Source organism: Schistocerca serialis, chromosome 6 (genome assembly GCF_023864345.2).
Source record: "Schistocerca serialis cubense isolate TAMUIC-IGC-003099 chromosome 6, iqSchSeri2.2, whole genome shotgun sequence".
Lineage (NCBI taxonomy): Eukaryota > Metazoa > Arthropoda > Insecta > Orthoptera > Acrididae > Schistocerca > Schistocerca serialis.
In genome coordinates, this window is record NC_064643.1 from 213,112,874 (window position 1) to 213,401,231 (window position 288,358).

The 288,358-nt window shown below is 40.8% G+C and overlaps 1 protein-coding gene across 5 annotated transcripts; it reads left to right on the top strand.

Moving 5' to 3' along the window:
• Positions 1 to 24,121: 24,121 nt before the first annotated feature.
• Positions 24,122 to 186,397, top strand: LOC126483934 (speckle targeted PIP5K1A-regulated poly(A) polymerase-like). Of its 5 annotated transcripts, none has more exons than XM_050107214.1 (11): positions 24,122 to 24,182; positions 25,492 to 25,636; positions 32,471 to 32,588; positions 66,998 to 67,086; positions 68,258 to 68,406; positions 93,618 to 93,759; positions 94,259 to 94,553; positions 125,159 to 125,323; positions 132,786 to 133,066; positions 164,383 to 164,608; positions 185,177 to 186,397. In XM_050107214.1, exons 2-11 carry the CDS (start codon positions 25,501 to 25,503, stop codon positions 185,709 to 185,711), a joined length of 2,136 nt encoding a protein of 711 aa, XP_049963171.1. In that variant the 5' UTR covers positions 24,122 to 24,182; positions 25,492 to 25,500; the 3' UTR covers positions 185,712 to 186,397. The 5 variants fall into 5 exon arrangements, with proteins under 5 accessions (XP_049963171.1, XP_049963174.1, XP_049963170.1 ...); XM_050107217.1 differs by lacking the exons at positions 24,122 to 24,182; positions 185,177 to 186,397 and adding exons at positions 24,189 to 24,438; positions 180,054 to 180,730; XM_050107213.1 differs by lacking the exon at positions 24,122 to 24,182 and adding an exon at positions 24,190 to 24,438.
• The last annotated feature ends 101,961 nt before the right edge of the window (positions 186,398 to 288,358 follow it).

The window sequence follows — 288,358 nt, forward strand, 5'->3', positions numbered from 1 at the left end:
AAACCTGAAGAAGGATTTATGGAACTGGGGGTTTCCGAACTGCCCTGGAAGCATAGACGGAAAGGCTATCAGGTTAAAATGCCCGAAGGATAGTGGATCCCGGTTCTGTTACAAACAGTTCTTTTCGCTAGTTCTCCCGGCGATCGTTGATCCATACTACCGAGTTTACAGTAGTTGATATTGGAAGTTATGGGCGTCACAGTGACAACACTATTTAGCTTTCTATCAAGAGCATATCGAGGACAAATGTATTCTACCTCCAAATCAGGATCGCGTGTATCATACAAAAAGTTGTATTCTCTCACCTCCTCTACAAGTCTTTCTGTGTGCATGCACTACGAGCAGCAAGACAAAAACCGGCTTACGCCGCTGCTTCCAGTGTGACCGCAGAGCAGTTGAGTGCGCCAACAGAGGCAAGCAGCCGCTCCGGCTTGCGGCGAATCTGTAATCTGTGACAACCCGGCGGCGGCCGGTGCGGCAGTCCGGCTGCCGGTGCGTCAAAGCCGCAATCAGTGTGACCGCCGCCGTACAGTAACGAGCGATTCAACAGTGCGGCCTGCCGGCTGCGGTTCAAGGCCACAGGCCGGACGGCCAGGCCGCATTCTGTCTGGCCAGGCCTTTTGCTAGGAGCAAATTGTGATGTGTATAGCGCGTGTGGCGCGACGCAGCGCAGCGCGCGTAACTTCAGAAGTTAAAATGGGACCGCGCAAATTGCGACGCGACGCGCCTGGGACGCGGCACGCGCCTGCGCCAGGTTGTGGTTGTGGCACAGTTTCTCGCGCCGCGTGCCATGCCAGCACAGTGGGAGGGGTGGGGCGGGGAGCGGGAAGAGACTCTTGCCATATGCTCACTTTGGCATGGCGCATATGGGTAGTGGAAGTATTTCCCATCCGAAGAATACAACCTTACAGTATACTGAATTTTATTGTCACTGAGTAGTGTTTCGTTTTTCGCCGTTGAAGCGCTCCACTCTTTGCATTAGTACATAATATTCTTCAGTTACATCTGCCTTTATACATTTTTGTTTTGTTTATTCTTTTGTCAAGAATAATGCTCAGTTCAGTAACTGGTGAGCCATTAGTCACTGAAACTATATCTTCTGTCTCCACAATTTTTTCAGATCCTAAGAAGGGGCAGACGATTCATCGTGAGGTCGGTGAGTAAAGAAGTAAGGAATATTATAAAATAATGTGATCTAGAAGCAAGGCAGGAAAGTGAAACAAGGTTATGTACTTGCTGCCTGATATGCTGACTTATTTCTACGATCTGTTACAAAAAGTCGAGCAGGTGTAGTTTCCATGGATATGACCCCATTGTGCTCCTGGTAAAAAGCGTCCGAGACACACTATGTGATCAAAAGTACCCGGACACCACAAAAACATACATTTTTCATATTAGGTGCATTGTGCTGCCACCTACTGTCGGTTACTCCAAATCAGCAACATCAGTAGTCATTAGACATCGTTAGAGAGCAGAATGGCATCTCCACGGAACTCACAGGTCAGGTGATTGAGTGTCACTTGTGTCATACGTCTGTATGCGAGATTTCCACACTCCAAAACATCCATAGGTCCATTGTTTCCAATGTCCTAGTGAAGTGGAAACGTGAAGGGACACGTACAGCACAAAAGCGTACATGCCAACTTTGCCTATTGACTGACAGAGACCACCGACAGTTGAAGATGGTCATAATGTGTAATAGCCAGACATCTATCCAGACCATGACACAGGAATTCCAAACTGCATCTGGATTCACGGCAAGTACTATGTCAGTTGGATGGGAGGTGAGAAAACTTGGATTTCATGGTCGAGATGCAGCTCATAAGCCACGCATCACGCCGGTAAATGCCACATGACGCCTCGTTTGGTGTAAGGAGCGTAAACATTGAACGACTGAACGGTTTCAAACGTTGTGTGGAGTGACGAATCACAGAAACCAATGTGGCGATCCGCTGGCAGGGTGTGAGTATAACGAATGCCCAGTGAACGTCATCTGCCAGCGTGTGTAGTGCCAACAGTAAAATTCGGAGGCAGTGGTGTTATGGTGTGGTCGTGTTTTTCATGGAGGGGGCTTGCACCACTTGTTGTTTCGCGTGGCACTATCACAGCACAGGCTTACATTGATGTTTTAAGCACCTTCTTGCTTCCCACTGTTGTAGAGTAATTTGGGGATGTTGATTGCATCTTTCAACACGATTGAGCACCTGTTCAAAAAAAAAAAAAAAAAAAAAATGGTTCAAATGGCTCTGAGCACTATGGGACTTAACATCTGTGGTCATCAGTCCCCTAGAACTTAGAACTACTTAAACCTAACTAACCTAAGGACATCACACACATCCATGCCCGAGGCAGGATTCGAACCTGCGATCGTAGCAGTCGCGCGGTTCCGGACTGAGCGCCTAGAACTGCTAGACCACCGCGGCCGGCACCTGTTCATAATGCACGGCCTACGGTGGAGTGGTTACACGACAATAATGTTCCTGTAATGGACTGGCCTGCACAGAGTCCTGACCTGAATCCTATAGAACACTTTTGGGACGTTTTGGAACGTCGATTTCATGCCAGGTCTCACCGACCGGCATCAATCCCTCTCCTCAGTGCAACACTCCATGAAGAATAGGCTGCCATTCCCCAAGAAACCTTCCAGCACCTGATTGAATGTATGCCTGCGAGAGTGGAGGCTGTCATCAAGGCTAAGGGTGGGTCAACACCATATTGAATTCCAGCATTACCAATGGAGGACCCCACGAACTTGTAAGTTATTTTCAGCCAGGTGTCCGGATACTCTTGATCACACGGTGTATGAAGTACATAAGTTTCACTGTCATTATTTGGATATGGTTGTAATGTGAGACATTATACTGCATACATGTAGACATCACATTTCCACTGCAATCTAGAAACAGTTGAGAAGTCCTCATGGCTCGTCGTGATGAGAAAAAGCATTTCAGAGGTTGCATACACACTATCAGCATTAATAAAATAATTATGCAACAGGTTACACAATGAAGTAGTGGCCAGTATTATTCTGAAAGTATATCCTGAAAGAGTGTGGTGATCTGATACATTTAATTTGTTGAAATATATCGCTGACAAAGGTAGATCTATTTTCATGACAACGTTTTTCGAATGGCGTGAACTCGTGGTCACAAGGTACACATGCTAGCTTCCGCATTCCTGTCGCACGCATTATTCTTGGCTGTGTACTAAGTTGCTGGCACTTCGCTTTGCATCATGAGAGGCTTATTTCGAACATTTATTGGAGCAATAATGTTGCAGAATTTTTCAACCCATTCATGTGAATATACGTGATTGGTTATGAGTGCAATATTTCTGAAACTGTTGATCTTGCATCATATCGGTGACAAATTAGCATTATGATTATAATATTTAATCCAAATACTCCTCTTAGCTGCATTAAGTATCTTCTTGGATCTAGCTACTTCTTGTTTGTAATTTAAGAAATTAGACATGTTAGGTTATCTAACATATTTGTTCAATGTTTCCTTCTGTCCTGTACTACTTTGGTGCAGTCTTCATTCTACATGGATTACCCAATCTTCTTGCCTTTACTATTAAAGGTCCTGTTGAGGTGGATTTATGTGTCACATAATATATGTGCTACTCTGTAGCTGTCAGTAACCTGTATGTGGAGGATAGTTTTTCCCTATTGGTTGAACCCCTGACTCAAAGGTTTGGCAATATCTATACCAATCTACTTCATCCACATTCTAAGTAGATTTGTGTGAAGAATGTGGTTGTTTATTGGTCGATCCCTGGATATTCATAGTTATAGGAAAATGATATGGACCCATGGTGAGAAGTTGAACAACCGTTACTGTAAGTTGGTTCATACATGGAAATGTTAATGTTATGTCCACTACAGGTGGCTTCATCAACAGTCCTTGATTTAAAGTTGGAGATCCACATTGTGTATAATTATGTGATAATCATCTATACAGTATAGGACACTATGATCTCTTCTGCCTGATCGTTCACATGACAGACACATACCGCTTGAGGGGTGTTTAAATCACCACAAATTAGAAATCTTTTTGGTATGTGTTGTAACATTGTATGGCATGTATTGTCCAAAATTCTAACAACATGGGGGACAGTATACAGATACGATGGAAAATCGGTATATGTTGGTAATTGTTTCTGCTACTATTGCCTAAAGGTCGAGGTTAGGTGGAACCAGAGTAGACAAGTAGAATACTAATCACTATAGCTACTCTACCTTTACCATGGTTTTGTTCTGATGTATCACATGATATCCCTCAAATTTGATAAGAGTGTTTGGTTTAATCCATGTCAAATATACTACAGCAATAGAGTAACCACTGGAGTAGAGCTCATGCATGAATGACTCCCTAATGGCACTGAGTGATCGTGCATTCCATAGGACAACTTTTATTTTCAGTTTTTGTTTGTTTATGTAGGATAAGCTTATGGACTATTTTTGTCCCGATCCACATTTAGTTTTTAGCTAAAAATGAGGTAGCCATATTGTATATGTCTGCATGATCCAAACTGTCTTTGTTTGAGTGGTTGACTGTGTTCCCAATACTATTTTTATTAATCCAGATATCAACTGCTTGATAAATACTGGTTTCTTGTCTTCCTCTCCTGTTGTGGTTGACTGTTGGAGTTCAGATGCGTGTGGGCACAATGCATAAGCATTCTCTTTAATAGGAGACTATTGTAGATTTATATTGGCAAAGTGGGAACTTGGTCTCAGCGTACGCTTCATTGGTTTTGGTCTATCAATGTGTACAATTGTCGCAATTCTTTGCTGTGTGCTTTGTCAGAGAGGAAATTCCTTCTCTCTATCCATTTTTGCTCGTACTAGGATTGCCTGCGACTGCAGCATAAGAAATTCAGATTGCATAATCTTCAGCTTCCTTAAATGATATGTTGAGGGATCTCTGATGCTTCTTTAATCTCTTGTTGTTTAAGATATATTGGGCAAGATTTATCTCTTGAAGTGTGGTTTCCTTCACAGTGTACACAATATGTTATCTGACTTGTACACTACGTTGCCTCATGATTACTTGCAGATGAACTGCAGTGAGGATCTGATTTACACAGGTTACCAAGATGATCATATTAGAGATATCGGAGGAATTTCCTCAGTAGTGGTATGTAAGGCTTAACATTACACCTTATACCATATTTATCATATACTCTGGCAGAATTGTGGCACAAATGTAACTACACATGTTTTTTTTCAGAGGATTTATTCGTTCATTCGTTTGATCGTCCTATGCACGTGTGTGATAGGGATTACGGACTGAATAGCTTCTTTCAGCTCTAGCTCTGTCAGTTCATTGCCCACATTTCGAACGAATCGCTGGTAGTGTATCCTGCGGTTTGGTATGTACGCTACCATGTGCTTATGAATTAGCGAGTTGTCTTCCTGAAATACACTCGCCAGCTTCCTTGTAGACAGATCACTTCGAAACCTATTCTTTCCCTCTACTTTGAGATTCATGATTTTATGCTTGCTTTCAGAATCTGACGTGAATAATACTTTGCCCAAAACCATGGGATGATATTTACCAACATTTCAACTGAGGCCCTCAACAAATACATTAAAAGCGCCACCTAGGTTGGATCTATTATGATCATATATGGTATTTTCATTTGTTTGGGAATTAGTTCTGTTCTGCCTTCAACAGAAAAGAGTACCATGGTGCTCTATAATGTAATAGATGTGAGTACTTTCAGCATAGAGGGTATAATAAAACAAACAGCAATTTACTAGAAGTGGGGGAAAGAGAACTTAATTATTATAGATCGATACATACCACCATGTGGTAGTTTAGACATTTTCTTTGTAGTTTTTAATGATATGCTTGTTAACACAAGACAGTAAACAATGAAATAAATATGGCTGTCTTAACATCATACTAATTGGATATATAAACACTGACTTGCTGTCTACTGACTCGACTTGAAAAAACTTATACTAGTACTAGTTCAATTTATCCTAAGTTTCCTAGTAAATGAGCCCACTAGAGAGGCCAATAGCATCATATCACGTATTGACGAAGTTATAACCAACATGTTTCACTACATACAATGCACCAGTTGTGAAGCTTGCCATTTCTGACCACCGTGCTGTACAGGTACTGATAGAAGCTGAAAATTTCCATGTCAACAGCGAAAGGAAACAATATATAACAAAAATAACTACCTATGACGACAATTTTATAGATCTCAACACTATGCTGAAAAGCCTGCATTGATATGAAAAGAACATCATTGGTTTTTGTGAATTTGAATCAGATTTTTATTGTTGCTTCAATATGTCATGCCCAGAAATGACCTTGCCAGTTAATGTCTCCAAAATACGAATAATAACTGAATATATCACGAAGTGGAAACAGCAACAGAAAAACTTTAAGTTTTCCAGTATGCAGCTCTGAAAAATAGCAATAATAGTAGACTAAAGGTAGAATTTAAGAACTGTCTTGATTATTAAAAAGATCCGCTCTTAGAATCTAAAATTAAATACATAGCCATAATGCTTCTTGCGTCACAGGCGTCGCGTTGGATAATGTTGGGGAAGCTACACAACATTTCGACGAGACAGCTGCTCGTTATCTTCAGGTGCTTATTGACATGTTGCTGCAGTGGCTCGCCAGTATATACGCTAACTCTCCAGAAAAGCGCAGGTGCCAAGGGTTGAGGCTATAATGTCATCGTAGACGAATCATAGAGCACTGCAACATCCAGTGTTCCCTGCCATACAAACGGGCCACGGGATTCTCATTCGCGATGCGGGAAAAGAGAGGCCGCAAATACTCGTAGTGGTCCAGCTCGCGTGCGGGCAGTGTGTTGGCGCCCAGTTTAAGTGTGCGGACTTTGATTCTCTGTCTGTGTTGACTCATATTCGTTCGTCTGCGGCCGACGATGCCTTAGTACCACCATTGCTGGTTCCCATGCCTTGCTGAGTTGAAATGCCGTGTCTCTATTGATCAGGTTGTTATTTACACTAATTTCGACTGCTTCTTTAGTGACGGAGTCTGTAACGGGACATCCTTCTCTAGTATTACTTTTCCTCAACAGTAGTTGTCGATACCGGTATTAATTTTTTTCGAATTTTGGGCAGGTCAGTATTATCTCAGTTGTTTTTGTGAAAATTTTCGTGTAATTTTTTACACACTATGTTATATTTCAAACTACAACTTATGAAAAGGAATTACTTTGTAAAATAGTTTAGTTTCGATGTTATAATCGATAAGTACTAGTTTTGAATGTACAGTTAATTTTTTTTAGAACCATTTGAAATTACGAATTATTTGCACGCTTAATATTTCTGTTATTAATTACGCGATCCTGTACTGTTCACTATGTTGGATTCTTTTATGAAATAATAATCGAAGTTAGTAATGTAACAAAAACCAGTAGGAATTCATTTGTTAAGAAAAATTCTAAACCGCTTGGAATGTTGTTATTTCCGCAGAGTGTGATTGCTGTAAGCTTACCTCTGATGTGATCGGTCGTATTTTTGTATAGTAGGGCGAACAATGTAATTTCGGCTTTGGTAATGTGGAAAATCAAAATACTGTGTGATATACCAAAATGTGAGAAAATCAGTGGAAAATATATCTACGTAAAAAAATTCTGCAACAATAATCTTCCAATTTATTACGTTCAAACCAACCGTGAGGACCTCAAGTTACGTGTTCAGCTTCAAGAATCATACCCCTAGACCAAAAGAACTAGTGCCATCTTAACATGACAAGCTAAGTAAACTTGAAAGTTTTTTGTAATTTTCGCTCCTGTCAAATCTTCGTAAAAGACTTTGCTTATTAATTACTTGGACTGGGTACTGTTTAATGTGAACAATAGATGGAAGCAGGAAGGAGGGGGAGATTACAAGCCCCAGTATGTAGAAACGGACGAAAGGATCTTCGTCTCTACATAATTTGTGCTGTGTTCCATGCCAAGACAAGCCACAGCAGACTTTCCTGCTTGACTCAGTCTGGTATGACGTCCCTGTTGAGCACATCTATCCTCAACAGTGTGACACTTCTGGCCAATGTATGATTTTCGACACTGGCACAGGATTTTATATACCCCTGGTCTCCTTAGACCTAGGTCCTCTTAAACAGAACCCAGCATACTTCTCACTCTCGCTGGAGGCCGGGAGACACATTTTTTTATGTTTTTCGAACAACCTGGCCATCTTAAAGGACGCGACACCAACATACTGTAGAAAAACCATCCTCGTGGAGTTCTCTGTTTCTTCTGGCTGTTGTTGGGCTTTAGAGGGTGCAGGTTTAAATGCATTACGGATCTGTTTATCAGAGTACCAGTTTTGTACAAACACAGAGCGAAGATGGCTAAGCTCTGCTGATAAGCTCCCTGCATCAGAGATAACTCTGACCCCATGAACGATAGTCCGCAACTTACCACTGCATTGAGATGGGTGATGGCAGCTCGTACTTGTAGATATAGGTCAGCGTGAGTCGGTCTGCGAAACACACTATGACCCAAGGAACATCCTTATTTCTGCGGACCAAGATATCAAGAAACGGGAGGTCTCCATTAAGGTCTATGATGACGTTGTAGCCACAACCCATGCGCTTTTCTAGCGAGCCAGAGTAGATATTGGCGAGCCATTGCAGCAACACGTCAGTAAGCCCCTGAATATGACGAGTAGCTGTCTCGTCGAAATATCGTGCAGCTTCCACAGCATTATCCGACGCGACGCCCATGAACCAATGAAGCAGTTACTACTTCGGTAAGTCTTAAGCAGCACGTCTGGTACCTCGACAGGGAGGAGATGGTCAACAGAGTACGTGAGTTCGATAAATTCCGCAAGAAGAGAAACAGACTGTTGTACTCTTCGCGTTTTTACGGAGACGTCGGGACCAGCAAATTGTACCGACATTTGCCAAGTTCACTCATTACATACACTCCGCAGCCGCCAAGAGGGTCAAACAACGGGCCAGCATGGCATTGGTGAGAGGAAGAATCCGTTGTACCAGGCGAGAACTGGACAGAGCCGCCAGGAGCTTGCTTTCACTACATCTGAATATCTCGTCGCGTCTGTCAACGCATTCCTGGGAGTGAGTGGACGGTGCTACGTGGTCGCTTTCGGACTGGACGGGGCAGTAGGCTGTGGCGCGCTGAACTTCGAAGTTCCGTCGCCTTACACACCAGTCATCGCAAGAACGTAGAACATATAGACGTACTCTGTTTAATTTCACAGATAAACAACTGAGTGACGCTGCGGTATCGGTGTTGGAAAAACTACTAAATTTTGCACCCACTCCAAAATCCTTGGCTATTAAGGATTTTATCGCGCCGTTGACCAAGGTGTCTTGAAACTTCCGTGTGAGACTGCTAAACAAATAAGGCGTGAGGCTTGCTGGGCGGTAACAAGGACGCTCACACCGAAGTAGAACATTAACACTGAAGAAAGTAAAGCTCTACATTCCTTAAGAGAAGACACACAAGTTGTGATTTTACCTGCTGACAAGGGAAGTGCTATTCTTCTTTTGCCTGCAACATCTTATTTCGCCAAGATGACGGATTTACTGCAGGACGTAGCGTATCGCCATCTCCAGAAGGATCCAACTGATGCAATACAACAGAAGACATCCGCGCTCCTCAAGTCCAGCCAGTTTCCTGACCATCTTAAAAAGAGCTTAGGAGTACAAGACCCAGTTCCAACACGACTGCATGGGTTGCCAAAGATCCATAAGGAAGGGGTTCCTCTTCGCCTCATCATGAGCAATATACCTGTAGGAGTCCCAACATATTACCTGGCGAAACATCTGGCTTCTCTACTAATCCCACTGGTAGGAAAACGTGAACTTCACATTCGAAACTCAGAAGATTTTATACAACAACTGAAGACTTTGCGTCTCGAACCAGCTGACATATTAGTGAGATTCGATGTGGTCTCTTTGTTCACACAAATACCTCTGGCAGCTTCAGTACAACTTATAGGAACTAAGTTGAGGGAGAAAATCTTACATCTATTCAAATATATGCTTACCTCCACGTACATTTTATGTACTGAACAGTACTTCGAGCAGACTGACGGTGTTGCTATGGGTAGCCATTTGTCTCCATAGCAGCTAACCTTTTTATGGAAGACTTCGAGGAAAAAGCACTTCAGTCAGTGGTATTGAAACCTAAATATTTCTGGAGATTTGTGGACGACGAGGAAAAAGCACTTCAGTCAGTGGTATTGAAACCTAAATATTTCTGGAGATTTGTGGACGACACTTCTGTAGTTTGGCCACACGGAGCAGTATCACTTCCTTCTTTCCTGGAACACCTTAACCCCTCCATCCCAGCATTAGCTTCACAATGGAAGTGAAGAAAAATGGAGACCATCCGCTTCTTGAAGTCTTGGTCTGCAGAAAAGAAGATGGTTCCTTGGGTCACAGTGTGTTTCGCAAACCGACTCACACTGACCTTACAAGTACGAGCTGCCATCACCCATCTCAACGTAGTGGCGTGTTGGATACTCTCGTTCATAGGGCTACAATTATCTCTGATGCAGGGAACTTATCAGCAGAGCTTAGCCATCTTCGCTCTGTGTTTGTATAAACAGCTACTGTGAGAAAGAGATCCGTAATGAATTTAAACTTGCATCCTCTCAAGCTCAAGAACAGCCAGAAGAAACAGAGAACACGACAAGGATGGTTTTTCTACCTTATGTTGGTGGCGTGTCCTTTAAGATGGGCAGGCTGTTCAAAAAACATCAAGTAAAATGTGTCTTCCCCACCTCCAGCGAAAGTGAAAAGCATGTTGGTTTCTGTTAAAGACGACCTAGGTCTAAAGACCAGGGATATGTAAAATCCCCTGCTAGTGTGGGAAATCGTACGCTGGCCAGACGTGTCGCCCTGTTAAGGATGTAGGTGTTGAACATAGACGTCACACCAGACTGGCTCAGCTAGAAAAGTCTGCTGTGGCTGAACACTGCCTTGACACGGGACACAGCATGAACTACGGAGAGAGAAGGATCCTTTTGTCCGCTTCCACGTACTGGGACTCCACCACTAAAGAAGCAGTCGAAATTAGTGTAAATAACAACCTGATCAATAGAGACACGGCATTTCAACTCAGCAAGGCATGGAAACCAGCACAGGCAGTACTAAGGCGTCGTCGGCCGCAGACGAACGAATCTGAGTCAACACAGACGGAGAATCGAAGTCCGCACACTTAAACTGGGTGCAAACACACTGCCCACATGCGCGCTGGGTTGCTATTTGTGGCTGCGCTTTTCCCGCATCGCGAATGAGAATCCCGTGGCCCGTTTGTATGGCAGGGAACACTGGATGTTGCAGTGCTCTATGATTCGCCTACGATGACGTTATAGCCTCAACCCTTGGCGCCTGCGCTTTTCTAGCGAGTCAGCGTACATATTGGCGAGCCGTTGCACCAAAGTGTCAGTAAGCAGCGGAAGATGACGAGCAGCTGTCTCGTCGAAACATTGTGCAGCTTCCATAACATCATCCGACGCGACGCCCGTGAACCAATGAAGCAGGTACCACGTCGGTAAAATCTAAAACAGCTAATAACCACAATGTTAAGAAACTGTACTAACACTAGCTCAGCTGTTTGGAAAGTCATAAACAGTTTTAGTGATTGAAAGGACAGATCAACTAGTGATCTTACCATCAACTATAAAGGGATTATCATCGAAAGCCAATAACAGATTGCGAACGTTTTTAATGACACTTTTCTTCTGCTGGAAATTCCATCAAGTACTTTTTCAAGAATAGTCAGTATAGATATAAGCACATTCCAGTCAGACAAAGCATATACTTCGACCCCATTAATAGAAACGAAATAAAATACATAGTAAGGTCACTAAAAAATTTAAAATCAGCATGATATGATGGATCATCTATAAACACCTTTAGAGGGAGAGTTTCCCAGACAATCTAAAGAAAGCACAAGTAACTCCGAATTATGAGTGAGGTGATAAATCTAAACTGAAAACTACCAACCCATCTCAGTCTTACCTACATTTCCTAAAGTAATTGAGAAAGTTATTCATACTAATCTAATGACATTCCTGCATCAAAACAATTTACTATTTCAAAATCAGCATTGTTTATGAAAAACAGGTCAACTTCACTAGCTTCAATATACTATTTATTAGACGAAATAATAAGTGCCACAGACGATAAGAAGTGTATTACTGGAGTGTTCCTTGACCTAAAAAAAAGCTTTTGATTGTATCATCATCACCAAATTATTTGACAAGCTGTGAAACTTTGATATTGCAGGAACTGGCTATGAGTTAAAAAAATCGTGTAGGAGCAACAGGAAACAATTTGTTTTACTTAAAACAAACAGTGGCTCCTCTTTGAAATCCTCAAATGTGGAGTGACTCAAGGTTCTGCTTTTTGGACCCCTTCATTTCTTGATTTACACCAGTGGTATCTACAGTACTGTTCACCTAACTCACTAACATATATATATATATATATATATATATATATATATATATATATATATATATATATATATAGAGAGAGAGAGAGAGAGAGAGTGTGTGTGTGTGTGTGTGTGTGTGTGTGTGTGTGCACGTGTGTGTGTGTGTGTGCGCACATGTGGATGCTACATGAGTTGTATGTGAGCAAAAACCCTATGACTTTATGGAGGTGCTTAGTAACTGTGGCCAGTGACATAGTCAACTATTTCAATGAAACACAGAAGTGCTTCAAAGACTGCAATAATGGAATTTAGCAAACAAAAAGAATTTGATATGAAATTATCCATAGGAAATGAGATTGGAAAAAAAGGATAAATGGACAACATTTTTGGAAAATACAATCCAGGATAATGTCAAATGGAAAAGCATACAGATTCCACAGCATGTAAGCTGTCTAAAAGATATTTGTATTAACATGATTAGCTAAGGACATTTGTGTACAAAAAACTGCTTATCATTCATTATTATTGTCAAAGCTGAAATATACAGTAGAAATATGGGATGCAACAATACAGACCAACCTAAGAACATTACATAATTATCACTACACAAAAAAGTTACCAGAATTATTTGTGGTGCAAAATGCAGAGAATCACGTTGAAACCTATTTCCAAAATTCGGTGTGCTTACCATTATAGGTGTATATATACTAAAAATTACTTAGGACAACAATGTATCCAAACTTAAATTGTAAACTACACCAGCATAATACAATACAAAAATTAGGATACATGTAAATACCCACAGAACAGCTTTATATGAAAATATGCACTTCATGCTACACCAGTGCTCTCCCAAAAAGTCTCGAAGTCCTTGCTAATAGCAAATTAAAAGACCATCTAAAAAGAATTGTAATTGAAAATCAATTTTATTCTACAGGTGAGTTTTTTTGTATTTTTGAAAAGTCGTTTGTAAGTATGTCAGTCTCATAGTATTTGGCAATTCACAAGTGATAGAACGATAGTAAAACTATTCTTACACAAAAATCTTTAGCTTGTAATTTGCAATGTCAAATATTTCTAAGAATAATCTGTAAGATTTCCTGCAACTGTGTTAGATCTAGGTAATGTATTTGATCATTTGGTGTTTAATAATAATAATAATTATTATAATAAATTAATGACACATACAACACAGAACAAAATTATAAATGATGAACAAAAAGGCTGTTGCAAAGGACCACGAGGATGTAAAGAGCAACTGATAATAGAAGCAGAGGTGACATATCAAGCTAAAACTAAACAAAGGTCGCTACACTATGCATACATTGATTACCAAAAAGCTTTTGATAGTGTACCCCACTCATGGTTATTACAAATATTGGAAATATACAAAGTAGATCCTAAATTGATGCAGTTCCTAAACATACACTCCTGGAAATTGAAATAAGAACACCGTGAATTCATTGTCCCAGGAAGGGGAAACTTTATTGACACATTCCTGGGGTCAGATACATCACATGATCACACTGACAGAACCACAGGCACATAGACACAGGCAACAGAGCATGCACAATGTCGGCACTAGTACAGTGTATATCCACCTTTCGCAGCAATGCAGGCTGCTATTCTCCCATGGAGACGATCGTAGAGATGCTGGATGTAGTCCTGTGGAACGGCTTGCCATGCCATTTCCACCTGGCGCCTCAGCTGGACCAGCGTTCGTGCTGGACGTGCAGACCGCGTGAGACGACGCTTCATCCAGTCCCAAACATGCTCAATGGGGGACAGATCCGGAGATCTTGCTGGCCAGGGTAGTTGACTTACACCTTCTAGAGCACGTTGGGTGGCACGGGATACATGCGGACGTGCATTGTCCTGTTGGAACAGCAAGTTCCCTTGCCGGTCTAGGAATGGTAGAACGATGGGTTCGATGACGGTTTGGATGTACCGTGCACTATTCAGTGTCCCCTCGACGATCACCAGTGGTGTACGGCCAGTGTAGGAGATCGCTCCCCACACCATGATGCCGGGTGTTGGCCCTGTGTGCCTCGGTCGTATGCAGTCCTGATTGTGGCGCTCACCTACACGGCGCCAAACACGCATACAACCATCATTGGCACCAAGGCAGAAGCGACTCTCATCGCTGAAGACGACACGTCTCCATTCGTCCCTCCATTCACGCCTGTCGCGACACCACTGGAGGCGGGCTGCACAATGTTGGGGCGTGAGCGGAAGACGGCCTAACGGTGTGCGGGACCGTAGCCCAGCTTCATGGAGACGGTTGCGAATGGTCCTCGCCGATACCCCAGGAGCAACAGTGTCCCTAATTTGCAGGGAAGTGGCGGTGCGGTCCCCTACGGCACTGCGTAGGATCCTACGGTCTTGGCGTGCATCCGTGCGTCGCTGCGGTCCGGACCCAGGTCGACGGGCACGTGCACCTTCCGCCCACCACTGGCGACAACATCGATGTACTGTGGAGACCTCACGCCCCACGTGTTGAGCAATTCGGCGGTACGTCCACCCGGCCTCCCGCATGCCCACTATACGCCCTCGCTCAAAGTCCGTCAACTGCACATACGGCTCACGTCCACGCTGTCGCGGCATGCTACCAGTGTTAAAGACTGCAATGGAGCTCCGTATGCCACGGCAAACTGGCTGACACTGACGGCGGCGGTGCACAAGTGCTGCGCAGCTAGCGCCATTCGACGGCCAACACCGCGGTTCCTGGTGTGTCAGCTGTGCCGTGCGTGTAATCATTGCTTTTACAGCCCTCTCGCAGTGTCCGGAGCAAGTATGGTGGGTCTGACACACAGGTGTCAATGTGTTCTTTTTTCCATTTCCAGGAGTGTAGTAATGACAAATTGGAAAACCACACTCAATATCCAAACAAATTCAAATAATATCACATCACAGCCAATACAGATTAAGCGTGGAATATACCAAGGAGACTCATTAAGTCCTTTTTGGTTCTGCCTTGCTCTGAATCCACTATCCAACATGCTAAATAATACAAATTATGGATACAATATTACTAGAACATACCAACACAAAATCACACATTTGCTATACGTGGATGATCTAAAACTACTGGCAGCAACAAATCAACAACTCAACCAATTACTAAAGATAACAGAAGTATTCAGCAATGATATAAATATGGCTTTTGGAACAGACAAATGTAAGAAAAATAGCATAGTCAAGGGAAAACACACTAAACAAGAAGATTACATATTGGATAACCACAGCGACTGAATAGAAGCAATGGGAAAAACAGATGCCTATAAATATCTAGGATACAGACAAAAAATAGGAATAGATAATACAAATATTAAAGAAGAACTAAAAGAAAAATATAGACAAAGACTAAGAAAAATACTGAAAACAGAATTGACAGCAAGAAACAAGACAAAAGCTATAAATAGCTATGCTATATCAATATTGACCTACTCATTTGGAGTAGTGAAATGGAGTAACACAGACCTAGAAGAACTCAATACACTTACACGTTCACAATGCCACAAATATAGAATACATCACATACATTCAACAACAGAAAGATTCACATTAAGCACAAAGGAAGGAGGAAGGGGATTTATTGACATAAAAAACCTACTTTATGGACAGGTAGACAATTTAAGAAAATTCTTTATAGAACGAGTGGAGACTAGCAAAATACACAAAGCAATCACTCATATAAATACATCGGCTACACCATTGCAATTTCATAACCACTGCTACAACCCTTTATATCACATAACATCAACAGATATGAAGAAAGTAAATTGGATAAGAAAACACTATATGGCAAGCACCCGTATCATCTAACACAGCCACACATCGATCAAGACACATCCAACACATGGCTAAGAAAAGACAATATATACAGTGAAATGGAAGGATTCATGATTGCAATACAGGATCAAACAATAAACACCAGATATTACAGCAAGCATATTATTAAAGACCCCAGTACCACAACAGATAAATGCAGACTTTGCAAACAACAAATAGAAACAGTAGATCACATCACAAGCGGATGTACAATACTAGCAAATACAGAATACCCCAGAAGACATGACAATCTAGCAAAAATAATACATCAACAACTTGCCATACAACATAAACTAATAAAACAACACCTTCCCACATACAAGTATGCACCACAAAATGTACTGCAGAATGATGAATACAAATTATACTGGAACAGAACCATTATAACAGATAAAACAACTCCACATAACAAACCTGACATTATACTCATCAATAAAAATAAGAAATTAACACAACTAATCGAAATATCCACACCCAACACAACAAATATACAGAAGAAAAGAGGAGAAAAAATTGAAAAATACATCCAACTGGCTGAGGATGTCAAGGACATGTGGTATCAGGATAAAGTTGACATTATACCAATTATACTATCAACTACAGGACTCATACCACACAATATCCACCAGTACATCAACGCAATACAGCTACATCCAAACATATATATATACAACTACAGAAATCTGTAATTATTGATACATGTTCAATTACCTGAAAGTTCCTAAGTGCATTGTAACATATACCACACAATTAAAAGGAAGTCACCCTTGATCAAGTCCATGTCGCTCTCCATTTTTAACCAGATATAACGTCTGAGAAAGGAATATAATAATAATAATAATAATAATAATAATAATAACTTTGTCTCTGACTATTATGTGTTGTTACAGCTGCTGTTTGTTATTTGATTTACTACCTGATGATGGCTTTAATGTCTCCCTATGAGGAAGGGGATTTGATGCTTCTTTTAAAGAAAAAGTGTTGGGCATATCTGTGGTGAGAGATGATGAGTTTGTTCCTCCTTTACTAGTTGTTGCTGGCATTGAGCAGTGACTCTTCATCGCTTCAGCATTATTTATTTACCTGCTAAGTATCCTTTCATCAAATATTTGATACAGGATACAGCTTACTTTGTACATTAGCGCACAATTTTAAATACATGTTATATAACAGTAACATTGATTCAATGGCATGAATAATTTAAGCATATCATACAGTACAGTAAATCAGTGAAGTACAATACATTAATATAATAGTATGATACGATATGTAGTACAATACATCACAAAAGCAGTTTCAGATACATAATACAAAAACGGAAATAATTTAAATTTATTTCAACAGATATTCATTTACCAAAGAAAATAATTTAAATTTATGCTAACAGATACTCATTTACAGTATAACAGCACCTGTCTTGTAAATATGTTTTCAAAGCCACTTTGAATTTTTGTGTTTCTTTTATTTCCTTGATGTGATGGGGAAGTTTATTGTAACTTTTTTGCCAGTTTGCAGAGGTCCATTTTGTCTGAGAGTGTTGCTTCCATGTTCGCTGTGTAAGTCTGACTTTTGCCTGGTGTCATGTCTGTGGACTGCTTGAATTGTACATACTAAGTGGTTTCTAGTTTCTGAAAATTACTTTATGTGTGTAATTATATTAAGAGTGTACAGATATGGTAGTGATAGTATCTGGAGTGTTTTAAAAAGGGGTTTGCAAGAATTTAAGGGTGTGGCATTTTCAGTTACCCTAATGATCCTCTTCTATACTATGAAACACCTTTTGCTTATTGGCGAATTTCCCCAATAAAATATCACTATTGCAGTGGGGCTTCCACTTGGCTGCAATACATGCCATAGCATATGGTGATATGCTTCTTGCTTATCTATTTGATGCACATGTCTCACTTCATATTGCTCTGAACCTATAATCAAAGAAATTTTATTGACTTTACAGTCCATAATTTTTTCCTAAATAGATTTATGGTTGATGTTTATTGATGTTTATTGTGTGTGGTATGAAGGTGTATTATAACAGGTTTTTTGTGTTAACAATAAGATTGTTTGTGGTGCAACATTTTGTAATGTGTGTGGTGCAATTTTGTACTTCATATTGTAGTTCTGCAGCAGTTTTACCTTTTATCAATACATATGTCATTTGCAAGTTTTGTATATTTTTGGGAATCACTAGATGATTCTGCGTCAATAATAAATTTTAACAACAACACTGGGCCCAAGATAGTACCTTGGGACACTGCGTACCTAGTTTATTTTCTTTTAGATTGGTCAGTGTACTTAATGTTGCCTTCCTGATGCATGATTTCAACTATTTGGTCTCTGCTTTTCAGGTATAGTGTCAACCGCTCATCTGCCAGGCCTCTAATTCCTACATACTCCAATTTTTGAAATAGGAAGTTGTGGTCTGCCGCATTGAAAGCTTTTGTGAGGTCCAGAAATATTATTGATACATGTTCTCTCTGGTCTATTGCAGTAAAGGCTTTATTAACAAAGTCAAAAATGGCAATTTCTATTGCTTTGAATTTTCTGAACACATGTTGGGGGATTGATACAGAATTCCTTTTTTCTATCAATGGAATCAGTCTTTTTTTTTTTAAAAAAAAGAACTTCTGTCAGTATTTTAGAAAAATTTGATAGTATAGATATTGGCCTGCAATTATTTTATTTGTCTTATCTACATTCTTGAAAAGACGTCTTACCTTCACCATTTTTAATTTTTCTGGGAAAATACCACTGCACATTGAAGAGTTGCAAAAATGAGTTAAGGGCTTAGTCAATACTGTCACACATTTTTTAATATGTGACCAGGGACTTGGTCTACATCTGAAGAAAATTTTGGTTTTAGTTCCTTTACAAAATTCAACATTTCCTTTTCATCTGTTGGATACAGAAAGATTGTTTTTCATTTAAGTTAATTTTTTGCTCAGCTCTTGTTTCCAGAAGTGGTTTTTTGCTGTTTTTCCATCAATTTGTTTTCTATTTCTGAGAAATATACATTGAATACACCAGGCACTTTATGTGAGGCAGAAATATTGTCTCCATTTTCAAGCAGATTAATTTTACATTGTTTCGTTTATTTTTTAGTTACACTGTACATTTTATCGCAAAACTCGATGACTGATGTTTCTATGCTCATGCGCGGATGAGCTCCAGCAGCCTGTAGATCGTGGGGGGGGGGGGGGGGGGGAGGCACACCTAACACCTCTCCCTCCCTGATGAGAGGGCCACTGTTTACATTATACCATTATCTATTCAGATTATGTGATACTTTGATTTAGATTTAAAAACTGCATACACACGACTTGTTAGTGTCTTAAGCGCGTTTTTCTGTATTTATTGCAATTAAAAGCTTGGGAAATCTACATGCGATCCTATTTACTCGGTTGCTGATCAAAGATCTGTGGTAATTCCTGTTCTAACGATGATATTGTGGAGAATGGGAATCACCAACAAGCAATTCGTTAAATTTTAATGAAACTTAGATACCACAGTACCATTGTTTAACTCTTAATGGCGCGCAAACACAAAAAAGCACGGTCAAAAGACCAAAAGACCAAAAGACCATAACATCAAACATGAACGATAGTGTTCTAGTGGTCGATGCTCGCCACCGATGTCACAGATTCATAGCGTCGTTCATGTGGTAGTTTGTGTCGTTGGGAAACACGATTTCTGGGTGCAGTGTTGCAACCTGGAGCGTAATAGTCAGTTTTTCGGGTAAAACCGTCATCGGTGGGTATTTGAAAGGGTTATGTGAAATGGTGAGTATTTTCCAAGTAATATGATAATTTTGACACCAAACGTTTTTTCTTGTATTCAAATCGTTCTTTAAATGTTTAAAATTTCAAGTATAGATGCAGTATGAGAATATCAGAATTGTGGCACGTATTATATTGCGCAATGAGCCTGGGAATTACCTGGTTTCTCTGCTCTTGCTTCCACTGTTTGTTTCGACTGGTATGTGTCGTAACTCATAAACCTAATCGCCAGCTTGTTGTTCTTGTGATAGCAGTGTCTCACAGTTTTACCAATCTACTTGGCTCAGTGGTCTGGTGTGGGCTATACTTGTAGTCAATAATAGAGGCGTTATTAAACTATAATTCTTTTATTTCACTAAAATGGGTTAGTGGTTGCGTAAAGCAAGTGTTAGTGACAAATCTGTAGACAATCTGCATGCTCCTCCTGAATTACCTGCCTCGCCTAATTTACCTAAAGCTCTTAATTTACAAAGTGAGCTTATCAGAAAGGACGATAATGCTACCTCTACCTCAACATTGTGTTCTTCGAATGAGAAATCAAAGAAATCCAAAATAAATAGATTTTGTGATTCCTGGTTAAGCTTTCCTGAGTCCATTGCTTGGTTACAAAAGAGCAACAAATAGAGGGATGAACAGGATTGTAAAACCACATAAATCTGCAGTTTTGAGGCACATATTAATCAAATGAAAACTGTTGCACCTGTTTCCAATATATCTTCCAGTATATCTTTCAGGAAAATTTGTTGAGACAGGAAATTCAAGAGAAGTGTGCAGCTTGTCTACAGATTTCGCACTAACACTTGCTTTATGCAGACACTTATCGATTTTAGTGAAATAAAGACAGTATAGTGTAATAACTGTACTATTACTGACCACAAGTATAGCCCACACCAGAACATTCCATCTAGTAATTAGGTAAAACTGTGACAACTGGTGTCACAAAAACGACAAGTTCACTAGTAGGCTTACGAGTTACGACACATACCAGTTCAAACAAACAGCGGAAGTAAGAGCAGAGAAACTGGGCAATTCCCAGGCTCAATGCACAATACGATGCAGACAACGTAAAGAGAGCAGAAGTTAAATTAATGGCACTTGCCGCTTCCAATAGTTTATCATTCAGCACCTTGGATACATAGATTCCTCTTTGTAAGAATGTTTTTTCTAATTCACCAAACGCTCAGAAGATTACTTCAAAGCGTGCAGAATCTTCAAGTATTATTAAGAATGGGTTGAGGAAAGTCATTTTCAAGACCTTGTCTGATGAGCTGAGACATCCAGCTATTGATCATGGATGAAACTACTGATCTAACGGTTACTAAACAATGTGAATTAGCAGTCGTGTATTTTCATACAAATTCATGCCAGACTGAAACTACTTTATTTGAGGTATTTGAAGTTTCATAGGAGAAAATAAAAAAAAGCAGTAATCTCGATAATATCGTCGGTTTTAGCTCTGACACAGCAAGTGTTATGGTTGGAAAGTATCATTCAGTTGTTGAGAAATTTAGGTTCTCATTTCAATAGAAGTTTTAGCAGAAGAGAGACATTTAAAGATTTTCAAGTGTTTTTTTTTTCGTTCTGAAATACACAATATTCTACATCCCTGTGCAGATCGATATTTGCTTGTCAAATCATGTGTGGACAGGGCACTGGAACAGTGTAACAAACTTAATGTCTACCTGAGAAATGTTGTCATGGAAGATCCATTTTCAATTATAGAACATAAGCTGTCAACTATGGATAACGCATTTACTTCGGCTTATTTGGAATTCATCTCATATGTTTTAGGTATACTTACAGATTTTAATACCTTTTTTTCAAATTGAAGTCCCTCTCCTTCACACACAGAAGTCAGATGCAGAAAAAATGCTAAATAATTCTAGTACATAGGGCACGCACTATCTCTGACGCAGAGTGTCTACCCCAGGAATTGGAACATCTGAGAACTGTATTTCAAAAATATGGGTACTCAGAATGGCAGATTCAACGTGCTCTCCACCCAACCACTACAGTACAACCTGTGGAGATGGATGAAATCACGAGGGAGAAGGTAGGCACTGCGTTTATTCCATATACAGGCGCACTCTCGGGGAAAATCGCCCGCATTTTGAAGAAACACCGGGTCGGAACTGTGTTTTGTCCTCCGAATGAAACTCGTGGACTGGTGGGGAGCGCCAAAGATGACCTCGGTTTGAGGAAGGCCGGCGTGTACCAGATTCCGTGCCAATGTGGCAAGTCGTATATTGGTCAGACGATGCGTACCGCCGAGGATGGATGCCGTGAACACCAGAGGCACACTCGACGGATGTATCCGAGCAAGTCGGTGGTCGCTGAACACTTTTTGTCGGAAAATCACGCTATGGAGTATGAACGCACGAGGATTCTGGTACAGACGTCGAGATACTGGGACAGCGTTGTTAGAGAGGCCATCGAAATTCGCATCAATGACGACTTCATAAACCGTGACTGTGGCTATAATCTTAGCAAGGCTTAGTAACCATCGATTGGGTTAATCAACAGTAAATCGAGCAAACGTATAGTTGTGACGACCACGGTGGACAGAGCCACCACACCGACGTCATCACAGACTCCGTCGCAATCTGTTCCACTGCGTGACCGTGGCGCGGGGTGCGGACAGCGGAGGGAGCGCGCCGCGGGCAGAGGGTATTTAAATCGGCCGCCGCCGCGACCGAACCCAGTTCCCTCTGAGCAGCCATAGCTTACGGTTCTTCGTGTCGGCACGTTCAGAGGAGCTCAGTCCGTCAGTTCACCTGATGATGACGACATGTATGATCGCCGAAATATTGTGCCCGTTGGACACTGTAGACCGGCAGTATACCCGTGGATATTTTGAATATCAAAGACGCCTGGAGAAACTCAAGAATCACAACAATGCTAAATAATTGTGTTCTGATTTTACTAATTTAGACATTATTAAGTCAACTGCAGTTTTGCTGTTAGACCATACAAATCCAAGGCACTTCCTGATGTTGTAGTCAGTTCAATGTTTTCTATATTTTTGTAAACTGTTGTGCGACGCCCAGTATGCGCGTCCGGGATAACGCTCCCGCTGGCCACTGTGAAAACGCTAAGTCCACGCACAGTACATAAGCGAGCGCGCACTCGCGCTACGCTCATTCTGTGTCTTGCTGCTGCACAGCAACTGCACTGAACGCCGCCAACATGCCTTACAGGAGATATAGACGTCGTCTTCGCACAACAGTTTACAAGAATATAGAAAACATTGAACTTACTACAACATCTGGGGACAAGAAAAATCGCATTCCAGTGAAGAGTGTTGCAACCCACGCTCTCGTCGATGGACCTTGTGTATTTCTTGGATGTTCTCTTAATTTTAGCTTGGACATAAACGACACTGTCTCACATGGAAATGGATGGTACACTGTCGCCATAGTGAGAGGTGGTAGTGGAGTGGCTAGTGTTCCTGGACTTGAAAGGTTTACTTGGGTATCACTGCACAGGAAACATTTGATGGACTCAAAGCCAAGACTGAAATATAGCAACAGGACATAACTTGTTTTTATAAAAGATACTTGAATCTCTATATTGAGCTTGTCTCAGAGATCAAAAGACAATTTGACCTCTCCGATCCCATTTTTGAAGTCATTTCTACAGTGGAATCTAACGTAGCCCGATCTTACGCTGTTAAATCCTTGTACTCTGTCGTAAAGAGATTTCCTGTTCTTCAAAAATTAATCAACTGTGAACAATTGGATTGCCAATGGAAAAATTGTGCTATGCTGGAGCAGGAGAAATTTGGATTAGATGTAAAACCTGCTCCTGTGTACTGGAAGAAAATTTTTGATACCTATGAAATCTGCAGCCAAAACTCCAAATTCCCCAAATTTACGAGAAGTAATCATCCTTCTCCCCTGTCTTCTCTTTTCTTTCGAACCGACGAGATAAATGATGAGAAGCAGTATATGGCATCGCTCAGCCCAGTAAATTCCGGTTGGGTGTGTAAAATAGTTAATTTTTAATCTGATTCATGTTCTTTTTCTTTTATGTAAGTATTGTTGCAACTATTTTTGAAATGAATGGTATCTTGAGATATAATAGGGTAATCTGACGATCCTGGGTGGGCTATTACATTGATAGGCATTGGCGACCCTGGTCGTCGGGTGTTTGTATGTCACGGTAACTTCTTTGATTTGTTTTGAGATTGTTGAATTTACTTCATAGTTCATAGCTGTTGCTAGTGTTCTGCTTGTTGTGATATGTTGTGTAGGCGTAATGTTTGTGCGAAATAGTAGGCTTGTAACATTGGTGCATCGTAAGTTCTTCGTTTCCAATACCGAGTGTGATAAGCATGGTCGCTGCTGAGGCGTCTGATGTTAAAACATTCCCTTATTAAGGAAACGTTTAAATATCCAAATTTTTTGATGGGAAGCAGGTATGTGATTTTTGTATATAAATATGTTTTCAGGTGAAGTATTGCCGCAAATTGATCGAATATGTACACCCACATACTGAAAGGTGTTGTATGTTTATAAAAAGCCTTCAATTAACCTAGATACTTGTGAACAGAACTGCATCCCCAATCAGGTGCAAGAAACTGTGGGTAATTTTTGTGTTTACATCTGGAGCCCTTTAATCCATTTTATCGACCTACCTAGATAAACTCTAACACAGGCCTATCCGTACACTTGTAAGTCCAATTCCGTTTTGCTGCTTGTACAATATAAAATTTGTTGAATTGTTACACTCCACTCTCCCGAATTTATCAGTTTTGTTGCTTTTGTTCCTTTCTTTTTGTTTTGTTTCCACCGATTGTTATGTAGTCTTCCTCGGAGTCAATAAAAACCCATTTGCTTCTTATTATTATTTCATGAAATGTCGTTTCATTTGTGTTTGTTACAAGCATGTTGTGCGTCCTGTTGACCATTCGTTTTAGGTTTCGTTCATTGATCAGGCTGCTCTCAGTAGGCTTTAGTTGGTAGTTTGAAGTATGCACTGCAGTTTTCAATAAATTTGCTGTAGTTCTGTTTGCCCGTGCCACTTATGCTATAGCCCTACCTGTAGAACACTCGCTCTTTCACGGTGTGACATGTCTGTTTATTTCCCATAGTATTGGGAGGGGTGAATTTTAGTAATCCTTTATCTTACAGATAGTTCATCAAAAAAATCATTATTCGCTTTCTCATTCCATGACTGAACTGTTTCAGGAGCTATATCAGATGCACATTGCTGGATGGTTTGAATGAATAAATGAACCTGCTGCAAGAGTGGTTTCCCAAACTGTGTATAGTTTTCAGAAAAAGTTTAAAGACGAAACTTAATGTTGTGCTGTAAGATATCGTATCACACTTTTAAAAGTGTATCTCAGTTGATGGATTATTGAAATGTTGTCCACTGATGGCAGTATAGTTTTGTAGTTCTAAAAAAAATAAAAAATAATGCTGCATTCATTACGTGAACTTTTTTTTTCATTTTTTGTCGTATGTAGACGTTGGTGATGGGCGACCAGTATCGTGAGTGCAATTATTGCAAAATTCCAGTACCAGCTTGTAAATTTCATGAACATCTAAAAACAAAAGCTCATCGTGAAAGGAGGATGGCGTCAAAATTGGAATGTGGTGTCTATATCAGTCGTAAGTAACTATAGGCTATAAGTGTTATAGTATGATAAAAAAACCTGTGTTATCTCTGTGTTTGTTAGTATTTTTCATTTAGCGATTAAAATTCTTCTGGGTGTTGTACTTTTTCATCGTATAAAATATGTTAATTATTTCTTGAACATGCTCACGAAAACCCAAATATTGATTTGCAGACTGTCACTAGTCACTGACAAGCAGGCTAGCCCACGAATAGTTTCTTTCCTACCCTCTCCTTTTTTGTCATTGTATTCTATGGGCAATTACAAGTTTCACAGGTATTTGTATTGACCCTAATTGTCTGCAATAAATAGATGCACCTTTCCTTCACCATAACTAGGCTTGCCCTGAGGAAGGTTGTTGTAATATGGTTGTAATGTTGCTTTTCCAGTTATACAGTGGTGTAGTACAACACTCATAAGAATTTTAAATCTCATGACACTGGCCGCGGAAGCGTGCATAGTTACATTTTTCACAGTCTTACAGTTCTGATTAATGGCAATACTTTTTAGTTTTCTGTCTGTAAGTTACATGATATTCAGTACATCAATTGAGGAACCAGTTCAGTGTAAGTACGTAATTTGAGTTAAACTCCGGGCTGTGCTCAACGAAAGGGGGCTTGCCATCTAGTGGCAACATACTTTCAGATATTTTTTGTTCTTCATTGGATGGCAACCTTTCTGTAGTAGTCCTTGTATTGATCTTTGTTTGCAGTATTTTTAGTGCATCCTGATTTTTTTTTTTTTTTTTTAGGGCCATCTGCTGTAATTTAGAGTTCCGTTACAAGTTCCTTAATTCCTGTAATCCATTTAATGTTGCTCTTACCATTCAAGAGTTTTTCTACTATTCTTGTACTAATTATATTTTCTAAAGAACAATGAAAATAATCAATTTTTGACCATATAATGTAATTGGACAGATAAAAACTCTGCTCGCTAAGCAGCAGTGGGAGAACACACATATGAAAAAAGGTTTTACTTATCCAAGCTTTCGGAGCCAGTGGCTCCTTCTTCTGGCAGAAGGGTTGAAGGGGAAGGTAGAGGGGTGAAAGAAAGGGAATTGGAGAGGTTTAGGAGAAAGGGGTAGAGTTCGGAAAAGTCAGCCAGAACCGCAAGTAAGGGGAGACTTACCAGATGGGATGTGAAGTGAAGACAGGTTGTTGGGGACTGCACCAGACAAGATTTGATAACCTGAGAGCTTAAAGGTGAAAGATAAAGATAGTGTAACATGCAAGGCAGATATTACTGCTGAAATATTGTGCACAAATTAATAAGAGCAAAAAGCGAAGTGTGTTGTATGTGTTACTGGGGAGGGATAGACAGTTCAGAAAATAAAAGATGTAGAAAACTAAAACAGAGTGAAGATAGAGTAGTTTCTGGGAAGAAATGCTGAGACAAAAGTAGTTAATGTTAATTTAGGTCAGGTTAGTGGCAAGAACGAAGGATATGTTGTAGCGTTAGTTCCCACCTGCTGTGTTCTGAGAAACAGATGTCTGGGGCGATAATTCAGATGGTACTTGTGGTGAAACTGGTGCCGAGGTCATGACTGTCCTATTGTAGAGCATGCTCTGCAACATGATATTTTTTGTTGGCATTCTACACCCTCTGTCTATGCCCATTCATCCAAACTTATAAATTGGTGGTAGTCATTTTGATGTAAAAGGCTGAATAGTGTTTATGTAACAGTTATTGTATTGCACGTTTTGTTTCACTCTTTGATAGCATATGTTTTGCCTGTCAGAGGGCTGGTATAAGTGGCGGTAGGTGGGTGCATGTGGCAAGTCTTGCAGTGAGGACAGTCATGGGGGAGGTGCCATAGAGCAGGGAGATGGATGCAGAAGCATAGAACTCTGACAAGGATATTGTGGAGATTTGGAGGGTGACCAAGAACAACTCTTAAGTGTGGTGTGCAAAATCTCAGACAGAATGGACTTCATTTCAGAACATGATTTTAGGAAGTTGAAGTAGCTGATAAGTACATTAAAGACCAGGATAATACTGAGTGACAAGTGGTGTGCTCTGAAGTTGTTTTTTCAAGGTATCAGCTCTACTGTGATTATTTGTGATGGCTCAGGAAATCTGCTTTTGAACTAGGCTAGTGGGGTAATTACATTTAGTGAAGGCTAAGGTGAGAATGGTTATGTATTGCTTTAAAGAGTCTGCATCCGAACAAACATGTTTGCCTCGAATGCCAAGGTTGTATGGAAGGGAACGTTTGACATGGAAAGGATGGCAACTGTCAAAATGTAAGTACTGTTGTTTGTTCATAGGTTTAATGTGGACAGACTTGTGTAGCTAGCCTTTGGAGAGAGTGAGATCAACATCAAGGAAAGTGGCGTCGGATTCAGAATAGGATCATGTGAAATTTCATTGGGAGAATGTATTCAGAGATTCCAGGAATTTTAACCCTGAGATTATAATGGCAAAGATGTCATCAATGTATCTGAACCAAATCAGGGGCTGAAGACTTATGGAGCCCAGGAAAGACCACCGAGCAACCTATGAAAAGGTTGGCATAGGAAAGAGCCACCCTGGTTCCCATGACCATATCCCTGATTTGTTTGTATGTTTGCCTTCAAAGGTGAAGTAGTTCTTGGCAAGTTCAGCAGCAGACTGACCCTGTACATGGAGGATGTTGGTATAGAGGGAGCTGGCATCAATTGTGACAAGCAAGGTGTTTGGTGAGAGTGGAGTGGGTAAGGATTTCAGATGATCTAGGAAATGGCTTTTGTCTTTAATATAGGAGGGCCATCTTTGGACTATGTGTTGCTGGTGTTGATCAACTAAGGCAGATATACGTTCAGTGGGTGCTTTGAAGCCAGCAACTATAGAATAGCCAGGATGATTGGGTTTGTGGATCTTAGGTTCCTGGTGTTCTCACACGTCCAAAGAATGAGATGAATTTCTTCCTGACCATGATCATTACTGTTTCTGTTTCCTTGTTTGCTATTCTCCAGTGCCTTGTTTATTTATGTATGTCCTAATTGTTCTTCTTTCTGTCTTTAGCATTTTGTCAGTTTTTTATGTATTACTTGTTTTAAAGTTGGTTTCAGCTGCATGTGTTATTTTTGGTTATGTAACTGTTTTATAATGTTTGAATTTTGCAGCTATCAGTGGACTTTTTTATTGTGTTTTTGCTTATGTGATTTACTTTGTTCAGTTTTTTTAAATACGATTTTATGTTGGCATTCTACATTTATCAGCAATTTTGAATTTTGTATTGTAATTTTGTTTTCCTTTATGGATCAGTTAGCATAATCTCTACTTTTCAAATAATATTCTAAGACCAATTTTCCAAGCTCTTTCTTATAGCAATTTGACTTGTTGTTTGGTTTCTTGAACAATTTTTGGCTAGAAGAGCAAGACTATCGAAAAATTCCAAGCAATATAAACTCTATCATTTTTAACGCTTCCAATTCCCTTTTTGTGCATATATTTACAGTTGTGTTGTTAGTTAGGGAAGGAAAAAAAAACTGATTTGTGACAGATCTGTCTGTAGCATTACTTGAGGTCTAGGTTTCTTTGGGAGGTGACAATGTGGTTATGATACTAAAAAAACCAAATTGTAATGACAGATTGATCTGTAGCTTAGCTCATCTGAAAAAATGGCAATAATGTGATGTTATAGTTGCCCTAATGTTTACGGTTTTTGTCGCATGTTTCCTGTGTCACTGGTCAAAGCCGATGACCTGTATTGAACATTCCTTTATATCCTCCTTTATAACAGTCTCTCATTATATGTTCCGGTGCACAGTTGAAAAGCAGTGGTGCTTCACAGTCACATTGTCTTAAGCTTTTTTATGGGCAATGATTCAGAAATTTCTAATCTTAACTTGACTTTTGATTTGGTGTTGGTTGTAGTACGTTCTGTTAGTTTAATTAGTTTGGCTGAGGTTCTAGATTGCTTAGAAATTTTAAGAAAAGGTCTGTGGAGACATGCACCCCTTCATAAAGTCTGCATATGTTATTGCCATAGGTTTGTTCAGTTTCCTGTTTATACCATATTTAATTTTAAACCAATAAACTGCTCTGCACAGCTTCTCCCAATTTCTGAAACCTACTTGGTATTCCTCTGATTACTGTTATAGTTGTTCCTTGATTCTTTCACATGGGGTCTTGTATAAAATCTTGTGTGTGCAGTATAGGAGAGAGATTCCTCTGCAATTACCTGGATTGTCTTTATTCTCTTTCTCGTGTACTGGATGGGTGATGTCTGTGGTTCGATGTTTGGGAAGTTGTTCAATCAGTTCAGTCAGTTTAGAGCCATGTGTAAGGACTTCTAGGCTGTGTCACTTGAATATTTTCACAGTTGAACAAAAACCTGGTCTTCTTCATCTGTCTTATAATTTTTTTGTCTTGTTGTTGTTTCTTCCACTTCTTGGAAAGCTGGAGGATCTGATTCATTCAATTTGGTTTTTATTGAGGTTCTTACATTGATTTGCAAGAGTTCCTTGGATTCTTCACAGTTCAAAAGTTTATTACATTTTTTTTTCAAGATTTGAACATTTTCTTTGTTACTGTGTGCCATTCTTCATCCTTCATCTTTCTGTATTAACTTCAGGTGCTCTTGCTGTTGCAGTTGTTTCCCAAAGATTTTGTAGTAAATCCTGGACCTGGTTTTATGGTAATTATCTCCTGTAGAGTTTGTTATGTGTTTATGAAATCCTTTCTTGATTCTCGTAATGTTCTATGTGAAATTCTTCCCTTTTGTTTTTAAAGTTTATGCTATTTTCTTCTGTTTTGTTTATTTGAAACTTTTTGTGTTTTTCTTCATGGAACTTGTTCCAGTTTGGTGTCCACTATGCACATTTTCTTCACGAGTTCAAGGGAGTTTTAGATTTTTGGCTTGTTTTTTGAAACTTGATACTATGAGATGCTGTCATTTGAAGAACTAATAGATGAAGTTCTTGTTGAACTTCAAATAGATTGGGCAGATGAAAGTGTTATGAATATGCAGACGATAATAGAGAAGGTAACGGGAAGCCCTTTAAAATACTTGTCAACACAACAGTTGCATGTATTTGTTGTGCTGCTTGAAATGATTGTGGCCAAGCAGCTTATGAGTCAGGGTGTATGATGCACATCTCCACCAGCTTGTGTTAATTGTTTCAACAAACATACAGTTCGTAACAGTGTGTGTCCAGACTGCACAGAAGAAAAGAAAATGCAAGATATTAAAGTAACAAAACTTGTGTCATATACTGAAGCAAATAAATTATTTAAAGTCATACAGTCTCCAACACTTTTTTACCACATTTGTGTCAGTTGTGGAACATCCAAAGGTTAAGGTTTGTGACAAACTCAGTCACAAGCAGTGAATGTCATTACCAACACATGCTCATGTTGCTACATATACCAGTTTACATATTCCAATCAGCTGATATCTGCTTTGGAATCTAAATGGCTTTAGAAATCATCTGGAAGAACTAAACTTGCAGCACATGTCACACCTGCATGTACACACTGGAATTTTGAGGCTTCTGATACCCTTGTGCTATGGGGCTATCACCTACATAGAAATGATGACTTAATTGGTGGGACCCTTAAGGCAGGAGTGGCAGTGTTTATCATTGACATGCTTTATTCCTTACCTGTTGCCTATCACTCTACAAGCAGTTGCTGTCGCAGTACATGATGTGTCATTCATGGTAACATCACAGGAACCACTAGACAGCCCAAAGTGCTGTCGTGGGCTGTAACTCCACCTGTTCCAGGTGCGCAATGGTTGAAAATCTCTTATGATTGGAAAACATACCTCTTGAATACAGAGAAAATGACACCTTCCCCCACCTCCTTCTCTCCCTACACGCACACGAGCGCGCATGCGTGCGTGCACACACACACACACACACACACACACACACACACACACACACACACACACACACACACACACACAAAATCGGCAGGATCATTCTCTGTGATTGATTTCACAGTTTGCTCTTTTGCTAATTGGAAAACAGTAGACAGCTCTATCCCAGTGACTACTGTCCAGTTTTTGTTCACTTCAAGCAAAGAAGATAGCCAGAAATTAAAAGCCCCCAAATGACAAAGGCAAATTGGATGCTTTACAGCCAGTTTGCTGCATTTAAACACAGAGACAGCATACAGGATTTGAAGAGCCTTTCTGCTGCTGATAGGTCCATACAAAAATCTTCAGGCCATCGTAGGAGACAGCTTGTCCCTTGGTGGAATGAACAGTGTTGTTCACCACTAAAGGAGAGGAGGAAAGTGCTGCAGAGATTCAAATGCAATCCATTTCAAGAGGATCTTGAAGTCTTTTAGCTACATAAGTAAAAAGTCCAACAGACAGTTAAACAGAGCAAGAAGTTAAGATCCAACATCACTTGCATACTGCACTGTAGGATTTTAAGGTAAGTCATTAAAATATCCAGAAGTGCGCACGTCCTGACAGAAATAAATAATGCAGTTAGTGAAATTGAAACTATTTGGGTCATTGTCAAATGGGAGCCGAGACAGCCAGGCAGTGTAAAAAATTCCAAAACCTAAACTAAATGACAATAATTCGCATTCCAAGTCAGATATAAAAGAATGCCAAAACAGTGCCAGTGAAAATTTACATAATCCTCGAATAACCTGTAAAGAATTTCAGATTATATACATTTTAGTACTTGAAATACATAATTTATTTTCTTACCTGTAATTGTTTACTTAAAACATCATCCCATTGGCTGTGAGAAACTGATTCATTAACAACCTTGTGACTTAGGGATGTTGTTGACACTGCAGCCAACACAGACTTTAACTCCCATCTTTGTTAATTTGCGAACATCATAATACTTTAATATCTGAATGTGTTTCTGTTTTTCAGAACTACCATTGAGAGTAACAAAGGAAATACTAGTGGGAGTATTGGAAAGGTTTGGTAGAGTTCGTGCGTATTCTTTAAATTCACACGCAGGCACAGCCATAGTTTATTTTGAAGACAGGTGAGTTGTCTCAGTGAAATTTGGTGTGTGTCAAATGTACAAATTAGTGAATTTTCACACAGTGTGTAGTACTCTGTAGAAATGGTTAGTATTGTTTTTGAAATTCTGATGGATATATGACAAAAGTACCGTAGAGTTTCTTCATGGCCACAGCAGTTGTTGTTGGGGCGGGAACCGAAGGGTGAAATGGGCAACCATCGGCGCGCACACACACACACACACACACACACACACACACACACACACACACACACGAGAATTTTTCATGAAGGCCCTGCTGCCTGAAGTGATAAGTCATTTGAAAAAATTACATTATTACTACTTTGGCACATTGTCTCATGTTTTCCTACATGTTCTGATTTGCCCTTTGTTTGTGACTTATTTTGCATTCTCACTTCTCACTTATTCCCATTTATTTGTACTATGTTCGTACTAATCCTTCTCCTCCCCACTCACTCCCCCTCTCCCTCCCTCCCCCCTCTCTCCTCCTCCCCCTCTCTCTATCTCCTCCCCCTCTCTCCTCCTCCCCCTCCCCCTCTCCCCCTCTATCCATCTCCTCCCCCTCCCCCCTCCCCCTCTCCCCCTCTATCCATCTCCTCCCCCTCCCCCCTCTATCCCCCTCCACCTCTCCCTCTCCCCCCCTCCCTCTCCCCCCTCTCTCCCTCTCCCCCCCTCTCCCTCTCCCCCCTCTCTCTTCCCCCTCCCCCCCTCTCTCTCTCCTCCCCCCTTCCCCCCACCTCCAGAATTAAATGAAACAGATTTTTGTGTCATTCGTGTGTTTTATTTACACCATTACACATTTTGATAGTTCATACAATCATCTTCAGATGGATAATTGTGAGAATTTCATTCTTCCAGTATTTAGTAAGTCTGAAGACATACTAGGGAAAAATCAGTGAGGCTTTTGATCAGACAGAGGTACAACTGATCAGATATTTATGATGGAAAAGTTCTATGAATATGATATAGATCTGCATTTCCTATTCATTGACTTCAAACAAGCCTTTGACAGCGTAAACTGGCAAGGACTACACAGAGTACTGGAAGAAGTTGGTATATGTGCTAAACTAATAAGACTAATCAGAATGACAATGACAGAAACAAGAGAAAAAGTATAGGCCCTTAGCAGAACAAGTGAAAGCTTTGACTTTAATAAAAGTGTGAAGCAAAGTGATTGTCTCTCCACTATCCTATTCAATATAGTTCTACATAGTGTAGTAAATAAAATCAATGAAAGAGGCACCATATTTTTGAAAATTAGCCAGATATGTGCATACACTGATGACATTGATAGAGTAGGAAGAAATATCAATACACTCCAAGAACATACCGGGCAATGGAAACAGAAACCTTAAAAATTGGCTTCACAGTAAATGAAAGCAAAACACAATACAGGATGTTTATAAATGAATATTGGGGTTTTAGTGCTTTCTAATATTTATTACATTAAACTTACAGTTATAAATAATACGTCAAACAAAAGAGCAACTCAAACAGTTGTGTTTGGCACCAGTGTGCATGTGCAGCATGCAGTGTTTCCGCCACAATCCACTAAACGGCGGTAGTAGCGAAGATGGTGACTAGTGAACACAAAACGTTTTGTGTTTTGCAGTTTGCAAAGACCAAATCTGTAGTTACTTTGCAACGTGCATTCCAGCTGAAGTTCACTTGTAATCCTCCAAGTGATTATAACATTCATAGATGGTATCATCAATTTGAAGATACCTGCTGCCTTTGTAAAGGGAAGAGCACAGGACGACCAAGAGTTAGTGAAGAGACTGTTGAGCGAGTGAGAGAGTCGTTCACTCATAGCCCAAAGAAATCAGTTGGGAAGGCTAGTCGTGAACTAAAAGTTCCTGTGTCGACTATTTGGGAAGTTTTAAGAAAACGCATAGAACTATGTCCTTACCGTTTACAGTTATTACAGGCTCTAAAGCTGGCAGACCATGGATTACGTGCCAACAAGGTGGTACACATACCACGCGATTCGCCTAAAGTGACTGTTTTTTGTGCCGTATTCTGGTGCGAAGTTTATGGGCCTTTCTTTTTTGGTGAACCTACTGTAACTGGCACTTCTTACCTTGATACACTAGAGCAATGGCTCTTGCCTCAGTTGGACGAAGATGAGCCAGAGAACTTCATTTTCAGCAAGATGGTACGCCACCTCTCTGGCATAGCGAAGTATGTGATTGGTTGAACTTCTCTGTACCCGAGCCCTGGATAGGCCACAAGGGGCCCAATGACAGGGCTTGCTTTGCATGGCCTCCATGTTCACCTGACCAAACGCCATGCGATTTTTTCCTTTGGGGCTTCATCAAGGATCATGTGTACATGCCTCCGCTACCAGCAGACCTCCCTGAATTAAGAAACAGCTGTTGCTATAATCGCTGAACGCACAGTTATCGACGTTTGGGAAGAACTCGGCTATAGACTTGATGTGTGCTGTGTGACAAACGGTGCTCACACTGAACATTTATAAGGTTCTTGGTAAAACTGAGTTGCTGTTTCATTGACATATCATTTATAACTGTAAGTTTAATATAATAAATATTATAAAGGGTAAAAACCTAATATTCATTTATAAACACCCTGTATATGATAATGTCACAATCTGAGGCCAGAAGAATCCCTAAAGACCTAAGCAGCAATGGGAAATGCTTTAAAGGAGTGTCCTCTTGTAACTGCTTGGGAGCCCTAGTAACAAATGATAACAGTATTGGAAAGGTTATAAGGGAAAGAATACAAACAGGAAATGCAAATATGCAACTTTTCAGAAATAGTCTTGTTACAAGAAAAACAAAATGCTGATACATAACTCCCTAGTCAACCTAGTTATCACATACAGGTCAGAGGTATGGACATTGACGGACCATGACATAAGTGCACTAAGAATCGTGAGCGGAAAATACTATGCAAAATATATGGTCCAAAAAGGGAGGAAGAAGGATGGAGAATACGTTACAATGCTGAATTAAAAGTGTAAATAGAAGATAGGGACATAGTAAAATTTGTGAAATCCCAGCAAATACAATGGCTAGGATAGAATTCCAAAGAAAATAACGGAAGGTGTGATACATTCAGCTAGGCAAAAAGGGAGACCTAGAAGAGGATGGATTGATGATGTAATAGTGGATCTCACCAGTATGGGAGTCCAGGGATCAAAAAAAGCAGCAAAGAACTGAGAAATGTGGAGGAAGATCGTTGAAGAAGCAAAGACTCACTAAGGGGTGTAGTGCTACTGAAGGAGGAGGAGGAATATTTAGTAGGTTAGTAGCATCACTTTTTATGACGCATGCTCAAATGTGTTCCATTTGTATCAGTTGCAGATCTCAAGAGCTTGTCCTACATAGATTAAATAGAGGTAATAGTCATGAATCAGTGACATCTGATACACCACACATGCCTCCTGGGTAATTCCAAACAGTGAGCACCTCATTGGCTGTGTATGGGTTTGGCCACTGTGTGGCATGACAGTAGAATGTTGTATGCCACAGGGTGCAGGGATCTTTGTGTAACTACCTGGGTCATGAGGATGGTGCAGACCTCCAAGTAAAAATTAAAAGAGGATGTCAATGTCAAGGTTTTCTGGATGCCGATAAGATGGACGGCTGTTGAGGTGGAATACTCGCGAGCAGGCACCTGCCACACCACTGTTGTATAAAGCTTACCCAGGTAACTGGGGCTGTGTCTTGATGCACCGTTATTTTCTTAGCTTTTCGTGGGATGTCCATGAAGCCAATATTTTGTCTATCACTCCCAGAGGTTTTTGTGGCCCATTGGTCCAAACCTCAAAGAGACCTCATGTAGCTAGTCCACTTGGGATTTCCATTACCACCAGTAATTCTTTGGTTGTTGGTATGTTTAAGGGGGACTAAACAGCGAAGGTCATCAGTCCCCACCAGTAATTGATCACATCCCTTGTTGAATAACACTTTCGTCATTAATAAATATATGAAAGTTGCATTTGAGAAAGTATTGCTTTTTGACATACATAAAGCACTAGAGAGACTTTCAGGGCAACTTAAATCTATCAAGAGACTGCGTAGGGGTACACTCCTAGTTGAGACAGTGAAAGCTATCCAAGTAAACAAGCTGTTAAATGCTAGATCAATTGGAGAGTATGGCATCAATGGTGAGCTGCACACATAATTAAACTGCTGCAAAGAAGCTGTAACCTGTCATGATATCATGAATGTAGATTCCAAACTGCTTCAACAGGAATGGGAAAGTGAAGGCACCACAGAAGTAAAGAATTTCATGAAAAGAGTAAGTTGTGAATTCAAGGAGACATGAGGTTTTATTCTAGCTTTCCACTACCATAGTTATCCAAGTACATTGCAGCAGACTTTATATGCCTTAAAGTTAGATCCTCCATACCTGACCCTATATACTGCTAAAAATGTTACACTTCTGTCAAACCATCATGGTTTGCAAAACTGAGGCTTCGTGCAGAAGAGGGACTTCAGCTGCAATAATCAGACTCTCATTGTACTGCATCACCCACATGTATTAATGCTTTCACTACCATTGGGACAAATACTTCCCATGACAGGCTATCAGAGAAGTGGTGAGAATTTGCTGCATGTTACTGCCATGTATCAATGTCCCATTGGTGAAGGGAAGCCAGCTAATAGTTTACAGAACTCTTATAATTACAGCCCGCACTTGTAGGTTATGGTGTCTTCAAGTTTCATCTTAACCTTCTACTCTGTATTGTTGCATTGAATTAGTTTGAGCCTGCAGGTAGGCAACTCAATTAACATAGTTGCAAAGCGGGCTGTTGTTGCGCCTTCCCACAAAATTTGTGTCAGGGAATTGCATGCTCTTACTGATGTGCCCATATTGAACTCCTGTAATGTGACTTACAAATTGGAGAGATGTGAACCGTGGTGTTACCTATGAATAACCGCATACGTCCCATCCATACCCACGTTGAAAAATGAAACAGCAGGAAACAACTTTTTGATATTGTTACTTCTGACTTTGACATTAATTGAAATACTTAACATTAATAAGTTTCTTTTAGTGGCCATTTTACAGAAGCTGTATGCAATTTGTAGTAGTTTAAAAGAAAAACACCTTTTTGTGCTCAGCAACTGAAAAGACATTTTCCTTTTAAACTACAGCAATTACTTACATTGATATCTTTCGCCTCAAGAAAAAATTGGTAGTCAAAGGCTAATTGCCCCCAAAACAACCCTGTTTGCAGCAAAGGCTGTTTAGTATTCCAAGCAGAGAAGGAACTGCAGGACATACATAATGCATCTCATTCTCTTAGGTGATGGAGGCATTTAAAGCTGTACAGCCACCTATACATCTCAGTCTTTACCAAAAAAAGGCACCCAGACATTGATAGGTGAATGAAGCGCAACAACCTACAGCTTTAAAGATAGCAGCAAACTTGTGCCACTGGTTACACAACCAAGTTTACCTACATCTGAAGCAGTGCTGGTAGCATAAGGTGCTGTCGAGAAAAATAATACACCCTCTTGACAGACAGAAAATGAAATGGAAAGATGTTGCTTTTAAAACAGCCTTACGACTGTCCCCAAAAGCCAAGATGGTAATGGAAAAGTAACAAGCCAAAAAGATCAGTTCCAAAACCATCAGACCTTGCGACCTTGATCTTGTCTGATGGGTCGGACAGTGACTGATGATATGGATGTCACTGTCTGCCTGAGGAGACCATCTAGTCTCTCAAGCAAGCCTCCTACTGCTGTAACTTCCCATCATGGAGAAATAGTGGGGAAAGACATTATAAGTCATCGCTTCATGCCTTGCATACTGCAGTGCAACATGAATGAGTTCAGGATACATGACTCAGCTCAGGGAAGACCAATGTCTATATGTTGTTTGGGGCACATTTTAAATTACGGGTAACATCCCACTCCCAATCCCAGTTCTTTAAACAATTGAACTCCCTCGTATAAAACAGTTTCTAACATTTGTTACTTTACAAATGAATAAGTGCAGTAAATTTTTGACGTTAAACATGTAAAACATTTATGATTTAGATGAAAACTGTAATGACATTGGCTTTATTAGTTTTGGGTTATTCACGTAGAGACGAACAATAATGTTTCAGAAAAGGTTTGAAATTATCTGTAAGTTTTGTTGGAAGTCATTAAGTGCTCTCATTCTCAAATACTGGATGAATATAATCTGGGTAATGTGTGCGTTATGAGTTATGCTTCCACAAGACATAGGCACAGTTTGTAACTTAACTTTAATCCATGATGTATTGTGTTAAACTGTAAACATAAAATTATATGTCTTAATTTGTATATTATGTCAGCATTTTAAATTTTTAACTTCAGTCAATAATCATACGAAATACTGAAAATCAAATTTGTGTTGCCCCTCGAAACTGTTAGATGAGCAGCATGCACCGGTGACTGTGCACTGTGCAACATTTGAGTCACCAAGTAATATAGATCTGAGGCCCCTGAGCTACATGCTCAAAAAGGATGATCTTAGTGGAGGCAGAGCTAGGGGAGGACTGGCTGTTTTTGAAATCAATGCATACGATCCCTCGCATCATCCATCACCACAAGTCTATGGACAATTGCTGTATGTGTGTGTGTGTGTGTGTGTGTGTGTGTGTGTGTGTGTGGAGATTTTAACATGCACAGTGTGCTTTGGGGCTTTCAACCAGCTGCCCCAGGCATAGGGCTATGAAAAGTCTCCTGCCATCACACACATGTGTTGAGCAAGGAGCAGAGCACACACTTCAGCATTGCAGTAGGCACATCCATAGCTGTTGATCTCTTGGTGTTCTCTTCAGTCCTCACACACACCGCTCAATGGGAAGTGATTAATGACTTTAAGTCAACTGATCACTTACAGATTTGGGTTTGTTCTGCCAAACTGAGCGGTGCCAAAAGAAAACTGCCAGAATATGTGCCCAGTTAGGCAAAGTTAACACAACACAGCCAACTTGCTGTGTTCAAACACTTTGAAAACATATAGGAATGGGAGGATCATATTATCCAAATGATCTACCATACAGCTGAAGCTCATATTCCAGAGCCCTCAGGCCAGTTACAGAGGCAGCCTGTCCCTTGATGGAGTGACAGATACCACTCCACAACCAGGATAAGGGTGGCTCTGTGTATGAAGAGTGTGAGAAAAGTAGTAAGCCTGATTTTTTATCTGCTGAAGTTTTTATTTTTTTCAGACAACAGTATAGTCGTCTTCAAAGTAGGTCATTCCTAGTCTTGGTAGCAGTGCTGAACATCTTCAACTGGTAGGGTCTCTAACATGTTGGTCACATGTTCTTCAGAGCCCCAAAATGATGTCCTTTTAAGACATTTTTCAGTTTTGGGAAAGGAAAAAAGTCACAAGGACTCTGATCAGGTGAATAGGAGGCTGTGAAACAACAAGAGTGCCTTTTTAGATCAAAGAGCCCATGATGGTAGTGGCTGTGAGACTTTGGGCATTGTTAAGATGGAGCATCCACTTGTCTGCGATGTCCGGTCTCACTCGATTCACCCTTTTCTAGAGCATTTCGAGAACATCATTGTAAAACACTTGGTTGAAAGTTTGTTCTGGAGGAACAAATTATTTGTGTACTGTCAAAACGCAAATCAGTATTGTTCTGATCTTTAATTTGCTCATTCAAGCTTTTTTCAGCCGAGATGTCTCAGTGTGCCATTCCCCACTTTGCCGCTTTGTCTCAGAATAATATTCAAAAAGCCAGGATTCATCACCTGTGATCATATGACTGAACCATTTGTGTTCATTGGAATTCCTTTCCGAAAGATCAAACCACACATTTCTTCAATTGTCTTTCTGCTCAATTTTGAGAGTTTTCAGCACCATTTTGACACAAACCTTTTTCATGTGCAAAACTTTGGTCTGATCTCACAAGAGCACGCACATGTTCAACATTTTCGTTAATTTTTGATGTTGAAGGTCTCCCTGAGTGAGGTTCAGCTTCAACGTGTTCTTATCCTTCCAGAAATGATTTGTGCCAGTGAATAACTTGTGCTTGATGACAAAATGTTGCTCTCACTCAAAAATTGTGATGGCTGTAGGAGCTGAAACTTGGACTGAACATCTCGAAGGATTGAACACACTGATCTGCACAAGTAGAACAATGCAGCATTGCCATATCGCTCACATTGTTGCGAGACTCATTACTTTTCCCACACACCTCACAGGTTTTCCAGTGATGGTCAGCTACAGAGCCTCTCACAGTTTTTCAGGTACTGAAAGTGAAATGTCTCCGAATTATTTGAGAGAGCAAGAAGAGATTTAATACTATAAACCATATGGAAGACCATCAGGAGGATTTTTGGAAGAGGTAGGAGGTGTTCTGTGGCGGCTGTAATGTGGAATGTAAATCTTCAGACCAACTCGCAAAATATTGCCCAGACAATAGTGGAATATTTTGTCAAAGTTCATGACACTGCCAGTTAGGATCCGATGCAGTGTAGTGGCTGCTGATGGGGGCTAGCGGATGCTTCAGTTCCACCAATGATGAATAATACACCTGCTCCAGATCACAATAGACTTCATTATAGCATGTTACGGCTCATTGCAGATCAAACTAAAGGAATCCTTTCACTGATTTTAACTTTGTTTGTTTGTCAGGATACTTTCTTGACTTGGGGAGACAAGCTGTTTTCATTCCATTCTTAGAACTTGGGAAATGCCATGCATGCCTGAGTAGTCATCATAGTGTTGGGCTCACTAGCTGTAAGGGGAAGACTTTGGATCGGATGGCCAACAGCTGCGTTATCTGGATCTTTTAATCCAGGCAGCTCCTCAGTTGCTTTCGTATATGTGCAGGAGATATCGTTCCACTTTTGACAACCTCCTATTTCAAAATGTTGGGCATGGTGCACCGTGAAGGAATTAGGCTAGAACCAATCCCATACCAAGCATCTGTGGTGAGGCTGGTGACCGACTGCTTTGCTTCAGCCAGCAATTTCTCATGGTGTGACAGGCCTACAACACGATATACACACCACAGATAGTGCATACCACACTGTTTCTTGGCCACCAACGAAAAGACATTAATAACTGTGAGCTAGCATCAAGGGTGTATGGGATTTACATGAAGGACTGGATTGCCTTTGAGATGGATGTGGCCATATCAAAATTTTACACAAAGCAGATCTGCACCTTGACTTCTAAAGAAGTCCGGATTTAATTTAGATCTGACAAATTTTAAGAAAGGTGGGCTTCAGATTTAACCTTTATAGCTGTGTTTTGTAACACTTTACATTGTGATACTGGTGGTTCAAAGCAAGGAGAGTCTCTCAACTGTTTGACAGTATTCCCCAACCATGTCTTCAGGATTTTCTGTCCCATTGAATTCGCTGTATTCACTGCAGAGCTATGTGCAATCCGGAAGGCACTGGAGCAGTTGAAGTGTCTTTGAAGTGAAAAGTTTCTCATCTACTTCAATTGCTTTAGTATCCTAGAAGTATTGAAGCATTTGTTCCCAGCAGAGAAAACTATAAAAAAGTACAGGACGAACTGCTCCTTTTTCACCAGCAAGAGAAGCTCATATCATTCTGCTGAATATCTGGAAATTTCGAGAAATGGGTAAGCAGATCAAGCAGCCTAGGTGGTCTGCAGGAAATATGACATGTGCCGCTCCCCAGCAAGCTGTTATTCTACTGTGGAGTCAGAGAGCCATAAAACTGTGGAAGGAGGAGTGATTGGTCATGAAGGAGAGTAAGCGGTGGTCAGTGAAGGTATCTAGCCAGGGCGCACCTCTTAGCAGTAATTTTGGCAGGGCAAAGTAACCTTGACCTACCCGCAAGTAAGGCTCTGTCCCGTGCTTCGTACTCCAGTCTGTGTTACCTGTGGTGGATAATTCACTGTATGCCACAGTTTAACTGATTGCATTTGGTATTGTGCTAAGAGGGCAGAAACAAACATAGGTGGGGTTGTGCCTTCTATTTTAGCTGATGATGAGGCAAGTGAGGCAAAACATTTAAAATTTTGTGTAGTGTCAGGCTGAAGATTTTACTGTGTTGCAGAGTGGCTGGCCCATCCGTATCATTCCAGTGGTGTATCTCCCTCTCCCTCTCCATCCTTCCCCACTCTCTCCCTCCCTCCCCACTCTCCCCCCATCCCTCCCTCCCTCCCTCCTACACACACACACACACACACACACACACACACGTACATACGTTTTTTAGCATTTTATAAGGTAACTGGAGAGATAAAAAAATCTACTCACCAAGCGGCAGCAGCAGAACATACATATAAAAGGTATTAAAGTTTGCAGCTTTTAGAACCAGTAGCTGCTTCTTCTGGAAGAAGGGTTGGAGGGGAAGGAAGAGGGGTTGAAGAGAAAGAACTGATGAGGTTTAGGAAAAGGGGTAGAGTTCGGAAAAGTTGTCCAGAACCGGGGGTCAGGGGAGGTGTACTGGACAGGTTGAGAAGGAAATGCTGATTGTTTAGGACTGCACCAGACAAGACTTAAAAACTGAGAGCTTTAAGGTGGAAGACAGAGATTAATGCAAGAGATTAATACCTAAACATCATACATTAATTAGTAAGAGCAAAAAAGCTCGGTGCATTGTATATAGCAGAGCCGGGGGGGGGGGGGGGGGGGGGGGGGGGATAGACTGGTCACAAAATGAAAAATGTAGAAAACTAAAAGAGAGCGAAGAAAGGAATAGCTGCTGTGAAGTAATGTTGAGACCCAAGAAAGTAACGTAAATTACGGCCAGGCAGATGGCGTGAACCAAGGACAAGTTGTAGCGCCAGTTCCCACCTGCAGAGTTCTGAGAAACTGGTCTTTGGGGGAGGAATCCAAATGGCACATGTGGTGAAATATGCACTGAGGTCGTGACACTTATGTAGAGCATGTGCTGCAACAGGATATTGTGTTTTGCCAGTATACACCTTCTCCCTTTGCCCATTCATCCTGACTGGTAACTTGATGTGATCATGCCAGTGTGAAAGGCTGAAACCTGACATGTGTCATTTCACAGGTGACTCTCCCTTGGATAGCACATGTTTACCAGTTACGCGGCTGGTGTAAGTGGCTGAAGGAGGGTGCATAGGGCAAGTCTTGCAATGGGGACAGTTGCAGGGGTAGGAGCCATAGGGTGGGAAGATGGGTGCAGAAGGAGCATAGGGTCTGACAAGAATATGGTGGAGAGTGGGAGGGAGACAAAAGCTATTCTAGGTGTGGTGGGCAAAATCTCGGACAGAATGGACCTCATTTTAGGGCATTTTAGGAAGTCATAGCCTTGTCAAAGTAGCTGATTAACACATTCAAGGCCAGGCTAATACTGAGTGACAAGTGGTGTGCTCTGAAGTTGCTTTTTTGGAGAGATCAGCAGTACAAAGATTGGTTGTGATGGCTGAGGAAATCTGATTTTGAACTAGGATAGAGGGGTAATTACATCCAGTGAAGGCTGAGATGAGAATGGTGGTGTATTGCTGTAAAGAGTGAATCTGAACAAGTGAGTTTGCCTCGAATGCCAAGGCTGTATGGGAAGGAATGTTTGATGTTGGTACGATGCCAGCTGTGCAAATGTAAGTACTGTTGTTTGTTAATATGTTTGATGTGAACAGAAATGTGTAGCTCATCTTTGGTGTGGATAAGATAAGTGTCAAGGAAAGTGGTGTGAGATTCAGAATAGGAAATTGTGAAATTTAATTTTGAGATTGCAAGAATTTTAACAGGTCAGCCGCACCTTGAGTCCGTGTGGCAAAGATGTTGTCAATGTATCTAAGCCAAACCAAGGGCTGAAGGCTTGTGGATCCAAGTGACCTATGAAAATGTTGGTATAGGAAGGAGCCATCCTGGTTCCCATAGCTGTGCCCGTGATCTGTTTGTATGTGTGCCCTCGAAGGTAAAGTAGTTGGTAAGTACACACATCAAAAAAACTTTTGCATCACCCCGATTCCCAGAACTCCTGAAAATAGACATTGATTGTGGATATTGTATCACAGACACACTCCCTTTGACTGTTCAGCGCTGTCACTAAACCTGCCCAAAGATGTAAACAACCATGCACGAGCAACACCTATTATACGGAGGGTGTCCGACAGCTGATCAGTTCTAGTCATTCCACAAGGAAGAAAGTACACATTTCGTGTTGTCTGTAGTTCAACCATGCCTGGGTGGTCAATACCTCGGTTTGATCGCATCCGCATTGTTACTTTGTGCCAAAAGGGCACTCAACAAGGGAAGTGTCCAGGCATCTCGGAGTGAACCAAAGCGATGTTGTTTGGACATTGAGGAGATACAGAGAGACGGGAACTGTCGAAGACATGCCCCGCTCAGGCCGCCCAAGGGCTCGGAGGAACCCTGACAGCAATGCTACCATGTTGAATAATGCTTTTCGTGCAGCCACAGGACATCGTGTTACGACTCAAACTGTGCGCAATAGGCTGCATGATGCACAACTTCACTCCCGATGTCCATGGTGAGGTCCATCTTCACAACCACGACGTCATGGAGTGCGGTACAGATGGACCTAACAACATGCTGAATGGACCGCTCAAGATTGGCATCACTTACTCTTCACCGATGAGTGTCGCATATGCCTTCAACCAGTCAATCGTCGGAGACATGTTTGGAGGCAACCCAGTCAGGCTGAATGCCTTAGACACACTGTCCAGAGAGTGCAGCAAGTTGGAGGTTCCCTTCTGTTTTGGGGTGGCATTATGTGGGGCCGACGTACGCCGCTGGTGGTCATGGAAGGCGGCGTAATGGCTGTACAATATGTGAATGCCATCCTCCAACCTATTGTGCAACCATATCGGCAGCATATTGGCAAGGAATTCATCTTCATGGACGACAGTTCGCATGCTCATCTTACGAATGACTTCCTCCAGGATAACGACATCGCTCGACTAGAGTGGCCAGTGTGTTCTCCAGACATGAACCCTATCAAACATGCCTGGGATAGATTGAAGGGGCTGTTTATGGACAATATGACCCACCAACCACTCTGAGGGATCTGCTGAATCGCCGTTGAGGAGTGGAACAATCTGGACCAACAGTGCCTTGATAAACTTGTGGATAGTATGCCACGACGGATACAGGCATCCATCAAAGCAACGGGACATACTACTGGGTATTAGAGGTACCGATGTGTACAGCAATCTGGACCACCACCTCTGAAGGTCTCGCTGTATGGTGATACAACGTACAGTGTGTGGTTTTCATGAGCAATAGAAAGGGCAGAAATGATGTTTGTGTTGATCTCTATTACAATTTTCTGTACGGATTCCAGAACTCTCGAACCAAGGTGATGCAAAACTTTTTTTGATGTGTGTGTAAAGTTGATTAAGGTGAGCAGGAAGGATGTCACAGGTTTGGAATCAGACATGTGCTGGTTGAGGAATGTTAAGGAGCAGACAGACCATGTACTTGGGGGATATTGGTATAGAGAGATGTAGCATCAGTGGTGACAAGCAAGGGGTGTGGTGGGAATTGGGCGGGCACAGATTTCAGATGATCTAGGAAATGGCTTTTAACCTTAATATAGGAGGAACGTTTTTGTACTATGGGTTGCAGGTGTTGATTAGCTAAGGCAGTTATACGTTGCATGGGTGCTTTGAAGCCAGCAATTATGGTACAGCCAGGGCGGCTGGGTTTGTGTATCTTAGGAAGACGGTGAAAGGTGGGGGTGTGTCATTTGGTTGGGGTAAGAAGTTCTATGGATTGACATGTTAGTCCTTGTGACGCGGGACAGAAGGTCAGTTTCACCACAGGGGTGGGATCTCGATGGAAGATGGTATACGTTGAGGTGTGAGACAACTGGTGAAGGGCTTCACTTTCATACACCCGTTGATGAAATACCACAGTGGTAGATCCCTTGTCTGCTGTTGCAGAGTCTGCTCTACAATAATAACAGTCCTGATCTTGGTGCCTGTTTCACCACATGTACCATCTGGATTTTTGTCCCAGACACCAGTTTCTCAGAACTCCATAGGTGGAAATTGGCACTACAAGATGTCCTTGATTGTCGCCACTCACCTGACCTTAATTTATGTTTCTTTGCTCTCAGCATTACTTGACAGTAACTATTCCTTTTTTCATTCCCTTTTAGTTTTCTACATTTTTCATTTTCTGACATGTCTATCTCTCCCCCCCCCCCCCCCCCCCCCCCCCCCTTCCCCCAAACTCTGTCACATGCAATGCACTGTGCGTTTCGATCTTTAATTCATGTATGATGCTCTGTCTGTATTCTCCCTCTTGCGTATTACCCTGTCTTCCACCTTTAAGGTCTCAGGTTTTCAAACGTCCTACGGTGCAATTCTCAACAATCAGTCTTCCCTTCTCATCCTGTCCGGTAAGTGGCCAGGTGTTCTGGACGACTTCTGTGAACTCTACCCCTTTTTCTATACTTCAGCAATCCTTTTCCTTCCTCCCTCTTCCTTCCCCTCCAACCTTTCTGCCAGAAGATACCAGACAAAAGCTTGCAAAATTGAATGCCTTTTATATGTGTGTTCCCCTCCTGCAGTTGGATGAGTTGATTTTTTTGTCTCTAAGTTTACATTATATTTTAAAAAATTGATTTTTTGGGCCTTTTTATATTCTTATTGTAGTTGGAGTTCTGTTGCTCTCCCAATTTTATCTACAGTTGTCTCATAAAATTTTTGTATGGACCCTAAGACCTTGATGGTGTGTGTCCTTGATGATATTTGTTTTATGAATTGTCCAGAACATATTTTTGTGCCATGAAAGCCTGCATTTTATGAGCTGCTGTTGTGTGTTCATTTAAAAATCAATGGAGCAATTAGTTGGCCAGAGCGTAGCGTAAGAAACAAGCCATTTTCGCACCGTGACAGCTGCTTTTGTGAGAAGTAACATAAATTTTATCTAAATAAAGGGATTCCAGATTATGTAAAAAGAAATAAATGCAGTATTATAATTATAATTTAATTAATTCTTGCAGTAAAATACACATTGTCTTTTTCTTGGTAGGATGAAAATTGTACATTTTTAAGTAAAGTAATGTCGTGTCTATTGCTTTAGTCAGCCACGGTGTTTAAGCACACATTTTTCCTTGTGGTTAAATCTGCAGAAAATGTCATACAGTGACTCACTGTCTTGTGCTCAGACCTGACTGCAAATCAGACTAATTGCATACAGGAAGAGACACTTATTTGCATTTCCCATGCTTCATCAGTAACGCTGTTGTATACTGCATCATAATGTGTAGTAGTTTACGTCTGGTATCTGATTTGGTGCAGTATTGTCATCAACCAAAACAAAGTCTTGAAATTATATGTCACTAAGTTTTTTGCAGACTGCTACCACCTTACATCATCCAAACTGGAAACACGGACCTCTGTCCCTCCACGTGTCTACGACAAATAATTTATCCACGAAAAGAACCAGTGTTTGCAACTATAACGTACGCGGTAATATGGATAGATGGAACAAGCTATTCAAGAAGCAACGGCAGGAGAAAACGTATAAAAGATATGGAAATACACAAGCATTCAGAGCCACTGGCTGCTTCTAGCAGAGGGATTGGATGGAAAGGAAAAGGAGTGGAGAAAAAGTAATGGGTAGGTTTAGGAAGTAGGAAGAGTTACACATAAGTTACCCATATCACCCAGAACACCAGGTTGGGGAATCGCATTCGGGAAAACGACGGTTCAATCCCGTCTCCAACCATCCTGATTTAGGTTTTCCGTGATTTCCCTACATCGTTTCAGGCAAATGCTGGGATGGTTCCTTTGAAAGGGCACGGCCGATTTCCTTCCCAATCCTTCCCTAACCCGAGCTTGCGCTCCGTCTCTAATGACCTCGTTGTCGACGGGACGTTAAACACTAACCACCACCACCACGTTGGGGAAGACTTACTGGATGGGATGAGGAAGAAAGTCTTACTTATGATAACTGCAGTGGACTGGATTTGAAAATCTGGGAGCTTAAAGGTGGAATAGTGGGTATAAGCAAGACAGAGATTGCCGAAAACACACAAGATCATTGGAAAACTAAGTAGACAGGTGTCAAGGCTGGGGAAAAAATGGAAAGTTGAAAATAAGCGCAGGTTATATATGGCCCGGAACAAACAGGAAATCCGGGAAAAGCCCAGAAATTTTTTCTTATGAAAAAAAAAACAGGGAGAAACTCAATAATTTTTAGAATTCTGGGAATTTTTTGTCATTTCAGTTTTCGGTTAAATTAATGTAATGTTGACTGGTATGAACTGATAGTCTAACAAAGAATTTTACTTCAGCCTGCTACTGCACAGTAATACTGCAGGAACAACACATAAACTAGAGAATAACACCTAAATAAAACTTAAGTTGCAAAGAAAATGCACCATTTACAACAACAAAACATATTATGCATACAAGCCAACAGCATAATGTGTCAAAGGCTATAGGATAAATACTAAGCAATTCTTTGTAACAACAAATTGCTTTTGATGCACATGACGTCACATCTGTTTACACTTCTAGCAGTTCTTGGGAAAATATTGCAAATCGTGTTATGAGAAGTGTTACCATCAAAGTAAATTTCCTTTTACTCAAGATGAATTGTGCTATGTGTGAGAATGTACAATGAATGTCTCAAATCAAGAAGTGTTTGACTTTCATGCAAAACATAACACTTTGAGTACGACCCACTCAGAAAAACTTCAGGCCCAGAAGAGAAGCAATTTATGCCCTTATTTAAAATTTTGCTGGCACTTTTTTTTTATGTATCTTGAAGGGTAATACATGCTAAAAAGGACCAACCTTCAATTTTAGGTTTTCATATTTATTTTAGGCCTTACGTAGATAACAAATTATACAATAACAATGGGAAAGAGTACCACTATCCTTAAAAAAAGTGTGAGGAGAGTTCTTGAGCAGTTTCACACATAATAGACGTTTCTATGGAAAACCCGAAGTGCTCCATGGAACTTGTATTCAGCCAGGTAACCCACAAAAAGTTCTGCACATAGCAGTGAAATTTATAATCGTGCACGTAAGAAATATTCAGTTGTTGCAGTTTAAGGTGTGCTCTTAGGGTCTTGCTTAATCCCACCCTTGGTGGGGGGAAAAACAGCAACAAATTTTTGATGCCCAATATTATAAGTGAAAACTTAGCTTTAGTGCATGTATATTAATTTAAATCATTAACTTTTTGTACTGTGTGTTTGCGCTACTTAACAGTGATGTTGCTGTTGGCTGACTACATCATGTATCCTATGCTCTGAATATGTGCTGTCATTGGCTGACGAGATTGCAATCTCAAATTCAGTGCTTCGGAAGCTACTGTGCTGTATGTGGTGGAATTTATATTTCTACTTTCAGAATACAAAAATATGCAATGTACATGTTACCATGCAACAAAGAGCTTCCCAAAACACGTTGTTTTTTGTTGGGTTTTGTTTCCTAAAGCGCCAAAAAGTTCTACGTCAACGTATAAAATTTTTACCACTCAAAGGATTGAGAAGTTATACAACTGCAGTGGATAGCATACTCTCACCCAGGAAGAAGTGTATTTTGGATTTTTTTTCTTGTCCTCATACACACCCTGAAACAACAAAAAATACAGGGGTACAAAGACAAGGAATAGTTGCTGAAAAGAAATGGTAAGACAACGGAAATTAAGATAAATTTAGGCCAAGTGTACAGTGAGAACCAAGCACGTATTGTAAAGCCAGTTCCCACCTGTGTGGGTCTGAGAAGCTTCTGTTGGTTAGGAGAATCCAGATGGTATGTGTTGTGAAGCAGGCTCTGATGTCATGACTGTCTTGTTGTAGAGTTTGCTCTGCAACAGGGTATTGTACGTTAACAGTATACATCATTTGTCTATGCCCATTCATCCTTACAGATGAAATGGAGGTCATCATATCAATGTATCAATGTAGAAGGCCAAACAGTGTTTCCACAACAGCTGGCACACAATATGTTTAGTTTCCCAGGTGGCACTCCCTTTGACAGTGTATGTTCTACCAGCCATGGGCTGGTGTAGGTAGTCGCAGGAGGGTGCATTGGGCAAGTCTTACAGTGGGAATGGGCATACGGGGAGGAGCCATAGCCTCAGGAAATGGGTGCAGGAGGAGCAAAGGATCTAACTAGGATATTGCAGAGATGGGGAGGGGGCTATTCTAGGTGTGGTGGGCAAAATCAGACAAAGTGGGTCATAATTTAGAGTATGACTTTGGTAACTGATTAACAAGTTCAAGCCAGGATAATACTAGCACTGTATGATGACAGGTGTGTTGCTAAGTTGTTGGTTGGAGGCATCGGCATCACTAGGATTGGATGTGGTGGCCTGAGAAATCTGCTTTTGAACTAGGCTGATGGGATAATGCACAAGGAATGCTGAGATGAGAATGGTGGTGTATAGCTGTAAAGAGTTTGCATGTGAACAAAAACATTTGCCTCAAATGCTAGTGATGTATGAGAAGGAGGACATTTTTCATGTACATCCAGGATATTTTTAAGTTACGTTCCGATATGTCGGCCGACAACCCTTCAGCCATTCTCGTGGCGAGTCTCTTGTAGATTTTTAAATCACTTCACACACTGTGGAGTATATGCACATGCGTCATACAAATACCTGATACGTGTGTGTTTACTACATAATGTGTAAAGTGATTTAAAAACTTGTAAGTGACTCATCTTGAAAAAAGCTGAAAGATAATCAGCTGAAATATTGAAACATGAATTAAAAATATCCCGTATGAATGCCCAAAAAATGATAGAATATTCTGTCTGCTGGGAAAAATGTCAAGAAACCAAGGGGCTGTAGACTTAGCGATGTTAGGAAAGCCCTCTCCAGGCAAGCCCTGGAAAAATTAGTGCAGTAACCTCTCCCCCAGGGCCATATGCCTGATGTTTGTTTGTGTCTGTCCCTCAAATGTAGAATTGTTCATGGGTAAGTATAAAGTTGATTAGTTATTTTAGTTATGGCTGTAATTTTCAGCAAATAAATTTTTATTACCTTTACCAGTTTTGACAAATTAATTTGTCATCTTCGGAAGCCTATGAAATTAGATATATTATAAATCTTTAGGCCTTGGCTGTACCCTTATGTGAAGTATAAAAAGTATATAACAGAAACTTAGTTTAGCAGACAGTTGATATCTTCTTCATAGATGGATAATGCCATGGTATGTTCCCAAAATTTACCTATTGCATGTGATTATTTTTAATGCTGTTTGACAATTTACAATAGCTGAATCTCATCTATGTATATGTTGTGCTAACAGCAAGGAACATATATAAAAGCAAACACACAAAATATAACCAAGGCATATAAAGAAGTTATATATTACATTTGAAAAAACATGACACACCGTTCTAATATATGAAATGAATGGGCTAATTTTCACATTTTATAAGAGATGTTATGCAATGAAAATAGTGTTGTTCAACAAATCTTTTGAAGTTAGGTGAGAACGTTTATATATTTCAGATTCCTCTAAAAGGTTCATTTTGTAGCCTGTGTCAGTAATATGTAAAATTTTCATATTGAACAAGGATGGGGGAGGGAGGGTGTGTTCCTCTGTTTTGAGATGTTCTGGGAAAGTTGATGTATATGAATTCTTGCTATCTTTGTTGAGCAAGTTCTCCCTGTCTCTCCTATATAAAATCTTGGACATTTATTACATAGTGTTTTATATAACCAATATTTTATATTGTATTTTATATACTCCAGATGTGAAAAATTCGTCAGTTGTAGGTTTCTCATTGTGTATAAAGAGTAACTTGGTGGTGAAGGATCCACTTTTGTGAGCACTTGCTCAACAAAAATGGCAAGAATTTGTATATGTCAACTTTTGCAGAACACCCAAAAACAGAGACACACACTCTTCCTTCCCCATGCTTGCTTAATATCGAAATTGTACATGTAACTGACAAGATCTACACAATGAATCTTTTAGAAGAATTTGAAATATGTAAATATCCTACTTAAATTCAAAAGATTTGTTGAAGGTCCAACTTGCATTGAAAAACAGATACTATTTTGATTGCTTATCATCTCTTATAAAATGTGAAAATCAGCCCACCCGTTTCATATATTAGAATTGTGTGTCTTGTTTTTTCAAATATGTTATATATAACATCTTTATATGCCTTGGTTGTATTTTGTGTGTGTGCTTTTATATATGTTTCTTGCTGCTAGCATGACAGATACATAGATGTTATTAAGTTATTGTAAATTGTCAAAGAGCATTTAGAACAAACACATACAATATGTAAATTTCTGAATATACCATGGCATTATCTTCTATGAAGAAGATATTGACTGTTTGTTAAACTAAGTTTCTGTTGAAACTTCCTGGCAGATTAAAACTATGTGCCCGACTGAGGCTCGAACTCGGGACCTTTGCCTTTCGCGGGCAAGTGCTCTACCAACTGAGCTACCTGAGCACGACTCATGCCCCGTCCTCACAGCTTTACTTCTGCCAGTACCTCATCTCCTATCCTCCAAACTTAACAGAAGCTCTCCTATCTTTCAGGAGTGCTAGTTCTGAAAGGTTCGCAGGAGAGCTTCTGTTAAGTTTGGAGGGTAGGAGACGAGGTACTGGCAGAAGTAAAGCTGTGAGGACGGGGCGTGAGTCATGCTTGGGTAGCTCAGTTGGTAGAGCGCTTGCCGGCGAAAGGCAAAGGTCCCGAGTTCGAGTCTCGGTCTGGCACATAGTTTTAATCTGCCAGGAAGTTTCATATCAGCGCACACTCCGCTGCAGAGTGAAAATCTCATTCTAAGTTTCTGTTATATACTTTTTATGCTTCACATAATTGTATAGCTATGGTTTAAAGATTTATAATATTCCTAATTTTTTAGGCTTCCAAAGATGAAAAATTAATTTGCCAAAATCAGTAAAGATAATAAAAATTTATTTGCAACTGATGACTGATTCTCAAGCAGATGGCTATTTTGATCATGTCGAGACTCATCGAACACTGAATTCTTCCTCTGCTGTTATTTACACTAGGCTGCTCTTATCAGGGTGTCATTGCAGTCTATCGGATGCTGAAAAAAGTAGATACCTCCTTTGTGCCCACACATACTCTCTTTCTCACTTTTGATAGAGTGGTTCTTCCATCAGAAATCAAAGCAGGTTATGAAGTTATCACAATCAGACCGTATATTCCGAACCCAATGTGCGGCTACCAGTGTCATCTTTACAACCGCAGTTGACAGTCCTGTCAACACACAACCAAATGTGTCACCTATGATGGTAAGGATGCTCATGAGGACAATTGTCCGCCTCCTCCTCTCCGCTGCATCAACTGTAGTGGCAACCATGCCACCTTCTCCTGCAATTGTCCTATGTATCTCAATGAGTGGGCTGTCCAGGAGATCCGAGTGAAGGAAAAAGTGTCTTATGCAGTCACTCACAAGTTGTTGGCCAGTTGGAAACCCTGTGTTCTACCATCTGGCACCTACAGTCATCTCGCTTCACGAAGGACATGGCCAAGCAGACATGTGACCTCAAATTTAGCACCACTGTTGCGAAGTCACCCAGTGTCATGACAGCATCCATGTCTCCTCCAGCTGTGCAACATGCCACCAAACATTTGTCTCCCTGGGCGAAGTCTCCTGCCACACAACTGGCAGGCCAGAAAGGACAGAAGGAATACTCCTGCAAAGACTTCGTATGTCCCTCCAGCCACCCAACATCTGAGTCTTCCTCTGCCAACCAGAAAGGCTCCAAGAAGTGAAACAAAGGCAAACGGTCTTCTCCTTTGCCGACTCGATGGTCCTTTTCGACAGTGTTGCCACGAGATACCTCCGTGTTGCTGGTGCGCACCACCAACTGTTTCTCTGCCCTGGACTCCACAGGCCAACAGAAAGAGAATGCCAACACTTCTGTAGACCTCATGGAGAAGGATCCTCCTGCTTGTGTGTCCTGTAGCAGCGAGTTTTCGAAGGCTGGCACTCGGTAGCCACTGAGATGACACCCCTTCATTTTTTCCTTATCATGACTCTCCTGCGATGGAACGTTTGCAGTCTTCAATGCAAAAAAGGGGATTTATGGCTGCTCTTAGAGTCTTAGTGTCCAGTTATTCTCTGCCTTCAGGAAATAAAATTGCATCCCCATGACTACTTGGAGCTCTCGCATTTCTTCCCTATCTGTTTTGATCCCCCCACCCCTCCACCGAGGATGACATTCCATTTCATGGGGGAGTCATGCTGCTCATATGGGCAGACGATCATTGTCAACTCATGTCCCTTTCTACCCACCTTCAAGCTGTTGCAGTTCACCTTCTCCTTCCTCACCTGACCTTTTCCCTTTGTATCGTTTACATCCCTCCGTCATTTGATGTCACCAGGGAATATTTCCTCCAGCTTTTTGGACAGCTACCTCATCCCTTTCTGCTGCTTGGTGACTTTAATGCGCACCATTCTGTTTGAGGTTCTCCCAGAACCTGTCCGAGAGGTGCCCTCTTGGCTGAACTTCTCCGAGAGGTGCCCTCCTGGCTGACCTTCTCGATCAGCTTACCCTCCTCTGCCTTAATACAGGAGCACCCACATTCCTTTCAGACTCCATGCACACCTATTCCCCTGTGGAACTACCCTTCTGCACTGCTCAGTTTGCATATTGCCTTGAATGGTCCATTGTCTCTGACATATACTACAGCGACAATTTCCCATGCTATCCATTTGCAGACTCCTACCCCACTTATGTGCACATTCAAATGGCAGATTACTAAGGCTGACTGAAGGCTTTACTCCTTCCTGGCGACCTTCGAAGTATGACATTCCCCCAGTTGTGATGACCGGGTAGAATATCATACAAACGTTATCCTTACCGCCACAGAACATTCCATTCCTCACACTTCCTCTTTGATGACACTGTGTCCTGGTCCCTTGGCAGACTGAGGTGTGCCGCAACACAAGTCGTGCATGGAGACGTGCTCTCTGCAATTTTAACTATCATCCTGCGATGGCAATCCGCATTCATTATAAACAGTTGCATGCGAAATGTCATCGCGGTCTCCGGGATAGCAAAAAAAGCTAGCTGAATTTCATTCCCTAGTTATTTTAACACTTCTGCTCCCTCTTCTGTTGTGTGGGCCAACCTCTGACAGCTTTCTGGGACCAATATCCATTCCCCAATTTCCGGCCTGGCAGTAGCATACAATGTCATTGTGGACCCTATTGCTATCTCCAATTCCTTGGGTTGCCATTTTGCGCAGATTTTGAGTTCCTGAGTGGAGGAGGCTCGGGCGATACCCTTGCTTTCTCAAAATTGAGAGTGCTACAATGCCATGTAGCTAGATCGTGGTCTCACTTCATCACGATCCTCCCCCCAGGGCCAGATGATGTTTACATTCAGATGTTGCAGCACCTTTCTCTTGTTGGTAAGCACTTTCTGCTTTAAATGTACAACTGCACCTGGGCAGAGGGCACATTTTCCAGACACTAGTGTGAAGCCACTGTCATACCTAAAATGTATGATTCGTGCCCGGCTGGTATGCTGGCTTGAGTCTCACAATTTACTAACCACTGTACAATGTGGATTTCTAGTGCACTGTTCTGCAGTTGATCATCTCATAACTGTGTCCACCCATTTTGTGAATGGTTTTCTGCGGAAATCTGACTGTGGCCGTGTTTTTTGATTTGGAGAAAGCCCAAGACGCCTCCTGGTGGACTGGCAACCTCTGTACACTCTACACACAAGGCTTCCAGGGCTGCGTGCCCTGTTTCCTTCAGGAATTTTTAAAGGACCGAGTTTTCAAGATACATGTGGGCCCTGCCTTGTCAGATACATTTCTCCAGAAAAACAGTTTGCCTCAGGGTTCTGTCATGTGTGTCTTTTTACTATTGTCATTAACTCTACAATGGCTTGTCTCATGCCAGGCATCTCCGGCTCCCTTTTCTATGATGATTTTGTCATCTGTTGCTGTTCTCCAAGGACTTGTCTCATTGAGCGGCATCTTAAGCAATGTTTCAATCATCTTTACTCATGGAGCACCAACAATGGCTTTTGTTTTTCCACAGACAAGACCGTTTGTATGAATTTCTGGAGCGCAGTTGGTTTCTTTCACCGTCTTTATGTTTTGGGCCTGTTGCTCCTCCATTTGTTGAAACTACAAAATTCCTGGGGCTTATGTTTGATAGGAAACTTTCTTGGTCCCTCAATGTCATGCATGTTCTCAGTGGTACTTCCTGGGGAGCAGACTGAATCACCCTCCTCCGTTTGCACCAACCCTTGCATGTTCGAAACTAGACCATGAGTGTGCATCTGCAAATTTCACACTAGCCTTCCATTGGAACGCCATGCGCAAAGCTGGTTGTCTCAACCTTCCCGCTAGAGTAACCTCTGGCTGCTAGAGTAACCTCTTCAACATGATGAATCAGGCGTCCAGGCATGCGCACTGAATGCAGCTGGTTCTCCTTCCTGTTGCTTTCTGAAGTTTCTCTAAGGTTAACCATTATTCATTGTACATTTAACTGGCAACAATTAATAGGCCCCCACTCTTTTACATTTTGCTCTTCTTGTCGCAGTACAAAGCAGGTTTCCCAACAGGTGAAGTGAGTCCCTCTAACTCAGTTTCCAATTTCCGTTTCAATGAAGTTACTGGTTAGAGGGGACACTCTGAATCCTCTCTGGTCCCTGTCTATCCTGTACAGGATGCCAAGATCTACCACTGACACCACTTGCATTCTCGTGGACGTGTAGTAATAGATCCCATATTTCCTGCAGAGGAGACAGGATTCACAGGAGAGGATAGTAGTTGAGACAGTTTTAGTAATGCTGGTACATAACTCCCAGGAGTTCTCCCAATACGGTGATTTCCAGCAGCTCCAATCATTTGACAGTGGTCAGGGCGATTTCCAGCTACTTACGAATGTCAACTAACTCATCCCATGTTTGATAAGAACGTTCACAATGGGGCTGAAGAACATTCACAAAGGGGCTGCATTATGGCTAGTGCAGTGTATTGAAGAATAGTAAACAAATAAATTTAAGCCTGTTGTTTATCTTTTAATCTGTTGAGCTGAAATATTATTATTTCCCTGTAAGAACTGAAGCATTTAATACACAAAGTGAGATTTCTGTTAAGTCAGCTGAAAACCTGTGGTAAAAATTACCAATTTCCTAAAACTTTTGAGATTATACTTGCCAACAAATTCAAAAATAGGTTTAACTTGTGATAAATGTAGATAATAAGCACTAAGGAAAAACTGTATGTAACACAATACGTTATAACATGCTATAGCAACAAAATCACAAATGTTGATTTACTATGAAATAGCTTATGCAGATGACAATGATAACTTTCAAAAATTCTCAAAAATTTATGTTTACTCCCCTCGATATGTACTGAAATTTGGAGTGAACTATTCTTTGACAGTTCCTGTAAATGACAAATGGTGGTTTGCTGCGAAATAAGTTATGCTCCGTACTCCTAACTCGTGAAAACTTTCAAAAACATAATTTTGTAAACATCTGAAAATTCAGAAAAAGAAACCATTTCTCACGCATTGTACAATTAATTTATGAGACAATTGTTATAGAATAAGGATAGACCTACTGTTGTCAGAAAATTCTAAAAGAGCATGACTTAAGTTTAGACCTACAACTAATAATAATAGTAAGAGTTTATTGCAGCACTCGAAAATATTCAAAATTTCACGGTATATCATGACACAAACAAATATTACACAATCAAAGAAAGGTTATGCAAAACAATGTGAACAGTAAAATGAAATATTAGAATTTATAGATTTGAATCAGCACTTGAATATCAGACAAGCAGTCTCACGTAAAGGAAACTTAGGAGCTCAACTTTTATATGTAAATAAATGTGTGAATTGCATGGACATTTTTACTCGGATGTTTCTGTAACAGTTTCTATACTAGCTTGCCAAACATGAACACTGCCGCATAAGTTTATATGTATCAAAACTGTTAAAATTGTACAGCACCAACCAAAAACATCTGCTTGGAACTGCAGACATATACTATCTGGGGGAGAGCCACCTGGGAAAGGAGACATGTCATGTACCAGCTGCTATATTATCTATGATGACCGCCAGTTTATCAGTAAAGAGAGTGTACAAAGACAGAGGGTGTAAACAGGCAGCACACAATATCCTGTTGTGGAACGCACTCTACAGCAGGACAGTCGTGACCATGGTGCCTGTTTCAACACGCATGCCATCTGGAGTCTGCCTCCCAACACGTTTCTCAGAACTTTGCTGGTGGGAACTGGCTTTACAATGTGTGCTGGATTCTCTCCATCCACTGGGCCTAAATTTACATTAATTTTTGTTGTCTGATAATTTCTTTTCAGCAGCTATTCCTATTCTTTGTTCTCTTTCATTTCTTATTATTTATTTTTCCATCTGTCTGTTTTTTCTTGGCCCCGACACTGGTCTACCATATTTAATGACGTAGCTTTTCGCTGCCCTTATTGACTATGTCACAGTATTTTTTCAGTAACCTTTGTCTTGCTTATTATTATGTGTTCTACCTGTAAGCTCTCAGATTTTCACATCTTGTCCAGTGCAGGTACCAACAGTAATTTCCTTCTCATCCTGTCCAGTAAGTCTTCCCAGATTTCTGCAACACTTCCCATTTCCTAAACTTGGCAGTCTTTTTCCTTCATCCTTCTTTACTTCCCTTCAACCCTTCTGCCAGAAGAAGGGACCTCTGGCTCCAAAAGCTCACAGTTTTCCACATATATCATGTGTTCTCCCTTGCTGCTACTTAATGACTATATTTTTTTTAGTTTTAAAACTTTTTGTAAACAACTGCCTACTGCCTTCTAATACAATCAGCAAATTTCAGCCCATGTATCCACTGACATATAAGACAAATTCATGTACGGGAATTGCAGGACACTGAATTCCTGAATGCACTGAGTTTTATTTCAACTTTGTGTGATGCTGTGAAATGTCATGTCTTCAAAAATTGTTTCCAAGAGGCTAGAATATTTTTACATGTTTACAACTTGAAAATTTGAGAAAATGATTTTTTAGTCTAACTGAATAACTTTTTTTTACAACACGTCTGTATCATAAAAAACTATTTCAGAGAGACTAGAATTTTTTAGCTCTGTTTATCAGTCAACAAAAGGAAAACGAGGATAATGGAATGTAGTCGAATAAAGTCGGGTGATGCTGAGGGAACTAGATTAGGAAATGAGACACTTAAAGTAGTAAAGGAGTTTTGCTATTTGGGGAGCAAAATAACTGATGATGGTCGAAGTAGAGAGGGTATAAAATGTAGACTGGCGATGGAAAGGAAAGCGTTTCTGAAGAAGAGAAATTTGTTTACATTGAGTATTGATTTAAGTGTCAGGAAGTCGTTTCTGAAAGTATTTGTATGGAGTGTAGCCATGTATGGAAGTGAAACATGGACGATAAATAGTTTGGACAAGAAGAGAATAGAAGCTTTCGAAATGTGGTGCTTCAGAAGAATGCTGAAGATTAGATGGGTAGATCACATAACTAATGAGGAGGTATTGAATAGAACTGGGGAGAAGAGGAGTTTGTGGCACAACTTGACAAGAAGAAGGGACTGGTTGGTAGGACATGTTCTGAGGCATCAAGGGATCACCAATTTAGTATTGGAGGGCAGCGTGGAGGGTAATAATCGTAGAGGGAGACCAAGAGATGAATACACTAAGCAGATTTAGAAGGATGTAGGTTGCACTAAGTACTGGGAGATGAAGAAGCTTGCACAGGATAGAGTAGCATGGAGAGCTGCATCAAACCAGTCTCAGGACTGAAGACCATAACAACAACATCAGTCTCTTGAAACTTTTGGGAAAATGGCTTTTAGTATAACTGGATAAATGTTTTACAGTGTGGATGTATTGTAAAAAAAGTTGTCCAGTTAAACTACAAAACCATTTTTCCAAAAATTTCAAGAAAGATTATAAACATACCTAAAAAGGTATAGCCTCTTGGAAACAGTTTTGATGACATGACATTTCATAGCATACCACACAGTTGAAATAAAACTCAGTGCATCCAGAAATTCAGTGACTTTAGATTCCAGTATGCGAATTTGTGTTATATACCAGTGTACAAGGTGCTTTTATAAGAAGCTTTATTTGATCATTTTGTGATCAAATACTTTTACGATGTGAAAAATTTTCATTCATTCTTTCATGTTTATCATTGATTTTTGTAGTGATTGGCATAGGTTCCACACCTGAGATCTGGACATGTAGTTGTAAGGTGAGCCTTAGAAGTCTACTGATGTTAGTACTGTTAGAGGCTCATGGGCGCATAAGCACCCTCTCCTCTGTGTGCTCTACCAGCCAGCCGACAGTTCGTATAGTTGGGCCTGGCCAACCTCACCCTCAGTTACATGTTGACATTCTGACTAGGATTATCGGACTAGTGGTGTAGCCACTCTACTGCAAGTGTCTTCTTGTACAAGTTATTCTAGATATAGTAAATTGTTGTGTCTGTCATTGTCTTTGTGTACTTGTGGTTAGAATGCATTGGTGGTGAGTAGGATTGTATTTTCATGTGTTTTTCATTGTGCAGTTGTTTTTCGCATTTTGTTGTGGCGTGGAGACTCTGCTTCAAACATTGGTGCAACAGAAGGACCTCATCATGTTCATGCAATAGACTTCGCTGGCATGCTGTCTAAATCTTCCTCTTACCCTCTGTTTACTTCTCTGTTCCTGCCCTTTGATGAGGTGGAAGAAGATTGAGAAGCATACAAACACCGCCTATGGCAACATTTCCACACGTTCCACACAATAAATGCAGAGGTATGTCATGCGCTGTTTTTGTCATGGATATCTCCCACCTTGTATCAGCTGTTGTGGCAGTTGGCCCCCTTGCAGGAAGCTTCCTTCTTGTTTGACAGTTTATGTTCATCGTTGTCTTCCTATCATCTGTGCCACACACATGTTGTGGCAGCTAGGGTTGAATTCTACCAACACAAGAAGCAGCTCCATCGGTCTTATCAGGACTGGGCCGTGACCCTCCATGGCCTTAGTCACAAGTGCCATTTTTGTACAGCCAAGTCGAGAGAATGATATGCAGACATCACGGTTCACGACATTGTCATTTGCTCTGTCCCTGATAAGGAAGTCAGGCAACATGAAGTCGGGCAACATGCCCTCCAGATAGAGAACCATTCCATCAAAGAGGTTTTGTCAATCACCCAGTCATATGAGGCCTTAAACGCTACTGGTCAGCAGCTGGAAGTGTAGTGCAATGTCATGGTGGTACAGGGTAACTCATCTGCATCCATTTCTTCCAGGGAGGAAAACGTAGCGGTATTGGAAGCTGACCAATCCAGTAGTTTCCTCACAGTGTGTAAACAGCATTCCAGCTGCTTCTCATTGTTGTCATCATGTGCGTCTTGTTACTCCCTACACGACAAATCAGAATTTCACCAGCATTGGGCTGTCTGTTGTTCGTGTCAGAAAGAAAAGGCCACATTGCGATAGCCTGTCATTCATCTGCACAGAACACAGCATCAGAGAATGTGGATATGGATATCCAGGAACCAGTGCAGCAGTTTTCCTGCTTGATATGCAAACATATCCACTGTTGCTGGTAAAAAGGCAGCACCAGGGCCGAAATTGCGTATAAATCAGTGACAGCCTGTTACCACTATTGTTATCTGCAATTCTAGTTCAGCAAACCTTTTTGGGTTTAATGCCTTTCAGGCCTTTGGCTTTTTAGTCATGGATTCCATATAGTTGATATCTGCCGAAGTACCCTTTCAATCATTGGAATCTCTATGCTCAAAATTTCAGAAGATCTTTGTGAAGGGACTAGGCCATTCTTCTCTTGTCATTGTGGAGAAACTGTCTGGTAGATTGCGACTTTGCAGTGGTTTTAAAATCACTGTGAATTCCCAGTCTGCGGTCGACATATACCAGTTGCCATGTCAGGCTGAACTGTTCGCATGCTTTCCAGGGGTCAGTGCTTCTACAATCTTTCTGAAGCATATCACCAGTTACCTTTGGATGAGGAGTCCAAGCATATCATGGTTCATAGTACGCCTTTCAGCCTATATCAATACCAACAGTTGATGTTTGGGGTGGCAAATGCCCCGCAAGTTTTCAGTGCTATCTGGAACAGGTCACATCCACTGTTCTGCACTGTTTCAACTATTTGAATGACATTGTTGTTACCAGTTGCATGACGAGCAATCACTTGCTAAATCTAAGGGGCCTTTCTCAAGAACTCCAGGCCATGGGTATTTGTTACAATCTGCAAAAATCCAAATTTTTAACCGATGTCTTGAGTATCTGGGCCACACCATCTTGTGGGAGGGCATCCGTCCCATGGAGAGTCTTGTTAGGGCCGTTACGAACCTGCTACGCCTATCGTCGTTGCAAAAACTGCAGGCTTTCCTGGGTAAAATTGCCTGTTACTGCCGGTTCATTCCCAGGGCGTCGACCATAGCATTCTCCACCTCATCTTCAGCAATGGTGCTTCCTTTGTCTGGCCTCCTGCGAGCTACCAGGCCTTCACCATGCTGAAGGAATATCTCAGGTTGGCAATGTCTCTAGAGATACTTTTGACCCTGGGAAACCATTGGTTTTGGCTAAGGATGCCTCACAGTATGGAATGGGAGCAGTCCACTCCCATCAGAGTGCAGACTGCTCAGAGCAGCCACTGCTGTTTGCATCCAGAACTCTCAGTCCAGCGTGCCTCCACTACTCTCAGGTTGAGAAGGAGGCTCTGGCTATTGTGTATGCGGTCACCAAATTTCATGTTTTCTCATATGGCAACAATTCCAACTAATTACAGACCACAAGCTGTTAGTTTCATGACTTAGGTCGTTCTCCTGGATTCCCTGATAAGGCAGGCAGCTCACAAGTTTCAGCAGTGGGCTTTGCTCCTCTCCAAGTACAATATGACATTCATTTTTGCTCCACTGATTGCCATGCCAATGTGGACGCTTATCCTGGCTGCCCGTTGGCTAGAGCCATGAGTTTGATTGAGAGGAGCTCATGTGTTTTCATTTGGATATCTCCTCCTGCCAAGCAGTAGACTTGTTTCTGATCATTAGTGCCAAAGTTGCCAAGGCAACAGTGTCTGACCCCATCCTCCAGCAAGTGGTCTGCCTTGTTCAGCAGGGTTGATCTTCTTGTCATCTAGTCCACACTTCTTATCTGCTTTATAATTAGTTTGTATTGTGCCATCATCTCTCTGTCTTAGATGGGGTATTGTTCCTCTCCACAGAAGATGTAATGCCCAGGGTGATTATTCCTGGAAGTTTGCGGCGGGATGTCTTACAGCTGTTGCAAGAGAATCACTGGGTTGTTTCCCGCACCAAAGCTTTGGCTTGCAGATGTGTACTGGTTCGGCATTGACCAGGAGCTGGAGCACTTGGTTGTTGTGTGTCCCCAGTGCACTAGTCAGCAGGTGTCTCCCAAGGATACATTCTCCCCTTAGCTTCCAGGAACCAAGATCTGGGAACTGATCCATGTGTTTTGACTGATTGCCATTGACATGATTTCGCATTTTCCATACATAGTCCAGTGCTCCTCAGCCACTACCAAAGTCACTAGTCAGGCCCCCTCAAAAACTTTTTGGTTACCCTCATTTATGACAATGGACATCATACTTGTCTCAGTTGTTTTGTGATTTCTGTGTGTGGTCAGGCATTCACATGTTACAATTTGTTTCTGATGACTTCTGTTGGTTCCAATAGCCCTGCTGAGAGTCTCCACTGGCACCAGCTGAGGACACTGCGCCACCATCATTGCCCATCTCTGGGTGCCTGTAGCATCAGCAACAAAGAAGAAAGCCTCATGGTAAATGGCTCCTGGCTTCCCGTGCAGCAGTGAACAACCATCACAGGTAGCAAGAGAACTCTGGATGTCCCGTCAAAACAGCTTCTGTACCTCCACATTTACATGTCCACTACACTCTCTCCATATTCTTGGGAAAGGTTTGACAATGCAGCATGATTATAAGCAGATTTAAAGCAGTTGAAAATGTCTGCAAGCCTAAAAACAAAGTCAGGGTGCTTGCACAAAAAACCAAGACACGATACAGGGATCTGTACAGTAATTAATCTCACTGAGAAACATCTGGGCAAGTATACAGTGGAGATCCTTGCCAAATGGCTCCAGAAATGCCACCAATAGCAGATTACAGTGGCTCCATGGAGCATGTTGCAGTTTGACTCCCCCTGGAAGCAGCAGAAGAGGTTCACTCCAACACTGTGGAGCGCTTTCCATGATGCCAGTACTAAGATTCAGCATCTCCAGAAAATAACAAGTTGCTCTGAGAACTGAGAACAAGGAAACTGTAAAAAAATGAATTCGGGAGTAAGATAATGATTCTTCTCACTGAGTCAGCTTTGCGACAAAATGTTAGAACAGAAGCAGTTGTGCCACCATGACCATATGGCCTTTCTAAGGTACACAAGGATGGCAGCCCTCCAAGACCCATAGTTGGTAATGTTGGCAAGTCTACATAATAGCTGGAAAGATACCTAAAACGCATTCTCGGAGAATATGTGGAGGAGTGCAAACAGCACATTCACAATTCTGCTCACTTTGTACAACACTGAAGTCAACTGCTGCTCTGGAATGCAGATATGGTCAGTTTGTTTAAGAGAGTGTCACTTTCAGAAGGGTTGGAACTAATCGTGGAAAAGTTCAATGATTGTTTCTCCGAACTTGGAAGGCACACTCTAATGTCAACTTATTTCCTGTTAGACATAAAATACTATGCATACTCTGATGTGTGGCAATTGGTAGTCCATTATAACCTGCCTTGGTGAACCAGTACATGGAACACTTTGAAGCAAGGCCACTAGACTCGGCTAGGTTCAGTCCATTGTGTTTTTATTGATACATGGCTGACAAAGAGAGAGAGAGTGAATTTGTGTCCCTGGACCATTTAAAACCTATCATCTAAGTACAAAATTAACAATGGAACTTGAAAAAGAGAACCAGCTACCTTTCCTTGACATGTTATTCAACAGAAGACCAGACAGATCCCTGTGTCAGAGGTATATAGAAAATCCACACAGACTTGGAGCTGATTTCATTGGCATGGGACCTCCCTGTCTCCAGTTCGAAGGGTGTAGATGAGGCAACCAATTTGATGCACAATGAGTGCTGGTAACCATTCACAAAGAAATTCAGTTCTTAAGGCTCTGATCCATAGCTCAAAGACTTTCAGATAAGGAGGCCTTGTTGAAGAGATAGGAACTTACAAATAGTGTTCAGAAATAATGGGTATTCAGGTCATAAAACTGAGTAGGTGTTGCAATAAAAATAAAGAATGCCTGAGAAAGAGGTTGAGACAGAAGCAGAGGAAAAAATCTAAGAATTTTTTATCTACCTTTTGCTGGCCCAATATCCGGAAGGACTGGTGGACTCCTACAGAAATATAGCATCCAATATGTTTTGCTCCATCAACAAAGGTAAAAAGTCTTCTTCATGATGTTGAAGTCAATCTAGGTCTCCGAAAGCCAGATGTGTACTGCATTCTATGTGATATGTTGAGGTTGGCATGTGACCTCAGGTGGATAAAGGAATCAGCCATTTGTGAGACAGGAGAAGGTGCTGCGTCCTCACTGGCTAGTGAGTTGCTGAGGTTTACATACTCCTTAACTCGTATTGCAGAGACAGGATTGTAGCAGATGGGAGGTTATTGCCCCTCAATGATATCAGTGGCTGCAAGTACATTGAGTTCTGCAGTCTGCATCTGCTGTCATGGGAGCCCACACAGCATATGATTGGGCAGCATTACACTATCGTATTTCTTTGTCAAAGAAATTTTGTAATGTAGTAGGGAACGTTGTCAAATCTTGCCTTTCGCTTGGCTGAATACTTGGCAGTACGTCATTTCCCTAAATCATTTAAGGCAAATACTGGAATGGTTTCTTTGAAAAGCACATGGTGTGGTTTCCTTCACTGAGCTGAGCACATGCTCCGTTCTTATGATAGTGTCATTGATTGAACTCAAACTCATACCCTTCAGTCATTTTTAGTATTGCTGCCACTTGAAGAATGTTCTTTCCATAAAGCATTTAAGAATACTGCATCAATATATTTGATTTTTAAATAAATAAAAACTTTTTGTTTTCTTTGATATATAGTTAAAAAAATGCACAAGTTCTCATTTTTGTGGCTGATTATCTGCCTATGACTGACAAGAGTTTCATGTTACTGTCATTACAAAATACCATATGAAATGGCAGTGTTCTGCTCATTATGGTGGAATGCTATAGAACATTAAGTACTGTTGGGAGAAATCTAACCCCTTAGGGATATACCCTGTAGAAAAGGTTTGTATTATTTGTGAACAGTGTTTTCAGAGAAATGCATAACATACTGCTGTGAATTTTTAGAGGGAATTTTTCTACTGGATTCTAAAAGTTAGCATTTTTATCTCTTTTTACTTTGTTTCTCTTTTCAGTACTGACTAGTAAGTAGAAACTTTCTATATCAGAGTCACCATAATACACAGATTTTTGCATTTGGAAATGTACAGCTCATTAATGAGGGATAACCAATCTGATGGTATCATTGTTATTTTCCTTTTACTCTTACAGAGAAGCGGCTGAAGCATTGCTCAAGTCATCTGTGCATGTTTTAAATCAGCTCATCCACACAGAACCAATATTAGAATCCAACCTGAAAAGTAAGTTATGTAAAATATATCTGAAATGTAATATTGGTATGCTTGTGTGGCCGCCATATGTGATTTTGTTCTCTCTTCAATAGCTAAGTCAATTGTGAACATACTGTGTGTGTGGGCTACTTAGAAAAATAAACTAAATTTCCAGTTGTATGTTAGGTAAACATAAAAAAGTTTGAATAATGAGCCTAAAAAAAGTTCTAAAATTTTTCATCAGAGCCAAGTTTGGGAACCAGAAAATTAAAGATGCTTGAATGCAGGAAATGTTACATTAATTTCATGTTATCTTCCTCTGTCCCAATCTCATCCCCCTTTCCTCTTCCCCACCTCTCCCTATCTCCTCCCCACCCCCACCTCTCCCCACACTCTTCCCTCTCTCCTCTTCCATTTCTCCACTCTGCCTTGTCTCATTCCTCTACTCCTAAGGCTCACTCTTTTCATGCATTCCTACCTCCACTCCTTCCCCCTCATCCAATCACTGCTCCCCATGTCACAAATCACCCTTCTGTTGTTTGCTGTGTAAGATTTACAATTTTTGCTGTGCAAAATTGAGAAATCTTTGTGTTGTATGATTTAAAATTTGGATGTTATCCAGACTTACAACTTCAACCCAGAGAAAACCTTTGATTTCACATGTATCTTTACTTGGAAAAATGTATTTACAGTGTCTGTCTGACTGCTTGACCACAATTGAGCTCTATGGATTGGAATTTGCATGTCTTTTAAGGTTCACCTTTGTCACTTTATTTGAAACGATATAAGAAGACTTAGTTTGGTAAAAGCATATAGTTAATTTCTTAAATCCTTTTTTCCTTTTTATTGTGTGTTTAAACCAGATTATCCGTGACATTTTACCAGGGTTTTCTGTGGTACTCTTCAAGGAACATGAGTTCCACTCATTCGAAAATAACTTAAGTGAAATCCATAAATTAAAAGTGGTGAAAAGCAAAATTGATAAATCAACCTTAGTACAAGAAACACACATGTTGCAGTGTTTGATTTGTCCAGACAAAACAACCATTTGCTAATACATAATTGGTGCACTAATTTGAATTTCTCAAGTTTATGGAATATCTTTTAAAAGTAGGAATGCTACGTTTAATAGAGAAGTATATAATAGCCTACTGTTTATAAATATCTGTTGTTTCACTTGATTTTATGCTTTTGCATACAGAAAGTAATTCACCTGAAGCTGGCATCAATAATGCAGCTATTATTTTTGCTGTTGAGCAAGCTTGTCAGTCACCCAGTACCAACATGGAAGAGCACATAGGAATAGTGCTGGATTTTATAATTTTGAGGGATCCAGCACGTGATGACAAGGTAAGTTACCTGCTATTGTTGTTAAGAAAATTCAGTTTATACTAACAAGTAGTACACAGGTTCCTAATATTTTGTTGCTGTCAATGTTGCACCATGAACATTTTGCCTCTGTCCCTTCATTTAAAACAAGGATGTTTAATTTTTTCTACTCAGAGTTTACTTGCTGCTTGTAATGCATAAGATGGTATAAAACCTGTGCTTTCACAGATACATACCCATTCCAACTCCCCCCACCCTCCATATTCAGCATTTGGTGTTTGGCTCTGAATCGTAACAGATGTGGCACAGCAGTCCAAATGGAATTAGAATTGGACATTGATCAGGATTATATGCATTGAGGAAAGAAAAGTTTACCATGAGTGCAAACCAGAAAATGTGTCAGTAATAAGCATGATAAGAGCAAAAATGGCACAGTCTTGTTTCACAAGGAATACCATATTTAAATAGTACATGACAAAGTTAATTCTTTCTTTACTGAATTTAGAAGATTTCAAGTGGTAAAAGCTTTAGTTTATAGTATTACATAGGTGTATAAATGTGAAATATTACATTAATTATATTTTAATCTATTTTATTGACATAATTTATGATTGTTGCTTTTAAGCAATGTTGGTTTCTACAGGTAATAACATTATACAAAAAAATCCAGTTTACGCGAAAGTTAGTGTGTCACATAGCATTTTAGAGCTCACAAACCTTTGTACAATTTTTTATTGGCAGCTTGGAGAGGGTCACTTTCCCTGTAAGTAATTAACAATTTCAGCATTACAAATTAATTAAAATTTCAAAAATTGAACATTATTTTCATATTGACTGATGCCACTAATTTACTTTCTAATTTGTCCTCCCAGATATGGTTCAAAGTTGTACTTCCACTTGAGTCTTCAGATAAATGAGAGGAGATATTTAGCTAGTGTAGAATTGTTGTGTTTGCTGTGAAACCAAATGTCCAGTCTTCCAACAGATTAATTTTTCTTAAACTGCTGCCTGTATCATTTCCCATTAGTACTTATTATTATTCTTCAGGTAGTAAACAGGGATTGATTAGAGAAGACTGGAAGGGGGGAGGGGGGGGGGATTCACTTGACCTTAGGTTGAGTGGGGCTCAACTGTTGTGAGGACAAGAGAAGGCAAAGATAAGGAGAATGCGTCAGTGGTGGTAGTAAGTCAAAAAGAAAGAAAGAGGAAATATTTTTAATTCTGCACATCTTTTTAACATATTTCCTTCTCATTCTGTCTCTTATCATATCTGAACTACAGCTGACACACTCCTTACCAACTCCCTCCTGATGCGTTATTCCCACAATAGGCAGTCCTCTCGAATCATGAGACTAAATTAGTCCTTTTTGCAAGTTCTATTGTCAAGTTGATTCAAGAAGCATCCACAGGAAAATTAGTAAATGATGTTTTTATTAAAGCTATTAACTGGTTTTGCATGAATGGACTATCTTTAAATTTGAAGAAACACAACTCATCCAGTTTTGTACTGTTGAAAATACTCCACCTACAATGAATGCAGTTTATCAGCAAGAAATAATGCACAGTGGTAGAAAATTCTAAGTTCTGGTGCGTGTATGGCATGGCAGGGAGAGGGTTGGGGGGGGGGGGGGGGGGTCAAGGGATATTACACTGGCTATAACTTTTAGGTTCACCAAGTATTGTCATGAGAATAATATCAGAATCAGTAAGTTAAAATATTTTGCATATTTTCAGTGCTGTAGCATAATATGCTGTTCTAACAGGTAACTAGGGCTAAAAGCATTACTTGCTCAGAGGAAAGATATTATAGTTGTGTTTGGAGTTCACACATGTACTTCTTGACAGGCACCTGTTTAAGTAATTGGGAATATTAACCACAGCCTCGCAGCACATTTATTCATACACAAAACTTGTTGTCAACAGTCCATTGCAATCTGAGAGCAAGGGAGACGTTTACAAATAGACTAATAGAAGGAAATATTATCTGCACTTTCCTCTAATGAATCTAATTTTGACACAGGAAGAAATGCAACACTTAGCTATAAAACTCTTTAGGATTCTGCCCCTGAAAGTGAAATAGCTGTACAGCAGAATTGTTTTCAATTGTAAATTAAAGTTGTTTCTCAAAACAACTCCTCCTAAAGCATAAAAGTGTTCTTGAGTAGAAATAGTTAGTTACAGTCTGTAAATATCTGGGAACTGTCTGTGAAATATTTTGTTCAATTGACACATTCCATGTCATAACATTTATTGGTAATATGGTTTACAGGAAGTGGAATTAATCATTCAACCTAGATTCTGACTAACCTACTAGTACCTGCCCCCTCTCATTTCAAGGATTCTGCAATGAATTCCTCTTTCCTTCCTGAAGATGCAGTGTATAGTTTGAAAAGTAAGGATTCCTCTTTTCATCTGTATTTATTTCTATTGACATCACTAGGAACTGTGACTTCTGAAGGTGGTACTGGTCAGTAAGATAGTGTCTCTGTTTAAATCAGGTCTGTTACAAAGTAAATGAATCATATCTACATTTTAATAACTCCATTCTCCATTCCACTCATTCATTCAAGTTTCTTAGCCTCCTGTTTATTGAGAGATTCACATGGATCCTACACTTTCAGAACATTGGAGAAGATAATTTAAATCTTCAAGTATTTTGAAGTATCTGAAAGGAAAGGTACCGGGTGCAGAAAATTCTTGCCTACAATAATTCTACAGAGCATTCATGTAGCACCTGCTGGACAACAAGTCTGTTATTTATGGTTCTGCCCGACCTTCACAAGTAAAGATTGCCGATGCAGTGCATTGTTTGTATCAGACTGGCAATGCTAATTTAGGACAGTCTCTATCCCTAGCCTCTGCACCAAAGCCACCAAGTTGTTCCTATCGTTGGGCTGTTCCTGACCGTGTAACATGTCTTTAAAGCCAAGTCTTTTAGTGTGTCTTCAACAGCAACCATTGTTGCCTACTAAGCTAAGTATTTCTGAACTGCCCATGAGCCACAAAATATGCTCATGATAGACTGTGAAGTTCTCCCACAGTTTTGAAGCAAGTAACCCACCTTAGCTGATGAGGAGATACAGGATATTTTTTTTAAAATAGCAAATGGTTTATGCAGCTGATTTCAAGCTAGTGGGCTAAAATGCTTGTACAGGTATAATCACTTCAGAAACCTTTTCACATGAATCATTTAAGTACAAATGATAGCTCTACCTACGCACTGTCCTTTTATACCTTGTGTACCGATTCTACTGCCATCTGTATGCTATATGTGCATATCGTTATCCCATGAATTTTCTCACTTCAGCGTATATTCAAAGAAGTATTCTGTTATCTTGTTGAATTCTTCCCATTTTTGGATGCTCAGTGGCTGTTAAATTTTTACGTTTGTATTTTGTTTTTTATGACTCTGTTGGATGTTATGTTCCACCATCTCTGTTTCCTTTTTCGTGGTAATTTTTCTCACATTATTATATTTCACTTAGTCTTCAAATGAAACTCAATCCATGTTTTTCGTTTCCCACAATAGGTCAGTATGTTTGTTTCATCATAAATCAATTTTGGCAGGATTTTGTGACAATGCTACAAGGGCTGCAAAAGAAAAGATGGTATGTGATTCAGGTGTTCCAATACTCAAAACTAAATTATTAGCACTATACTTGACTTACATTTATGGAAAACTTTTTGTTCATTTTAGCTGGGAGATACCGTATTTACTCGAATCTAAGCCGCACTTTTTTTCCGGTTTTTGTAATCCAAAAAACCGCCTGCGGCTTAGAATCGAGTGCAAAGTAAGCGGAAGTTCTGAAAAATGTTGGTAGATGGCGCCACAATTAACTTCTGCCGTCGAATATATGTAGCACTGCACAGGCATGCTTTGCAGGCACAAAGATAAATACTGGCGCCAAAACCTCCGCGTCAGTAAATAAATTAAAAAAAAAGGGGTGGAAGATGAGCCTTCTTCTCCGCCCCGAGTTTCGACCACTGCATTTTATGCATTATCCAATGAAGTAAATAGAAATTCCGTATTGTTCATTTTCGAATGTAGCAGCATTTCAATGTACTATGAAAATCGGACTGGCAAGACTGTTTGGGATGTTTGTCGATATGGCCAACTCTAGGTTCTGAATTTTTTCAACCTGTGAGAAGAAATGGTTGCTAATAGGAACTTTCATGAATTGTGAATCACATACAGTATTCTCTTCGCCATAAGAATAATATGAATATAAACATTTTGCCATGTATTCTTTCGTGTTTGCTGCTATCTCATTTAAATCCTGTCTGCCTAATAAACTACGAAACTAGGGTGAGACAGCAGCAAACGCGGAAGAATATACATATCATGTCATGTTTATTTTTGTATTATTCTTATGCCTAATAGTGATACAGTCAGAAATGAAGCACGGCAATTGACTAGATTTTTAAATCTAAGATGACTCTTAATTTCTGTGCAGAATTTAATGTACTAAAGAGGCGTCTGCAAAGATTTTCAAACGGAGAAAAATTTTCGCTAAACTCTCGGTCAGAACGTCTTCTATCAAAAGCAGTCTGTTATTTGGTTCTTGTTGATCATTATCAAAGAAAGCAGCAGTGTAAGTTACAACAAATAGCAGTCTCTTGCCATTGTTTTGCTAATGAAACGATTCCTCTCGTTTTTTAATTGTAAGTGGCGGTAGCGCGCACAAAAGCAAGCCATGCCGCAAACGGGGACAGGCCGTAAACACTCATTATCAGAATGCGACAAACAGTTCGTGACACAGTACAGTAATGCATTTTCAGCTTAGAGTGACGTAAACACCTGTAACAAAGAGAACGGCACTTACCAGATCAAAGCAAAATAAGCAATCAATTCAAACAAGACGATGCACGTGGAAAAGGAAAGGTACCCGTATAAATACAGACGGAGCGCGTGACGCATAGCAATGGCTACCTAGTAAAGCTTAACTGCTAAGCTTACGACTCGAACCTACTGTAGCTGTATCGTCATTCATTCGACTTAAATTGTCTCTCATATTACAATGGACCAACTTCGTTTCGATTTGGAGGTGCGGCCTAAAACTTTTCTCTCCCCTTGAATTTTGAGTCTCAAATTTCAGGTGCGGCTTAAATTCGGGAATTTTTTTTTTCTTGATTTCGAGTCTCATTTTTCAGGTGCGGCTTAGATTCGAGTGCGGCTTAGATTCGAGTAAATACGGTAAAATCCTGAGATATCACCCTCTCATCAGATATCTCATATACTTTGTGTACATACTTGTTTGTCAAATTAATGTAACATTTTCTCTCTGTAATATTATTTTTATTATGGGGAAGAATAATTTGCCACACTGAATTATGTTGGAAAGTTCCAAAAGCATTTGTTCATAGGAGAGTCATCAGATATATTGCTTCCTTTACGTATATCTTGGGAAAAGTCAATGCAGATAAAATCAGAGAGATTTAAGCCTGCCCGGAGGCTTAACAGCAATCATTCTTACTGTGAAATATTCACAACTGGAACAAGAAAGGAGTGAAGTGACAGTAACTGGGAAAACATACACTACCAAAGGGAGAGCCACCTGTGAACCGACATGTCATATACCAGCTAATATGTGAACACTGTTCGGCCTTTTATATTGGCATGACTACCACCAAATTATCAGTTAGGATGAAGTGGCATAGACAGAGCGTTTATAATGCAACACACAATATCCTGTTGCAGAGCATCTCTGCAGCATGATAGTTGTGACCTTGGCGCCTGTTTCACGACATGCGCCATTAGTATTCTTTCCCCAGACACAAGTTTCTCAGAACTCAGGTGGGAACTAGCACTACGATGTGTGCTTGGTTTTCACCACCCACCTGGCCTTAATTTACGTTAGTTCCTTCCATCTCAGCATTTCTTGACAGTAACTACTTCTTTTTTCTCTCCATTTTAGATTTCCACATCTTTCATTTTCTTACCTGTCTGTTTTTCGCCATCCCCTTCCCGCATACAATGCACTTAGGTTTTCACTCTTATTAATTTATGCGCGATGTTTTAGCTGTTATCTCTGTCTTGCATACTATCCTGTCTTCCACCTTTAAGACCTCAGGTTTTCAAATTTCGTCTGATGCAGTCCCCAACAATCAGTCTTTCCCTTTAATCCTGTCAGGTAAGTCTCCCCTGACCCCCAGTTCTGGGTGACTTTTCCAAAAAAATCTGCCCCTTTTCCTAAACCTGTCCAGTCCTTTTCCCCCCTCACCCCTTTTCCTTCCCCTTCAATCTTCTGCCGGAAGAAAGAGCCACTGGCTCCAAAAGCTTGCATAATTATAATCTTTCTTTATATGCACGTTCTGCTGCTTGGTGAGTAGATTTGTTATCTGCCCAATTGCATTATATTGGCGAGATGCCGTCCACCACAAAATGCAGTGTGGCTTGCTGAGCATAGATGTAGATGTAGAAAGAAAGAATGGTTATAATTGTGTACTATCTGCAATGATTTTTGTTGAAACTGGTATTCTTGCTTTCAAGGCTGTTGATGTATTATTGGAGGTGCACTGTTTGACATAAAACTTGGTTGCCGCAGGTACTAAGTCTGAGTCATTCATGTAAGTGCCTAATAAAACTGGCCAGCCAGATGCACAATCTGGCTCCACTGTATGATGAGGAAGTGTGTGGAGGAAGTGTTGTCTTCTGCTCGAGCTGTTACAGTGCAGTATCTGCACATAGCCTCGTTGTAATATCGTACAATGGAGAACCAATTTCTTGAGTTGGAATCCATTTGTTCCTTTATTTTCTAACCACATTTCAGCTTTCTGGTAATGATACCAGTCCGATGGAATGTCAAAGATAATTTGCTTCACTTTTTAATCCACCAGTAATAGCAAAACTTTCCACAAAGGAGCTTGTGTCTGCTTCCAGACCAGAACAGTTCACACATGAGAATTTCCTCACCGTAAAGTGGCGAGCGGCTACCAGCCACCCGCCATTAACTGCTAGATGTTGACCACAGTCCAACTAGGTCAATGTGGCACCACACACTTTTGATGTGTTTCTGCTCTCTCATTGGTAAGCATGAAATTGTTTCTAATTACAGTTTAAATTTTCGCAGGAAGTAACTTCTCTAAAGCAAGTGAACACTGTGGAGTTACACATCATGGGTATGTTACTATGAGTGTATTATAGATTGTCATTTTGTACAACAGTATTGAAAGTTCTTGGGGGGGGGGGGGGGGGGAGCAATACATAAAATAAGGGAAAGGCAGCCACTTGCCTGTAGCAGATCAATGTGTGGAGCTCAGAAACATGTAACAGAAAACAACATTCACACCAGCTTTCAAGCAATAGCTCTTTTTCTAGCAGAAGTGCACATGTTCACACAACCAAACATAGATGGTTGTGGCCACAACAAGACTGATTATTGATGCTTGGTTATTGAAAGCGGTTGCCTGAGCCGATGAAGATGAGGATGAGGTAAGGAAGGGTGCAATGACAGTGTAGTGGAAAAGATGCTGGTCTTTGGGCCAATGACTCTACAGCCTTACAGCAAAATGAAAAGAGTATGGAGGGTGGAGGGAAAAGAGATGCAGGAACAGGGGGAAAGGGGAGGGTGAAGATGAAGAGGGAGAAATGGAGAAGGGTCGAAAAGGGATAAGAGGAGAGGGAGAGGTGGTTGTGCAGCTGCAGAATCATCTGCTTGCCTCTTTCCCTCTGCACACCTTCCTTGTGTCCTTGCCTACTGCATCCCCACCTTCTTCAGCTCAGGCAAGTGCTTCCAGCGTTTGAGTAGTCAGTCTTGCCAGAGCCATTGTAGTGCACATTTGGGTGTGTCTGCCCCCCCCCCCCCCCCACCTCGGTGTGTGTGTGTGTGTGTGTGTGTGTGTGTGTGTGTGTGTGTGTGTGTGTGTGTTTTGGAAGCTAGTGTGCTCTGTGCTCCATGCGTTCAGTTGTAATTTTCTTATTTGAAAGTCTAGTATTTGTCTTGCAGTTATGGATTGTGTTTCACATACTTGATTCTTATTGTTGTTTAAGCATTATCAAATAGTCACAAGTGAAAAAAGGTATAGCATTCCTGACACATTGCTCACTTTGGATTTAACACAGGGCAGAAGACAGTGGAGGCAGCTTGAGACATTTGTGTCGTGTGTGGGACGAGTGCTGTCAGACAAATAACTTTGGATAGGGATTTTCTTGTGTCAAGAAAGATTGTTCTGGCGTGAATGATTTTCCACATTCAGGAAACCACTGTAATTGACATGTGATGAACTGTGACCATTTAACCTTCATCTGAGATTTGTATTCAGTAGGCAACGCTCAGAAGTTGTGTGTAGGAGTACTTGATACTCTAATCCAAAGCAGCAAAAATTTGATGGGTAAGTGATGTTGCATTTATGTTAACTTTGTATGAAGGAATTTATGACAGCTCCAACTAAAGACATCGCTTCGAGCAAAAGGCAGTGTGAACATACATTATTTTGCACCTTGTGGCATAAAAGTGGGCTGTGCACTATGAACTCCTATCCATTCATGTATCCATCATAGCCAGCTTATGTTGTCAACAGCTGAGTAACCTTTTGGTCACAGTATAAGGAAAATAACCAACAAAATTGCATTGCGTGTTCCTACCACATGATACCCCACACTGCTGATCCCACAAACAGCAAGGGGCTCACCACTCTTTGGCAGGTTCGTGCTTGGCTACCATGGAGCCCCAGCTTTTGCAGTATCTTTTCCCTTCTGTGCTGCATGTCTATCCTCTTGCTATTCTTTTTCCCCTCCCTTGGGAAACATTTCTGTGGTGTTATTGGGAATGTTCTGCATTGTCTGTCCCTGGATAAGAACAGTGTCACCACTGTTTTTTGTTCCCTTTTCCTTTCTTGGTTCCCCTTCTCCTCTCGTTCCACTGCTTCGGCACTTGAGGTTCCTCTTTTTCTTCTCCCTCCCTGTGCACTCCTGAAGGCCTGTCCACGTGTCTGATGTGTAACAGGTGACTGTGTAATGCATAATTCTCAGCCCAGGGTTGACAGGTCTGGCTCACATGTACCCCCTGGTATTGGCCAGGCCCAGAGAGGGGTGATTGTCTGAGCTGCAACCTGACCAAATTTCCAATTGGTCCCTCTGTCAGGTGTTGGGGAGGTGTGACCTGAGGTGTGAACAATCACCTAAGGTGGGTGTGCCCCCTTGTGAAGAGGGCCACCAGTTGCAAGGAGTGCACCATCAGATATGCTGACATGGGGGATTTTCTCGCGATGAGCCAATCGTCTTCCCAGTCAACATCTACAAAATGTAAACTTAATGAGGCTGATGATTCAAAGACCCTTCCCACTGCACCATGGTTCCTCTTGGTCTCACGTACTGGAGACTGCCAATCCTTCGCCGTGGTAAATCCGTTTATTATTCAGAAAGGTGTTGATACAGTTGCCGGCCCTGTGAAATCCTGCTCTCATTTGCAGAATGGTGCTTTGCTTTTGGAGACTACTTCTGATTCTCAAGCACAACAACTGCTTGCCATCTCACTTCTCCATGGCTACCCTGTTTGTGTCGAGGCCCATAGAACTCTGAATTCTTCCCATCGTGTTATTTACATTAGGCTGCTCGACGATCTGACTGAGGCCGAAATCCAGTCTTACCTCTCTGACCAGAGTGTCATTGCCATCTATCGGGTGATGAAAAAGGTAGATTCCTCCTTAGTGCTCACCCACACTCTTTTTCTCACCTTTGATAGTGTGGTGCTTCCATACAAGATCAAAGCAGGTTATGAAATTACCACAGTCCGACCGTACATTCCGAACCCAATGTGCTGCTACCAGTGTCATTGTTTCAACCACACTAGAACGTGTTGTTGACACCCAGCCAAATGTGTAACTTGTGGTAGTGATGCGCATGAGGGCAGTTGTCCGCCTCCTCCTCCTCCACGCTGTATCAACTGCAAAGGGGGCCGTGCCACCTCCTCTCAGGATTGTCCCATGTATCTTGATGAGAAGGCTGTTCAAGAGGTCTGGGTAAAGGAAAAAGTGCCTTACCCAGTCACTTACAAGTTATTGGTTAGTTGCAAACCCTGCGTTCTCCCGTCTGGAACCTATAGTTCTATTCTTGTTACCCCTCGCTCCATGAAGGACATGGCCACACAGACAAGTAACCTCAAATTCAGCTCTGAGGTTGTAAAATCACCCAGTGTCAAGGTAGCATCACCATCCCCTGTCTAGCTGTGCAACAAGTCATCAAACTCTCACCTCAAGAGGCAAAACCACCAGCTACACAACCAGTAGGCCGGAAAGGACAGAAGGAGTACTCCCATGAAGACATCCTATGTCCCTGCAGCCAAACAACACCCAAGTCTTCCTCTGCTAACTGGAAAGACTCGAAGAAGTTCACTAAAAGCAAATGGTCTTCGCCTTCCCTGACTCGAAGATCTCTTCGAAGGTGTTGCCACGTGATACTTTACCCCCACCGGCCTCCGTGTTGCCGGTGCACACCACCAACTGTTTTTCAGTGTTGCACTCCACAGACCGATAGCACATGCAAGCCGATGCTTCTGTGGATCCCACGGAGCAGGATCCTCATGCTTGTGTGCCCTGTGGCCGCGACTCTTCACAGGCTATCTCTCGACAGCTGCCGAGATAACACTCCTTCATTTTTTCCTCATCATGACTCCTCAAATGGAACTTTCTTGGCCTTTGGTCCCACAAAGAGGATTTGCAGCTGCTTTTAGCATTGCAGCATTTCCTTATACTCTGCCTTCAGGAAATGAAATTGCGTCCTGATGACCGCTTTTAACTTTCACATTTCTTCTCGGTTCGGTTTGACCTTTACCCTGAAGTCGGCATTCCATCTCATGGGGGTGTCATGCTGCTCATACGGGATGACATTCATAGTCAAGCCATCTCCCTGACTGCCATCTTCAAGCTGTTGCAGTTTGCCCTTTCCTTCCCGACCTGACATTTTCCCTCTGTACCATATATGTTCCTCTGTCATTCAATGTCACCAGGGCAGACTACCTTCAGCTTATTGGGCAGCTACCTCCCCCATTTTTGCTACTCGGTGACTTCAATGTGCATCATCCCCTTTGGGGTTCTCCCAGGACCTGTCAGAAAGATGCCCTGTTGGCTGATCTTCTTAACCAACTTGACCTCTTCTGCTTTAACACTGGAGCACCATCTTTCCTTTCCAGCTCCTTGCACACCTATTCCCATTTGGACCTATCCTTCTGCACTACCCAGTTTGCCCATCGTCTTGAATGGTCCATTCTTTCTGACATCTACTCGAGTGACCATTGCCCATGTGCTATCCATTTGCCAACTCCTACTCCACCTGCGTGCACACCCAAATGGCAGCTTACTAAGCCTGACTGGCAGCTTTACTCTTCCCTGGCAACCTTCGAAAACAAAATTTCCCGAGTTGTGACGACCAGCTGGAATATCTCAAAAACGTTATCCTTACTGCTGCAGAAAGTAGCATTCCTTGCGCTTCCTCTTTATCACGTCATGTCCCAGTCCCTTGGTGGACTGAGGCATGCCGCGACACAATTTGCACATGGAGACATGCTCTCCACGTTTTTAACTGTCGTCCTACCATGGCAAAATGTATTCATTATAAACAGATGTGTGCACAGTGTCTTCGCGTTCTTTGGGTTATCAAAGGAGCTAGCTGCATTTCATTCACTGGTTCTTTAAACAGTTCCACCCTTTTTCTGTCATGTGGGCCAATCTCCGACAGCTCTTTGGGGCCAAGATCCATTCCCCAATTTCCAGCCTGACAGTAGCAGACAATGTCATCGTGGACCCTATTGCTATCTCCAACGCCTTGGACACCATTTTGCAGACGTTTCGAGCTCTTCCCACTATCATCCCGCCTGCCTCCATCGGCAACGAGCAGAGGAGGCTTGGGCGATACCCTTCTTTTCTCCGAATCGTGAGTGCTACAGTGCCGCCTTTACTATGAAGGAGCTAGATCATGCTCTCTGTTCATCCCGATCCTCCGCCCCAGGACCAGATGCTGTCCACATTCAGATGTTGCAACACTTTTCTCTTGCAGGCAAGCACTTTCTGCTTAACACATACAACCGCATCTGGAAAGAGGGCACATTTCCCGGACGTTGGCGTGAAGCCACCATCATACCCATACCTAAGGTTGGTAAGGACAAAAACCTTCCTTCTACCTACTGCCCCATCTCTCTCGCCAGCTGCATTTGCGAGGTGATAGAACTTATGATTCATGCCTGGCTGGTGTGGTGGCTCGAGTCTCGCAATTTACTGACAAATGCACAGTGTCGATTTTGAGTGCGGCGTTCTGGAGTTGACCGTCTCGTTACTTTGACCACTCAGTCAGGAACGGTTTTCTGTAGAAATTCGAGACTGTGTCAGTGTTTTTTGATTTGGAGAAGTCCTACGACACCTGCTGGGGAACTGGTATCTTCCGTACTCTTTACACATGCGGCTTCCGTGACTGCCTGCCCTGTTTCCTTTAGGAATTTTTAAATGATCGAGTTTTCTAGGTGTATGCATGTTCTGGCTTATCGGATATCTTTATCCAGGAAAACAGTGTGCCTCAGGGTGCCATCCTCGGTGTCGTCCTCTTTGCTATTGCCATTAACCCTATAGTGGCCTGTCCCTCAAAACCTTTTTTGTTGACAATTTTGCCATCTATTGCAGTTCTCCACAGACCTGTCTCACTGAGCGGCATCTTCAGCGATGTCTTGATCGTCTTTACTCCTGGAGCATCGACAATGACTTTCGCTTTTCCACTGACAATTGCTGACAGTGCAATTGGTTTCTCCCACCATCTTTACATCTCTGGCCTGTTGCCTTTCCGTTTGTTGAAACTACAAAATTCCTGCGGCTCATGCTCGATAGGAAACTCTCTTGGTTGTCCCATGTGTCTTACCTGGCAGCCTGCTGTACGCGTTTCCTCAATGTTCTACGTGTCCTCAATGGTACTTCCTGGGGTACCAGTCGAACCACTCTCCTCTGTTTGTACCGGTCCGTTGTCTGTTCAAAACTCGACTATGGGTGCTTTATTTATGCATCTGCAAATCCATCCCCCTTACACCATTTCAACACTATCCACCATCATGGCATCTGTGTGACCACTGGCGCCTTTTACACTAGCTCAACTGAGAGTCTGTATGCTGAAGCTGCTGAACTACAACTGTGCTACTGCTGTGACTTTCTCCTTAGCAGGAATGCATGCTGTTTGTCTGCCATGCATGGCCACCCATCCTATGCTTTCTTCTTCGATGATTCCTCTGATCGCCTGTATGGGGCATGTCCGTTTTCTCTCTTACCTCCTGGAGTCCTCTTTCAGCACTTGTTATGGCAGCTTAACTTCACATTACCTGCAACTTTCGCAATGGGTGTGAACCCTTCTCCACCTTGGCTTCGTGAAGCAATTAATGTTAACCTTGGCCTTCATTCACTTCCTAATGACACTACTCCAGCCACACTCTGTTGCCTTAAGTTTTACGACCTTTGCATGGAACCTCAAGATGGTACCTTTATATGCACTGATGGGCCTCGGACTGACTGTGGGGTCAGTTGTGCCTTCATCATTGGCAACCGTATCTTTCGATATTGGCTTCTGGCACACTGGTCAGTATTTACAGCTGAGCTCTTCACTCAGTATCAGGCCATGGAGTACATCTGGTGACACAGACTTTTCAATTGTGCCTTCTGCTCAGACTCACTCAGCACCCTTCAAAGTCTATATGCGCTGTACACCGCCCATCCCTTAATGCAGCGAGTCCAGGAAAACTGTCACTTGCTCACTCTTGGTGGAGCCAGTGTGATGTTTATGTGGGTTCCTGGTCATGTTGGTCTGCCAGGAAATGAGGCTGCGGCCAAGGCTGCAGTACTCATACCTCAGCCCGCTAGTTTCTATATTCCCTCCGATGATCTCTGTGTTGCCGTCTCTCAGGAGGTGGTGTCCTTTTGGCATCGCCAACGGTCCTCCCTTCACGGGAATAAGCTCTGACTTATCAAGCCTCTCCCAGCGGCTTGGACGACCTGCTCTCGGCCCTCCCGCTGGGAGGAGGTCAGTTTAACTAGGCTGCATATAGGGAACTGCCTTTTTACCCATCGTCATTTGATAAGTGGCGCTACCGCACCACTTTGGACACATTGCACCCAAGTTTTAACTATCCACTACTTCCTGATGGAATGCCCATTTCTGAACTGTTTACATTCCCACTTCTGTATGGTCTCTTTTTTTCGCCCTTTCTCCATTTGCCTGTTTTTAGCTGTCTTCTCTTATGTCAATTGGGACTGACGTATAGTTGTTTTCTACCTCCTCTCTGTGTCTTCATGTTCTATAGTTCTGACTTGGGTGTGTATGACCCCAGTTGTTTTTTGCACCCTAAAGCAAAATAAAACCGAATCCAAATCACAAACAGGACTATCGTTGAATGTGTTTTAATGTACATTATTTTTAACACAATAATGTAATGTAATTCAATAGATTATCTATCTAACTACATAATTTTGTAGAATTTGTTGTGGAAGTCTTCGTTCATGCACTTATTACCATGATCTTATGGTCTCAAATATTTACCTTTCTCATTCCTTATCAAACAATTGTTAAGTAAATTCCTTTCCGAATGAAAATACTCTTCAAACCTTACTTGATGACATTTTTAACTGTTAACTAGAAGTTTTCTACAGGCATTGAGCATTGTTAGGTTGTTTAGTCAATGTTAGCAAATATATTGTTGATTAGTGATTTCTCTCTAATGTTTACAGTTGCGTTCAATAAATTAATGGAAAAATGCTAATAAATAGGAACTGTACTAATGCAAAGAATTACAACTTATTCCAGTAACCTTACAATGGAAGTATATTTTCATAGAACGTAAATTATCTGTAATACAAATTTCCCTACATCCACACAAATTAGTAACATATTGCACACTTCGGACTTTGAAACTATCTGCATTTACAAGTGTCATACTCAAGAAGTATGGAAAAGAAGCAGGTATAGAGGATGCATAAAGTTAATAAATTATTTAGTGGCACAGTTTGATAATCAAGTGTGCAGTGTCACAAGTTCTTCACACTTGCACTATGGGGTACTGGGAGTAGCAAGAAGGCTCAGGGGAGAAGTTTTTGCAAGATATCCTTACTCATTTTCTGTCTGGCTTGCTTCTAGCTCTGACACATAATAGGTAAAAGGCTGGCCTCCAGTGAGATTTGAATTAACAGCCAACACCTCCTTCACTTTATAGTGTGCGCTACCTACCTCAGAGCTACCAAAGAACTGCAGCATCTCTCTCTCTCTCTCTCTCTCTCTCTCTCTCTCTCTCTCTCTCTCTTATTGCCCCAGTGGTGGTTAGGGCAGCTAAATTGCAATGAAAAAGATGAGATTAGTTGCAGTTCCCCCATGGAACAACTTCTTTGATTCAAAACGATAAATTGATAACCTGATGATCCACAATAAGTGAAAATCACTAAGATTAGTCAGTGGAAATGACAAGAAGATATCAGGTGAATTTAGTTGAGTAATTCTGTCTCATCCAGTAACCCAATGATCACACGGATACCAAACGTATTCTGTGTTATTGCCAGGTTTCAGCTATACTACAAGCAGGAGAAAAAGTCTCCGAGTCGATGTACTAGCACGTCACAGACATGATTGCCAAGGGTTGGAATAAAGAAAACATACGTCAAGGAGTTTTATTCCCATTCTGTAATTAGGTTCAGGGACTAGAGTGTAATTACTAATAATACCCTGATGCACCAACTGCAAACTGTAACAGGCTTTTTCTGCAGGGTAGGAGTGGGAGAGTGGTTCTGTGCTGCAGGATGGCAATGGAGTAGTCAAAGAAGGCAGCCAGTCAGTTGGCAGAACACTGAACATGAACAGATGTAGTTCAGCCCATCTGAAACAGACATACTGCAGACGATGGGAGGTGACCCTTGGTGCCCAGCACACTGGTAGGGGCGTGTTGGCATGTGCATTTCCCATAGATGGTAACAGTGACCTGGCCACCAAAGCATGCTGGCAGATCCCCTGTGCCTGGGTTGGATATTCAGGCAGCATTGTTTGTGGCCATGTCATAGATGTGGCGATGACTGACACAGGCCCTGTGTCATCGGATGGCCCATCTGTGATGATTTGCTGATGGGCTGGTTCTGTTGCTTTAAATCCAGTTTCCACAAGCTGGCAGTTGCAAAAGCTCCCTGTACAGAGGTGCCATCAAAACATCTGGACCAGGGCAGATGACTTGGTGTGACGTAATCAGTAGGTTAGTCAATTGTGCAGTGGGAGTCTGCATGATGTCCATACATGGAAGCGCCAGTGTCTGTTGACACTGCTGAGCTTGCAGGGCATTGGTTGGTAACTGTTGACTGGCTTAAGTTACAGGGCTGCAATCCCAGCTGCCGGTGTCTTTAAGTCATTACATTTCCTCCCTCCTTAGAGTAACATGGTCCTCCAGATTCCTATTTTGTTGGTCTAACTGTAAGAGAGACACTTTCACACATATCAAAGGTTGTTCATTGCTTGAATAAGACTTAAGCATGTCGTCCTATTCATTTTATTTTACACTACATACAGTGTCTCACGTTGCTTAAGCACTGAACTTCTGCGACTGTCTTTGCTTCTCCTTGTACTTTATTTTCATTCATAATTTATTATTGTTTCACTGGCATCCTCATGACTGTTGGGAACCTGCGGGTTGAAGGAAGGTAAGAACAGGATATGGCCAACTATACATCTTAGATGGCAGAACACAATACTTCTTAGGCTCAGAATTACACAAACGGCTGATATACTAGTCCCTTTGCTTATGAATTGGTTGTGTTGTTCATCCCAATATTTTCATAGGTGATCAAGTAGGTGTTCCATTGTTACACGACCATTTTGTGCTGCCATCATCTGCGCCATGGTAGCCAGAAGAACTACGTTTAATGTGGCATTGTGGAAAGTCAGGTTTTCCTTGGGTAGGATTTTGAAAGGTAGGTCTGATAGGTAAATTAATAAGTGACTGGTATTTAGAGTTGTGGCTCTGGTAATGGTGGCAAGTAATTGGAAAATGGGACCTGAAATGTCTCATTGTGTACTATTCATTAGTAATGCCTGACCTTTAAGCTGTATGTGCTGGGTGCTGCCAAAATGTCTTTGGTCATAGTAGATGGCAATGACTATTATCAGTTTTTATTCTGAGTACAGCTTATGTGACTCTGTCCTGTGGAAAAATTCAGTTTCACTTGTGATGATTTCCCTGGGGCAGTTAGTTGCTGTCTTTGTGGAGCGAAACAGAGTATATTCACATGACTCAGATATGGTGTGTATTTGCTTTGTGGGGCAAACTGTGTCTTTATCGGATTGGCACTGTAGTGACTCCACAGTGGAGAGTCCTACTTCCTCAAATCCCATATCATCTTAAACGACTGAATTAACCTAGAAAGCATCCATTATAAAGAATCTCCAACATTAGTTACATGCCAAAGTGTGTCACACATAAACTCATTCACTCTCACTCACTACCAACTTCTATACCTACTGCAAGACACTACTGTTCTATTAATAGTTCTCTAACTTACTACCTATAAGCAATTGTTCATCATGAACCTTTCTAATAGAAATAAAACAACATAAATATAACCATAATACATAACTGATAAGGAACTGCAAACATTCAACTCATGAGACCACCTTGAGGTCTTAAGATGTGTGTGGATGTGTTAGAGAAAGCTCAGATACACTCTTTCCCCTTTGGAAGGGACCTCCAACAATTGAAGCAGTGCTTCTTGTTCACCTTGAAACTGGCAGATTATATTCATATGGACAGTCATGGTTCAGGTGGAGATATTTATTTTAACATTAACTGGGAATGTTGTTTCGAGTACCTGATAGGGCCCTTGTTACCATGGAATTAACTTCTTTGTCTTCCCCTTCGGAATGTGAGGGTTAGATAGCATAACCCACTGCCCAACATGATACTTCGGTAATTTTGGTTTTTCATTGTGAGTGTTTTCCTGTCTGTTTGATTTTACGTTCTCCAATCTTACTTTTTTTCTGATTCTACACGATAAATTTGTAGCCTCTGTGAAAAACCCATAACATCAGTACTAAAAATTCCCCATTTCATGTTTCTTCCTAGTAAGGTTTACTTCGGTTCTACGTTCTTACTCCTTGTCCCGCTTGCCTTCATTGCACTTTCTTCTTATTGACATTTGACATGACTGAAAGAGTTATAAGTGGCACAAAAGACAGACAGTTTGCACCATGAGTGGTGGTGGTGGTGGTGGTGGTGGTGGTGGAGGAGGAGGAGAAGTTAAGGGAATATTTTAGGCCATTGTAGAGAAGGGAGACATGAGAGAAAATGCTGACATAATCCATGATCAGTATTATCAACACAACTTGCAACGTTTAGCTATGCAACTATTTAGCTTGTGGCAGTAGTGAAAAAACAGGACAGTTGATGCGAAATGTTTGACCAATACATGATGAAGGGGCCCAGCTGTCACCTTTTCTTGTGCCATTTATAACTGTCTCGTCTTTTTGATTGTATTTTTGATGTACTGTATTCAGCAACAGTATCAGTCATCAACCTTTTAAATTCAAACACTTAGTCTCAAAGAACGGCCCAGTCCTTGCGAATTCACTTCTTATTTGTACCGAAAACGTACATTTAGTAACAGATTGGCTGTGACGTCATCAGAGGCAGGGCGTAAGTAGGCATTTGACTGAAGTGGACTGAGTGATAGCTTGGTGCAAAGTGTGTATCACTACCTCTCAGGCCTTATTTATACATTGGCGTAATGAATGGCCAAAGGGAACATCTGCTGTCTTCTACTGTATGCCCAGGTAGCAGCATCTAAATGGCCACTTTCTCATAAACACATTATTTAATAACTCGGTTGTGAATCAGTTTACAATCTTTGATAAAATTATTTAATTGAATGGATAAAAAATCTACTCACCAAGCAGCAGCAGAACACACACTATTGTGATTGGCAAGCTTTCGGAGCCAGTGGCTCCTTCTTCAGGCTCAGGCAGAAGGTTTGAAGGGGAAGGAAGAAGGGTGAAAGGAAAGGACTGGAGAGGTCGAGGAAAAGGGGTAGACTTTGGGAAAGTCACCCAGAACTGTGGGTCAGGGGAGACTTACCGTATGGGATGACAGGGCGATTCACAAATACAGGGTGTTACAAAAAGGTATGGCCAAACGTTCAGGAAACATTCCTCACACACAAAGAAAGAAAATATGTTTTGTGGACATGTGTCCGGAAACACTTACTTTCCATGTTAGAGCTCATTTTATTATTTCTCTTCAAATCACATTAATCATGGAATGGAAACACACAGCAACAGAACGTACCAGCGTGACTTCAAACACTTTGTTACAGGAAATGTTCAAAATGTCCTCCGTTAGCGAGGATACATGCATCCACCCTCCGTCACATGGAATCCCTGATGCGCTGATGCAGCCCTGCACAATGGCGTAATGTATCACAGCCGTCCACAATACGAGCACGAAGAGTCTCTACATTTGGTACCGGGGTTGCGTAGACAAGAGCTTTCAAATGCCCCCATAAATGAAAGTCAAGAGGGTTGAGGTCAGGAGAGCGTGGAGGCCATGGAATTGGTCCGCCTCTACCAATCCATCGGTCACCGAATCTGTTGTTGAGAAGCGTACGAACACTTCGACTGAAATGTGCAGGAGCTCCATCATGCATGAACCAGATGTTGTGTCGTACTTGTAAAGGCACATGTTCTAGCAGCACAGGTAGAGTATCCCGTATGAAATCATCATAACGTGCTCCATTGAGCATAGGTAGAAGAACATGGGGCCCAATCAAGACATCACCAACAATGCCCAAACGTTCACAGAAAATCTGTGTTGATGATGTGGTTGCACAATTGCGTGTGGATTCTCGTCAGCCCACACATGTTGATTGTGAAAATTTACAATTTGATCACTTTGGAATGAAGCCTCATCCGTAAAGAGAACATTTGCACTGAAATGAGGATTGACACATTGTTGGATGAACCATTTGCAGAAGTGTACCCGTAGAGGCCAATAAGCTGCTGATAGTGCCTGCACACGCTGTACATGGTACAGAAACCACTGGTTCTCCCGTAGCACTCCATACAGTGACGTGGTCAACATTACCTTGTACAGCAGCAACTTCTCTGACGCTGACATTAGGGTTATCGTCAACTGCACGAAGAATTGCCTCGTCCATTGCAGGTGTCCTCGTCATTCTAGGTCTTCCCCAGTCGCGAGTCATAGGCTGGAATGTTCCGTGCTCCCTAAGACGCCGATCAATTGCATCGAACGTCTTCCTGTCGGGACACCTTCGTTCTGGAAATCTGTCTCGATACAAGTGTAACGCACCACGGCTATTGCCCCGTGCTAATCCATACATCAAATGGGCATCTGCCAACTCCGCATTTGCAAACATTGCACTGACTGCAAAACCACGTTTGTGATGAACACTAACCTGTTGATGCTACGTACTGATGTGCTTGATGCTAGTACTGTAGAACCAAGAGTCGCATGCCAACACAAGCACCGAAGTCAACATTACCTTCCTTCAATTGGGCCAGCTGGCGGTGAATCGAGGAAGTACAGTACATACTGATGAAACTAAAATAAGCTCTAACATGGAAATTAAGTGTCCACATTACATCTTTTCTTTATTTGTGTGTGAGAAATGTTTCCTGAAAGTTTGGCCGTACCTTTTTGCAAATATTTTAATATGTTATTCTACAAGCAAAACTAAAGAAAAAAGTTCACATAGACATAGATCCACAAATGTTTAGTTACAGAGTTATGGCTAATAAAAGATTTTGCCTGAAATTTAGCAAATTTGCTAATATGAAGCCACTGCAAAATGAGGCACTGTAAAAAGCATGCAATAGATGATTCGCATGCAATAGACAATTCAAAATGGAAAATTACTAGACAAATTAACATTATCATGCCTGCAGAATTACTACATGTTGCTGCCTGTTTTCTTTACTTAATTCATCTTTCCTTGAATCTCAGGCATGAGGCATACCTGTTTATGTGGGACACCCTGTATTTCAGCAGATACATCGTAAACACTGAGATGTGTGAAAACTTGTATTTGCTTAAAATAGAGTGCAAATAAGCCAGACTAAATGCATTTGTTGTTTCATAAGAGAGCACTTACTGACTTACAACAAACATCAGTGCAATTTCTAATGTTTTTCTAAACTTTTTCTTGCTTACGTGCTTGATGTCAAATGCTTGAAGCAGTTTTATACGTGAGAGTTTGATTCTTTAAAGAATCGGGGGTTTACTAGTATGTTACCAATCTGTGCAGATTTAGGCATGCTTGTGTTGCACTTTGTTTTGTGAAAATAGACATTCGTTGTAAGCTTATCACAGTAAGATGCAGTTCATTTCTATTTATATAGCTCTTCCATTAGTTTTTTAAACACAACAGTAGACATAAGAGAGAAATTAAATCATCAACAATATATTCTCTGACGTTGATTAAACATTCTGACAATACTCAAAACCCATAGAAACCTACTAGATACAAGTTAAAGATTTTGGCAAGCCAGGGTTAAAGTGTATAATCATCCGAAAAGGAATTTTCTGTTCGGTTGTTTGATAAGCAACATGGAAGGTGAACATTTGAGGACACAGGATCATACAATTAAGTGTGTGAAAAATTACTTTCCCAACAAACTCTTGGATAGTTTTGTTAGCGAAATCTGCAGTGCGGTAGCATGTAGTACCAACACCTGATGCAGTTTTGTTTGTTGTTTTTGTCTAAGTTGTTGGCAATAAATGCCAGCTATGATGGAGAGACACCCTTGGGTAGAAGTTTGCAGTGGACAGCACTCTTTTTGTGCCACCAGATGCAAAATATTATCTGCTTTACACTATCCTTTGCTCAGAGTGATGCCTTTTGTTAGGGCTCAGCCATTAATTTCTTCTTAAGAAGTATAGTCTCATCATCACTCATCACCAGGAACAGTATCACCCATAAATACTCAATGAGTGAACAGATGACATTAAGAAAAAAAAAAAAAAAAAAAAAAAAAAAAAAAAAAAAAAAAAAAAAAAAAAGTGATTTTTGCTGCTTTGAATCAGAACATGCAGTGCTCCTACATGCAAATTCTGAACCTTGCCTATTGAATGCAAATGTTGCATGATCGTTAAATACTCATATGTGTTAGTTACGGAGGTTTCCTAAATGATTTCTTAAAACAAGAAAATCCTTTTCCAGTGTGGTTTGTGTGGTAGCACTTGTCCCACTAACAACACAGATGTTTCAAGCTTTTTTCTCTGTCTTCAGCCTTCCATTAACCCGTGCAATACCAGGGGGTGGGGTGGGGTGATACATTACACCCGCCTTTTCAGAATATTGAATCTAGTCATGTACTTAAATTTTAAGATTTTGAAAATAATATTTATTGTTTTTAATGATTTCTTCCACTAGATTCCACAATTGTTTTAAATTTTTCAGTAAAACTTAACCCAAAAATTTAAGTATTAGTAGTGGATTCGACTCTTCTTGACAAATGTCATATTCATGTTTTCGGGCTCAGGACATTTCTTACAGATCAACGTATTTTTAAATAGTATATTGTGAGTAAAAATCAACAACAATTAACAAAATTAATATTTTATTGAATTTTTTTGTGGTGCTCGTAAAGTATTACTCCTTGGCATACATATCATTGAAAATTAACTGGTATTGCTTAAAGTAGTAAAGGAGTTTTGCTATTTGGAGAGCAAAATAACTGATGATGGTCGAAGTAGAGAGGATATAAAATGTAGACTGGCAATGGCAAGGAAAGCGTTTCTGAAGAAGAGAAATTTGTTAACATCGAGTATAGATTTAAGTGTCAGGAAGTCATTTCTGGAAGTATTTGTATGGAGTGTAGCCATGTATGGAAGTGAAACATGGACGATAAATAGTTTGGAAAGGAAGAGAATAGAAGCTTTTGAAATGTGGTGCTACAGAAGAATGCTGAAGATTAGGTAGGTAGATCACGTAACTAATGAGGAGGTATTGAATAGGATGGGGGAGAAGAGAAGTTTGTGGCACAACTTCACTAGAAGAAGGGATCGATTGGTGGGACATGTCCTGAGGCATCAAGGGATCACCAATTTAGCATTGGAGGGCAGTGTGGAGGGTAAAAATCGTAGAGGGAGACCAAGAGATGAGTACAGCAAGCAGATTCAGAAGGATATAGGTTGCAGTAGGTACTGGGAGATGAAGAAGCTTGCACAGGATAGAGTAGCATGGAGAGCTGCATCAAACCACTCTCAGGACTGAAGACAACAGCAACAACAACAACAACAACAACATTGCTAAGATTGTTCTAAAAGATATTTTCAAGTCCTGGATCCTACTTACATATAGGTACCTGTTTAGAAAGTATGTTGTTTATTAAAGTTAACAACAATAAATGATTCTTTTTCTTGTGGGCATTAAGTAAACCTGTCCCCTCACCAGGTTTAATTCCAAAGTGAACAATATGTCGCAAATGTCAGACATGTTTTCACTTTCAACTCTATTTTTTAAACAACATTCAGAAATGTCACAACTGCCACTTGCTTTTTTGTGGAAGGCTTTGCTATTATTGGTGGGTTAGAAAGTGAATCAAATTATCTTTGAAGTTCCATGAGACTGATACTCTTAGCAGAAAGCCAAAATGTGATTAAAAAAATAAATGAGTAAGCATATGTGGGCTTATGATTTGGTGTCTCCTTTAAGTGACATTTATCATAAGATCATGACCAGAAACAGCACTGTAATAGTTCGAGCAGAAGACAACACTTTCTCCAGATACTTCCAGTATCCTCCAGATACTTCCAGTGTTGCCAGACCATACCAATTGCTGGACTTAGAAATCTGAAGTAGGACGAATTTTATTGGCCTCTTACATTAATGACTTTGACTTAGACTTCAGACAGCTGAATGGCAGGCAGGTTCTTCTCAGCAGAGCATTTCCCCACAACTGCACAGGATTAGTAGAATTTTGAGAAAAGATGTGATTAGGAGTGCTGTAGATCAGTAGTTCCCAAATTGTCCTACTTGGCACCTCGGGATGCCGTAGCTGTGCTGAAGGGGTGCCACAAAAATATTCCATCGGACACCTTCTGCAATGGTACCTTCTACAGAGAAGATGAATGAAATCTATTGACTTATGTTTGCAATACATCATAAGGTAGATGCCATGTGTGATTCTGATTTACATGATAACAAATAGGTGTGTAATGGAAACATTTGCCCCATTCCTGTGTTTAGCTTACCTGTGTATGACATTCCAATTAGAGCAACAAGTGTATACTTTCCTTGAAGAAGGAAAACACAAATATGCTAAACATGTTGCAAAAACAGAATTTTTGGTGAAACTAGTGTATTTCTGTGATGTGTGTGAATTCTTAGGAAACAAGCACATTTTAAAATTAACCAAAAAGATTTCAGCATTGGAAAGAATGTTTTTCCATGTTGTGCCAGTTTGAGATCTCCAATTAAATTTATTTATCTTGCAATATAAAACATATTTTTGAAGATCACTTGTCACAAATTGTCCGAAAAAACACTTTCAGACATACGGTATTGATGAAATTTGCATGGATTCAGAATGTGTTTAGAGCCAGCACTCCATTTGAATGTACCATTTTGGAGGAGGAAAATCTTACTAAGTTTTCTTGAGACAGTTAATTGAAGACAAAATTTAGCAGCGGGAGCTTCATTGATTTTGGATAACAATAAAAGATGTTCCACTGTTCAGTGATAAGGCTCAATAAAAATTAATTAAATTTGCAACACCCAACTTGTGTGAAACTGCATTTTGGTGCTCCCTATAATAAAGAGTAAATATTGTGCAAAATTTACTGTTGAACAGGAACTGGTGATAGCAATATCTAGGTTGATTCCAATTTTAAGAAATTGTCTAGTGAACAACAAGGACACCCATCCCAGTAATTATGTCAATGATAAATCTTTACAGTATTTTGTATGTGAATTTAAAATAGTGTTTAGTTTATTACGTTATTTGTAAAACTAACCTAACCACCTCAGTTGTGCATTTCAATTGCATTAGGTAGACAAGTGATTTGATTAAGGGTGCTATTGAAAAAAATTGATGTACTAAGGGCGCATTGAACCAAAAATGTTTCAAACCTCTGTTGTAGATAATGAAAACAACAACCAGCTTCTGAAAGATCATAATATAGTTCCACACTTACACTTGCATAGAATTCAACTTTGTTTTAGACATACTAAATTTTTGTATGCATCGTTGTGCAAACTATCTTAGGTTTATTTTCTATCATTTCTAGGTGGCAACAATTGTGGAAGACTTGGAGCAGCATCTTGCAAAGCTGTTTCCAGATTGTCGAGCTGAGTTATTTGGTTCTGCAGTGACGGGGTTAACGCTACCAGGAGATGCCATTGACATATCAATATGCGACGGACCACGTCGTGAGTTTGTTGCCAAATTGTTTCATTACTGGTACAGTACTTATGATTGCAGAAATCCTGAAATTAATACTCTTACTCAGATCCCTCTTCCCTCCTCTCCTATGCATATGTTTGCGTGTGTGTGTGTGGGGGGGGGGGGGGGGGGGGCAGTATCAGTATGAGAGGTTTAAATTTTAGTGGAGAAGTAGAAGTACAAGTAAAAAATAACTGACTCTGTAAAGTTAACAAAGAAAATATTTGAAAAATTATTGCCAAAACATTAATTTTATTTTTTAAATATATATATATACGGTTGAAGGGATTTAGGGAAAGAAATCCATTGACATTTCAGAAAATTGTAATGAGTGTTCATATGGAACATTGAAATTGGATGGCTCTAAACAGAGTTATTCAAGGTCAGACAGCTCTCATTATATGACTTAATGTAGTTAGTTATGAACATTTCATAATATCCTGTGTGAAGTGTTTTTTGAATTTGTTGTTTCTGCTGTTGTTTTAGGAAGAAGTGTGTCGCTGCTGGGGAGTAAAGAATCTGTTACTAACATTCGCAAACTTTTGCTGAATTTTCCGTACAAGTTTGCAAATATTGGTGAAATACCAGATGCAAGTGAACCTGTGATAAGATTCCTCCATAGGTCTACTCACATTTTGTGCAATTTGGTTATAAATGACCCTGAAGGTCCTAGATCTAGTCGCCAGTTGCGTTGGGTGCTGTGCCTGGATGAACGAATACGACTAATTATTGTATTCGTAAAATATTGGGCAAAATCTCTTAAACTGATTAGTAATGCAAAGTAAGTAAATTTTCATTTTTTTCCCAATTTCTGTCAAACTGCTTTTATTTTTTTAGAAAACATCTCTGAAATAGACTTACTTTTTTGCAGATATAATGTCGTTAATATGCTGGAAAGAAATGGTAGTACTTGACCGTAGTAATGCATGCTATTACTTGACTGTAGTAGTGTAATGAATCCTCTTTCTCTATAGAGTGTGTAGATTGTGTTTATTATATAGTGCAAATTAAATTAAATTGTGTAGTGGATTGAAATTCAAACTCAGATTCCCACTGTGTCCTTTTGCAAATTCTGCAAAGCTAGTAACAACGGAAAGTGTCTAATGTGAATCTTTTGTTTTTGAAAGCTGAAGGACACCATCTCCAGAGCTTTATGAAAAAGAATAGAGGGAATGGATGTTGAAAAATACTCCCATAGACGGAGAAAAGAATAACTCTTAAGTCACTACAAGAATAATTAAGGGGCACTTTAGGAAATGAATGCTAAACAGTGATAGTGCTTCAAAAATCAGTTCGTGTTGTGAATCAATAATGTACTAAAACTATTCACAACTGGTGTGTCATTATATCCATACTGAAAATTCTGTTTGTTATTGCTTTGCTGATGGAAGTTAATTGATCAGAAATTAAGAGCTATAAGTGTTAAAATTGGTGATTTGCAGAGAAAGAATCCACAAGATGGAGAAATCAGCTGAAGATGGTTGATTAGGGATGTAAATAAAGAGAATGAAAGATAGAAACAGCCACAAATGCTTTGTCTGAAGGTGAAAGAATCCAAAACTTTCAAGAAGAGATTTTCAATTGGATGAAGAAAGCAAGACTTGTTTTTTATGTTTGACAGGGAAATTGCTGGAGTCTTTGAACCAGCAGTTGTTAGGTAAATGCACATTTTCTGTGCCATATTCTGTTTATTAGTTATGCATACAAGAGGTGTTCAATAAGTAATGCAATACTTTTGTTTTTGCCCCTGCTGCCAATTTTGGTTGAAAAAAATGTGAAATCTAGGAATATTCCCACTTCATCCCCTGTAGTTCCATGATGATGTTCAGACAGATGGAGGCAGTATACATAGCCTTCAGAATGGCATACATAATGGAAGTGCGTTCAAGCAGAGAATACAATTGAGTTTCTTTCGGCAGAAAACCAGAGCATTGGATATATTCATAGGCACTTGCAGAATGTTTGTGGAAACCTGGTGGTGAACAAAATCGTGGCGAGCCATTGGTTGAGGCATTAGTCTTCGTCCCAATGAGGTTGCACAAACCTGTCCAATCTCCCATGTGCTGGCCCGCCACACACAGCTGTCTCTCCTGCAGTGTTGGAATGTTCTGACACACTTATTCGAGGTGATTGACAGATCACAGTCAAACAACACACTGCACAACTGAGCTTCAAATCGGAACTTCCGAACGAACTGAGACATAAAAGAACCTTAACAGTTAATATGAGCAACAGTGAAAAATGGCACTTGTCATTACTCAAACAAAATTAGAAGGGCAAAATGAGGAATTAAGTAAAGAAAATGAGCATTTGTGTAAAGGATTAGATAATGCCAATGCACCAGATGCCCTGGAAAGAATTCACTGTCTGAAATCAGAAATAGCAGATCTCAAATCAGAAAATCAAAGATTAAGAACAGAAATCAAGTGAACTCCACTGTCCTTTGCAGCAGTTGCAGCTGCTTGCTCAGGCTTCAAAACCAAATAGCAGAGTTGAAGAATGCATACAGCAAACCAAATCAAAACAGTTGAGTGTTCTCTTCATCAACTCAGAAAACAATTCAGATCCCAAGGCCTTACATGGAACAATTGCTAAAACAATAAATCCCACACAAGATAGCAAACACAGTCATCTTAGAAACAAAAACACAAGCAGACAAAAGAAAAATTGTAGAAAAGATAGCCAAACTAAAAGATATTAGATGTGAAGAGCCAAGGATATCCTGACCTCTCCTTGCAGTATATCAGGTCGCAACTACTCTTAACTGATCAGGACTTACTGGAGGGACTATATGAGATCAACTTAAGTGGACATAAGTCTAAGGAAGAGTTCTATGAGGAAGTCAAAATAAACAATGTAGCAAAAGATAGATTGCTATTTACTGCATAGAAGACATGTCATGTCGCAGACAGGCACAGTTAAAGACACTTACATAAAGCTTTTATCCACAGCCTTCACCAGTAAAAGAGACACACACACCATCAACACACACATGCAAGAACACCTTATGCGCACACAACCACCAATTCCAGCATCTCTAGCCAGAAGTTCAAAACAGGCCCAAAAGGTAAACGAACAGTTAATAGCGCCCTGGAAGTCACTCAAAGGGTTTGTTTTGTAGTGCTGCAAAGGGAAAGAGTTTGTATTCAGTTTGAGTCCTTATTCATCAAAGATTTTGTGGCTGTTCAGAAATACTTCAATTGCTGGGGCCTAGGTCACCCACCAAAACATTGTGATAAAGAACCAGTCTGTGGATAATGTGCGAAGCCAGGCCACAAGAAGTCAGAATGCCAAGAGAAAGCAATAGTTTGATGTATCTCATGCAAATATAGAAACAGGACATGTGATAAGGCAGGGAAGCTGACTCTCCTGCCTACAAGCAGTTGCACAAGAGGCATATAGTGTGCACCGAATATGACATTACCGACAATGTTCATTAACATGTAGTACAAATACAACAGTCAGACACTGAAGCCATCCTTAAATACAGTATAGGTATGCAAAGAAACAACACATGCAAGCACAAACATAAGTCTCCATCAACTAAAATGTGGGATTGGCAGTGTGCAGTCGCTTGGCGACAACGTGTGTACAGCACAATTAACAGTTCTCGAAACGAAAGATCTTACCTTGCTGCAAATGTGTGACATAATACAGCAAAGATATTTTAACATTAGTGATTACGTAGACAATGTGTGTGCCGGGAGCCATTGGCTACAATGTAGGAAGGCAGATAAAACACGAGATATTCCAGTGGGCAATCTTCCAGACTGGACTTCTGCTACGAGTGGAAGTGCTGGAAGAGGATGTTTTCTACAAGTGTAGTGGGGAATGATACAAAACAATCAGAAAACAAACACAAAAGGATGCCCTTGGGCAACTCAGTGATATCAACACATATTCATCTCACAACACCAAAAAAACAATGAACAGGAAGATGTATTGACACACCAGTAGAAGAAACACAAAAAGATACAACACTTGTTAACAGTTCACTATGTCAAAACACATCATTAAAATTACATTCTGACTATGACTGTAGCAAATGCAGATCATACGTAGAGTCCGTACGTTTTTAATATGGTGGCAGAACACACAGCACAGACACACGGGGAAATAGCCACAAAGAAAACACTCTGTTGCCAAATAACCTCAAGATAGGCAAACAAAATTCCAAAAACAGAGATACTGAAAGTCCAATGCTAAATACAATCTACCTGATAATAAGTTAAAAATACTTCATCCACACACGATTCCCAGTGTACACAAACAATAGAGGAAGAGAAATGTCAGGATGTTTCATAGGACACACACAGAAACCCCAAACAACACAATAATAATGTAATTAATTATGATAATTTGGAGATTAACTTACACACAAGTAGATTAGAAAATGGGGAAATTTTCTAGACTTTTCTGCATCTGGTGATACACGTCAATCACGGGGAATGGCCAAAAATATCTTTCCCTATAACAGAGCAGACTGACAGAAAGATATTTTGGTTAGGGCACCTGACAACCAACCACCATGAGCTCTACAGACTCTTAGGACAAGCATGTGCATGAAGAGATGGAGGTTTAAACATAGATAAAGTTTATAAGGACTTAGTCAGGGCACATGGTTGCATTTATTACGACCCTAAAGAGACAACACCTAAGAGCTATGCCTTTACTAGATTCCCCGTGCTGTGAAAATTTTACAACTAAACTACGAAAGGAGCACTTCAGTTGGGGTGGAACTGGGTAGACTTCTGAACGGAGTACAGGCAGATGTAATCTGTCTCCAAGGGCCATGTATTCATGGCGGGAGAGTTCAGGCTTTCCCAAACATCTCATAACAATTACTGGGACCCAAAATGCAATTATAATAGGGAACATAAATTACGTAGTGCAAAAATAACACAACTTTGTTCTGAACATGTAGCCACAGCTGAAATTATGCATGAATGAGAATCTTGGATTATCACATCCATGTATCCACAGTATTCATATGACATAGAGCCTTTTAGTGACCAAATAAGAGATATAGCACAATTTTCTGTGGACAAAAGATTACTTATATTTAGTGACATCAAGCACGGTCGACTCTATTGCACGCAAACAGAGCAGGCACTGGGGGCAAATGTTAGTTGACATAATAAATGAATATAGCCTCTTTGTTCCAAACAAAGCAGGACAGTCACCTACATACTGCAACAGTGCAGGAGGATCCAGCAATATTGACATCTCACTAGCAGATACAACAGTCTATAATGTAAATCAGCAAATGGAAATTACTAGAAAATTTTACACGCAGTGACCACAATACCATACTCATACAAACAGACACAAACACACAAACTTCACATCTACAAAAATGACGTCTTCTTCTAAACGAAGCTGACTGGCAAAAATTAAAGAACATAGTTGAAAAATTTTCTGTCCATACAGTTGGTGGTAGCTATACAAAGGTCACATTCTGATGGACCTGCTTCAAAAAGTAGAACAATTAGCTATCCCAGAGACTAATTGTGCACCGAACTTGAAACTGCCCTGGTCCACTGAGTTAACAGAACTAAGGAAAGGCACTAGAGACAAAAGAATACATTACAAAAAATCAAAAACAGCACAAGAGAGGGAGCTAAGACTGGAACTACACCATGATGCAAAGCAAAAATATTAAAACAAATTATACAAGACCAGACAGGATCACTGGAACGATTTTGTCAAAATTCAGCTCCAAAACAATACATGGGAGGTACCATTTAAACTTCTAACAGATAAGGTTAAGACGCCGACAGTACTGTCAACTCTAGGTGCACAGATGGCACTACTACAAGAGGCTGGAAATGTACAACAGAGTAGCTACTGAACGAGCTTCTCCCTGATGACAAAAAGGCGAATGACAAGCAACATCACACAACTTTACAAAGACAAATGGAGGACATCTACACAAATGGCCCCTTACTGCCCCATTTGCCCAAGAAGCGATAGCCTTAGCAATAAGACAATTAGGAATAAGATCACTCTCAGCCCAGATGGCATCCACCCAGAATCACTAGAAAATGCTGTTGCACTGGTCACCTTCTTTCTAAGAGTTACTGAATGAAGCACTACTCAAATTAGGGCCCCTGCCATGTGAAAAACAACGAACATAGTAATTTTAAAAAATCAGAGGATTGGAACTCAACAGACCCAGAGACTTACAGGCTCATCTGCCCCTTGAGCACTTTGGCTCAGGTGCAGGAGAGGCTCCTGTGTAATCAACTACATTCACACAGGACACTCTTCAGCATTAGTCCATATCAGTATAGTTTTAGACCAAAAAGTTCGATAGATGGTGCAGTTAATTGTGCACTGGAAATAATACAGTACACACAAGGAAAATACCCCATGCTAAACTCAACTCACTACAGACTACCATAGCAGACATTGTGAATGTATCATACAGCTCTGTATGAATCTATGTGTTTCACAGGAAATACCTGGGCACATCAATTTTCACTTGTGACCCAAAAAACCATTGTGAGGTGTGGACAAAGAGGTGTATTGCTCAGAATGTCAGGGGCATTTGGTACTACATCTGCAGAAGTCATATGCATTGTACTGGAAACATACCCTATTGACATAACCATTAGACACAGAGCAGCAGCATACTGGCTTAAAAGGGGAAGACTGTGTAAGGTATATGAGATAACAAGGGAGCATGAGCATATTACAGAAGAACAACAATTAAATCTCTGGAAGGTTGAGACGTGGCAAAAAAAATGGGAAATATTTGACAAGGGCTGTCAGGTTTTCTCCTCCTTCTGGGACATCCAGAAACAGTTGAGGCTCAGACGTGTTGACCTAAGTCATGTTATGGTATGCTTCCTGACAATCCAGGCCTCTTACCCTACACACCTGCCCTGCTTTGGCCTTAGCCAGAGTGATATGTGTGTATATGGGCAACATGGATCCCCCGAACACACAACACCAAAATGTGGCATGCTCACATACATAAGGCTGACATCAGAAATTGAAGATGTAAGTCAAGCTTCTGACATCAGAAATTGAAGATGTAAGTCAAGCTTTAAGAGACCCTGATAACTGGAACGTGCTTAACTGCACCACTGATGAAATATCAAAAGTGTTATGCAAGACTTAGTAGTAGCAGCAACAAGCATATACAAGATCACAACCCAAAACACACCCTACACCAGAACATGATGCATGGGACAATAAACACCAATATGGAAACAGATGAACATATACACACAGGTGATGACATGAACACTCCAAGTTACTAGATACATATACAGGGTAGTAGCATAACATACTACTGCAACAACACTACAAGTAATACAAACATGGAATTTAGAAACAAATTAGTAATATAAATAAACAACAAATTTGTGAAATGTGTAAGATGCAAACTGTAAAACAGTGAACTTTATAAAATTGTGCATAGACATACATATGCAATATAATAAGACGTAAATACACAAACACAAGCGCACAACATAGATAAGATGTGCCCTCCGGGAAGACGAGGCTCGAGGTCATCTCCCGAGACTCCTCTCATGCTTATGGCACAGTTAATTGGAGGAAGCAATTGTAGTAATAAAGAGTACTGTCATACCTTCCTTATACACAGATCACTTAAGAGTTAATATTACAAAGTACATACATGTAGTAGTAACCATAATAGAATATGCTAATTCAGGTGAGACGGGCTCGAAGATCCCCCCCCCCCCCCCCCCCCCCCCCACCCCCACACACACGCGCACACACACACACACACACACACACACACACACACACACACACACACACACACTTGAAATAGCTAGGTAAAGAGATCTTTCTTTTGCTATCTGAATCTTCCCTTTCATGTATTTTTTCTTCTTAAGAATATAGCCAATTTTTCCAGTTGTACATTGTGTTTTTTGCTTTGTTTTTAATTAACAATTTAATTATATAAAAAAACTAGAAAACTACTAAAAATCTGAAAATTGTCTAGTTTGTAGTACTAAACAACCCACTATAGCTACAAAGGTGGTGGGTCACACTGTAATGTTAATAAATAAATAAATAAATTATGCACAAGTGGATACCTCTGTTAGTCATGCTGATACACTTGTCCACGAGTTGAGGTACTCGTACATGTGTGCCCACTGGGTTCCTCGCCGCCTGATGGAATATTATAAAAGAACTATGAAGGACCATCTGTACATAATTGCATGTGCATTACAAGGCTGATTGTGACAGTTTTTTGTCGAACATGTAAAACACATGGTTTCATCACTTTGAACCAGAAACAAAACGACAATCAATAGAGTGGCGCTACATCACCTCTCCTCCAAAGAAAATTTTCAAAAAGCCACACCGTCGTTTGATAAAGTCATGGCAACAGTCTTCTGGGACTCGTGCAACAATCAACTCGGAAGTGTACTGTGCTGCCCTTAGGAAATTGAAGAAACACTGTCACTTATTCATCACCCCAGAAATGCAAACAAACTCCTCCTCCTTGACAACACAAGACATGACATAAGCCTGTGCATCCGGGAGATCACAAAACATCATTAGGCTGTTCTTCCTTGTCCAGATAACCAATCTGCCAACTTCCATCTGTGTGGCCCATTGAAGGATCACTCTGTGGGAAGCAGTGCATGGATGATGGGGAGGTTATTGGTGGAGCAAGACGTTGGCTCTGATGTCAACCAGTAGAGTGGTACCATGTGTGCATACAGACCCTCTCAGTAAGGTGGCATAAGCCCATCACATTGAGTGATGATTATGTTGAAAAATAGGGTTGTGTACCCAAAAGAGTGGGGAATAATATGAGGCACTGGAATCCTGAATAAAATCATCTTGCTTTCAGAAAAGTATTGCATTACTTATTGAACTAAAAGCACAGAAAATAAACATTTTAAAATTGTAATTATGTTAACAAGTGTCGAGCATTAATCAGAATGAAAAGTTCATTTTACACCAGTGTGTTTGCTGTAATGAAATAACTTGACAGATTAAATAGATTGTTGCATTTGGCCTTGAACTCAGGAGGTGCTTTAGCTTGTGTTCAGTCAGCAAAGATCTGAGATTTCTTTTCTGATTTTCTTAAAATAAATCTTCCAAGGGTAAAGCTCAAGATATGAATTGAGTGAGCATTAGTTCAAGGACTAAAACTAGTGTTAAGTGGAATATTACAGTGTTAGAGATAAATGATATTAAGAGTCACAGACATCAAAATAGTAAGAAAATAAACATTTCTGTTGTGTAAGTGATTTTGTTATGTAGCTGCTTTAAAAACTAAGATAAATCTGCAGACATGTGACTGTGAACTCTTTTGGGACAAGGTTGCACATCTTGAAAGAAGACAGTTCCACATCTATAATTCTTTCAGACTGTAACAATATTATGAAAAGGAAAGTTGCTACTCACTATATAGTGGAGACTCTGAGTCGCGATAGGCACAACAAAAAGACTGTGACAAAATAAGTTTTCGGCCAACAAGGCTTTTGTCAAAAAATAGGCGACACACACACACACACACACACACACACACACACACACACACACAAGACATGACTGTGATCTCGGGCAGCTGAAGCCACACTGCGAGCAGCGGCAGCAGTGCATGATGGGAGTGGCACGTGTGTGTGTGTGTGTGTGTGTGTGTGTGTGTGTGTGTGTGTGTGTAAGGAGGATGGGGTGCGGAAGGGGGAGGGATAGCAGGGTAGAAGTGAGGGACACTGAAAGTGCTACTGGGGAGCGTGCAGGGACAAGGTGGAGAGAGAGAGAGAGAGAGAGAGAGAGAGAGAGAGTAGGTCAGCTATGTGCAGTCAGGAGGTTAGACAGAGGGCAGGGGAGAGGTGTGTGTGGAGGGGTGAGGGGGTTTAACAGAAAAGCAGAGAAGAAAAAAGACTGGGTGTGTTGGTGGAATGAGGACTGTGTAATCCTGGAATGTAAACAGGAAAGGGGTTGGATGGGTGAGGACAATGACTAATGAAGGTTGAGGCCAGGAGGGTTTCGGGAACGTAGGATATATTGCAGGGAGAGTTCCCATCTGCACAATTCAGAAAAGCTGGTGTTGGTGGGCAGTATCCATATGGCACAGGCTGTGAAGCAGTCATTGAAATGAAGCGTGTCATGTTGGGCAGTGTGCTCAGCAACAGGGTGGTCTACTTGTTCCTTGGCCACAGTTTGTCAGTGGCCATTCATGTGGACAGACAGCTTGTTGGTTGTCATGCCCACATAGAATGCAACAAAGTGGTTGCAGCTTAGCTTGTAGATCACGTGACTGCTTTCTCAGGTAGCTCTGCCTTTGATGGAATAGATAATGTTTGTGACAGGACTAGAGTAGGAAGTGGTGGGAGGATGTACGGGACGGGTCTTGCATCTAGGTGTATTGTAGGGATATGAGCCATGAGGTAAGGGGTTGGTAGCAGGCATTATGTAGGGGTGGATGGGTATATTGTGTAGGTTCGGTGGACGGCGCAATACCACTGTGGGAGGGGTGAGAAGGATAGTGGGCAGGACATTCCTCATTTCAAGGCATGACGAGGGGTAGTCAAAACCCTGATGGAGAATGTAATTCAGTTGCACCAGTCCTGGGTGGTACTGAGTTATGAGGGGAATGCTCCTCTGTGGCCGGATGATGAGACTTTGGGAGGTGGTGGGAGACTGGAAAGATAAGGCCTGGGAGATTGTTTTTGTACAAGGTTTGGAGGGTCTCACTGAAGCCTTCACAGACTGTAATTATCCTCCCAAAAGCTTATTCTGTGACAGTATTTTTGGTGTGTCTATCGTGACTCAGTATCTCCGGTATATAGTGAATAGCCGGTATATGGTGAATAGCAACTTTCCTTTTCATAATATTGTTACATTCCATCCTTGATTTTACATTGTTTGATTCTTTCAGACCACAACTTTTTGGTACCTGAAAATAGGCAATAAGGGAATGACACACAGAACAGTCAATTACTATCAGTTGATGTAAATGTCTTACAAAGGATGATTTTGCAAAATGGGGATAGATTGCAGGAAACAATCCCTGAGGGGATATGGGGTGTGAAAGGTCATGTAAATGTATGGCAGGAAATACACAGTGTGCCTGTATAGCACAATGCAATGTACAACATCCTGTGACAATGTGTTCAAAATGGCCGCATGGTCCTCTAAGCATACAAGAACATGACGCAACAGTGATTCATGCACATGTTCAGACGTGCCATCCTCCAACTGAATGGCATCATAGGCAATGTGAATGCACTGTTCTAGTGTCTGCACATTTGGGATGGCCCCTCACACAACTTCATCCAGGTGTCTCCACAGGAAGAAATATAAAAAGGGTTGATATTTGGTGACCAGGTGATCGGACTACCTCATCCAGTCTGTGAGCCAGTGTAGATATTAAGAAGCCTCTGCATGGAAATGGCAAAGTGAGCTGTAGTACCAGCACATAGCCACATCGTCGTTTATACCACCCAAGGCGCAGGGAGCACAGGGCGCTCTGCAGAAAGCGCAGAGATATACCACGTCAGTGAGGCATTATGTATGGATGATCGGTCCTTGAAGCGGTCGCCAGTAATCCTTGCCCACATAGTGAGGCTCAACTGGTGTTGATTTACTGCCACCATACAGTGGGGATTCTGTGTAGCCCTAATGTGGGTGTTGTGAAGGTTGACAATATCCAAACTTCATAAAGGTAGCCTTGTCCTCCAAAGCTGGGATGATTCCTTTGATAGGGCAGAGCCGATTTCCTTCCCTAATCCAAGCTTGCTCTCCATCTTGACCTTGTTGATAGGACATTAAACACTAATCTCCTCCTCCTCCAAGTCGTGTACATAGTGAGTGCAGCCACCTGTCATGGTTACGCATTCCTATGAATGAATGAGTCTGTCTCTCACAGATGGAGAAATATTGTTGCAAACAATCATACTGACTTCTTCCCTCTGTCGTTCGCCTGTCTGTATGTAAAGACCTTGTTGATCTGTTCTTGGTTGGTACACAGTGCTGCAGAACCTGACCCACGTCCACACCTGAGTGAGTCGGCAACAGTCTTCAAGTGGATGTCACCTAGTACCAACGTGTGAGTGCAGTGCCATCATGGACAACATTAATGCCTCTTGAGTGTGGATCGAAAACCGTAGTACAAGTAGAGCATTCCCACGTATCTGGTGTGTATGCTTTCAATAATTGAAACCTACACTCTCAGAGATCTTTTATCTCCACTTTCGAGATGGTGTACCTCCCTTGGAACGCACTTCTGGCCACATGCCCATATGACTTTTTCTGCTACCTATCCTCTCATGGATCATTTCCTGCAGTTTGCCCCCGTACACCAAAATCACAACGTGTATGTGGTGCACAGTTGCAGATATTATACTATGTGATTTTCTTTCATGGAAGGTTTTATATCTGGAAGAAATTTGGAGGCACTAGAAGTTTTCTGATACATTATATAGAATGATGAGCCAAATATTTTGAATGCACATTTTAAACTGCAAGATGTTTCCGGGAACGGTCTGGCCATAATTTATTGGTTATGAGGTACAGATTAAAACCAAAGAAAATGTAGAAAGGTAGGAAATTAAGATGATGGGACTTGTATAAATTGAAAGAAGCAGAGGTTTTGAGAGTTCCAGAGGGTGCATTGGGCAGTGATTGACTGAAACAGGGGAAAGGAATGCAAAAGAAGACAAATGGGTAACTTTGAGAGATGAAATGGTGAATGATCAAATAGGCAAAAAGACAAGAACTAGTGAAATCCTTGAGTGACACCGGAGGTATTGAATATTTTTGGTGAAAGGAGAAAATATAAAAATGCAGCAAATGAAGTGGATGAAAAGTAATACAGATATCTAAAAATGAGAGTGACAGAAAGTGCAAAATGTCCAAGCAATAATGGTTAAACGACAAATGTGAGACTGTAGAATAATTCATGACTAGGGCTTTGATGGATTCAACCTATAGGAACATTAAAAACACCTTTGGAGAGAAGAGAAACTGCTCTATAAATATCAAGAGCTCAGATAGCAAGTAAAAAAAAAAAGGGGGGGGGGGGGGGAGTGGAAGGAATATATAGAAGGGCTATACGAGGGAAATGTGCTTGGAGGCAATTTATAGAAAGTAAAGAGGAACTAAATGAAGATGAGATGGGAGATACGATAGTGTGAGAAGAATTTGACAGAGTACTGAAAGACCTAAATTAAAACCAAGCAATAGGGAAGCAATAATTGAGAAGGGAGAGAGAAAGGGTTGTAGTGCATCGCTGATGTTATTTGATCTATATATTGAACTAGCAGTAAAGGAAACAAAGAAGAAATTTGGAAAGTGATTGAAAGTTCAGGGAGAATAAATTAAAACTTTGAGGTTAGTGGACGACCTAGCAATTCTTTCAGAGACAGCAACGCAATTAATGGAATGGTATAATGTTTGAAAAGAAGGCGATGGGACATAAGTTGAATCAAATTGGTCAGTGGTGAGGGAATTAGATTAAGAAATGAGAAACTAAAAGTTGTAGGTTAGTTATTCGTTTTGGGTAGCAGAATAATTGACGATGGCAGAAATAGTGTGTTTATATACAATAGCAGGGTGGTCTACCTTTTGAGCACAATACAGCAACGATTCTGCATAGCATTGATTTGACAATTTTTTGGTAGGTTTCCGCAGGTATTTGGCACCAGATGTCTATGCACAAATAATGCAATTCCATGTAAATTATGGTCCTACGGGTCCTATGGTTTGTGTGCGCATAGCTGGTGCCGAATAATATCCCAGGTGCATTCCATCAGTATCAGACAAGGTGAATTGGTGGCCCACACATCAACATGAGTTCACTGTCGTGTATGTCAAACCTCTGTAGCATGATTCCGTACTTGTGACAGGGGTATTTATCCTGCTGGAGGAAGCTATCATTGATGTGGAAGACATAAAGTATGAAAGAGAGTTATCCATAGCTGTCATGATGCCTCTGATTAGCACCAAGGGTCCAATGGAAGCCTAGGGAATAATGCTACCTCCTTCAGCCTGCATCCTTGGCACAGTGCATGTTTTGAGCAGCTGTTCGTGTAGATGATAGAGTGTTGAGAAATGACCGGCGACCCGGTGTAACAAGAAATGTGATTCATGCAACAGGCAGCATGTTTCCATTGATACACAGTTCATTCTCAGCAATTCTATACTCACTGCAGTCATAATTGACAATGTGATTAGTTCAGCATGGGAAGACGTGTGGGTCGTCTGGTGCATAACCCCATGTTCAGCAGTGTGCGCTGAATGGCGTGCTCTGAAACATTTGTGCCTGCACTGTCATTGTACTGTGACATCCAATCTGCCACAGATTGTTGCCCATCTTGCTTTACAAAGTGGGCAAACCTCTGTCCTCCATGTTAAACACTTTGTCACCTACTTGTAGTTTCACCATATTCCAACTGCTTTCCACAGATGATCATGACAGTACCACAGTAACAGCTGACCAACTTCGCTGTGTCCGTTATGTTTATTTCCTGGCACTGGACTATAACAATCTACCCTTTGTGGGAGCTACTTATGTTAGTGGATTTTCCCATTTGCAGACCTTACTGTCACTGTAAAGGTTTGCTATTTACCTCTGCTCCACTTATAAAGTTTACTTACCACATTACATACCCACAACATCACCAAGTGATGTGGTCTTGTGGAGGGTAGCGACCCAGATCGCATAAGAAAGAGACTGTTCGGTTACATTTGTGGCAACCTTGCCAAGCCGCAAGCAGCCCCAAGTCACTTTCCATTGGCTGGCACTATGAAGGACAGCTCTATCTGAATAGTGGTAGAAGATTGAGTCATCATGCTGAGTGCCTGTGAGTGTATTAACTGTGGAAGGAGCAGATGGAAAGTCCTGAATAAAAATGTTCAGATTTCCCGTCAGAGATGAAGAAAGATTATGGAAGTGGATTTTGGATTCAGATGAATGAATACATTAATTACGATTAAGAACTAATAAAAGAGTCTTACGCACTTGATACTGTCTAAATTTTAAAACTTACATGTAGATACAACACAGCAACTGGGCTTCCTGCACTCAGAAGCCATATGATACTTACGAATGAAATCATTGCTGCCATTTGACATTTACTTATTTATTTATTTTTTGATTTATTTCAATATTGCAATTTCAGCTGTAGAGCCATTTTCAAGTGCAAGGTAATAGAAACCTATGAAACACATGGATAAAAAAGTGAAAGGCTTTATGTTATAATATTTCATAAACAGCACAGTTTAAGGAGCAGTCTTAATTGTGATTTTGAACTTGAAAATATCTCCACAGCAGAAATTGAGGCAATGATTTCAATTAAAAAGTATATTTTGACTCAGTGTGGCCAAGCGGTTCTAGGCGCTTCAGTCTGGAACCGCACGACCGCTACGGTCGCAGGTTCGAATCCTGCCTCGGGCGTGGATGTGTGTAATGTCCTTAGGTTAGTTAGGTTTAAGTAGTTCTAAGTTCTAGGGGACTGATGACCTCAGATGTTAAGTCCCATAGTGCTCAGAGCCATTTATATTTTGACTGTATCCCCTAGCCAAGTAAAAATCATCATATTGTATCATTTCCATGTTATAAAGCTTGGTTCGTACTACAGTGAACGTGCGTGAACTAGTGTAACACCTCATTTACACCGAAGCGAATGTGTCTCAGACACTGCACTGCATTAATATTGAATGGAATCAATTAAAATTTTGTGCTCATTAAATGAGTAGAAGTTAAAAATGAGCTATAAAATATGCAGTTGGAATCAAGTTGTGGAGAACATTCTGATGGAGAATTATAAATACACCACGATACCCAGGATTTTCATAAAAAGTAGACTGAATGTTTTCACTCTTTTTTACTAATCTATGGCTAAATCTTCCAAACTGATCTTTTTTGTTCTTCCTGCATGAGCATTGAATAAACATAAATTTTACTCTTGAGTAAGTGCACTCTGTTGAGGGCATTAAACGACCTTCTGGCGGTATATGTTATTAGTGCAATTGTTGTTCTCTCTTGCTTCTTCACAAAACATACCAGCTGCCGTCTGCTGAAATATTTTACACCCTGGAGTACAGAATGCAAGTAAAACTCCACAACTGGCTGTAGATCATAACAATAGCTTTGTATGATTTTCAGACATATGATGAATGTTACACATGATGATGCAACATCTAACTGGAAAGCTTGTGAAAATGTTTCTTCCTTCACCCCATAATCAGTAGAAAGGCTGCTTGGGGCTTCCTTGATAATTATAAAACTTGTAGAAAACATTTACATGGTTTCAAGCCATCTTGTTAGGCAACATGGTTTCAACTTTCTAAGAGTTCCTTTGCAAAACACCATGGTTTCAAGCTGCTCCTTTCTAAGAGTTCTTTTGCAGAAAATATTTTATGTACATCATCATTTAAATTTACCCTATACTGGGATGCAGAGTTGCAGATAAGCATAACAAAAAGACTGTCAGAAAGTGAGCTTTTGGCCAACAAGATCTTCATCGAAAGTAGACAACATGTGCGCACGCGCCCACTCACACACACACACACACACACACACACACACACAGAATCACAGTCTAGCCTCAGCAGCCAGAGACTGTGGTCATGTGTGTGTGAGTTGCATGTGCGCATTGTCTATTGTCAAAGAAGGCCTTGTTGGCCAATAGCTCACTTTCTGACAGTCTTTTTGTTACGCCTGTCTGCAACTCAGCATCTCCGCTGTATGGTGATTAGCTACTACCCTTTTCATAGTATTGTTACATTCCATTCTGGATTTTCCATTGTTTGATTTCATCATTTAAATTGTGCTTCTAATTTCTGATGCGTTAGTGATGTTACTGTTAATTGGCTCAACTGGTGGAAAGCGCAATGAAAATACATAGCTTTTGAGAATTTATCTGTGATCGTATGTTGAAAACCTGTAACAGTACCTCCATTTAAGAAACACCCGTCACACGCTAAGCCAATATGATCAGTCATCTCCAAGCACATATTTTCAGTGAATGGCAGAATAACATCTGTAATAGTACCTAAATCCAATTATCAGGCCCAATAAAACTTTAGAAATTCTTCTTTTGTTTACAGGCAGTGTCAACATCTTTAATGTATTCCAAGAGACAGCTGCTCTTTGCCACTGTCAGCAGCCTTATCAGCCAGTAACGAAAATGCTTAGTTGTCATTGATGTCATTTACAAAACGTTTTTGGTTTTTAGTGTCACAAATGATGATGAGGTTGTTCTGCGCTCTGTGATATGTATATTTAAATTTTGCTTAATATATCCTTAGGTGATCAAGAATTGTATCTCTTGTGCCAATATGGAAACAAAGTAGCTGTTAAAAATTTACACCATCAGATTATTTTCCGCCGAGTGAAGTACCATGATTATGACAAAATAATATCATTTTCAAAAATATCTTGCATTGGTTCTATTTGTCACAGTTGAACCATCATTAGATTCAGTTTTTCAATACCATTTCCTCTTTTCATTTCCATGGAATCACAGAACATGTTGGTATTTGTATGCACTTCTTAATGACTATGTGATTTTGAAAGTGCTCTTGTATCTTCATAGGTAATAAATATCTGTCAGTAAAATTAATTTTGCTTATAGACATATCCATGAATAATTCAGTTGCAAATACCAGAAGACAAGTGTGGGTCTCAATGAGTCAAATTCAGTGATACACCTGTTTTATAGTCTGAAAACAATTTATGGAATAGAAATGCATTGAAAATTGATATCTCTTTTGTTTTTTGCAATTTGCTGTAAATGAATGCCTCTCACAATTACAAATGTTTTTTTCTAATATGGCTCTTTGATAAACTGTATGTTGCCCTTTAGTAGATTTGAATGAAGTGTAGTAATGTTAATATCAACATGTATAAAGTCTATTTTAACTTTATAGCTTCATTAAAAACGTGGCTATGGCTTGGGAACTTCCCTTCTATCCTTTTACCGGTGTCCCTTGGTGAAAGGTATTGAAAATACACTTCTATTTATGGAAAGGATTAAAAAAAGAAAAAGAAATGATCGGATGGCATTGTTGGCCGGGAGGCCCCTTTCGGGGGAGTTCGGCCGCCGTATTGCTAGGCCTTTTTAGTTGACGCAACTTTGGCGACTTGCGAGTCAATGATGATGAAAATGATGATGGAAGACGCACAAGACCCAGTCTCCTGCCGGGAATCGAACCCGGACCCCCTGTGTGGTAGGCAGTAAAGAGGAGATGTCAATTTGCAGACAAGGCACTACAGAAAGACTGTTAAACACTGAGATTCTGGCCAAAGCCTACGTAGAATGAAAAAACACACACACACACACACACAAAGGTAAGCACAACTCACACACACATGATCACTTCTTCTGGCCAATCCAGCTAGGGTGGCCCATAAATAGCGGTCTCGTGTGTGTGTGTGTGTGTGTGTGTGTGTGTGTGTGTGTGTGTGTGTGTGTGTGTGTGTGTGTGAAGAAGGCTTCAACCAAAATCTCAATGTGTAACATTCTTTTGCAGTGCCTGTCTGAACCCAACAATGAAGTGAAAGACATATTGCTATGTATCTTAAAGAAAACATGCTAAGTTGCAGACAGGCACAATTAAAAGACACTTACATAAGGCTTTTAGCCACAGCCTTCATCAGTAAAAGAGAGAGATATGCACCATTCATATATACAGGCAAGTAAACCTCATCTGCATATGACTGCCAACTCTGGCATCTCAGGCTGGAGTGCAGCTATCATGTGGGATGCAAGCAGCAATCTGGAGGGGGCAGGGAAGGAGAAGAGATAGTAGTGTACAGATGGGGAGAGACAAACATTATCTGGTGGAGTGTACAGGGACTAGAGTGCCAACAGGCACCGCATCAGGAGGTTGTGGGGCAGGTAAATGGGGAAAGAAGGAGAGGACTGGGGAAAGCTGGGCAGATGTGTTGGCAGGGGGCTGCAAATAAACAGGGTGGGAGATGAGAATGAGGAGGAGGTGATAGGGCCGAAGGGGTGGAAACTATTGGGCAGAGAGTGTGGGGACAGTAGTTACCATAGGTTGGTAAGTTGGTTTGTGGGGTTGAAGGGACCAGACTACAAAGGCTGTCGGTCCCCATAGGTTGAGGCCGGGATAATTACAGAAGCAGAGGATGTGTTGTAAGGATAGCTCCCATCTGTGCAGTTCAGAAAAGCTGATGGTGAAGGGAAGGATCCAGATGGCTTGGGTAGTGAAGCAGCCATTGAAATCAAGTGTGTTGTATTCAGCTGCTTGTTGTGGCACAGGGTGGTCTACTTTGCTCTTGGCCACAGTTTGGTCGTGGCCGTTCATCCTGGTGGACAGCTGGTTGGTAGTTACAGCAATATAAAAAGCTGTGCAATGATTGCAGTAGAGCTGGTAAATGACATTGCTGCTTTCACAGTTGATCTGGCTCCTGATGGGGTATGATAAACCTGGTGACAGTATTGGAATAGGAAGTGCTGAGTGGGTGCATTGGGGAGGTTTCACACCTGGGTTTTCCACAGGGATATGATCCTTGTGGTAAGGGGTTGGGATCGGGAGACGCATAGGGATGGACTAGGATGTTATGGAGGTTGGATGGGCGACTGGACACCATTATAAGAGGGGTGGGAAGTATCCTGGGTAGGATGTTCCTCATTTTAATGCAAGATGATAGGTAATCAAAGCCTTGGTGAAGGATGTGGTTCATTTGTTCCAGTGTGGAATGGCACTGGGTGATGAAGGGGACACTCCTTTGTGGCTGGTTCTTGGGGGTGGTGGGAGGATTGGTGGTGTGAGGGAAAATGGCGTGGGAGATACGTTTGTGAACTAGGTCTGGGGGATAGTGCCTGTCTTTCAAGGCATTGTTGAGACCCTCAGCAAAGTGAGCAAGGGAGTTTTCTGTACCTGGGTAGCCAGGCTCTGTGGGAGGGATTTTTTGGTGTGAAAGGGATGACAGCTGTCAGGATGCAGGTACTGTTGGTGATTGATGTGTTTAATGCAGACGGAGGTGCGGATGGAGCCATCAGAGAGGAGGAGGTCAACATCTAGGAAGAAGACTGAGGAGGAGTATGTGAAACGAATGGGAGAGAAGGTGTTGAGGTTGGAAGGAATGAAGATAGGGTGTCTTGGTTCTGAGTCCAGATCGTGAAGATATCATGGGAGGCTAGGAAGTCTCCTCTAGATGCTCCATAAAGAAAGGATTGGCATATGAGGGTGTCGTGCAGGTTCCCATGGCTGTGCCACGAATTTGTTTATATACCTTTCCTTCAATGGAGAAGTAGTTGTGGGTTAGGATGAAGCTAGCAAGGTTTATGAGGAAGGGGTAGTGGATTTGGAGTCTGATGGGTGTTGGGAAAGGTAGTGTTCAATAGCCGCAAGACAATGGGCATAAGAGATGTTGTAGTATAGGGAGGTGGTGTCAACAGTGAGAAGTAGGGATCAATGAGGTAAAGGGGTGGGGATGGTGGAGAATTGGTGAAGGAAGTGGTTGGTGTCTTTGATGTGAGAAGCTAGCTTACAGACAATAGGTTGGAGCAGTTGGTCATTGAGGGCTGAAATTCTTTCAGTGGGCGCACAATAACCGGCCACAATGGGGTGTCCGAAATTGTTGGGTTTGTGGATTTTGGGGAGCATGTGAGGAGGAGGGTGTGCAGGCCATCATAGGGCTGAGGAGGGAAATGGATTCAGGGGAGATGTTCAGGGAAGGGCTTAAGGCTTTAACCTCTTCAGATCCTCTAAAAAAAATTGAGTTTTATTTGATGTTATGGTCAACATTAGTAAGGAAACATTGTTCTTTAAAAATTTTTTTGATTGGTTTTTTGAGAATCTGATATGTCATACACGACACACTGGTACTGAAGGCAGACAATTATGGAATGAATGTATATGATTCCATATGTTATAATATAGATTTATTTGACAAGTTAAATAAAGAAACAAATTTCATTGTACAATATCAAAGTGTTAATATTTTTAAATTACATTGTTTTATCATCCACTGATTTTTCTTGGTGAGTTCAGTTCATGTGAAAATCTCAAAAACAATTTCTACCCTTCACGAGGCACAAATGAATCTTGCGTTCTGTGCAGAAAACTCGTCCTCTTACACTTTTACATCCTGGTCGCCTACAACGATGAGTCTTTTCATCGTTGGTGACCTCTGGCATGTGAATAGCACTGCTCTTTCGTTTAGCATCACTCGGAATTGGTGCTGGAATACTTTTTCTTTTCAAGGAGCTGGAGGCGATATCTACTTCTTTATCTCCATCTGTAGATTCGTCATTAATATCAGATATATCATTTCCTGACTGGATAAACCACTCTGATACGTCAATTTTAAATTGTAGGTAGTCCATCGTATTCTTCCTTCTTTTCTTCAGTGCATTACAGTCTCTCCTGTACTCTATCCAAGCTGCAGCACAAGCAAAATCAAAGAGATGCAGGATCATTCGCACTGTCCACTTTCTTGATCTTGCACTTTGTCTGTAAACAGCAATGATACGATCCAGCATGTCGACCTCACCATATTTTCATTATATTTTTCGATAGCAAGAGGCCTGCTGATATTTACGTATTGTTTGTCTTGCTTTGACCAACGCCTGCACCGTCCCAGAGGCAATTTTCCTTCTGCAGATGAGGCAGCTCGCTCGCTCTTGGAACTGTACAAGACTGTATTGTCCCTGTAGCCTGACAGCCTCTGTCTGAGTGTAGACAGTCTAGGAGCTCAACCGACATAAAGTATCGGTCCATATAAATTATAGACCATTCAGGTAGCGTAGTTGCCAGTCTCATTACTACCTTTCCACCAATGTTCAAGTAATCATAGCCTTCCAGTATACTGTCACCTTTCCCTTCGTACATGAAAAAGTCAAGTGGTAATCCATCTGGAGATGTGGAAACGAAATTCTTGAGGCCACACGGATTATGCTTTCCATGAATGTATTGCCGCATCGTTGTCTTGCCCCAGAAAGGAATCATCTGTTCATCAATGGACACCTTCTGTGTCCTAGGATTTTGTAAACAGCCTGCTCTGACGGTGTTTAGTAAAGGACGAATTTTCCAATATTTATCTTTTGCTCTCACATCACTAGACACATCATTGTCTGTAACTAGTTTCAGTGCACTTCTGATTGCAAAAAACCGCTTCCTTGACATTTTCCCTGCTACATCAGTCACTCTCGTCCCGAAAGCCCAATACATATTTAATCTGGGGTAGCCAAGGCATGACATCTTGATTGAGATGCCAAAAAATGTCATAATCTCTTCAGGAGTTGTATTTAGTGATTTCCCTGTACGTGAAAAAGATGACTGATTGCTACAGGATGACAACAGCTCAAAAACACTGTAAGGAATATATTTAAGAAAATATTCTCTTGTCTCACAATGTTTCCCTTGCCAAACAGTTTCTTCAAATGCTGGTGCAGGTGGTAACGGCTCAAAGACGTCTGTATGGCGCCAAGGGGGAACATTTCTGGATTTCTGTCTGCCAAACTGATCAGTCACAGTATCTGAGACAACTTCACACGAATCGTCATCACTTTCCACTTATGGTGCTAAAACAGTATCTTCATTGCATTCTTCATCACTGGATAAACATTCAAGTTCTGAGATGTCTCCATCGAACTCCAGAGGTCTGTGCAACTGTTCAAGGATCTGTGAATCTGACACTGAAGAAGTCAAGAAAGGTTTAATTACTTTAAATGAAACAAAAACCTGTAATTATAATTACAGCATCAAACAATTAATGCAACATTTGTAAAATAAGTCTAAGGATAACGATTGACTATTGCTCAATAATTTTTAGGACATGTTTTCTAGTGTACACAGAAATACACATTCAGTTCCAATGTGTCCTATCTGACACACGTGCCCCCAGGGGCTCAGCATTCATTTGCTGAGTACGGGCTTGGCGACCCCGGGGTCCTGAGCTGGGGACTGGTCGGCGTCACCAGTCTCCTGTCAACCTAACCCCCGGACATGCTTCAGCGACCACTGTATGGCGCGGCGGTGGAATGTTGTGTGCTGTGGGGAATGGTAATCTTGGCTTGACTGCCTGGATTGCGAGGAAGGCCAACCTCTATAAAAACCCCTCAATCTTCTGGTGTGCTCCGCGCCTATGAGATGCATGGCTGTTGAGGTGGAACAGTCGCAAGCGGGCAACCTCTGGGGCACCTGCCGCACCCCAGTTGTATAAGGCTTACTCAGGCACGTGGGGCTCTGTCTGAGCGGACCTTTAGTTCCCTAGCTGCTCGTGGGACCGCAATGGACCCTTCGACCTCTACATTTCCCCCTACCAGTGGCTTGGGTGGGCCACTGGTAGGAAAACACACCCCATCGAAGAAGCGACTTCGTGCTGCGAGTCCTCCAGCGCCTAGTGTTGATCGAGATTTATCAGACTGTCGTAACAGAGCACATGCTGATAATCAGAATGTGTTTTTGATTATTAAACGGAAGGAGGGTAGCTTTGAGAGGGTTTCTCCCTTTTACATCCACAAGGGTATTGAGGGAATTGCAGGAACACTTAAATCTGTGAAGCGACTGCGCAATGGGACTCTGTTAGTTGAGACATCTAGTTCCCGTCAAGTTGCTTCTCTTCGGAAAGCAACCTGTCTCGGTGAGTACGCTATCGAGACCGAGCTCCACTCCACTCTGAACTACAGTAAGGGTGTTGTGACATGTAGGGACTTGGTGGATATCCCCACAGACGAGTTAAAATCTGAATGGGCTGATGAAGGTATTGTTGACGTGCAGCATATTATGAAACGAGTCGATGGGGACCTAGTCAAATCCGACTCGTTTATTCTCACGTTCTGTTGCCCACGACTCCCAGAGCATGTTAAAGCGGGGTTCTTACGTTTGCCAGTAAGGCCATATTTCCCCAACCCAATGCGCTGCTTTAAATGTCAGCGCTTTGGGCATACTACGTTGGGGTGCAATGGGATAGCCACTTGCGGTAAATGTGGTCAGCCTGCCCATGAAGGAGCCGATTGTTCATCGCCTGTGAAGTGCGTGAATTGCTCTGGGAGTCACCCTGTCTGGAGCCGGGTCTGCCCCATCTATCTCGACGAACGGAAGATACAGGAGATCAAAACATCTAAGCGTATCCCCTATGGTGAGGCCAAGAAGCTCTTTAAGGCCATGCAACCTCCTGTGTTTACGACATCTTTCGCTTCCGCTCTGAAAAAACCGGTACAAATGGCCACTGTTGCTACGCAAACGGAGGTTGCTAGTGTTAGCACTAATACCTGCGTTTGCCAGTGCACTTGTGCTGCTGCGGTTGTTTTGAAACCTGCGGCTCTCTCCGCAACGTCGGACAAGGCCGTGGTTGCTGACATTGGGGTACTTCCTGCATCTTCCCATATGGCGCCTTCTGCCCAGGCGAGTAAAGCTCCATCTGCTGACAAGGCTCTACATTCTAAGCCCCCCAAGACAAAGACGCCGAAGGTGAAGGTTTTGCCACCTGAGGAGACTGGTCAGGGTCGGTCCGATGACGAGGCCATCATACTGTCTGACATCTCCCGTGGGTCGTCATCGGAACTGATGGACATTGATGTCGACCGGGGGCGATCTTCTCGCCCCAGGAATAAATCTCCGGCCAGTACGGGCTCTCCTCCAAAACACAGAGGCAGGGTGAAGGTTCAGCCACCCTGATCACTGGCTCCCATATTACAATGGTACCTGAATGGGTTCAGGACGCATGTGGCCGAATTACAACTCCTTGCACAAGAGTGCCCCTTGTGCTTATGCCTCCAAGAGACACATTTTCGGGCCACTGATGCTTCTTCTTTACGGGGCTATACCGTATATCGGAAAGATGATCTGACAGGGGAAAGGGCAAAGGGTGGTGTTGCGGTTTTCGTCCGTGACATGCACCCCTCATCTGAGCTCCCTCTCGTTACAGACTTGCAAGCAGTTGCAGTTGACCTTCTTGTGGGTCGGAGGCTTACAGTCTGTTCACTTTACTTACCACCTCAGGATGCGATAGACTCTGAGGCTCTCGCAGACCTTATTAGCCAACTCCCCCGCCCATTTCTTCTTCTGGGGGACTTCAATTCTCATAATGTCTTATGGGGCTCTTCGACTACTTGCCCCAGGGGTCGCATTCTGGAAAGCCTCATGATGTCTGACGAACTGTGCATCCTCAACTCTGGTGCTCCCACTCGTTTCTGTACTGCTTCTGGGTCGTCATCAGCTATTGACCTTTCCTTTTGCTCTCCAGCACTAGCGGATTCTGCTCTGTGGGAGGTTGCTGCTGACCTCCATTCTAGTGACCACTTCCCCCTTTGGATTCGCCTCCTGGATGAGGCTATGGCATTACCAGTGCCGCCCCGGTGGCACCTCTGCCGAGCTGACTGGACACTATTCAGCCAACTGGCTGTTTTGGAACACCGTGCCAGCGTCCACGAATGAGTAAACCATGTTACAGCCGTGATCTCCCATGCTGCTGAATTGTCAATCCCACGGTCATCCGGTCATCCCAAGAGGCGTCCTGTCCCTTCGTGGACCACTGAGTGCCGCTCAGCCATCCGAGCCCGCCGTGCAGCTCTGCGCCGCTTCAAGTGCCGTCCCTCAGCTGACAGTCTTGCGGCCTTTCGGGTGGCAAGGGCCAAAGCGCGGCGAGTGATTAAAGAGAGCAAACGACGGTCATGGCAATCGTTCTTGAACTCCATCTCCCGCTCCACTAGTTCTACGAAAGTATGGGAAGCCATCAGGAGGATTTCCGGGATACTTGGCCAGCTACCTGTCACGGCATTGCTGCATCAGGGAAGTCTTCTCACGGCGCCGAGAGACATTGCCCAGACACTGACCACGCATTTTGCGGCATCTACCGCCACTATTAACTGTGATCCAGATTTCTGCCGCTACCGCACTGCCACCGAGAGGGGTCGCTTGGACTTCCGGTCTCCAAATTCTGAGCCCTACAACTACCCCTTCACAATGTGGGAACTGGATTCGGCGCTGTCTGTGGCTCATGATACTGCGACTGGTCATGATCAAATCCGGTACACCATGCTACAGCACTTGTTGCTGCCATCCAAGGAAGTTCTCCTGGATTGTTTTAATATGATATGGTTATCCGGCACGTACCCTGACTCTTGGCGGGAGGCGATTTTGATTCCCCTCCTCAAACCGGGGAAGGACCAAATGCATCCCAGTAGTTATCGGAGTATTGCTTTGACGAGCTGTGTCGGGAAGACGTTGGAACGCATGGTCAACCGTCGCCTGGTTTGGCTGCTCGAGACCAGGCAGCTCCTTAGCCCCTCTCAGTGTGGCTTTCGGAGATGTCGTTCAACTATAGACAACTTGACCTTGCTTGAGGCGGCCATCCAACAGGCCTTCCTGCGTAACCAGCATTGTGTAGGTGTATTCTTTGACATTCATAAGGCGTATGACACTACTTGGCGCCGCCATATCCTCAATCAACTCCATGAGTGGGGCTTTCGTGGCCGTCTCCCCATCTTCATTTGGTCCTTTCTTTCCCACCGCCTCTTTCGATATAGGGTTGGTAATGTGCTATCTGATTTGTATGTGCAGGAGAATGGTGTTGCTCAGGGAAGCGTTTTAAGTGTCACCCTCTTTGCCGTCGCCATTAACAGTATCACGTCCACTATCCGGAGTCCTGCCCTATGCTCCTTGTTTGTGGACGATTTTGCTGTTTTCTGTTCTTCCTCCAGTCTTGTCACTGCTAGTCGGCAGTTGCAGCTTACGATACAGCGATTAGAGGCATGGATTGCGAAGACGGGTTTTACCTTTTCAGCAGACAAATGTGTGTGTGTGTTCATTTTAATCGTTCTCAACGTCTTTTTACCTCCCCTGAATTGCGTCTGAGGGACACCATTCTTCCTTTTAGCGACACTGTGCGGTTCCTGGGTCTCACTTTTGATTCCAAGTTGTCGTGGTTGCCTCACCTTAAAGACCTCAAGGTGCGGGCCCTGAAGGCACTGAATATTTTGAAGTGTCTGAGCCATTGGTCCTGGGGAGCAGATCGGACGCGTCTGCTGCAGTTTTATAGGGCTTTCGTCCGATCGCGTCTTGACTATGGTTGCACCGTGTATGGGTCAGCAAGGCCTTCGTATCTGAAGATTCTTGACGCAGTACACCATGAGGGTATCAGGCTGGCCACTGGTGCCTTCCGTACCAGTCCCATCCCCAGCCTGTGTGCTGAGGCAGGGGAACCGCCGCTCGGCATCCGGCGGAAACTCCTCATGGTGCGACGGGTGTGTCAATTCCTTGCCTGTCCTACCTCCCCTGCGTACCCTACCATTGCCTGACCGCCTATGGAACGTCTCTTTTCCAGTCGTCCCAGGGCAACGAGACCATTTAGGATTCGTGCCAAGCATTTGCTTGAGTCCCTTGGTGTGGAGCGTGTGGCCCCCCAACAACAAGGTTTTACTCGCCTGCCTCCCTGGTTGCTCCAAAGGCCCAGCGTCCTTTTAGGCTTGTCGGAGTACCGGAGGAGCTGCACTCCTGCTTTTGTTTTTACCTCCTTATTTTATGATATTTTAAACCAGCATCCCGACCATATACCAGTATTTACGGATGGCTCTAAGCAGGGGGACTCTGTTGGTTGTGCTGTCGTTTTCCCTGATCGAGTCGTCAAGTTACGGCTTCCTGCAGCATTTACCATCTTTGATGCCAAATTGTTTGCGATCTTGCGGGCATTGGAGCAGATGCGATGTGTTCCCAGTCGTAAGTTCCTCATCTGTTCTGACTCCCTGAGTGCCCTTCAGACCATGCAACACTTGTACCCAGCGGATACGGTCGTCCAGGACATCCGTGATGCCCTACTCCACCTGCAACGGCAGGGGAAGGAGGTTTCCTTCTGCTGGGTGCCGGGGCACGTGGGTATTAGGGGAAACGAACTGGCGGATGTGGCTGCCAAAGATGCATGTTTCCTCCCTCACGTTGTTGCATGTGCCGTCCCCCTCCATGCTGTTACCTCCCTCCTGCGTTATCGCGTTCTGCGTCAGTGGGAAGAGGAGTGGCTGGCAGACGGTGAAAATAAACTGCGTCTGGTCAAGGCCACCACGCGGCCATGGCGCACGTCCTACCAGTCATGCAGGCGGGATGAGGTTCTCCTCACTCGCCTCCGCATCGGGCACAGTCCCTTAACACATGGTTTTTTACTCCGGCGGGAGGACCCCCCAATCTGCAGTGCTTGTGGCGTCCAGATTACTGTCCGCCACATTTTACTTGACTGTATTTTATTCTCTGACCAGAGGGCGGTGGTTTCTTTGCCAGCCCTCTATTTTACAAGATGACGCAACAACTGTAGTTAAGGTCTTACGGTTTTGTGTCCTGTCCAATTTGTTGCCTCGGATTTTAGGGAGAGGGTTTTAATGTGCTGCTGGGTGACTGGCTCACCCAGGTTTGAGGTAAGAGGTCAGCCAGTCACGATTACCTCCTTGTTTCCCTTCGGTTTCTGTTCTCTTTTCCTTGTTTCCCTTCCTTTTTAGTGTGTTCCTTCTCCTCTTGTTTTGCCTCTGTATGTGAGGATTTGGAACTGCGTCAGGTCTGTGTCTTTTAGCCGTTCTCCTTGTTCGCTGTTCGACTTAGTCCCTTCACTGCATGTGTTCCTGTTTTTATGCGTTTGGGCGCTGATGACCACGCTGTTTAGCACCCGTAAACCTCAAACACACACACACACATCTGACACACGTGTACAAAGCCTTTTGTAGTACAGTGAAAAATATTATTTCTTTGTTTTAAAATGCTCTCATACCGATCAGTAGTGTTTGCCTCAAACATTATGCACACTAAAGTAATACAAAATGTAAATAACTTTACATAAATGGGTACTTACAATATCTCGACATCATTTTGTCTGCCTTATCACGCATGCACTCAGGAAACAAAGCTTACACTCGTCACTTTACGCGCCAGACCGCTGAAACTCGCAGGAATCCATGCTGACATCTCGCGGACGTCTGGGAAACTACTTAGACATGTGTCTCTGGCGTTACATTGGAGCTGTGGCTAAACAAAGTTCACCAATTTGGTGTGTCATATACGACACGCGGGATCTGAGGAGGTTAAGCAGGGATTGGAGATTGTTGTGGACTTCTGGGATGGGACCACTCTGACAGAGTTTATAGGTGGAGGAGTCAGATAATTGGCAGAGGCCTTCTGCCAGGTGCTCCCTGCAGTTCATAACAACAGTGGTGGAACCTTTGTCTGCAGGTAGAATGATTCGACCAGCATCAGTTTTGAGCTTGGGAATGGCTGTTCTTTCTTCTACTGAAAGATTGACGTTCTGAGGAAGGGACCTGGGGAAGGATTGTGGGGCTAAGTTGGAGGTGAGGAATTCCTGGAAGGTGACCAGCAGGTGGTTAGGTGGGAGGGGGGGAAGGTCACTGTTGGATGATGGTATGAACTGAAAGAGGCAGGGTTCTGGGTAGTTTTGGTTGGAGGGATTGGTGGCAAAGAAATGCTTTCATTGCAGGGATCGGGAAAAGGAGAGTAAGTCTTTGACAAGCCCAGCATGGTGAAATTAGGGTGTAGGGCTAAAGGTGAGGCCTCTGGATAGGACTGAAACTTTCTGGGGCTGGGGATTTTGATGGATGGGTTAACAACAGTGTTAAGGAAATGTTTTGGCTCTGGTTGTGGTGGAGAATCAGTAGGGAGTTTTGGGGAATGTGGCAAGTTGAAAGAGTCGGCTAGGCAGGGTTTAAGTGCTATGTGGCGTGAACGAGGAGGAACATTGTGGATACGATAGGAGATGGGTAGTGGTGCTCCAAAGCGGCAGTAGGATGTCAGTTGGTTGGATAACTTATGGAGGTGGTTTCTGGAATGCTCCTCCTTGTGCTGGAGAGCAAGGGATTCAATTTCAGAGATATGATGTACAGATAAGACTTGCTAAGTAATAGTATCTTGCAGAGGAAGCAGAGGTGGTTCTGGGATGCCTGTGCTATGGAGGTGTGTTTTTGCAGTACCCTTTTTGTGAGGGCCAGGGATTGGCAGAATCTGAAAAGGTGTTGGTCATTGTGAAAGGAGAGGTGGGATGCAGAGAAAGGAATCTTTACGGTTAGGCCATTTGTGGGAGTTCCATGGTTTAAGCAGCATTTGAGAAACAGGTTGTGGGACTGGATTTTAGTGAGGGAATGGGATACTTTCCTGAACTGGTGCATAAAAATGGAGCAAGGGTCCTCTGTGGCAGAAATGGTGTAAAGGAAACAGGAATGACACAGAAATCAACAAAATAGGTGTTAATAGTTGTGCGAGGAGTTGGATAAGCTAAAAGACACGTAAAAATGCATAATAAATACACACATATATGCAGCAATACGCACAGACACATAAAAATTCACACAAACATGTAAAAATATGCACAGATATGTGAAAATGCATGAAACCACATAAAAATACACACAAATATGTTAAAAAGTCCAGAAACATGGGAGAAAAGGAATGATGAGGTGTGTGTGTGTGTGTGTGTGTGTGTGTGTGTGTGTGTGTGTGTGTGTTGTGAAAAGTGAAGAGAATGGGAGGGGGTTGGGATAGGTCGAAGATAAGAAGTTCACGTGGCACGAGCAGGTGTGGAAAACAAAATGCTAAAGTATGTCAGGATGGGATCAGTTGGAATAAATATGATTATAACTATCGGAGGAAAGAATCTGGGCATCAGACACTGCATTAACAATCAGTGTTGCCACGAAGTCTGTGTTGTGCAAGGACGATTATTGATACAGTGTGGTTCAGAAGTAGATGCAGTTTAGAAGACGGTGAATAAACAGAAGAAAGAAGAGAGAGAATGAACGCTGAGAAGAGTAGATGAAGGATGTGGCCAAAAGTTTTATGTAAGTGGCTTTTAATTGTGCCTACCTGCAAGTTAATGAGTCTTCTTTACAATAAATAGCAATCCATCTTTTTCTTCATTGTTGATATACCTACCTGGAGTTTCCTTTGATTCTGTCTGTAACTCAATTTGTCATCTTTACAGTGAGCAGCAATCTGTCCTTTTCATAATGTTGGTGATATTTCATTGTGGACTTTCTGTTGTTTGAAAATACACTTATGTTAGATGATATTTCTTGGTTGCCATTCCTGACCATCTGTAAGAGCTGACTAATACCTCACAAGACTGTAGCTTTTATTTTCAATAGTTGTGCCATCAGACTAGCTTCTCCTCAGGGGCTCTAAGAATAACATAGGATTTCACCATTAAATGTCTTTCCATATGAAATCAGTTTAATAGTGCTGCTTTTCAACAATTTGGTGCAATTTGTGTCACTACTGTGTAATTGTTAGATGAGAACATTATTTTGAGTTTTTAGTGATGAATACATATATTCCTTCTAAGCTAATTTCTGAGGGACCAAAAAGTATGCAGTACATGTTATGACAATGAAAAATAAATTACAACAAAAACTTGTAACTAATATTATTTGGTCTAAACAAACTTTCTTTGTTGTTAACTTCCTGTTTTATGTTTCACAGGTTCTCCAGCTATGCAATGACAGTGCTGGTTTTGTTTTACCTTCAACAAATACCTGAAGCCATGGTTCCTGCATTACGTGTATTGCATGATAAAAATATTCCTGAAATGGCAGAAAACATAACTAACAAGGATCCTCTGAGAATATTAATTGAAGAATTTTTCGGGTATGTTCTTTGTTATGTTAACTGATAAATTAAGTATACACTATACAGACAGTTTTTAGGAACACTGCTGTGTTGATGAAATGTTCCCCTTTTTGGCTTGACCACTACTATTTGGAATTCAGGGACAGTTTCTGCCGTGTGGGTCATGTTTGTCTTATTTGCTTCAAATGTTGCTGCAGCTCCTGCAGTCGTGCACATTTTGTGGAGTAATGGACTGGTTCTAATATCATATTTTGATATAGCCCATGCATGTTCAATGAAGTCTTGCTAGATTGGGGGCCAACCCACTATTGTGTTCTCGTGTGTAAGTTTTTCATGATGTACCCCAGTCATACGGGGTATATCATCATGGGTCTACTCACTGTTGATAAAGTATATTGAAATAAATCTTGTGCAGAAACAACTTTTTGTTTCAGAGAGTGGAGGGGAAGAGGGTGTCATAATCACCTAACTACTCATTGTACAGGTTTTATTTTCAGTGAGTCCAAAGAGTCTGTACTAGGCGTGTTCCTGTTGGAGATAGTTTGCTCTTGCCTTTTTTCAACCTCTAAATTGATGTAACCTGCCAGTTATATGGGGAACTTCAGTTAAATATGAACTCTGAACCGCAATGCAACTTGGTATTATTCACATCAGCTAACATTACCCAAGGTGAAAGTGATCAGATATGGAACCTAAGATCTTTGGATCCATAGTCTGGCACTTTACCCCTAAACCACCGAGCCACACCATACCACCTTAACTGTTGTAAAAATGTCATAAAATAACGTTTTTTAGTATCCCTGCCAAGTGAACCGCTGTGACTCAGTTCAGTATCATATGCCATATGCATTCAGTTCTGTCATGCTTAGTTGCTATTTGGTATTTGACCCTGCTTTGGGCTTGGACGTTCTGGCTTACACTCTTTGTGTTTGTTCAGTGGTCTGTTAATGACAACGTTGGCTTTGTTTGCGGATCTTGAATGCTTATCAGGCTGATTCTTTGTGCAAACTGTAACTTGACAGTGTACTGACCATCATAAGCAGTAGTAGGAACACATTTAGAATGGACAGCTTCCATTGTTGTTGCTCTGACCAAAAGTTGCTTCTGCTACCAAGCAAGGTGACATAGAGTTTAGGACATGGGACTTTCGTTCGAGAGAAGTGAGGTTATAATCATTGTCCAGTCATCAAAGTTTACAGGGTTTGTCCATCTGTATTTTTCCTTTAAAGGTAAATGCCTGGGCCGTCAGATGGTTACTTTGAAAAGGACATGGCAGATTTCCTTTCTGAGTCTTGACCTATCAAAAGTTTGGCATCATTTCTAATGATCTCATTGTTGACAAAACAGTAAGCGTTATCTTCAATTTTTGTCATCCTGGTAGAAGAGAGGGAAAGAGGTAAATAAAATGTCGTGTGACAAGTGCCTCCCATTGGGTAGACCGTTCGCCGGGTGCAAATCTTTCGATTTAACGCCACTTCGGCGACATGTGCGTCGATGGGGATGAAATGATGATGATTAGGACAATACAACACCCGGTCCCTGAGGAAATCTCCGACCCAGTTGGGAATCGAACCCGGGCCCTTAGGATTGACATTCTGTCGCACTGAGCACTCAGCTACCAGGGGCGGACAGGGAAAGAGGTGAAGATAAAGAAAAGAAACTGGTAAGAGATAACAATATACAGTGACCTAGGACACCTCGGAGGAAAGTTGGTCAGGATGAGAGGATTGATTATAGCTACAGAATGAGATTAGAAAATTTGATGAGTTGAAAATGAAAGAGTGAGTAGTAGATGAGTCAGAGAGAAGTGGAAATATTTTGTAAATGAGCCAAAAAATAAGAGAAACTGAAGTGCAAGAAAAATGGCACAGAGGTCTAAAAAATTGATGAAATAAAAATAAAAAATAGGAAAACAAACAATAAAGAAAAAGAAAATCAGAAAAATTGCCATGTATTGGGGTCATGTGGGTAATGAGAATCAGGCCCATTTTTCATCTGTGGACTTTTGAGGATCTGGTAGTGGGATGGAGAAGCCAGGTGGGACCAATGTCACAACTTTTATGTGCTCTGAACATGTTACTGTGTGTTACTAGTACACACTCTATGTGTGTAGGTGGTTATCATACCAATATAGTCATATGAATACAAAAAGCCGGGCAGCTGTTGCACATAAACTACTACCTTCCCTTTGATGTAACGGGGCTTGCCAGCAACACAGTTTGAAAGATTCTGTTAGTAGGATGCATAGGGTAAGTATTATAGTAGGGGTGGTCAGAAGAATAATCATCATAAGGTGAGGAAATGGGTTCATGAGGCGTGTAGGTTCTGAACAGGAGGCTGTTTTGGAGACTGATGGTGTAGCTTGCATCAGCACAAATATGCTTGCTCAAAATGTAAATGCTGTAAAGGGGGAACATTTCACATGGATCGGATGACATACATCAGAGTGTTAATACAGCTGTTTGTTGGTCAGATTGTTAAGTTTATGTTTATTAAGGGGTTGGGTATGGATTTACAGTCATGTACAGTTTTATTACATTTACAGTATTTTGACTGCATGAGTACAAGATGAAACTGACCTATTGTAATTCTTGTAATCCCGTAACTCACTTTCACAGTTAAATCTCATGTAACTTTTCTTGATGTTTACCCAATCTCAGTGAAGACCAGCTCCACACCGCAGTACACACCAAGTCAGTCAACAAACAACATTACGCTGATTGTTATTTCCTTTACAAATGAGACATTCCTTGACTGCAATGACATTTAGAGCAACTGTGTCTGCTTGAATGCTGACTACTTCCAGGGAATATGGAACAGTCTTTGCAACAGCCTGATCTCATGCCCTGTGTGAAATGGATGTTTTGCACATTTAAATATTGTTTTCAAGTAAATGTGGGTTCACATATTATCAGCACTGTTAGCATTCATTCTAGTGGCCACAAAAAGTGCTGTTTAAACACTAATATTGGTTGTTGGTGATGTCTTTTAAATGCTCAACTGCTATCTCAAGGGAAGCTATGAGTGTCTCTCATAGTTTTTTTCCTGCCAGTAAGTCAAATATTTATAAAGCTAAGTTGTAATTGCTCCAGACCTATCAGAGTTGCACTTATTTTCAAATGTCACTTTTTCTCACTCAGCATCCATTTCTAAGAGTGTCTCAGCCCCATGGTATTACCATTAACTTATGGCTTCCTGGCCTGTTGAGATGATACATTCATCTGCAATACAGATATTAATATGTTTAAAATACAAGAAAGGCAACCATTCACCGATAGTGGACTGAGGTATGTAGCACGGACATGCATAACAGAAAACATTATTCACACTTACTTTTGAGTTCTTATTCTTTTTCTAAGAAAAGTACACACATTCATACGCACAACCACAGACACACCTAAAAGGAACACTCCAGCAGCTGAGGTAAGACTGACCAGCTGCATGTGCTGATGAAGTTGGGGAGGGGGTAAGACTGAATGCACAAGGCAAGGAGAGGATAGCGGGATAGTATGAGGCAGGCCTTTTGACAAACGAATCAGTGGCTGCACAACAAGATGAAAGAACACATGAGATAGAGGGCGACTGGGGGAAAGAGAGGAAGGTGGAGATGGAGAAGGAGAGTGGTGGGAATTGGGGGGGGGGGGGGGGGGGAGTGAGAGTGAGTGAGAGACAATTCATGTGAGTAGAGAGTTGGGAGTTGGTTACTGGTATTGCCTACATAGAATGCTGTACAGTAATTGTAGCATAGCTGAAATGTGTCATGGCTGCTTTCACACATGAACCTGCACTTAGTGTATAAAATGCTTGTTACTGGACTGTGCTAGGAGGTGTATGGGACACGTCTTGCACCTGGGCCAACCACGAGGGGTGCAGGATTGGGAGCAGAATTGGAATAGGGATGAACAAGGATATTCTGTAGATTGGGTGGGTGGTGGAATTCTACTTTGAATGGGATTTTAGGTAGAATCTCACTCATTTAAGGGCATGATGAGAGGTAGTTTCAGCACAAGACCCTGGTGAAGGATGTGGTTGAGTGGTTCAAGGTCTGGGTGATCAGAGGAATGCTGGTTGGTGGCAGGTTAGCAGAATTTCTGATGTTGGAGGTCAGTTTATGGATGAGCAGGATAGGATATTGTATGTCAATAAAGGCTCTGGTAAGCTTATCACTATGTTTCGACAACTCCTGCTTCCCACTGCCGGTGCAGTGTCAAAGTGTGATGAGGCTGTGAGTAAGACATCTTGATATGGAACAGGTGGCAGCTACCACAGTAGAGATCTTAATATGTTATGTTTAAACTGTTCATATTTTGTGTTCTGAAACTAAAACAGTTGTTAATTTACCAGCTATCTGCTCTATTTTAACAAATGAGAGCACATACATATTAAAAATTTTGAAATTTTGTGCAATGTCCTGTCTAATCTAAAGTATTACACATCTACAGTTCCATATTTCTTGTTTGAGCATTTATTCTGTTAATTTATGTGTGATTTAACACCGTCCTTAAAATCAAAGACCGTATCTGCACATTTATGTTTTGGGGGCCGAATCCGATAGTGCAGATGAATATGAAAGAATGAGTATAGTTGTAACAGAGTTATTATCCTAGAAAGGGAAAACTGTTCTAAACTTGAAGGTTGTTTTGAACAATACAGTGGAAGTGATATATCCTTGCCATCCTCTGACCCCTGAACTGGCATACACATCCAGCTATAAAGGTATGTACAATTTAACATGAACTCCAAACCATGGGAAAATTTGGAATTTCTCAAAGTAACATATTTCCAGAGGTGAAAGAAGTAGTAAATGACATAGTAATTGTTCACTTACCCATTAAACTGCACTTATAATTCTGCGGATTCTTATTTTTAAGTTTTTTAACCACTTTTGTCTGTGATGTATATATAAGTTAGTGAGTATGGTGATATGTTAGTAGAAGTGCAATTGCATTGTTTTTTTGAGTTGTTACTGATATTTGTGTTCTCCCATAAGGTCCTTTGTTGTTTTTCATTGTATAGTAATGACTGTAACAGCTATTATGACAGTATGACCAACTATAATCCCTAGTAACAGTGTCAGCTCCCATGTGTTGTGGGTGAAACGATTCTATTATTATGTTGCTAGTGTGTCACAGGTGTTTTGTGGAGCTGCTTGTAAAGGTTAGTTATGAAGCAGGTTTTATTCGTAATAAACATAAAAAGGGGGTAAAAAGAAATTGTTTAGTGTGTCAGAATATTTCACCAGTTATAACAGCAGAGTATGTCTCCAGTCAACAACTACAATACAATTCAGGAAATAGGGGCATTGAAAGACATGTGAACTGTCACTCATGTAATCAGTTGTGACTCATTTATTAAACAAGTGATCAGTGAATGAATAATTAACATTTCTGCTGCATGTTGAGTAACTAGTTCTCAGGACTTAACACAGAAAAATTGCTGAATAGGATGGGTAACTAGTTTAAGATAATAAAGCTTTACCTAGGAAATGGTTGACAGTAAGCTGATGGTTTCTTTTTTTAAACAATGGAAAATACAGGAAGAAATAACAATAATGCGAAATAAGATAGATTGCTGCTCACCACGCAAATGTGTAGGCAGGCACATTTAAAAGTAGACACACACACACACACACACACACACACACACACACACACACACACACACACACAGAGAGAGAGAGAGAGAGAGAGAGAGAGAGAGAGAGAGAGAGAGAGAGAACTGTCTGTGCACTAAGGCCTGAATGCGGTGAGCAGCATTCTCGGCTGTGGTGGGTCCTAGGGTTACAAACGGGGTTTGGGGTTGGGAGGGGTAGTGGTAGCAGGATAGGGCTGAGGAAGATGCTGTAGTGTTGCCTGTTGGAGACTGCAGGGATGTCATGGCAACAGGATGATAGGATGTTAGGTTGTGTGTGTACGCATGCACATGTGTTTGGAGTGAGGAAAGGGAAGGGGATAGAGCCAAGCACTTCCAAAGGTTGAAGCGAGGAAGGCCACATAAACAAAAGATGTATAGCAGTCACTGAAGTCAGATACTGTGTTCGGGGCGGCATACTTGGCAACTGTGTGGTCTAGCTCTCTCTTGGCAGCTTTGCAGAGGTCATTCATGTGGACAGACAGCTTGTTTGTGAATTTATGAAATAATTTATACTGCTTTAGCCACATTTTTGCTAATATTTAATTAGTGCAATGTGTTTTGGCAGCATGCTGTAATCATCAGGTGCATTGCAATTACATTTACATTATATTAATCTGAAGAAGTGTTTTTAGGTTCATTTGCTGTGTGTGCCATTGAGGTTATGTATTGATGTAGGAGCATTTTTTGTGGAAATTTAGTTGTCTGGCACACATAGCACAGGGACATCATCTGTATGTGAAACTGATAAGCTGTGATGTGTTTGCTACTGTGTTATATGTGCCAGACAACTAAATTTCCAACCAAAACAACTGTATGTCAATACGTCACCTCACTGGCGCAGTCAGCAAATGAACATAAAAACCCTTTCAGATTAATATAATGTAAATTTACCTGATGAGGGCAGCACGCTGCTGAAACACTTTGTGCTAATTAAATGTTAATAAAAAAAGTGACTGAAGCAGTGACTGAAGCAGTATAAATTATTTCATAAATTTGCGATACAGTTTCCTGTCCACATGAACAGCCGCCACCATACTGAGCCCAAGAGACACCTGGCTGCCATGCATGCCACACATCATGCTGTGCTCGACATGAGTGACTTCTGAAGTCTTCCCTCTTTCCACAAATACCAACTTCTCTGAATTGTGCTGTTTGGAACTCATCCTACAGCATAATCTGGATTCTTGTAAACTGTCGTCCCCCCCACCCCCCTCCCCGACCCCCCTATCCCCCCGAAACTTTTGCTAGTCGCCATCCACGCTTGTTGCCATCAACTTCCCTGCTCCCATTCCAGTTACACATGCTTGCTGTACCCCCCAGACCCCCTGCATACTTCTTTCCCCTTCTTTGCTCCCCCCCCCCCCCCCCCTCTTTACCAGTGCAGCCTCCCGATGTTGTGTGCCTAACCACCTTCTATCCTGTCCTTGTTGCATCTTGCACACTTCCAAAGATAGCACTATGGCATCTTCCTCCAATCCCTACCCAACTATCCCTCCCCATACAGAGGAAACAATAGTGATTTTGTGTGTGTGTGTGTGTGTGTGTGTGTGTGTGTGTGTGAGGAAGACTTTTCTCCGATAGCTGACAGTACTCTTAAATGAACTTCAAATATGCTTGTCTACTGCCCATTACCTCCTTTTTTGTTTATCGGTACTTTCTTGAGCAGTTAAGAGGTAGAGGTTCTTGAAAAATTGATGTATTTTGAAGTCGATGTGAGCATTTCTTTTTTCTATCTCATGATTACCTTGTCTTTACAATATAGCTTATTTCCCTAAAAATTATGATGTAAAGTCTGTCTGTAATATTTTATTTTTCATTTTTTTTGCTATCAACATTTTTTTTGCAGTTACTTCTCAGAAGTTAGACTGGATCGAGTAGTATTGGCACCATACATGGGAGATGTGCTGAACCGTGAAATTTTCATTAGAGGAGGAATGGCAATCCCACCAGAAATGCAGCTGTACAATAGAATAATGTATAGTGGTGCTAGACCACTCAGGGTAGATACCCCTATGGTTTTACAGGACCCATATCAATTAAATGTGAATCTGACCAGTAGAGTTGATGAAGAAACTGTATCAGAGTTTCAAATTAAATGCAAACAAGCATATGAGATGGTTAAGACCGGTAAGTGACTCAATTATACTCCTATTTTGAGATATTTGTGCTATAATTGTGTGTGCTACATTCCTTAGCTACACAACAAAATTTGAAAAGTAAAGTGCATTTATGTATGAGATTCAGTCTTAAGCTATCGTTTGCATAATATTTGAAATTGCTATATTGAAAGATGAAGCATATTGGCAGGGGCTGTCTGTTTATCATGAAAACTGTTTATCATGAAAACTTTCCATCAGAAAAATAGAAGGGAACGTCTTTCTGTATGCACAATCTAAAGCAACTTTGTCACTGCCTTCCTTTTTGTCAAAGTTGGCGGCATCAAAAGTGCTTGAGAGAGCCACCTTTCACTTTGATTTTCAAAGGGGCAGGTGTGGTTAGTGAAAGTGTGTGTGTGTGTGTGTGTGTGTGTGTGAGAGAGAGAGAGAGAGAGAGAGAGAGAGAGAGAGAGAGAGAGAGAGAGAACGTTATGTTAGGAAGATTGTATTTGGTTTGCAGGCAGAGCATAACCATTGAAGGAAAGAGAGATTAAAAATGGTCCATTACAGTTCTTTATATCACTGTTGTTTTCAGTTCAAATATTTCTTTTTTATGTACATTTTTGTTTGTTAGTCAATTATGTTTATAGGTCGGTAGTAAAACACTGAGGAGTGGTGCATTGCTCAATGATAAAACTCTACACACACAGTATTATAATGATGCATAGCCATTAAACTCATGAAAGGCTCAGTGCTGCATAAATCTCTTCATGTTATGATGCAACTTAAAAAATTCTTCATAACTATGCCTTAAATGTATGTACCCATTGTATGGTAAATTTGCAGATTTCAATACCTGTTACTTCCTGCATTCCCAAGTCATTTAGTTGTTCATCTCTTAGAACATTTCCTTTAATGTTGTCTTCTAGTAGCTTTTGTTTGATTTTCAGTTTCCTCATCTTCTCTTGCCTGATCTGTGTAAATAATATGTATTTCATATTTATGTTAGTACTCTTCCATGCAACATTCTGCTACAGCCCTGAATTTTATGTATCACAAAATAAGTTAGAAAAAATATTTGTGCCCCACAGTATAACAGTTTTAAAGGACATTTACAAATGTTACATTGCTATTTATATGGCTGTTGTTCATCATGTGACTAGGATTTTATATCTGGTAAACTGTTATACCATTTTCAAATGCATGTGACTTATATTCATGGTGTTGCAATTTTAAGCGCGAATCTGGAGCTTTGGGGTAACACAGTGAATGCATTTTAATTAATTCCATAACATATATTTTGTTCTGCAGTAGTTTGTTCGATATTGTGAAACTTCCTGAAGGTTGAAAGTGTATATCGTAGTTTGGTACACAGGTTTAGTCAGCCAGGAAATTTCACAATTTTGTTAATGTTTGACACTCAGCCATATTTAATTAATGACACCTTAGAGTGCAGTGTTCACTTCTTTGTCTTTGTTTCAGTATATCAGAATAAAACTTAGGTAAAAATACTTTCCAGAATGACATTAGAAGTAGTTGTTTCTGACACTGACTGTAATTCATCACTGAGAACTATTGAGTCTTCACACGTTTCAAGACATTCTTCCTTGGGAACATCTTATTCTACAAGAAAATTTATAATCGTCATTAGATAAGTATATGAAGAATTTATATTTGCTTCATATTCAATTCAGGAATTGATGAGAACTGAAAAATCTAAAACTTAAAAAATTTTTATGATCTGATAGACATTGGCCAGAGAGGTTGACTCCTGAAGTGAAGGTACGATGTGCTGTTGCACTGAGAATTTAGCCAGCTGTGTTGAGACCCAGCATCGAGATCATTTTCCCATACGGGTGATTTGCGGAGCCTTTGAAACGTTTATGCTCTAAGAAATGTCTTATTTGCTAATTTAATTCATTTTATTTCATGTAACCACTTGATCATTTTGACGTTTTTTAAAGCCGAACAATTTGTAACACTTACTTAAAATTCTTCTGGGTTGTAGACCATGTTGTCTTGTAAAATGATGTACCATCATTTCAGCCATTGTTGCAAACAGCCTTCATTTGGGAATTTAATTCATCTGGGTCACCGAGGAAGGTGGAGCAGTGGTTAGCACACCGGACTCACATTCGGGAGGACAACGGTTCAAATCTGTGTCTGGCCATTGTGATTTAGGTTTTCCGAGATTTCCCTAAATCGCTTCAGGCAAATTCTGGGATGATTCGTTTGAAGGGCATGGCTGACTTCCTTCCCCATCCATCCCTAATTCGGTGGGACCAATGACATCACTGTTTGGTCCTCTCTCCCAAATCAACCAATCCGGGTCAGTACAACTTTTAATCTTCAGGCCTGCCCCTATATTTCATTAAAAGGAGCAGGAATAAGAGTTTTCATATGATTGAGCGTCAAAGTGAAGAGGAAGGAAACTGTAGTTCTTTATTCATTGTAATTTAAGATGGAAATCAGGAGGGAGATGATTCTGTAATGTTCTGCTGTTCCTATGGTGTCTATTACCAGTTAGGACAGGTTTTTACATTGTGTGCTGTCTGTGAAAGTGTTCATGGACTTGTGTGGCAGAACAGTCTTTTCCTGGCTACTGCTGGCTGGCAAAGCAATGGAAACTTGTTACTACTATTGTGGTTCATGTTATGGACCACTTGACTACCTTCAGCTCTCATAGCTTCCTTTTGAAGGGAAGTGGCTGCCAAGTCGTCTTGATTTGTATATGTTTGCCACATTCATTTTGACATTTTTCCACGTGACTTTATGAGGTGGTTTGAGCCATAGGAAGCGCTTTGCTTTTTTATCCATGTTCTGTTAGGTCCCTCCAATGTAAATTACCTCCCACTTACATCAGACTTCATAAACTCCCAGCATGTGCTGTGTATCAACAGGAGCAGGCGTCTAATGTACAAGAAACTGAGCAACATTGATACATACAATGAAACCCTGAATTAACAAACCCACTAATAAGGAAATCTTGCTTTTAAGGAATAGTTCCGTTGGTCCTAGCGACACTCCTATAAGAACAGTGTTATGTTTCCCCACGTTTAAAAACCCTGCTTCAACAAGAAGTCTGCTTTCAAGCAGACTATCGTAGTCACCAACTCAACTTCCCTTGTATCAATAGCAGCAGATGCAGTGAAAGAATCAGAAATAGATTTCCGTTTGACTTACATCACATGATCAGATGTCACAGTCCCTGAGTCTACCAAGCACAAAAAGTGTAGTTGTTTGTTTAATGAAATGTCAAAGCTATCAATTTTGCTTTTGTGGAGTTATGGCTTGCAAATGTAGAAAGCTTACAGTTCAACAAAAGCTGGTGATCATCCGCTATGTCAGTGGCAATTGTAACATAAATCTTTCTGACATGGTGAAGAAATCCAGTTTAGTTCAATCTGCATGTGTAGCATATTCAAAAAGTTCTTAAATGCCAAACCTAACGATTCTTGCAGATCCAGAAAGGAAGAACATTCATACATCTACTTTAAGAGCTGTGGAAAATATTCTTCTAAAGTAGTTTCAAGGACTGAGAAGGGGAAACATTCCCATAAGTGGAAACATACTGCAAGAGAAGACTCGTGAACCCAATCTGAAGAATGGCATTAGCGAGGCTTTGATCATAGAAACATGAACTATTGGGAGAACATTGTACTGCCACCATTGATATGAGGTGTGTGAGAAAAGTAATGAGACTGAGCTTTTCTCTACCAAAGTTTTATTTGTTGCAAACAACAATATTGCCCCCTTCAAAATAGTTCCCTTTGGCAGCTATATGTCGGTGGAGTTGTTGTTGCCAGTGTTCGTAGCAGCACTGAAACGCTTCAACTGGTGTGGCCTTTAAGATGTCGGTCATATTCTTTTGAATGCTCTCCAGAGTCCTGAAAGGACCTCAATTTAAGACATTTTTCAATTTTGGGAAGGCAAAAAAGTTACAAGGACTCAGATCAGGTGAATAGGGGGCTGTGGAACAACAGGATTACTTTTTGAGTGATGGTAGTGGCCGTGTGACATGAGTTGTTGTCATGATGCCGAATCCATTCGTCTATAATGTCAAGTCTAACTTGATTCACCCTTTTCCTGAGTCTATCAAAGACATCTTTGTAAAACACTTAGTTGACAGTTTGACCTTGAGGAACAAGTTCTTTATGTATGATACCTGTCCTTTCAAAAAAACAAATCATCATTGTTTTGATCTTTGATTTGCTCATTCGAGCTTTTTTCATTCGAGGAGCTGTCTCAGAGTGCCACTCCCGGCGTTGCTGCTTCGACTTAGGATTGTACTAAAAAATACAGGTTTCATCACCTGTGACCATATGAGTAAACCATTTGTGGTAATTGGTAACCCTCTCAAGAAGATCACACATTACTTTGATTATACTTCTGCTCAGTTGTGAGGCTTTGTGGCATCATTTTGACACATGTGCAAAACTTTGTCAAAATTTGGTGTACAGTGAAAGAAGTGAGGTTCATCAACAACGTACTCTTGCCCTTCCAAAAGTGATTTCTGCCAGTGAAAAACTTGTGCTCTTGATAATGTATGTTCCCCATAGCTCTGTTTCAAACTTTCCAAAGGTCATCCATGTGGATTCCCCAAATTTAACGCAAAACTTGAGGGCAAAATGTTGCTCTAAATTCCACTTTTCCCATTTTTGTAACACACAGCACAACTTCACTGGTGCCACTTTCAAAAATCATGTGGTGGCTGTACGGAGCTGAAACTTGGACTGTACATCTAGAAGGAATGAACACACCTGTCTACACAAGTATGTTTATGCTGCGTTGTCAGATCGGTTGCAGTCTTGTCGGTCTTATTCCTTTCTCACACACCTCGTACAGGGTCATGATCCCTACATTTTCAGCACTGATAAAACTGATGTCTTTTATAGTTCACTTCCTGCAAAATCATATGCTGTTAAGGAAGAAAAATTCCACAGTGGTAAAAAAAGTAAAGAAAGGATGACGACACTATTGTGTATATAGTGATGCAAGTGAAAAGTTTCCTCCACTATTAATTCCCAGATGCTTTCAAAACATAAAAACACTATTTTGTACATATGAGTACAACGCCTGTCCCTGGAGATGTCACAAATCTCGCTGACTTTTTCAGACATTTGGATGCCACAATGGGTGCAGCGGGATGGAAAATTGTATTTATTATTGACTTAAGCCCTGTACACCCCAAGGAAACTGTTTTGTTTCTTCCTCCGAACTGCACAGGTTATCTGTAGTCTCTGAATGTGGGTATAATACACTCTGTTACAACAAAATGTAGAGTAGCAGCTGTGTAGAAATCAGTTTCATCCTTTGAGAGGAAAGTAATGATGAGACTCAGCATTGTACAGCCTAAGCATATGTTTGTTGCTGCCTGGAATTCTGTAACACAGTAGACTGTGTTAAATTATTTCACAAAGTCTGGCTATGGTTCATCATTAACTGTTGAAGAAGATCTAGAAGAAAACTGGAGTAGGTGTACCAAAACTGGTATATCTGAAAATGCCACAATCCAGGAGATGTTTGTTGTGATACTGATGTCCCGACTTCCATACCTGAGATGAGTGCAAATGAAGTGCTTATGAAGGAACACAGGTAGGAGCTAGCGGTGACAGTGATGAAGATGAAGGAAAAAAGGAGACTTGCATTAAGTTTCCCTGCTGCTGTGAAAGAAAATGATACTGTTGGGAATTTCTTTTCCCCTTTTAACAATGTGGGAAAAGATAGATTACTATTTACCGTAAAGATGATATGCTAAGTTGCAGACAGGCACAATTAAGACACTTACACTTAAGCTCTTGGCCATAGCCTTTGTCAGAAGAAGAGAAACACACACCATTCATTCTCACAAACAAGCATACCTTGCACACGACTGCCAACTTTGGCAGTTTGGACCAGAATGCCTCTTCCTGACAGAGGCTGTGGCCAAAAGCTTATGTGTAAGTGTCTTTTAATTATGCCTGTCTGCAGTTTAGTGTGTCATCTTTATGGTAAGTAGCAATCTATCTTTTCCTGTGTTTTGGATATTCCTACCAAGAGTTTCCATTGTTCGATTTTCCTCTTTTGATGTAGATGGATCAATTCTAACTTCTGTCAACCAGCTGAAGTGACAACTTCTTTCACTACAATATTCTGGAAGGACAAAACAAACAAAACTTTTTGATTTTTTTTAGAATGAATAAAGGATGTGCATTGTGAAAAGTGGAATATATTTACTGCATTTAAATTTGTAGCACAAGGTATTGGTAATTTTGTAATTAAAAAGCTCTTATGTTACCTTAAAATGCTTGAACTGTGATTCTGGATCACTCTTTCCGTGTGTTCTGGCAAAACTCCTATTTAAGGAAGAAATATTAAGGTCCCCAGAGATTCGTTAAAAAAGGGTTTTACTATACCTGCGTGCTATGAACCACCCACCCCTCCTGCCTTTCCCCACAATCACCATTACTCACAGCAGAAGAATGGAATTTGCCTATGTTGACTCAGGGATAATCAAATCTGCAGTACTGCTGACGTAGTTGGAACTGCAGAAGCTGTGCTCCACCTACAGAACTAATGTATGCAGTGAAGAACCTTTGATAACCATGCCATGTCCACAAAGAACAAGAACTACAGATGTGAGTTGGTAGAACAATTATGCTTCACTCTTGTACCATACCTGGGAGGAATCACAGACCATGTGGTGAAAAATTCTTTGCCAGTTGGGCATTAAACTGATTTTTTGGAGCAACAACAAAACTTTTGACCCGCTGTAGACCATGTAAGATGCCATCAATGAACTATACATAGCTGGTTTTTGTGAGGTCAGCTGTGATTGTGAGTTGTGGCAACTTCCAACAACATAGACAATTAACATCACGTACAGCTCGGACAGACATAGAAATCTGTTGTGGCAGAACACCGAAATCATATGGTCAACATATACATTTTGAGGAGACTTGTGTGCTAGCTAGAGAGCCACTTGCCTACCAAATGAAGATACAAGGCACAATCAAGATAGTAAAGTTGACCACCAACATGAACTGTAATGAAGATTACAGACTTTCATTGTCTTGGCAGTCAGCAGTAGCTAGCATACGGACAGATAATGCTCACAAGACAAACATTGGAAACATCGCTGAAATTAACATTTATATTATTTTGACTTACTTAAAATAAATATTTTCAATTAACGTCCTTCGAGATCCGACTGTTTCTAAACCTGGTGGTGAATGTGAAGAACACTTATTTCTTCAGACAGCTTCTGTGATATAGAATAAGACCTCCCAGTTGCTGTGGTAAGTTCAAGCACTGAAAGTTTCCTTAAAACATTTTTCATTGGTATCCAAACTTTGTCACTAGTAGATTTCTTGAATGATGTTCTTGGGCCAGCAGGATTGTAAAAATGCACAAAAACATCATTGTTTTCCAAACTTATTCTTTCAACCTCTGCAAGCCACCACTGTTCATCATACACACATGCCACTATATCATTCAACGTTAAAGACAGAGATGTAATTTTACTGACACAATGATCCTCATAAATTTTGGTTTCTGCTGTTGCATAGCATCGAACTAAGTTTTCTTCAGTGCCAAGGAATTTGTGGAAATGCGTTGTGCCTTTTATTTTCAAATCTGGTTTGAAGTGTTGTTTTTGTATGCAGAACCTCTTTTTCTTTCTTGATCATAAAATAGGTAATGCCTTTAATATTATCCTTGGAAAGACATACATGTCCTGTAATGTGAGAATTTGGTCTGTGGTTGGTCTTGGTAGGCTGGCTTTACTTACTTCACATTTTGTTGTACCTCCTACTCCATCACATGCATTTTTACCATGGCAAGACGCAAAAAAGTGCCATTCAGCATCCAACCCAAAGTCTACTTTGTGCTTGCACAGATTTGAAAAATTCCTTTTGTTCTTATGCTGACTACCACTTCCATCTGAAAAGTATATGAGCTTCTCAACCTTGGGAAAATTTTCTTTTATGTAATTTATTACATACTTTTGAAACACATATACAGCCAAATTGTTGTGCTCCAAGTAGTAGCTTAGACTGCAAATTGAAGAACTGCAAACTTCATCTCTCTCATTTTTAAAGTAGGGAATAAATGGATGCACTATTGCCTGATCATTGAGCCAGTGGTACCCTTGTATTGCATCCTGAATCACAAATGTAAAATTTTCTGGAAAATCTGCTAGCACTATGCATACAGTTTCATGAAGTTGTGCTTTTTTGTCCTTCAAAAACTTACCTTGGATTTTAGAAACATAGTGGTGACTTTTGAGTTTTTGTAAGTTATCAGTTAAGGATTCCAAGTACTCTTTCTGAGACTTAACCACTGTTATCATTTCTGCCCTGTCAGTTGTGACCCAATGTTTGAAGGTAATACTGTCTGGCATTTCCTCATCATTCGTGAAACAATTCAATAATGCTTCCCTTACCAGGCATTTATTACACAAACTTATCATGCAGTCATAACTGTTAGTGTCACAGACCATTAAATCTAGTAACTCTTTGTAGTTAAGATCACTGAGTTTTGCACCCACCATCATCAGTTTGACATTTTGAAGATATAAACAAACACATACAGAGTGTGTCCCTGAGGATCCAGCCAAAATACACTAGTTAGGGTGGAGGTCACAAAATTTTGACCTTCCAATTTTGCATTCAGGATGAGAATTTTCGAAAGCTACATAAAATTCATTTAAATTTGACAGCACTAGTCATTTCTGCTTCGTTACTTTAACTCCACTTATAACAACTCTTTTGCTATCTTTGCAACCTGGGCACACTCTGCTGTTTTCATCATCTTCAAAAAAACTGCTGCATCTTTTTAATTGTTTCTTCACTTGTACCTACTTTCTTCTTTCCTAAAACTGGAAGAATTCCTTGCTCTTTCACTAATTTTCGGGTTAGTTTAACCAAACAATGAGAAATGTTGAATTCATGAACTATTTTTTTTTTCTCTTGACCATGAGCTAGGGAGCAAACTTAAAATTTTAACTTTTTCCTCTTTAGATGTCACTGAACATTTAATTTTTAATTTCTCTATTAAGCTCAAAAATTCAGTGTCAGATGATGCTGGTGGTAGATTTTCTTCTTATTTAGAAATAATGTTGGTATCTGTATTATTAAAGCATGATTCCAAGACTTTTCTAATTTTGTCTGAAATTTGTTGTACCTTATTTTAAATCGCTGCTTTCCTTTTTCTGCTACTTAATTTTATTATTTTCGAAGTAGGAGATACGTCTAACTTAGAACAAACAATATCCAATATGCTAACAATTTCCTCTTTTGGAATATAAATGTCATTACCAAGGTTACATGATTCTGGTTCTGGATTCACAACAAATATTTTTGAGTAACAATTTTGGTACAGGGAATTTTCAGGAATCACATTACATTTCACTTGGGAAGCTGTTTCACTCTCACATAACAAGGACAAATGTTCAAGTTTTATTTCCCTCAACCTTTAGTTATAGGCTTTTTATGAACTTTAAGTGGATCACAGCACTTTCTTCCAAAAATGTGGTTGTACTTCAGAATATATTTCTTCTCATGATACTCACATACTGATGTTACAGAAGAACTTACTCGAAATTTAAACTAAGTTTGTCTAACTTCATCAAAGTCATTGAAATTTTTCAAGTTTTTTGAAACTGAACTGTAAACTGTTTTGTGACACACTTCACTTGCTATCTGTCCAACAGAGCACTTTTCATCCATGTTATTGTATTCCAGTTAATCTCTCAAAATTAATTACAAATTACACACAGAACAAAGCACTTAACACATTCTACACTCGCAATGAACTATGAACATCCACTCTAAAAGAGGTTTCAGAACAGACTAACTACAACAATGTCACACCCAGCAATAATGTACTTCTGTATTGACAATAAACCTAAACGTAAATGGGCATTTTTATTACCACAGAACAAAAGCGAAAGCTCCTATTGTTTAATATTGCATTATTAAAAATGAATGAACTAAATGAATATTGGGTGATAGTGCTAACTATATATATGTCACAGTTAAATTTTATTACAATGAAACAATAAAGCATTTAAATAGGCAACAGCCATAAGATCAGTTGTAGAGTAATGTGAATTATTTCGTCATTTTGAAAAATTTGTATCTTTGTTCACAGTCAGATATCAATGTTGCTATCATATAGGTCTACAAACTGCGCAAAAATCATATTTTTATATTCAGTCCCACCTGAGATAACTAACCCCAAACTTTACAAAAAATGAAAATTTTCAAATTTCAAAAATTCATAAAAAATTAAGGAAACATTTGTAAGTGTTCTTGCTCCATATGAGACTACTGGTGTATGATATCTAACTATAGGAAAAAAATAGACTCTCATAAATCACTCCTTGTTTGTTATTTTTGGGCCTAAAAAGTGGATTTTTGAAAATTTGGATACCAAACTTTGGAGGTGATTTTGACTGGTTAGTTTTGAATTTAAGGTATTTTGTGTAACAGACAATGTTGTAGGGGACACTTTTCTAAAAACAATCATGTCAATTGCAATGTTTTAACTTAACCCAGTGCAGAGATATTCATATTTTTGCTAACGTCTCTTAACTGAAACATTGTCGCATGCTTACAAATGAAAATGGCCGCCATTCAGTAAAGATGAAAGGTAAAATTTTTTTAAAAAGCTGTTTTGAACTTCTCAATTATAGGGTAATCACATATAAAAAAATTAAAATATTTAAAAATGGTCAAACAACCAACTTAATTTTTATTGGACCACTTCATTTGGATGTACCCATCTGGTCATGATTGGAGCATACCAACACTCATCAGCCCGTATGATTAACAAGTTCTGGCATAGAGCTGAAGCAGCATGGGGCAAAGTTTGAATCAAAGCCCATCTGGGTTAAAACTTTTGTTGCAGCCAGAGGTGGCAACTCTGTGCACTTAAATTTTACACCTGATGTTCACCGAATAACCTATAAATTTAATCATGTGTTCTTCCTATTACACTTAATATGCACAATAAGTAAAATTTTGTTATTTGCTATCCTTCCTGGTACAGCTTTAATGATCAGCAGTGTGTGTGTGTGTGTGTGTGTGTATGTGTGTGTGTGTGTGTGTGTGTGTGTGTGTGTGTGTGTGTTCTTACCCTCAAATATGGGAACTTGCCCTTCAATATATCCTCTCTTCACGACACCCTCCCATACTTAGTCTCCTTTAGTGCATCCCCTTCTCTCTGTTTTCATGATATATATTTTTATTTATTTTTGTCTCATTGTTTTATTTAGTGCTTTTGCTTTCACTTCCTTCCTTTCTTTGTTATCTTTTTCTCATATTTTCCTCCCAGTTCTTAATTACGCTATTCCTTTCTCTTCCATAAATCATTTTTTATTTCTCTCTCTCTCTCTCTCTCTCTCTCTCTCTCTCTCTCTCTCTCTATCATCTCTGGACTAAAGTTGACACATTGCTTACTATTGTACTAATCTTTCTTCTGCTGTAATGCGACAAGCTCTTCCGAGCCATTGGCTTCCATGACAGTAAAGGGGATGTGACATGGCCACTTGAAGCTTTCAGTGTATTACTGAGGCATCCCACACTGGTTAGAAAAGCATATGATGCCATTATTCAAAGCTTGTTGCTTATCTGATTGTATTTTGACAATCGCGTGAGGTACTGAGAAGCATTATACATCCCTTTCAAGAGCATGATGCACAGAATATTTCAAGTTAACATAAGTATCAGTATCATGTAAAGTTATTGAGTTCCATTAGGGCGAAGGAAATGGTAACAGACAAATCTTTAAAAATTAAAAATAATAAATAGTTAAAATAAGTAGCAAGCTTTGAATAATGGCATCAGATGTTTTCTGATAAGGATGGGGTGCCTGTTTTCTGACAAGGATGGGATACCTCAGCTCTAAACAGATAGCTTCAAGGTATTAACCAAGGCTGATACAGTAATGATCAAAGAGTCAGATTAAATAGCTTGTCAAGGTACATACTTTCGTTGGCAGCATCATATTGCACTGATAAAAATAGGTTTTATTAAAATTTAACTGTAAGTTCCGTTTAACGCTTTCACTGCTGTGGACATGTATACATGTCCTGCTCTGCCATTCCCCAAGTACTGTGGATGTTTATATGGATGCTGCTTAAGTTTTCCTATAATGCTATGGAAACTTGTATGTGTCCTGAGCAACCGACCTCTGACTCTTGGGGACAAGTTACTTCCACATCTCAGTGAATAAAGGAGCTAGGAGTATTTATCATACAACATATGTGCCTCTTTTACTGATTAATAATTTTAAGAATAATAATTATGATGGAAGTTAGCTGGTGCTGCACAATGGATGCAATAATAGTGAGTTCGCTCAAGAGTGTGTGTCTCAGCTAATTTACTCACAGAGACACACACTCCAGACAGTCAGAAACATATAATATTGTATTATTAGTTGATAGTTGTGTGAGTCTTGAAGTTATTTACCTCCTCTTCTTTTTTAAAGACAATGTTATGGCGTCCATTGTGCTTCTTTCTTGTTTCTCCAAAATATTACATATACTGGTGACACAGATAGATGGATCAGGTGAAATAAAGAATTAATAAGTGACATTGACTTTGTAGCATAAGAATTAATATATTTCACACTATTGGTGAACTAAATAAAAATCCGCATCCTCTCTCTATTGTGGATGGAAAAAGAGAGACAGTACAGGATCATGAAACATTCAAGAGGAGTTTTTACAAAACATGAGAAGAGTAATGTTTTTCATTTTCTTTTTTTGCTAACTCCATAGGCTTGTTTGTTGTGGGCATACCAAATTTTAATCTTTGCTGTGAGCTGCTTGAGCAAATTAATGGATAAAAATAAAAAGAGAAAAATAAAGCATCTATCCATATAGGTAAACCAGCGTAAGCCCCAATACAACATAGTCTACGTTTACTGGACAACAGTATACAGTAGAGCGGTGCGCCTTTATGTACAATCATAACATATGCAAATTAATTTTTGGCTATAATTTATATAACATATTTATTGATGGCCAAACTTATTTTAATGTTTACCTTAAACATGCCAGCTCTCTCTTATTTTAAAGTTTTATTTACATATTCTGAAAGTTTGATTTTCCAAGTCCATGCCACGACAAAGGGCACATTCAAAGTCGGAGTCCGCCGCTGTATTATTGTGGAGTAACTGCTTACACGCCTCTTGCAGGACTGTGCTCACAAATGTTAAGCAATTTTTGTTGCATGCACACCTTGTAAGTACATTGGGGAAACACGGCTAGGCAGTACAGTTTGTCTTGACAGTTTTTGCATAATGATGAATGTCCATAGAGCTGTTCTGTAGAACAGTGTTTATAGGCAAGTGCGTGATTGAAAGTTTCCAATTCTGCAATGGAAATGCCCATCATTTCTGCCCTGTAGTACTGCAACCACGATGTGCATCACATATTTCAATGTCCAAGGTCAGCCCATAAATTTTCAGGTTAGTCAATAAACGTTTTCACCTTGAATGGTCCCTTGTAGCAAAGTCTAGCATGTTACTTTAAATCCGTCTTGATTGCAATTTTTTTTTTATTTTTTTATTATTATTCACATGACCGGGTTCGGCTCATTCAGAACCATCTTCAGATCTGTAAAAATAATTATACTAATTTACTATTTCACGAAAGCAAATCTTTTTCATCCTATCTAATCAACATCAAATGTACCAGAACGTACCTGATATTTAAGTTACAGGAGTAACCCGTCCAATTCAGCAACTTTCACGTTAAAATTGAAGCTCCGGCATAGAATATGTAATAGTACGAATAAATTTCAGGATTCAGGTGTATATAAAATCAAATGTAATGACTGCTGTAAACAATATATAGGGCAGACTGGTAGGAACTTTGAAACCAGATTCAGGGAGCACACCTACTCTCAAAACAAAACAGCTTTTGGGGCGCATATGGCTGCGACAAAGCACTCAGTCACGAATATTGAAAACAACTTAGGTATCCTGCATAGAGCTCACAAGGGACGGTTTCTTAACATTTTAGAAGAGATCGAAATATACACCCACAAAAATAAAGACCCGGATTTAATCCTCAACGAACAAAGCGAATTTAATCATAACGCCTATTTTAGCATTTATGACGACCTACTAAGATGACAACTGTTGCGTGTGGAGATCCAGGCCGAGGGATGAGAGATGGTGCGCGGTGGAGAAGCCGGAAGACGCGTGCAACGCCTGGCGTCGTTGACGGGGCCCTCCTGTGCGGCCCTCTTGCCCGCGGCGATGGACAGCAGACGACTGAGCAGACAGCGGCACAACACCAAAGTGGCGGGAACCACGGAAGCAGACCGTAGTAGAAAACAAGTTCACACCAGCACCATAGATATATAAATTGCCCTATGCCTTTTAGATCGTATAAAAATGATAATTTTACCGTTTTTTAATGCTGACAAGTACAGATTTTAGCTTTGACATCTACATATTTTAATTAAATATTTTTAATATAAAAAAGATCTACTGAATACAATATGTGCAAATGGAATGTAACAAATGTACCAGACGCCACCTGTCGGTAATAGTATTATAATTAATATAAATGACGTGCACTCTGCCAACCAATTTTATGTGACGTAGCATGTGAAAGTTGCTGAATTTGACGGGTTACTCCTGTAACTTAAATATCAGGTACGTTCTGGTACATTTGATGTTGATTAGATAGGATGAAAAAGATTTGCTTTCGTGAAATAGTAAATTAGTATAATTATTTTTACAGATCTGAAGATGGTTCTGAATGAACCGAAACCGGTCATATGAATAATAAAAAAATTTGCAATCAAGATGGATTTAAAGTAACATTATTAAATCACTGATTGCTGTTATCTCATGAGACATTATGTCTGTTTTTGCAAAGTCTAGCATCCCTCACAACAAAAAATGAACCAAAAAGTCTGGCTTACTGTAAGCAACTGCACCTTCACTTACTATCACGCATGTAAATGCAACCTTTTTACAGCACATGCCAAGTGTTTGCTAACTGAATAGTTCCTCTTGATATCGACTCTGTCAATACATATATGCCATTTCACATAACATATACAAAATAAGCATTACAGTTCAACATTGATTTAACCTAAGCATATATAAACATATATCTACATGTTGCTGACACGTTGGGTACATATATGTTACAATTCATACATAGTCACATCTACATGTATTACAGCATTTATAACTCGCGCAGAAAACAACATTTCAGTACCACTGTATGTCCTTTAAAATTTTGCTTTCGCCCTTAGGATGCATATAACAACATATTATGACATTTTAAATACACAATACTTGAAATTTTCTTTGACCATTCAAAGGATGTTTATCTCTTACAGATCTGTCATGAGCAGGTAACTCTTTTAATCTTTGAGCTCATGGAATAATATTACCTTACACAGAATAGCAATTAAAATTGTTTTTTTTTTTCCAATTTCAATTTTGAAAGGACAATAAACATACATACATTTTGTTGATATGTATAAACCACTGTCCTCACATTTCGTCTGACTCGTGTGCCTGTAAATACAGATTGCGAACAAAAGTGAAGAAATCTTCATTGCATGTTAACCAACACAAGCAGACATAGCTATGCTTAGCCCTGCCTCTCTCAAATCTGCTAGGAAAGCATCTACTGGTCTACAAGGAATGGTGACAGGGTATGGAAAGAAGCAAGTTCTTTTTTTATCTTATTTATTGTTATCTGCTGCTGAGTTCCATTATCTACATGCCATAGAATAATTAAGTAAACTCTTCGTGCTCACATCTTTGTATCTTTGTGAAACTACTTACTTAGTGTCTGCTGAACTAATCTCAAAATTCTGACAGTGCAGCATCATATAAGTTATCAACATTACTTGTTTGAAAGTACCTGTAGTGAGTGTAATTCGATGTACCTAACTTACATCAATATCTTCAGGATACCACTCTTGTCTGTATAATATACTGAAATATGTCACTACGAAGGTTGTGCCGAGAAAATATTGTAGATGAACATTCAAATAAGTAGTGAATACTCATATTTGGTGCTCATATCAGTAACATGCACTTTCTAATATATGGCTTGACCTCTTCTTGCCTTGGTAATACTAGATTTAAGCTTCATTTAACAACATTCTACATACTGTGACCTCTTGTGTAAAGTCATCAACTCTTTTTTAATTATCAAAACCAGTCTTTTTTTTTTATAAGAGTGCAAATATTCAGAGCATGTCCATTATTTCAACTTACCATTTTTAGTCCTTCCACATTCATTCTGTGGTTACACCTGCAATTAATAGGTGTTGTAGACAGGCACGACCTCGTTATCTTTCAAAGTGTGTTCAGAATGTGACCATAGTCCTGCAATAATTCTTTCTTTTGTTTTATATATATATGGTTATAATAGAGGGAACATTCCACGTAGGAAAAATATATTTAAAAACAAAGATGTAGTGACTTACCAAATGAAAGTGCTGGCAGGTCGACAGACACACAAACAAACACAAACATACACACAAAATTCAAGCTTTCGCAACAAACTGTTGCCTCATCAGGAAAGAGGGAAAGACGAAGGATGTGGGTTTTACGGGAGAGGGTAAGGAGTCATTCCAATCCCGGGAGCGGAAAGACTTACCTTATGGGAAAAAAAGGATGGGTATACACTCGCGCACACACACACACACACACACACACACACACATATCCATCCACACATATACAGACACAAGCAGACATATTTAAAGACAAAGAGTTTGGGCAGAGATGTCAGTCGAGGCAGAGGCAAAGATGTTGTTGAATGACAGGTGAGGTATGAGTGGCGGCAACTTGAAATTAGCGGAGATTGAGGCCTGGTGGATAACGGGAAGAGAGGATGTATTGAAGAGCAAGTTCCCATCTCCGGAGTTCGGATAGGTTGGTGTTAGTGGGAAGTATCCAGATAACCCGGATGGTGTAACACTGTGCCAAGATGTGCTGGCCGTGCACCAAGGCATGTTTAGCCACAGGGTGATCCTCATTACCAACAAACACTGTCTGCCTGTGTCCATTCATGCGAATGGACAGTTTGTTGCTGGTCATTCTCACATAGAATGCGTCACAGTGTAGGCAGGTCAGTTGGTAGATCACGTGGGTGCTTTCACACGTGGCTCTGCCTTTGATCGTGTACACCCTCCGGGTTACAGGACTGGAGTAGGTAGTGGTGGGAGGGTGCATGGGACAGGTTTTACACCGGGGGCGGTTACAAGGGTAGGAGCCAGAGGGTAGGGAAGGTGGTTTGGGGATTTCATAGGGATGAACTAACAGGTTACGAAGGTTAGGTGGACAGCGGAAAGACACTCTTGGTGGAGTGGGGAGGATTTCATGAAGGATGGATCTCATTTCAGGGCAGGATTTGAGGAAGTCGTATCCCTGCTGGAGAGCCACATTCAGAATCTAATCCAGTCCCGGAAAGTATCCTGTCACAAGTGGGGCACTTTTGTGGTTCTTCTGTGGGAGGTTCTGGGTTTGAGAGGATGAGGAAGTGGCTCTGGTTATTTGCTTCTGTACCAGGTCGGGAGGGTAGTTGCGGGATGCGAAAGCTGTTGTCAGGTTGTTGGTGTAATGCTTCAGGGATTCCGGACTGGAGCAGATTCGTTTGCCACGAAGACCTAGGCTGTAGGGAAGGGACCGTTTGATGTGGAATGGGTGGCAGCTGTCGTAATGGAGGTACTGTTGCTTGTTGGTGGGTTTGGTGTGGACAGACGTATGAAGCTGGCCATTGGACAGGTGGAGGTCAACATCAAGGAAAGTGGCATGGGATTTGGAGTAGGACCAGGTGAATCTGATGGAACCAAAGGAGTTGAGGTTGGAGAGGAAATTCTGGAGTTCTTCTTCACTGTGAGTCCAGATCATGAAGATGTCATCAATAAATCTGTACCAAACTTTGGGTTGGCAGGCCTGGGTAACCAAGAAGGCGTCCTCTAAGCGACCCATGAATAGGTTGGCGTACGAAGGGGCCATCCTGGTACCCATGGCTGTTCCCTTTAATTGTTGGTATGTCTGGCCTTCAAAAGTGAAGGAAGTTGTGGGTCAGGATGAAGCTGGCTAAGGTAATGAGGAAAGAGGTTTTAGGTAGGGTGGCAGGTGATCGGCGTGAAAGGAAGTGCTCCATCGCAGCGAGGCCCTGGACGTGCGGGATATTTGTGTATAAGGAAGTGGCATCAATGGTTACAAGGATGGTTTCTGGGGGTAACGGATTGGGTAAGGATTCCAGGGGTTCGAGAAAGTGGTTGGTGTCTTTGATGAAGGATGGGAGACTGCACGTAATGGGTTGAAGGTGTTGATCTACGTAGGCAGAGATACGTTCTGTGGGGGCTTGGTAACCAGCTACAATGGGGCGGCCGGGGTGATTGGGTTTGTGAATTTTAGGAAGAAGGTAGGGGTGCGGGGTGTCGGTGGGGTCAGGAGGTGGATGGAGTCAGGCGAAAGGTTTTGTATGGGGCCTAAGGTTCTGAGGATTCCTTGAAGCTCTGCCTGGACTTCAGGAATGGGGTTACCTTGGCAAACTTTGTATGTGGTGTTGTCTGAAAGCTGACGCAGTCCCTCAGCCACATACTCCTGACGATCAAGTACCACGGTCGTGGAACCCTTGTCCGCCGGAAGAATGACGATGGACCGGTCAGCCTTCAGATCACGGATAGCCTGGGCTTCAGCAGTGGTGATGTTGGGAGTAGGATTAAGGTTTTTTAAGAAGGATTGAGAAGCAAGGCTGGAAGTCAGAAATTCCTGGAAGATTTGGAGAGGGTGATTGTGAGGAAGAGGAGGTGGGTCCCGCTGTGACGGAGGACGGAACTGTTCCAGGCAGGGTTCAATTTGGATAGTGTCTTGGGGAGTTGGATCATTAGGGGTAGGATTAGGATCATTTTTCTTCGTGGCAAAGTGATACTTCCAGCAGAGAGTACGAGTGTAGGACAGTAAATCTTTGACGAGGGCTGTTTGGTTGAATCTGGGAGTGGGGCTGAAGGTGAGGCCTTTGGACAGGACAGAGGTTTCGGATTGGGAGAGAGGTTTGGAGGAAAGGTTAACTACTGAATTAGGGTGTTGTGGTGCCAGATTGTGTTGATTGGAATTTTGAGGTTTTGGAGGGAGTGGAGCTGGAAGTGGGAGACTGAGTAGATGGGAGAGACTGGGTTTGTGTGCAATGAGAGGTGGTTGAGGTTTGCTGGAAAAATTTTGAAGGGTGAGTGAGTTGCCTTTCCGGAGGTGGGAAACCAGGAGATTGGATAGTTTTTTGAGGTGAAGGGTGGCATGTTGTTCTAATTTGCGGTTGGCCTGTAGGAGGATGCTCTGAATGGCCGGTGTCGATGTGGGAGAGGAAAGATTGAGGATTTTTATTAAGGATAGGAGTTGACGGGTGTGTTCATTGGCTGAGCTGATGTGTAGGTGAAGGATTAGGTGGGTGAGGGCAATGGATTGTTCAGTTTGGAACTGGTATAGGGACTGATGGAAAGAAGGGTTGCAGCCAGAGATGGGAACTTTCAGTGTGAGGCCTTTGGGGGTTATGCCAAATGTCAGACAAGCCTGAGAAAATAAAATATGCGAGCGTAATGTGGCTAGGGTGAAGGCATGTTTGCGGAGAGAATGTAAATACGACTTAATGGGGTCGTTGTGGGGGTGTTGTGAGGGTGACATGGTATTAGAAGGTGGAAAGTGTAACATAAGGTTGAAATGAAAATGAAAGATAAAAATATATGGGGAGAGATAAGGGTGAACTAGAAAGTAACTGGAGATCTGGTATGAAAAAAGGCGAAAAAGTGATGGTTAAGTTGATCCTGTGGTGAACTTGGGTTAGTAGACAGCGATGTGCATGAAGGTTAGGTGGTTGTGTTGCCGCTAAAACACGTAAAAGGACGGAGAAATTCGAGAAAATTTCGAAAAAACGTGTAAATGTATTAAAAGGAGTGGTGTTGTGGTGAAAGATTACGAAAATGGGGTTAACAGGTTTTAACGTCATTATTTCTTCGTCAGACTGGGCTATGTTGGACTTGGGTGGGTAGACAACGATGTGCACAAAGGTTAGGTGGTTGTGTTGCCGCCAAAACACATTAAAGGACGGAGAAATTCGGGAAAATTTCGAAAAAACTGCATGTAATGTATTAAAAGGAGTGGTTTTGTGGTGGCAGATTATGAAAATGAGGCTAACAATTGTCTGACGAAGAAATAATGACGTTAAAACCTGTGGGAAGCGGCTAAAAATTATCAGTGATGTGGGAAAAACGGAAATGGAAATAAAGCGAAAGTTATTAGAAATAGCCGAAATGGTTGTTTAAAAGGTGAAAGGAACGGTTTGTGAACTATAAACGGTGGATTTTATAGCAGCGGTAGTGTTGAAAGCGGCAAAAAAATTTTTTTGGTTATGGTTTGGAAGTGGGTTACGTATTATTGAGTATATATAGGCGGGATAAAATTGTATAGCAGATTGACTTGCTCCCCACTGCTGTCAGAATACAATTCTGCACTGGAAAGGTTGGTATATAACATCTTTGCAGCTCGTTAAACGGACTTTGTGATATTACATTAGTCAATGCAATGATAGTACCACAGGTACTTCTATAATTACAGCTGGCACTGACTCCTATTTATCCTTGTTTAAGTTGTTAGTATCTTCCCAACACAGTTCTTCTTTTATATCCACCCCTTGGTCATACCTGGGAAAGTAATTTGGAATAAATTATGTGCCCCCACCCCTATTATTGGTCTGCAAGTGGGGTATTATTGTTACCTGTTCGAGTTTTCCTGATTGGTCGGGGGTTAACCTATTCATTGTGAGTAACTTAAACTACCTGCATGTTGTGAGTTTGACCTCGCCAGTTCGTTTCCTGTATTGCCCTGGAATTAAAGTCTCCTTGACCTTGAACTCCACTGGATATATAAATATTTCGTTGATTGTAATTACCAGGTGGAAGGCGGCCAGATGGTCTGTTTGCTGTCAGTTCCTGCCAGTTACTGTACTAGTTATTGCTACCTGCAGGGGATGCATTATGAACTTGTTGGCCACAGTCTCTATGTTCAATATATGTCAGTCTATTGTAATTCTGTTTGTGACTTCCTTTGAAACATCATTTTTACTTTTGATTTCCGCTGTTACCATACTTAATTTTTGTATTATTGGTGTTGCACTGGGTGTGCAGGTGCCATGTCGGTTATTGCCACCATTGCCATTCTGCTGTTGACTATTTTGTGGAGGTGCACATTGTATATTAATGTTCTGTGGCTGCGACGACCTCTCTTCATAGATTAGGTCAGTCGACTTGAGTACGGAAAAGGAATACTCTTATATAATTTTCAGGTGTAGTGATCAGCTTGGCTGCCCGGTGTGGCCGTGCAGTTCTAGGCTCTTCAGTCTGGAACCGAGTGACCGCTACGGTCGCAGGTTTGAATCCTGCCTCGGGCATGGATGTGTGTGATGTCCTTAGGTTAGTTAGGTTTAAGTAGTTCTAAGTTCTAGGGGACTGATGACCACAGATGTTAAGCCCCATAGTGCTCAGAGCCATTTGTGATCAGCTTTTTCCCTGATATGGACAGGCAGGCGACTTTTCAGTATTTTCAATATGTCCCCAGGGGAAACTTGAGTTTGTGCAGTGCGTGGTTTTGTTTAAGCTTTTGTCATAATACTTCCTCAGTCCCCCATGTTTACTACTGAATAGTGATTGGTTTGACAAAAAAATCTCGACATTGCCTGTCTTGGACGGCTGTGGACCAATATTTATCCAAGAAAGCCCATTCAGATTGCTCATAGGTATGGTGCTGTTAGCCATATCTGTTGCCCACAAAAAAACATCGCACTGTGTGTACCCCACAACAAACTGAATCTTCTGTGCTTCTGTATAGTTGCAGGGTAACACGTTGCGAAAAGCTCTGATAAACACTATGGGGTTCATTCTCTTACCCGCTGTTTGAAAAATTGGAAATTGCCCATGATGGGGAAGACCTTCGGCCACTAATAAAGTAGACAAACATGGCATTCTTCAGATGTTGCATTTTGTAATTTCTTTCTTCTCCATCTGAAGAGCTGGTGGCAAATGGATGATAAGTATTACCGCTATCTATCTTACCCGACTGCACCTGATTGCTTGCTATTAGTTCTACGACTTGTTATCCAGTGAATAAAATTATAATTATAGATTTAAAAAATGTTTAAAAAAAATGGCTCAAATGGCTCTGAGCACTATGGGACTTAACAGCTGTGGTCATCAGTCCCCTAGAACTTAGAACTACTTAAACCTAACTAACCTAAGGACATCACACACATCCATGCCCGAGGCAGGATTCGAACCTGCGACCGTAGCAGTCACTCGGTTCCGGACTGCGCGCCTAGAACCCACCGCGGCCGGAAAAAAAAAAAAAAAAAACCTGAAGACAAGAATATAGAGGAAGATACATGTGCTACACATCCAGTGCATGAAAGAATAAAGTCCAAAATTTTACTTTTCTATTTAAGGTAGCATATTAGAACAATTAAATTCTTTTTTGAGTAATTAATTATTCAGCAAAAACTTTATCTTTTTTTCTCAAAACTTTTTTATTGTGACTTGATTCAGTTGTGCATTGGATGCCCCATATAAAGGGTGTCCCAGGAGGAATGGTCAGTATTCAGGGATATGACAGGAATGATCATTCAGAGCAAAAAAGTCTTGTAAATATAGGTTGTAAAATGCTTACTTTGAGGCCTACAAGCACTACTTCAACTTCAACACTGCGAAACAACTCTCCTCTACTGCAGCTTTTTGCTTGCCATATTTTGAGAGGTAGTAGGGTGGACAAAAAACAAGTGAAAAAATGGCCATTATGCGTGAGCTTGAAAGTGCATACCTTAAGAGCTATGAGCACTTGTTCATCTCACTACCGAACAAGTACTCATGACTCGGAGCAATCCAGTTTGGAAACCATGGTGTCTTGTTTTGGTCCATATTACCTCTGCATGAAATGTGGGTAGCAAAATGCCTGCAGTAGAAGAGATTTGGTTCACAGTATTGAAGATGATGAAGTGTTCATAGCATTTTAGAGCCCATGTTTATGAAACTTTTTTGCTTTGAATGATGGTTTCTGTCATATCCCTGAACACACACACACACACACACACACACACACACACACACACACACACACACACTACAGACTCCATGGACATGGTAGAGAGCCACGCAGTTTTAAGGCGCCATGTCGGATTGCGCGGCACTTCCTACTGGAGGTTCAAGTCCTCACTCAGGGATGGTTGTGTGTGTCATTCTTAGTGTTAGTTAGTTTTAGTAGTGTGTAAGTCCAGGGACTGATGACCTCAGCAATTTGGTCCCTTGGGAATTCATACATTTTAACATTTTTCATGGCGAGGCTAGTTATTGATTATCAAGTTGTCGGGGCTGATGGAGGTGGGAAGGGGTAGGGATTGATTCACAAATAGTGCAGGGCAATGGAATAGTATGAGGAAGATCTTTCAACAGATGGCTCAGTGGCTGCACAACAAGATGAAAGGAATTCTGAGGGCAAAGCATCTAAGGAAGATAGATAGAGTGATTTTTTTGTGAGTTGGGGGTGGAGATGATGAAGTAGAAATAGAGGTGAGGGAGAGGGGTAGAGGAGTAGGAGAAGAGAGAATAAGAGAATGCCCACAATGGGAGGGGGGAGGCTGTAGGTGGAAGAAGAGTGGTGAGAGAAGGCAGTACATGGTCTGGATGGGGAAGGAATGGTGTGGACAGTAGAGAGAAGGGGAAAGGTAAGGTGAGGCAGTGGAAAACAGTTTAGGTGAGGGGGGATTGTGAGAGAGCAGGATTTGCTGGAGAGACTGTTCCCACACAGTGAAGCAGATGTTGAAGTCATTTGTGTTCTTATGTCCACCATGTTTGGCAACTGGATTGTCAAATTTGTCAGGGTGTATACGGCCCGGGAGATCCGGGAAAAACCCGGGAATTTTTTCATCCGGGAAAAACCCGGGAATTTTTTAGAATTCCAGGATTTTTCATTGTTTTAGATTTTAGTTAAAGTTTTGTTGGTTTGACGTGTAAGATCTGATAAGCTGACAAAGAACTTTAGTCCACTACTGCTGAATAATACTGCAGCAGTGAAACGTAAATCAGAGTATAACACCAAAATAAAAGTTTAGTTGCATAGAAAATGGGTAATTTACACAATGCACAGACCAAAGTGCCGACACCGAAAAGTGTCAAAGGCTTTAGGTCGAAGATTATGCAGTACGTCCGTAACAACTAACGTGCATTCGATGTGTGTGACGTCACAATTGTTTACATTTCTAACAGATCAACAGAAAATATTACGAATAGTGGCTTGAGATGCGTTACTTTCAAAGTAAATTTCCACGCAAGATGATTTATGTTACGTGTGAGAATGTGCAGAGAATTTCTTAAATCACAGGGCGTTATAACTCTCATTCAAAATGTAACACTTTGAGGATCTGCCATTTGAAAAATGTCGGGCCCAGAAGATAAGTCATTTATGCCACTATTTAAAATTTTACTGGCACATTTGTATTTGGTATGACTTAACGTGTAACACATGCTAAAAAAAAAAGACCGAGCTTCAAGTTAGTTTTCATATTTAATGTTGTTCTTTCATAGATAAAAAATTATGCAATCGATGGCAAAAAGTGTAATTGACCTTCAAAAAAATGTGCATAATGTGTTACTGAGCAATGTCACAAATCTCTTCATGCCAGAAGACTTCGACTTTTCTACGCAACTGATAATCATTTTGGCACGATTTTAATTGCCAAATTAGAGCCTGTCAGTAGGCCTACGGACTTCCTATCATTGTAGGACTAATAACAGTGGGTGCCAATAGACGATGCAATTCTCGTTTGTACATACACATGTACTTACGATTTAACCGGTGTAGAAACGCACTTTGCTGAGTTGAGCGAGCTCGGCCTATCTTTGTAACGTATGCGCCGCGGCCTGTCTTTCTCGCAGGTCTCGTGCTCTGAATAACTGCCGTCATTCGCTAGCGAGATCACATGACATGAGCTATGACTGGCTGACAAAAGTGCATCACTCAGCGCAATCTCTATTTTAGAGTTTTGGAAGCTACCGTGTTGTAATTTGTGGTATTTGTGTATATACTTTCGCAATACGTAAATAAACTCTGTGCATATTGTCTCACATCAAACAACTTTCCAAACCCATTGTTTTTCCTGGATTTCGTTTCCTAAAGTGCTGGGACATCCTCCGCCGGTATAAGACCTTTACGATTCAAAGTACTGATAGGTTTTACAGCTCCGAGGGAAAGTATACTGTTACTTAACACGGATGTATTTTCACCCGCTTTATACGTAATTTCATCCGGAAGAAATAGTGTTTTTAACCGTGAAATCCGGGAATTTTTTTTGCTTGTCCACGTAGACACCCTGTTTGTGGTTCACCACTTTTTGGCTGTGTCCAGTCATGCAAGTAAACAATTTGTTGGTTGTCATGTCCACAAAGAATGCTGTACAGTAATTGCGGCATAGTTGAGACATAACATGGCTGCTTTCACCTGTGGCCTGCCTTGTACTGGCCAGGAAATACCTGTCACTGGATTGCAATGAAAGGTAATGGGTTGGCATGTGGGACATGTCTTGCACCTGATCTGATCACAAGTGAATGACCCATGGGTTGGATGATTGGCAGCAGGATTGAAATAGGAACAGTCAAGGATATCCTGCAGGTTGGGTGAGTGGGCAAAAGTACTTAGAGAGGTGTGGGTAGGATATCCCTCATCTAGGGGCACGATGAGAGCTAGTCAAAGCCCTGGTGATGGATGTGGGCTTTCTCCTGTAGATGCATCCACGGGTGGCGAGGCTGCCGGAAAGAGACTCTTTGACATCGAACAAGCTACAGCTGTCAAAGTGGATGCACTGTTGGCTAATGCACCTGATATGGACAGTTGTATTTATGAAACTATCTAAGAGTGGATATTGACATTGAGGAAGATGGTTCATTGAGATAATGTGAAGTGGGTTTGTGAGTGGGTGTTGAGGGATCTTTTCTGAGTCCAGATCATGAAAATGTCATCAATGAATATGAACCAGACAAAGAATTAGGTGTTTACTGGATAGGAAGGATTCCTCCAGGTGGCCAATAAATAAGTTGGCATAGAATTGTGCCACGTGAGTACCCATGTCAGTACAACATTTTTGTTTGTATTTCCTTTTGAGAGTGAAATAACTGTGGGTCAGGATATGGTTGCCAAGGAGGATTAAGAAAGTAGTGGTGGGTTTGGTATCAGGGAAAGGTAGTGTTCCATGGCCACAAGGTCATGGGTGTAGAAGGTGTTGGTATTTAAGGATGTCACATACATAGCGACCAACAAGGAGTCTGGTGATGAGGGGACAAGAACTATGGACAGGCGGTGAAGGAAGGGAGCATTGTCTTGGATATAGGGTGGGATGTGATGGACAACAGTTTGAAGGTGTTGGCCAACAGGTGTGAAGATTTGTTGTCTGAGGGCGTTGCACTCGGCTGCAGTAGGACAACAAGCAGAGAGATTTGTGGGTTTGGGGGAGTAGATAAAAGGTTAGGAGTACGGGGGGGGGGGGGGGGGGGCAAGAGGAGGAAGATGGGTTCGGGGTCAAGTTTTGGGATGGACATAAGGCCTTATGTTGGACTTGTGGGTTGGGAACTTGGTTGTAATGTTTGTATGCAGAGGTGTCAGAAAGTTGGCAGTTACCTCAACCGTATAGTCACTATGATTCAAGACCACTGTGTGGTTCTTTGTCCACAGAAAGGACTATAAGATCTGTATTGGTTTTCAGCTTACATATAGCTGTGAGTTTCATAGGAGTGATGTTGGAGTCACAGGAGAGAGATGTAGGAAAAAGAAGGTGAGGTGAGGTTAGCATTGAGGAATCCCTGAAAGGTTACCAGGTGATGACAGTGGATTATGAATGGAGGGAAATTGGAACCGTTTTAAATGAGATTATATCTGGGCTTTTGGTTGTCTTTTATCAGTGGGGTGTGTGGTGAAGAAGTGTTTCCCATGCAGAGGACGAGTAAAGGAGAGAAGGTCCTTTATAAGCCCAGCAATTCCTTCCACAGCCCAGTTGCAACCATTTCCCTGCACTAAAAGGCAGGGACATGTATGAATGTAGCCATGTTACACATATCAGCTGAGCTCCAATTACTTTACAGGATTCTATGTGTGGAAGGCAGGTAACAAACTGTCTATTAGCATGAATGGCCATGGCCAGACTGTGCCAACTTGATCACACAGCCGCTGAATTGCTGCACATCACAACTCAAATGATATTAACTTCTACTTCACTGTGCAGGCCATTCCCTGTCTCCTTCTGTTCAATAGCTGAAATCTAGATTTGGATTAAAAATACAGATTGGACTGATGGATTGCTGAATTCCTTTTCCTTTTTTGAAATTTACTAGTCACTGTGCACAATGCTTCCAATGGAATCAAACATGGTTATAAGTTAGAGACAAATTATGCTTTGTAAAGTATTCCAAGTCAGCTAAGTATGAGAAAGAAATATCAACAGATTTCATTAGAACATGTTTACCTGCATCACCTTCTCATCCTCATTCCCATCCCCATCCCCATCCCCATCCTTAGGGATAGATCGGTATCTTAATACCAGACAACTTTTATCCAGAAAATGAGTCAAGTATATACCAAATTTTGTTGGCATTGCTGCTGATGTCCCTGAGTCATGCTTTTATGTTAGGTCTCTTCATTACCACCCCCATCCCCACCTTCAGTCATGGGAATCCTTTGTGGTCTTACTGTCACAGCAGTCCTTTTCAAGATCGCAAGTGATATGTGTGCAATATTTGGTAGAAGTTGCTTCATGTGTGTCAGAGATGGCCTGACATGTCACCGTCTTTGCCAGCCACCCTGCAACACCATCAAATAGAGCGCGCGCGCGCGCACGCGCGCACACACACACACACACACACACACATGCCAAATAATAAGGAAAAATTTAAAACACACACACCAAATAATAAGGAAAATTTAAAACTCTCCCATAATCTACCTTTCCCTTTCTATTTTTCTTTCCCTTCTTCCACCTGCTTTATTACACTCCGTCCCTTTTCCAGCTGCCTCCTCATACCCTGTACCTCTTCCATCTGACTCCTCATACCCTGTACCTCTTCCATCTGACTCCTCACATTTGATACCTTTTCCCCTGCCACCTCACACCCACTCTCACTTCCACATGCCTCTTCACATCTTTTCCTTCTTCCTCTTCACACCCTCTTCCTTTTCCACGTGAAAACTACCCCATTTCATCTTCCACTTGTCTCCTACGCTTTACCCTCCTCCCCCTTCTCTCTTGTTCGTCTCCTCCTCACCCTCACTTATGTCACACCATTACCACCCCCACCTTGGGAAGTACGGGGTTGTCAGCCACAGTGTCCCTTTCCAAACAATAAGTATTAAGTGTAAGAATTTTGACTGAAGTTGAATCAGTGGTATAGGAAGAGATGTGGAACACGCATCTTTACATACATCCATGTTTAAAATGTATGTAGAGGAGTAATGAAACAGTAACGCGTACCTCTGCATATTTTTGCATGTTACTTTGTTTACTTTTAGACTTCAGCTGTCATTCCCTGGACCAATCAACCCTCTGCATGTCTTCATCCATCTTGCTACAGTCATCTGGCATTTCAATGTTTATATAGATAGTAGCCACATGGAGCTTCCTACATTATCCACTAGATCAGGGCTCCACAACCTTTTTTACCTACCACTCACTTACTTTGTGTCTTTCTTAGTTGTAACATTTCTGTAAAGTGTAGGAGGCCAGTGGAAGATGGAGTGAGGTAGTGGGAAGGTGGAAAAGAAAGAGGGTGTGAGGAGTGAGAGGGACAAGGTGTGCAGAGGCAGGTGGAAGTAAGAGGGGGTGTGGGGAGGCAGGAGAAGAGGTACAGAGTGTGAAGAGTCAGATGGAAGAGGTACAGGGTGGGAGGAGGCAGGTGGAAAAGGGAAAGAGTGTAATGAAGCAGGTGGAAGAAGGGAGAGAGAAATAGAAGAGAAAAGGTAGGTTGGGGGGAGTTTTAAATTTTCTGACCACCCACAAATTCCACAGTGACAGTGCCTTATAAAGTAGGGAAGTAACTTTACTTTAAAAAATTCATAAAGCAGAATTACAGCAAGTAAAAGCATATAATAATAATAATAATAATAATAATAATAATAGATTACTAAATTATCAATGTCAAAATTTTATGGAAAGCTAATAAAATGTTTTTTTAAAATTCCTACTGCATACTACTGATAGCAAAAGCTGGAACACTCACTACTGTATTTACTCGAATCTAAGCCACACTTTTTTTCCTGTTTTTGTAATCCAAAAAACCACCTGCGGCTTAGAATCAAGTGCAAAGTAAGCGTAAGTTCTGAAAAATGTTGGTAGGTGCCGCCACAACCAATTTCTGCCGTCGATTATATGTAGCGCTACACAGGCATGCTTTGCAGGCACGAAGATAAATACTGGCGCCAAAACCTCTGCGTCAGTAAACAAAATTAAAACAAAAAGGTGGAAGACAAGCTTTTTTTTTCTCCGCCTCGAGTTTCGACCACTGCATTTCCATACATTATCCAACGAAGTAAATACAAATACCGTATTGTTCATCTTCGAATGTCGCAGCATTTCAATGTACTACGAAAATCCGACTAGCAAGACTGTTTGGGATGTTTATCAATATGGCCAACTCGACGTTCTGAATTTTTTCCTACCTGTGAGAAGAGATGGTTGCTAATACAAACTGTGAATCACATGCAGTATTCTCTTCACCATAAGTATAATACGAATATAAACATTTTTCCATGTATTCTTTCGTGTTTGCTGCTATCTCATTTAAATCCTGTCTGCCTAATAAACTACGAAACTAGAGTGAGACAACAGCAAACGCGGAAGAATATACATATCATGTCATGCTTATATTCGTATTATTCTTATGCCTAATAGTGATACAGTCAGACAGGAAGCACGGCAATTGACTAGATTTTTAAATCTAAGATGACTCTAATTTCTGTGCAGAATGTAATGTACTAAAGAGGCGTCTGCAAAGATTTTCAAACGGAGAAAAATTTTTGCTAAACCCTCGTTCAGAACATCTTCTAACATATGCAGTCCATTATTTGGTTCTTGTTGATCATTATCAAAGAAAGCAGCAGTGTAAGTAACAACAAATAGCAGTCTCTTGCAATTGTTTCGTTTATGAGACAATTCTTCTCTCTCTCTCTCTCTCTCTCTCCTATTTTTTTTTTTTTTTTTTTTTTTTTTTTTTTTTTTTTTAAAAAAAGCGGCGGTAGCGTGCACAAAAGCAAGCCATGCGGCGAGCGGCGACAGGCCGTAAACACTCATTATCAGAATGCGACAAACAGTGCATGACACAGTACAGTAATGCATTTTCAGCATAGAGTGACGTAAACACCTATAACAAAGAGAACGGCACTTATCGGATCAAAGAAAAATAATCAATCAATTCAAACCAGACGAATCACGTGAAAAAGGAAGGGTACCCGAATAAATATGGACGGAGCGCTTGACGCATAGCAATGGCTACCTGGTAAAGCTTAACTGCTAAGCTTACGACTCGAACCAAACTACTGTAGCTGTATCGTCATTCATTCGACCTAAATTGTGTCTCATATTACAATGAACAAACTTTGTTTCGATTTGGAGGTGCGGCCAAAAACTTTTCTCTCCCCTTGAATTTTGAGTCTCAAATTTCAGGTGCGGCTTCGATTAGGGAAATTTGCTTTTTCCTTGATTTCGAGTCTCATTTTTCAGGTGCGGCTTAGATTCGAGTGGGGCTTAGATTCGAGTAAATACGGTAGTGCGTGGTAAGAACCAGATTGACTGCCACTGCAGTTTACCTCATGTACACCTGTATGGGATAACATATCTTGTTTGAAAACTCATAATTCTGGAGACTTAACTTATATTTTTCTGCCACAAGTGTTTCACTTCTGTAGATATCAAGTATTATCATTCTCCTGAAATGTACGTAGTGAAGTATGAAATGGTATAACAGCTGTAGTGAGAATATTATAAGCAATTGCAAATATATTTTACTGAATTTGTGATGGTTTAAAATACATAGGATAGAAATATATCTGAGGACAAAAAAGTGCTGCGATTTATTTGGCAACACTTTCGATATACCGTGGAAGTCACAGTATAGTAATATTCTTTGATTCGTATTGTAATGCGAAGACATAGAATAGCTGCAGATTTTCAGCATTTGGATTTTTTTCTAATATTGTCTTCTTTTTATTTATTTCAGTTGTCAGAAATGAAATAATACAAGTTACAACTACATAAGTATTAATTGATCACAAATATTGCATCTTTTGTTGCAGGAAATCTGTTGCATCTTCTGAAAGCACATTGCTCATCCACACCATCAGAAAAATCTCCATCCGCTGCAGTTGTTAACACTTCATTTAAAGCTGCAAGGTTTTTGCAACCAAATTATCTTGTACCAGAACCACAAAATGAAGTTGTACTAGCAAAGAAGGAACTGTTTCAGAGGTGGCTCAATGTAATGTTTGTGATTTTGCCAGACTTCTTGATAAACTTTGTGAGGTAAGTACATCTCTAAGACTTTCCTCATTAAGTATTTATATAGCTGACTGGCAGTACAACAAAATTTCATGACACACAACAAAAAATAGTCATTTTATATTCATAAGTGAAGTAGAATATAATATCAAGTATTGACTATCATTCTCGCAAGACAGTTTTTCCAAATATTGTATATCAAATCGTCTTGCAAAAGTGTGGTTACAAGTATGGTCATGTTGAAGACATTATTTGACTTTTATACTTTTATACACATGTAAGTCATCTCACAGTATTATGAAAAGGATAGATTGCTAGTCACCGTGTAGAGGAGATGTTGAGTTGCAGACAGGCACAACAAAGAGATTTCGTCTAAAAGACCTCCTCCTAAAGTAGACAGCACTCCCGCATTCATGCAAGCACATGTCACATGTTGAATACCATTGGCCTTGCAGAATGACTGAAATTCTGTGGACCGGAATTGTGGGCCATTGTCGCTAACAATTGTCTGTGGAAGACCTTCAACGCAAAAGATAGCAGATAACGCTTGGATGGTGGCAGATGATGTCGTGGAAGACAGCCAGACAACAAAAGGAAATTTACTGAATAAATCTATCACAACCAACCATTGAGCATTGCAGAATGGACCAGCAAAATTGATGTGTAAGCGTTGCCAAGGGAAAGTGGCTTTTGGCCATGCAAAGAATTTCCGCAGTCGTGCTGATTGTTATTCGGCACACACCATGCAAGAAGAGCACATACTCATAATCGCGGCATCGATTCCGAACCAAGTACAGTGCTGACGAGCAAGTTGTTTCGTTCTCACTATACCCCAACGTCCATGGTGGAGAAGCTTTAAGACAGAGGACTGTAACGAACTTGGTACCACGACCCTGGACTGATCATTATCAGAACGCAACAGCAAAACACCACGTCGAAGAAAAAGTCTCCCCTTGTGAGCAAAAAATCAGCGAACCAACGGGTCCCCGATCCGTGACTTTGACAAGGGCCATTGCGTAGCAACAAAACGCAGAATGGTAGCAAGGACAGGGGCGGCATTTGTGGCTGTAGCTACACAACGAAAATCAATCAGAAATGATTCAACCACATCATCGGTTTCCAAATCAATGAACATGCAAGCAAGTTTAGAGGAATCGAATTGAGCAACAGGCAAACAGAAAAATGCATCGGCGTTTCCGTGCTTAGCAGTGGACGGATACAAGATATCGTAGCAGTACTGCAAGAGAAAAATGGACCAGCGAATGAAGTTCTGCGCTGTACGTGGAGGCACAGACTTGTTCGGATGAAAAAGCGATGTCAAAGGTTTGTGGTCTGTGATTATGGTAAAGTGACGACCATACAAGAAGTCATGAAACTTTGTAACACCAAATATGAGAGCCAATGCTTCTTTCTTGATCTGTGAATAATTTCTTTGCGCAGCCGAGAGCAATTTGGACACACAAGCAATAGGGCGATAGTGTGAGCCATCTTTGTACCCAAGCACAGCACCGATCCCGAAATCCGATGCATCCACCATCAACAAAAGGGGCTTTTGGGGATCAAATGGCATAAGGCAAGTATTGGAAAGCAACGCCGATTTCAACCGGCGAAAGGCGCGTTCGCATTCCATCGTCCAGACGAACAGAACACCTTTACCGCGTAAGCGATGAAGCGGAGCTGAAATGGAAGAGGCATGCGGCAGATATCTGTGATAATACTTGATTTTTCCCAGCACACTCTGTAGCTGCTTCAAATTCTGCGGCGAAGGCAAGTCTTGTATGGCACTAGGTGCGTGGGACTGGGATGTATGCCTTGGCCACTGAGTACATGTCCCAGGTATGGCAAGTCACTAGCAAAAAAAACACATTTGTCCTTCCGTAAGAAGACCATTTTGTCGCAAGACCTGAAATAATGTTCAGAGATTGGCTAAATGTTCTTCTTCCGTCTTTCCGGAGATCACAATATCGTCCAGATACGAGGGTTGTTTTTTAAGTAAGGGCCGTTCGCGTGTATAGTCCCGTAGTTCGTGCGGACGCCGCAACAAGCCACTGCGCCACTTCCCGGCATCCTTCCCGTTCACACTGATGCAAGTTGCAGCTCTGTAGCTGACGTGTACGCATCGCTGTGCTACTTTATAATGTTTACGATTATTGAATCGCCTGCCGCATGTGAGATACGGTCAGTGATACGTTTTTTGACCACGAGAAGCCTATCAGCTGCAGAAATTCATCGTCAGTTAACAGAAGTTTATGGCTTGAATCCAATGAGTGAAGGTAAAGTGCATCAATGGGTTAGAGAGTTTAAAAATGGCCGTCAAAACGTCCATGACGAAGAACGCTCAGGCCGGCCCTCTGTGATCACTGATGATTTGGTGGCTGCAGTCGAAACAAAGATTCGTGAGGACAGAAGATTCACAATTTCTACTCTTTCTTTGGAATTTCCACAAGTTTCAAGATCGGTTTTGTACAAAATTGTGTCTGAAAACCTAAACTTTAAGAAACTGTGTTCTCGGTGGGTACCCAGACTCCTCACAGAGGATCACAAAGGGAAGAGATTTGCCACTTCATTGGACTTTTTGATTCGTTATGAGGAAGAAGGGGATGACATGTTGAGTCAAATTGTCACTGGAGATGAAACATGGGTATCCCATATCACTCCCAAAAGCAAGCGACAATCGATGGAATGGCGACACACAACCTCATCCATTAAGGTCAAAGCCAAACAGACGCTGTCACAGCGCAAGATTATGGCAACTGTGTTCTGGGACCGGCGCAGTGTTTTGCTAGTGGACTTTATGCCACAAGGAACGACAATCAACTCAGATGCCTACTGTGCAACTGTAAAGAGGCTCCGCAGAGCAATTCCTAGGCCTCACACCTCTCAAAAGACTCGGAATTTGATTGATTCTTTTGGCTGGGAAGTTTTGGACCATTCACCATACAGCCCCGACCTTGCTCCTAGCGATTTTCACCTTTTCCGGTACCCGAAACACCATCTTGGCAGGCGGCGCTTCAATGACGATGATGAAGTGAAAGCGGCCGTGAACTCTTGGCTGTCGGAGCAGGCAGCCGAATTCTTTGAAGAGGGAATTAAAAACTTAGTTGTACGGTATGACAAGTGCTTAAATAAACAAGGCAACTATGTAGAAAAATAGGTAAAAGTATGTAGAATCAGACAATAAGTTTTTTTACAAAAGTATTTGTATCTTTTTTTAAAAATAAAAATGGCCCTTACTTAAAAAACAACCCTCGTAGTTTGCTGCAGTAGGGATCGATGCACAAACAGTTTGTAGATATTGTTGAAACAATTCACACCTAAATGGTAGTCGTTTGAATTGATACAAACCAAGATGCGTGTTAACCACCAAAACGCGCTGGGATTCTTTGTCCACCGGTATTTGCAAGTACGCTTCTGCTAGGTCCACCTTTGAAAATGATGTGCCTGGGCACAGTTTGTCGAAAAGATCTTCCGGGCGGGGTAAAGGAAAAGTTGAAATCACTGGTTGTGGATTCACTGTTGCCTTGAAGTCCACACAAAGTCTCAATTTTCCCGAAGGTTTGGCAAAATTTCTAAGGGTGATGCCCAGAGAGAAGCCTGCACACGTTCAATTACACCTTGTGATTCCAAATCGTGTAATGTTTTTGCGACCTCATCACGCAATGCGTGGGGAACATTGCGCGCTCTGATAAATTTCGGTTGCGCATTTACTTTCAGTTCCAAATGTGCTTTATAGTTCTTAGTGAAACCGAGGTCCGGTGCAAAAATGTCTGCAAATTCTTCACATAGACGAAAAACACTGTCTGAAGGCACAGTCTGGTTCACTGATAGGACCTGATTACTATAGACAAGTTAAACAACTGAAATGAATCGAAACCAAACAAGTTCACTGCAGAAGAAGAACGAAGGACGTAAAATGACACAAGTTTTGTTTGTCCTTTGTATGTTGCAAGAAGGCTGCACTGTCCTAACGCAGGGATCTCTTGACCTGAATAGCTAGTTAACTTAACATTTGCGGCATGCAACGGAGATGTGCCCAGCAGTTTGTAAGTGTCTTGATTGATCTGTGGAACTGCAGCTCCGGTATCAAGCTGGAATGGTATCACTTTGCTGTTAATGTCCAAGTCTACAAAAAGTTTATTGTCCTGCTGACAACAAGAGCAACTGTCTCATGCAACGTGAACTGACACTGATACAAAATCACTTGCGACTTGACGGGAGTTCCAGCGATGTCGACGCACACTATTTGTGGGACGAACACAGTCACTGTTAGAGAGAGTGGCACTTTGTGGAGTGGAATGAACTACATGAATCTCCATGGGCGAAGTTTCGCGAGCCTGAGTATCCTTGGTTCGACTCCGATTCCGGCGCGAAGCAAAGGGCCTGGAATGGTTTGGAGTTTCCGATCTGAGCTTTTTCTGGCAAACACCCTGAACATGTCCTGTTTTATTACAGTAAAAGCAAAGAGCTTGGCATGACGGGCAATTCTCACGCGAATGTTTATTAGCGCACCGTGGGCATGATTTGAGCACTGCATTCTCTTGCCGGCGCGGCACACGTGGCGGAGAGCCTGGCAGCAGCGGCGCGGCCGGGCGCGAGGGCTGTTTACTGCTCCGTGCAGCTCGCCCGGCGGACCAGTTAACCTGACATACGGCTGGCAAAGTGTCAAATGATTCCTGAGCAAAGTCAAGTGTGTCCTGCCGATCCAGTATGTCCATCACTTGTTGAAGGGAGGGATTGACTAGTTTCAAAATCTGTTCCCGTATATGAACATCAGAAACGTTCTGTGCAATTGCTTCATGTACCCTAGTATCCGAATATGGGAGCCCACATTGACACTCAAAAGCACAATCCCTAGTAAGGCCTTGCAAGGTTGCAACCCACTCCCAATTAGTCTGACCTGCCGTACGTTTTGTACGAAAGAAGGTATACCGTTTCGCAACTACATTGACTGATCGGTTGAAATGTACATCTAATGCAGACAAAATTTCTTTGTAGGACAGAGTTGCTACATCGCGCCGGGGAAATAATTTGACTATCACATGGTAGGTTTGCACACCGGCGGACGACAAAAGAAAAGGCTGCCGCTCGTTACTTTGAATTCTGTAGGCGGCGAGATGGAATCCAAATTGGCGTGACCACTCCGTCCAGCTTTCCAGTGCAGCATCAGAAGATCTGAAGGTCGGTGCAACTGCGTGTTATGGCTGCATTAGCGGTGGAGCGGCGGCTGCCGCATCGTTTTGCATTGCACGTTGACCCTAGACAAGCTGTCCAAGGGCATCCAGTAATGCCTGCGTCTGTTGATTCTGTAAGCGATAAAATTCAGACAGTACATCTGGAGATTGTGGCGAAGCCATTACACAATGAAATCAGGGCAGTCTCAACGACAGATGCCAGTATAGTTAAGAACACCGTTTTTACTACTCATTGCCAATTTTGTGTTAGCAGAAGAGCCAGCACTGTGCTATGAGTGGAGGCCGAACTGCACACGTTTTAGCTCATGCAGGCTGGTGTGAGGAGGGAAGAACTATACTGACATGAGGTCTGGAACATGACAAGGAATGAGAATTCAGAAAGCAGACGTAATTAGTTTGATACTTAACTTTAATGCATTAATGATGATTGTCGCTCTTGACGGTACATGATTCACAATATTATCTGTTCAGAATTCATTCTTGAAGATAGTAATTATAGTAACTGAATATGGCGTCTTGCTAGGTTGTAGCAAATGACGTAGTTGAAGGCGTGCTAAACTGTCGTCTCTGCAAATGAGAGCACATGTAGACAGTGAACCATCGCTAGCAGAGTCGGGTGTACAACTGGGGCGAGTGCTAGGGAGTCTCTCTAGACTAGACCTGCCATGTGGCAGCACTCGGTCTGCAATCACTGATAGTGGCGACACACGGGTCCGACGGATACTAACGGACCGCGGCCGATTTAAAGGCTATCACCTAGCAAGTGTGGTGTCTGGCGGTGACACCACTGAAAGATCATTCATTATCCCAATATTTGTGGGTTCCAGTGGTGGATGCTATCTGTTGACCATCTGCATCAACCCATTTCTTCCCTGAAACACAGGGAGCAAAACGGAATGGGGCTGATATGTGGGGTTCTGGACAGAATGGTAGAGTTTTCTTCATAGATGGCGTGCCTGCATGTGTTGCTGGATTTCAGTGCCGAGTGGTTATGTCTGACGGTCTTGGACATCGGTCATCCAAGCAACATGTGTCATAATGGTTCTCAGTATCCTATTTCATCAGCTTCTAAAGATGTGAACCATTGTTCTCTGCCTTGTTGCAGAGTTGCAGGTGAAACAGTTGCAATAGTGCTTTGAGATTGATGATAGATTGTTACATTTAAAGAATAAAGTAAATGACATAATTCTTCTTTCTTGTTGCCTTCACTATGAGGCAGGATACAGCATTCTTAACATTGCTGTGATGAACTTCTGTTAGTGTGACATTACTCCTATTTGATAGAAACAATATGAGGAAATTACTTATTACACAGTTTCTGGAGGTGGAGGAGAGGAGAAAAGTTTGGTAATTGGAAGTTGCTGGATGGGCCCTTCCCTGCACCATCTGTTGCTGGTGGCCATGCAGGAGTTCTACCAGATTATTCTTGCAAATAGGCATAGACCTGTACAAACTATATAAACATGAGGGGCTTCATCCACCAGAGTGTCACTAGTGTACTTCTTCATCTGTGTCTTAAATGAGTGGACAAGACATTTCCTCCTGCCTTCCCTGCCAACTCGTGGTGGAATGGGGTGAACACATATAGCATGTACCACTGTGAGCATGGGAATCATGAAAAGTCTTGAGAGATGAATTGAGGACTGTTGTCCCAGGATAGCACTTTGATGCAGAATATCCACGTGAGGAGCTTGTACTGTTGCCTCTGCCGCATGGAGTGGCAGTTGACAGCTTACAGGAACCAGGAGTAGGTGTTGATGACCACCAACCAATAGGAATGCAAGAAGGAGCCAAAGAAGTCAACATGAACACATTTGCATTTTCTGTTGATCAACCCGAACCAACACATGGCAGCAAAGCTCAGATGCCAGTAACTGGCACCTTCAGACACTATGGACTGCTGCACCTCCCGAGTGGCATGTTCAACCACTGCCCACTGCCACCATCTGGAGATAACTATGATTTGGCCATTTAACGCCAGAGTGGAGAACACTCTTATTAATTTTAAAAAATTCTATGCAACTTATGACTACACTCCATTCACTGATCTTGTCTTGTTAACTCAGCAGTGACCTAGCACTCACTGTACAGCAACTCTGTGTCGGTTGCAATTGTGTTTCATTTATTAAAGTGACTGTCTGTTTACTGGTGTTCTCTATATTGTGTGTTACAACAAATTGCAAGCTATGCTCGAACACTTGAAATGTGGTAAGGTTTCAGGTGTAAACATTTAGACACAGATTCAGAAGAAGTACATTTAACTGCTATCTTTTGCAAAAGCCACCTGAGATTTTTTTGGCTTGTAGTAATTTTCTGCAAAATGCTTGCAACTGCTTCTGGAGTTTGAGCTGAAGTTGAATTAGAAACACTGCCAATACCTTGTCATTATCAACTTCTTAACACTATATTTGCTTGGGAGCAGCCTGATTACCTGCTCAGTTAGAGCAGGCAGGAATTAAGTTATCTATCTTCTGGTCTCTGCTGGACCAATACACATGAGGAGGAGCCAGCATCTTTGTTAGTGAGATGGGCCAATGATCCTGGTGCAGAAGTCAAAGAATATTGTGCTGGAGAGATGCTGCTTGGCCCGGCCACCCAGGGAACAGCATTTTCTGTGGACAAAAAATAACACCATCAATGATAGTAAGTTTGTGTCATAACAAAAAATAATTGCAGATGGGATGCGACACACATGCTAAACGCTGGTCGGGCCACCCTGCAGAACGTATTGGCACACCCAACAAAGGACGGGGTCATCATTGATCGCTTGAAGGACGCGGGAAATGGTAATTGGGACATCCAGTGAGCTTCCTCATTGAGATGAAAACAAAGAACTTGATAAGAACAAGGATTGAGTCCCCTCGGCAAATGTGAAAGAGCATCTGTATTTGAATGTGGAGCTGTGGGACAGAAGTGACTTTCATAATTTTACCTGCTCAGGAACAGGGCCCATCATTGCAGTCTAAGTGCTGTCTTGTCCAGCAAGTGTGCTGTGGAACCAAAAAGAGACACTAATAGCTTGTTATCAGTTACCAAATGAGAGTTAGTACCATATAGGATCACAGTAAATTTCTCAATAGTGTAGATAATAGGAAGAGCTCCTTCTCTATTACGGCATAATTCTTCTGTGCATCATTAAACCCCTTTGATGCAAAAGCAATGGGCTGTTCTGAACCTTCAGCACAACGTTGGGACAATATGCTCCCCGTGCCGTAATGTGATGCATCCATTGCAGCCAGAAACAGGAGCCCCAGCAGATAGGTGGCCAAACATGGGTTGGAACGCAAACTCTTTTTCATTGTCTTGAATGCACGGTCGCAGGCTGGTGTCCACTCAAATGCCACATATTTATTAAACAATTGATTTAGAGGATAGAAAATTGAAACTGTCTGTGGAAGGAACTTGTGGTAGTGGACGAGTTTGTCCAAGATTGCTTGGAACTCAGCCACACTTGCAGGGTGCAGGAGGGCTGCGATAGTCACTATGTGGCTGTCAGTTGGCTAGATCCCTTTATGGGAGGTATTCTATAGAGGGTTAGTAGAACTGAGACTTTTCCAAATTGGAGTAAAGTCCAAAATCACTCAAGATCCAAAACAACAGACAAAGGTTGCAAAGGTGGCCCTTGAGGGTGGGACTGCTAATACAAAGTCATCAAGGTAATAGATACAATGAGGAACACGCTGTGCTAGTTGTTCCAAGTAGTCGTGAAAAATAGCAGACACGCTTGCAACACCTAAAACCAAGTGGCTATATCAGCAGTAGCCATATGGCATATTCACAACAAGCAGTTGATGTGGTTTGTCATCAGGTGGCAGCTGTTGATATACTTACAACAAGTCAATTTTTTAAAAGTATTGTCCGTCCACCACCTTTTTCATAAGTTTATCCAGATGAAGAATGGGGTATGTAACAACCACAGACTATGAATTCACTATCACCTTGAAGTCACCACAAGGACTGAGTTTACTCGTTGGCTTCTTAGCAGTGACCAGTGGTGTAGCCCATTGACCAGAATAAATGGGTTCTATTACCCACAGGTCAGTCAGTTGGTCTAATTCTTCTTTCGCTTGGCCGTAAAGTGTGGGTGGTACAGCTCGGTACGGTGCTATGTCATAGATATCAGAGAAATGTGTGCTATGTAATCCTTAGCCTTGCCAAAGATGAATATTCCTTGTGCAAAGCATCCAACTCTTGATAGGATACAAGATCAGACACTAAATGGAATGGAATCTGAGACTATAAATCCAAAAGCATGGAAAGCATCCAAACCAAAACGAATTTCTGTAAAGTCACTGTCCATGACCAAACATGTTACTCGTCGGATCACTGCTTTGTATGTCGTTGCAGTAAACTGACCAAGAAGAGGAATCTGATGTTTATTGTGGCTGACAAGACAATTGGAGGTATTCGACAGTAGAGGGGAACCAAGGTGCGGATATGTATTAGAATTCAGTAGTAAGGCAGCTGCACCAATATCCAACTGAAGAAATGTGGGAGTACCATCAATGTGCACATCAATGAATAGTTTGTTAGAAACAGTAGCATGCTTAACAGCATTAACATCCTAGATTTAGGTGTGGGAGGCACAGCAGATGCTGATCAAGTGTTGTACACAGAAGCAGTGTGACTTTTCTTACAATGTATATGGCAGATGGCACAATGTTCAACGATATGAACACTCTGGCTGGTCGTGTTGAGCAAAACTAGTAAGGCAGGAGGGCAGCATCTTTTGGAAAGTTTTCCACCATGTAAGTGTTAATGTGGAGTATGCGGCCGGGCATGCTGTACTGCCGCAACTTCTTCTGGCCGGGCATGCTGTACTGCCGCAACTTCTTCTTCTGAACATGTAAACCTGTTGCTGTCTGAGTTGACAGCAACTATGTCGGCCCAATGGAACTGGCTGCCAGTGGCTCAAGAAACATCAAATCCTTTTGGTATTTTGAGTATTACTTCTAAGGAGAAATCTTTGAACTGCAGTGCACTTTTCAGTAGACCTCTTTATGTGGGTGGACCTAACAATAGTATCCCAAACCATGGAGTCCACACAAGATTGAGTAGTAACAAAATGACACTTGCAGCTTAACCCTTGCTATTCTTCTGCCCAAGTGCAGTATGACTGATGAGGTCGCTTCCTGCATTGGATAACTCCACACTCTTGAAAATGACATGGGTATGTTTGTGGTATGAAGTCAGTAAATGACAAATCATAGAATGATAAACACCTGATCCTGTTGGCGGCTAACTTCCCTAACAAGTTGTACATTTGGGGAGAGATTGATGATAGAAAAAGAGTTTTAATGGAAGCAGTGCCCATTACTGTGAAGGCTGCAAAATGTTGCTGTAGGTATTTTTCATACAATTCACAGTCCTCAGCAGCCTCGTCGTAGGTGGGGAAAGGCAGCGGGTAGGTTGGCAAATTTTGAGGCTGCATCACTAGATTAATTCTCTCCAACATAGCCACATGCCCTTGCTGTTGAAGGAAACTCAGGAGGACAACCCCCAAGAGCACACCTGTTGACATCGCAGTTTTGATGATATATGCATGAAAATCAAACCTGACTTATCATCAGTTGTGTTGTAGCATGCAAGACAAAGAACACCAGTAAATAGACAATCATTTTAATACATAAAGCACAATTCCATCGGATACAGTGTCCCTGTACAGTGCTAGGTTGGTGCAGAATGAACAAGCCAAGGTCCTTGAGCAGAGTGTAGTTATCAGTTGTATAAAACTTAACAAAATAAGGATGAATGCTCATAGCATTGCGGTAAATTGCCAAATCATAGTTGTCTCTGCATGATTGTGCTGTGCAAGGGCTGCATGTGGCACCTAGGAGGTGTGGCTGTCCATAATATCTGAAGGTGTCACTTCAAGGTGGCTGAGCTTACTGCCAAGTGCTGGTGTGGGCAGATCAGAAGACAAGTTGCTGGCCAGCATCTCACATCCCGTTGACACCTGACAGATGGTGAGGAGCAATTGGTGTGGTAACTGTGGGTCGCCACACAGTTGATAAAGAAAAGAGTGCAAGTGATTGCTTTAATATGTATATTGATTAATACGACTTTTATTATTGTTGTTATTGTGATGTACAACTGTGCACAGTGCACATTGTCACATCAACTGTCAAAGGGTGTTTGATTATACATAAGGGAGGATCTGAAGCCTTAATCCTTCCAGCTAATGTAAATGCAGAAATAAATAATAATCTGTGTTCCTAAAAATGTGACACTTTTTTACATATTACTAGCTAGATCTTGTATTGTATTTTTCATCCTGAATTACTCAATCAGACCAATTCACTATGTAGCTCTTAATTCTTTTTATTAATCCAATGCACAGTTGTGTCACACACCCTTCCCTTTATGTTTTTTTTTAATCTAATTCGTGGGGTATCAAGAATTTGGCTTGAGAGACGTATCCTGGCACGAGTGTTACAGTAGTCTACCTCACTGCACACGTCTACAGCATGGTCTCTGAGCACAAGAAAGAGGAAAGTGTGAAAACACCACATTTAAATGGCAGTGCAGTTGCACTACATATGGCTTGGTCTTATATTTCACATTTCTTAACAACATATGTTACAAATGAAACAAATTATCAGTATTAGTAAATTATATTTCGCGCACTGAAGACATGATATAGTTTTCATCTGGTGTGAACTGCCAGCACACGTACAGGTGCTGACTGTTTCGCAGATTTTCGCACTGAGGTTGACATGTAATTGTAACTTATTTAGTTTCATAAAAAAAAAAGCCTTTCATGCACATATGATGATTGAAATATTGTAGCACTCTTGCAACCTCATTATGGATATGTGGAAACTCTACAAGTAGACACCCTGGATAATTTTAATGTAAAAGAATTTGTCTTTAAAATTGTAATTACCTTGTAGACCAATCAGTTACATCTTCTCGTTCACAGGGATGCTTTCATCTTAAATGGTCTTGAAAACAGATGTAAGATTGGCAGAACACTCAAAACATTTAGGAATTTTTTCAAGACCATAATGAATTCTTCAAACCTCACATTTTCTTTAATGCCAGTGAGCTTAGGGAACTGGACAGTGTGTGTTAGGAAGTGTCCCTTCTGCAATGCGATTTTCTTTTTAAATGCATACCCATCAAATCAGAAAGAAGTTGTTTCTCACCTTGTGATGTCTCACAATGGGCAATGTACAATGAAGTCCACTTAAAATACAAGGTCGACCAATTCATTCCTGATGCTCTCATTGTCATTCCTCCACTCTTTTGTCCTTCATAAGTTCAATCATAAGTTCAACAATAGTGAGTATTAAATTGAAAAATCATTCCAGTCATGTCCCTTGACTTATCGATGTACTTCACAATAATATATACACTGAGGTGACTAAAGTCATGGAGTAGTGGTATGCACATATACAGATGGCAGCAATCTCGTGTCACAAGGTATAAAAGCGCAATGTGTTGTCAGAGTTGTCATTTTTACTCAGGTGCAAAAGGTTTCTGATGTGATTCTAGTCACACGATGGGAATTAACAGACTTTGGACACAAAATGGTAGGTAGTGCATGATGCATTGGAATTCCATTTTGGAAATCATTACAGGATTCAATATTCTGAGGTCCACAATGTTTAGAATGTGCTGAGAATACCAAATTTCAGACATTATCTCTCACAACGGATGATGCTGCGGGCGACAGCCTTCACTTAACAACTGAGAGCAGCAGTGTTTGCATCGAGTTATCAGTGCTAACAGACACCCAACACAGCGTGGTATAACCACAAAAGTGAATGTGGGACATACAACAAATTTGGTGGCAATGAGCTGTGGCAGCAGATGTCCAACACAAGTGCCTTTGTTAGCAGCACGACATTGCTTGTGACATCTATCCTGGGCTTGTGACCAGACATTTAGAAAAACAGGGCCCATTGAGATAAATCACAATTTCAGTTGATAAGAGCTGATGGTAGGATTTAAGTGTGTTGCCGATCCCTCAAAGCCAAGAACCGAGGTTGTAAACAAGGCACTATACAAGCTTGTGGTGGCTCCATAATGGCGTGGGCTGTTTTTGCATGGAGTGGACTGTGTCTGCATGGAGTGGACTGTGTCTGCAAGGAGTGGACTGTGTCTGCATGGAGTGAACTGGATCCTCTGGTCGAACTGAACAGATCATTGACTGGAAATCGTTATGTTCGGCTACTTGGTGACAAGTTTTTGCTGTTCATGGACTCCATGTTCCCAAACAACGATGTCATCCCACCGGGCCACAGGTGTTCGCGATTGGTTTGAGGAACGTTCTGGACAGCTGGAGGAAGTGAATGATTTGGCCACACAGATTTCCTGACGTGCATCCCGTCGAACATTTATAGAACGTAATCAAGAGGTCAGTTTGTGAACAAAATCCTGCACTAACTACAATTTCGCAGTTACAGATGGCTATAGAGGCAGCATGCCTCAATATTTCTGCAGGGAACTTCAAACTACTTGTTGAGTGCATGCCATGTCGAGTTGCCACATTACTCGAGGCAAAAGGAGGTCTGACACGATTTTAAGAGGTAGCCCATGATTTTTGTCACCTCAGTGTAAGATTTCCATACTATTGATTCAGTTCCATCGAAAACTGTTGCAATTGACAGCAGAATAAAGCATGTGACTTCAGAAATTTCACTGTTCTTAGCATCAATTTCTTCAGGTGCTGCATTCTTGCAAATTTACACTACTGACCATTAAAATTGCTACACCACAAAGATGATGTGCTACAGACGCGAAATTTAACCATCAGGAAGAAGATGCTGTGATATGCAAGTGATTAGTTTTTCAGAGCATTCACACAAGGTTGGTGCTGGTGGTGACATGAGGAAAGTTTCCAACCGATTTCTCATAACAAACAGCGGTTGACCGGCGTTGTGTGGTGAAACGTTGTTGTGATGCCTCACGTAAGGAGGAGAAATGCGTACCATCATGTTTCCAACTTTGATAAAGGTCGGATTGTAGCCTATTGCGATTGCAGTTTATCGTATCGCGACATTGCTGCTCGCGTTGGTCAAGATCCAATGACAGAATATGGAATCGGTGGGTTCAGGAGGGTAGTACGGAACACCGTGCTGGATCCCAACGGCCTCTTATCACTAGCAGTCGAGATGACAGGCATCTTATCCGCATGGCTGTAACGGCTCGTGTAGCCATGTCTCGATCCCTGAGTAAACAGATGGGGACGTTTGCGAGACAACAACCATCTGCACAAACAGTTCGACGACGTTTGCAACAGCATTGACTATCAGCTTGGAGACCATGGCTGCGGTTACCCTTGACGCTGCATCACTGACAGGAGCGCCTGCAATGGTGTACTCAACGACGAACCTGGGTGCACGAATGGCAACACGTCATTTTTTCGCATGAATCCAGTTCTGTTTACAGCATCATGATGGTCGCATCCGTGTTTGGCAACATTGTGGTGAACGCACATTGGAAGCATGTATTCGTCATCGCCATACTGGCGTATGATCCGGCGTGATGGTGTGGGGTGCCATTGGTTACACGTCTCGGTCACCTCTTGTTCGCATTGACGGCACTTTGAACAGTGGACGCTACATTTCAGATGTGTTACGACCTGTGGCTCTACCCTTCATTCGATCCCTGCGAAACCCTACATTTCAGCAGGATAATGCACGACTGCATGTTGCAGTTCCTGTATGGGCCTTTGTAGATACAGAAAATGTTCGACTGCTACCCTGGCCAGCACATTCTCCAGATCTCTCACCAATTGAAAACGTCTGGTCAATGGTGGCCGAGCAACTGTCTCGTCCCAATACGCCAGTCACTACTCATGATGAACTGTGGTGTCGTGTTGAAGTTGCATGGGCAGCTGTACTTGTACACGCAATCCAAGCTCTGTTTGACTCAATGCCCAGGCGTATCAAGGCCGTTATTACGGCCAGAAGTGGTTGTTCTGGGTACTGGTTTCTCAGGATCTAAGCACCCAAATTGCGTGAAAATGTAATCACATTTCAGTTCTAGTATAATATATTTGTCCAATGATACCCGTTTATCATTTGCAGTTCTTCTTGGTGTAGCAATTTTAATGGCCAGTAGTGTAGAACAATGTGCTTCTTGATATATGGACCAATGAATCCCATCTGTTAAATTTTTTGCTCTTTCATTGTATCTTTTAATTCTACCTTTGTGGTATTGCTGTGTCATTACATAGCAAATGTACATTACACATTGCTTATGCGACTGCCTAATATATATTGAGAATTCTCAACCATCTGTTGTGTCATTCCCATTCATTTTTACAGATTTGTGGTGATAGCTTGCTACACGGCCCCTTTTTGTGTAAACAGCCACTGGACATGTGAACATCCTTCATGCCACAAATAAATATTGAAGGATAAACAGCATTGATATCACAACTCTGTTGAACTGAAGAGTTTTGCCGACCAAAAAATGCCACACCAAAGTGCTAAACTGTACCGGGTACTTTCAAGAAGGACCGAGCAAAGCCGAGACAAGCTGAGCCTTGGCTCGCACACAGTCCACACATCCGGCCGGCGTGAAATATGGTACACTGTGGCCAGCCCTGACCTAATTGGTGCTAGGCACTGAATATTGTCAACTCTATTAAAGACATAAGTTGACAGGAAGTAGTGAAGCACACACAAATGTCTGAGGACAGTAACTTTTACAATTAAGAGAGTGGATGGAACACCATCAGACCTGGTAGTCTGTTGCTGACCATTGAACTAAGAAAGAGCAAAAAAAACTTATTAGCTAGTCTTGATCTGATTTTAATGTGTAGACATATTGTGGAAGTTGTTAAGAAATTCAGGGGATGGAAGTAGCAAAGTAAATTAAATTGCATACAGTATCAAGATGATTGTAATTGGTATAAATTAGTGATTCCTGGACGATTGCAAGATTTCGGAGCAGACTTTTCACGCAGAACTGAAGGAGATTTTTGAAGATCTGGACGCCGCACGAAAGAAGACCTGTTAACCTGGTAAAGAATGAACTCTAAGCTACGCCATTTCCCCCTGTCAGTTACATTTTGTTATTCTCTGTTCTTTTTCAAAAATTTTTGTAGTGGAAATTGGTTTAACTTTTGCTCAAAAACGCCACAAGGACCCCCCCAACAATAGCTTTTCCGAATAACGAAGTCCGATAGCTTTTCTGTAATACAAAGTCCGATTTGCATTTCATTCTTTCCTTTTTTCACGGTCATTTACGATTTTAAAACCCCCTTTTTTATTCACCATTTTTTCCCACCATGGTCAACCTTTTCTTTTCTTTTCTTCTCTTTCTCCTTTCTTTTTTTATTAACCACCACAGTAAGTACTCAGTTTTAATGGTGAATAGCGTTCAACATGGAACCTGGGAGTTGGTATGAGAGCTAAAAGCCATAATAACTGCCATAAAAATACTAGGGATGAGAGAAAATCTTGATTTTGGGTATTTGGGTCAATAAGCTCACCTTCACCCTTATGTATTAAAATATATGTTGGCAAAATACTGGGATTTTCTGATTTCAAATCCATAATTTGAAGAAGGATACGGCTATCATACATTGTTGTTACTATTGTGTGCCATTCCCTGTCAGAATTGCTTTAAAATATCTGGTTGGTGCATTAGTTTGTAGTTTTTTCCATAAGTATAATAAATACATCAGATAAAGAGAGTCTTCAGCGACCAGTAATATATTCTCCTTCACTATTTACACCAATCTGTCAGTGCTGGGCTAACTTTCCAATTCCAGGACTGTAGAAGTCGTGGTTTTGAGACAGAGAACTCGTCGAGGCATGTTCGTAATGCGTTTTCATCTGGAAAGTAAGTTCCTTGAAGGTTGTTTGATAGAGCATGTAAAAGGAGAAAATCTGAAGGAGCAAGATTAGGTGATTTAGGTGGGTACAGAATCACTTCCCAACTCAACTCCTTTATAGTGTTTCATGTCAGTCTAGCAGAATGCAGTCGGGTGTTATTATCGAATAGCATCACTTCACCTAGTTGTTGTCCTTGGATTGTTTCTGTAAGGCTTCTGAGTTGCTGGCAGTAAATGTCAGCAGTGATGGTTACACCTCAGGGAAGCAGTTTGTAGTACACTGCATCGTCACTGTTCCATCACATGCATAGCATCATTATCTTCTGTGGATGCGTGCAGGTCTCTCTACAGGGAGACAGTACTCTGTTTGGGCTCAACCATTCCTTTATTTTCCTTCTGTTAGCATAAAGACACAATTTCTTGCATCAATAATGTTTCAGGGTAGGGTTGATGGTGTTCACAAGCCAGTTGACTAGCAAGTAGAGATGCACATATGGCGACCCGCTGATTTATATGGCTTTGGCATAGAGCGTGTGGTACCCACACACCCGATTTTTGAACCTTCCCCATTGTGTTTGATGGTGGAATGGTCACAGTTCACCACATTTGTCAGTTCTTGAGTTCACTGACATGAATCATTGTGGATTAATGCATTTGAGGTGCGGTATCACTGCACTTTCAAATATGCACATCGCCAATTACGCTGCCGCGCTTCCTACAGCTGCTGCTGTGGTGCGGGTGTGGTGCCATGAACAAATACGCCACTGCCAATGAGGTGCAAGCGTCCCCTCTGTGAAGCTCCAGCAGTGGGTATATTTAAGCGTGAACATTCGTGCACATTTGGTTTGTTTGCCAGTTGAATAACATTTACAGATTTTTATAATGACCAGGGATTTTCTGAATAGACATTGTATTGAAGAGAGACAGTTTTATAAATCTTTTGTGTCTGTATGTGTTTCAGCATTCAAAAGCTACTGTTCGTAACTGATGCTGCAAATACAGCAACAAAGTTATGTATTTTTTTAATTATGTGTTATTAGATGTAGAATAAATTAATATCTGAATTCTTTATTCATGAGTGGTATCTGTTCCTCACTTCTGTATCTGCTAAAGAACCACACTGCATGCGAAGGAAGACATAACATAAACGGTCTTCATTAAACCCTGAAGATCTTCCTGAGAGTGGAGAGTCACTAATGTCAAAAAGATCCTCCTTAAAGCAAGAAAGTTATTTTCTTGCTGTGCTCTGCCCAATACCATTGTCCTCATATATGGCTCAAATGGTTCTGGCTGCTTCCGCCACTGTTGTTGTCAACCCTCTACTGAACTCAAACATAAGAATATGTCAGAAATGTTCTGATTTTTCCACTTGCACTTCATTTTATAGCAATCCACCGCTCCACTCATTATCTCCAGATGACAAAATGGCAATATGTAAACTCAAATAGTTATGGTGAACTACAAATAAAAACTGACAGTTGATAAATAAGTGCATAGCAACTGGAATACCAACATGCAAAACAAAAACCCTATGAACGTAAGCCCCAACCTAACAAAAATGACACTGATTCATAGGTTAATTTTGATTCAGTAGTCATTTTAATAACTGTTCTGCATGGGATCACCAAGATGGAAAAAGGGGACGTTCATCCAGTGAATAGATTTGTGGTGATGATGATGATGATGGATTTCAGCAGTATGGACATCAGCACCATTGCTGGGATTTGATAAACAGTTATTATGGTTTGAACCGTATCTGTTCTCACAAGGAAAATACCAAAACTATTTCCTAGGAGAAGTGTTATGTGGTAAAAAGCAAAATTGGATGCGATTTGTGATGGCTCATCACCATCAGACAACAGTTAGATATTGGTGCAAATAAATGTGAACATTGATGAACATCCATTTTCGATACGGATTTCTCAGGGCACCCAGCAGGTGTTACTGAAGAAACAACTGAAAATGTCCACAACATGATGCTGGATGATTGTCAAACAGAAGTACACAAAATCGTGGAGGCCATTGTGTGTCAGCAGGAATAACAGTATTGTGCATGATAATTTGGCAATGAAAAAAATTGACGGCCCAACTTGTACCCACAATAGTTGATGAAGGATAACAGATGAGTGTAACACTCAAATTTCAAAGTGGTATTCAACATAATTTAAGTGACACCAGGAGAATATTCTGTTTTGACAAGAGGGGGGGGGGGGGGGGAACATGAAACCAAGCAACAATAAAAACAAGAATTGCTTCCAGTGAATCATCTCCAAAGAAGGCAATCTCAGTCCCATTGGCCAGAAAAATTATGGTGTTATGGTGACAGTTTTTTGAGATGTGATCAGTGTCACACATGAAGACTCTTTAGAGAAAGAAGAAACTGATAACTGGACAATACTGAAGTGAGATATTGGGCTGCGACAAGTAATTGAAAAAAACATGACCCCATTTGGCAAACACAAACTGCTATTTCACAGTGACAGTGTTCAACCACATTTATCTGGAACTGTGAACACAAAGCTGCTTGTATTGCTACCACTCTACCCTATATTCACTCGATGTGGCTTACTTCTGGGATTCGTGCTCTCAGAGGCTGTCATCATCATAATCCCACCCTTTTTTCTCATTTTCTTTTCTTTGAGTGTTTAAAAAATAATAGCGGTAGGGATATGACATGGAATAATCAGCTAATCTCAGTCATGGGTAAGGCAGGTGGTAGACTTAAGTTTTTTGGTAGGATATGGGGAAAATTTTATCAGCCTGTGAAGGAGATTGCTTACAAATCACACGTGCAACCCATTCTGAAATACTGCTCAAGTGTGTGAGACACGTATCGAAAAGGACTAACAAAGGATATTGAGCGTATACAGAGCAGGTCAGCACGAATGTTCACAGGTTTGTTTGACCCATGGGAGAGTGTCACAGAGATGCTGAAGAAACTGAACTGGCAGACTCTTGGAGATAGATGTAAACTTTCATGAAAAGCCAACTTACGAAGTTTCATCCAGCTTTAAGTGATGACACGGAATATACTACAACCACCTACATGTCGCTCACATAAGAATCGTGAGGACAAGATTAGATCAATTACAGCATACACAGAGGCATTTAAACAATCATTCTCCTCATGCTCTGCATGTGACTGACTGGAACGGGAAGAAAGCCTAATAACTGGTATGATGGGAGGTACCATCTGCCATGCACTTGACAGATGTTCGTGTATAGGTGTAGATGTAAATAGTGATCTTGGTAAAACTGTATCTCTGTAAAATGAGAATATGTTGGAAGATAAATAATTTGTTTGTGTAAAAACTTACATCTTTATTCCTAAAATGTGTACTTATTGAACTGCCTTCATAAATATATAATGTAATTTTTCTGTGTAATTATACCTCATGTTTCATATAGTCAGTAATGGATCACAGTTATAGCCTGCATTATACATAGGTGTTTCATCTCTGACTAATTCACTAGTGATTTGGGAAGTTGATAAAAGAGTTGAGAGATAAATAATTTGTTAGCTAAAATTTTAAAATTGCAATATCAAAAAAGTCATAATAAACTATTTGTAGGGTTTACTATCACACTTTCTGATAATGTGTGCAGGTTGCAAGTTGAACCTCAAGATGTTCCAGCTGAACAGAATTTCTGGGAACCTCGAGCAAAAGTACCTAGACTGTCAGAGGAGAGCAATTCCAGCAAGTGGAATTCAAGTAAAACCACCTCAGAAGAGGGTGTGACAAAAAAGTGGTTATGCAGGGGATGTCCCGTTGTATGCTCTTGGCAGCACCGGAAGAAGGTTGCTGTTGAACTTGAGCTGGCTCCATCCATCCACCCAATGGAGCGTGAAGTCCTAATTTCAAAGTACTTGGAGCAATCATTCCGGAGTGAGGAAGTTTCATTCTACCTTACTGTAAAAGTAGATGAAGATAAGGAGATGGTTCGCTGTCTGTTCGAGAACCTCGATAGGAAAACAGAACCGTTTTCAACTGTGGCACACGCACTTGTTACTTTATTACCATTATGGATAAATAATGCTTTCGAGGTAGGTTTTTCACTGCGATGTGTTACAGGCGTTTATATTCCAGGGGACATGCAAATAGGTGCAAGTAGAAATTTGAACCCATCTGGATGTTGGTGAAATGAAGTGTTGTCAGTTACCTAGAACTCATCATCTTGTAATCTAGAATACTAAGAGTGTTTCTCTAGTTCATAAAGTTTAATTGTGAGAAACTAGTGTGTGGACTAGAAGAGTGTAGTGAACTGGTAATATCTGGAAGTTCTAGAAATAAGTAATATTCCATTTTTTCCTTGTTTAAGTGTATCAAAAATACAGATGTGAGGCATTATGATGCCAGAGACTCTTTGTTGTGTAACTTCTCTTGATTTTACATTGGCAACACGTAATTCTTTTATGTAGCGTGTTCAGTTATCTCTGTATCTATGTTGTTGTGCTGGAAGATTTTTTTGCAGAAATACACAGGTGTATTTACTGGAGCAGTTTATGTAAACTAAATCTGAAGAAATTATTTTTGTTTATTTATAGGTGGTAAGTTTGTTTTAATATTCCATATATTACTGCGAAAGCTTTGTCACACCAGCAAATACTTTTTGAATTGCTTATTTATCCATTTTTGTATTGTTCTTGAGTCATCAGGTATATTAGTTACTTCCACCAATCGTAGTATCTCCAGAGAGTTACAGTTACCTGTGGTTTCATGTTTCTTCCTCCATACAGTAGCTTTTTTACAATCATAGAGAGTAGATATTTTGTATATATTTGATTCATGTCAAGTAATAATAAAGACTCTGAAATTAGTGAACTAATTTTGTGTGTGCATAGCTTATCAGAAATTCCAAGAATTTAGTGATGATTGTAAAATTCAAATTATATTACGTAACGTGGAACAATTCAGATATTTTGTGTTGTGTACATATCACAGTCTAGTGACACATACCTGGCTGTTCCCGCTACACACACACACACACACACACACACACACACACACACGAAATCATGGATCTTGTCGAATAGCCATACCTTTGGTTCAGTCACATTGATAACGTATCTGTGAAGAGGGTTCCGTAGAAATACCTCTTTTCTAGTAGTTGCAAAAGCAACAATATGAATGATTGGCTGATCTGGCTTTGTAACATCAGCCATCATGGCTTGCTATGTTGATACAGTGTGCAGCTGAAAACAAAGCAAAAATATGATTATATTTCCCTAGAAAATGTAGGGCTATTGTAAGACTGACTAGATTATCAGTTGGGTGATGATGGCATCCCCTTGAATATAATCTGAAGGTAAACTAGTTTCCCATTCTGAACTTGAGAGAATACCATCACAAAAAAATGTGATTCCCTTGGTCAGATTGTGAATTATTAAGATACCTTATCCAGGAAGGTAAGGTAGAAAATTTGAAAAGAAAAAATGGGAAGGATGAACTGAGAAATAGTAGGTATTGGTGAAATGCCGTGGCAGGAATAACAGAAATACTGGTCAGGTGAGTACAGGATGATCAATGTGAAGTAAAGTAGGGATAATGCAGGAGTAGGTGTAATAATGAATAAGAAAATAAGAATGTAGGTGAATTACTAGGAACAGTGTGGTGAACACATTATCATTGTCAAGATATAGAGAAAGCCAAGACTCAACAAAGTAATACTCATACGTGTGCCTACTACCTCTGCAGATGATGAAGGTATTGAAAAAAATATGTATGATGAGATAAAAGAAATTTTTCATCATCTTGTTGTGCAGTTCTTGTTGTGTCCGTGCTTGCTAAGAAAATGGGATGACAAGTTCCACCTTAAGCAAGACACCTTTTTTGTTTCGTTTCACCCATACATGTTCAGCACTTTTGTGCCATAGTCAGTGGGTTCAATTTTTATTTTTAACTGTAAGATTGTTGTTATATATTAACATTTGTGTTGTTCACAACATTATGTAGAAGTTGCATTTATAATTTAATTGGCGAAAAGTGGGTAGAAGCATTAGTTAACATACCTTACATGATGTTAATGTCCATTTATTTTGGTAGCTATTCTGCTACACAATATACAACTTGTCATCTGCAAACAGCGAAACGTAATTTATTTTTCTGTTTGTTATGCATTTACGAACAGAAATAAGACTATCGCATTTTCTGTCTGTAACTTACAGTTTTGAAGTTGTGGTGCATTCTCCTGTGTTGTTGGTGAAGTAAATAGGCTTACTTCTTAGCCTATGGTCGTGTGGCAATGCACTTTTTTTGATTACTCAAAACATAGGCGGATTTTTCGCTGCCATTACATGTTGTTGTGGCTTCTTCTTCTTCTTCCCATCATGAGTAGTTTTGGTGTGTGGTGTGGGTGTTATTTGTATAGTTCTTTTATTGTGGTGAAGAGAGTTTTGTTGCACAGTGATGTGTATTCATTGAGTACTTTCTTTCCTTGGGCTATTGATTTTTGGATGTGGTAGTTTTCTTGTATAGTTAATTTTTGGTATAGGCTGCTGCTAGTTTTTAGGATGTGAAGGTGCGTTTCAATGTTTGTTGGGTGATGATTGTGTTCCAGAAAACAGACTCTGAATATTGAACTATACAGAATGCATATAGAACTAGCAAATCACATAACATATCCACCATTTTTTGATGAACTAATGTACAGGGTTAGAACATACACAGGTACCATAATAGGCAGGAAATGGACAATCCAACAAAAGAAACTCACCAAAATGATAAATCACACAAACACCCACCAATCTCACCACCAATACAACAGACACACCTTTCACAAAAGAGTGATTAATCTAACAGACATAAAATTATCTGAACAAGAAAGCAGCCTACTTGAAAAGGGTCCAAAAATAACATTAACACAATGGTGTCACACAGGACAGTAGAAAATATTATAACAGAAACTGAAAACATCATAAAGCAACAAGAAAAACTAAACACACCTTAATTCAATGCAAACCTAACAAGAGAACTAGTTGCTGAGGAAATAAGAAACATAATCAAAGAGAACAAAACCACCATAAAAGAAAACACTAGGACTCCTACAGAAAACTACAGAACAAATTAACACAAGAAAATGTCATCATCACAAAATCTGACAAAGGTAATTCAATAGTAGTCATAAACAAACAGGAATACATTCACAAAACATTAGAATTCATCCAAAGCAACAACATCACAGAATTAAAAAGTGACCCAACAAACCGATACCAAAGTAAGTTACAGAAAACCCTGAGAAACATAGAAACAATTTTCACAGAAACACATATTAAAATCATTGCCTTAAGTTCACAAACCTGGAATACCCATACGTCCATTGATAAACTTCACCAAAGCACCAACATACCACTTAGCCACACACACACACACACACACACACACACACACACACACACAACTCAACACACAACAAATCAGCAGACAGTAAGCAACAAAAGGCACATAATGACTTACAACAACAAAGTCACACATAGGGTGGGTAATATACTAAAGAAACAAGGACTCAACATAGCATACAGGACCAACAACACAATACAAAGCAGACTTGGAAGAAATAATCTGCATAAAGATGGAAATCGACCTGACACCGATACGTCAGGCTTTCACAGTGAAGGGCGCGAGGCGCAGCGCACGGAGCCGTTATGAACGCGCATGCTGAGCAGCGCATGCGCAATGTCACCTCAGAAGGCTTTAAATAGCGGAGCTCAGCTCGTACTCGCCAGTACTACTACAGTGGCATTCACCTGAAGATGGCCAGAAGACTCTGCGCCGAAATATCGTGGCAGGAAGTTACTGATATCCGGCAGTTCTCCCGTGTTTTTATGGAAAAATATACAAATACATTGAAAACAGAAATCTAAAGAACTCAAATGACTTAATAGAAAAAATAAGATATGAAAACATACCAAACACAGCAACATTGGTTTCATTTGACATAATTTCAATGTACACACAAATCCCAACAGAAGAAACCATCAACATCATAGAAAGAAACCTCCAACTGCAAGAAAACATACTTACAACAAATATACAGGAAATATCAGCCATACTCAGGCTCATCACAGAACAAAACTACTTCACATTCAACAACAGATTTTACTCTCAACAAGATGGACTACCCATGGGATCCCCAATCAGTGTGGCCTCCTAGATGACATTTTCCTCAATCAGATAGAAAAACAAATCTTTGACAAAATAGTAATACCAAAACAGTACAAAATAATATATTGGTACAGATATGTAGATGACATAATTTGCTTAATAGATGAACACAGTCTCGCATAAAATAACATAAACTCCATCCACCCACAAATACATTTCACCATTGAAACACAAACAGATGAAAAACTTAATTTCTTAGATCTCACTATACACAAGAGAAACAACAAACATGAATTTACAATATACAGACAACCCACAATCACCAGCACCATTATTCATAACCAATCCAATCACCCCGTAACTCACAAAGAAACCAGCTTCAGGTATTTACTACACAGACTGAACAAAATACCCATGAACAAACATGATTACACACAAGAACTGAACACTATAAAACAAATTGCACAGGAGAATGGATATATTAAAAAACTAGAAACCCGCCTCGATTGCGAAAAAAGTACCTAGTGTTAACCTAGGTTTCGGCGTAGATAACTACACCTTCTTCAGAACAATAAAACCCACAAGTGCCTAAGAAGACCTTTGTCAATGATTAAAAGAACACCATAGCTATACATTTATAAACGAAAAAAAGGGAAACTCAAACAGTACATATGTAGTAATTCTAAACTGTTACTTAACTTAATGGTGTTACCTCCACCTCACACCGGCCTATGTTCGATGGGCCATGACCCGCCATAAAAGCTGCAGTTTATGGCGGGTCATGGCCTTGGGTTCTGATACAACTGTGTCACAGAATGTGTTGAGTGGTTCATTACTGTGGGGTAACACTTGTATGTGGTAACAGAGTGATATAAATGAAAGTTTATTTTATTGTTGTGTAATTAAAGAGGGATTTATCTCATTTAAAAGTTTATTTTATTGTAGTTCAGTTACACTAATATTAAACTATGATCTCCCCCATACATGTCTAACTTCATAACATAAAGACAGCTACTGTATTTAGTCGAATCGAAGCCGCACTTTTTTTCTGGTTTTCGTAATCGAAAAAACTGCCTGCGGCTTAGAATCGAGTGCACAGTAAGCGGAAGTTCTGTAAAATGTTAGTAGGTGCCGCCACAATTAACTTCTCCAGTTGAATATATGTAGCGCTACACAGGCATGCTTTGCAGGCACAAAGATAAATACTGGCGCCAAAACCTCTGCGTCAGTAAATAAATTAAGGTGGAAGACGAGTTTTTTTCCTTGCTCCGAGTTTCCACCACTGCATTTTCATACATTATCCAACGAAGTAAATACAAATTCCGTATTGTTCATCTACGAATATAGCAGCCTTTCAATGCACTACGAAAATCCGACTGGCAAGACTGTTGGGATGTTTTCAATATGGCCAACTCTACGTTCTCAATTTTTTCCTACCTGTGAGAAGAGATGGTTGCTAATAGGAACTTTTATGAACTGTGAATCACATGCAGTATTCTCTTCACCATAAGAATAATACGAATATAAACATTTTGTCATGTATTGTTTCGTGTTTTACTGGTATCTCATTTAAATCCTGTCTGCCTAATAAACCACGAAACTAGAGTGAGACAACAGCAAACGCGGAAGAATATATATATATCATCTCATGCTTATATTCGTATTATTCTTATGCCTAATAGTGATACAGTCAGAAATGAAGCACGGCAATTGACTAGATTTTTAAATCTAAGATGACTAATTTCTGTGCAGAATGTAATGTACTAAAGAGGCGTCTGCAAAGATTTTCAAACGGAGAAAAATTTTCGCTAAACTCTCGTTCAGAACTTCTATCATACGCAGTATATTATTTTGTTCTTGTTGATCATTATCAAAGAAAGCAGCAGTGTAAGTAACAACAAATAGCAGTCTCTTGCCATTGTTTCGCTAATGAGACGATTCCTCTTTTTTTTTTGGGGGGGGGGGGGGGGCGCACAAAAGCAAGCCATGCTGCGAGTGGCAATAGGTCGTAAACACTCATTATCAGAATGCGACAAACACTGCATGACACAGTACAGTAATGCATTTTCAGCTTAGAGTGACATAAACACCTATAAGAAAGGGAACGGCACTTATCAGGTCAAAGAAAAATTCGCAATAATCGATTCAAACCAGACGAAGCACGTGAAAAAGGAAGGGTACCCGTATAAATATGGACGGAGCGCCTGACGCATAGCAATGGCTACCTGGTAAAGCTTAACTACTAAGCTTACGACTCGAACCAAACTACTGTAGCTGTATCGTCATTCATTCGACCTAAATTGTGTCTTATATTACAATGGACCAACTTTGTTTAGATTTGGAGGTGCGGCCTAAAACTTTTCTCTCCCCTTGAATTTCGAGTCTCAAATTTCAGGTGCGGCTTAGATTCGGGAATTTTTTTTTTTTTTTTCCTTGATTTCGAGTCTCATTTTTCAGGTGCTGCTTAGATTCGAGTGCGACTTAGATTCGAGAAAATACGGTATTCTTTACATGTGTACCAAGTATGGTGCACCACTCGTGTTATGAAAATTGGCACATCCACTCAAGAGTTGAGAGATCCCGTAATGTAGGTCACTATTGACAGCATCACTGTTGCGTTTCCAGTGCCATGTTAACTGTGGACCATTTTTTGAGATGTGTGGTGACAAGATAATGAGCACAGATAGTGCTTGGCTTGATTTAGAAGGGTCACAATGTGAATAGTGAGAGAGTATGGTTGCATGTTATCTGATTATAATAGTGTGGACCAATATGGACCATTGATATGAGGGTGACTAGATAGAGAGTGCAACAACTGTGCATTGTGACTTGAAAGTGTCAGATAAGAATAGTGAGAGAGATAGTTTTGTGAGATGTGACCGTATATGGCTTTCTGTGGGACCTTGTTCAGCATAATGCAGCATGCACATTTAACAACTCTTGGAGAATCTTCACCCAACCTTGTGCAGAAGAGAGCAATGCCGATGGACCTATGTTGCATGCAGATTTCAGAAAAGTTGTTTATAATAGCAAATAGAAAATTCTTTTTGCTTCTGTGCACAACATTAGCAAGGGAAGATGTAGAGAATGAGTAAAGGCGGTAAAAGCCGGCTGCGGTGGTCTAGCGGTTCTAGGCGCTCAGTCCGGAGCCGCGCGACTGCTACGGTCGCAGGTTCGAATCCTGCCTCGGGCATGGATGTGTTTGATGTCCTTAAGTTAGTTAGGTTTGAGTAGTTCTAAGTTCTAGGGGACTGATGACCACTGATTATTAAGTCCCATAGTGCTCAGAGCCATTTGAACCAAAGGCGGTAAAGGAAGTGGAAGGCCTTTGGGGGTCCTGAGGAGAACCACTGTGATAAGCATTACAAGAATGACACAGCCCCTTACGTCTGCATGGGTAAATGATCTTAGGGTCATTGTGAAGAACTGTAATGAGCTAAAATCACCTGCACCTTTTCTGTACATGCAGTACAGGGGTAGATACTGGCCGGAGTTCTGCAACGAACTTCAAGGCATTGTGATTTGCAGGAACAGATTTCTTGTATGACCATAAGGTTAGTAAACTTTTGTTAACAGGAACATTGTCACTGTGCCAGCAAAGACAAAGCAGAAGAAGAAAATGCCAGCAGAATAGTGCAGTCCTCCAAGGCATCCTATTTCTATAGCTCTATGTTGATCACATAAATTGTACAATTCACAGTTGCCAGTTACGATCATTGCCATTTTCAGATCTGTTACCAATATAAGAGCAGTGGTGTAATAACCTAAACTAAATTAGCTGAAGCAATTTCTATAAGAGGTCAAGTGATGCATAAGGCAAAAAATACTAATGCAATTATCAACCATGTATTCCGGCCATAATACCATAAAAATATTCTGATATAAGTATCAATGTCATAGGTACATAGCAAATGCTGGTCATACGTGTAACGCCTCGGATAATGTTAACGATGTTTGGCTTGTACTTGTCCATATCTCGTGTCTCTTTGTTTATTACAGCTTCTGGTTCAGCAAATGCTATTGTCGAGGCTGCCTCCACAAATGTGAGTATCTGTGACTAGTAGAGAAATGCAATATGCTCAGTCATTCATTAAAATTATATCATATGGTAGTGGGTTTGGCAATGAAACATGGACTGATATACAACATATGGAAATAAAATCTGTACTTACAATCCACATCAAACATGTAAAGAGTAATACTAGGAAGTACCTGGCCTGTCAAAGTAACTACCACATAATTGTGTAAAAGTAAGAATAAAAAGCTTAAAAGTAAATCACATCTATAAAATGAAAACTTCCAGCTTGATAAAATAATTAAACATAACTGTAAGTGTAAGATAATTAACAGGACAATGACTTAATTAAAATCTTGATAGGTGATGACACATTCGTAGTGGAATCTCAGTGGCTCCATCTCATGGCTTCTCTGTAAGAAGTTTTTGTTTTCCTGTGGCAGAACTTGCGGAAGAAGGCCCAGTCTCCTTGCCACTGGTGTCCGGCACACACATTCTCATGCTAAGGTGCTGCAGTGTGTGATGCTGTTCAAACCAGTAGGTTTCTGAATAAGCATTCAGATTAAACTCATTCCGTTCATTCAGCAGTAATCCTGGTTGCCATTTTAAATGTACATAAATTTCCATTTCTTCCAGTAAGTATTATAATTGTTCTTTGGGCACCTTACGCAACACTTTCATTTTATCCTCTATATTTCTTACCACATGGGTACGCTGACCGCCAGCAGTGAAAGACCGAGCCTTTTTCCACAGGTTCTGCCACAGGAAAACAGAAATTTCTCACAGAGAAGCCACAAGGTGGAGCCACTGAGATTACACTCCGAATGTGTCATTGACTATAGAGATTTTAATTAAGTCATTGTTGTGTTAATGATCTTACACTTATGGTTATGTTTAATCGTTTTGTCAAGCAGAAAATTTTCAGTCTATAGAGGTGATGTTACTTTTAAACTTTTTATTCTTACTTTTACAGAATTGTGTGTTGACTGGCTAGGCACTTTCTATTATTACTCTTTACATGTTTTATGTGGATTGTAAGTACGTATTTTATTTCCACATATTTTATGTCGGTCCATGTTTTATTGCCAGATGCTCTTTTGCCACATAAAATAATTTTAATTAATGGATAAGCATATTGAATTTTAACTATTGAGTTTACAATATTAGTTAGTCATGTACCCAACTATTAGTCCCCTTTTCTGATATCAGACACTCGTATTTGCATAAATACGAGATGCACCCAGGCATTAACCAGCACTTACTATGTACCAAGATGCATAGATTGACACTGATGTTTACATCAGAATATTTTTATGGTATGTATCGCTGGTATGCACGGCTGTTAATCATTTTAGAATTTTTTATTTTTCTAATGGATCACTTGGCCTCTTATAGAAATTGGTTCAGCTAATTCAACTTTATGTTTGCAACAGATCTGAAGATGGCAACTGTCAAAATTAATGGTTGTGAACTGTGCAGTTTATGTGATCAAGACGGATGTTTACAAAATATGTAATATAATTGTGCACTCAATTACATATTTAATGTCTTCAATTGATAAACTCCTTCAAGGGTTGACATGGATACGAGGTCTGTTCAAAAAATTCTGGAACATTCGTAATTTTGCGCTAATGGTGTGTTGGAGTGAAATGTGGTTGGCATCCCTGCAAGTGCCTGTGTTTAGTGTGTAACTGCTGGAAGTTTCATTGTTATATGTCTGTTAGTTATTGTTCAGTACTGTATTGAGTAGTATGTTGTGTCACACAGTTTGCGAATTTGAAGATGGCAGAGTTAGAGGAGCAATGCATCTGCATTAAATTTTGCGTTGAAACTCAAGAAAACCTTTACAGAGACACACCAAATGATGGAGGAAGCCTACAGTGATGAGTGCTTAAGCCATATCCTGTGTTACGAATGGTGCAAACAGTTTAAAAATGGTTGGATGGAAGTTAAAGATGACCCTTGTTCAGGATGCCCTTTGACGTCCATAGACTGTGCTCATGCCGGGTACTTCAACAAAATTGTGCATGTCAGTTGAAGACTGACTGTCCAAGAGATTACAGAAGAATGTAACATTTTAGTTGGATTATGTCATGAAATCCTGACAAAGCCTCTTGGAATACATTGTGTTGCTGCCAAGTTTGGCCCAAAGACCTTCACCTTGCAATCTGTGAAGAGCACTTGGGTCACACAAATGAGAATGGGATGTTTCTTAAGAGAATCATAACTGGTGATGAGACTTTGATCTACAGTTATGATGTTGAGACCAAGTTTCAGATCTTCACAATAGTTCAGGAAAGGTTCTCCCGCCAAACCCATGCTGATAGTTTTCTTAACTTTGAAGGATTAGTTCAACCTGAATTCATGCCACAAGGAGAAACTGTTAATTGTTGGTACATATCAAGATGTTTTGTAATGCCTGCGAGAAAATGTGAGAAGGAAACAGCCTGAAATGTGGTGAGACAATTGTCTGCTCCTGCATCACGATAATACACCCACACATTCATACCTGTTGGTGCATGACTATTGCACAGAAACAAAATTACTATGCTAAGTAAAAGGTAAGTGCAGAAAAATTTTGTGGGCGAAATTCCAGAATTTTTTGAGCGGACCTCTTACAGTCCAGAAAAGGCTGCAGTATGCTGGGTTCAGAGTTTGGTGGCATAACTGCATAAACAGACAAAGAGAGATCACTGCTATTCATTGTGGTTGTGACAATGACCACGAGCAAGTGTTGGAAAAAGGATACCAACAAAGTCTTCAAGCTAAGAACACTCTTGGGCTTCCAAGTTACGATAGAGCCCTTCCAGTGGATGCAAAACCTCAGCCCTTTAAGTGTCAACAGTAGAAACATGTGGCAAAATATTGATGCAGTTGGGCAACATCTGGCATCATGACTGTGGTGTCACCGCGGTCCATTAGTATACATCGGACCCGCGTGTCGCCACTGTCAGTGATAGCAGACCGAGCGCCACCACACGGCAGGTCTAGAGAGATGTCCTGGCACTCGCCCCAGTTGTACAGCCGACTTTGCTAGCGACGCCACACTGACAAATACGCTCTCATTTGCCGAGACGATAGTTAGCATAGCCTTCAGCTAAGTCAATTGCTACGACCTAGCAAGGCGCCATCACCAAGTTATATTGAGATGATAATACTGTATCAACAAAACCAATGTTCACCAAATGTGGATTAAAGTTAAGTATTCCAGAAGCTACGTACTTTTCTTTATAGCATTCATTACGTATCCTGTTTCAGACCTCACGCCAGCCTGCGTGAGTTTAAGCGCGTGCCTTTCGGCTTCCTCTCATGACAGCCACGCTTGCATGCTGATTGACAGTCAATCTACATGTAGTCCACCAGGACTGATGACAGCAAGGCATGTGATAGAGAAGTTTTGGACTGGGTTTTTAGAGGTTCCCCCTTGGCTGTAAGATGAATGTCAAAACTGTTCCCCACATTTCCTTCCAAATAAATTCCCAATTGGAAGTATATGTGCTCTGATTTGTGTCCAGTGCTCTGTCCAAAGTTTGCACCCAGCAGCACATGCAGTGAGCAGTGTATCCATTTGTGTTTTGCCTGCATCAGATATCTCTTCACTGTTGCTGCCGGGTACATATTTTGTCTTTTCATTAATCCAGTTTCTGGTTGTCAAGCAGTGCTGAGTTTGTAGGTGCTGTCACCATAGATTAGTCTTTCTATAACTCTCATTTCAATTTTTTCTTTCATAACATTTTTTGGCTCTTTTAGAGACTTAGTGTTTCTGCAAGACCTTCCTTCAACTAGCAAATTATGTATAAATTCTAAATAGAATGGGTTTTAATATTTTTCTTGTGGTATTTAATTTGTTATCCCCCCCACCCCCCACCCTCCTGACTATTAAGGAGTAATTTATTTTAGCATATAGATCACTATCAAAACATTATGCAAACAATTGATTAAGGAAACATTGCCCTCACTGTACAGTGGAGGCATTGAGCAATCAGTTGTCTCGTAAATAAGAACTGAAATATAGGAGCTCAGCTTATCATCTTGTGTTCTCTCTCTTAAGAGACATACACACATCCACACCCAGCTGCATTATCCAAGCCCTGTAACCCTACTGACAAGAAAAGAACACACCCATGATGTCACCAGTTTCGGTCTTCTTTTGTGCAATTGTAGTACCCAAACAAATTTATTGCAACAACAAATCATGTTTCTTCAGAAAGCAACAATAATAATAAAAATAATTGTAGTCATAGTGGTAAATTCTTGACAAAGTGTAATAAAAAATTGTGAAATATCAACATTTATTTATTGATACATTCATGTTCACTTAAGAGTGAAATCATACTATGCTATATCTGGTTTGAATAATTTACATTTTATTTGTATTGCTGTTGGAGCATCAATAGAAACAAGCTGTGTCCCCAATTTGAGGAACGGGCCTGAATTGTAGACTACTTCGATGAAAGTGATTCTGTACATTACTATGAATGTTCTGTTGATGGGTGACAATTTAGCAAGGAAATAGTGTGATTTTATGTGCCATACAAATATGAAGATTTTATTATGCAACTTCATTACCATTAACAAGTTGAAAGGAATGAGGATGAGTATTTCAAATCAGAACTCCAGAAACAACCTTTTGATTTTATTCCTTTGGAATATAAAGTGGAAAATGGCCTGTGGCAAATCTTAGAGAGTGCAGGGGATGTACATATGTTTGAAGTGCTGTGGAACACATTTCGATAAAAAGGCACATATTGTTGGTTAAACTTTTACACTGGGTGTTTATAGTTAAAGTGCAGCTGCTCACAGAGGTCCGGTGTGGGTTGTAATTATTACATGGCAGTGAAACTTCGTAGATGTTCTAATGCATTAATACTGAACCAGTTTGTGTTGAAAAATGTGTAGTTCCAATTTTGGCCACCAGGTGCAAATCTGATGCTATACATGCAAGAAAGACTCACAGACATGTTTCCGTATGTAATAGACTGGGAATGATACATGGACAAAAAAGGGCAAACGAGTTAGAAAGTCATAATATTGATTTTATATTAACCACTGCTTACACAATTTATTGAATATGAGCACCAGAGATGTTGATGAGATGTTGCATCCGTAAAACGATGTGATTGGCAGTTGCTCATAGCACTTCCTTTGGTATCTGAGCAACATGTTCCTGTGTACTAGGTTTCAGATCAGTGAGAGATTGAATGTGTTCCTGGTAAACGTGTTCTTTTAGATATCCCCAGAGCTAACTGTCACATGGATTCAGATCAGGTGATCTTGTGGGCCATGCATGTGGAAATCCTCTGGAGGTAACATATGAAGGAGGTCTTTCACTGGGCAAGCAGCATGAGGTGTTGCCCATGAGAACAATGATTTCCACACAGTTGTGCTCTTCCAAAGTAGGAATCACATGCTGTACAAGGAGGTCTCACAAACATGCGGACATGACAGACACCTGACAGGCACTCTGGGTGTACTCTCTTCAAAGAAGAACAAACCGAGGGTAAAGGTGCTTGTAAATCCACACCACACTGTCACATACAGTGTCTCCAACACACTGTTTAACATTACCCTAAATTTAGCAGTTTTGTCTATTCACTGCACCCTGTCGTGTAAATGAGCATTGTCAGTTCATAGAAAAATACCCAGCCACATGTCACCAACTTTGATCTGTGCCAGAAACCAGAAAGCCAATTCAGAACTTTGCTGCAGACCATGAGATTTCAGTTGCTGCACCATCTGGATCTTTCATGGGTACCAGTATAAAATAGACCACAAAACTTTATATTCTGTTGACTATGGGATGGGCAATTCTCGACACTGCACAGGCACTAGCACTGCCCAGGGCACTTGCTGCATAGCCAGTTACAGCAACAGCAACCTCATCAATAACTTTCACTTGTATGGACACCTTCCTCTTCCAAGTGCTACACCAAGCTCACCTGTGTTTTTGAATTTCAATATCTTGCTGTCGTTCACATAAAACCATTTCCCTAGCGACGCACGGCCTCTCTTCTTGATAAGCATACTGTTCACACATGTTGTAGTTTGTCAAATGACAGCTTGGATGTCACCACAATATAAACAGTGTACAACACCAAATATGCATCTTGTGGTCAAAATTTGAAATTTTTTCCCCCAGTGTAAAGTGATTCTGTATTAACGTGTTAGCATATCTACCAAGTTTTACGCCATATGATAACTACAGCCCACACTGGACCTCCGTGAATAGCTGCACTTTAATTGTAACCACTCGGTACATTTCAAACAGGCAATGGCTTTGTATCAACAGATGGATCTCTTCTTCTTCTTCTTCTTCTTCGCAAATGGATCACTTAGTACCATGCGTAATCAACATTTGTTGACCTTCCTTTTCACCCATATGCTGTTGACCTTCCTTTTCACCCATATGCAACGAATGGGCTAGTTTTCATTGCATGGACCCACGTATGTCAGTTAGTTTTTCTCTCTTCTTCCTCAAAACCCCGTGTGTTTGTGATTTTTCTGATTTCATTTCTGTCATGTAGATTTGGAGACCCTAATTCTCTCAGGTCTTTTTCCATCTGTTTGTACCAGTTCGGCCTTGTAGTTTTGTTCTTTAAAAATATATGGATTTTGTGTGTTAACCTGTTTGAGTCCATTCTTTCTAAATGCCCCATGAATTGGATTCTTCTCATGCGCATTGTGTCTGTTATTTTGGAGATATTTTTATGGATCTGTTATTGTATAAATTGAAACAAAATTTCAGTCACTTTACTTTAAACTACACTCAGGGTGTTCCACAATTCTTATTACAGGCTTCTAGGGGCTTTAGAGAGCAGATTAAGTTTTGGCAAAGGGCCCATGTCCGGAAATATATGGTTTGGGTATAAAATAAATTTGCAGATTGGACCACTTTCAAATCTTTCTCTTAACAGTACTGACACAGTGGAGACAATGAGCTCTCGTCCGTGTGTTCTACAGGAGCCCGTGGCATGAGCAATGTTTTGAGTTCTCATCATCAGGTTCTCTTGCACATGACATAGGGTGTCCCCTTCAAAGTTGAGAGTGCAGCACGGAATAGTCAACACTCTTAGTTTTGAATGCATTAGTTTCTCGCAGCCACTGTTCCAGTTAAGTGAAAATAGTATGTCATGTCATTATTAGAACAGGGACTGATGATGATGATGTCCTCTTATCAGTTTATGTTCATATTGTGAAGTGGGAAATTTGAAAGTGATCTGATCAAATTTATTTTATATTTAAACAGTACGTTTTCAGACAAAACTTTATCTTCTAAGTTCCCTCTACAACACCTAGAAGCCTGTAACACTCTGTACGTACCATTTTGTTTTATAACTTCAATACATCTACCTCTTCATCTATAGTCGGTAAGCCATCTTACAGTGTGTGGTGGAGTGTACTTTGTGCACCACTGTCACTTCCCACTTTTCCTGTTCCAGTCTTGAAGGATTTGCAGAAGAACAATTGCTGGTAAATCTTCATGTGGGTTCAAATATCTCACATTTGATGCCATGGACTTTTTGTGATATGTATGTAGGAGGTAGCAATATATTGATTGACTCATCTAGGTACAAACCCTCTCGGAACTTTAACAGTAAACCACACCATGATACAGAATGTCTCTCTTGCAGTATTTATCATTGGAGTTTGCTGAGCCCCTCCACAGTGCTTTCATACTTAATACATGAACCTGTAACAAAATGAACTGCTCTTCTTTGAATCTTTTGTTTCTTGTGCCAATCCTATTTGCTATAGATCCCAGGTTAATGAGCAGTATTCAAGTACTGCTCAAACAAATGTTTTGTAAGTTGCCTCATTTGTTAATGGACTAAATTTCATGAGGATTCTTCCAATGAACCTCACTCTGGCATCTATCTTACCGATAACTAGTTTTTTGTGGGCATGCCACTTACACAACAGTATCACCCACATAAAGCCTAATGGAACAGTCAACACTGCAACTTGGTCATTTATATGTTTTGTGAAAGGTAATGGTCATATAACACTCTCTTGTGGTGCACCTGAGGTTACTTTTCTCTTCACCAAGTTATTACTGTGACAGACTCTCTACACTCAGACAGAGGTCTGGGGAAAATTTCGAGACATTTGCCAAATGAATAAGAACTAAGGCCTGTTGTACTGCTCTTTGAGGAGGTTCAAGTATGACCAGTTGATGTGTTCGTCCAGGAATTAACCTGCAAATTGGTGGGGAAGTAAAATTTGCTTCATCTACCTCCTTGCACAAAGGCAGTTCACTTAGAATTGTTATCTGAGGAAGTGGGTCAAATTGTTTCTACTTCATCCAGTAATGAGCTGTGGTGCATCTTTACAATTGAAAGTAATTGTGTACGGTATAGGTGGATAGGTCATACTGCAGACAAGTGTTGGGCAACCTACAGTCCTAACAGCAGAGAAGTGGGGCATGTGGGTGCAAATTGTCTGTGGTCATGGAGTAGAGCAAACTGTGGGTGGATTAGCTCCTAAATTTACAAAGAGAATAGGAAACCAAATCAGGAAAACGTCCAGGGAACCAGAGTAGCCTTCTCTTCATTCTCCCAGTAAGACCAGGAAACTCTGTTAATTACAAAATTTTGAAAGTCGCGAACACAATTAATTTGTGCCCTAGGTTTCGGTGTCACACGGGACACCTTCTTCGGACAAAATTAAAACTAAATGTTACAGCATAACGTACCAAAATTATTGAGGTTTAGAGGAGGTGGCAAGTGTGATTGTGAAGGGTAAGGCACAGCAAAGAAAGATGAAAATTGTAATTGATGCAGATGGTTAAGTAAGTTTAGTGTTTTTGTCTCCTGCCAACAAGCTGGTGCAGAAGTATCTTTGTTGCTGTTTTAGTGGTCTGGGTGCAGAAGTAATAAAGCCAGTGGGGACATGTTGTTTTGAGTTAGAAATTGATGGAGCAGTTTGATTTTGAAATAGAAGCATTAAATAAGCAGGATGGGATTTTGGTGTCATCCTGGGGAGTTACTTTCTGTGCCATTATCAGGATGTAATTTACTATATGTTGCGTGCTGTTCGATTCAGTGAGACAACTCATTGTTTCAATAGTGACCATGCCATACAGACATGAGGAACTCTTGAGAAGAAGGCTACTCTCTGAAGTTCTGACGAACCGCTTGCTGTGGTGTTAAAATCCAACTGGCCCGTAACCGTAAGTTGTGGTACTGGAAGGGTTCTCTGGCCGACCGTCAAGACCCAGGAGCCTAAAGGGACTGTCATTTTGGTCGACCTGCTTGCCCAATATTACATTCATGGTAGATTTCTGGCTCTCATAAGAGTAAGTCTATGTAAGAAGGAAACTGTGGGGATGAAAATTTGTGTCCCAGTGTGCTTGGATAATTTTTGAACAAGACATGCAATAATACCACCTGGAGCTATACTGGACAGTATACAAGATGTACTTGAGAGTGAGGTACCTTTCATGGAAGGGAGGCAGTAGGAGACAGAAGTCATTGCCTGTAAGGGAAGTATACACAGTTCTGTCATCCCTTAAAATTCATTTGCAAGGGAAGTTATTCCAAGTAACTGAAAGTGAACAATCTTGGATGAGTTCACATGGTTGTTCAAGGAGAGGCAATATTTACCAACTACTGATGTCATTTACTATGAAATCCCAGCTGAAAATGCTAGCCTAATAGCCCACAATCCGTACAGAATCCATATCACTTACAATCTGTTGTGGAAAAATGTATTTAGCAACAGCTTGATGCATTAATTATAAGTTCAGTCTTTAGTAAGGTTCATTTGAAAGTGTTGTGTTAACAATTATGACAGGAAAAATATTAGCTGCTAATGACCCATTATGTGCATCAGGAAGGCGACTGAAATTAAGTGTCCAGAAGGTGCAGAGTCGACCTTCTATAGTATGTATATATAACATTTCACAAAATGGACACTGTCGATATTCAAGAAATGTTCAAAACTAACCATCAACTTGCACCATGAACACTGAGTGAAAAATGGTATGCCAAAGTGATCAAAAGGTTCACACCATCAAGATCAAAGGAGAACTTCTTGAGAGTTGCAAACTGTAAAGGACATTCAATAGGCATCCACTCTTAAAGACTGCATTTAGAATCACATTGGTGTAACACGTTAATGAGAAGTGATGAATTGTGGTGGCAGCAACCAAATGCGAAACAGTCTGTCATGGAGCGTATTGTGAAACTGACTATCCTTTAAGGCGTAGCTCCAAGTAGTGTGATAGTATGTATTCTAGACACAGAAAAAACAAACATCCAGAGGTTGAATTGATCCAGTGGTTCCAGGTGGTATGAACTGTGAAGTCATTCACTTTTCAGGAGGAATAATTTTCTATAAAGGAGCATGTTTTTTGTACAAAGACTATAAATCAAGCAAAAGCAAGTTATTTTGACCAGCTCTTGGCCAAAAGCAGAGCTCATACCATAGTTGTAGTTCTCTTACACCTATTGTCCGACTTGTGTTTGCTGTGCCATAAATATTCCCCGTTGTCCTTGTAAGATCAGGCACATGAGAAAGAATTGTAGGGGGCAGAGAATCTCCAACTTCTTGCAGCACGATAAATAACTTTCCAGCCAATTTACCATCCAGGTTAACAGTCGGCATAATTGTATATGAATGCATTAAAAAGTGATGATGTTAGTTGATTTCGATACAATTCTTTTGGTACCTCTTAATTTCCATGGTTTCCTTCATACACATTTTCTCTTCAAATCCCAGTTCATTGTAGTTGAAAAAAAAATTATTTAATGAATGAAGGTATATGTTTGTTTATTTCGTCTACAAATTTTCAGGCCGATTCCACAGTTTGCTCTGCATCGTCAAGTTAATGCTTTGTTTGAAATTTCTTTATCTTATGTCTTCCAATTCTGTAGCACTGTTTGAAGTTATGCAAACATTCACTGCTTCCCTTGGTTGGTTGGTTGGTTGTTTTGGGGAAGGAGACCAGACAGCGAGGTCATTGGTCTCATCGGATTAGGGAAGGACGGAGATGGAAGTCGGCCGTGCCCTTTGAAAGGAACCATCCTGGCATTTGCCTGGAGCGATTTAGGGAAATCATGGAAAACCTAAATCAGGAGGACCAGACGCGGGATTGAACCGTCGTCCTCCCGAATGCGAGTCCAGTGTCTAACCACTGCGCCACCTCGCTCGGTTGCTTCCCTTGAAATCACCATAATCTGTGTCACATGCAATCTGATGTGCATAATGTAGTAGGTTACTGTCATGCACATCCTCTAAACTGTATCGAGCACCCTTGAAATGCACAATCATCAGTTTTTGTAACACGTGCACCTAGTCCTGCCTCGGATCTTCCGTGTACTAATGATGTTTAGTAGCCACTCCTTGGATAATGATCATCCTTTCCTACATTTACGGAGATGGGATTTGTGGCTCCCTGTCAGACAGGGATGGTGAAATACATAATTCGACACCTGTTTCAATATCACTTTCACTTGTTAAACATGTATCGTGATTCATTGTACTCCTCATGTATATTGTCCGCACTGTCAAGCGTGTACAACACCATGCATTCTACTGACTCATCTTGCAGTAACGCTAATATTTCATCTGCCACTACTTTCACACTCTGCAAAATTCCTTGAGTTCCATTCTGATGAAATGTCAACTTCAGCAACTGTTGTAAATATGATGCAATGTTTGCTTTGTTTATCATTGCCAATGCTATGCTTTGTATCAACACCACTGGCGCTGTAGCACTGCTGTGGTTTACTCATCAACTAAGCAGTTCACCTACACTCCATAGCCTCATGCTGTGCTCACCACTTGATACCTCCTGGCCCTCCCCCTGTTACCATTATCAGCCAATATTGTGGTTGCATGGTAGACAATATGTGGGGTTTCAAATACCGTAAAGATCATAGGCCATTTGCAGCTTCGCACTCATGAGTTTCATTGTTAGAAAAGGGCCTGCTACGTGTCAGAGATTCACACACCTGTTGTTACGAGAGTTGAAGGCCATGACATGCTTAGTCTATTTAGATGTCATTGTAGTATTCTCCCGAATCATTGATGTGCACTCTGTGTGATTAAGGAATGTATTGTCAAGATTACAAGGTGCCCACTTGAGTTGAAAATTAGAGAAATCTTAGATGTTGGGATTAACTGATGTTAATTTTGATTTCTTTTGTAAAAGCATTTAAAAATCTACAAAATGGTAAACTGAAAGACTTGTTTTAAAGAGAAACTATTTTCAGATTAAAATGAAATGAAATGAGCATATGGCATTGCTGGACAGGAGGCCCTGTCCGGGGAAGTTCGGCTTCCAAGTGCAAGTCTTATTTCAGTCGATGCCACATTGGGCGACTTGCATGCCAGTGATGAGGATGAAATGATGAGAAGGACAACACAACAGCCAGTCCACGAGCGGAGAAAATCTCCAACCCAGCCGGGTTTGGGCCTGACTTATGCTTTAACAGTACCTTCCCTATATGATGTACATTCCTATAGTCTACAAAGCCACTATCAGGGGAACCTGCTCTTCCCAGCAGTGTCTGCCACCCTTTGTAAATTTTATGAGTTGTCACTCCTGTTGAAATGAGACGGGTGTATAGGTGGCCACTTGCATGGGGAAAATTTGGAAAATTTATTCCAAATTTTATGAATGGAAGAATTTCCTTTTCCTTGCTGTGAGTCATTTATTGGAAGCCTGCCCCGCAGCCTGTACCAGTAAAGGCCCGTTTTGCCAGGCTAAGCACAGTTTCCACAGGTGGATACTGCTAGCAGTGCACGTCAGCATGCATCACCTACAGTACACCACCAATAGGGAATGCAGAAGGATGTCACATAAGGCATAGGAGGTTGCTGGCAGTGTGTGGAACCCCAAGTCATCGCTCTCTGCTTGCAGCCTCCTCACTTCTCCACAACCTGGTTAGAATGGTTCCTCGAAGCCATTGACAGCCGGGCCTCCTACCCTAGGTGTCTCCTTTGTACTTCATATAATGAATTACATGTTCTATAATTAGCAAAGTTTATGTCCACTCCTAAGTTCTGAACTCTCAATGTCTTTATCAATCCTTTTATGATAGGCACCTCCCAAGTAGTATTGGCCTACCAGTGATGGCAAAAATTATAAATCCAATGACTTGTGATAACTTTTAAATATGCACATGGATGTATTGGTAAATAAATGTGCAGTTAACATGATTCCTTATTATATCTCATCTCAAATGTATCACTGTCATTGTCACCATTATTATTATTATTATTATTATTATTATTATTATTATTATTATTTTCTGAAGAAATGTGATTCATTGTAGTAATACAAGATGAACAAAAAAGGAATAGCTTAAATGCAGTTTGTGCAGATTTCCAGTCTGTCACTGGAGGGGGTTGCGCAAACACCACTGCTCAATGGCTGGTATTTCCTTTCTCGTACTAGAACAGCAGTTTGTTACATCTAAGTATGTGCTTCAATTGCCCAAAATACGAGAAAAATTGGTGGCATATTGGGTGTATACAGCTCTTGTGACTATATTTAATTCAGTAGTCCCCCCCCCCTCCCACCCACCTCTCTCTCTCTCACTCTCTCTCGGCAAGAAAGCAGTACAATATGAATTGATAAGAGTTGATTCTTAATCAATAATTATTAAATTGAGAAATTGAGACTACCCACAGGAAGAATTTGATGTTAGATCAAAACACACTGCATCGAATAAAATGTGAATACATTGAAAGTACAGCTCCAAACATTCTCCATGAGGATGTATCCGATGGAGATATTGGCAAAAAGCCGTCAAGAGAATTCTGCAGTATTCAGTGTAATGCATATTGCAGCTGTGAATGATATCCCTCTTGCACTGAAAATGCTATATACTGGTATTTTGGTGCCTTAAATACCTTGTATTTGTGAACCTAGGATGAGTTTATGATAGCAGGTGATAACATATTTAGTAGTGTTAAAAAACAATTATACCTTGAGTGATGCATTTAGTAATGAAGGTGAATTCTATTTGCTGGGGAGACAGTTCACACAGGCGGTGTTGGAGACTATATGTCAAGGCCAGTAGGGTTTGGTGGTTGTGGACCAACTAGTGGCACTTGCAACAAGAGATGAGATATTCAGTGGCTAACAGAACATTTAATCTAAGCTACTTCTATGTATGAATGTATCTGAGCACCCATTTCTTCATTGTTGATAAAATTCATGGACCAGCAAATCTTGCATTAGGTGTGTTTTGTCTTACATGCCTTTCAGCATGGTTGTACTACTTTTTTTTTTTTTTTTTGATGATGTCCCCTGTTAATAATTGTAACTGGAAAATTTTGTGGTAAGTGTAGTTAGTTAGTTGATTGTAATACATTCAGTGGAGTTACTTCAAGCTCAGCTGATATTATAAATAACTGGAGAATATAAGCGAAAAAACACTGCTTGAATAGGGAAAAAAGATACAGATTCGTCACTAGTAGAAGAATAGTTCTGTTTTTTTTTTCCTACTACAAAAAAAGGAATTTTTGAAATTAATTAAATCAATTTGAAAGTAAGCAGCATTGTATACTGCTTGAAATAATGTATTATGGGAAGACATGAAGGTAAGGTTTTGGAAAAACTGGGATTTGTATTACATTCTTAAAACTTTCGACACATCCACTACTCTTAGTGCCTGCTAACTAATTGACAGGTCAAATTCAAATCTGTTGTTTACACTTGTTAGTTCAGATTGAACTGATGTCGCTTATATTAGGATGGAAGTGTACATTTCAGATTGAAACCTGATAGGGCTATAGCTTTTCACTTTCATATCTCTCCTTTCTTATGAGCAAAATAATTATAGCTTTGTTCCAGCTTTCAGCAACTGTCTTTCTATTGGGGCATTTTGTTAAAGATTTTGCAAGTTCTTTTTATATTACTTTGCTCTACTGAAAAACGAGCACCTTCAGTGCCTTTCTTTTCTTCAAACTTGGAATGACTTTATATTTTCCAGTTAACATTACAATATAAGCATGTTTATTTTCTTATTTGTGGTGTGTAGGTACATGGTGAAAGGCTCCCCCAGGATGCTGTAAAATTAAGATTTATTAGGAAAAAAAAGAAGAAAAAAATGAAACACCGAGCGACCAGACAGTTGGCAAAGACATTAATTATGAATGCACGATAAGTCGCAGACAAATGAAAGAAAAAAATTCAGTTTTTGTAGTTTCTTTGTTTTACTCGTACACTTTCTCGTAGCTGGAAGGACGATGAAGATTTGCGATTTTAGATATGATGTATTGCGAGCTCTATGTATCATACGTGTGCGTAAATAATTTTATATTGAACAACAGTATCAAGTCATTTTTTATTTATTGAAGTGAAGAGAAGAACGTATAAGGAGGATTTTCTTGATTACGACAAGTGCCGGTGCTCCCGGAGTCCTCCTCCTGGAGCCATAATTAAAATGTGAGCGAAGTCCGGTGGCCAAAAGATGCAAATAAGCACAGAACATTTTTAATAATTATGTCCTACAAAAATGTGTCTTCGTACGCATAGTCAATAATATTTAGTAATATTCACTAATTAATTATTTTTTTTTATTACAACTGTTGACCTGTGTTCCAGGACTTCAGAGCACCGGTTGTGGGTAGTGTTTGTTAATTGTTGTTATAGTGAGAAATTTGTATGACATTGTTAAGAGTCATAAAAAAAACTAATTGTCTGTATTTTCTGATTGCATGAATCACGACGGGGAACAAGTATTGCAAAAAGGCAAAAATTGAGGAGAAATTTTGGAAAGTAATAGGAATTAGACGCAGGTCACGTAACATTTTCCATAGTAAGCTGTTTTGTTTGGCACAGCAAACGTAAGACGGCTACGCAATTTGCTTGCATGGTTACGCCTCGTAGCGCTTCCTTTGATGTAAATAGATCCTTTCCTCATTATTCCCTTCCTTGAATTTTATTTGCGAAAAATTTACGTAAATTTTTCAGTGTGATACATATTGTCAGTAAAACATAAAGAATTGTGGCACAATAGATTGTGCATCATAATAGATGTAAAACAGGCTTTGACATCACGTGAACTTCATTTGTCAAGTGTAATGGTTAGCATCCCCCATGAACCATGGACCTTGCCTTTGGTGGGGAGGCTTGCGTGCCTCAGCGATACAGATGGCCGTACCGTAGGGGCAACCACAACGGAGGGGTATCTGTTGAGAGGCCAGACAAACGTGTGGTTCCTGAAGAGGGGCAGCAGCCTTTTCAGTAGTTGCAGGGGCAACAGTCTGGATGATTGACTGATCTGGCCTTGTAACATTAACCAAAATGGCCTTGCTGTGCTGGTACTGCGAACGGCTGAAAGCAAGGGGAAACTACAGCCGTAATTTTTCCCGAGGACATGCAGCTTTACTGTATGATGAAATGATGATGGCGTCCTCTTGGATAAAATATTCCGGATGTAAAATAGTCCCCCATTCGGATCTCCGGGCGGGGACTACTCAAGAGGACGTCATTATCAGGAGAAAGAAAACTGGCATTCTACGGATCGGAGCGTGGAATTTCAGATCCCTTAATCAGGCAGGTAGGTTAGAAAATTTAAAAAGGGAAATGGATAGGTTAAAGTTAGATACAGTGGGAATTAGCGAAGTTCGGTGGCAGGAAGAACAAGACTTTTGGTCAGGTGATTACAGGGTTATAAATACAAAATCAAATAGGGGCAATGCAGGAGTAGGTTTAATAATGAATAAAAAAATAGGAGTGCGGGTTAGCTACTACAAACAGCATAGTGAACGCATTATTGTGGCCAAGATAGACACAAAGCCCATGCCTACTACAATAGTACAAGTTTATATGCCAACTAGCTCTGCAGATGATGAAGAAATAGATGAAATGTATGACGAGATAAAAGAAATTTTTCAGGTAGTGAAGGGAGACGAAAATTTAATAGTCATGGGTGACTGGAATTCGTCAGTAGGAAAAGGGAGAGAAGGAAACATAGTAGGTGAATATGGATTGGGGGGAAGGAATGAGAGAGGAAGCCGCCTTGTAGAATTTTGCACAGAGCATAACTGAATCATAGCTAACACTTAGTTCAAGAATCATAAAAGAAGGTTGTATACCTGGAAGAATCCTGGAGATACTAAAAGGTATCAGATAGATTGTGTAATGGTAAGACAGAGATTTAGGAACCAGGTTTTAAATTGTAAGACATTTCCTGGGGCAGATGTGGATTCTGACCACAATCTATTGGTTATGAACTGCAGATTGAAACTGAAGAAACTGCAAAAAGGTGGGAATTTAAGGAGATGGGACCTGGATAAACTGAAAGAACCAGAGGTTGTAAAGAGTTTCAGGGAGAGCATAAGGGAACAATTGACAGAAATGGGAGAAAGAAATACAGTAGAAGAAGAATGGGTAGCTCTGAGGGATGAAGTAGTGAAGGCAGCAGACGATCAAGTAGGTAAGAAGACGAGGGCTAATAGAAATCCTTGGGTAACAAAAGAAATATTGAATTTAATTGATGAAAGGAGAAAATATAAAAATGCAGAAAATGAAGCAGGCAAAAAGGAATACAAACGTCTCAAAAATGATATCGACAGGAAGTGCAAAATGGCTAAGCAGGGATGGATAGAGGACAAATGTAAGGATGTAGAGGCTTATCTCACTAGGGGTAAGAAAGACACTGCCTACAGGAAAACTAAAGAGACCTTTGGAGAGAAGAGAACCACTTGTATGAATATCAAGAGCTCAGATGGCAACCCAGTTCTAAGCAAAGAAGGGAAGGCAGAAAGGTGGAAGGAGTATATAGAGGGTTTATACAAGGGCGATGTACTTGAGGACAATATTATGGAAATGGAAGAGGATGTAGATGGAGACGAAATGGGAGATAAGATACTGCGTGAAGAGTTTGACAGAGCACTGAAAGACCTGAGTCGAAACAAGGCCCCGGGAGTAGACAACATTCCATTAGAACTACTGATGGCCTCGGGAGAGCCAGTCATGACAAAACTCTACCACCTGGTGAGCACGATGTATGAGACAGGCGAAATACCCTCAGACTTCAAGAAGAATGTAATAATTCCAATTCCAAAGAAAGCACGTGTTGACAGATGTGAAAATTACCGAACTATCAGTTTAATAAGTCACAGCTGCAAAATACTAACGCGAATTCTTTACAGACGAATGGAAAAACTGATAGAAGCCGACCTCGGGGAAGATCAGTTTGGATTCCGTAGAAATGTTGGAACACGTGAGGCAATACTGACCTTACGACTTATCTTAGAAGAAAGATTAAGAAAAGGCAAACCTACATTCCTAGCATTTGTAGACTTAGAGAAAGCTTTTGACAATGTTAACTGGAATACTCTCTTTCAAATTCTGAAGGTGGCAGGGGTAAAATACGGGGAGCGAAAGGCTATTTACAATTTGTACAGAAACCAGATGGCAGTTATAAGAGTCGAGGGGCATGAAAGGGAGGCAGTGGTTGGGAAAGGAGTGAGACAGGGTTGTAGCCTTTCCCCGATGTTATTCAATCTGTATATTGAGCAAGCAGTAAAGGAAACAAAAGAAAAATTCGAAGTAGGTATTAAAATTCATGGAGAAGAAGTAAAAACTTTGAGGTTCGCCAATGACATTGTAATTCTGTCAGAGACAGCAAAGGACTTGGAAGAGCAGTTGAAAGGAATGGACAGTGTCTTGAAAGGAGGATATAAGATGAACATCAACAAAAGCAAAACGAGTATAATGGAATGTAGTCTTATTAAGTCGGGTGATGCTGAGGGAATTAGATTAGGAAATGAGACACTTAAAGTAGTAAAGGAGTTTTGCTATTTAGGGAGTAAAATAACCGATGATGTTCGAAGTAGAGAGGATATAAAATGTAGACTGGCAATGGCAAGGAAAGCGTTTCTCAAGAAGAGAAATATGTTAACATCGAGTATAGATTTAAGTGTCAGGAAGTCGTTTCTGAAAGTATTTGTATGGAGTGTACCCATGTATGGAAGTGAAACATGGACAATAACTAGTCTGGACAAGAAGAGAATAGAAGCTTTCGAAATGTGGTGCTACAGAAGAATGCTGAAGATACGGTGGGTAGATCACGTAACTAATGAGGAGGTATTGAATAGGATTGGGGAGAAGAGAAGTTTGTGGCACAACTTGACTAGAAGAAGGGATCGGTTGGTAGGACATGTTTTGAGGCATCGAGGGATCACAAATTTAGCATTGGAGGGCACCGTGGAGGGTAAAAATCGTAGAGGGAGACCAAGAGATGAATACACTAAGCAGATTCAGAAGGATGTAGGTTGCAGTAGGTACTGGGAGATGAAGAAGCTTGCACAGCATAGAGTAGCATGGAGAGCTGCATCAAACCAGTCTCAGGACTGAAGACCACAACAACAACAACAATGGTTAGCATATGAAATTTTTAACATTTTCGTGGGTATTTTTTTTGTTTTTTTTTTTGCATATTCATACAAGGCCGAAAAATATATGCCCATTGTTGATAACAATAGTGAAAACGTAATCAGCCAAGATGGTGTAGAATTGCGAGATTGTACAATTGAAGTTCAGGCGCCATGCATGCTTACTGCAGAAAGCTTGTCGCTGGAGTGACAAATGATAGCGACGCTCCACAGCAGATCAAACTTGACGACACAGTGTTCACAACTGACAAGACAATGTCAATGTCACACATCTCCCAGTGTGACAGACCGCTCATGAATGAAACATTGGAGAGCGATTCCAATATGAATTTTGACAACACGTTACAAATACCACTTGGTTACAACACGAACACTTGGAAAATACAGCTGACAACAACCACAGTGGTACAACTGAAGCACTAATATGGCAGTTATTATCTAACACAAATGTGAAATTTATTGATATGAAACGTAATATGAACACCAATTTCAGTTATATGAATACCACAGTTTGACACACAATCTGAACACCATCACACAAGATGTAAATACAATGAAACAAGAACAAAAACAAGTATTCAAGGATTTGCAAGACACGGTCTCACAGAAATTCGATGACTTAGCCAAAAACTTTCACACTGAAATCGACGAAAAATTGAATGATATGGAAATACAGGTAAAGCATGAAGTACTTTCTGAAGTTAACAGTAACATTATGGAGTTAAAACAGAAAATAGATTATTTTAACAACTGTAATGATCTAGTAGAACCTTTAAGGGTAGCAACATTGGAAGTTGACTCAGCATGTGCTAAGGAGGAGAAAGACAGAGAAGATCGATGAAAATTTGAGTGATATCATTAGTCAAGTTGAAGCAGGTACGTTAGATAAAGATAATACCATTGCAGAGAAGTCAGTAACAGATTGTAAGTTGTACACAGATGTAGTAGAATAGGCTATTCATAAAATAGAAAATGAAATAGTGAACAAGTTAAACATTAAGCTACAAGCCACGGAAAATAGGATCCACAATCTTTTAGAAGAAAATATTACCAGATCTCGAAATGTGCATGTATATAATATACAGGCTACAGTGAACAAACCACAATCTGTTGGTATCCAGTATCCACAAATTGTCATGAGTCCCACAGTAGGTACCAGTGACAGTTGTAGAGTGCAAAATGTAAACATACCCACAACTCCAAGCATGAGCAATTACCAACCGGAATTACAGGTAACTACAATAAGCACATAAATATGACCGAAAAGACAATGTGTCCATCGACTATTTTTGCAGACGAAGGTTTGCTGAGACATGGACTGTTTCCTACATTCACTATCGAAGGTAAAAGAATGAATCCCGTAATATTTATTAGTGCTATGCATCGTGTATTTCCACGCAGCTGGACGGAAGCACAGAAAATCAGATTTGTCATAGGATATACGCAAGGTGATGTGCTTTTATGGGCAACTGAAGTGGCCGAACATTGCAACACTTATATCCAATTTGAACGAGCTCTCGTCGACAAGTACTGGTCTGAGGCAGTGCAAGAAAGACTCAGACGCGAGGTTTTCAACCCTGCACCATTCAGCGGCAAATACGGCAGTCTATGTGGATACTTTGAAAAATACCTGAACAAGACACGCTACTGGATAAACCCAACATCACAGGTAGACGTGTTAAAAATGTTGAAAGGCGTTTACCATCGCACATTAGAGAAAAATTAGTCACATTGCCAGAGCACGACACTGAATATTTTCTTTCAGTGCTCGATTCTATAGTCATAATTCCATGAGGAAAGACCAGTACCCAATAGAGCAACAGAAAAGCAGGCACAGCAACAGCATAGTTGTGTAAATCAGTCAGTAAAACGTGATCTAAACACACAATAGCAAAATCACATACGATTTAAAAGAAATTTCCAAAACAGGGTAATTTCAATGCATGAGCGAATTACAGTTCACAAGGCTGTATGCCGAACATGAATACAAACTGTCAGCCGCAGCAGTGGCAATGACGCGCGGCCACATTGCCATGCCTTACGCTGTACTGCAGATGACCACTGGGCGGCAAAATAACTGCACGGTAGCTAAGCAGCTAACGACACAAATTGGCGAAGTACCCACACGCTGCAACTAACTGAAATTTCTCCAAGTAACGAATTAAGTCACACTATGCCGTTGGAAAACGCCAACCGGTCATAGTTAAGCCGCAGGGTATTGACCTCTGAGAGTGGGGGCAAAGCAGAATTACAAACATGTTTTATAAGGTTTTACAAACAAGGTGACATCAAGGATGATTTGCATCAGCATGAGTTAGATATAGTAGATAAAGCCAAGGAAGAACAAATACAAGCAATCACTAAGGTGAAAATATTTAACATTGACATACATTCCCAACATGGCGAGGTGCAAACTGCTACAATCAGTGAAACTAAAATGTTTAAACATCGGGCACTTATTCCATTACAAATTGAACATTTTACAGTGAAGTGCAACTTTCACCAGAGTCAAATGCAGTGATACAATATTCCTTTCCAACAGTATATTTCACAAACAAATTTGATGCAGAACAAGAAGCAAACACTGAGGTTAGTTACAAAATGGTAGAGCAGAAACTTAAGCGAATCACAGGTACTAAATGAGATGCAATGACAAGAACTTTCTAACTTGTTATTTAAGTATGCCAATGTTTTCGGTAAGGAGCCAGGAGTAATCAAAGACTATGAATATAAATTTAAAGTATATCCACACGAAACGTTTTGTGTAATGTCATATCCTATTCCATGGGCAAAACGAGAGGCAGTAAGGGAATAGATCAATCTTATGATTAAATGGGGAATTATACAACTTTCATTTTCTCACTATAGTAGTCCAATATTACCAGTAAGCAAACCAGATGGTTCTGTAAGATTAGTTCTCGATGCTAGACGTATCAGTAATATTATAGTACCAGCACACATAAGACCAGACAACTTGGACGAACAGCTTCTTAAGTTTTACAATACAAAATATTTCAGTATTCTTGATCTCAACTTGGACGAACAGCTTCTAAAGTTTTACAATACAAAATATTTCAGTATACTCAACCTCAAGATGCCATACTGGCAAATAAAGCACCACGAAGAAAGTCGAAAATATACGGCATTTGTTTGTGGTGTCAGCAGTTACGAATTCTGTGTTCTACATTTTGGACTGAACTTTAGTGCAGGAGAGTTTATATCTGCATTGGACAAGGTTTTAGGACCAGAACTGCTTAGAAATGTCGCGCTGTTTATGTATATGACATGCTAATAGCCACACCTACTTGGTTAGAACATATCAGGCTCATTGAACAGGTGCTTCATTAATTTGCAGATTGCAGAGTAACAGCCAATTTTAAAAAGTCTAGTTTTGTAAGGAGCAATTCAAATTTTTAGGACAAGGTACATTACTTGATCCTAAGAAACTTGATGCCATACACAATTGTTCAGTTCCAAGGAATAAAAAATAACTAAAAGCTTTTTTAGGACTAGCATTTTTTTTTTTTTTTAAATTCATATGACAGAAACTGATGAACAGTGATGCATTGCTCAACTTTTTATGAAAAAATAGGCTTTGTTTATGGGATGATAAGTGTAAGGACTTAAACAACATTAAGCAGGCATTAGTCAATGCAGACATTCTTAGCCACTCTGACATGTCCAAGGATTTTTGTCTTTGCACAGATGCCTCATCTCAAGGGCTGGGGGACATGCTTATTCCAGATGCAAGAGGAAGAAGGTAAGGAAGTACCCAAGGTCATCAGTTTTGCTAGTCGCACATTATCAGAAGCAGAGAAATCTTACTCTGTATCAGAATTAGAAAGTTTAGCTGTAATATGGGTGTTTAAAAAGTTTGAATGTTTTTTGTGATGCAAGAATACCAAAGTTTACTGTGACCATCAGTCACTGTCATTTCTTTTAACATGTAAACTATTGCACCTTAGATTAGCTAGGTGGTGTCTATATTTACAAGAATTCAGTTTTGATATTATTTATATTAAAGGAAGTCAGAATGTTATTGCAGATGCCTTGTCTAGGTTACCACAAGGTTTAGAGGAATTTGGTGAATTAGCACAGCAGGATGCAGAAATCAGAACGTTATTAATGCAAAGTACAGCATAATAGTCTGATTACCGTAATGTTTGTAAGCAAATGAAAATTATACCACAGCAAGATCACAGATGGAGTAAAGTCATGCAAAACCGTAAGCAAGATGAAGGTGGAAAGGTAAGTAAATGGTACTAGGAGTACAAGGGCGTTTTGTTTCATAGGAAGCATGAAAAATCTGAACAGTGGTGTGTGCGTATTCCTGAAGATTATATCAACTAATTTATAAGACACACATGATGTATGGGGACATTATGGAATAGGCAAATTTCCTGAAAATATTGCAACACTTTATTACTTTCCAAATTTGAGAAGGCGAGCCCTACAGGTATTAAGAAAGTGTGCAATATGTCAAAAATAAAAGCAGTCCAATGTGTCAAAATATACTGAGCTACACCCAATGCTCACAAAAAACCCTCTTAGATATAGTATCCCTGGGTATAGCTGGTCCATATCCAAGAAGTAAAGGACTAAGATACGTAGTAGCACTACATGATATTTTCCCGAAACATATCAAAATGTATGCCACTAAAAATGCAACAGCCACAAATATCAGAAAAAGAATTGAAGGAGACTATTTGAGAAGAGCAGGTAAACCAAAGGTACTACTAGCTGATAACGCTTCATATTTTTTGGGGCAAAAGAGGAAACAATTTGTGACGTCACAGGGCATAAAGCACATATTAGTAAGCCTTTTTCACCCAGAAGCAAGCCCCGTAGAATGAATCTCTAAAGAATTTAACCCATTTATTAGGACATACAACCCTCACAAACACACCCAATGGATAGAATAAGTAACTCATTTCATGCAATAGGTCAGTTACCTTCCACATTCTTCAACAGGTTTCACACCTAATGAATTGATGTTCTCGACAAAACAAAAAAAATACTGGGAGTCGCCCATACCAAAGGTACCCACTACAGAAATAACACTACAAGACAAAATCAAACAAGCCATATTTACACTAGAAAACAGGGCTGAGAATAGAAGGAAAATTTATAACAAGAAACTGAAACGTGTTTTTTGAAGGGCAACGAGTCCTCTTACAGGCACACCCTAAATCGACAAAATTTGGCAAATGAATAAGAAGTGGCAATTACTCTATTCAGGACCGTATGTTATTTTCAGTATACCATAGCCTGCGACATACAGGTTAGTTTATGAGAAAACAGGAAGAGGCAAGGGTCTCCACCCTCACAAAGATATAAAAGCCTTTATAGCCTATTGCATCAGCACCATCACAGGTGCTGTCACCAGTACATTCCCAGGCAGGTGTTGCTGCTGCACAGTGTTGCTTTCAGTGTTGTAGTTTCTTCTCCAGTAAAATATATGACTAATATTGATGTTTCCATGAGCAACCATCAATTATCATCCTGACAACACTGTTACCTAACCTCAACACTACCACTGTAATGGTCCTCCACCCCAGGTCTCTGCAGTAAAGTAAATTCTGGTGAGCAGAACTTCTTATTGGTGGTAGCGATCACAAAATAAACAATCGTTTTTAATATTTGTTGGTCATATTCTGTAAACTAAAAAACACATTCTAGACAATTGTTTTGTGAAAATGGCACAACCAAACAAAAGGATCAGAGAACATAGGATGAATGAGGCTGTGCTGGTATATGAATTACAGAGTTCTGTGCATGGTGTCTAGTAAAAAAAATGCTAATATTGACAATGTTAATTGAAGATTTTATTAAAAGATGATGCTCAGTGCCAAAATAATTACAAAATCACAATTTTTCAGGAAGCACTAAACAAACCGTGCACTCATCAACAAGCAGTTTATTAATCACAAGTGAACAAAGTAATGTGATGGAGGATAATGGTTTTTGAACTAATTTTTTCAGATGTAGCTCCTGGTTACCATCCTAGTTCTGAGGATTCTAAAATTAAGACCTTATCTCACAGTAATTTCAAAGTATCCCAACTCTATACAACAGAACTTTTATTAATAAAATAATTCAATAACACGATGATAAATTTTGTTACAGATGGTAATTCAATGCCAAAGCAAGTAAAATCAACTAGCTATTCAGAAATAAAGATTAATGAAGAATGTGCAGCACTCGGGAGACTAGTGCAAGAAAATCAGCTGGAGGTTGTATTGGCCATGGTCGACAGACTTCAGGCTGCTGCTGTGTTTGTGGTGGTGTTGAAGAACTTGTGGTGAAATATATGACAACTCTAGTGCATCTAGCATCGTTTGGGATCCCTGACATTGTAGTGCATTCTGAGAAGTGTGACTGGCCTGTTCACACTCACTGTGGCTGAATGAATAACAGTGGTGCTCTGAGCAGGAGAAGACAGTTATTCACCTATGCCTATGCCACAGATTTGACGTCTTGCTCATTTCTGAGAGCACAATTGAACCAACACAGGACACTTAGTCTGTTGCAACTGTAGACAAATTTCCTGAAAGGTCTGGACAAATAAAGATCGTGAGATTTCTGGCCGTTGGAAGTCTCAATGTCAGGCAGGTGATGAAGCCCCTCAGGGAAATAAGAGGCAGGTTGTGAAGAAAAACTAGTGCCCCCTTAGTTCGTTTGATGAGGATCTTGCCCAAGATGTGTAGCTGGATCCGTGGGTAAGTATTGAGTGCACTGGGTGCAATGGATGCACGTAATAGCTCACGGTGGCACGACTGATGCCTGCCACCTGGAATCAGAAGCCATCCTTGGTTCATCCTGGTTATTTGTTGAATTAATGAAGACACATAGTCTTGCATACAAGATTGAAGCTGAGCTATCACTTTTGGTTCCAGAATTGATAGTAATTCCCTGGTTTAGACCTGAATGGAGAACTTAAATCAGAGATTCAGAAGATCCTGTGATGATTGAGATGAATATTTCTCAACCTCCACTATTAGGTGGAGTGTTGCAGAAGTATCCATTTAATAGGTCTCAGGAGTTGTCTCCTTATAAATGGTAATATTGTCCACAAGTATTACGGACAGAAAGCTATCTGAAAACAGAAGTAACAGCAACAAAATTTTATATTCAAGTTGGAATGTAAACTGCTTGAAAAACCTCTGGATTACATGTAGTTCCGCAAATTTGTGTTGGTGTAAATTGAAGGGGTGTAGATATGGAAGACTAAGCTTAAAATGACCAAAACAAAGTCATTTGTTGTAAAGTGCATAGCTTTGTGCATCAGCAAACTCAAAAACTTTTGCTGCGTATAATTCAGTGTTGTGTTACTCAATTCTGTACGTACTTGGAAGATCCGTGACATGCTGTCCACAAGGATGTGACAGTGAAGGAACAATTTATGTTCCTTTATTTTGTATCCCGCCTGGAAGGTGGCGTGTGAGTCTGCTCCTGAAAACTGAAAGGTTGGCTGAAGGACGGAAGCGAGTTGGGGCTGGAGAGGTAAAACACTTCGGTACTGCGTGTACAACTATAGATGTTTACTATAGGCAAAAACTAAGTTAAGAAATGGTTACATAACTTTGCACGTAAAGAAAGCAAAGCCTTAGACCCGTCGTAAGTAGTGCAAAGTCTCTCTATGAAACGAAGTGTCCCAGCCATCTGCTCTCGATCGAGTGGGCAGAATCTGCAGCGGCGCTCGTAGAACTCAACAGCACTTGCTAGAGGTCGATGTCGGTGTTGTAGTGCCAACCTATGAACTTGCACTTATGCCGTGGCATCGTAGCTATAGATACCACAGTAATAAATCTGCCTGGTAGTCCTCACACACACTGCACTTCACAGCACTATTTGCACTACACTGCACACAGTATTCCAATTGCTGATACCGGTAGGACAAACCAGGCATCCAGCATCAGGCTTTGTACAACTGTAGTCAATAGAAGCACCTCGAGGAGCAACAGAACAATGATAACAAGTGTGAGATAACAATTCTGCAGTTTGCGCATACCCAAGTGAAATGCGGCAGATGATGACACGTGCCACACGGCATTGAGTGGGCGAACTGCCGAGAGCATGGCCGGGGGTGTTGCCTCATCAGAGCGGAACGAGAGACTCTCAAGTGACAGTTTGATTTCTCTTGTCTGGAAAGCATGTTCATCTAAGTTCTTCTTCTAGGGGAAGTGACCAGTGAGGGTGTGGGGACTGGTTTCTAGTCCACGCAGCCGATCATCTGCTGCTACAGATGGAGGCGATGGAAGGAGTAACCACAACAACATTGCCATGTAAACCGGCACCACTTTTTGACAGAAGCCATCTTATTCCCGAGAAAGTGCAGTGACACATTGCAAGGTTCAACTGGCACCATACATGCCGAGTCAGGTTCACTGTGAGCAAGTACAGCAACCCTTTCCATTCAGTTGATTACTGCCTCCTGGAGAATGATGATTACACTTTGATGCAAGGTGGTCATGACTTTTTACCTTGATAGATTAACCCACCACTGAAATGTTGACTGCAGGTGTGATGTATAGGTTGAAGGATTCTATTTCAGTACTGCCTAGCCCTCAGATTACCCTCAGTAACAGTTAGAGATGATTAATATCCATTCATTGTATGAGCCCATAACATGATTGATCCAACTCCTTGTTGACCTCATGGAACTGCATGCCTCAGATGTACAGAGTAATCTGGCCACCTCCATACTCTTCTACAGTTATATCATTAATCCTCCATTTATCAGTGAGGAGAATACAGATTTAATTCCAGCTGTTCCCTCGCCCAGTTTCTTTGTGTACATGGAAAATGTTTGCTGCTTGTTATAGCCTACTTCCTCGGAAGTTGAACTCTCGCAGATTTGCTGAGGCTCAGCAGCTGAAGACAGTAGCCATGGGTGTGTGAGTAATTGTCTGAATGTGTGAGAGTTATACTTCTGAGAAAGAAGTTTGTCTGAAAGCTTATATATATTTCTAGTACTCCTTTTCACTGCGTCTCTCCGTGACAATGCTTCCTCTATATGGTAAGTACCAATCTATCTTATCCATATTATCTTTATTCGATCCTGGTCTTTCTATTGTTTGATTTTGCTTAATGGCTTCCCTTCCGACTCACAACCCAGTGCTGTTTCCCATTGTTACTGAATCTGTCCTCAGTGACCAGAGACAGTAGCCATGTGTGTGAGATGTTGTTTGAGAGTTCTACTTCTTATGAAGGTCTTCGTCTGACAGCGTATATATTTGTAATACTCTTTTCATTGTGTCTGCATGCAGCTCAATGCCTCCTCTTTGTGGTGAGTAGCAATCTATCCTTGCCATATTGTTGTTAAAAAGAAAGAAAAAAATAAAAGGTGTACATGACTTGAGCATAAATGACTACTGTATTGTAAATTAACTAGGTTTACCACTGTCCTATATTACATGTACAAACAATGTACTAAAATGATTCTTGGACAGATAAATAAAGAAATAAACCACAATTCACAAACTATACTGCAACATACACTTGGTCCAAACCACACTGCTTTCAAGATTAGACTATTTTTTATTTTGTTGGACGGCTTTCTTCTTGGTATATTCATTTAGTCTTTTTCCTATCCTACAGTTTCCTAGCACCTGAGCTATTTTTGACAACTCTCAGCCTTTTCCACCCCCATCTCTCCTCCTCTTTTCTCTATCTTTATTGATCTTTGTTTCATTTTATCTTCTGCAGACACTTTCCTATTCAAGCATTTCCCTGATGCATGATTCAGCAGCAGTAATGAATTATTTAAAAGAAGTCATTTCCACTTGCACTAATCTATTGTTCATAGCCATCTTTCTACATATGACATACAACATGTAGCATAAGCTGCATGTGGACATTTGCAAGTGTATAGTTTAATGATATTGTGTCACCTATGATATAAGATTGATTGGTTGGCAGGTGTAGTGTCTGGATATATGTCTTTTCCTCTCTCTCCATGCACAACACATAAACTGGGTGAACTGAACTGACATAACATGCAGGAAAGATCTCTATTTCTTTCACAAAATCCAGAAATTCTGGTGTGTGTATAGGTAGAAGGCACTGATGTGGGAGAGCTGTGATCTGTGGAATGGACACACAGAGTGTAACAATATATTACAATATGCTCACATATGGGTTACAGATCAGTCAAAATTGGGTTACAGATCAGTCAAAATTGGATAATAGCACATTACAGTAAAGATTTTATAGCCAGAAGCAGACAGTGGCTCCTACTGTCTATTCTTTATCACTCTTTGTTAGACCAATTAATTTCTGTTGTAAATTTGACTCTTACTATCCTACTGCCATGCCCTCTTCTTAATATCCCATTACTCTCACTTGACAAAAATGGTAATTACACTGGTTTATAATGAATTTTTTTCCTTGTTTCTGGCGTATTTTTGGGTTCTGATTTCATCCAAAATACTTAAAATGTTGAATCATATACAGTTTTGACACAAACTGAGAATTTCTGTGAGGTATGCAAAATGTAATTTTGTAAATATAATGTAATTGGATAGATAAAAAAATCTGATCACCATTTAGTGGCAGGAGAACACACATATAAAGATATTGAAATCTGCTAGCTTTCAGAGCCAGTGGCTCCTTCTGGCAGAAGGTTTGAAGGGGAGGAAGAGGGGTGAAGGGAAAGGATTGGTGTGATATAGGAAATGAGGAGAGTTTGGAAAAGTCAACCAGAACCCCGAGTCAGGGAACACTTACCGGATGGGATGAGAAGGAAAGACTGATTGTTAGGGACTGCACCGGCCAAGATTTGAAAACCTGATAGCTTTAAGATTAAAGGTAGGGTAATAAACAACACAGAGATTACCAACGAAACACTGTTCACAAGTCAGTAAGAGCAGAAATCTAAGTAGTATGTGCTAGAGGTGGGGGGGTGGTGAAAAGTAGGCAAGTCTGAAAATAAAAAATATAGAAAACTAAAATGGTGCAAAGAAAGGAGTAGTTACTGTGAAGAAATGCTGAGGTGGAAGGAATTAATGTAAATTAAGGCCAGTGGGTCATGAGAACTGAGGACATGATGTAATGCCAGTTCCCACCTGTGGAGTTCTGAGAAACTGATGTCTGGGCAAGAATGCAGATGGTATGTGTGGTAAAACAGGCACTGAAGTCATGATTGTCACTTACTAGAGCATTGACCTAAGTAAAGCTTTTGACTCAGTGTCACATGACATACTCATCAAAAAGTTAAAATACTATGGCGTTGAAGATGACACACTCCAACTATTCAGATATTATCTAAGCAATAGGTTACAACTTGTATATGCAAATAATCAGTCAGAAATACTCTCTATAGAAAGAGGAATACCCCAAGGCTCTGTTCTTGGACCTTTTCTGTTCATTGTCTGTGTTAATGACTTCTCGAATTACATACCGTGTAAGAACATACTATATGCTGACGATATGACATTAATAAGTACAGGAGAGAACTTACAGAGTGTACTGGACAAAAATAGAGAAATGATGCAAATGGCTAATTACTGGTGTCAGGCTAACCAGCTGTGCATAAATCAAACAAAAACAGAAGAAAATATTTAATCTCAAAGTAACTAAAAATGAAAACAAAACATTGAAATTACTTGGACTAATCATAGACCAAAGCTCTCATGGGAAGGACACACCAATTATCTATGTAGTAAACCAGCACGAGTACTTTTCTTATTGTATAAATTAAGAAACAGTGTGAGCAAGCAATTGCTACTCCACTCATACTATGCTTTTTTTCATTCCCAACTGCAATATGGAATATTGCTTTGGGGTAACTCGCCAGGGGCTGAATGTATTTTCAGATGGCAGAAGAAAGCAATCAGGTGCATGGAGGGGTTATCACCCAGAGAGTCCTGCAGAAATTATTTTAAATCTCTTGGCGTAATGACAGTGCCAAGCATGTACATATATAACTGTCTAATATATGCTAGAGAAAATCTGAAAAAATTGAACATGAGATGTGATGTGCATGCACACAGTACAAGAAACAGTCACCTGCTGGACCTGCCTTCCACAAGACTTGCTGTGGTCCATAATAACTATAAATACTTAAGCATAAAATTTTTCAATAAGTTACCATGCTCAGCTCGTACAGTACGACTAAATAAATATAAGAATACATTGCAAACCTGGCTAAAAAACAACGAATTCTATACAACTGAAGAATTCTTAGAAACTAATCATCAAAATATATGTTTTACCGAAGTAATGAAGAAAATATTTTGATATTATATAAGCTAGTTATTTACTGTGATTCTTTTCTTATGTGTGTATTTTAAAACATTGGTTTACATAATGCTGAAGAAAAGGTCTTTAGTTCCTTTTCTCCTCTTTCTGTAACTATTTGAATATTGTACTGAAACTAAAACGCTCTGTAAACTTTGACGAAGCCAATTGTATGAAAAATACTGAAAGGCTAATAAAAATATTCTATTCTATTCTATTCTATTCAGGATATTGTGTATTTCCAGTATACACCCTCTGTCTGTGCTCATTCATCCTAAATGATAACTTGGTGGTAGTCATGCCAATGTAAAAGACCAAATGTGCTTACATAAAGCTGGTGTTGTTTGGCAGGTGACTCTCCCTTTGATAGTATATGTTTTGCCAGTTACAGCACTGGTGTAGGTGGTGTACGAGGGTGCATAGGGTAGGTGTTACAGTGGGAATGATCAAAGGGGTAGGAGCCATAGGGTAGGGAAATGGTTGTAGAAGGAGCATAGGGTCCGACAAGGATAATGCGGGGATTGGGAGGGCAATGAAAGGCTATTCTAGGTGTGGTGAGCAAAATGTCGGGCAGGACAGACCTCATTTCAGAGCATGATTTTAGTAAGTCATGACCTTGTCAAAGTAGCTGATTAATACATTCAAGACCTGGATAATACTGACTGACAAGAGGTGTACTCCTAAGTTGTTTGTTGGAGGGATTGGCAGTATCAGGATTGGATGTGATGTGATTTTGAACTACACTGGTGAGGTAATTACGTCCAGCCAAGGCTGAGATGAGAATGGTGGTGTGTCGCTGTAAAAGAGTCTGCATCCAAACAAATATGTTTGCCTTGAATGCCAATGCTTTGTTGATGGGAACGTTTGACATGGAAAGGTGACAATTGTCAAAATGTAAGTACTATTATTTTTTAGAAGCTTAATGTGAACGGAACTGTGTAGCTGACCTTCAGTGAACTAGAGGTCAACATCAAGGAAAGTGGCATGGGATGTGGAACAGGTCCATGTGAAATTTAATTGGGAGAAAGCATTTATAGATTTCAAGAATTTTAACAGGTCAGCCTCAGTGTTAAACCTTACATAATTTAAGTTAGCCTCCTACTTCTGTAGGCAAAAGATGGAGAAAGGAGGAGTTGCCACATTTGTTATAAACAGTTTTAAACTTAAGATTATTGACATTAATAAATTTTACTTAAGAGCAGCACTTAGAAGCATGTGCAACAGAGATAGAATTTCATAATAGGTCCTTTATAATAGTAGTCATATACATAGCACCTTCAGGCAATTTCAACCTGTTTTTTTTTTTATAAACAATCTTGAAGATTTATTATCTCATCTAAAATTAAAAAACAAAGAACTAGTGCTTGCTGGTGATTTTAATATAGATGTCCTGAAAAACACTGTCAGTGAACAGTTACTGAAATCAGTTACATTGTCATTCAATTTAATTTCTTGTGTAAATTTCTCAACTAGGGCTTTCAAAACCAGTAGTAAATAGGCTATCTGACCATGACATGCAACACCTAACATTAAAGTTTGAAAATTGTCAGGGTAAAAAATCTATCAGAACTGAGTACAGGAGGCCAATAAAACAGTCAAAAACTGAGAAATTTAGGAGATTGGTCAAAGAAATAGATTGGATGGATGTTTACAGCATCCAAGACACAAATGGAAAATACAAAACATTCATCAGTAAAGTTAGCACCTTATTTGAAAATTGTTTTCCTCTGAAGGTAACTCAAATTAAGCAGAAGTCTAATAAGAAACCATGGATCACACAAGGGATAAAGATATCATGTGAGACAAAAAGGAAACTCTATCTGATATGTAGGGACACCTTTGATACTAGCATTATAGCTCATTAGAAAAATTACTGCAAAATATTGAAGAAGGTTATCCATAAATCCCTACACCTGCATTATGAGAAGAAGATAAATACATCCAGCCATAAAATAAAAACAATATGGGATATAGTTAAGTCAGAGACAGGTAGTACCAGAAAAGAGGAGGAACAAATAGCTCTAAAAATAAATGAAACCCTGGTAACAAACGCATGTTGTGTTGCAAACGATTTAAACAAGTATTTTGTTTCGGTTACTGATAGCATGGGGTTGTCAGGTTCAGTAAATAATGCAATGGAATATCTGAGACCAGTGCACACAAGCAAACTCAGTAAAATGGAATTGACACTTACTTCACCCAAAGAAATAGAATCCATCATAAAGTCCTTGAAATCAAAGCATTCTAGTGGTTATGATAATATATCAACAAAGTTAATAAAAAAGTGTTCATGTGAGCTTAGTCATATCTTAAGTTATTTGTGTAATCAATCACTTGTCACCGGAACATTCCCGCACTGGCTTAAATATGCTGAAGTTATACGTCTCCACAAGAAAGGGGACAAAGAAATGCTGTCAAATTACCGACCGATCTCACTTTTGCCACCTTTTTCAAAAATCTTTGAAAAGGTTATGTTCAAGCATCTACTTAAGCACCTTAGTGAAAATAACATACTGTCAAAGTCACAGTTCAGGTTTCTTAAGGGTTCTGATATTGAGAAAGCTATTTATACTTACAGCAAAAATGTCCTGAATTCGTTGGACAACAAATTAGAGGCAACTGGCATATTCTGTGACCTGTCAAAGGCATTTGACTGTGTAAATCACAGTATTCTTTCATGTAAATTAAAATATTATGGCGTCAGTGGTAGTGTTGCAAAGTGGTTTCAGTCATATCTTACTAATAGAAAACAAAAGGTGTCATTATGTAACACTTCAGCAGTACGCAATCAGATATCATCTGACTGAGAAGAAAATATATGTTGTGTTCCCCAAGGTTCTATACTAGGTCCACTACTGTTTCTTGTGTATATTAATGACCTGTCATCTGTTACATTACCAGATGCCAAGTTTTTATTTGCAGATGATACAAACATTGCAATAAATAGTAAATCAAATATGAATTTAGAAAGGGCAGCTAATCAAATTTTAACAGACATTAATAAGTGGTTCATAGCCAATTCACTGTCATTAAACTTTGAAAAGACCCACTATATGCAGTTAAGAACTTCCAAGAGGTTTCCTTCTGGTGTGTGTATAAAATAGGATGACATGGAAATAGGAGAAGTTGAGAGTGTAAAATTCATGGGATTACAATTTGATAATAAATTCAGTTGGGAGCAACATACTAACGAACTGCTAAAGCGCCTAAACATGTCTGTGTTTGCAATGCGAATGATGTCAGACATAGGAGATATAAATGTAAAAAAACTGGCAGATTTTGCTTATTTTCACTCCATTATGTCATATGGTATCATATTTTGGGGTAACTCCACAAACAGAGAAAAATGTTTTAGAGTACAGAAGCATATAATAAAGAGTAATGAGTAGTGTAAATCCAAGAACATCATGTCGAAACCTATTCAAAGAATTGGGCAAATTAACCACAGCTTCTCAGTGTATTTATTCCTTAATGAAGTTTGTTGTAAATAATACATCTCTTTTTCCAACTAACTGCTTAGTACACAGTATCAATACTAGGAATAAGAACAATATACATCAAGATTTAAAATCACTTACTCTTGCCCAGAACGGAGTCCAGTATTCAGCAACGCATATTTTCAATAAGTTACCAGCAACCATTAAGAGTTTAGTTTCAGACAAGGCACAATTTAAACATAATTTAAAAGAATTTTTGGTGGCCAACTCCTTCTATTCCATCCATGAGTTTCTCAACAAGTGCAGTAGACCATGTTAATGAAAATTTATTATACTTCAATTTTTGACAATACTTGGTTGTAACAGCCAAGTAGCTACCTACTGTGTAAATGATGGATGTATGGAAAGCAGATGTAAGTCTTAAGTCTGTAAATAGTTGAAGTTTAATTTTAAATCTGGTACATAGTCTGACTGTTCTTAACTGAGGATCACTGAAATGAATAATTTACTTTAATTTTTGACAATACTTGGTTGTAATAGCCAAGAAACTAGCAAATGTCTGAATGATGGATTTAATGAAAGCAGATGTAAGTATTAAACCTGTAAATATTATAAGTTTAAATTTAATTCATGTACATAATTTTACTGTTTATTGGCTGAGGATCATTAAAACTAAAGAAACTCAAGTTTTTCTAATTACATATTTGTAATGTGTTTATCTGACATGTTCCACACCCAGGAGGATTCCCTCTTTTATGGGTCTATGGAATGAATAATTAATCTAATCTAATCTCCATATGGAAAAGATGGCATTTCTGTATCTAAACCAAACCCGGGTTGAAGTTGTATGGATCCCAGGAAAGCCCCCCTTCCCCAAGTTATCCTTTTCACAGTGAGGTTGGCTTGTTAAAATTCTTGTAATCTCTAAATACATTCTCCCACTTACATTTCACATGGTCCTATTCTGAATCTCATGCCACTCTCCTTGATGTTGACATCATCCTCACCAAGGACCTCACATTATACGTACTAACAAACAACATTGCATACATTTTGACAGTTGCTGTTGTTTCCATATTAAATGTTCCCTCCCCTACAGCCTTGGCATTTGAGGCAAGCATATTTGCTCAGATGCAGACTCTTTACAGTAATATACCACCTTTTTTTCCTCAGCCTTCAATGGACGTAATTACCCCGCCCGCCAGCCTAGTTCAAAAGCTGATTTCCCAGGCCATGAAATACAATCCTGATACTGCTGATACCACCAAGAAACAACTTAAGAGCACATCTATTGCCAATCAGTATTATCCAGGTATTGAATGTATTAATCAGCTATTGTGACAAAATCGTGCACTGAAATGAGGTCTGTTCTGTCCAACATTTTGCCCACCATGCCTTTTGTCACCCTCCCAATCCCCGCAGTATCCTTGTCAGGCCATATACTCCTTCTGCACCCATTTCCCTACCCTATGGTTCCTACCCCTGTGACCGTCCCCACTGTAAGACTTGCACTATTCATCCTGCTGCCACCACCTAGACCAGCCCTGTAACTGGCAAAACATGAAGGAGAGCCACCTGTGAAAGCATGTTATGTACCAGCTGTTATGTAAATGCTGTTCGGCCTTCCAGCTTCTATGTAAACACCATTCAGTCTTTTACTTTGGCATGACTAGCACCAAGTTATCAGTCAGGATGAAGGGGCATAAGCAGATAGTGTATGCTGGCAACACACAATATCTTGTTGCAGAACATGCTCTACAACATGACAGTCATGACCTTTGTGCCTGTTTCATTAATTTTGCCGTGTGGATACCAGTTTCTCAGAACTCTGCAAGTGCGAACTGACATTACAGCATTTCCATGGTTCTCACTGCCCACATGGCCCTAATTTATGTTAATTTCTCCAGTCTCAGAAATTTTTCTCAGTAACTATTCCTTTCTTTAATCCCTTTTAGTTTTCTATATCTTTAATTTTCTGGCCTGTCTATTTTTCCTCCTCCCCCATCTGTACCACGTACTATATACTTAGCTACCGTGTGCAATGCACTTAGCTTTCTGCTCTTATTAACTCATGTACAATGTTTTGTCAGTAATCTCTGTCTTGTTTATTGCCCTATGTTCCACGTTTAAGCTCTCAGGTTTCAAATCTCATCTGGTACATTCCCCAACAACCAGTCTTTTCTTCTCATCCCATCCAGTAAGATCCCCTGACTCATGCTTCTGAGCGACTTTTCCAAACTTTTCCCATTTCCTACACCTTAACACTGCTTTTCCTTCACCTCTCTTCATTCTTCTTCAACCCGTATGCCAGAAGGAGGAGACGCTGGCTTCAAAAGTTTGCAGATTTTAATATCTTTTCATGTGTATTTTCCTGCCACCGCACAGTGATCAGATTTTTTTATCTGCCAAATTACATTATATTTTCAAAAACTGATCATTTTCATTATGGTTGTGTGATGTTTTGCAATGCAACCCACTATAAAAAGCATTTTATTGTATAGTTTATAATGCAGCTGTGATACTGCAATGTCAAAGCTTATGTGTTTGTTTTGCATATCATTTTTCAGGCAAGCTTCAGCCGTGATAAATTGACTGGTGCTTCCTTGTGCAAATTTCACAGCTCCAAGAGGCTGCATTACTTCTGCTGACTGCTTATGCTACATCTGTGGCAAACTTGTATTGAAAAAGTAGCTGTAGACAATCTCAGACTTCGTCAAAAAAGTGTATTTTGCATACTTTGGTGTCAAGGTTGACGGTCGAGATATGTCATGCGCCCCACATCAAATACATTCAAGTTGTGTAGGACTCCTCATGTGGTCTAAGGATAAGATGAAATCTTTCCATTTTGGAGTATGGAAGTATGGAAGTAGCCTTGTGTTTGTGTAACATATGAGGACACAACTTTAAAATTAAAAAGGAAATCTGTTAACCAAACATTAAATCTGTATTGTGCCCTGTGCCTCATGGGCCTGATTTCCTGTACCTCTCCTGCTGGGAAGTCCTTATGCTTCCACTTACACATAACAATATGCACAACAGTTCTTGTGAAGACTGTGAAGTCGTGGACTGCTGTGAGGCACAGGTGTTTTCACAATCCATATTGGATGACTGTGCCCTAGATGTGTGACTGCAGGAAAAGAACATGTTTCCCACTGGAACTTCTTTCTGTTGATTCAGGAGTAGGTGAATTGATATTGATTCAGAAATAGAGGAAAAGATATAATTCCTTACTTGTTTCACGTGGATTATCTTGTGTACTGCTCTGATGTTCTTGGTTTGATGCAGATGTTTGGAATTCAGCGTGAGGCCGAATACTCTTTATTAGTTCTTCAAAAAGAAGTCTCAAAGCTGTCTTACTCAATGCAAACAAACATGTTACTAACTTTTGGAGCTTCTGTATATTTGAAGGAGTATTGTGATTCTTTAGCCTTTATTCATGACAACCTTAACCACAAAGAACATCAAAGGACCATTTTCAGTGATTTGAAAGTACTCTCCATGGTACTTGGTCAACAGGATGGCTATGCCAAATTCCCCCACTTGCTTAAAAAGTGGGACAGTCACACAAAAGATAAGCAATGGTAACAGAAAGTCTGGCCAATTATAATGCTGAAAGCTGCCTACCTGCCTCCTCTTCACATAAAAACCTAGCATTATGAAACAATTTATTGAAGACCTATTACAAGATGATGATATGTTCAAGTGTGGGATAAATAAGTTTCTGCAGCTATCAGAAATTAAACTGAAAAAAAATTTGTGTTCACCATCCTACATTCAGAAACTAATGAAAGACAAAATATTTGAAAAAACGAAAGAAAGACATTGAGAGATCAGCTTGGATATCCTTGAGAAATGTTGTTGGAAAGTTTCTTGGCGACTACAAAGACCCTGATAGCAGAAAGTGATGAGACTGAAGCTGCACTCCTGGTCTCCTATATCAGCTGGTGATGTGAGAGAGAAATGATACAGTGACACATTAAAGAAATGGAATGGAAGTAACAGGGCCAATGGGATGACAGCTGACTATTGCTGGATGCTACACTAGGACTGTCCTCAGGCAGTACACAAAAAAAATTGGAAATGGAGCTTTGAGGGTAAGACTCATTAAGATATATGCCTTTGTACCACACTGAAGAACATAATACTTCATTATAATGTTAGAATTGCCCAATTTTACTATGTTTTTTTTAATAAAGTTTTTTCAATTCTATGGGTTTTGTATGAATTTTCTGGATCTTCACAATCACTTTGCGAATAAACATTACATGATAGAGGGAAGCACTTAACATTTTTGAACTAAGCACTTAAAAAATATGATAATCTAAAATTATTAATAAATGTAAAGTATAAAGTTGTGTTATTTTATTTATTTATTGCTATTGGTATTCCATAGATCCATTTTTATGTGGTAATGCATGGATATGGAATGAGACTAAACATTTAATTCATTATTATGCTCATATCATTAAGGGCCACAAATATAGACTAAGAACACAAATTAGAAAATAATAGTAAAAACACAACTGTCAGTTTCTAATTACATTCACAAATAGAGTTTAAGAGGTAATTTTCAGATATTATCTGAACAGTTATTTATAAAGTAAAAAAGACCATCTTCTTGACTTATAGAACACAAATTAATGGAATTAAAGCAGCAAGATACATTAAAGCAGGGGGGGACAGAAATACATGGTAAATAATCTCGTCTATCTCTGCTAAAGAATTCATCTAAGAAATAGAAACTTTTTTTTTCAAGCAAGAATTCCCTTAGCTTACTTTTACGAAATGTGTTATTATCTCACAGGCACTTAATATTACTTGGAAGTGCATTGAAGATTTTTGTGCATGTGTATTTTACACCAGAGACAAATTTTTCAGGTCGCAGTGTGTGTGTCATGCTTCCTTCTTGTGTCATGATGATGGTGTGGCTCATTTGTTTTGTACTGATGGATTGAGAAGCAGGAATGTCTTGATTGAAAAGAGATATTGTGAAGTAGTGGTTAGTGTCCCAATTTTCTTAAGAAGACTGTGACATGAGGTTCTTGGAGGCACTCCACACAAAATTTGGACAACCTTTTCCTCACTTGTAAGACTTTACTGACAATGGTGAATTGTCTCAGAAGATTATTTCATAACTCAAAAGTGAATGGAAGTTAGCCAAAGTAGCCAGATTTTGAGACATTGATGTCTCCAATTTGGCAATTATGCGGTTAGCAAATGTTGCTGAGCTAAGCCTTTTTAGGGGTTGGTGGATGTGGTGTTACCAGTTAAGCCCCTTATCTATATGGGTGCCTAAGAATTTTGAACAGTGTAACCTCTTAACTGCTGGCTCTCCTGCAATGTTTATCTCCTGTGGGCTTTTGTGATCAGAATGGAAATGAATGTAATTAGTTTTCCTGCAGTTTATCAATAGAGAATTTTACTGTGAACCAGTCCATATCATCTGTAAGTGATTGGCTGGCATTTAACTCTAGGTCAGTGGATGTTTTACTGTCTATCACAATACTTGTATCTTCTGCAAACATTGTAAAGTTGCTTGCTTTGTTTGAGGACTCAAGTAGTTCTTTAATATGTATAAGAAACAGCAGGGGACCAAGGACAGAACGTTGTGGCACTCCATAACGTACTGTTCCCCAGTTGGATTCTATTCCTCCTACCTGCATATTGTTAGTCCTCTGATTCCATATTGACATGCTTTCTCTATAAGTATTCTATGATCGACACAGTCAAAGGCTTTAGACAGATTGCAAAATATGCCAACAGGCAATGTCTTCTTGTCAAGGCAATCCAAAAGGTATTGGTAAATGAAAATATAGCTTCTGTTGTGGAAACACCTTCTCTGAATCCAAACTGGTTTTTCTAATGATCACAGTGTTTCTTAGGTGATTGATTGTCTTCACATATATTAATTCTTCAAGGGCTTTGGAAAATGCAGTCAAAAGAACACTGGAGGCATCGCCTTTTTTGTAGAGAAGTTTACTGCAGCATACTTCATCCTGTCAGGGAAGATACTTTGTTTGAGAGAGGCATTGAATATATGAGCTAAGACTTGACTGAACTGATTACATCAGGCTTTTATCAGTTTTCTGGATATACTGTTGACACCAGTTGAATTTTTACTTGGTAAAGAAATTATGGTTTTTCTTACGTCTTGTGCTGTTACAGGGGCTATACCTGTCTGCTCTAAAGAATTTGGGAAATTATCTTTCAGTATTTTTATGGCCTTTCCTAAGGAGCCTTTGTGTCCTGTTTGCTCAGCAACACTTAAAAAAAGTGCTCATTAACCATTTCTGTGACAATCTCGTGATTTTGTATTTGTCTAACTTCATTGTTGAGAACAATATTTTGGGTCCCACTGGCACAATTTGCGCTAGTCTCACTCTTTATCACTTCCCACATAGTTTATTTTTTTATTTTTTATACTATATTTGTTAATTTTGGAACATAAATACACTCTTTTTGGCTTCTGAATAAATTTACTTAATATTTTTTTTATAGTAATTAACTAGTTGGGGTAGCCTAAATTTTTTGAGACGATGTACAACTTTCATTTCCTGTTGCATGAAATCTTAATACGATTGGTTATCCAGAGCTTTTTAGTGATTTTTTTTGTCTTATATATCCTTTTTGGGAAAGTATTTCAAATATTAATGACACTTCATTACTGAAAATATTGTATTTGGAAGTGGAATTATCTAAATTATACATAGATCTTCAGTCTATGTCTTGGACATGTGATTTAAAAGCCTGGGTAGTTTCATCATTAATTATTCTAGCTATTTTCCAGTAGGGGCCATTTTCATTTTCGTAGATACTTGCGCTGTTAATAGTGAGTCTTTGGCCATCATGGCCAGAGAGACCATTCAGGACTTGCCTGGTATTTGTAACACCTATTTTTGTCTGATCTATAAATATATTTTCAATTAGTGTGCTTGTATATAAAGTTATTCTAGTAGGCAAACTAACTACAGAAGCAAGATTATATGTGGACATCAAATTTTCTACATCTGGTCTGTCTCTAGAATTTGTTAGAATGTTTATGCTGGAATTCCCTAGTACTACCACATCTCTTCTTTGTTTGAATATGTATGTTAGGAGAGCATCTAACTGCTTCAAAAAGAGACTTAAGTTCCCTGAAGGTGCTTTGGTTACTGTTACTGCTGATATATGAGAATTATTTAAAGACAACTCTATGACATACGCTTCCAAATGATGTTCTAAGCAATAATTCTGCTCATCTGTTGCTGGAAGTGTGACATTGTTGCACCATAGATGACAACACTATCTCTTTCTTTATATTTTCTACAGAAACAGGGCCAAGCTTGCCATTGCATTACGACTGTGTTCATTATTATATTTTCACCATCAGCAGTGTAAATATAGACAAACACATATAACTTCAAATTATTTTATGTAATTCAGTTACTGTTTTTAATTCTTCTCCATTGTTGTACAAGAAAAGATAAGAAAGTAAATTATTTGTGAGCATAGCTCGCTAGCACAGTTTTTCCTGCTTTATAGTGTAATGGAAATATTTTAGATCTGGTAGCCACGAATAGACCAGACCTCATCGACGGTGTCAGTGTTGAGACAGGGATTATTGATCATGATGTTGTCATTACGGCTATGGTTACGAAAGTTAAAAAGTCGGTCAAGAAGGCTAGGAGAGTATTATTACTAGAAAGAGCAGATAAGCAGTTGTTAGCATCCCACTTAGTAAATGAATTGATTTCATTTACTTTCGGTACGATGGAAGTGGAAGAATTATGGGCAAATTTTAAACACATTGTAAATCACACACTGGACAAGCATGTGCCGAAAAAGTGGGTTACGGACGGGAAAGACCCACCGTGGTTTAACAGCGCAATTCGGAGAATGCTCAGGAAGCAAAGGCAGTTGCACTCGCAGTACAAGAAAGATCGGGAGAATGAGGACAGGCAAAAGTTAGTAGAGATTTGTGCTGCTGTAAAAAGAGCGATGCGCAAAGCATTCAACCACTACCACCGTCATACCTTAGCAAAAGATCTTGCTGAAAACCCAAGGAAATTCTGGTCTTATGTAAAATCGGTAAGTGGGTCAAAGGCTTCCATCCAGTCACTTACTGATCAGTCTGGCCTGGCAATGGAAGACAACAAAACGAAAGCTGAAATTTTAAATTTAGCATTTGAGAACTCTTTCACGCAGGAGGATCGTACAAACATACCGCCGTTTGAGTCTCGTACTGATTCACGTATGGAAAAATGGAAATGTCGTGTGGCTAGGGCCTCCCGTCGGGTAGACTGTTCGCCTGGTGCAGGTCTTTCGATTTGACGCCACTTCGGCAACCTGCGTGTCGATGGGGATCAAATGATGATGATTAGGACAACACAACACCCAGTCCCTGAGCGGAGAAAATCTCCGACCCAGCCGGGAATCGAACCCGGGCCCTTAGGATTGCTAGTTGTGGTACAAGGTACCCTCCGCCACGCACCGTATGGCGGATTGCGGAGTATGTATGTAGATGTAGGTGTAGATAGCTTGCACTTTTCTGATGATAAGCTTGTGTGATAAACATAGCTAATTGTGTGATGTGTCAAATGTTACTTACACTCTACTACAGTCCCTGCTTACAGACAAAGACAATACGAAAGAACCTATCCTTTCAGCTGCCACCCAAGAGAGGCCTGAAAGCCGGCCACGGTGGTCTAGCGGTTCTAGGCGCTCAGTCAGGAACCGCACGACTGCTACGGTCGCAGGTTCGAATCCTGCCTCGGGCATGGATGTGAGTGATGTCCTTAGGTTAGTTAGGTTTAAGTAGTTCTAAGTTCTAGGGGACTTATGACCACAGATGTTGAGTCCCTTAGTGCTCAGAGCCATTTGAACCATTTAGAGGCCTGAAATAAGTAAACAAACCAATGAAATACCATCATATGAGGATGAGCAACTGTTCAAACACGTTAGTAAAGTACAGTGTGTATCATCAATTCAATCTACATGTGATACACAACTAACAATTACACCAATGCAACCCATCAACATCCATCCACAATTGATAAACAATGTGAGTAGTTACACATGTGTTCTGCCAACAGCTAAACTTTGTCAGAATACGTTGGCCAGAGAGTCCAGTAGAACCTTAAATCTTTCCGGTGAAGCCACTACACTACTGGACTTGGTATTAAACGTGTTTCCTAAAAACATACTGCTTGCATGTATACACTTTCCAGATGCTAAAAATTTTATGGATGAAACACGCACAGAGTACTTAAATAAAAAAGCAGTTCAGTAGAGAATAGGTGATATGCTATATGACCTCATAAGTGGTGCTTTTCCGCAACAGAAGAGAATCAGCATAATTTTTTAGTCAGTTGGAGTGATCCTTCATTACGGTGTACAGAACACAAGTGATGGGCAAGCATGCAAAGTGTGATGGGAGGCCTAGAGCAACTGGGGGTGGAAATTGGGCAACCAGTCCTGTGAATGTTGAGCCACACAACTGGACTACAGAAGTGGGAATGGCCTTGACATCAGCATTGGTGGAGTTCTTGCAACAGTTGAGTGTCCCAGGCCTTGGATGAAGGAAAGGGGAGTGTGGAGGAAGATCTGTCAGCAGTGCAGAATGTTCCATATCTGGCTCTGTTCCAATATTTACACCTTCAGTCATATAAGTTTTCACTACTAGGTGTGTTACATAAATTTTGCTTTATATTTACTGGCAAGTCAGGTGCTCCTGTTGCAATGTCAAAGAAAACTTGCAAACACTTCTTTAATCCTACCCAAACTTCATAGGCACTTAGAAACAATGCATGCTGATTGCAAAGGTTTTAAGAGACAGTGTGTCTCAATAGAAAAATCTAAACAGCAAAAAGTTATTTTTGCAAACCCTTAAGTGAAAATGTACCTGAAGCAGCTTACGTGTAAGTTACCATACTCCACTTGGGCAGTGAAGGTAATTCAATTGGAGAAAAACTTATTAAGCTATGTGTAAAAGACAGTGTCATGCATCATTAGTGAGCCAACTGCCTAAACAAATAGATTTGGAACAATTATCTAATAATAATGTTTCATAACAAATCAAAGATCTTTCTGCTGCCATAAAGAAGGAATTGATTTATCGACTTGGGCTTTTCAGTGAGTATGCCCTGCAAATGAATGAATCAACAGATGTTGCAGGACTAGCTGAAATACTACCATTTCGTTTGTTATACATTTGATAAAAGTATTGAAGAAGAGGCCTCTACAGACCAGATTGTTTACAATTTTGTATGATGAACACAATGCACTTTTATTGTATACAGAAGTGAGATTGCTATCCAGAGGAAAAGCATTATTGAGGCTTGATGACCTTTGTAATGTCTTATTGGCTTTCTTTAATGCACAAAATAATTCAGTGCAAAATTTTATTGAATTTTTAAGAAGTCCTTTATGGTTGGTAAAACTCGCGTATCTGGAGGAAGTCTTTATAAATTAGTCACTGCAAGGAAAGAGTCTTACAATTTTTAATAAGAGAGAAAAGACTGCTTTGTTTGAGAGAAAATTAAAGTTTTGGATTTCTTCAGTTCCAGAAAACAGTTGTAATTGCTTTCCTGCTTTACATAAATGTTTGACTGGAAACAGTTTTAAAATAGGCTAAGTTTCTAAACTAATAATAGAGCACATATAGGACTTTGAAAAAAGCTCTTCTGCAATATTTTCTTAAAATTAGTGAAGATAATTCCTGGGTTCAAACCCATTTTCCGTAGCAGCTAAGCCAGCAGGCTTAAGTGCAAGAGACAATGAAAAACTAACTGACTTAATAAGTGACTCGGATTTAAAGCAAAAGCATGAAGATCAGCTGTAATATAATTTCTGAGAAAATTTATCAGAAGAATATTTGAGTTTACCAACACAAGCTTCTATTGTTTCTGTCCCATTTAACTCTGCATATTTGTGTAAAGCAGGATTTTCTCATTATGCAGCTACAAAGGCAAAGTTCAGCAACAGCCTTGATGCCACACCAGATGCCAGAATTCAGCTTTCTGCTGTTATGCCTGCTATCAAGAAGATTTGTAATTTAAGGATTCAGAATCACTGAAGCCATTGAAAACTTTATTCCTCTCTGTTCTTATGTGTAGAGGAAAAATAAAATAATTACTAAAAACATTTGAAATAAATAAAATTTTCTTATTTTTATAGAATTTTGCTATGATTTTTGTTTTAATAGTTATAGTTTAATCACCAAATAAAAGAAGTTTTTCTGATTTTTAAAATTTTATTATTATTATTATTTATTTATTTATTTTTCATCTTCAAAGTAAACAAGATGGTCCATCAAAGTACCAGGATTCTCAAAGTGTTCTGTCAGTGGAAAAGTTTGGGACCCTTGACTTAGAGTAACAGGCAAAGCAATCAAACAAATGGTGATATCCATACATCTACAGGATATAATTAAATTATGTTTACTGAATTATAATAAATTTTAAACAGTATTAAAACTGTTTTTCCATACAGTAGCATGATTCTTCCAGTCCTCCTTACAACAGCAAGCCGTGAATCTGTTACCAGTGCGGTCAGATTCTTGAGTACCTGAGAGTACTAATGATTTCTTTGTGCCTTTCAATTATATCTCAAAGTGTAGGTTTCTGACAGGTCAATCTATTGCACACATTGTGAAAACTGTTAAAATGCACCTCAGAAAACCAAAGGAAACTTGAAAATAATGCACTTTGTCAAGCAAACTCTGTTAACAAGGAACTGATGTAATATCACATCTTTTTGTGCCTTTGTTTTATCTAATCATTCATAAAACTCTCACAAAACGTGACATTTATCTCACCACATTCTACTGTACTCTAGCAAGGCACTTACAAACATAGTGTGCCTTTGCTACAGTGGATAGAATTTCCAGTTCCAGAAACAAAAGTATCTTCAATACTATCAGAACACTAATATTAAATGTCTATTAATGGCACATCAAAACTAATAGAGAGATACAGACTCAGGGATTCGAGAATGAAGATTCAGTCACTCTGTTGGTTCCCTTAGTTGTAAGTAGTGGAATGTGAAAATTATGTGGAGGTTGGTGCAACTGCCATAAAACTAAGCCCTCTAGAAAACCATAAGGATCTATACTCTGTAGAAGCCACACTCCTGAACCTGTGCTACACGGATCTGACTAGCTTTACAAGGTGTAGCCTAAGATCAACTGCCTGTGTGAAAAAACATCACTCTATATCAACAGTTGTAAAAATTTAACTGTCATTATTTAAACCATCAGTGAAAAAATATGTGAAACATTTCTTGATAATTAATTCTGTAATGCACTACTGACAATGGTCTTGCCTTAGTGGTGACACTGGTTCCCATGAGATCACCAAAGTTAAATAATGAATAATGTTGGGCTTGGCTAGCACTTAGGGGTGACCGTACTGACCTGCCGAGCATTGTTGGCAATGGCGGGGAGGGGGGGGGGGTGCACTCAGTCCTTGTGAAGCCAATTGAGGAGATACTTAATTGAGAAGTAGTGGCTGCAGTCACCGACAGTGGGCAGGAGAGTGATGTGCTGGCCACATGTCCCTCCATATCTGTGTCCAGTGATGCCTACCGGCTGATGATGACGCGGCAGCTGTTCGGTACCATTGGGCCCTTCATTCATGTTTGGACAGAGCAAAAATGCACTATTGAAAAATATATTTTAATACAGGTTTTGGGGTAGCTACATCTCAGAGCCTTGAACTACAAGCCATGACTGGTCAGACTGCTGCTCAATATCACAGAATGTCTTCAACTTTGGTTGAGCTAATCATTTAATCAGATGAAACTCAGTGCAACTCATTGCACACCTTCATACTGACCAAAGGCAAGTGTCATGGTCTGGAATCATATTGGTAGCCATTCAATCCTTCCTTATTGCACGTTTGTGGTTGTTTGACCACAGGCAAAATGTTCCACCTGATATGAAGCAGATGGGAGAGAGGCGAAATATTGTCAGACTTCATGCAGAAATAACAATTCCAATATCAGAGAAGGGAGGTGCAGGCAGGTGTGAATATTACTGAACCATCAGTTTAATAAGTTTTGCTTGCAAAGTACTGATATGAATTATTTGCAGAAGAATGTAAAACTAGTAGAAGCTGACCTCAAGGAATATCAGTTTGGGTATTGAAGTAATGTTGGAGCACAAGACCTATGTCTTCTGTTAGAAGGTAGGTTGAAGAAAGGCAAAGCTATGTTTGTAGCTTTGCTAGATTTAGAGAAAGCTCTTGACAATGTTGTCTGGAGTACACTCTGATATATTGAGGCTGCTGGGATAAGATGCTAGGAGAACCCAGACGGTAGTTATAAGAGTCAAAGAACATGAAAGGAAAGCAGTGGTTGAGATGGGACTGAGAGAGGATTGTAGCCAATATTCAACATTATTCAATTTGTACATTGAACAAGCAGTAAAGGAAAGCAAGGAGAACTTTAAACAGGGCACTAAAATTCATGGAGAGCTAAAAACTGTGAGATTTGCCAGTGACAGTGTAGTTTTGTCAGAGATGGCAGGGAGTTGGGATAGCATTGCAAGGAGTGGGTGGTGGCTTGGAAAAACATTAAAAGATGAAAATCAACAAAGGTGAAACAAGGGAAATGGAATGCAGTGGAATTAAATCAATAGATGCTGAGAGAATTAGACTGGGAAATGAGACACTAAAAGTAATGAATTAGGTCTGCTATTGGGGCAGTAAAATAGCTGATGATGCATGAAGCAGAGAGGAAATAAAATGGCGACTGGCTCTAGCAACAAAAGAATTACCAAAAACGAAGAAGTTGTCAGTATTAAAAATAAATTTAAGTGTTAGCAAGTCTTTTCTGAGGTATTTATCTGGAGTGTAATCCTGCATGGAAGCGAAATGTGAACAATAGAGAATTCAGACAAGAAGAGCATAGAACCTTTCAAAATTTGGTTCTACAGAGGAATGCAGACGATAAGACGGATAGATCAGTTATCTAATGAGGAGGTTCTGAATCGAATACAATAAAAAAGAACTTTATGGCACAACTTGACTAAAAGAACGACTCAGTTAATATAACACATCTTGAAGCTCAAGAAATATTCAATTTGGTAGGTAATGGAGGGAAGTGTGGGGCTTAAAAATTATAGAGAGAAACCTAGGCATGAATACAGTAAGCCAGTTCGCACGGATGTAGGTTGCAATATTTCAGTGTGCAGTATTCAGGGGTGAAGAGCCTTTCACAGGATAGACTAGCTTGGAGAGCTGCATCAAACCAGTGATTGAACTGAAGATGACAACAACAACAACAGTAACAAATTAAAGCAAACACTATTCCTATAAGGCTGTCTATGTGAATGAGGGAGTAAATGAAACATTTTGCCTGTAAGCTGGGCATAAAGTATCCAATGAGTAACAGAGTTAGTGAAAGATTAGTAACATAATTTGAAGTTACGGATATCTTAGATCATATACAATTTTGACCATGCACAACTTTATATAGGATGTCCCATTTAACTTGACCACCCCAAACAACTTTCTGTCCAGAAGGGAAAAAAAATGTATCAGTCAGTTGTTAACGAACACATATACATACAGTATCTGCTTTTCTTCTAACTTTGTTTGTTTTGAAGATCTGGACAGCAGCATCCTCTCCACTTGATCGGTTCAAAATTGCTTCTATATTGTATTCAAAGAAACATAACAGTCAAGTTAATAAGAAACTGAAACCTGGAGAATACCATTTTGCTATCCGTACTCCATTGTGGGCACAAGAAGGGGTAGAACATTCATAGGTGCTCAAAATCATCAACACTGATACGCTGTTCCACACAATGGATGAAAGAATTCAACACTGTTACCTGTGTCACATGCTGAAGTGAATTACAAGCAAGTACAATATGTTCCTGCTTGTTCTCTGGAGCTGCTGGAGTATCGTGATAAATGACATCTTTTATGCATCTCCAAACAAAAAAGTCGTAAGTCAGGAGACCGAGTAGGTGAGTTCAATCTTCCTCCACGAACAATCCATCCAGTAAGATATCTTTAGCTCAGAACACAGCCTGCAAACAAGATGATTCTTAGCATTACTAGGTTCATTTGGTTGATCCCTAGTAAGGGGATGACTGTAGCTATCAGCATTCAGCATCTTCAAGGGATACTTCATAGTTTCAGTCCCCAAAAGCCACTGGTGAGTGATAATGCTCCCACCTGTACATCAAGAGAATTTAAGGGATTATGTTTCTGCCATGGCATCTCTCATGTAATCACCATGTTGTACTATCCATAGCCTTTCTTCATTGAAAGGATTAACAGAAGCATTAAGATGGCTCTGATAATCACTCATGCTCTCAGAGGTGTTGAGATAAGTCAATGAATTGGCTTTCATTTGATTTCAGTACTGCCAACCATGAAGCACACAAGACCACTCAACACCATACTCATGTTTGCCCTCCCGCTCAATTCTCCCCTGTCCAATGTGTGGTCATTAAATGATTTGTTAGAGAATGCATTGATCCTATGGACATTAAGATGAATGGGAATGTGTGAGGAAGAACATCAGTCTTGAACATCAGAAATGAGTATACATTAAGAACTTCTGTATGCAAAGTAAAGGAGCAGAGGGAATAACAGGGAAAATGCTTCTCCATTTTCACAGGCTATGTGTGGTTGTAAACAGATTGTTGCGTATTAGCACCTTGCTCCAAGATTTAAAGACTAGTTGAAATATCAGGGCACATCTGAATCAATAATATGTAGCAATGTGGCAAGTAAAACTGTGGTAATGGAGAAGCAAGAGACTGGGGTTCCATCTCGATTTTTGCATTAACCTGGGCAGGTCAATATGTTTGTATTGATACTAATGGCCAGCGTTCATCCGTACAGTGCGCGGAGTTCCTATTTCTGGAATGAGGGGTCTCCTCTGGCACTGGCAAGAAGATGGGCTGGAGCGTGCATGCAGGGGGAGAGAGTGCTGTTATGGATGGGGATGACATGCACAATCTCAGGAAACCCTGAATACAAGGCAGAGGGACAGGGGGAAGAGCTGGTTGCTGTCTGTATGTTGGCAATGTGTGATAAAGAATTGGATGAAGGTTGTTGCACGCTATGGGTCAACCTGTGGTGTGAGTAAGCCCATGTTTATGTAGACAGGCTGAATGCTTCTTGGTGCTCACTGACTGGCTGGCTATATCATTACGAACATCAGCTTCCAAATGATGCATTCCCTTCTGCCATTGTGTGTTTGGGATTCTGTGGCACTGTAACTTCTGGTGTCTGATTTCCTTTGTTTGTGATCCATTATAACTGATGAATACTACATCAGTCTGCCTTGCCTAAAGTTAAACCTGTGATTAGCAAGGACTAGTAGACACCAATGCTAAACCCCCTATTTCAACTTCCAAAAGGCTGTTACTGTTACAATGTCTTTTAACTAGCACTTATGTCCTTAGTAAATTTAATCATGCAGCAGCCCTTGTTCTACACTGAATGGCTGTGTTCTTTAAGTTATGATCATCATTTATCAAAAAAGCAAGATACTTACCATTAGTAAACTTAATTTTCCTTAAATCATGCTCATGTTATTAAAAAGGTGAGGTGTTTGCCATTAGTAAATTTAATTGTTCAACAACTCTCACCTACATACTGAACAGCTCTGAGCTATTTTGTTTTGGTAAGGTGTTCTGGTAAAGCATATTCAGTTGTGCCTCCAGGTGTCTCAGAGGGTCATGAGCTTAAAGCTGACTGATTTTCCCATTTTAGAACATTTGTATTTTGCTCTTGTTACGTGCCCTATTCTGAGGGGTGATGGGCCATATACACAGCAAACACCCAGTGGGAGTGTAAGATGGTGTCACCTGGGTCCCAGTCGTGTGTGCTCGTTGGCGGGCTGGTTTAAGTCTAGTATTATTTATGTATTTTTTGAAATTATTTAAATAGATTTACTTTCTTAAAAGCTTTCTTTGGATTCACTTTCTTAATAGCTCCCTTGCCAATGAATATTGATTGATTTGGCAATGACGCCACTTGTTCTCAAATTTTATAAATGCTCGTGATTTTGGTGTTTTGACAAAAGGGTTTTAAAAATATTTTAAGAGTCTAAAATTTTCTTACAAGTGCATTTGTTGTAAAGGGTTTTGAAAAATTTCTGTGTCCTGAAAATCCTTTATTTTTTTTTCCTAAAAATACATTCCTAAGAAATTTATTCAAGAGTTTGAAATTTCTGGAAGCTGCATTTTATTTTAAAAGAGTTTTTAGAATTTTTGAGAAGTTTTGAAACTTCGAGATTGCATTACTTAAAAGACATTCTTAAAAGTTTTCAAGGTTCTGTATCTTTCCTAAAATTGTATTTTTTTAAAAAGAGAGAGCTGTAAAACAATTGATTCTTAGTCACTTATTACATACATGTGTATACTGGTTGAGGCTATTGCCAAGTGTACTTGTTACTGGCATGTACATATTGGACATTGTGAGGAATAAACTTTTATTTATTATTATTTTTTTTCCTTCTATGGACTCAGTGGCCTCCACTCTGGGATTAAAAACTGCGTCATCATAACTTTTCTTTTATTATGGCTAGAGGTAGGTGTAATGTTACTCAGGCACTGGAACTCTACAAAGGGCAATATCCTGGCAAGAACCCACTTCCTGATGGACGTTTTCTCGTCTTATTGTGACACTTCAAGAAACGAGAAGTTTCAACTGAAGGCACCATAATCGTCATAGAAATCACACAGACAAAGCCACCAAAGTTCTGTTGCAAAGTATCCACTCCTGAGCACACAACTGCTTGAACAGGAGATTGACAGTCCTAAAACTCCGTTGATAGTCCTCGATGTCAACGTACTGCATTGCTATACTGGCTGAAAAATAGAGAGGTGGAAGTTCAACACTGACTACTTTAAACGATGTAGCCAATAATCGCACAGTTGCTTTTCACAGTTCTTTACTTTAACTGTTCACAATCCCCCCCACTCCCCTTCCCAATAATACACAGTCATATGGCCAGTGCGCTATTGTTTAACTTTCGATAAGCTTCATTAATAGTTTGCAGGCAAACATCAGCATACTGCTACAATAGTTTACTGTTGAACATCTATGAGCAGTAAAAACCTGACCACACATTTCACAGTCTTTCAAATAAATTGAACAGACACTGTCATTGTTTTAACACATGGCGTCTTGGTATAACACTTATTTCACAGTTAAGTTGATGCACTGTTGTTGACCTAACCAGAACGGGTTTTTCATCTGAAAATCGGCCGTCGACTGACTGTCACAGGACAAAAATTGGGCCTTTATATACCATCACAATAATTGGCATTGAAACTATACACTGTTCAAAATTACAATTAAAACATAGCTAATTAAATTAACTAAATGCACTGAAAAATTGGTTCTTTTTAACAGTCTCTTCTACCACAAGGGTTAAGCAGAATTAATTGTTTAAATGATGAAATTAACAGATACAGTTATGCAAACAATACTTTGGACAAAACTGGTAATTACTATGGAATTAATTAAGAGCTGGCTTTGCTAAAATGTTTTTGAATAAAGCCAAACAAATACTTCAAGAATCCTGGTGATTCTTTTTCCAAATGTTTATATTTGTTTATAAGTCAACAACAGAATTTTTCCAAATGCTTATATTCATTTATAAGTCAACAATAGAATTTTAAGTTATGAAACAATTACTGATTTCATCCTATAACAAAAGATATTAATTAGGAATAGTCAAAATAAATTAGGAAATTGATGACATACACAAAACTAAGCACAAAATTAGATCTGGTGCTATATTCCTTATAAGTGAAAATGCAGATTATACTCACATACAGAGTGCATTCCATAAGCAATGCGATCAATTTTTTCTGACAAAACAGTACACCACAGCGTGTTGTAACCGGCTGGGCCAAGTGGAGGGGGGTGTTAGCTTCAAAACTCTCTGTCTCATTCGGCTGCGAGCTGCCAGAGAGTCAGGACGTGTGTTTCTATCAACCCCGTTTAGAGTTTACGTAACACGGCACAATAGATCATTCAGTAGAGCAACGGTATGCTATCAAATTTTGCATTAAACTTGGAAAGTCCGCCACCGAAACGCTTCAATTACTTCACTATGCCTTTGGGAATGATTGCTTGCCAAAATCACAAGTTTTCTACTGGCACGAGTCATTCATGGAGGGCCAAGAGGAGATCATCAATGAACCTCCCAGTGCACAGCCATCAACCACATGAGTCGACGAAAATGTGACGCATGTGCGTGAATTGTTTGAACTCTAACAGACGGCTGAGCCTTCAATTGATAGCACAAACTCTAAACATGTCAAAAACAACCATTTTCCACATTCTGACTGAAGATTTGAACATGAGAAAGGTGTGTGCCAAACTCGTCCCAAAAGTGTTGATCGATGAACACAAGCACATACGAGTGCTTCGGTGCCAAGAAATGTTGGAAATGTGTGAAAATTAGACTAATTTTTTAAACTCGTTTATCACTGGTGATGAGTCATGGATTTTTGAGGATGACCCTGAGACGAAAAGGCAGAATTCAGAGTGGCACACCGCATCGTCGCCCCATCTCAAGAAGGCACGCATGAGCAAGTCCAGAATCAAAACCATGCTCTTCTTTGACTTTAGAGGCATTTTCCACCACGAATTCATACCTACTGGGACTAGAGTAAACTCAGCTTTCTACTTAGAAGTGGCTCAAAAGACTGAAAAAGAGGGTCTCGCGCTACCGAAGTGACATCAAGGACATGTGGACAGTTCACCATGACAATGCCCCGAGTCACAGCGCCTTCATTGTCAACGACTTCCTGGCCAGGACCAAGACCCCATTTGTTCCCCAGCTTTCCTACAATCCTGATCTGGCTCCCGCTGACTTTGTTTTGTTTCCTCGGTTATAAGGACACATGAAAGGAAAACATTGGGACACGATTGAAAGCATCTACATCTACATCTACATACATACTGCGCAATCCACCATACGGTGCATGGCGGAGGGTACCTCGTACCACAACTAGCATCTTCTCTCCCTGTTCCATGCCCAAACAGAACGAGGGAAAAATGACTGCCTATACGCCTCTGTACGAGCCCTAATCTCTCTTATCTTATCTTTGTGGTCTTTCCGCGAAATGTAAGTTGGCGGCAGTAAAATTATACTGCTGTCAGCCTCAAATGCTGGTTCTCTAAATTTCCTCAATAGCGATTCACGAAAAGAATGCCTCCTTTCCTCTTAGAGACTTCCACCCAAGCTCCTGAAGCATTTCCGTAACACTCGCATGATGATCAAAACTACCAGTAACAAATGTAGCAGCCCGCCTCTGAATTGCTTCTATGTCCTCCCTCAATCCGACCTGATAGGGATACCAAATGCTCGAGCAGTACTCAAGAATAGGTCGTATTTGTGTTTTATAAGCGGTCTCCTTTACAGATGAACCACATCTTCCCAAAATTCTGTCAATGAACCGAAGATGACTAACCGTCTTCCCCACAACTTCCATTACATGCTTGTCCCACTTCATATCATTCTGCAATGTTACGCCCAAATAAGTAATCGACGTGACTGTCAAGTGCTACACTGCTAATGGAGTATTCAAACATTACAGGATTCTTTTTCCTATTCATCTGCATTGATTTACACTTGTCTATATTTAGAGTTAGCTGCCATTCTTTACACCAATCACAAATCCTGTCCAAGTCATCTTGTATCCTCCTACAGTCACTCAACGACGACACCTTCCTGTACACCACAGCATCATCAGCAAACAGCCGCACGTTGCTATCCACCCTATCCAAAAGACCATTTATGTAGATAGAAAACAACAGCAGACCTACCACACTTCCTGGGGCACTCAAGATGATACCCTCACCTCCAATGAACACTCACCATCAAGGACAACGTACTGGGTTCTGTTACTTAAGAAGTCTTCGAGCCACTCACATACTTGGGAACCAATCCCATATGTTCGTACCTTAGTTAGGAGTCTGCAGTGGGGCACAGAGTCAAATGCTTTCTGGAAGTCAAGGAATATGGCATCCGTCTGATTCCCTTCATCCATGGTACGCAAGATATCACGTGAAAAAGGGGAGTTGCGTTTCGCAGGAGCGATGCTTTCTAAAGCCGTGCTGATGCATGGACAGCAACTTCTCTGTCTCAAGGAAATTCATTATATTCGAACTGAGAATATGTTCGAGAATCCTGCAACAAACCAATGTTAAGGATATTGGTCTGTAATTTTGAGGATCTGTCCTTCTACCCTTCTTATATACAGGCGTCACCTGCACTTTTTTCCAGTCACTCAGGACTTTACGTTGGAGAAGAGATTCATAATAAATGCAAGCTAAGTAAGGAGCCAATGCAGTAGAGTAATCTCTGTAAAACCGAATTGGAATCCCATCAGGACCTGGCGATTTATTTATTTTCAACCCATTCAGTTGCTTCACAACCCCAGGGATGTCTATCACTATGTCCCCCATACAGGAATCTGTAAGAGACTCAAATGGCGGTATGTTTGTATGATCCTCCGGCGTGAAAGATTTCTCAAATGCTAAATTTAAAATTTCAACTTTTGTTTTGCTGTCTTCCATTGCCAGGCCAGACTGATCAGTGAGTGACTGGATGGAAGCCTTCAACCCACTTACCGATTTTACATAAGACCAGAATTCCCGTGGATTTTCAGCAAGATCTTTTGCTAAGGTATGATGGTGGTAGTGGTTGAATGCTTCGCGCATTGCTCTTTTTACAGCAACACAAATCTCTACAAACTTTTGCCTGCCCTCATTCTCCCGATCTTTCTGGTACCGCGAGTGCAACTGCCTCTGCTTCCTGAGCATTCTCCGAATTGCGTTGTTAAACCACGGTGGGTCTTTTCCGTCCGTAACCAACTTTTTCGGCACATACTTGTCCAATGTGTGATTTACAATGTGTTTAAAATCTGCCCATAATTCTTCCACGTCCATCGTACCGGAAGTAAATGAAGTCGATTCATTTACTAAGTTGGATGCTAACAACTGCTTATCTGCTCTTTCTAGTAAGAATACTCTCCTAGTCTTCTTGACCGTCTTTTTAAATTTTGTAACCATAGTTATAATGACAATGTCATGATCACTAATCCCTGTCTCAACACTGACACTGTCGATGACGTCTGGTCTATTCGTGGCTACCAGATCTAAAATATTTCCATTACGCATTGGCTGTCGATTTAGCTGCTCAAAACAGTTTTCGGATAATGTGTTCAAAAGTAATTCACACGACGGCTTGTCTGTATCACCTGTAATGAATCCATAGACATCCCAGTCTATACTAGGTAGGTTGAAGTCGCCTCCGACTAATATAGCATGATGCGGGTACTTCTGTGATACAGAATGTAGACTCCCTTTGAATGATTCTAGAACTGTCATGGTGGAACCTGGTGGCCGGTAATAACACTCCACAATTAACTTTATTTCCCCTAGCCCTGTTAAATGTGTCCAGATAACTTCACAATCACACTCTACTTTGAAATTAGTAGACACAATATTTTTGTCAACTGCAATGAAGACACCACCTCCTACAGTGACTAATCTGTCTTTCCCATACACTTTCCAACCCTCACTAAACTTCCTATCTCAGGGTTCAGCCAGGTCTCCGTCCCGAGAATAATTTGCACGCCACACGCTTCCTGGAGGGCAGTAAATTCAGCAACTTTATTCCGAACTCTCTGAAAATTTACTGCTAATATCTTGATAGCTGATGTGTCTTTACACTGAGTGCGTCCTGATTTCCCTGCCTGCACGTCGACTGGTGAGTGTTCATCAGGACACCTCGCACTACTGCCTAGCCTAAAAAACCCCCATGTGCATGCCACAAGTACTCTGCTACCCGGGTAGCCGCTTTCTTTGCGTAGTGCACCCCTGATCTATCTAGGGGCATCCGACAATTCCCCACCCAATAGCGCAAGTCTAGAAATCTGCAGCCAAGACCATCACAGAGTCGACGAAGCCTCTGGTTGAGAGCCTCCACTCGGCTCCAAACCAAAGGACCCCGATCCACTCTAGGAACGATGCTGCAAATAGAGACCTCTGCTTTGCACCTCGCGTGCGAGGCCAGCGGCCCTCACCAAATCCGCCAGCCGCCCGTACGAACTGAGGATCGCCTCAGAACCCAAGCGACAGGCATCATTGGTGCCGACGTGAGCAACTACTTGCAGACGACTGCACCCCGTACACTCGATAGCCGCAGGCAAGGCCGCCTCCACATCTTGGATGAGGCCCCCTGGCAGACAAACTGAGTGCACTTTGGATTTCTTTCCAGCCCTGCACGCTATTTCCCTAAGGGGCTCCATCACCTGCCTAACGTTGGAGCTCCCAATAACCAGCAAGCTTTTGCCCCCGTGTGCATGCTCGGGCCTACTGAAGGAGCGGCCACTTGCCCACTGACAGAATGAACGGGCGAGGCCAGCTGGCCAGCCTCCACATTGGCCCTCCACCTCGAGCGACATGAATGCGTTGCAGTCCGCCACTCACCCTGAGGTGAGGGCGGCCCCAACGCGCTGGGTACACTAGAAGGTGCCTCGGCGGCTGAGTCACCAGATGCAACAAGTGACACCTGGGGTGTCTCATGCGATGCGCCAGACCCTCCGCCATCGCTGCACCTCGAGGCAGCAGCCTGAAGGCGGCTGACCGTGGCCAACAGCACGCTCAGCTGCTCACAAACCATGGCCAGTTCCTCCTGCGCCCGCACACAGCAAGCACACACCCTATCCATCCAGGTGCATGTTACATCAGATCTGAAGGACATTCCAGAAAAGGCATTCCAGGATGCCTTCCAGGCTTGGAAACACCACCTCCAGAAGTGTATCGATGCAAGAGGGTGCTATTTTGAAAATTTTTTATTATTTGTATGAATACATTCAATAAGTGATATTTTATGAATTTGGTTGCATTATTTATGGAACATTCCTTTTTGTAAATGATAATTAGTCAAAAGTGGAAAAAAAGGAATTTAAGGAGTCAGATAGCAAAACGAGAGGAAGTAAAAAGATCCCAGCTTGCTTTGTCACAAATCACAAGAAAAGAAAGGGAAAAAAAACAAAAAACAAATAAATGGTTTGTGGCAGGGGGCTTAAATAATCCACAAACAGATTCACTGGACCCTGTCTGGTTGTAGTATTGGACTTAGCTGCTCTGCATTGCTTACATCATTTCATGAACCTCCGGATATCAGTGACCTTTTCTATCGACGTTAGTTGTTCTTTAATTTTAAGTCTTGTTTTATGGAAGCCAAGATGCCCTCCACACAACGAATGGTGGAAATACATAAGAACAGCAGGCGCCAGACTCTCCAGCAGACAGATCTTCAATTTGCTATTTTGATGTGAGCAAAAACACTGAGTGGGGTAGCACAGTGGTTGGATTTGCATTTGGGAGGATGACAGTTCAAACCTGTGTCCAGTTGTCCTGAGTTCCCTAAATTGCTTAAGACAAATGCTGGGATCGTTCCTTCGAAAGGGCACGGCTGCTTTCCTTCTCCATCCTTCACTAATCCGAGCTTGTGCTCTGTCTCTAATGGCCTCATTGTTGATGGGATGTTAAACACTAATCTCCTCCTCCATCCTTTGTGAGTGAAAACACAAGATCTCTCTTCCCAAACATTCAACTTAACGTGTCAGTCATCTGGGTCTGCCTTCCCCTAATATGAACCATATCGAACTGAAAGGTACAGCACAATGTGCAATACAGCTGGTCTTAATGGCGCCAACCAGTACACAACTCAGAGCCTGGCTGTCAGTTTCTAATCAAAACTTCTTATGTTCTAAGCAGAACTTAAATCCTTACAATGCAAAGAGAACTGCCAGCGCTTACAACTCATACACTGAGTATTTATTCCTGGCAGCAGACAATGCCTGGGCTGCATAACCCAAATGCTGCACTCCCTGGTACTTTCCTGAAGGAGAACTGCTGCAACACCTGAATTAGGTGCATCTGTCTGCACAACAAAGAGAACATTAAAGTCAGGAATGCCCAATTCAGGAGCATTACTCAATGTTTGCTTTAAAGGAACAAAATCAACTTGTTGGGAGTCACCCCAAAGAAACCTTTCATTTTTCTTCCAGAGCTTGTTGAGGGGAGCTGCCAATTGAGCAAAGTTCAGGGTAAATTTCCTAAAGAAAGTGACTGTCCCGATGAATTGTGTGATCCTCCTTTTATTCCAAGGCACTGGAAACTCATAGATTGCCTGCGAACAGGTTTGATCACTGTTAATCCCTTTGGCAGATACAGTGTGTACCGAAAAGGAAATTTCTCTATAGACCACATTAACCTTTGAGGACTTAACTGTAAGCACAATGTCTCCCAGATGCCCCAACAAGTTGGCTTACGTGGTCCAAACTCTCATTGAAGCTAATAATATACACAACCACATCACCCAGACATATAAAAACTTTAATTTTAGATCCCCCAGGACAGCGTCCAACAGACAAGACAAGACCACTGCATCTGTAGCTAAATCAAAGTGGACCCTTTTGAATTCAAAAAGGTTTTAATCAGTACAAAAGGCAGTTACAGGCTTGGAATCCTCAGTAAGGGATGTTTAGTAATAGGCCTGGTTAAGACCTAATACGCTGAAGGCTTTAGGTCCCACAAACCATGTAACACAATTGTGTAACTCTGGTAGTGGTACAGAGTCCATCACCACCTTCTTTTTCAATGTCTGATAGTTCACCGTTATGCTTAGGGACTAAACATATCGGAGCTGCTTATGGCAAAACCAAAGGTGTAACTACACCATCATCTAACAACTGATTCACAATTTTACATAATTGTGAAAGTCTATATGATGTCTGAGGGACAGGATTCTGGTCAGTTAACCAGATTTGATGTATGATCTTATCCGTATCCCCCAAATAAGTTGTCAGGAAACCAATCAACAGTCCTTGAACTTAGGGAGATGCCCCACCTCAAACTTAGGTGTGTTAATGACAACACGACACATATTGGTGTCTCTACCATGAATACAAAACGTATATCTCTTTTAAGACTGAAATTTAAAATAAAATCTCTCTCCACTCTATAGTCCAGAAGGCAGTGCACTCTCCAAGAAATTGCAACCCGACAAAACCTTCACAGCGAACCCATTGATCACTAAAAACTTCATTGGCCATATCAAGTTGTGAATGTGGGGCTCAAATGGGGCCTACCCTACTACCTGTGATGGCTGTCTTGAAACTGAATGGCAGTCCTGGTTTATGGTGTGCAGCTCAGGCATCCCAGCGACTCAGTGGTATCTAAAATACCAGTTGTAATTGACCAGTGAAGCATTACTACTGGAACAAGTAGAGTGCGCAAAGGTTCAGAGTCAAGGTCGGCACACATGCATGATAGACACAGCTTGGTCACTGTGCTTACCCTATGGCAGCCTAATGGCAGAGACGCATGACCACATGGGCATGTACCAACTTGACGGCATCAGCTGTTTGGGTGCCTACCCCTCGACACCCAACAATCCCTCATGAAGTGTCCATTTCCCTGCAACAAAAAAATGCTCCATTCTGAATGCTCTGTGTCATTTTCTGGTCAGTCAATTCCACCTCATTTTCCAAGACCTGCCTCTCTGACCTTCCTGCTTTTGATCTCCATATGACATATTCTTGATCCCGACTACCAACAGAGGATTGTGGTTATTTGCAAATAATATTATAGAATTGTCTACAGGTTGCATACCCTCAAGAATACTACCCACTGCATCACTCTCCAAAATCTTGATCCAGAGGGCCATAACAGCTATTTGCACACCATTAACATATTCGCCTAGTGGTTCTTAAATGCTTGTGTTCTAAACTCGTATTGGTTCACCAATTCCTTCCTTCTACAAGTTCCTAAGTGTTTAGAGATAAATCTCTTGCAAAACCTACTTATTTTGTTCCCTCCCTTTGCATGTTTTCCAGAGCAATCCTACTCAATCAACCACTCGCTAAAGGAAAAGTAACTTGGAAAACAACACTACAAGAAAATTGCAAAACATCAGCTTGTTCTTGTAGCTTACCCATAAACCACAATAAGCGCACCACCTGGTCAGTGCTCTCTACAGATTACCCCCAAACCCCTTGATTAACAGCAGCTAATGGATGAGGTAATTTTAAAGCTGTTTACAAGGATGAAGCCTTTGATTCATAGCCCAACAATCCACCTGTACTACCTTGTCCTCACCTTGCCAGTTAAAGAATAAAACTTGCTGTTGTACTGCTATTACTTCCCTTTGCAACATTTGCATTTCCAAGAACCTCTGAGGATCTTTATTAATTAAACATATGCCCCACACCTTATTAACTAAATGACCTAACAACACTTGTAACCAAAAGATATGTTTACAGGAGGGTGATGCAACTCTAAATGCTGGTACATCTTCTTGCCCATCAGCTAGTAGTGCCCTACATTTGGGAGGGTACATCCTAAACAGATGAGGGTGTTATGTTTACTGGTAAGCTCAATACAGCCTGTAACTGCTGGCACAACTCCGTGATGCTGCTAATGTGCAATTCACACTGTAAGTTGTTTTTACTTGCTCCCATGATTTTACACTCTGCAAGAGTATCAAATTACAATAAAAATCGCACTCAGACATTACAAAAGTACATCAGTTACAGTACACTGTTCACTTACTACTAGTGTGTACAATACCCTGCCTACTTGATCTGTTAACCATGCTGACATGGGGATCTGTGAGTAGAGGTGACTGACATTGAATATTTTTAAGAGCCCTTTTAAGCAATACGATCCCAAAGTTTCAAAACCCTCCCAAAATTCTAAGAACTCTTTTTAAATAAAATACAATTTCCAGAAATTTTGAAACCTTGTGAAAATTACTTGAGAAGCTCTTTTAAAAAATCAAGAGAATTTCAAAACCCAAAGAATATTTTTGCACCCATTGACAAAAAATGCACCTTTAAGAAAATTTCAAATTCTTAAAATATTTTACGAAACCTTTTATCAAAACACTAGATACACAAGCATTTATAAAATTTGAGAACAAATGGCATCATTGCCAAATCAATCAATATTTCATAGACAAGGGAGCTTTCAAGAAAGTGAATCCATTTAAACAATTTCAGAAAATACACAGATAATACTAGACATATACCGGCACACACAAGCAGGATTCAGATGCCCCCATTGGGTGTTCACTGTACATATGGCCCATCAGGACTGGGCATGTAACAAGAGCAAAATACAAATTTTCTAAAACAGAGAAAATTCAGTCAACTTTAAGACCATGATACTCTGAGAAAGCACAAGACGCACTCAAATACACTTTATCAGAACACCTTGCTGAAAGAAATTAGCTCATAGCTATTCAGTATGTGGGTGAGAGCTGCTGCACAATTCAATTTACTTTTGGCAAACCCCTATCCTTTTTAATAACATGGGCACAATTAAAGGAAAAACAATTATTCAGCACCTGCCAGAGAGTTGCTGCACAATTGGCAAGCACCTTGTGTTTTTAATAAAGCATGATTATAACTTAAAGAAAAGAGTCATTCAGTGCAGGGGAGATAGTTGCTGCACAATTTACTAAGGACAAAAGCATAATCAGTGGAGGTTGTAACAGCAACAATCTTTTGGGAGCTGGAACAGCAGTTTAGCAGTGGTGTCTAATAGCCCGTGCTGATCACAATTTTAACTTTAGGCACAGACGCACTGACATAGTCTTCATCAATATGATGGATCACAAACATAGACAATCAGTCACATGTTGTTACAGTTTCAAAGATCACCAAACACAAAGGAGGCTCACCATTTCCAAACCGAAATCTATACAGATACAGCTGACCAGTCAATGAGTACCAGGAAGCATACAAGCCATCTCAATAAACACTGATTTATTTGCATCAGAGGAGGAACCGCAATGTGAGAAAATCTTCGTTCAATTTGCCATAACCCATTGCCAGCAAAGAGACGGTGACCAGCACTTCCACATGTCCTGCACTGCCCTCGGCACTTCCTATGATGAAGTGTCCACCTCATTCTTTCCCCATAAGCATGCATTGGCCCTGCTCCACAACAGTGCCAGTAATGGCCTCTTGTTCCGGAAATAGGTACATAGGGCCCCTTGAGGAGAAACTCTGCCCAAGAGAGTCAATACGGTCATATCATACTGCCATTATTTTCTACAACACATAATTTAAAAGTGCTACAGCAGTATAGTGCATGTGCCCTAATTGTAAATAAGGAAACATTATTGCAGTTACTGTTCTGCTAAATCATATTCTCTGTAGATGATTATCATTTCCGTCTTATCTTTGTTAGTGTACGTTGTACTTCAAAAAGCTTCAATTGAAGGTGGTTGACTAACCAGTATGCATTTTCCTTGTGTTTCCATTTGTTTACTATCAACTCCATGGGATGAGTACATTACCTCAGGTAGCTGCACTATATGCTAGTGCCGGAGAGTTAAAGTTTGTTAAGTGTTACGTTTTTAATAACATCATTTTCACGTGAATGCTACACTGTAAAATACTTAAAAACATGTTTTTAGAAGAGGAAGTGGATTACCAAATAAGAAATATAGGGTGCTGTATAAAAAAAACTTAATGCTCATCATATCTTCGCGATGAAAAGGAATCATGCTGGTTAAAGTTCACATCATAGGTAACCAATGGTTACATAATTTATTTTTTTATCTTACTTTTGGACAAAAAGTTGTTTGGAGTGGTCAAGATAAAAGGGACACCCTTTAAGTAGGCAAGCTGGGTGAGTTCTAGTGACAAATGTATTGTTGCCAGATTTCTCCCCTCTCTCTATGATGTCGATGACATCATGCAGTGTTGCCAGATTTCATCCACCCTTGTGGCATAGACCTGTTGCCCTATGTATAAAATGACAGGAAGTACAAAAAAAAAAATAGCCCAATTGTGCTACAGATTTTCCCCATGCTCCTATGACATCACTGTCAAAATAGGGTTGTTGATATACATATAAATTGGTGGGAAAATTGAGAACCTGACATGGTGCACTGTCATGTTGGTGGGAAACCCAAAAATTTAAGATGACAATCCAAGGTGGTGCTTTGCCTTTTTGCATATTGACACAGGTTCTGTGATGTCAGAAACCAAGATGGCTGTCCTGGGATACTATTGCAGCTCTATGAATCGAAGATTTCGGTAGAAGATGGCTGACCAGGAATACTGATGCAATCTGCACTGTTGCAAGGTTTCCTAGGTATTCCATTGACGTCACTCCCTAACACAAATGATGTTTTCCCCTTTGCAGGTCAAAGCCTGACTGCTACTCACAGCGATGAGAACAGGTACTTATTTCTCCTTCACGTCCAGGTCTGTTGGACAAAGGATGCCATTCTGAACCACTTGGCTACATAAACATGTTTTCCGCCCTACATGTAATAACGAGTCAGGACTTGCCTGCTGATCTACTTTTGGTGGCATGTTGTAGCAAAGCTATTCTTCACTCAAACTTGTAGAGCTATTTTTGTAACATTGAGGTTTCTTATAGAATTCGAGATGACCACTGACATCACACGCACACACATACCCCCCCCCCCCCCCCCCCCCACACACACACACACGATGTCATCAGAAATCTGGTAACAGTGCATTTGGAAGTCCTCTGGCTGCCAGAACTACAACACAAATCTCTGTGTAGTATGGTAGGGTGTAATGGAGACAATCATGTCTTTATTTAATCATATTCCACACTGCAGTGGAGGGAGCCACATGTCAACAATGCCTCGCTGCCATCACCAATGAGACCGTGTGTGACAGTCAACACCTAATCCCTCCCACCCATAGATACATTGTATGATTCACTTGTTTGTACTTTACTCTCTTTGAGCATTCACATTCCACATACTTTTCATATTTTCTACTAATGAATTTCTAAGTCCAACGACAACTGAAAAATGTACGAACTGCATCAGCTGAACTGTTACGTTTCATCTGCCATGTGAAAGTGTGTTAAGTCCTCGCTGTACACAGAAACAAATTTGACTGTAAAGTCTCTTTATAGGTGTAGTCTTATTCTTTTTACAGCTATTGCACAGCAGATATCTGAGGGAACCTGTTTTTATAGTTTTCTGTATAAAGCTGTATAACATTTATGTATATTATTATTGTTATTATTTTTTAATCCAGGACAGTTATTTAAAAATTCAAAACATATCTACAATAAACACACAAGATATGTCAAATTTATTTTGAGCCACAGAGTTTGGCAGTCTTGATTGATGATACATTTGCTGACACCAGGTCCTCCAGCATGCAGGCTCCGGGCAACATCGGGCAGACCAAGAGGTAGTCAGCATCTGGCCATTCTCCACATTCACATGATGCATCACTAATAATAATAATAATAATAATAATAATAATATAGCCCATCGCTTCAAGTTTTGTTTTTACCACGTCACTTCAGTTCGCAGTCTGTTCAGTGTTTTCCACATCTGTTGGGGTAGTTGTAAACCAGCAGTTGGCTCTTTTTTCAGGTTTTGGTTATTACTTGCACTTGCCTTGTTTCACCACAGTTCTATTCAATGAGTGGAAGGTGATGATGCAATTGCTACAGTTATTCAAAGAAAGTTCTTTCTCGACTTCAGCCTAGAATATGATGCTTTGCTTCCAAACATGGGATGCCTGGAAACAGTTTCCCGTTTTTCCTTCTCAACCTCTGCTACCGTTCTCCATCTAATATCTGAAGGTGCTGAGCCCACAATATGGTAGTTTTTTCAACAGTATTTTGTCATAGGCAAAATTATGTTAACAGTGAAATGGACATAACATGTTGAGGCCAGAAATAATTTATTGAAATGTATTGTAACATCTATCACATTGTATTTTTAGTTGTGGCACTGGTGATCACTGTAACATCTCCAATCTCTTCTGTTTTTAGTTGACACACTGGCTGAACAATTGATGCTGGAGCAAAGAAGATTTGCAGGAAACCTAATAGTAGTGTATGGTTCACTGACTCTTGTCTGTGCAAAGCTTAGACAGCAATTTGCACTTGAGCCACCAAGCTGTTTAACAGTGTACTGCATCTACAAGAAGTTTGTGGATACTGGATCAGTAGTTAACAACTACTGAGGCAATGCAGACTGTCCAAGATTGGGAAAATGTGAACAATTGTACAGGAAGCCATGTTGCAGGTTCCTTCAAAATCAAACGTACAAAGCAGTTTGGAAACAGGAATTCCTCAAAAAACAGTGTGTGCAATCTTGAAACATGACCACGCCAAGTTACCCTAGCTTTAACATTGCCACAGAAACGTAAGCAGGTGGAATGCTGTCAGATTTTAACTGAAATGATGAATATCTGACAAGATGTTCTGACTGTAATGGCATTCAGTGTTGAAGCCACTTTTCACACAGGTGGGTTTGTGAACTGACATAACACAATTTTCTGGCCCACCGAAAACGTACCTGTCATTCGGGAGCATGAACATGACTTACCCAAAGTGAATGTTTGGTGACTGCTGCTGGAGTAATTGGACCAAACTTCTGGCATCTACTTACAGATGTTGCAGCAGTACATCATTGATGAACTACCACAAAAATTCCATTGTGCAGACTATTTCCAACAAGATGGTGCTCTACTATGCTGTGCCTGTACTGTTAGGGACTATCTCAATGTAATGTTTCCCCGTCGATGGACTGGTTGTGATGGACCACAGTGCTGGTCTCCACAATCTCCTGACTTAACACCATGTGATTTCTGGTAATGGGGCATGATAAAGGAGTGTGTTTACTGTAGGAATGTTCACATCATCAGCGAACTAAAGGACTGTATAGGGGATGTGCTATCATTCATTCCCAGGGAAATGTGTGTATGGTCTTTAAATAATGCTGTTAATTGCTGGTTTTTGTGTATTGAACATGATGGTGAGTTCACAGGTATTTAGTACATTTTGCATTTGCTTAACAGATTCAATGTATTTTGTTTATTTCATTTGTAGATATATGTAAAGTTAATAAATTGCTTCTGCCATTTGAGTATTAACAAAATTTTTACTAACCCTGTAATGCGGCCTGTCTCATTAAGAGAGGTGTCAATGTGCCTGGAGTGTGTGGATTTCTGTCAGACTGGTGCTGCATATTCTACTATAGAGGCACATACAGCTAGAGCAGGTGTACATAAAACATTTGTTTGCCCCTCCCCTTTCCCCCTTGTGTTGTTAGTGAGCATGCTTATAATATTATTCTGACTGTAGACTTTGAGTTTCATGTTCTTGCAATGGCCTTTGAAAGAAGAAGCAGTTTAGCTGTATTTTGAGATATCCAGTTGCTTATCCCTCCAAGTTACTTCCAGTTTTTTACGCTTTAAGGCTGAGATATCCAGTTGCTTATCCCTCCAAGTTACTTCCAGTTTTTTACGCTTTAAGTGATTATTGTCACGGTATTCTCCCATATATTTGAGGGCTGCTGTCAGTTTCATTTCTACCTCCTCAAAGGTCTTCCTTGGCGTGCAACTGTTATGCCATCAGCATAAATGAAAGCTCTGGTGTTTGTTCTGACAGGTTGATCTTTGGTATAAATATTGTTCAGCAACAGTGCCAACATACTGCCTTGTGGAAGACCATTCTTCTGGATTCTCCACAGGCTTTTCTTGTTTTTCATGGTGACAAAGAATTGTCTGTTTTGTAGTAGGCTTTTGATGAACTGCATTAATCATTTGTCCCTGGTGATTGTATAAATCTTCCTTATGCATTTGTTATGGTTTACTGTGTCATATGCCACAGTTAGTTCCACAAATGTGACACCTGTAATCTGCCCTCTCTCGTACCCATTCTCTGTATGCTGAGTTATTTTCCTGGGCAGAAACGTACCTGTTGTTTAATAATGGTATGCGGTTCAGGATCACGTTCCAACAGTTTGTATACTGAGAAGCATTTGTTACCTTTTTTGCAGTAACATTGAATTTTTTATTATAGTTTTACTGTAACATAAGGTATTTTGTTACATTGGTCAAGTCTCTCTGACATTACAACACTTGAACTGTAAAGTTTGATCTGATGCAAAAATGTTAGTCACCTTGACATAGCAATAACTGAACTGTAAAGTCATGATGCCTCACATCAATAAATGTTATACTCAATATATGTATCCTGTGCATGGCCAACTATTCACTTAAACTTGAGCTACGGTTCATCTACATGCTCCTGCCCATAGGTAAATGTTTCCAGTTCCTTCTTTTGAGATAAGTCTCGACTGCCTCTTTATCTAGTTTACTGAACACGTAAAGAATTTTAGCTGCCATTTGTAGTTTAGTTTTATTAACAGTACATTTTATTCAACATGTTTGAGGTTTTTGATGAAATGAAACACAGTATAGAGAGATAAATACTCATTTATGTTCACTTTCTTAAATTTAGTTCAACATATTAGGAACTACAAATAAACATAAATGTGTGTGTAATTCTCTAGCAATGTCAGGAAGTGATTATGTAGATGCACCATACATGCTGCGTACTGAAGCATAACATGCATCTAAGTAAGTAGCACAGACTTCCTTTGAAGTGTTCTGACATGTAAGCTTTGTAAGTGCATGCCAAACATTGCATACATTAGAGGGAAATATTCCACATGGGAAAAACGTATATAAAAAACAAAGATGCTCTGACTTACCAAACGAGAAACCGCTGGTAGATAGACACAATAAGAAACACACACAAATTTGCCTGGGTCTGTATATGTGCGGATGGATATGCGTGTGCGAGTGCATACCTGTCCTTTTCTCCCATTAAGGCAAATCTTTCCGCTCCCGGGATTGGAATGACTCCTTACCCTCTCCCTTAAAACCCACATCCTTTCGTCTTTCCCTCTCCTTCCCTCGTTCCTGATGAAGCAACCTTGGGTTGTGAAATTTGTGTCTGTGTTTGTGTGGTTTTTATTGTGTCTATCTACTAGCACTTTCTCGTTTGGTAAGTCACAGCATATATATATAAAACAAAGATGAGAGAGAGAGAGAGAGAGAGAGAGAGAGAGAGAGAGATTGAGAGAGAGGCAAGGTTTAATACTTTCAGTTGAGTGTAGGAATCAGTTTTTTCTGTCTGGAGGTGGTAGATCTTTGATGATGTTTCATAATATTGATTAACCTTTCACTATGGCTAAAAAGTACAAGTGTAAGGTCCACTTAATGGCTTGTAAGCCTGAACACTGAGGATAAATGGTGGGGGAGAGAGAGCTGCAGCACTGCGTAAACCAGAACACTACTTTGCATTACAACCTTATCCCCAGGTCAACTGCCTTGGACTCTGATATCATTGATGATGTTGTGGATCGCCATATTGGATCATCATCTTGGAGCACCATCTTGGATTCTGACATTATCGATGATGTTACAGATCGATGCCTTGGATTGTGACGTTCAACTCTAAAATTGGAACCATGCGGGTTAAACCTGTAGGGTGACCAGTGGCGGATTTAAAAATTTTGCACCCCTAGGCACACCATATTATATGCCCCCTCCCCCCCCCCCCAAAAAAAAAGAAAACATGTTTTTAAGGTTCGAGTCCCCCCTTGGGCATGTGTGTGTGTGTGTGTGTGTGTGTGTGTGTGTGTGTGTGTGTGTGTGTTGTCCTTAGAGTAAGTTAGTTTAAGTTACATTAAGTAGTGTGTAAGCCTAGGGACCGATGACCTCAGCAGTTTGGTCCCATAGAACTTACGACAAATTTCCAATTTTCATTCGGGTATTGTTTAGTATTGTCGGGCGCCTTCGGTCACGTCTGCACGTAAATGAGGTTTAGTTCCTTGTTCTGCTATTGGCAACTGTAAAATAAACAGGTAATACGTAGTTTGTAAATCCAAAGAATGTGCTCTAAGTTATAATAAAAATCACATTATAATCTTAAATTTTAAAAACTAATATGAATAAATAAACAAACTCACCAGTCGGCAGAGTTTGCGTCTGGCTTTGACGGCAGAAAACTCGTTGATCATATCTTCATAGTTCAGACGGTTATCAGTTAGGAGGTCAGGCGTTCAGTCTCTTCTCAGACAAAGTAGAACATAGGTACGATTTCAGTCCTTTAAGAACAGGAAACGAGCGTTCTGCTGAATAATTTCTAAGTGTCATACACAGAAATATTCTAAGTGTAATGTCAACATTCGGAAACACGGACTGTAACCTCTCTTTTTGTAAAACGTTATTCATTTTGAGTGGTATATCTCTAATCACAGAAGATTTCAAAATTTCCACGAAATGTACACATTCACTAGGGAAGGAAGCTCTAAATCTGTGTCTTATGACGCTTGGAGTTTTGCTGCACTTTCAGCAATATCGTCAGGCTAAATGTTCTTAAGGTCACTGAAAACTGGGGAGTCCAACAGTGTTCTATAGCTTTCCTTCCTCCTCACTAATTCGGCGTTCAAGTTGTTGAGTACCGGGAGAAATATTTCGACACTAAATTTTTCCCTTCTAATCAGAAAAACTTCTTCAGTGAAAACTTCTTTGTCATCATGAAGTTTGGTTTTTTCGTGATCTTTTATAGGTGCATTCATAGTCTACATCAGTTACAATCTCCATGGATTTATTTTCATAATAGTCGAACATGCCACGAATAGATGCAATAAATCCTACAAGTGATTCATATAATTCATGCACTATTTTAGTATCAATATTTACACTTTGCAATTTCAGATTTACACTTTTAAATCTCTGGAGTATGTCCTTCCAAACTGTCATCATGAATACTGTTTCTAGTCTGCTGAGTTGATTCAGTAAAGCTGAAGCCTCATTTTGCACAAGTTGTTTTTCAAACGTATTATTGGCAATATGTGTGACGGCATTGATAACGCCCTCCCAGTTTTCATATAGACTCACACACGTTTCCTCTCTTGCTGACCAACGTGTTTTTTATAAACTGTTTACCGTTTTGCTTCCTAGTTTTACGAAAGAAAGAAGTTTATCCCAGCACTGTAGAAGCAGAGAAAAAATTATAAAGGTTATGCACTACATTTAAAAATGAACATACTTCCCGACAACAGCTTGCCACACTACAATAGGTTACACAACAGCGATAACCATTGCCTCGGAGCGAGCGGAGAAACTTTGCCATCACCGGGAGCGGCGAAGGTCAAACGGGCGCCTTCGATTACGCAGCACCAGACCGTGCAGCGAGAGACATCATAACAATGAAAATTTACGTAACCGATATGACAGAAAATAAACCACTCGCACGACTAGAACTTACATTTCATGTTTGCATACAGTAATATTTTTCTGTTACTGAATATTTAACATGTCAATATTTTTCTTACACTTATAGCCAAACTGGCGCCCCTAAATTTTGGCGCCCCTGACAAATTTCCGACTTGTTCACCCCTGGAGCGGACCCCGCCTCAGTTTTGCACTTGTTCCCACGGATGTACAGAGTTGTGCTTCTATGGAGATAGATGTGCATATATTAACATAAATCAGAGTAAAAAGGCACTACTGGTACAAGGGAGAGAAGAAAATGATTTAATGTTTACAATTAACTGTGATTACAAAGTAAATGACATTAAACAAAAGTTTGAAAGTAGTCAAAACGTCACAAGCTTACAAGTCCAGTCCTGTCCCGTCTAAATTACCCCGGCAACTCCTTGTTCTCTGGATGAATTTCAAAGTCTGAGCCATCCTCTTCATTGTTCACAGTACAGGTTATATTGTTGCAGAAAGCAAGATTTTCGCCTTCTTCCCAAGTCTTCCCGAAATTCTTTTCGAGCAGGAAATATGCTTCCTTTAAGGCTCTTCCAAGTTGGATGACATTTGGCTTCATGGGTGAGTAGGCTTTGCCTCGTCTAATTATCGCTCTTCCTTCACCAGCGACCATTCTGTAAGTCGCTTCACCTCTTACTAGTCCATTTCCATGTCTACTTCTGGCGATCACAACCCGTTTTGCAGGGGCAAATCTGAAGTGCCACTGACAAGTGTGACGTATAAAAATTTTTGGTGCCTATAGTGTCACGTCTTTCAGTGTCACACAAATTTTTATTTTTAAAGAGGATCACTTAAGACTATTTCCATGGGTTCGCCCCTCAAATTCCTCCCTCATATTACAAAATTGTCGTCTGATGTAGTACAAACTGAAAAAATAAATTCCTTTTAAAGCACAGTTTCGTATATAATTTATATTCAAAACCTTACACCTGTGTCACAGAACAAATTCTACATCGGGGATACTTTACACAAGTTTAAGGGAAGAAATGCTTCCGATAATTATTACAGTATTTAAAGAACATAAAAATATGAACAGGCTGAAATGAACAAACAGTACATGAGACTTTGTTAATCAATATAACTGTAAAAAGCTAAGGAGCATATTATTAGCAAAATGAGAAATAAGCAAAAGTGAAATGCCAAAATGAGCACTTCTCAATTGGAAGTAAATCAAAACAATCAGAATGGCTGAAAAAGAGCACAGTAACATGAGCCATAAACTAATAAGAGCTAAGCAAATAAGAGAATCGGCAAAAATGAGATGCCAACAAAATGAGAGCTGGCCGAACTCCATCGGCACTTATATACGGTTAGGCTTGTGGCAGCACCTCGCGGCCAGTATGCAACACGCGCGCCTGGGATCGCGATGCACCCTTGGCGCTCGCGGCGGCATCTAGCGGCCCGCACGCAAGTTGTGCGATTGCTGTCGCAGGTCGACCCTTAATCTATGATGTTACACAAGGTCGCTTATTGACTTTGGCAACTTCATCCATCAACAACTGTCGACTTGTATTCCTGATTGGACAACTATTAATCCTTGAATACTCCATAGTACTCACTTGGTGAGATAATATTATTAATTTATACCTGAGATCCTCTTCTATTCGGCCAAAAATTCTGGCCATTGAAGCGGTCAACGTTACAGCCCAGATCACGTAAGAAACAGATTGACCGTCCTTACGGCGGAACAGGCAACCGTAAAAATAGTTTTCCCATCGGTCAACAGATGTCGCAGGCGACGCAACAATGCTAACTGACCTGTCCATGTCGCGGAATTGGCAACGCTGTATCTTCGGTGACGTGAATGACGCTGATTTGTGTTCGGCTAGAGCGCTGCGCGCGAAATGCATTCGTCACACAGCTGACTGTAGACCATGATCGGCTAAGGTTTTTCCCGAGTTTTCAATCGAAGAATGTAGATTAGTTCCTGTAATTCCACAAACCAAGTTTATTCCTACTGTAGGGATACTTCTCACAATCATATGCGAAATGAAAAGTAATACACAATCTGCTCTCGTGCAGACATGTTACTATAAGCAGTTTTGTTTTCGAGTGAAAGCTGTGTGAGGATAATTAGCGCACAGATAAAAAAAATTAAAATAGGCAGCGTCTATAGTTTGCATGCTATGATCGTTCTCTTCTATCCTTCTCCCTTCATTCCAGTATAAACGTTTGTTCACATGTATAAACGAATGGCACTGAACATTGGCGAATTATCTATGAATACTCATTTGCAGCAGTGTAAACGAGGTTTTACACTCGTTCACTTCGTTCGCTCTAGTATATACCAAGATATAGAGGGACCGATGACCTAGCAGTTAGATGACGTCTATTATTCATTTATTTCACTGTTGCGATCTCAGTTCTAGAGCCATTTTCAAGTACCAAGGGAAAGGTCTTGTAAGGTAATGCTTCTTAAATTGTTTACCAAATGCTACCACACTATGCTTTGCGTTTTGTTATCCATATCTTATATTGGTTTCAGTTTTCACATTGCACATGGCCGGCCAAAGTGGCCGCGCGGTTCTGGCGCTGCAGTCTGGAACCGCGAGACCGCTACGGTTGTAGGTTCGAATCCTGCCTCGGGCATGGATGTGTGTGATGTCCTTAGGTTCGTTAGGTTTAACTAGTTCTGAGTTCTAGGGGACTAATGACCTCAGTAGTTGAGTCCCATAGTGCTCAGAGCCATTTGAACCACATTGCACACAAAAATGCCTCTACAGCCAAAATTACGATAGTGAAGAGAATAAACAGTTTAAAAAAAGTCCAAATCACAGCAAAGATTTCATTTAAAGTTATATGATATGATTCTTGTACAGGAAGGGCTGCCACGTTATATCAGAATATAAGATCGACAAAATTTAGATAGGATCGAATGCTTAGGGATCTTTATTAATTCTTACTCGTAACTAATTTATAGGTTTACCTGAATTTAAAATCCACTTGCGTAATCTTTCTTTATTTTGGACTGGAATCTGAACATTTTCAGTTCAGGATTTGTTCGTCTACTCCTTCCACAGTTGATATACTCGCAGGCCCTCGGCATGACGACTCGATCCACTACCACCGGTATGTCAGAAACAGCTGAACTTCACAGATGCCAAATGGTGGAAAGCTGCACGCGTTCGGCCGATGTTGCCACGTATTTCACAGAACGGAGTGCCGTCTAGTGGTTGATTCCACAAGTAAGGGTGTGACGCTGCTGCCGCCTGGTGGCCGTTCCCTGACAAGGGTTGCCTGCTAGACCAAGCGATTGGGCAATCTGTTTCTTACGTGATCTGGGGTTACAGTCACCAACTGATAGCCACTGCGGCGGAACAGAGGAAGGCCATGCGAACGGCCTCCCATCGGGCACTCCTCGCTGAGCAGTCAGAGGAGGCGCCACAAAACACAGTAGGCTACGCAGACGGCTGAGAACCAGCCGAATGCAGACGATGCCAACTCCCGTCCGGCGCTCCCTGCCAGGCGGTCTGAGCATCGTCTTCCACTCATTATAATGGAGGTTAAGAAGCAGTACAAAGGCTGCCTGCGTCTCAAACAGTGGACGATTGTCGTCTTCGCTGCGAGGGCTGCAGGAGACGATTATGTGCGAGTTCAACTATTAAATGTCGGAGACTTCAAGAGTGTCACAAGCGAGGCAGCAGAGCTCTCGTTTACTTTCTACACTTATCCTGTTGTGCCAGACAATCCCTCCAAGGCGGCCTTCAAGAGTTTCTCAAAGTGCGCAGACCCTGGCCTCCTAAAAAAAGGTGGACATAAGAATTGGTGTGTGCATAGTGACACGCGTCAAATCCAGCCAGACGCAGAGAGGATCACCTTCAGTCCTGGTGACTGTCGACAACAACCAGGAGAACAAGAAGCTTTTTTCGATGAAGAGGGCGGCTAACACTAAGGTCACCGTCGATCCTCTACAGCAGGGGTCTCCAAACTACGGCCCGCGGGCCGAAACCGGCCCGCGAGGGCCGGCAAACCGGCCCGCGTTAGCTGGCCGGACTTCCCCGGTATCCGGCCCGCCAAATATTTGAGGTGGTACCTATAGTGCCAACAATTGAGATTCGAGGCCTATCGCGATCAATACACCGCGACATTGTCGGAGCCCTATCTTTACAAAGCGGAAGGTCATGGTTAAACTTGTGGCTATCCACAATAAACAGACAGACCATTCTCCGTGCGATAGTGAAAAAAAAGGACGGTTAACAGACTAGTTCGGCGAAAACATTTCAAGTAAAAAAATTCTTTGCATTTTATTCTACTCACGAGTCTGGTGCAAGTCTTTCAAATGGACGCCACTTCGGCGACTAGCCTTAGTGATCAATCATTATGGAAGATGCTTCTTAAGCGAGGTTTCACTTTCTTTTGATTACGTTGTAAAATACACATAGCAAGTAACTCGTAAAAATATTTTTATTTAAAGGCAATTTAAAGAAAATACAATACCTGGTGTACATAATGATATTAGATATTTTAGTTGTAACTGATGTATAAAAATAACTGTAATTAATTTATATCTAGAAAACTCACAGTGTTAGAGTATTCACGTAAAGAAATTTAACATCTTAGTGATAATTAGTGACTTTTATGTAGCTCTAACTTTCCTTTCATAATTACCTCCAGTTGTGGATCAAATTTACTGGTAGAGATAATCATAAGCGACTTGAAATGCTCATCACTTAATTTCGATCTGTAAATACTTTTTGCATGTTTCATTTTGGAGAAAGTAGTGCCAAAAGCGGAAAAAAAAGCCGCGGGGAAATTTGCGTAAATTTGGAAACTGTGTGGATGGAAGACACTTATAAAATTCCAGTAATGTTGACTTTGAATGTTTTTCTTTAAAAAAGTCGCTACATTGCAAATCAATAATTTCAGACTGAAGTTCTGCGGGTAACGCTTCTATATCGACGTCAAAGGGATTTTGAAATATCTTGATATCGTCTGAATTTGCATCCATATCTGAAAAATGTGATTAAAAATTAATTTTTAAAGCGCCCAAAGCTTCAATTGCGAAAGGTACAGGAAACGGAATCTCAGTTTGCTGACTGAATGTTTGGCATGTATTAAAACGCGTGAAGCATACTTTGTTCAATTGAGATTGAAACAAAGCAATCTTTTGTCGAAAGGACTTAACATGCGTGTATAAATCAGGCAGAAGCTGGTTTTCACCTTGCAATTTTAAATTAAGGTCATTCATATGTTTAGTTAAGCCTGTGTAAAATGCTAGCTTCCATAACCACTCACCCTGAGTGGCCCTTATGACTTCGTGGAGGAGTCAATGTGGCCCGCGGACTAAAAACTTTGGAGACCCCTGCTCTACGGAACAAGAAAGGATCGCCCCAGCGCTTCCGCTGCCAAGGTGTGGGACGTGCAGCATGCCACTGTGCCGTCTCCGAGGAATGCGTGAAGTGCGCGGGCGAACACACAAGCTCAAGATGCCCGCTACCCAAGACGTGTCGTCCATAGTGCAAGAGATGTGGAGGCCCGCGCGTCACGAGCTACCGTGGCTCTGAAGTGTTAAGCGGCTACGGTAGCCCTCCAACGTGGAGCCCCTCTCGAAACGAAGGTCGACCGTCCCATCCGATATCCGCGCCCAGGCACACAAACGTCATCCAGGCCGAACAACTCCGAAGTACCTAACACATCACAGCGGAAATTACTGTTTACAGATACGTTGATTCTGAAGTATTTCTTATTTCAATGCAAAAAAGGCACAAAATACATTACTGGCCATTAAAATTGCTACACCACGAAGATGACGTGCTACGGACGCGAAATTTAACCGACAAGAAGAAGATGCTGTGATATGCAAATGATTAGCTTTTCAGAGCATTCACACAAGGTTGGCGCCGGTGGCGACACCTACAACGTGCTGACATGAGGAAAGTTTCCAACCGATTCCTCATACACAAACAGCAGTTGACAGGCGTTGCCTGGTGAAACGTTGTTGTGATGGCTCGTGTAAGGAGGAGAAATGCGTACCATCACGTTTCCGACTTTGATAAGGGTCAGATTGTAGCCTATCGCGATTGTGGTTTATCGTCTCGCGACATTACTGCTCCCGCCGGTCGAGATCCAATGACTGTTAGCAGAATATGGAACCGGTGGGTTCAGGAGGGTAATACGGAACGCCGTGCTGGATCCCAATGGCCTCGTATCACTAGCAGTCGAGATGACAGGTATCTTATCCGCATGGCTGTAACGGATCGTGCAGCCACGTCTCGAACCCTGAGTCAACAGATGGGGCCGTTTGCAAGACAACAACAATCTGCACGAACAGTTCGACGACGTTTGCAGCAGTATGGACTATCAGCTCGGAGACCGTGGCTGCGGTTACCCTTGACGCTGCATCACAGACAGGAGCGCCTGCGATGGTGTACTCAACGACGAACCTGGGTGCACGAATGGCAAAACGTCATTTTTTCGGATGAATCCAGGTTCTGTTTACAGCATCGTGATGGTCGCATCCGTGTTTGGCGACATCGTGGTGTACGCACATTGGAAGCGTGTATTCGTCATCGCCATACTGGCGTATCACCCGGCCGACTGCATGTTTCAGGTTCTGTACGGGCCTTTCTGGATACAGAAAATGTTCGACTGCTGCCCTGGCCAGCACATTCTCCAGATCTCTCACCAATTGAAAACGTCTGGTCAATGGTGGCCGAGCAACTGGCTCGTTACAATGTGTGAGTCACTACTCTTGATGAACTGTGGTATCGTGTTGAAGCTGCATTGGCAGCTGTACCTGTACATGCCATCCAAGCTCTGTTTGACTCAATGCCCAGGCGTATCAAGGCCGTTAGTACGACCAAATGTGGTTCTTCTGGGTACTGATTTCTCCGGATCTATGCGCCCAAACTGCGTGAAAATGTAATCACATATCAATTCTAGTATAATATATTTGTCCAATAAATACCCGTTTATCATCTGCATTTCTTCTTGGTGTAGCAAATTTAATGGCCAGTGGTGTACTAGAGTTGATGATTGAACCTTAGCTCGTGTGCTTTGCTTTGCTGCCCTTCCACTCTGGAGGATTTGCTGATATTTTGTGGCCTTCGCTTATGGAACTGATTTTACACATATTTCGTCATTAACATCCGTGATTATGGAGGAAATGGTAAAGAACCATATACGAGTGTTGCCGAGAAAGTAATGCGCCGCATTTTTCTTCAACAATTCTTTATTGACCATAATGAGAATTACACACACGAAAGAATGGTATTTTATTTGCACACCCAATTTTTCCACGTAATCTCCATCCCGTTCTATGGTTCCTCACAGAGCGAAACAAGGGCGTGTATGCCCTGTCGGTACCAATCCTTGTCCTGGTGGCGGAGCCAGTGCTTCATTGTGTGAATCACCTCCCCATCGTCCTCAAAATGTTTTCCTTCGATGGCCCAGACAAGTGGAAGTCTGAGGGGGCTAGGTCAGGGCTGTAGAGTGGATAGGGTATCTCTGTCCAACCCTGTTTTGCAACATGTTCAGCAGTCCTCAGACTTGTGTGGGGCCCAGCATTATCGTGTTGCAGCAAAACATCTCCTTGGTTGCTGTGGCGCCAAAAATCGCCAGAAGCGCATCTTGAGTTTTGTTCATGGTGTTGACATATGCCTCTGAATTAATGGTACCACCTCTTGGCATCACACCAATGAGAATCATATCTTCACAGTCTCAGAACCCGGTGATCAACACCTTACCGGCGGAAGCAATTGTTTTGAATTTTTCTTCTGTGAGGAGTGGGAATGGCGCCATCCTTTCGACTGTCGTTTTGTTTCGGGCTCAAAATATTGAACCCAGGTTTCACCACCTGTCACAATCCGGGACAAGGAGGTCTCCCCTTCAGCTTCAGAACGTTTCAACAAATCAGGACAAATGTTTTTTCTGCGTGTTAGGCACCGCGAGAACCCATATTGCACACACTTTTAATATCCAAGAGTGCAGATAATTGCATTCACACTTCCTTTGCTGATTGACAGATGCAGCGCCAACTGCCGAGTCGTAATGCGTCTGTCCTCGCGAATGACATCAGCTCGCTGCAACATGCCAGGTGTGATAGCCGTGGATGCTCTCCCCGATCGCTGCAAATCGTGGAACTTCGCCGAACCGCCTTCTGATGACCTCACCCTCCGTGCCTGGCGACTAATTGTACTTCTGCTGCCAGCAGATGCTCCATAGACTTTGCACAAGCGTCTCTGAATATTCCCCTTAGTTTCTTTCTCTGCAGTGAGAAATTCAATGACGGTACATAGCTTGTAATGTACATCATCTACGGACGCCATTTTGAAACTGTCCTACAGCTACGCTATCTGTCGGAAGTGACAGAAACTTGACGCACCCACTCAGAAGACTTCAGATAATACATACGTAACGTTTCGCATTCGTAACATTGTCTTCGGCTGAGAAAAAAAAAGGGGTGCATTACTTTCTGGGCAACTCTCGTACATTCTCCACGCATTCACAAGCAAGTCCAGCCAAGAAAAATGGCTAGATGTATGAAGATAGTAACTGTTCTCGAAACAACAGATACCATTGATGACAGTGCAGCTTCTCTAGAATAAATGAAAATTAATTGAAACCCTCAGCTGCCGACGTATGTAGATTGTGGACAGTCGGGAATGTGTGTCTCACGGGAAGCATGCAAGGGAAAATAAGTCCCTGCAGTCGCGCTATTCATCTGTGTCCTCGGTGGATCAGATGGATAGAGCGTCTGTCATGCAAGCAGGAGATCCCTGGTTCGAGTCCCGGTTGGGGCACACATTTTCAGCTGTCCCCCTCGAGGTATATTATAATAATAATGGCGTGTGACGAGGGCCTCCCGTAGGGTAGACCGCTCGCCTGGTGCAAGTCTTTCGATTTGACGCCACTTCGGCGACTTGCGCGTCGATGGGGATGACATGATGATGATGATTAGGGCAACACAACACCCAGTCCGTGAGCAGAGAAAATCTCCGACCCAGCCGGGAATCGAACCCGGGCCCTTAGGATTGACAGTCTGTCGCGCTGACCACTCAGCTATCGGGGGCGGACGAGGTATATTAACAACACCTGTCGGCAGCTGAGGGTTTCAATTAATTATCATTTAAAAATGGCTAGGTAACAGCCGGCTTGCTACTGTTCTTTGTTTCACAGTAGCATGCGGATGAGACAACTTCACAAGTCTGCGACACATAGACTCGAAACTGACGTTTTTGAAGTGTTAATCTGGGAAAGCAATATTATTCAGGCAAAATATGTTACGTGTACAAAGCGAGTTCTGCATCTTCAAACCCTCTTAGATAATGACACTTGCTAAGGATACACTTTTTCTGCTACCTAATCATGCAATGAATTTACTCGGTTTTGCTTTGCATGGAAAAGTGGTTACAACGTCTTTTGCAACCTTAGGCTGTTTCGCAGGTTGTTTTAGGGCAGACACAGGCAGCATGGTTAACGAAACGGTGGCAAGAGCTAATTTTCGAGAAAAGATGGATTCACTGCAGTTCGCTTCTGGGTGCGTCAAATTGGGTGAAAACATCAAAAATTGTAGGTGTCCATGTCGATGAGAATTTAAATTAGAGAAGCATATTTAAAAACTCCTAAAACAACTTACTTCAGCCAGATATGCACTTCGAATCATTGCAAATATTGGGCAGAGACAAATCAGTAAATTCACATAATTTGAATGTTTTCATTCAATAATGTCACATGGAATCACCTTCTGGGTTAACTCACCCTTAAGAAAAACCTCAAAACTATGCTGCAAGAATAATATCTTGTGCTCACCCACGATCATCTTGTAGACACCTGTTGAAGAAGGTGGGTGTTTTGACTACTGTTTCTCAGTATATTTATTCCCTCACAAAGTTTGTCGTAAATAATCCACTGCAATTCAAAAGGAACAATGATGTACATAATTACAATACCTAAAGGTGAAATGGTATTCGTTACTCCACAATAAGGTAGTCTTTAGTACAAAAAGGGCTGTAAAATGCAGCAACTAAAGTTTTTGATCACTTGCTCTGTGACATAAAATGTCTGACAGACAGCAGAGTAAAATTTGAAAGCAAACTGAAACAGTTTCTCCTTGACAACTCTTTCTATTCCGTAGAAGAATTTCTTTTATTGTAATCTGTAAAAGGTGGTGGTTGGGAATTACTAACTCACATATGTACATTTAATAATAATAACAATAATAAAAAACAAAAAGAACTTATAAATGTTCGGCATGCAGTCGCTTCTACAAATTAATTGGCGATATGAATGTAAAATGGAACTTGGAACTAACTAACTAAGTAACAACAACAGATTTATGTAGTACTGTCCAGATGATGTTACTTTAAAATACAGGCCCAAGGATATCTGGATGGTGTTATATTATCATCTCGTGTATGTTATCACTTTTGCATTCTTGACCTGTGTGCATACATCGGATTCAACAGGGAAAGTATTCATCTGCACATGTTATGTGAAGAATGATCTGCTAGTTTAAATTCATATGTTTCAGTACCTTTCAACCTATCAGGAGTTTGACCAATCCGCATACAGCAGAAATCATTTTCGAGACTCCAGAAAATTGAAAGGTATATCACCAGACAAATACGTAAAAATAATTCACTTTAGAGATGAGGTAACATTCAACTTGTGAAACTGTGTAAAACACATCAAAACGTTACGGTTATGACTATGAAAACCTTTCACAATTACAGAGGAATCAATAGCTTTGTATTCCCGACGGCTAAGAGGTCTGAAATAGCGCTCACAAACGTTACAGCGATGTAGCTTTAGAGCATTTCCACGTTACCACACCCCTGATGACTGAAAATACGCTGCCGGTTGTGAAAAGTGCAACACCGAGAAATAATTACTCAAATAGCGCCACACTTGGTGGATGCGGCGACGGGTGTGCAAGCATTACGTGATACATTTTGCAGCGAGATGGGGTACACGTAGGCCGAGAAGAGCCCTCTCGTGTCGGTCCGACAGGGTCGGTGCTGCCCCTAGTGTAGTCGGAGCAGAGCTGTCATAAAAGGTGGAAACAATACAGTGAGTTGCCAGTATGCCGCGACGACGTGAAAGGGAGCCATATCGGCATGTGAGTGAGTCGAACGGGGCAGATATGATCGTCTCCAGGAAATGGGGTTGTCATACTTTGGCATTTCGGCTCGCACAGCGTATGCTGCTACGACAGTGATGCGAGTGTGAAAGCAGTGGATAGAGGAACGTCGTAGGCAGCGACGAGCGGGAAATGGACCACGAAACATGACCACAGCATGGGATGACCGTCATATTGTCCGGATGACCATTACGGACCGTACAGCGTCATCCACAGTGTTCGCTCGTCGCTGGAACACTGCAACAGATGTGAACTTGTCTGTATCGACGGTTAGTCGCCGTCTGCTGCAGGTTGGACTGGTTGCACGCATGCCATTACGTCGGCTGCCATTGTTACAATCTCCTGCAATCTCTCGGACAGTCAGTCTTCGATTGGCAAGCACAATTCCGATGACGCTCCTGAGATGAGCGTTGTCGGTAGACGTCGAAGGGCGTCCTGAACGATAGTCATTTTTAACTTCCGTCCGACCATTTTTAAACCGTGTGAACCACCCCTGACACCGAGTAGGGCTTAAGCACTGATCACGGTAGGTTTTATTTGTCTCTGTAAAGGTTTTCTTGAGTTTCACGCAAAATTTAATGAAGTCCTCTAACTCTGCCATCTCGAAGTTCGCAAACTGTGTGAGGCAACGTTCTGCTCAATACAGCACTGAACAATAACTAGCAGACATACAACGTCCGGCAGTTACACATCATACACAGGGATGCCGACCGCATTTCGCTTCAACACACCATTGACGCGAAATTGCGAATGGTACTGAATTTTTTTAACAGACCTCGTACAATGGGTGTAAGAAGAGAGAATGTAGAAAGAAGAGGATGTGTTGAAAGATGGGGACAAGGAAGAGTGAACACAGTGGCACAGCATGACGAGTGCTGCCCCAGTAAGGACATTCTGTGAGAGATACCACGACAGGAAATGAGTCTCTTTCTATATTAAGGCACTGACTCTGGAGGATTATAGAAGGTGATAATGAATAAACTCAAGTACGTGTTGGAATTAGGTGTTTTTATTTTATTTTCTATTCTTTTTCAGCTTATTATATGAATTTTTGCATTAATTACACACTTTTTCTTCTTTTATAACGAACATGTATTGTACTATGAGCATCATGTGTGTTGTTTCAAGAAAGTCTTCAGAATGAAGCATAACAAAGAAAATGTTTTTGCATTTGTACGTATTTTGCTCTAAAAAGTTTTATGATGCAAGGAGGATAAGTATTTTTAGTACATTACAAAAAATAATGCAGAAGCACTACAATCTCGACCCATACCTACAGATATACATGGACTAAGTGACCACTAGAGAAAAGTCTGATGTTTCGTCAGGAAAGCATATAGGTTATGAATAGCTATTTAACTTTAGCAGTCGTTACTCAGCTTGCTTGACAAAGCACTTGTAGCACTCGTACTTTCACCCCTCATTAACAAGACATTCCCTCGCTTACAGCAAAACATTGGAAATATACGCTACTAGCCACTAAAATTGCTACACCAGGAAGAAATGCAGATGATAAACGGGTATTCATTGGACAAATATATTATACTAGAACTGACATGTGATTACATTTTCACGAAATTTGGGTGCATAGATCCTAAGACATCAGTAGCCAGAACAACCACATCTGGCCGTAATAATGGCCTTGATACGCCTGGGCCTTGAGTCAAACAGAGCTTGGATGGCGTGTACAGGTACAGCTGCCCATGCAGTTTCAAACGATACCACAGTTCATCAAGAGTAGTGACTGGCGTATTGTGACGTGCCAGTTGCTCGGCCACCACTTGAAACGTCCCCATAGAAAAATTTATGAATTACTGTGCTGATAAAACTCTAACGCTATTTGATTTTCAAACAGCTGGGCAAAACTGAACGTACTCAGACATTTCGCTCTTTACCTATTCTGATCAACACTAAACTGACACACAATATTTTTAGCGCAACGCAATCTGACTTTCAATAATCCCTACAAAAGAATGGGCCTGACTAACATTAACCTATACCTTTCACAAATCACTTACCTCACAAAAATCTTCGTTACTCGAACTACTGCAATACAGCGAGCGCCACTGCTGTCAGCTAAATAAAAGATTCAAACTACGGAAGGCACTAACTACCTATAGGCATAGTTAGCAAATGAAAGATTTTGATACAGAACAAACAATGTAATTACCTTAATAGTGTGCAAAAGTCATAATATATATAGCAGTTCATGACATCCAGTCTTACAAATTTACTGTCTCTGATGGACGCACGTCCAGATCATCCGCTCTCAAAACTCCGCCATTTCTCTCCCCACATCCACCATTGCTGGCGGCTCACCTCCAACTGCGGAATGCTACGCGCGTTAACAGCCAACTGCCCAACACTACAATAGCAAATTCCGACAATGCCACCCAGCCACAGACTGCACACAGCACAGCCAAATCATACAGAGCGCTACGTGGCGTTACCAATATAAAAACCTAAACAGCCTACTTACACATTGACTAGACGTTTTCGATTGGTGAGAGATCTGGAGAATGTGCTGGCCAGGACAGCAGTCGAACATTTTCTGTATCCAGAAAGGCCCGTACAGGACCTACAACATGCGGCCGTGGATTATCCTGCTGAAATGTAGGGTTTCGTAGGGATCGAATGAAGGGTAGAGCCACGGGTCGTAACACATCTGAAATGTAACGTCCGCTGTTCAAAGTGCCGTCAATGCCAACAAGAGGTGACCGAGACGTGTAACCAATGGTACCCCATACCATCACGCCGGGTGATACGCCAGTATGGCGATGACGAATACATGCTTACAATGTGCGTTCACCGCGATGTTGCCAAACACGGATGCGACCATCATGATGCTTTAAACAGAACCTGGATTCATCCGAAAAAATGACGTTTTGCCATTCGTGCACCCAGGTTCGTCGTCGAGAACACCATCGCAAGCGCTCCTGTCTGTGATGCAGCGTCAAGGGTAACCGCAGCCATGGTCTCCGAGTTGATAGTCCACGCTGCTGCAAACGTCGTCGAACTGTTCTTGCAGATGGTTCTTGTCTTGCAAACGTCCCCATCTGTTGACTCAGGGATCGAGACGTGGCTGCACGATTCGTTACAGCCATGCGGATAAGATGCCTGTCATCTCGACTGCTAGTAATACGAGGCCGTTGGGATCCAGCACGGCGTTCCGTATTACCCTCCTGTACCCACTGATTCCATATTCTGCTAACAGTCATTGGATCTCGACCTACGCGAGCAGCAATGTTGCGATACGATAAACCGCAATCGCGATAGGCTACAATCCGACCTTTAGTAAAGTCGGAAACGTGATGGTACGCCCGCATCTCGTGGTCGTGCGGTAGCGTTCTCGCTTCCCACGCCCGGGTTCCCGGGTTCGATTCCCGGCGGGGTCAGGGATTTTCTCTGCCTCGTGATGGCTGGGTGTTGTGTGCTGTCCTTAGGTTAGTTAGGTTTAAGTAGTTCTAAGTTCTAGGGGACTGATGACCATAGCTGTTAAGTCCCATAGTGCTCAGAGCCAGCCAGCCAGCCGTGATGGTACGCATTTCTCCTCCTTACACGAGGCATCACAACAACGTTTCACCAGGCAACGCCGGTCAACTGCTGTTTGCGTATGGGAAATCGGTTGGAAACTTTCCTCGTGTCAGCACGTTGTAGGTGTCGCTACCGGCGCCAACCTTGTGTGAATGCTCTGAAAAGCTAATCATTTGCATATCACAGCATCTTCTTCCTGTAGGTTCAATTTCGCGTCTGCAGCACGTGGTGTAGCAATTTTAATTGCCAGTAATGTACATAAACGAAAAATAACACTGCCTCATTTTTGTAGGTAGTATAAACAGATTGTAAATATCAAAACAGTGTTAGATTTAACCTGCCGCCACCGACTCCCTATTATGGCACAGTAAGACAGACAACTCGCAATGCCTGCCCGGTTTAGCCAGTCACACTCTCTCGCTTCGTCTCACTACGCTGTGACGTTTGCTCACTGGAGGTCAGCCCGCATTTACGTTAAGCCTGCCCCGCTGCACTGGACTAAGGTAAATGGGATCCCAGCTGACCATTTCTGCACTATGGTACAAGGGGTGTTCAATAAGTAATGCAGCACATTTTTTTGCTGAAAATAGATTGGTTCAAATGGCTCTGAGCACTATGGGACTTAACATCTGAGGTCATCAATCCCCTGGAACTTAGAACTACTTAAACCTAAGAAACCTAACGACATCACACACATCCATGCCTGAGGCAGGATTCGAACCTGCAACGTAGCTGTCGCGCGGTTCCAGGCTGAAGCGCCTAGAACCGCTCGGGCACATTGCCTGGCGAAAGCAGATTGGTTTTATTCACGATTCCAGTAACGATATATTCCCCACTCTTTTGGCTACAAAACCCTGTTTTTCAACGTAATCTCCATTCAATGCTACGGCCTTACTCCATGTTACGGTGTTGGCCTGTATGGTCGCATGGTACCACTCTACTTGCCGACGCCTGAGCCAACGTCGTGATGCGCCAGTAACCTTCCCATGATCCATGTACTGCTTCCCGCAGAGTGCATCCTTCATTTGGCGAAACAGATAGAGGTCGGAAGGTGCAGGATCGTGGCTATAGAGGAGGGGGGGGGGGGGGAGGGGGTTGATTTGGGGGAGGAAACCAAACTGCGAGGACATCGGTCTCATCGGATTAGGGAGGGATAGGGAAGGAAGTCGGCCTGCCCTTTCAAAGAACCATCCCGGCATTTGCCTGAAGCGATTTAGGGAAATCACGGAGAACCTAAATCAGGATGGCTGGACGCTGGACAGGCCATAGGGTGGATGAGGAAGAACAGTCTAATGGAGTTTTGTGATCTCCTGTCTAGTGCACGGACTTGTGTGAGACCTTGCGTTGTCATGGAGAAGTTTGTTTCCGTTTTTGTTATGACGAACACGCTGAAGTCATTTCTTGAATGTCCTGAAGGGTAGCACAATACGCTTCTGAGTTTATCGTTGCACCACGGGGGAGGATATCAAACAGAGTAACCCTTTCTGAATTCCAGAAGATCATCGCCATGACCTTACTGGCTGAGTGCGCGGCTTTGAATTTATAAGTGATGTGGCGTCACTCCATGGATTACCGTTTTGGTTCTGGTTCGTAGTGATGAACACATGTTTCATCGCTTATTGTGATGTTCGACAATAAATTGTCACGATCAGTCTCGTGACGTGCCAGCAATTCAGCAGTTCTTCGTTGGTCATTTTGGTGTTTTGTAAGGGCCGGCCGCTGTGGACGAGCGGTTCTAGGCGCTTCAGTCGGGAACCGCGCTGCTGCCACGGTCGCAGGTTCGAATCCTGCCTCGGGCATGGATGTGTGTGATGTCCTTAGGTTAGTTAGGTTTAATTATTTCTAAGTCTAGGGGACTGATGACCTCAGATGTTAAGTCCCATAGTGCTCAGAGCCATTTGAACCTTTTTTTTTTTTTTTTTTTTTTTTTTTTTTTTGCGAGGGGACGAGGAACCCAATGGGCAAATACCTTTGAGTACCAGTGAGTCAGCACTACCAACAGAGACGTCCGGCTGTGCAGCGAGCTGTTTGATTGTTATCGGTCGTTCACCTCGAATGAGAGTGTCCACACGTTCCAAAATTGGAGGAGTCACAGCTGTATGCAATCGATCGGCACTTGGGAGATCGGGCAGGTTGGCGGTGGTGGCAGACGCATCGGCCAATGACTCATCGTGCTTTTGTTCACTGCCAGGTCTCCGTAGACGTTCTGCAAACGTCTATGAATATCTGCGATGCCCTCGATTTCTGCCAAAAAAAAAAAAAAAGACTCAATGACAGCTCTCTACTTGGAACGCAACTCCGTTACAGACGCCATTTGAATGCTATGAACAGCGCCGCGACATATCGGAACTTGGTGAAACTATAGGGGTTGAGGCGGGAACATTCTACGACGTCCCACGACAAATTCCGCATTTTTCAGGTGAAATTGGCCGAGACAAAAGCGTGTTGCATTACTTGTTGAGAGCCCCTCGTATAAACTAATCCATGAAAGACTATTGCAGTGCAAATCCTGGCGTAGGCGACTGTTCTCTATAATATATTACTTGATGTTTCTGAAAATGAGGTTCTTCTATCCGTAGCAGTTGTCTTAGATCATTATATTTATCTGAATATCAGCACTTTCTTTAGTACTGTGAAAGATATCAGTGTATGTCAATCATGAGCATAACAGTAGACGCAGAGTATTTTTCATGTAACAGGCGATTTATTTTATATGATCAGCTGATTTTCACGAAGCGCACGAAGTGTTCTTCAATGACCGCAGCTACGACTCGGTTTCAGATAATGAAGAGGCGTTTCATTGTTCTGAGCTGCATACGCGTGTAGTCGGTTGGTAGCAATTCATCGTTTGTATTTGTTGTGTAACTTAGCGATATCCACACTATAATGACATTCTCGTGGAGGAAGAAAGGAGGCCGTGATGTGATAAAGCACTTCTTAGAGCTACTTGTCTTATCAACTGCTACTGTTTACGTGTTAAGGTTCACATTGACACATTTGATGGAGTGATAGCAGTAGTAGTTTCTCCTTTACTCGAACTGTGAAGTAGCCATATTAAGAACGACGCTGGGATGAGGACGTGCAGCACATTATCTTGGAATGATTTTAGAAGCCACAGAAAACTCAAATGTATACTAAGAACTGGATTACTTCAATACAAATACAGAACACTACAACCAGTCACGTTTTGAAATATTTTTTTATTCTCATAAAAATGTTTTACGATTAATGTTCAAATGGGGCACACAGAAGATACAGCTTTATTTCGAAGCCTGTTCAAAAATGATTCAAATGGCTCTGAGCACTATGGGACTTAACTTCTGAGGTCATCAGTCCCCTAGAACTTAGAACTACCTAATCCTAACCAACCTAAGGACATCACACAGACCCTTGCCCGAGGCAGGATTCGAACCTGCGACCGTAGCGGTCGCTCGGTTCCAATCTGTAGCTAGCGCCTAGAGCCGCTCGGTCTCCCGGGCCGGCTCGAAGCCTCTTGCTGGGTGCTGTTTAGCGGCAGTAGGGCGGCATTGTAGTTACTATCCACCTGGAAACTGTGACATTATAACTCACGGAGTCCGCTAAGAAACTGAATTAGTCAACTACAATATTGTTACATTGGAGGGGTGAGGGCGCCTTTGTCGGCTTACCGTGAGTCAACGCGTAATCAGTGTTGATACAGCGTGTTTACTATGATGGCCAAGTGTAATAATGTCGTGGCTGAGTAGTATCCATAAAGAGACAAATTGGTAGAGCGGTATATGGCTGTCAAGTTGCCGTGTTGTGGCCGGGCCAGGTAAGCCAACGAGCACTGGCCAGCGTCGCCCAGTTACTGCAGCCATCTGGGAGCTGCGGTGGAAAGCAGCGGCCTAGCGACTTGGAATACCCCAACGTGGTACGGGAGATAAAATTATTACCATATGTACGGTCATTATCAACGTCGTTCGCATTTATATTAAAATTTGTTTGTAAAATCAATAACAAATGATAGACATATGCAAGACATGCTTTCAAAAAAATACGCAAACTGGTATAAATAATTAGTTCAAAAATTCATAGAGTAATGCCGAAACAAAGATTTATCCTTATTTACGCTAACGATTGCCACCTCTGGTCGCTAACACGTGGTTGTGTGTTGCCGCTCGAGTACACGCGGTGGCGGGAATAATTTTTGTGCGTTTTCCTTGAATAACTTGAAAAACGCGGCCGCTAGCGTAAGCGTATCCCAGTACAAAATTAAACTAAATTAATTTTAATACCAAAAAGCCCCTATTCATTTTTTCTCTAGGGCTAATAATATCGGCGAACAGAGTGAGAGAATATTGAAAATTCCACGTGACGTTCGTGCGCCGTAGCTCAGGTGATTTTTGTATGCGAACCTGAGCTCGTTTCCCGACTTGACAGACTACAAGTATCCTATATCAAATTATTACATCTCGACTCCCTTTACACCACTGTGGTATGTTGTAAACAGTTATCATTTACACCCAGTATAAGGTGCAAAGTGTTTTCTGCGTTAATGCAGTGTTCAGAACTTATCTTTCTTCGAAAGAAATGTTTGTAGCTCTGTCATAAGTTGCAGTAATAAGCATCTTTATTATTTCTTGATGGCGAATAGTTTCAGACACCTGTGTCCATTTTCAAACCATCCGTATCGTAATTGTGACAATACAGGCGATAACTTATATACAAAGACGGTCCCTGCAGTGATGATCAAAGCGGCACTATGGCCAACTCAACAACAGTTAATAGACCACGTAGGAGGGACATTAGAGAAGAGTTTTCTAATGTCTGTCGTATGTGGTCTATTTACTGTTGTTGAGTTAGCCATGGTGTCACTTTGGTTATCACTGCAGAGGCCGTTTTGTACATAAGCTCTCGCTTGTACGAGGTGCATTCAAGTTCTAAGGCCTCCGATTTTTTTTATAATTAACTACTCACCTGAAATCGATGAAACTGGCGTTACTTCTCGACGTAATCGCCCTGCAGACGCACACATTTTTCACAACGTTGACGCCATGATTCCATGGCAGCGGCGAAGGCTTCCTTAGGAGTCTGTTTTGACCACTGTAAAATCGCTGAGGCAATAGCAGCACGGCTGGTGAATGTACGGCCACGGAGAGTGTCTTTCATTGTTGGAAAAAGCCAAAAGTCACTAGGAGCCAGGTCAGGTGAGTAGGGAGCATGAGGAATCACTTCAAAGTTGTTATCACGAAGAAACTCTCGCGTAACGTTAGCTCAATGTGCGGGTGCGTTGTCTTGGTGAAACAACACACGTGCAGCCCTTCCCGGACGTTTTTGTTGCAGTGTAGGAAGGAATTTGTTCTTCAAAACATTTTCGTAGGGTGCACCTGTTACCGTAGTGCCCTTTGGAACGTAATGGGTAAGGATTACGTCCTCGCTGTCCCAGAACATGGACACCATCATTTTTTCAGCACTGGCGGTTACCCGAAATTTTTTTGGTGGCGCTGAATCTGTGTGCTTCCATTGAGCTGACTGGCGTTTTGTTTCTGTATTGAAAAATGGCATCCACGTCTCATCCATTGTCACAACCGACGAAAAGAAAGTCCCATTCGTGCTGTCATTGCGCGTCAACATTGCTTGGCAACATGCCACACGGGCAGCCATGTGGTCGTCCGTCAGCATTCGTGGCACCCACCTGGATGACACTTTTCGCATTTTCAGGTCGTCATGTAGGATTGTGTGCACAGAACCCACAGAAATGCCAACTCTGGAGGTGATCTGTTCAACAGTTATTCGGCAGTCCCACAAAACAATTCTCTCCACTTTCTCGATCATGTCGTCAGAGCAGCATGTGCGAGCCCGAGGTTGTTTCGGTTTGTTGTCACACGATGTTCTGCCTTCATTAAACTGTCGCACCCACGAAAGCACTTTCGACACATCCATAACTCCATCACCACATGTCTCCTTCAACTGTCGATGAATTTCAATTGGTTTCACACCACGCAAATTCAGAAAACGAATGATTGCACACTGTTCAAGTAAGGAAAACGTCGCCATTTTAAGTATTTAAAACAGTTCTCATTCTCGCCGCTGGCGGTAAAATTCCATCTGCCGTACGGTGCTGCCATCTCTGGGACATATTGACAATGAACGCGGCCTCATTTTAAAACAATGCGCATGTTTCTATCTCTTTCCAGTCTGGAGAAAAAAAATTGGAGGCTTTAGAACTTGAATGCACCTTGTATTGTCACATTTACAATACATATCGTTTGAAAATGGACACAGGTGTCCGGAATTGTCACCATCAAGAAATAATAAAGATGCTTCTCACTGCAACTTATGACAGGGCTACAACCATTTATTTCAATTATAAAACAAGTTGCGGAAATCCTCGAATGCCATGCACTCCGCCTCGCCTTCCACATCCGCCTTCCGTCTCCCACGCGCATCCTCTATGACCTCATCCCCTTCCCCCGCCTTCTCCTTTTCCTTGAACACATCCGCACACTATATATTTTCCGCCGCCTTGATCCCCTTCACCCCCTGGTGTCTCCCCTCCTCTCCACTCCCAACCAGTTGCCGCGCCTTTACCATTGTGTCCCTCCCTCTCTCCATCTCCACACCCTCCATCTCCTTTCCCAACACAACATCCACCGTCTACCACTCCCGGATGATGAGCTTCGCCCTGACATCTACCCTTCCAACCAACTCTAACCCCCTCTTCCTGCCTCCTCCTCAGGGCTCCCTCTCCTCCCCCTCCCTCCTTCTGAGCGGATTTCCCCTCCTACTCCCCCTCCATCTCTTGTGCCTTCTTTCAGTGTCTCTGCGCTCCCTCCTGCCCTGTCTTCCCTTTTCCTCTCCCGCCCCATGTGTCTCCTGCCTCTTCATGAACCCACGGTTGCCCCTCCTCTCTCCATCCCGCCGCTTCCCCAGCTGCCCCATGCTCTCCCCTCCCTTTCCATCCTCTCTGACCTTTCCCTCGGCAGGTCCCACCTGGAAGTTTTATTCTTCGTTGTGTGTGCTCCAAGTGGGTTTTAAGTGTGTTGTTTCGGAGTGTTTTTAATACTGTGGCCAACTTTTAACCTGTGCATGCGCATCTAGTGTCTTCTCTGTGTTTTAAGAATCGCCAACTGCGTTTTTAAACTTTCTGGTGACTTTTTTAACTGTCCCCAATGAACGTCTACATGTCAGTGTATTTTTACCTCCATTTTCTCCCCTTACTCTGTTTTATGTTCCCCATTTTTACCTCCTTATGTATGCATTATTTTATTCTTGTTTTAGTTGTCATGTCACTCGGCTGAAGAGCGGCGGATTGTGCTGCTGACAGCCCTCCCCTGCCCATATGAGGCAGGGGAATGAAATCACAATAAAGAAAAAAAAAAAAAAAAACAAGTTGCGGACCGATTTTTCATCTGTAGCATGCTGCGAGTTTGTAAATTGTCTTTATTCATTTTCATTTGGGGCTGCGCGTAAAAAGTAGCGATCAACATACCCACAATTTAGTACTTTTTTTTTTTTTTTTTTTTTCGAGTCATCAGTCTTCTGACTGGTTTGATGCGGCCCACCATGAATATTTCAGCGTAGAACTGTTGCACCCTAAGACGTCAATTATTTACTGAATGATATTCCAATCGCTATCTTCCCCCACGGTTTTTACTCTCTACATTCCCTTCTAGAAGGTTATTCCCTGAGCCCCTAACACGTGTTGTATTATCTTGTCCTTTCAAGTAATTCAGGGTTTTCCATATGTTCCTTTCTTTGCCGATTCTGCGGAGAACCTCCTCTTTTCTTATAACAGTCCACCTAATTTTCAACATTCTACTGTAGCACCACATCTCAAACTTCTTCTGTTCTGATTTTTTAAAGCCCATGTTTCACTACCGCACAATGCTGTACTCCAAACGTACATCCTCAGAAATTTCTTCCTC

Coding starts and splice junctions, on each gene's coding strand:
- LOC126483934 (XM_050107214.1), top strand. CDS start 25,501: ATGGGCGACCAGTATCGTGAGTGCAATTATTGCAAAATTCCAGTACCA. Junction 94,554..125,158: donor AAACTGATTAGTAATGCAAA/GTAAGTAAATTT, acceptor TATGTTTCACAG/GTTCTCCAGCTATGCAATGA. Junction 133,067..164,382: donor ATATGAGATGGTTAAGACCG/GTAAGTGACTCA, acceptor CTTTTGTTGCAG/GAAATCTGTTGCATCTTCTG.